This window comes from Pseudophryne corroboree, chromosome 5 (genome assembly GCF_028390025.1).
Source record: "Pseudophryne corroboree isolate aPseCor3 chromosome 5, aPseCor3.hap2, whole genome shotgun sequence".
Taxonomy (NCBI): domain Eukaryota; kingdom Metazoa; phylum Chordata; class Amphibia; order Anura; family Myobatrachidae; genus Pseudophryne; species Pseudophryne corroboree.
In genome coordinates, this window is record NC_086448.1 from 730,748,833 (window position 1) to 731,037,190 (window position 288,358).

Here is a 288,358-nt window from a genome sequence, read left to right on the forward strand (position 1 = left end):
CAGCCTCTGATCCTGTAGTTCTCTGTGCTCAGGTGCCGTGACAACAGTCCTGCCTCTCAACCTCGCCGGAACAGACACTCCAGTGATATGGTTTCCTCCACACTCTGCTCTTTGTCACGGGCTTTCTCTGGGTCAGCGACCTTCTTACAGTGGGACGAGTGGACCCAAGTCTCTCTTTTGGCAACCTTCAATGCTGTCGTGCTGGTCAGTAAGACTTGGTACGGTCCTTTCCACCGGTCAATCAGGCAACCTGAGCATAGAAAATTGCGAATCATTACATAATCCCCAGGTTCAATGTTATGACAATTACTGTCTGGCAGATCAGGAATCACTAGCTTTAGATTGCTGTTTTGATTCCTCAACTGCTTGCTCATCTTAACCAAATACTTTACGGTTACTTCATTGTTACATTTCAAATCATCCTGGGGGTCAATCATTACATGGGGTTGTCGACCAAAAAGAATCTCAAAGGGTGACAGGTTAAGAGGGGACCTGGGAGTGGTTCTGATGCTGTACAGTACAAGTGGCAAAGCTTCTGGCCACAACAATCCAGTTTCAGCCATTACTTTGCTCAACTTGTTCTTAATAGTGCTGTTTACTCTTTCCACTTTCGCACTCGCCTGTGGGCGGTACGGAGTATGCAGCTTACTATTAATTCCCATTAATTTGCACATTACCTGAAAGACTTCACCTGTAAAATGGGTACCCCTATCACTTTCAATTATCCTAGGGATACCATACCTGCACACAAATTCCTGCACGATTTTCTTTGCAGTAAATACAGCGGTATTTGTGGCAGCGGGGAACGCTTCAACCCAATTTGAAAACACATCAATACAAACCAATACATACTTTAAATTTCTACAAGGTGGCAATTGTATGAAATCAATTTGTATTACCTGAAAAGGGCCGTCCGTTGGCGGGATATGGGATGGTTCTGTTGGTATCGCCTTTCCAATATTCTTCCTCAAACAGGTGAGGCATGTCATTGCCCTCTTACCCACATGAGAAGAAAATCCTGGCACGCACCAGTAGGCACTTACCAACTTGCACATACCTTCTTTGCCTAGATGAGTCAGACCATGTGCCGCCTCAGCTAAACTTGGAAGGTATGCTCTGGGTGCCACTGGCTTACCCTGTCCATCTGTCCAGAGTCCTAAGGACTCCTGGCCATATCCTTTTGACCTCCAGAATGCCTTTTCCTGTGGGGAACACAAATTTTGCATTTCACTCAATTTCTGTGTGTTGACGGTATTGAATACCGTCAGTTGTGTGATGTCTGCCTGTATGTGGGTACTGGCTGCTGATTTAGCAGCTTCGTCTGCCCGGCTGTTACCAAGTGACACTGGGTCTTGGCTGTATGTGTGGGCTTTACACTTTATAACAGCCACTCTGTCAGGTTCCTGTATCGCTGCTAGAAGTCTTTTGATGTGGGTCGCATGCGCCACGGGTGTGCCAGCTGCGGTCATGAAATTTCTGAGGCGCCATAGGGCCCCGAAATCATGTACTACTCCAAAGGCATACCTAGAATCCGTGTAGATATTGTCTGACTTACCCTTAGCCAATTCACATGCTCTGGTTAGGGCGACCAGCTCAGCAACTTGTGCTGAGTGAGGTGGGCCCAGGGGTTCCGCTTCTATGGTACATTTGTCATCTACGACTGCGTATCCAGTACACAAGTCTCCAGAGTCCGTCTGTCTGTGGCAACTACCGTCAGTGTAAAAAGTAAAATCTACACCTTCCAGTGGGTTGTCACTGATGTCAGGCCTTGCAGTGAAATTTTGGGTCAAATATTCCATACAATCATGTGTGTCAGTGTCTGTACTAAATCCTCCTTCACCATCACTCTCATCCCCCACCCTTTGTGCCTGTCCAGGCACACCTGGGAGATACGTTGCAGGATTCGAGCCCCCAATTGATAATGTAAATTATTACCATTAAACATAAAGCTATACACTATTACAGACTGAGTACGCTATTTGCGTACGGAGTACCGTAGGGGTACGCACTTAGCGTAACAGACGCTAGGCTGTGGGCACGACGCACGAGCGATGTGTACGCTCACGGATTCACGCTTCGTACCAAGCACGCTATAGGCATACTGAGTACCGTACTGCTACACTATTGGCGTAGCGGACGCTGCGCCATGAGAGTGAGACACGAGCGGCGCAGACGCTCACAGAATGATACACAGTAAACCTTATTAATAAAACACAGTATGAATATGCTTATACTCTAAACCTTAGTAGGCAAATACTACAATGATGTAACGCTTAAAAACCTTAACTATGTGTATGCTGTTTGAGCGATTGAGACGCAAAGAAAAGCCCTTTGTGGAGAAGTGAAAACACAAGACCTGGTTTGGATTTAAAAACCACAGCGGTTCTAACACCGCCGTGGATGGTTTAGAGAAAAGGGGAAAAACACAATACAAGTTATACACTTCAAACTAACATCAAAATCTAACACAATAACAGAGAATAATATGAACAATAACAAACAAGAGTGAACAAATTGAAATGAATGGCGAACAGAATGGATAACAAAATGGCTACAGAGAAATATACATACGTGGGGATGATTCGCAAGCGCATCCTGGATCCAGCCCTCAGCATTCAGAGAGAAAGCCTTCAGAGAGAGTGAGTGTCTGGCCAGGCAATGGTGGTCTTTATATACACAACATACATTCACAATACAATGGTCCCTATAATCTCATTGTTCATTGGACACAGGAATGTATCTCCACATTATAGAAAAGGTCATAGGTGGATTTGAACAGGTGGGCTGTGTCTTTCTCCAACTGCTCTGGTGGGAGGTATCCTCAGGATTCCCACCGCATGTGTAATTTACAGCAAATACAATATATGTTCATAAACTACTTTTGCACATAACTATACGCAGGAGCGAGCGATCCTTTCCTAACCAACACCGAAATGTTACCCTTAAAATATCCTACAGCTGGATACTAGACACCACCTTTCAACCTTTATCTGACCCTTCCTATCATGCAAAGAGGAATCTCTCTGTCCAGGAACCGTTTAAACTAAACATACTCGCTGACATTGTCTAGGGGAATATTAGCTATAAAACACACTATATGGGTTAAATATGCTACGATCGAGTCGCACGCTACACGCTTACAAACTCCGCCGTAAATACACATCTTATGAGCACGAGACGCTGGTGCATCCCTTACGCAACCTGCGGGGATGTGTACGCACGGGGGACTGAGTGCACGAGCAGCGCGCGTGTGCATGAGGGGTTAGTACAAGGCATATGCATCATGATATTTTTCGACTTTGACAATGGTCAGCAAAATTCTGCACTGTCCTCCTACTATTATACTGCGCACAACTAAAATGCACCACATGTGTGGATGGATAGTATACTTGACGACACAGAGGTAGGTAGAGCAGTGGACTACTGTACCGTACTACTATATATTATATACTGGTGGTCAGCAAAATTCTGCACTGTCCTCCTACTATATATACTGCGCACAACTAAAATGCACCACAGGTATGGTTGGATAGTATACTTGACGACACAGAGGTAGGTAGAGCAGTGGACTACTGTACCGTACTGCTATATATTATATACTGGTGGTCAGCAAAATTCTGCACTGTGCTCCCACTATATATACTGCGCACAACTAAAATGCACCACAGGTATGGATGGATAGTATACTTGATGACACAGAGGTAGGTAGAGCAGTGGACTACTGTACCGTACTGATATAATACTGGTGGTCACTGGTCAGCAAAATTCTGCACTGTCCTCCTACTATATACTACAATGCAGCACAGATATGGAGCGTTTTTCAGGCAGGGAACGTAGATATTTTCAGCACACTGAGCACAGATATTTGCAAGCACACTGAGCACAGATATTTGCAGCACACTGAGCACAGATATTTGCAGCACACTGAGAGAACGCTGCACGTCCTCTCCCTATCATCTCCAATGCACGAGTGAAAATGGCAGCGACGCGCGGCTCCTTATATAGAATACGAATCTCACGAGAATCCGACAGCGGAATGATGACGTTCGGGCGCGCTCGGGTTAACCGAGCAAGGCGGGAGGATCCGAGTCTGCCTCGGAACCGTGTAAAATGGGTGAAGTTCGGGGGAGTTCGGATCTCGACGAACCGAACCCGCTCATCTCTAGTAATAGGGGGACGCTGTCTGCTGTAATGTTTAATAAGGGGGACGCTGTCTGCTGTAATGTGTAAAACAGGGGACGCTGTCTGTCGTTATGTGTAATAAGAGGACGCTGTCTGCCGTAATGTGTAATAAAGGGGACGCTGTCTGCTGTAATGTGTAATAAGGGGGATGCTGTCTGCTGTAATGTATACAACGGGCGGGGGACGCTGTCTGCTGTAATGTGTAATAAGGGGACGCTGTCTGCCGTAATGTGTAATAAGGGGGATGCTGTCTGCTGTAATGTGTAAAACGGGGACGCTGTCTGCTGTAATGTGTAATAAGGGGTCGCTGTCTGCCGTAATGTATAATAAGGGGGACATATAGAAACAGACAAAATCAGCTGCGCAAAGTATCAGGGAAAGGACAGTACAATTTTAGGAGAACCGATGTATGTATATAAATTGATTTATTAATGAAAAAGCATAAAATAGCAGTAAAAGATTACATAAAATTGTTGGATATAAAAAGGCACACCTTGACTAAGTTTATCCGTTTAAACAGACACCAAATTGTGTCGGTTCTCTATATGGAAGTCCACAAAAGGAAATAAAGTCCAGCTGTTTGTTGGAAAGCAATAGATGGTAATAGCCGTAATATTAATACTGGAAGTGAATGATCAGTGCAGTAGACATCCCATAATAATAAATTGGGGGAGTGATCCAGTGTTATTTATTGTTCAATTACCTCTCCTTAGGTGGACTGGTCCAAAGCCGAGCGTCCTCGGCGATGTGTCCTGCAATGCCCACTGTGCGAATGCCGCAGGGGAGAGGGAGCCGTGGATTCACTGTAAAGTGTATGCCGTGTGCTGGTTTATCCGGCTGACGGGGAGCCGTATGTTGATACGGGCGGCTCGAGAATTCAGATCCGCGGCTATTCTGGGATCTCTGTGGAGATGAAGGACGACTTGCGGGGAGAACAAACCCGCTAATGCTTTCAAATCGGATACCTCGGCAGGTGTGCAGACAGGAGCCGAGGTATCCGATTTGAAAGCATTAGCGGGTTTGTTCTCCCCGCAAGCCGTCCTTCATCTCCACAGAGATCCCAGAATAGCCGCGGATCTGAATTCTCGAGCCGCCCGTATCAACATACGGCTCCCCGTCAGCCGGATAAACCAGCACACGGCATACACTTTACAGTGAATCCACGGCTCCCTCTCCCCTGCGGCATTCGCACAGTGGGCATTGCAGGACACATCGCCGAGGACGCTCGGCTTTGGACCAGCCCACCTAAGGAGAGGTAATTGAACAATAAATAACACTGGATCACTCCCCCAATTTATTATAATGGGATGTCTACTGCACTGATCATTCACTTCCAGTATTAATATTACGGCTATTACCATCTATTGCTTTCCAACAAACAGCTGGACTTTATTTCCTTTTGTGGACTTCCATATAGAGAACCGACACAATTTGGTGTCTGTTTAAACGGATAAACTTAGTCAAGGTGTGCCTTTTTATATCCAACAATTTTATGTCATCTTTTACTGCTATTTTATGCTTTTTCATTAATAAATCAATTTATATACATACATCGGTTCTCCTAAAATTGTACTGTCCTTTCCCTGATACTTTGCGCAGCTGATTTTGTCTGTTTCTATATTCTCCAACCAAACACCCACATAGTGTTTTTCAGCCGCGCATGTATCAGGGTAATTTGATTATTAGCCTCCTGCAATTGAGGCGCTGTAGAAGCAGTCTTCTGTTTTTTCATAATAAGGGGGACGCTGTCTGCTGTAATGTGTAAAACGAGGGACGCTGTCTGCTGTAATGTGTAATAAGGGGGATGCTGTCTGCTGTAATGTGTAATAAGGGGGATGCTGTCTGCTGTAATGTGTAATAAGGGGACGCTGTCTGCCGTAATGTATAATAAGGGGGACGCTGTCTGCTGTAATGTGTAAAATGAGGGACGCTGTCTGCTGTAATGTGTAATACGGGGGACGCTGTCTGCTGTAATGTGTAATAAGGGGACACTGTCTGCTGTAATGTGTAATAAGGGGACGCTGTCTGCCGTAATGTGTAAAAAGGGGACACTGTCTGCCGTAATGTGTAAAAAGGGGGACGCTGTCTGCTGTAATGTGTAAAAAGGGGGACTGTCTGCCGTAATGTGTAAAAAGGGGCTCTACCTGGTGTAGTGGCGCTACTGTGCAGCGTAATTTGAATAATGGAGACTACTATGCACCGTAGTATGAATTAGCATTATTTTGTGGCCTCGCCCCTTCCCCATGAAGCCACATCCCTATATATTTTGTGCGCGCCTGCGGCACGCACTGCTCCTGTCTTGCGTAGGGGGGGGCGCCAGTGCCGTTTCTTGCACACACCGCTAAAATACCTAGTTACGGCACTGCGTTTCAGCTTCAGATAGCCATAGGCTAACAAAAGTTGATACCTATAGGAATCCATCACAGAACAGGATAAAGAGCACTTTGTTCAGAAAAACCAAACAAAGCAAAGCAAAGCACAGTAGCAATGTGGAACGCTCAGAAGGTATAAACCAGCCTCACTATTCACAGAGCAGCAACGTGCACATGGCTAAAATGGCTACTGCTATTTATATGCCTATTTGGCCCAGCCCCCCTAGCACCCTAATCCAGCCTATCATCCAGCCCATCAGATATATCTTATGGTACATGTGAATGCATTGCGATAAATCGCATGCAAAAAAATCCACACATGTACCAAATCATATGGAATCGTATGGAACCACTCCCGGGAAGCTCCCGGGAGAGTTCAAGGGAAATCGCCTCCGACTTCAGCCTCAGACATATCATTGTAGTGTATGCGGCCCTTAACTCTCTCTGCACATGTAATATCTGCCCCCCTGCAGTGCACATGGTTGTGACCATTTGCTAACAAATTTGCTGCTGCGATCAGGACTGAAATAGGCCCTTTGGGGGTCATTCTAACCCGGTCGCACACTGCAGTTTATCGCAGTGGTGCGATCGGGTCAGGACTGCGCATGCATCGGCACCGCAGTGCGCCGGTGCATGCCAGACCGCTGAAAGCCGCCGCTGCGGTACGATCGCCTCTGCCTGATTGACAGGCAGAGGCGGTCACTGGGCGGGGGGACGGAACGGCGCCGTTTCATGGCCGCGGTCCGGCCAACGCAGGCGTGGCCGGACTGTGTGGGAGGCGGGCCGCAGTGGCTGCGTGATGTCACACACAGCCGCTGCGGGCCGGGGAGCGATGAGTAGCTCCTGGCCAGCATACTAAAGCTGCGCTGGCAAGGAGCTACTCCTAAGGTGCAAAAGCATCGCCACTGTGCGATGCTTTTGCACTTCTGCTGGGGAAGCCGGCACTGACATGCAGGGCGGGATAGCCCTGTGCTGGGCATCCAACCGCATGTCTATGGACATGAACGTAGCCTTGCAAAATTTTGCAGGGCTACGATCAACTCGGAATGACCCCCATTGTGTGAAAATCAGAAAGTGAGCGATTTTGTGAGACTTTTCCTGTTTTTTTTTTTTTAAGTGGCAATCATTTACATGGCAACACCAGGCTGATTTTACCATATAAATTATTGTCACATTAAAACAAACAGGAGAACTCTGACAAAATCTCTCACTCTCTGACTCTCACACCCTATTACATTGCCCCACACTGGTCTTTACTATTCTAATTGTAATGTAATATAATAATTATTCCAGTAAGGGGCCGTTTTATTATGTAATACATTTTTTTATGAAAATTATTGTCACTTTTGCCAATTTTAGCCTCCTGAGATAGTTAATATTTAATAAATGTGCGGCGACGTTCTTCACTAGACCTTGGAATCCACATAACGTCCACACAGGAGATCAATTTCAAACCATTCCATATAAACAGTAAAAGTAAAAAAGTGCTCATGAAGATACCATATCATATCATATCAATATCAGTATCAATATCTCAATGAAACTTGGCATGGAAAAAAGCTGCAGTTGCATTGTTGCACTTATTTATAGAGATACAGACTCAGATATACAAGTTTCACATATTAAATTAATCAGCACAGGTGGTGCGTATCATCTCATTGGGACTAAAGGCCCATACACACTAAACGAGCCCCCACCAACGCCGATATTGGCACCGGCGTGGACCTTGCGGGGTGCCATCATAGGCAAGTGCATACACACTTGCCGATGCCAGCGGGGAAGGGAGGAACAGCGGGGGGGAATGACGTCCATGCTGCATGGCCGTCGTTAATGAGGACCTCCCTCACCTATACCTGTTCAGACAAGGTAGGGTGTCGTTAACGATAGGCGGGAGCGCGCATTGTTAACGACATTATTAGGCCCTACACACTAAGTGATAATACTGAAAGATATGAACGATCTCGTTCATTAATGAACAAAATATTGTTCATATCTTTAAGTGTGTAGGCACCAATGATGAACGATGCGTGGCCCCGTGCTCGCTCATCGTTGGTGCCAGGTCGCTTATACATGCATGCCAATATGGACAATCTCGTCCATAATAGCATGCAGGGCTATGGGGCCAGGTGTTAGGGGGAGTGAAGAAACTTCACTCCCCCCCTCCCCACACCGCCGGGTCGCCCGGTGGCTGTATCGGACGTCAGGCACCTCGGCGGCACATCGCCAGGTGTGTAGGGCCTATAAGTGTACGCACTAGGACAGATTGTAAAAGATCTCGCTCAGAACGGCCCTTCTGAGCGATATCTTTTATTTTCTTGTCTAGTGTGTATGGGCCTTTAAGGGCCCTATACACTAGAAGACATGACCAATGTGAAAGATAAACAGTGTGGAAGATGAGCAATTTCCCTCGAACTTCCCAGAGCCCTGACAAACGCAACTGAGTGTACACACTAAGCAATTTTTCAAACAATTTGAAAGACGAAAGATATCTTTGGAATTGGCACCTTTTTTCTTTTACATATTTTAATATTGGGGAGGCATTTCTGGGTGTTTGGGCAGGGATGTAGAAGGGGGAACCAATTAAGTTTTTTTCACTCACTGCCCCTCCAATTTCCAGTGTGCTACCAACTTAATACACTGTATATATAAATATATATTTCTGCAGCGGGGTACACTGTTTTCCACCGTGAATATATCGGGGTGTAGAGTTGGATCTTGATCCAGATGCACCAACAGGCTACAGCTTTGACTGTTCCCAGGATGCATTGCATGGCCTCCTTTATAACCCCGCCTCCGGACACTGGAGCTCAGTTTGTAAGTTGGTGCCTACAGAGCAGGTCACTTAACAGGTGGGGCTGCACTAAGAGCTTTTTAGAAGACTTCAAGGGCCGCAGCACTGTCTATGTAATTTTGACATGCTGTGCCGTGGCTCCATCACCTCCCCAGCAGCGCTGTATACTCAAGTGGGCAGTTCCCGGGTACTTGCAGTGGAGGCACACCGGTCCACAGGCACACCACGGCTGATGCTCTCCAGGATCGCGTGGCTGCACATCAGGGAGGAGATAAGAGGGTCCCCGAGGTGGGACCCACCAGTAAATCGCGGTCCCAGGAGACAGACCGCGCCACTGGTGTGGACACTGTACTGCACAGGGACCCCACTATATCCACCAGGGCAGGGAGCACAGGTCAGATTATAAATAATCCGTTTTACATAGGCTCCACAGTGCCCGGTGGTGAGGACCAGCAGAGGGGATAAGGCGCTGACCTGTAGCCCCTCCCCCAGCTCCGGGCACCATCTACTGCTGGTGTTCCCGCCCTGGAGCTGCAGTTCACTCTCCCTCACTCCCTGACAGAGATTTTGGCACCATCTGTACACAAAAGCTGTGGCTGATCTCCGGGACTGCAGGGCATTGTCTCCTCTGTAGATCCGCCACCCTCATCAGCGCTGTGATTTTACAGGCACTTAAGTATTCTACATGTCATTTTAGACAGGGTTAGTTAAGAACAAGTGTACTTCTACCTGAATATTTAGTACAAGTATTCTGAGATATACATCCAGTATCTACTGTGCATTGTTCTATCTATCTATCTATCTATCTATCTATATATATATATATATATATATATATATATATATATATATATATATGTACTATTACTTGTCCAGTGCAGTTTTATTGTTTATCTGTAATAACTTCTGAATTGTACCTGCAACTGAGTGTGCCTGTAGCTGCTGTGTGGATTTCATTCTCATGTATCACACTTACTGCTATCACTATATTCTATACCCTGGGGGGCTAGGTGCGTCAGTGTGTCATATATATATAGCGCTACTAGTACACAGTGTATACTGTTTTGTATTTTTTACTGTGTATTTCAGTCACCTCATACCGCTTTAATTCTCTGCTTGTGTCCTGTATTTACTGACACATAAATCAGGGGGTTATTTGCAGGTAATGTGTTTGTCTGGCTATATTATACCGTTACGCTCTAAGGCTACATTCCCTATAATGTCTGCCACACAGTGCGGGAAATCCGCGTACACTTCTGCATCATGCAGTGCTTGCACCAAGGATTTACCTGAGGGGGAAGTTTTAGCTGATGGTTCAGGCACTGGGTGCCATACATCTCCCAGTCAGCCCGCAGCACCTGTAGCCAGTCAGGAACCACCTTGCGCAGCGTTCGCAAGTACAGATGTGTCCACCGTTATCTTGAGTAGTTTTCTGTGCCTAGTCACAACATGATTTATTAGCATAAACCCTTCATCTATTGTTCTCAACTGCAATACAATACAGAGAACAATACAGCAGGGGATTAAGTCTGACTGGCCAGTCACAGTTAATCCTATTAACCGTCAAGATAAATGTGGATACATCTGTATGCTGAATACACTTGTGACACGTCTTACGCCCCCTGTGGGGCCTCCTGTGCCATTGCAGCAACATATTGTCCCTCTAGTTAATCCACCCTGGGCGGACACTCTGTCTACCCAGATCCAACAATTAAATCCAACTTTGGTTAGACAAAAGTCTACCCCATGCTCCTCTGGGGTCAAGGAGTCATCTAAGCAAGCCGCTTCCTCCTCACAATCCACTAATTTCAGGTAATTCTTCTGATGAGGATGGGGAATATACTGATCTGTCAGACACTGATACAGTCGCTTCTGATGAGGAACCTACAACTCAGGTTGATGTTCCTGACCTAGTGGAGGCTATTAAGCTGATTCTACAAATTGATGATGAGGTAGATCCCACTACTTCATCTAAGAAACCTGATAAATTCAAACGTCAGAAGGTTACTAAAGTAGTCTTACCACATTCTGACCATTTAATTGACATACGTCAGGACTCCTGGTGGTCTCCAGGAAAGAAATTCTCCCTGTCTAAAAAGATGCTAGCTTATTATTCTATCCCTGCAGAGTTGAGTAACAAGTGGGAAACTCCACCGCCGATGGACTCTTATGTCACCCGTCTTGTGGTGTCATCTACTGTCACCTCACTGGAGGAACCGACGGATAAGCGTGTGGAGGGATGACTGAAGTCTATCTACTCCGTTACCGGTACATAGACCCACTATAGCAGCCTCCTGGGCTGCCAAAGGAATTGAAGCATGAGTTCAGGCATTAGAGGATGAGCTGCCTCAGGATATTTCTGACACTGCCAGATAATATCTGTCTCATATTACCACAGCTTCCCACTATATTCAGGAAGCGTCCTCTGAGGCAGGTGTAATGGCGGCAAAGGTGTCTGCTACGTCTATACTACGCCGAATTCTGTGGTTGAGGTCCTGGAAGGTGGACGCAGACTCCAAATAGACTTTGGAGGTGCTCCCTTATAAGGGAGACATCCTTTTTGGGGCGGATCTGAATAAGATTGTGACTGACTTGACGACTGCTAAGACTGCGTTTCTCCCAAGTACTAATCTTTCTGCACCGACGACAAAGAGTACCACTTTTCATTCCTTTCGACCTCCAGGGAAAGCAAAGGGTCAGGCGCACCAGAGACAGGCTTGTACTTCAAAAGCCACGAAGCCCAAACCTAAACCTTCCTGGGCCGCCCATCAGCCTGCCTCCAAACAAGTCAACCCTGCTACATGATGGTGCGGGCCTCCCGCTGGGGGACACCAGGGTGGGAGGCCAACTTTTACAGTTTGCCCAGGCTTGGTTAAAGACCACTTCGGATGCCTGGGCGCGGGAAGTTGTCTCTCACGGGTATGCATTCTCTTTCAAGAGTCGTCCCCCTCGCCAGTTCTGCTCAACAGTTGTCCCTTCGAATCTGTTGAAAGCGCAAGCTCTACACTTCGTTGTGCAATCCCTCATGGACACAGAATTGGTAGTGCCGGTACCTCTTTCCCAAAGAGGCAGGGGTTACTATTCAACCCTGTTTCTAGTTCCGAAACCAAATGGGTCCTTCCGGCCTATACTCAACCTCAAATCTGCGCTCTGTTGTACTGGCCATGGAACCCGAATACTATATGGACATACAGGATGCTTACCTGCATATACCTTTTGCCATATCGCATCAACAATATCTGCGGTTTGCTATTGGCAACCTCCATTATCAATTCCATGCTCTGCCATTTGGACTGGCCACGGCCCATCGGATCTTCACAATGGCGGCACTTCTCCGCTCTTAGGGAATCAGGATCCCGCCGTATCTGGACGACTTGCTGATCCTGGCGAACTCCCAAGATGTTCTCCTCAGTCATCTGGAACTGACGGTCCAATTCCTACAAGCCCACGGGTGGCTCATAAACTGGAAAAACTCTTCGCTGGTCCCTGCTCGGAGCATGGTGCACCTGAGGGTGCTGCTGGACACACACAGTCAGAGACTGTTTCTGACTCCAGAGAAAGTCCTGAAACTTCAGGACAGGATCAGATACTTCCTTTCTCGCCCAAAAGTGTCGATACACTCGGCGATGCAAGTACTAGGCCTCATGGTGTAGGCTTTCTACATGATGGAGTATGCTCAATTTAATTCTCGCCCTCTGCAGATGTTAATCCTTTCCGAATGGGATGGCCTGCCTCATCAGATCAGGTCTCAAATGATCTCCTTGACTCCGGAAGTTCGTCTGTCACTGAGATGGTGGCTACAGGACCAACAGTTGAGCAGGGGCCGACCCTTCTGGATCATCAACTGGGTCCTACTAACTACAGATGCCAGTCTGCGGGGTTGGGGCACGGTGCTACTGTAACACTCTCTCCTGAGTCGGTGGACCAAGGAGGAATCTCTCCTCCCAATAAACATTATGGAATTGCGGGCAGTGTTCAATGCTTTGACTCTGGTCCTGCCTCTGTACGGAACAGGCCTTGTTCAAATATAGTCAGACAACGCCACCACAGTGGCATACATATATCATCAAGGCGGCACTCAAAGCCGTATGGCAATAATGGAAGTGTCAAAAATCCTACGTTGGGCAGAACGCCATCTGCCAGCGATATCGTCAGTGTTCACTCCTCAACTGGGAAGCATATTTCCTCAGTCGTCAGGACATACAAGCCGGAGAGTGGATTTTCTGGAGTCTAAGTGGGGCCTACCAGATGTAGACCTGATGGCGTCTCGACACAATCACAAGGTTCTGGTCTTCGGATTAAGGACAAGGGATCCTCAAGCAGCATTAGTGGACGCACTGGCAATTCCATGGACCTTTCAGTTACTGTACGTGTTCCCTCCAGCATCACTCCTGCCCAGGGTACTACGAAAGTTCAAGCAAGAATGAGGAATACTGCTTTTAGTCGCTCCAGTGTGGCCCAGATGGCATTGGTTCTGAGAGCTGCAGGGTCTATAAATAGAGCGTCCTCTTCTACTTCCTCAACGCCCAGACTTCCTCGTTCAGGGCCCTTGTGTCTACCCGGACCTGGCCAGACTGGCTTTGACGGCGTGGCTCTTGAAGCTTCGCTCCTGAGGGCATAAGGATTCTCTGAGGTGGTTATCCAAACTATGATGAAGGCCATCAAACCGGCTTCTGCACGGATTTATTACAGGGTCTGGAATTCTTACTTCACCTGGTGTGCTGCCAAGAATTATGATGCATCCAAATTCAGTACTTCCAGACTCTTGACTTTTCTGCATCAAGGCCTAGACTTAGGCCTTCGTCTGGCCTCCCTCAAGGTTCATATTTCTGCCTTGTCGTTGTGGTTTCAGAGAAAGATTGCGTCTATTCCTGACGTTCATACTTTCACTTAGGGCGTTTTACGGATTCAGCCTCCCTATATCCCTCCTGTGGCTCCATGGGATCTGTCTGTTGTCTTGAATGCCCTACAAGAGTCTCCATTTGAACCTCTTGAGTCTGTGGACCTTAAATGTCTTACACTTAAGGTCGTGTTTCTGCTGGCTATTGCCTCTGCTAGGAGGGTGTCGGACTTAGGCGCATTGTCCTGTCGGCCACCCTTTTTTATTTTTCAGCGTGACCGGGCAGTTCTTAGAACTCGCCCCAGTTTTTTACCAAAGGTGGTGTCATCTTTCCATCTTAACCAAGAGATTGTGGTTCCGGCCTTTATCTCTTCTGGTTTGTCATCCAAGGAGAGGTCTTTGGATGTGGTACAGGCTCTCCGTATTTATGTAGAGAGGACTTCCTCTCTCAGGAGGTCCGATACTCTTTTTGTACTTTTTGGTTTTCACAAACGTGGCTGGCCTGCGAATAAGCAAACCTTGGCCAGATGGATTAGAATGGTGTTTGCACAAGCATATGCACAGGCTGGACTTCCAGCTTCTGCTGCTATCAAATCCCATTCTACTTGGTCTGTTGGACCTTCTTGGGCGGCCCGCTGAGGCGCGTCCATTGAACAATTGTGCAAGGCGGATACATGGTTTTCAGTGAACACGTTCATTAGGTTTTATGCCTTTGATACTTCCACCTCCCAGGATGCTTCCTTTGGACTCCGAGTTCTTGTGCCTGCTACGGTGCATCCCCTCCCATGAGGAACTGCTTTAGGACATCCCCAATGTATTCCCTGTGGAACACAGTGTACCCCACTGCAGAAAAGGAGATTTATGGTAGACTTACCGTAAATCTCTTTCTGCGAGGTACACTGGGTTCCACAGGGCGCCCACCCTGACGCACTTAGCTTCTTTGGGTTTGTATGGCATTAGCCGCTGGTCCCTTCTCCTGTTGTGAGAATGTGGTTCTATGTGACTAACATCTGCCTTCTCTTTTACCTGCTACTGCATTGTACTGGTTAACGAAACTGAGCTCCAGTGTCCGGAGACGGGGCTATAGAGGAGGTCATGCAATGCATTCTGGGAACAGTCAAAGCTTTAGGCTGTTGGTGCCTCTGGATCAAGATCCAACTGTACACCCCAATGTATTCGCTGTGGAACCCAGTGCACCTCGCAGAAAGAGATTAAACTATGGTAAGTCTACCATAAATCTCCTTATATAACTATATAACATACATATATATATATATATATATATATATAAAAATGAAAATTTGTCCTTCTGTCTTTCTATACAAATCGATTAATATACAGAAAGAGAAGACAACTCCTTTTTATGGGGCACTCATATTAGTAATCTAAAACGTAACTTTTATTGAAATTGGACTCACATTAACATACAACATGAAACATTTAATCAATAAAAATAATTTGTGGTATGACTGGCTAAGCCTCTGAAAATATCTCCATGTGACGTCCTTCTCACTGTATAAATATAGCTGTCCCGATTAAATCCAAATGTCCACAATATTAAGTTCTACTGCTATAATTGATTGTTTGTAGGGAACATGTCCTGTGGAAAACTTCCAGATCCAAAATTATCCAAAGTATTTTACTGAGGTATACCCATACACCCTATATGTCATAGACAATTGACTGTCATACTACTGTTGATAATCCCTTAGTATGACTGTGAATTTAAAGCAACTACCACGATGCACCTATTATGAATACGTGTTGTGGTCAAAACTTACGGTCAATTGATGGTATGTATCTAATAAGCAGGTAAACTTAATTGGGCACTTGTGGAAGAATTATATATTTTGGAGAGGGAAAGTGGAAGAGAAGAAAAAGGTCAGAAGGAAGATGGAGAGAAATAGGTGACTAAATGCCTGGTTTCTGCTTTTGGAGATCTGCTTAGAAAGCATTGAATCTCCAATGAGAGAACCACCTGGAGCATATGCACCACTCCCAAGACCTGTATCTGCTGTTAACTTGATCTGCCAAATTAAGGGCAAAGTTAATGAGAGTGCAGGGGAGAGGTCCCTAGCCAGTGTATAATACCTGAATTGCTGACTACTTGTAAGCCCTTTGTTAGTGTAAATCACAACCTTTATTTGTAATATCAGGGATTGACGAAGCCGCCCAGGTGAAACGTGCACGTCGGTCACACGGCACACGTGGACGTCACCCGACTGCCTCTGCTGTCTCCCTGCACTGACCCGGCAATAGCAGTGAGCCGCACGCCGCTCGCAGCGGTTCTACATGCTATCATCTGACATGGACTTGGTATCCTGAGGTGAGCCGTACTAACGGTCTCACAAGCTGCGGAGAACCGCGCGCCGAGACTAGTGTCTGTTATACACTGTCACCCGACAAAGATTTGCCAAGTTAAAGGTGAGCCGCACGTTACAAACAGCGGCCTCATATACTGCCCGGCAATACGGATCCTTTGATCTGTGACGTGCCGCACACTGTCAGCAGTAATTTTCTATGCTGACCGGACTGCATGTGAACAGTGATTTGCCGCTAATAGACCCGTTTTGAAAGTGTTGGAGCGACGGTCATTCACTCCCATGGCCCTTATAGGGGTTAACATTATGGTGAAGAGTGTTATGGAAGATCACAGTTAATATCCATCAGTGACGAACAGCTTCCATCTCCTCCTTTATAAAGGAGTTGGATGGGAAGAATAACTATTCGATTGATTTCATATGAGGTGACATGTATACCAATGAATTATCGAGGAGAATATACAGCAGATAAGTAACGATCTTTATCTCAATTTAATATCTATTAGCAGTAATTGGCACATGAATCTAGGTATTTTATTTCCCAACTGTACAATGATAATGACAAAATTAATTAGACAGTAACAAGGGAATATAATTTCCTATTTTTAAATGTGCTATTTGGTGACGTACATATGCATGATGCCGTTTTGCAAACATGATGCAATTCTGTTACTATTGCAAATATGATTAAAAAAAATTATACCAGACGCAACTGTGAAATTATCATTATGCTTGTATCAAATATATCACACAAAAAATTGTGTTTCTAACCGATTAACCTACATTTTATTGGGAACATTTACCCTTTGTTCAATTATTTTGAAATGTAAATTATATGTGGGGGTGAAATTGGTTGGATACTAGGCTATTCCATATGTAACAAGACCTGCAGTGAATACACTCTTAGGAATACACTTATATTAATTGTTTGATTTATCTTTTTTCCTTTTCTTTTTCTTTCTAAATATTTCGGTGCTCTCTCATCGGCTTAACTCATTTTTTGAGATAACGACAGCAGAAGCACACTATTTTCATATTGCACAAACACCTAAAAGGACTCTCTCATCCTTAATTCGATGTCAACAGACATGATTGAGGACAGTAGACATCCTGGTCATTATTGCATATGAAATCTGTATTTCATAGAAACTATCTCACTCAATAGCTATGCTATATATAATTACATAAGCAACTCTGCTTCTTTTTCCTTTGAGTGTTTTTCATAGATGCCACATAATTCATTGTGAATCTACACAACAAGGTGATATTACAAATAAAGGTTGTGATTTACACTAACAAAGGGCTTACAAGTAGTCAGCAATTCAGGTATTATACACTGGCTAGGGACCTCTCCCCTGCACTCTCATTAACTTTGCCCTTAATTTGGCAGATCAAGTTAACAGCAGATACAGGTCTTGGGAGTGGTGCATATGCTCCAGGTGGTTCTCTCATTGGAGATTCGATGCTTTCTAAGCAGATCTCCAAAAGCAGAAACCAGGCATTTAGTCACCTATTTCTCTCCATCTTCCTTCTGACCTTTTTCTTCTCTTCCACTTTCCCTCTCCAAAATATATAATTCTTCCACAAGTGCCCAATTAAGTTTACCTGCTTATTAGATACATACCATCAATTGACCGTAAGTTTTGACCACAACACGTATTCATAATAGGTGCATCGTGGTAGTTGCTTTAAATTCACAGTCATACTAAGGGATTATCAACAGTAGTATGACAGTCAATTGTCTATGACATATAGGGTGTATGGGTATACCTCAGTAAAATACTTTGGATAATTTTGGATCTGGAAGTTTTCCACAGGACATGTTCCCTACAAACAATCAATTATAGCAGTAGAACTTAATATTGTGGACATTTGGATTTAATCGGGACAGCTATATTTATACAGTGAGAAGGACGTCACATGGAGATATTTTCAGAGGCTTAGCCAGTCATACCACAAATTATTTTTATTGATAAAATGTTTCATGTTGTATGTTAATGTGAGTCCAATTTCAATAAAAGTTACGTTTTAGATTACTAATATGAGTGCCCCATAAAAAGGAGTTGTCTTCTCTTTCTGTATATTAATCGATTTGTTCTTTACAACTCAAGGGAGCACCGCCGGGTTTTTTGTCAATTTGATGAGTTAGGACATAATTTCCCCCATAGGTAACGGGTATCACTAAATCTTTAACAATATTATCTTCATATTCCGGTTTTTGTACATAACATACCAATAGAAAGGTAGCTCAGTGCGCTATTTCCCCCACAACAAATCCATTTTTTTTTCTTCTTTTCTATACAAATCCACAGTTTACAAGCGAAGATCGTGAAATTTTACATACGAGCGTATTCAAACACGGCAGAGGCAACTAAAACAATTTTAAATCCCTAGCACCCCTAGGGGGCCAGACAGCAGCACAGAGTATATCAGGAGATAGCATAACACTGGAATTGCTGGAGCAATGTACTCAAAAATTGGTACACATATGCCTTACAATCTGGCAACAAACACTGTGGGGGTGGGTGGGGGGGAATACACCCCTAGCACACCTAGGGGTGAGGCAGCAGCACTGAGTATTTCAGCAGGCAGCATAACTCTGGAATGCCTGCAGCAATTTACAACAAACTTGGTACACATATGACTTACACTCTGGAACCAAACACTGTGGGGTTCAGACACCCCGTGCACCCCTGGGGGTGGGACAGCACCACTGAGTATGTCAGCAGACAGCAAAACTGCGGAAGGCCTGGAGCAATTTACACGAAACTTGGTACACATCTGAATTACAATCTGGGAACAAACTCTGTGGGGGTTAGACACCCCTAGCACCTCTAGGGGTTGGACAGCAGCACATAGTATTTCAGGAGACAGCAAAACTCCCGAATGCCTGGACCAATTTACAACAAACTTGGTACACATATGACTTACAAGCTGGAAACAAACACTGTGGGGGTAAGACACCCCTAGCACCCTTAGAGTTGAGGCACCAGCACAGAGTATTTCAGCACACAGTATAACGCTGGGATACCTGGAGTAATTTACACCAAACTTGCTACACATATGACTTACACTCTGGGAACAAACACTGTGGGGGTAACACACCACTAGCACCCCTAGGGGTGGGCCAACAGCACAGACTATATCAGGACATGCATGATATGTCAGTGATGACAGGGCTGCATGTGACAGGGCCAGTGACATGATGTGAGGAGGGGAATGGAGGTAGCACGAACCCACACACTGAGAGTTATATAGTGGTAGTAGCATGGACCCCCGGCAGCACAGAGTATATCAGGAGATACATAATGTGCTGCGCTATGTAAGAAACTGTTAAAAAATCGATAATTTCACAGGGGCATAGGCAAACGCAGGGGGGGGGGGGTCCGGTTGCCTGGAAACCCCCCTCCTCTTGGCAAGTGGCTCAAGTTATCAATGACATATAATATGATTACCAGAGCTGCCACTACAACATGCAGTTTAAGGGACAGAACAGAAATACTGCTAGCAGCTTCCTTTACCAAGTTTGCTGTGTGTTTGGATCTGAGTCCTCAATCAATGCACTGGACCAGAGAGTAACTACCAGGAAGAAGAGACAAGAGCCGTACCATGAGGCGGGAGAATGTGTGCTTAGAAAGTGCAAAACTGATTCTATTGCTGTATGTTTGTGTTTTTATTTATTATTTAAATATGTTTGATACAGCCTATACTATAGAACATCTATGGGTTAAATATTAATACTGTATTCCATGCAGTATCCAGAGTATAAAAAAAACAATGTTTACATTAATATCCAGGGTCGTTACTAGGTTCCTCTACTGCTCTCCCAGACTCCCGAACTTGCACCAATGTTCTGCAAAGTGGTATATTGTGGAATGCATTTGGAAACCCCCCTCTAGAAATCCTGCGTTTGCCACTGAGGGGCACTGGCATGATGTGAGGAGGGGAATGGAGGTAGCAGGAAGCCTCAGACTGAGAGTTGTATAGTGGGAAGAGCAGGGTCCCTTAGGGGACCAAAAAGGGGTCCGGCCACTACACAAAGTGCATCAAGGAAGCAAGATATGCCTATATTGTAGCTCTCCAACCAACGTAAATTAACGAACAACTATCATTCTCATTTACCATCCTCATCCTGTAGCGAAGCACGGGTATTCATCTGTCTACAATGTTATTTATACTGTGTGTTTAATATTTACATTTATTTTTGTAAACAGACATTCTTAAAATCCCGGGCAATGCTGATTACATTGTGGAGTGCCGGTTATAACTGAGCTATATACATACATATATATACACTGCTCAAAAAAATAAAGGGAACACTTAAACAACACATCCTAGATCTGATTGAATTAAATATTCTTATTAAATACTTTGTTCTTTACATAGTTGAATGTGCTGACAACAAAATCACACAAAAATTATCAATAGAAATCAAATTTATTAACCCATGGAGGTCTGGATTTGGAGTCACACTCAAAATTAAAGTGGAAAAACACACTACAGGCTGATCCAACATTGATGTAATGTCCTTAAAACAAGTCAAAATGAGGCTCAGTAGTGTGTGTGGCCTCCACGTGCCTGTATGACCTCCTACAACGCCTGGGCATGCTCCTGATGAGGTGGTGGATGGTCTCCTGAGGGATCTTCTTGCAGACCTGGACTAAAGCATCCGCCAACTCCTGGACAGTCTGTGGTGCATGGAGCGAGACATGAAGTCCCAGATTGCTCAATTGGATTCAGGTCTGGGGAACGGGCAGGCCAGTCCATAGCATCAATGCCTTCGTCTTGCAGGAACTGCTGACACACTCCAGCCACATGAGGTCTAGCATTGTCTTGCATTAGGAGGAACCCAGGGCCAACCGCACCAGCATATGGTCTCACAAGGGGTCTGAGGATCTCATCTCGGTACCTAATGGCAGTCAGGTTACCTCTGGTGAGCACATGGAGAGCTGTGCGGCCCCCCAAAGAAATGCCACCCCACACCATTACTGAGCCACTGCCAAACCGGTCATGCTGGAGGATGTTGCAGGCAGCAGAACATTCTCCTTGGCGTCTCCAGACTCTGTCACGTCTGTCACATATGCTCAGTGAGAACCTGCTTTCATCTGTGAAGAGCACAGGGCGCCAGTGGCGAATTTGCCAATCTTGGTGTTCTCTGGCAAATTGCAAACGTCCTGCACGGTGTTGGGCTGTAAGCACAACCCCAACCTGTGGACGTCGGGCCCTCATACCACCCTCATGGGGGTATATTTACTAAAATTCATATTTGTTTCGATTTGGAGGGAGATTAAACACGAATGACATCGAATGTGTGAATTTGCAACTTTTTGATTTTTTTACGCCACATTTACTATGCTGTCGTATTCTGCATTTTCGTTTTTTCCGATGTCGATGTAATTCGTTATTTCGGCCAGTGTTTTACGGGAGTGAATAGTAAAACACTGCCGACATTAACACAATGAATCTCGGCCGGATCTGTGAGATCCGTGCAAGGCTTCATTGTGCACCTTTAAAAAAAAAAAAAAGTGTTAAAAATCAAGAAAAAAATTGCGTGGGGTCCCCCCTCCTAAGCATAACCAGCCTCGGGCTCTTTGAGCCGGTCCTGGTTGTAAAAGTATGGGGAAAAAATTGACAGGGGTTCCCCCATATTTGAACAACCAGCACCGGGCTCTGCGCCTGGTCCTGGTGCCAAAAATACAGGGGACAAAAAGCATAGGGGTTCCCCGTATTTTTAACACCAGCACCGGGCTCCACTAGTCAGAGAGATAATGCCACAGCTGGGGGACACTTTTATCTTGGTCCCTGCAGCCCTGGCATTAAATCACTAGTTACCCCTGGTCGGGGCACCCTGGAGGAGTGGGGACCCCTTAAATCAAGGGGTCCCCCCCTCCAGCCACCCAGGAGCCAGAGGTGAAGCCCGAGACTGTCCCCCGCCCCCCATCCAAGGGCGGTGGATGGGGGGCTTATAGTCAAGTGTAAAAATAAGAATATTGTTTTTTGTAGCAGTACTACAAGTCCCAGCAAGCCTCCCCCGCAAGCTGGTACTTGGAGAACCAGAAGTACCAGCATGCGGTGGGAAAACGGGCCCGCTGGTACCTGTAGTACTACTACAAAAAATACCCAAATCAAAACAGTACACACACACCGTGATAGTAAAACTTTATTACATACATGCATACCGACACATACATACTTACCTATGTTGACACGAAGCAGTCGGTCCCCTTCTCCAAGTAGAATCCACGGGTTACCTGTCAATAAAATTATACTCACAACAATCCAGAGTAGCTCTGTCCTCTTCTACTTGTAATCCACGTACTTGGTAAAAAAAAAAAAAAAAACGAAAAACCCGAACCACGCACTGAAAGTGGTCCCATGTTTACACATGGGACCCCTTTTACCCGACTGCCGGGACCCCCCGTGACTCCTTTCAAAGAGGGTCCTTTCAGCCAATCAGGGAGCGCTAAGTCTTGGCACTCTCCTGATTGGCTACGTGAGACGCAGCTAATGCGCGTGCGCATTATGATCGGAAGTCAGCTGTCCCTCGAACCCTGGAACGCACGTGACACGCAAAGGGTGCGCGTGCGTGATTGAATGGCGCCCGGAAATAGATGACCTGCTTGCTATTTAAACAGGTGAATTTGAGCAGATTAACTACACTATTTCTCCTGAGGAAGCCGCTGAGTCTTTAGGCGGAGAAACGCGTTGAGAAAGAGGTCCAAAGCACACGGACCAGGTCGTATTTGCATCTGGGACACATCTACCTAAACGGGTCTGAGGTGAGGCGCAGTGTAAGGGAGGAGTCGGCAGCAGATACTTTGTTACAACAGGCAATCAGCTGGTCGGTGAGAACCCCTGATAAACAAAGCCCGCTCAGTAACCAGTGCCCAGGACAGAATATGAGAGCCTCATTCAGAGGACCATTTATTAATATGGTTGTATGTCCATGTTAATTTTGAAGGACTGCAGTGACTTACTAATGAACATCTAACCTAATCTAAATCACGGACATTGCTGGCTCTACTAACCAATTAACCTGTTATTTGGATATTAACACATTCAGCATCCCATTGGCCTATATGGACACAATTGTGATTGAACACTGGATGTTACACGCTGCTAATCAGTTTAGGGTTGAATCCTAGATATCAGGGGCCCCTCAGCGTAACTATATATATGTTATCAGTTGATTAACATACCAGTGATGCATCATTGATAGGCCATGTTTTAGAGAGTGTGATGTAAGATTTGCATTTATGGATTGATAAGTTTTATCATAAATTAATTTTACTACCGGCCGGGTCTATATATATGTGTGTTATATGTTTGTCAATTAATTGTCTGAAGAATGTGTTATTAAAAAGCACAATAATGATTTCCGGTATGCAGCGCTTTATTTGTTAATCAGTTTGTCGGTTTTTACTTTTTTTGGGAGAATCAGTGATCTCCTGGATAGAGCTGCAGCATATCCGGACATCTAGTGGTTTTATATAGGAGATTCCTTGCCAAGTCAGCGCCGAGATATATATTTTTTTCTTTGGAGAAGGGGACCGACTGCTTCGTGTCAACATAGGTAAGTATGTGTGTGTCGGTATGCATGTATGTAATAAAGTTTTACTATCACGGTGTGTGTGTACTATTTTGACTTGGGTATTTTTTGTAGTAGTAGTACTACAGGTACCAGCGGTCCCGTTTTTCCACCGCATGCTGGTACTTGTGGTTCTCCAAGTACCAGCTTGCGGGGGAGGCTTGCTGGGACTTGTAGCACTGCTACAAAAAACAATATTCTTATTTTTACACTTGGCTATCAGCCCCCCATCTGCCGCCCTTGGATGGGGGGGACAGCCTCGTGCTTCACCCATGGCCCTTGGGTGGCTGGAGGGGGGGACCCCTTGATTTAAGGGGTCCCCACTCCTCCAGGGAACCCTGACCAGGGGTGACTAGTTAGTGATTTAATGCCACGGCTGCAGGGACCAAGATAAAAGTGTCCCCCGGCTGTGGCATTATCTCTCTGACTAGTGGAGCCCGTTGCTGGTGTTAAAAATACGGGGGACCCCTACGCATTTTGTCCCCCGTATTTTTGGCACCAGGACCAGGCGCAGAGCCCGGTGCTGGTTGTTCAAATATGGGGGAACCCCTGTCAATTTCCCCCCCCCATATTTTTACAACCAGGACCGGCTCAAAGAGCCCGAGACTGGTTATGCTTAGGAGGGGGGACCCCACGCAATTTTTTTTTTCTGATTTTAAACACTTTCCCACCCCTTCCCACTGATAAACATGCACATTCTCATGGATCCGTGCATGACTGTCAGAACACGGTAAAAAAAAGCAGGTCTGTATTAAAACTGCTTTTTTTTTACGATTTGTATTTTTTCACGGCAGTGTTTGGCTATTGCCGGCAGTGTTTGTGAAATAGAATTTTTAGTAAATTACCGAGTTGTATCAAATAACAGGCGTATTTGACCGATGGTGTATTCATTCGTATTTTTTTTCTTTGACTTCCAAAAAAATACGAATGCCCTCATCACTGCCGAGATTTTAGTTTAGTAAATTCCCGAGATGACACTTTGACGAAAAAACACCAAATCGGTCAAAATCGGGACCTTAGTAAATATACCCCAAGGAGTCTGTTTCTGATCGTTTGAGTAGACACATGCACATTTGTGGCTTGCTGGAGGTCATTTTGCAGGGCTCTGGCAGTGCTCCTCCTGTTCCTCCTTGCACAAAGGCGGAGGTAGCGGTCCTGCTGCTGGGTTGTTGCCCTCCTACGGCCTCCTCCATGTCGCCTGATGTACTGGCCTGTCTCCTGGTAGTGCCTCCATGCTCTGGACACTACGCTGACAGACACAGCAAACCTTCTTGCCACAGCTCGCATTGATGTGCCATCCTGGATGAGCTGCACTACCTGAGCCACTTGTGTGGGTTGTAGACTCCGTCTCATGCTACCACTAGAGTGAAAGCACCGCCAGCTTTCAAAAGTGACAAAAACATCAGCCAGAAAGCATAGGAGCTGAGAAGTGGTCTGTGGTCACCACCTGCAGAACAACTCCTTTATTGGGGGTGTCTTGCTAATTGCCTATAATTTCCACCTGTTGTCTATTCCATTTGCACAACAGCATGTGAAATTGATTGTCAATCAGTGTTGCTTCCTAAGTGGACAGTTTGATTTCACAGAAGTGTGATTGACTTGGAGTTACATTGTGTTGTTTAAGTGTTCCCTTTATTTTTTTGAGCAGTATATATATATATATATATATATATTTTATGAACCCATTATAATTTATTTTTTATTAAGTTGATGGCAAAGTGGAAATATAATTGGTGGGGCAGTAGGTGAAAAAACTTCATTGGTGGGGTAGTGGGAGAAATTATGACGGATACGCTGAGCGGCGTGCGGCTCCCGTCAGCAGCTCAACTAGAATGGAGCCACTGCCGGGGAGGGAGCTGCTGCCGGGGGGGAGGAGCAATGTCACATCATGAACATCGCTTCTCGTGGCTCCGTACGCACATGCCGTGATGAGCGATGTCACAAGTGACACTGCTAACATTGAGCATGGTGCACAGCCAACCGCTGACCTTCAATCAACGAGCGCGGATGCGCACATCATTGATTGGTAGGGCCATACACACTAGACGATGTGAACGATATATTGTTCACAATCGTCGTTATCAGCCATATCGGCCAGAATAGTCATCTAGTGTGTATGGCTCTTAAGACACATTTTCAGATAAAAAGACGCAACAAACATGCCTGATGCTTGTAGACTTGTATGGGACCTGGTGCTCCGAGAGGGGCTGTTTGGCGCGACTACAGCAGTACTGTATGAGGACATATCTGTAGGGGAAGCGGCTCTAATCAAGTGGGGGGTTGTTTTGAGGTGAACAGTTCAACATTATACCACAAAATTAAGTTGACAGTCATTCAAAGGGAGCCCTTCACCTGACGGGACAGGGTGTGAGTATATGGAAGCCAAATAGGGAAAAATAAATCAGCCCTACTCTCTGTGTTTATTGACATTTCTAGTCAATCCATATGAAACAAATAAGAAACCCTAGGCAACAATAAAGATAAGGTAAGTGTATCAGTGGAGATCCATTGGGATAAGATAATATTTATTCGCTTCTGTCACTATTTTGCCCAGCAGTAAGCATATCCCATGGGGCAACAGCGGCAGCATTAATGAAGGATATATATCCCATAAAACCCATTCTGGAGTGACCTCGCACACAATTCCCAGTTTAGCTCTGGAAACATTTAAAACACTTTGAATCCATGCTCTCATTATCTCCCGCATTGATTATTGTAATAGTCTCCTTACTGGTCTTAGAACAAAAAGACTCTCACCACTACAATCCATTCTGAGTATAGATGCAAGGCTAATCTTCCTCACTAGATGTTCATCGGTCCATCCATTGGCTGCCTGTATTCTACTGTATTCAATATAAAATACTTTTACTCACACACAAGGCCATTAACCAAACTACACGAACGTACATCACTTTGCTTATCTCAAAATATCTCCCCACCGACCTCTCCGCTCTGCACAAGATCTACGTCTCTCATCTGCACAGATCACTCCCCATTCACAATTGTAGGACTCTCTGCGGGTTGCACCCACTCTGTGGAATGCCCTCCCACGCACAATAAGACTCTGCACTAGTCTTCAAATCTTCAAGTGTTCCCTGAAAACTCATCTCTTCAGGCAAGCTTATCAAATTCCAGAACCGCTCACTCAACCTTCATAAATATTCATATTTTATTACATCCCCTCAGTACAGTCCACACATCCTAACATACAGTATTTTCTTTTTCTTCAATTTGACATCCTCCTGACCTCTGATCAACATTGCTGTGTGACTATTGCTGTACTATCATACAGCCCACCAAGAAACTCTGAAATCTGGCTGAACCATTATTCAATAGATAGCACTTATCCTTGTGTATCAGTGTCTATTTCCCTATAGATTGTAAGCGTGCGAGCAGGGCCTTCCTACCTTTATGTCTGTCTATTATTTTTGTGTTTTGTGTTATCACACTTGTTCCAACTGTAAAGAGCAACGGAATATGCTGTGCTCACTGGCATATTTATAATAGGTACAGTGTGCGCTGTGCACACAGGGTCCAGGGGGCACCACACCACACACCCTGCACGTATTATCTCCTATATAATAGCCCAGATCTGTGACTTTGTGATTCATTTGCTAACGCTGGGCGGAGTCACAACACTGGGCGGAGTTAGTCAAATGAGTCACAGATCTGGCCAAATCTACAGGAGACTAGGAGCAGAAGCAGATAGTATGGGCATGGCACAGGCAGGGGTGCACACCTCCCAGCTTTCTGCAGGAGCTTTCTTCAGGCAGAAGGAGGGACACACACTCGGCGAAAAGGGGGCGTGGCTTCACGGGAGGGCCCCGTTTTCGGCAATGAGGGGGCATGCCCAGCGCTCTGTGAGCTGCTGGCATGTCCCCAGGGGCTGATTATGAGTCTGGGGGGCCAGGGCACTTGAGACAGGGGAGCCCTATCACATTGCTGTGCCTGCTGTGGGTTGAGGGCGTGGCCTAATTGCGGGACGCGTGGCCACGCCCCCTTACGCAAATTCCTGTTTTTATTTTTTTAATGGGATTTTGGCCCCTCAGCTAGGGCTAAATCCAGAGGAGGTGGTCGCTCCCCCCTACACACCTGCACAGGCAGAAGAAAGCAGGGAGACTGCTGCCTCCCTGTAACACCACAGACCTCCCAACACGCAGCAGCGTGTGCTGACTGTAGCGCAATGCTGCCGTTGTTGCTGGCAGTACGGGGGGGGGGGGGCTTCTGAGCTGGGACAGAGCTACTCCAGCCGGGGGGGGCCCTAAAACTGTGGGGCCAACGGTACGTACCCCCTGCCCCCCCCCCCCCACCTTAATCCGGCTCTGCTGCTGGAACCCCCCCTTAATCCGTACCCCCTAATGCCCCCTCTCCCTCTGTCTCCACTATTCACCGCTGCTCTGCTAAGCAGAACAGCGAGTACGGGAGCTTTCCAACTGCCCCCCCCCCCACCGCGGGACACTGCGACCCGCGGGTGGGACAGCGGGACAGACCCCCAAAAATGGGACTGTCCCGCGAAAATCGGGACATTTGGGAGGTATGGGGGTGTGTGAGGGGTATGTCATACAGACAGACGGGCACCGGCTCACTGTGTGCTTGACCCCCCACATCGGCATACTCAGCAGGGTCTCTCTAGCGCGGAGGAGCGTCACTTTCTGGCACACTCCACGCTTCTTAGCTGCAGTTTTGTGGGGCACCTGCCGCTGTGCAGGTTCCGTACTGCCTCTGTTATCTCCAGCCCCGGCAACCCCACCGCTAGCTGCAGCGCTGCCACCCGCAGTGAGGTGCGCCCTGCTCATTCACACACTTTAGCTGGCGGGTAGCGCTGCAGAAATCCGAGCTGCTTGCAGGCTCCAACCCACTCCTCCCTCCAGCCGCAGCGTCTCCTGGGAGCTAACCAGTCACTCCCAGTCTCCCCTTACCACAGTGCCCGGCAGCCGCGAGGTCTGCGCCACGTGCATGCTATGACCCCCTCCTCCTTCCAGCAGCAGCATCTCCTGGGGGCTAACCAGTCATTTCCAGTCTCACCTTACCACAGTGCCCGGCAGCTGCGCGAGGTCTGCGGTGTGTGACTGAGGAGGGGGGGAGGGATGCGGACGGGCAGAGGAAGCAGGACTCCAGCCTGAGAGAGTCAGCCATGCCAAGTCTCCAGCAGCAGCAGATCCCAACAGGTTGGAGTGGAACAGCTGCAGCCAGCAGCAGTGACTCCGGTAAGACACATCTGTCTGTCACCACTGTTCTGTCCCTAATACCAATCTCTCCCGTGCCCTGTGTTCTGTCATGTCCCTGTCACCCCTGGCCTTGCCCTGCCACCCTTATCCTGGCCCTGTCACCCTTATCCTGGCCCTTTCACCCTTATCCTGGCCCTGTCACCCTTATGCTGGCCCTGTTACCCCTATCCTGGCCCTGTCACCCCTGTGCTTGCCCTGTCAACCCTATACTGGCCCGTCACCCCTGTCCTGGTCCTGCCGCCCCTACCCTGGCCCTGTCACCCCTATCCTGTCCCTGTCATTTCTGTCCTGGCCCCGTCGCCCCTGTCCGGGCCCCGTCACCCCTGTCCTGGCACCGTCACCCCTGTTCTGACCCTGTCCTGGCCCCGTCAACCCTGTTCTTACCCTGTCACCCCTGTCCTGGCCCTGTTACTGCATATCCTCCAACTACCCTTTATGGCATGTACAGTACCCGCAGCGCCTCCAGACCTCTCCCCAATGCACCACACCTCCGCACCTTCCCCTCCACCACATGCGGCACTCCACCCCTCCCCCACATGCTGTGCCTCCAGACCCCCTACACCACCCGCAGCTCCCACTCCTCCGCCCCTTCACCACCCACAGCACCTCCAGGCCCCCTCCACCATTCACCCCCCTTATATGTCTCCCCCCACACCTGCCCCCCTCCACCCGCAGCATCTGCAGACACCCTCCTCCATCCGCGGTCCCCCCCTCACCCACCCCTCCCCCACCAACGGCACCCCCGCACCTGCCCCTCCACCACCTGCAGCACCTCCGGACCTCCTTTCCCATCCGCCGCACCACCCGTACCTGCCCCTACCCTACCCATGGTGCCTGCAGTCCCCTACCCCACCCCCGGCACTCCCGTCCCTTCCCATCCCACAGCACCTCCGGAACCCTTCACCCATCCACAACATCCCCACACCTGCCCCTCTCCCACCCGTGGCACCCCTGCCCCTTCCCCACCTGCAGTGCCTCCGGACCCCTCCCCCATCTGCATCACCCACTCTTCTGCCCCTCCCCCACCCGCAGCACCTCCCGAACCGTCCCCATCCGGGCCCCACCCCCACTTCTGCCCCCCCTCCACCCGCAGCATCTACAGACACCATCCGCAGTCCCCCCCGCACCCGCTACATTCTGTACATCGTGCCCTGCAGGTGCTGTTCACGCCGTCGCACGCCCTTTCATTGTGCAATATTTAACCACTAACAAAGGAATGCAGGTAATACTCCATATAATACAAATATTAAACCCCAGAAAGGCATGCAAGGGTTAAGGGGGCGTAGCCCCTTGCGACGGTGTGAAGAGCGCCCGTAGGGCGCGATGAAGCACCTAGTTTTTAATACTTACCCTCTGGATCCCGCGGCGCAGCAGCAGTGCTGGAGAAATCAATAGGAAAATGGTGCTGCACCATTTTCCCGGTGTCTTGCACATGCACAGTAGGAAAATCACTGGGAAAATGGCCGCCGCACTATTTTCCCGGATATCTGTGCATGCGCTCTAGGCTCTGGGAAACTCCTCTCTAGATACGCCCTTGGCTGCACTACATAATAAATTGTTAATGAATAATAAATAAATAAATCCTGCAAGGCCACAATGAGAAACAGACAGTCTTGGTGTAATACATGAATGATGCAACAACTTTTAATGCATTTTGCCCGGGGCGCCGCCTTCCGGAGGGCGCCGGCGCCATCCAGAGGGTGCCGCACCACGGCAAGATCCGCTGCTGCTGTGCCCCCCGCTGCCGCTGCCCGCTGTCCGTTGTCCCGCATCTAGTTTTCCTTCGTGGAGAGGACCTTTGCTGTGCGGTGCGCGATGACGTCATCGCGCACCGCACATCATTTCAGCGGCGCTACTACTGTACAGGGGGCGTAACTGACCACGCCCCCTGTATGAAGCCACGCCCCTTATGGCCGCCCGGGGCACAAAAAGACCCTGAGCCGGCCCTGATCTCCGCATAAGAAGTAGAGATGAGCTGTTCTCACAAAAGATTTGAGGAGATCTATAATTGTGTTAAAGGGATTGTAAAGATAAATGGATGTTTGACCATGCATAATAAATACACCTGACTAATATCACCAGATACCACAAATTGTTAGATCTTCCTTATTCCCTCTCCCTGCAGTTCTATCATGTAACGCAAAACTTGAGTGTTACCCAACCATGGGGGTCATTCCGAGTTGATCGTAGCTGTGCTAAATTTAGCACAGCTACGATCAGGCACTCAGACATGCAGGGGGATGCCCAGCACAGGGCTAGTCCGCCCCGCATGTCAGTGTTACCCCCCCCCCCCCCCTCGCGCGCAGAAATGCAAAAGCATTGCACAGCGGCTGGCCAGGAGAGCCTCTTCGCTGCCCGGGTGATGTCACGCAGCCGCCGCGGCCCGCCCCCTCAACGGTCCGGCCACGCCTGCGTTGGCCGGACCGCGCCCCCCAAATGGCGGCTTAACGCCGCCGTCCAGCCCCCTCCCGCACAGCGACTGCCTCTGCCTGTCAATCAGAGGTGATCGCTACGGTACAATGTCCTTCGTCCGCCCAGCATGCGCCAGCACACTGCGGCACCGGCGCATGCGCAGATATGACCCAATCACTGCGCTGCGATAAACTGCAGCGAGCGATCGGGTCGGAATGACCCCCTATAGGTAAATGACATTTGTATAAGGTACTATGAGGTATTATAGTGTCAATATGAGCTAAGTATAAGGTAGATAAAAGAGTGTGGAGCTTATAGATGAATCATTATTAGAAATGCTCATTTGATAGCAATGAAAGAAAGAAATGTGTGTTAAGATGACAGCCAGGAAAGTGCTGATGCACTTTCTTATGTAAAATTGGTGAAATCAACAAACATGTTGATGTCTTATGCTTTTGCTGAGTTGTAATCTACAGAACACAGGAGTCCGCACCTTGGGAGGGCCCCATTGTCTGATGGTATCAAGGACCCATTGTGAATCCAGTCTTAGAGATGGCATAGTGCCAGGATGAATGCTATGCTGTTAGATGAGTTTCTCTGGTGATCAGAGTCTTTGAGCAAATCAAAAAGGACTTGTCTGCAGAGCTGACTATCGGGGACAAAATATATTGAGGACCTTCACCTTTAAATTATATTATCAGCTTATTTCTCAGAAGTTGGACTGATGTATGTACTGACATGTAATGGTGATGTATGTGCCTACGTGTAATGGCCCTCATTCCGAGTCGTTCGCTCGGTATATTTCATCGCATCGCAGTAAAATTCCGCTTAGTACGCATGCGCAATATTCGCACTGCGACTGCGCCAAGTAATTTAACAATGAAGATAGTATTTTTACTCACGGCTTTTTCTTCGCTCCGGCGATCGTAATGTGATTGACAGGAAATGGGTGTTACTGGGCGGAAACACGGCGTTTCAGGGGCGTGTGGCTGAAAACGCTACCGTTTCCGGGAAAAACGCAGGAGTGGCCGGAGAAACGGTGGGAGTGCCTGGGCGAACGCTGGGTGTGTTTGTGACGTCAACCAGGAACGACAAGCACTGAAATGATCGCACAGGCAGAGTAAGTCTGGAGCTACTCTGAAACTGCTAAGTAGTTAGTAATCGCATTATTGCGAATACATCGGTCGCAATTTTAAGAAGCTAAGATTCACTCCCAGTAGGCGGCGGCTTAGCGTGTGTAACTCTGCTAAAATCGCCTTGCGAGCGATCAACTCGGAATGAGGGCCAATGTTCTAACCCTGGCCAATGGTTTTGTTATTTTACGCAACTTTGTGATGAGACCGAGGTGAGGTTGCGCCCGTCACTGATGGCTGATATATTTTATTTTTGCTGACTGAAAAACAGTAAACTTTTGAAACCCAACTTCTGGTATTGGAAATAGGGGCCTAATTCAGATCTGCTCGCAGCAGCAAATTTGTTAGCTAATGGGCAAAACCATGGCCCTCATTCCGAGTTGTTCGCTCGCTGCTAATTTTAGCAGAATTGCTAATAGGCTAAAATCCGGCAGTTCTGCGCATGCGTATGCACAGCAGGGCACACGCGCTAAGAAAATTTACACAAAACTATGCTATTTTACTCACAGGCGAACAAAGCTTTTCAATCGCTCTGCTGATTGACAGGAAGTAGGTGTTTCTGGGCGGAAACTGGCCATTTTCAGGGAGTGTGCTAAAAAACGCAGGCGTGCCAGGTAAAAACGCAGGAGTAGCTGGAGAAACGGAGGAGTGGCTGGTCGGACGCAGGGCGTGTTTGTGACGTCAAACCAGGAACTAAACGGACTGAGGTGATCGCAATCTAGGAGTAGGTCTGGAGCTACTCAGAAAGCAATTGCTAATCTTTCGGGGGTCATTCCGAGTTGTTCGCTCGTTAATTTTATTAGCAACGGAGCGATTTGTCGCAAACTGCACATGCGCAATGTTCGCAGTGCGCCTGCGCCAAGTAAATTAGCACAAAAGTTTGGTATTTTACTCACGGCCTAACGAAGATTTTTCATCGTTCTGGTGATCGGAGTGTTATTGACAGGAAGTGGGTGTTTCTGGGCGGAAACTGGACGTTTTATGGGAGTGTGCGGAAAAACGCAGGCGTTTCAGGGAAAAACGCGGGAGTGGCTGGAGAAACGGGGGAGTGTCTGGGCGAACGCTGGGTGTGTTTGTGACGTCAAACCAGAAACTAAACTGACTGAACTGATCGCAGTGTAGGAGTAAGTCTCGAGCTACTCAGAAACTGCTAAGAAATTTCTATTCGCAATTCTGCTAATCTTTCGTTTGCAATTCTGCTAAGCTAAGATACACTCCCAGAGGGCGGCGACTTAGCGTGTGCAATGCTGCTAAATGCAGCTAGCGAGCGAACAAATCGGAATGAGGGCCTTCGTTAGCAATTCTGCTATGCTAAAATACACTCCCAGAGGGCGGCGGCTTTGTGTTTGCATTTCTGCTAAAAGTAGCTAGCGAGCGAACAACTCGGAATGAGGGCCTGGGTGCACTGCAGGTGGGGTAGATGTAACATTTGCAGACACAGTTAGATTTGGGTGGGTTATTTTATTTCTGTGCAGGGTAAATACTGGCTGCTTTATTTTTACACTGCAATTTAGATTTCAGTTTGAACACCACACCCAAATCTAACTCTCTCTGCACGTTGGGCCTAATTCAGAGTTGATCGCAGCAGCAAATTTGTTAGCAGTTGGGCAAAACCATGGGCCTAATTCAGACCTGATTGCTAGCAGGCGAGTTTTGCCCTGCTACGATCAGATAGTCGCACACTTAAAATACGCTGTGCAAGTATGCGAACACATGTGTAGCAGAGCTGTACAAACAGATTTTGTGCAGTGTATGAGTAGCCCAGGACTTACTCAGCCGTTGCAATCGCTTCAGCCTGTTTAGGACCGGGATTGATGTCACACACCCGCCCTGCAAACGCTTGGACACGCTTGTGTTTTTCCAAACACTCCCAACAAATGCCTTCTTCCTGTCAATCTCCTTGCATGGATCCTTCGCACAAACCCATCACTGAGTGCCAATCCGCTTTGTACCCACACCTCCCAACATGACCCTCTCCAGGAGGGACACAATGCTCTGCTTCTGGACTTTTCTCTTAATGTATGATTGCTGGCACCTGTGTTGAACAGGTTAATGGATAAGAAAGGAGTTTCAGCACAGCTGATGGCAATCATAAATTAAGAGAAAAGTCCAGGAGCAGAGCATTCTGTCCCTCCTGGAAAGGGTCATGTTGGGAGGTATGTTGTACCCGTGCGACGCGTCTGCGCATTGCGGTGCATACGCACGCGCAGTTTAGACCTGATTGCCCACTGTATGAAAATGCAGCCTAGCGATCAGGTCTGAATTAGTCCCCATGTGAACTGCAGGGGGGGTCAGATGTAACATGTGCAGAGAGAGCTAGATTTGGGGGGGGGGGGGGGTTTCAGGTTGCCAAATGTCGGCCATGGCGAGTGCAGCGAGCTCGCAAGGGCTCATTTGCGCTCGCCACGCTGTCGGTATCGGGCTCCCAGCGCCGGTATGCTGGTCGCCGGGGGCCGGCCGCCGGCATACCATACTACACCCTCCAGAGTGCCATTGGGGAAGCCAGGGGTGTCTCCAGGTAAGCTGGCTCTCAGATGCTGTAGGAGCCATTATCACGTGGCCTTACACTGGGAATTTAACCCAGACATATTTGTAATTATTTATGGGGTGGGTGTGGGGTGCGGTGGCCCCTGTGTCGGTATGGCTGGGCTGCTTCAGGTCGGCACACCCTGACACTTTATTAACACTTATGATTTTCCCTATCACTTTGTATATATTTTTGTATTATTTTAATCACACCACTTACATAGCACTTCTGTGCTTCTTATTAACCCTTATTAATTCTCACTTGTGTGCTGACCTGGGGTAGCCGATCTGTGCCGACGTTATGGGGTCCTGCACCCCGGACCCATACCTAGTATTAGGGACCCCCAGTGACGGAGAAGCCTTGTCGATCGGCCTGGGGGCTTAACCCTATATCTGCAGATATACGCAACTAAGATCTCTGTATTATCTGACTATTATGTAGTAATATTTTTCACTCGGTGTGCATTAGGGAACACATTGTTTTTTCCTACACAGAATTACCCCTGCCTTTTCACACCTGAGTGACATCACAATCTGATTGAGCAGCTTTCCATTTTGTGCACCCAAAGTATCAGCAATAAGAGTTGAACACTACTGTACATGATAATGGAACATTCAGAGATCGCATTTGCAAACAACGGAATAAGCATATTGTGGATAATAGTAAATTTTGTGTTCAATGAGTGGGAACATAGAAGGGGTGTATGTGAGGAAGACTGGGAAGCGGTATGTCTAAACTAAAGACTCGTTTAAGTGCGTTGTCAGCAAATTAATCCGTGCCTCTAATCCAATCAACCACATATCGCAAATTGGCAGCTACAACGTAAGCACAAAGGTTAATGTCACCTAAATTAGGAGGCTGACTAAAAATTAAACAAAGAAATCCAATGTATTTTATCGGATTCAGTATGATTTACTGGCAGGCGGGATTCTGGCTGTCCATATCCTGACAGCGGCATCCCACCCGAATGCAGGCAGCGGGGCAAGCGCAAAGAGTCCACTTGCGGGCTCGCTGCGTTCGCCATGCTGTGGGCTTGGTGGCTTGCTGCGATCACCACAGGACCTATTCCCACTTTATGGGTGTTGTGGACACCTACGAGTGGGAACAGTCCCATTTTGCAGGGATTTGTCTGCTGTCGTCATTTCGTCATCAGTATCCTGACCACCGGGATCCCGACAGCCAGCAAATTAAACGTGTCCCATTTTATCAAACCAGATGAATCTGCTATTAATGGCCTTATTCAGTGCCTTTAAATCAGACTGTAGGAGGGGCAACATCTGAAGTAGGTATAGCAATCTCAGGAATGAGATTATTTTGATCAAGTGAGATCTACAGATGTGTCCACTTACATCTCGCCTCCCTGTACGTTAAACAACACTTATAGTCATGTCATGATATGGAGTGACTCGGTAGCGCCAATCGTCTTTACGTGCAACTTTTAAAATTAAAATGCATCTTATTGGCATGCGAATAGAATGCACAAGCATCTTATGCTGATTAAAATGATATGCGGCATGCCATTATTTTGTGTGTGTCTGCGGCTGTATCTCCTTACGAAATGGTACATTCAGAGGTGTAGCTAGGTGCCATGGTGCCTGGAGCAAGGGTATGTTTCATCGCCCCCTCCCCTGTAGTGAATTGGGGGCATGTTACATTTGACAAGAAAAAATATTGAAAAATACTAAATTGCTGATAGGGCCGGTTCTAGACCTTGTGGAGCTCAGGGTGAAAATTTCCTTTGGGCGCCCCTCATGTGTAAAACAGGTACAGTGCTCGACGAAGGCACGTAACAAAAATATAGAGGAGTAGCTTCATGGGGAACACCACACAGTAGTACCCCTTCTAATCTTTACGCCACACAGTAGAGCCCCTTATACAAGTTACACAACACAGTAGAGCCCCTTATACAAGTTACACAACACAGTAGAGCCCCTTATACAAGTTACACAACACAGTAGAGCCCCTTATACAAGTTACACAACACAGTAGAGCCGCTTATACATGTTACTCTGCAGCTTTTAATGTAGAGAGTGGTACTGCAGCAGCATCTGGGGCAGAGAGAGGTGCTGCAGCATCAATGTAGAGAGAGGAGCTGGGGCAGAGAGGGATGCTGCAACAGCTGGGGCAGAGAGAGGTGCTGCAGCAGCTGAGGCAGAAAAAGGTGCTGCAGCAGCGGGGGCAGACAGTGGTGTAGCAGGACAGAACTAACCCTGCTGCACAGCTACAAGCAGACAGTGAGACATATAAAGAGGGTGGCAGAGCTCCGTCATGTGCTGGCTGTCAGTGTCTCCTGCTTTAGCCTTTGGCCTGCCCTGTTTACTTACCTAGTCTCCGAGTCAGTGTGCGCCCCTCTGCTTCTCCTACTCCGGTTTTGTGGCTGCCTGTACAGCAGCCTGTGGTATAGCGGGCAGAAGGAGGGGGTGAGCTGCCGCGCCCTCTAACTTTTCTGCCGCCCGGAGCTCGCGCTCCACTGAAGCCACCCTCGCTACACCCCTGGGTACATTACAGTGTTTTCCTAGAAAACACTGTAATGTACTGTACCATTTCATATGCAGTAACAGCCGCAGAGACACAGATAATATATGCATGTGGCATGTTCCATATCATTTTAATCAGCATCAGCTGCTTGTGCATCCTATTTCCATTGTGCGAGAATCCCGGCATAGTGTGGTGTTCTTGGGTGCGTGCGTGTACACACAACCGCTTTAGCAGGAAAAGATACAGAAGGCATTTCATAGGCCTGGAATAACTGAATCCTCCAGGCTAGGGTCAGCAGAAAGTTAGGGGCAGAAGGGTTAAATGCTTTAGGACAAACTAGATAGTGACATGATGAGGTTGGGCCTATCAAAATGTATTAGTGGACATTGTTGGGTGTGTATTCAGCTTATACCTGTGTTCAGGGCTAACGGGAGGTCTCTTTCTTCGTGACGCAGTTTCGGCAATTGGGGGAAAAAACAGTAGCTGTAGCATTTATTGAATTGTGCCATACTGGAGTCAGCAGCACTGCCGGTCAGGGTGGGCTTCTTGTGTCATTGGAGGGGAGCTTTGGGGTCTTATGTTGTTGTTGAGGAGCTGGCAGTTAGTCCACATGTGAATTCAATTTTGCTGAAAAGGCAGGCACTTGGCCCCCGTTCAAGTTTGACTGGTTGAAGATGGGCGGGCAGTTGGCCCTATCTGCTTTCAGTTTTGTTGATATGGGACGGCAGTTGGTCCCCACTTTATATGTCAGAGTTAAGGTCCCCATACATTAACAACATATCACCGTAATTCTACGATCCCCCAACGGCCGTGTATCCGGAATGTTAAACATGTTTATAAAAATCTCGATTTCCTCATCCTGACCGAAAAGCGGTCAACTCGGCAGCTCTGGTATTGGCGGTCCCAGTCGATTTGGGGAATTGTCAAAATGCGGTTCATATGTATGGGGGCCTTTAGACGTCTTTTATGCTGCATTGAGCAGTTCTTTCTTTCTTCACTACAATATCTTTTTTCTCCTTATCTTAAATAATAAAAGCTGACCCTTTTCCCTGCCAATTACATCTCAGAGTTGTTATTTAAGATAACTTCTTTGTCACCTATGTATATAAATCATATATCTGCCGATATATAGTTACATTTTGCAGGTGTGTGTGTGTGTGTGTGCGTGTGTGTGTGTGTGTGTGTGTGTGTGGAGAGAGGGGGCAGGTAGCTTGTCCCTGGTCTTGGCAAAAGTGCCACCCTGGGGCCATGTTGACAGCCCAGGGATCAGGAGTTACTGAGGGCAGAAGGGTCCTATGGAGCCCTAACTACTGCGCACATCACACACAGGCCTTAGCTGCCTGTCAGGTGCAGCTCCAAGTGTACCCAGCAGCAGGAGAGCCCAGGAGAGGGAGATGTATCCCTTTCCCATATGTAAACCAGCAGGACCAGCGACAGGGGAGTCTAAGGGTACAGATGGTTCTAGGGGGCCCACAGACAAACTTTGAGGTTACTACTGCCTGTGCTGCAGTTTTACCAGCATGCAGCTAGGGGGTCCATCCCAGGACCCACAGTAGGGATGGCCATCGACCATCAAAATTATTGATGGTCTATAACTGATGTTGAATACTTTTACCATCAATGGGGTTCAGTGCTACCGAATTATTATTTTTTTCACAAAAGTGTTAGGGCACGGAGCTTAGCCCCACCCCCTGAGACCACAAAGCCTCTGATTGGCCCACAGTTTATTTTACAGTAATGCAGGGGTGACCATTGATGAGTAAAACCATTGATGGTTTTCTTCAATAATACCATCAATGGATAACCCACCGATGGCCATCCCCAATCCACAGTACTGTGGGTGATGGGACGGGGGGTGTCACATGCAGCACCATCATGTGACCTGACCCCGAAGCGCCTCAGGAAGAAGATGCTGAGGTGCAGCCTCTGCAGTGAGGCGCGGCCAACACTGCAGAGGAGGTCACATCCGCATGTCACCTGACACAGCATGCTCCTTCGGTAGTGCAGGCCCAGCCTCAGTGAGTGGAGTGGGTCGCGTACAGCCCGGCACTCCACTGTATCTGCCAACGGCAACCAAGCGGACTGGACACTGAGCAATGATGCAGCCAGCAGCTGAGCCAACAGACAGAGGCCCAGCTGCAGCATTGGCAGGACAAGAGATGGTGTGCATGACCACCCCCTCTGCCTCCTCAGTACCCATATTACCCAGTGAAGGCCATCAGCAACAGATATGTATGGAAGGTACTCTGCGTAGGAGTCCCCTACACCCCAATAACACACAATAACGCCATAACGTGAAGGCTACATGAAGGAACAATTTCTTCAGAGGTTCCCCATAACAGAGAAACCACCATATAGGTAAGGTAGACCCACAAGCAATCAACCTGTACCTGCAAGGGACTCTGTGATGGGGAGCACCTAAAAAAATGGGTGTGCTGGCCCCCGTGATTTTTGTTGCCAACCCTGTATACCAGTGCTAATGAGGTTAGACCTACCGACCAGCTAATTACAAACACACCGTAAATTGATAATAATCACATCCAGGGATGCTAAACCGGAAGTAAGCACCGATACAGCACATGTAAAACATATAACAAATGTTTAAATAGGTGTACATTAAATGAAGTACCTGCCAGGCAAATAATCCAGTGTACAGTAATAATGACGCTAGATCAGCACCATGGAAAACTCAGCAGCCGCTGCAAAATGGAGATACTGGACGACCTGGGTATTTCCTTGCAGCGAGACGCATGCAGATGTTTGCGAACTGGCTGCAGACCTGTGAATTGCCATCCTATCACAAAAAGAATGTATGGTCTTGCAACATATAAATAGGAGCATGGACAGCTCAAGATATTAACAACATTGTCAGATGTACAGGTCAATTGATAATTAATCCTAATCTTACTCAGAAGATATACTCCCTTTGGGTCAGGCATAGTTCTGATGCATGAGCAGGTATTTTAAATGTAGACCTAATTTATAGCGTTTCAATGGCTTTTTCGGTATATGTTTCTTAAGGACTGGGTCTGTAGCAACTATATGCCAATGTTGTATGATGGCTTCTTGCAGAATAGGACCTGTCGTATCATATGTGGCAGTCAGTGGCGTAACTACTGCCCCCGCAGTCCTCGCGGTGGCTTGGGGGCGAGGGGCTGCGGGGGCGCCACTGACTTAGAACAGATTGACATGCGGACGAGCGTCCGCATGTCAATCTGCGGTCTCCTCTCCCTCCCTGCTGTGTTGGAGGGACACGGAGCGCACATCGCGCGTCTCTCCTGTGTCCGACCCTCCCTGGCTCTCCCCCGGCCGGTCTAAGGAAGTGCCGTTCGTGAGCTCTGATTGGCTCACGAACCGCCACTTCCTTTATTAGACCAGCGGGGGAGAGCCAGGGAGGGACACAGGAGAGACGCGCGATGTGCGCTCCGTGTCCCTCCAACACATGGGATGGGGGGGGGGCAGGCACTGGGGGCATATACCTGGCACTGTGGGGGGAAGATCTGGCACTTGGGGCATATACCTGGCACTGTGGGGGGCAGATCTGGCACTGGAGGCATATACCTGGCACTGTGGGGGAAAGATCTGGCACTGGGGGCATATACCTGGCACTGTGGGGGGCAGACCTGGCACTGGAGGCATATACCTGGCACTGTGGCTGTGGGGGGCAGATCTGGCACTGGGGGCATATACCTGGCACTGGGGCATATACCTGGCACTGTGGGGGGCAGATCTGGCACTGGAGGCATATACCTGGCACTGTGGGGGGAAGATCTGGCACTGGGGGCATATACCTGGCACTGTGGGGGGCAGATCTGGCACTGGAGGCATATACCTGGCACTGTGGGGGGCAGATCTGGCACCTGGCACTGTGGGTGGCAGATCTGGCACTGGGGGCATATACCTGGCACTGTGGGGGGAAGATCTGGCACTGGGGGCATATACCTGGCACTGTGGGGGGAAGATCTGGCACTGGGGGCATATACCTGGCACTGTGGGGGAATATCTGGCACTGGGGGCATATACCTGGCACTGTGGGGGCAGATCTGGCACTGGGGGCATATACCTGGCACTGTGGGGGGCAGATCTGGCACTGGGGGCATATACCTGGCACTGTGGGGGGAAGATCTGGCACTGGGGGCATATACCTGGCACTGTGGGGGAATATCTGGCACTGGGGGCATATACCTGGCACTGTGGGGGAATATTTGGCACTGGGGGGAGCAGGCACTGAGGGGGCATATGTGGCACTGTGGGGGAATATTTGGCACTGGGGGGAGCAGGCACTGAGGGGGCATATGTGGCACTGGGGGGGGGAGTATATGTGGCACTGGGGGCATGTACCTGGCACTGTGGGGGAATATCTGGCACTAGGGGCATATACCTGGCACTGTGGGGGAATATCTGGCACTGGGGGCATATGTGGCACTGGGAGCATGGCCCTAGCAACAAGCACTACCCCCTAGCAACGAGCATGACACCCAGTGCATGAAACCCCTGGCAATGAGCATGACACCCTGAGCATGAAAACCCCTGGCACCGTGCATGGAACCAAGAGCATGAAACCCCTGGCAACGAGCAGGTAATTTAAAAGTAATTAGAAGCCTTACTGTAGAACTTAATGTGTAATGGGCATTACGGTGTGTGGCATAATGTATCACGGACATTGCGGTGTGTGTCATAATGTATCAGGCATTACGGTGTGTTGTATACTATATCACGGGCATTGTGGTATATGGTATAATGTCTCAGGATCACTGTGGTGTGTGTCATACTGTGTCACAGACATTGTATGTGCTATAATGTATCAGGGGCATTGCAGTGTGTAGCATAATGTATAACGGGCATTGCGATTCCTGTCATAATGTGTCACAGGCATTACGGTGTGTGGCATAATGTGTCTGGGGCATTACAGTGTGTGCATATTGTGTCATGTGCATTATTGTGTGTGGAATAATGTCTAAGGGCCATTGCAGTATGTGGAATAATGTATACTGGGCATTACTATAAGGAGGAAAAATGACAAATAATGTAAGGGGCATGAATCAAGATTATTTTCTCTGACGTCCTAGTGGATGCTGGGGACTCCGTAAGGACCATGGGGAATAGACGGGCTCCGCAGGAGACTGGGCACACTATAAGAAAGATTTGGTACTACCTGGTGTGCATTGGCTCCTCCCTCTATGCCCCTCCTCCAGACCTCAGTTAGATTTCTGTGCCCGGCCGAGCTGGATGCACACTAGGGGCTCTCCTGAGCTCCTAGAAAGAAAGTATATATTAGGTTTTTTATTTTACAGTGAGACCTGCTGGCAACAGGCTCACTGCAACGAGGGACTAAGGGGAGAAGAAGCGAACCTACCTGCTTGCAGCTAGCTCGGGCATCTTAGGCTACTGGACACCATTAGCTCCAGAGGGATCGACCGCAGGACCCGTCCTTGGTGTTCGTTCCCGGAGCCACGCCGCCGTCCCCCTTACAGAGCCAGAAGCAAGAAGATGGTCCGGAAAATCAGCGGCAGAAGACTTCAGTCTTCACCAAGGTAGCGCACAGCACTGCAGCTGTGCGCCATTGCTCCTCATACACACTTCACACTCCGGTCACTGAGGGTGCAGGGCGCTGGGGGGGCGCCCTGAGCAGCAATAAAATCACCTTGGCTGGCAAAATAACCACAATATATAGCCCCAGAGGCTATATATGTGGTAATTACCCCTGCCAGAATACAGAAAAAAGCGGGAGAAAAGTCAGCCGAAAAATGGGCGGAGCCATCTCCCTCAGCACACTGGCGCCATTTCTCCCTCACAGTTCCGCTGGAAGGAAGCTCCCTGACTCTCCCCTGCAGTCTACACTACAGAAAAGGGTAAAAAAGAGAGGGGGGGGGGGGGGCACAGATTGAGGCACAGTAAATATTATAGCAGCTATAGGGGACATAATTCAGTTAGTCCCTGCATTATATAGCGCTCTGGTGTGTGCTGGCATACTCTCTCTCTGTCTCCCCAAAGGGCTTTTTGTGGGGTCCTGTCTCCTTTAAGAGCATTCCCTGTGTGTGTGTGCGGTGTGTCGGTACGGCTGTGTCGACATGTTTGATGAGACTTATGTGGAGGCGGAGCAGATGCCTATAAATGTGATGTCACCCCCTGCGGGGCAGACACCTGAGTGGATGGACTTATGGAAGGAATTACGTGCAAGTGTCGACTCCTTACATAAAAAATTTGACGACATGCCAAATGCGGGACAGCCGGCTTCTTTGCTCGTGCCTGCCCAGGCAATTCAAAGGCCATCAGGGGCTCTAAAACGCCCACTACCTCAGATGGCAGACACAGATGTCGACACGGATACTGATACCAGTGTCGACGACGATGAGTCAAATTTAATGTCCACTAGGGCCATTCGTTGCATGATTGAGGCAATGAAAGAGGTTTTACACATTTCTGATATAAACCCAGGTACCTCAAAAAAGGGTATTATGTTTGGGGAGAAAAAACTACCAATAGTTTTTCCCCCACCGGAAGAATTAAATGAAGTGTGTGAAGAAGCGTGGGCTTTCCCTGATAAAAAAATGGTGATTTCAAAAAAATTACTAATGGCGTTCCCTTTCTCGACAGAGGATAGGTCACGTTGGGAAACTCCCCCTAGGGTGGATAAAGCGCTCACACGTTTGTCTAAAAAGGTGGCACTACCGTCTCCGGATACGGCCGCCCTAAAGGAACCTGCTGATAGAAAGCAGGAGGCTATCCTAAAGTCTATATATACACACACTGGTGTTATACTGAGACCAGCTATTGCTTCAGCGTGGATGTGCAGTGCTGCAGCTGCTTGGTCAGATTCCCTGTCGAAAAATATTGACACCCTGGACAGGGACACTATATTGCTAACCGTAGAGCATATAAAAGACTCAGTCTTGTACATGAGAGATGCACAGAGGGAGATCTGCCGGCTGGCATCTAGAATAAGTGCATTGTCCATTTCTGCTAGGAGAGGCTTATGGGCTCGGCAGTGGACAGGGGATGCAGATTCTAAAAGGCACATGGAAGTTTTGCCTTATAAGGGTGAGGAGTTATTCGGGGATGGTCTCTCAGACCTTGTTTCCACAGCAACAGCTGGGAAGTCAGCATTTTTGCCCCATGTCCCCTCACAGCCTAAGAAAGCGCCGTATTATCAGGTACAGTCCTTTCGACCCCAGAAAAACAGGCGGGGAAAAGGCGGGTCCTTTCTGTCCAGAGGCAGAGGAAGGGGAAAAAAGCTGCACCACGCAGCAGGTTCCCAGGAACAAAAGTCCTCCCCCGCTTCTTACAAATCCGCCGCATGACGGTGGGGCTCCACAGGCGGAGCCAGGTACGGTGGGGGGCCGCCTCAAAAATTTCAGCGATCAGTGGCTTCGCTCACGGGTGGATCCCTGGATCCTTCAAGTAGTATCTCAGGGGTACAAGCTGGAATTCGAGGCACCTCCCCCCCGCCGTTTCCTCAAATCGGCCTTACCGACAACTCCCTCGGGCAGGGAGGCTGTACTAGAGGCAATTCACAAGCTGTATTCCCAGCAGGTGATAGTCAAAGTACCCCTACTTCAACAAGGACGGGGTTACTATTCCACACTGTTTGTGGTACCGAAACCGGACGGTTCGGTGAGACCCATTTTAAATTTGAAATCCTTGAACACATACATAAAAAGATTCAAGTTCAAGATGGAATCGCTCAGGGCGGTTATTGCAAGCCTGGACGAGGGGGATTACATGGTATCCCTGGACATCAAGGATGCTTACCTGCATGTCCCAATTTACCTTCCTCACCAGGAGTACCTCAGATTTGTGGTACAGGATTGCCATTACCAATTCCAGACACTACCGTTTGGACTGTCCACGGCACCGAGGGTGTTTACCAAGGTAATGGCAGAAATGATGATACTCCTTCGAAAAAAGGGAGTTTTAATTATCCCGTACTTGGACGATCTCCTAATAAAGGCGAGGTCCAGGGAGCAGTTACTGGTCGGAGTAGCACTATCTCGGGAAGTGCTACAACAGCATGGCTGGATTCTAAACATTCCAAAGTCACAACTGGTTCCTTCCACACGCTTACTGTTCCTGGGGATGATTCTGGACACAGAACAGAAAAAAGTGTTTCTCCCGCAGGAGAAAGCCAAGGAGCTGTCATCTCTAGTCAGAGACCTCCTAAAACCAAAACGGGTATCGGTGCATCACTGCACACGAGTCCTGGGAAAAATGGTGGCTTCATACGAAGCAATTCCATTCGGCAGGTTCCATGCAAGGACCTTCCAGTGGGACCTCTTGGACAAGTGGTCAGGATCGCATCTTCAGATGCATCAACTGATAACCCTGTCTCCAAGGACCAGGGTGTCTCTACTGTGGTGGCTGCAGAGTGCTCATCTTCTAGAGGGCCGCAGATTCGGCATACAGGACTGGGTCCTGGTGACCACGGATGCCAGCCTTCGGGGCTGGGGCGCAGTCACACAGGGAAGAAATTTCCAGGGACTTTGGTCAAGTCAGGAGTCGTCCCTGCACATAAACATTCTGGAACTGAGGGCCATTTACAATGCCCTAAGTCAGGCAAGGCCCCTGCTTCAAAACCAGCCGGTTCTGATCCAATCAGACAACATCACGGCAGTCGCCCATGTAAACCGACAGGGCGGCACAAGAAGCAGGGTGGCGATGGCAGAAGCCACAAGGATTCTCCGATGGGCGGAAAATCACGTACTAGCACTGTCAGCAGTGTTTATTCCGGGAGTGGACAACTGGGAAGCAGACTTCCTCAGCAGACACGACCTACACCCGGGAGAGTGGGTACTTCATCCAGAAGTCTTCCTACTGTTGGTAAACCGTTGGGAAAGGCCACAGGTGGACATGATGGCGTCCCGCCTCAACAAAAAGCTAAAGAGATATTGCGCCAGGTCAAGGGACCCTCAGGCGATAGCTGTGGACGCTCTAGTGACACCGTGGGTGTACCAGTCGGTTTATGTGTTCCCTCCTCTGCCTCTCATACCAAAGGTACTGAGAATAATAAGAAGGCGAGGAGTAAGAACGATACTCGTGGTTCCGGATTGGCCAAGAAGAGCTTGGTACCCGGAACTTCAAGAAATGTTATCAGAGGACCCATGGCCTCTACCGCTCAGACAGGATCTGCTACAGCAGGGGCCCTGTCTGTTCCAAGACTTACCGCGGCTGCGTTTGACGGCATGGCGGTTGAATTCCGGATCCTAAAGGAAAAGGGCATTCCGGAGGAAGTCATTCCTACGCTGATAAAAGCCAGGAAAGAAGTAACCGCAAACCATTATCACCGCATTTGGCGAAAATATGTTGCGTGGTGTGAGGCCAGGAAGGCCCCTACAGAGGAATTTCAGCTGGGTCGTTTTCTGCACTTCCTACAGTCAGGAGTGACTATGGGCCTAAAATTGGGTTCCATTAAGGTCCAGATTTCGGCTCTGTCGATTTTTTTCCAGAAAGAACTGGCTTCACTGCCTGAAGTTCAGACTTTTGTAAAGGGAGTCCTTCATATTCAGCCCCCTTTTGTGCCTCCTGTGGCACCTTGGGATCACAATGTGGTGTTGAGTTTCCTAAAATCACATTGGTTTGAACCACTTAAAACCGTGGATCTGAAATATCTCACGTGGAAAGTGATCATGTTATTGGCCTTGGCTTCGGCCAGGCGTGTGTCAGAATTGGCGGCTTTGTCATGTAAAAGCCCTTATCTGATTTTCCATATGGATAGGGCAGAATTGAGGACTCGTCCCCAGTTTCTCCCTAAGGTGGTATCAGCTTTTCACTTGAACCAACCTATTGTGGTGCCTGCGGCTACTAGGGACTTGGAGGATTCCAAGTTACTGGACGTAGTCAGGGCCTTGAAAATTTATGTTTCCAGGACGGCTGGAGTCAGGAAAACTGACTCGCTTTTTATCCTGTATGCACCTAACAAAATAGGTGCTCCTGCTTCTAAGCAGACTATTACTCGCTGGATTTGTAGCACAATTCAGCTGGCGCATTCTGCGGCTGGATTGCCGCATCCTAAATCAGTGAAAGCCCATTCCACGAGGAAGGTGGGCTCATCTTGGGCGGCTGCCCGAGGGGTCTCGGCTTTACAACTTTGCCGAGCTGCAACTTGGTCAGGGGCAAACACGTTTGCTAAATTCTACAAATTTGATACCCTGGCTGAGGAGGACCTTGAGTTCTCTCATTCGGTGCTGCAGAGTCATCCGCACTCTCCCGCCCGTTTGGGAGCTTTGGTATAATCCCCATGGTCCTTACGGAGTCCCCAGCATCCACTAGGACGTCAGAGAAAATAAGAATTTACTCACCGGTAATTCTATTTCTCGTAGTCCGTAGTGGATGCTGGGCGCCCATCCCAAGTGCGGATTGTCTGCAATACTTGTATATAGTTATTGTCTAACTAAAGGGTTATTGTTGAGCCATCTGTTGAGAGGCTCAGTTATATTTCATACTGTTAACTGGGTTTAATATCACGAGTTATACGGTGTGATTGGTGTGGCTGGTATGAGTGTTACCCGGGATTCAAAATCCTTCCTTATTGTGTCAGCTCTTCCAGGCACAGTATCCTAACTGAGGTCTGGAGGAGGGGCATAGAGGGAGGAGCCAGTGCACACCAGGTAGTACCAAATCTTTCTTATAGTGTGCCCAGTCTCCTGCGGAGCCCGTCTATTCCCCATGGTCCTTACAGAGTCCCCAGCATCCACTACGGACTACGAGAAATAGAATTACCGGTGAGTAAATTCTTATTTTTCTTTCCTGTGGTGGCCAACGTCTGGGCGCGCAGGTTGCAAAACTGGGGTATAAGGTAGTCTTTTCCTGCAATGCCACGCCCTCCACGCAAAGCCACGCCCATTTCAACAAAGCCACACACCCTTTTTGCCGGCGCGCGCATTTTTCTACCTTTGCTAGTGCCAATGGTATGGGGGGGGGGGGGGCGCCGAAGGATTTTTTGGCTTGGGGGAGAAAAATTTCTAGTTACGCCACTGACTACTATGCTGATAAATATTATGACCTTTAGATAGACATTGTGAGACAACTTTGTCAATGTAGCCCCTGTGGATGGCTCTAGCTTTCATTTGTTCTTCTGCAGTAACCATATAGGAATTTTTGCATAAAACCCTTAAAAATTGTGAAACTGGAAGATTTAGTTTCAATGGCTTTTAGTGATGACTATTAAATGATAATATGTTGTGGTCAGTCAGTTTTCTATGCAGTCTGTGACCCTAGCTCAATTCAGTGGTGTCTAATGTAACATCTATTCAAAGTTAAAGTGAAGCTAATAGCTATATCAAGTTCATTCAGGTGTTTCAACCTGAAGAGTTTCATTGAACCCGGCCCAAACAAAAAAATATATGGTCAATAAAGTGACGATTATGTACAATCAATTTACTGGTGACTCTATGCGCTAATGAATTTCAGGTGCATAAATGACTGAACACACACTGCTAGAATTAATGTATATATATCTCTTTATATCATGCATTAAAAACTTTTTTATGAACAAACATTTAATACCACTTAAAACAGATCAATGAACGGCATCCAGTGCTATAACATAAAAATAATGATCACGTAACTGTTATCTTGTGTATGTTAGACACGATATGTGTATGAAAAAGTCCTCATTTAAATAGTTATGTCCTCAAAGTTTAGACTTTGCATCATAGTTGTAGTCCAAAGTGATACAATGTATTTTATAATATGAAAACAATCAGTCGTGTCTCCACTCGTGGTAAGCTCACCTGCCTCCGCTCTCTGCAGCACTGAACTCACCGCTCCCAAGTGCTGCTGTCTGGTAAGAGAAGCATATAATGTAGCTGTGTTCTCTATTTTGGAAATCGTTATCTTCCAGCGGGAGAGTCCGGTGAGCAGCTGTGCATATATGCCACTCCACTGATGTCCGGGACAGGCGCGTCTCCCGGCAGTGTACACCAGCCGCTGGAGATCTTTCCTGTGCTGGGAATGCATCTGACCCCTGTACTCCAGGCCCACTGTCAGCTCTGATTCTAGATGGCTGCTTCACGATGGGCGCCTCTGGCGTGTGGCGTCCCAGTGCTGACCGTGAATGCGGGAGGGCTGGAAATGGATGTCAGCATGTAGGCAGGTGTCCACAGCAGGTATACAGGTCCTTCTTGGGACATCATGGGTAATTCTCTAATGCGTTTCGCACCCTTGGGTGCTTCCTCACTCTATGAGGAAGCATTAGCGCATGGAGTCACCAGTAAATTGTATGTTTGTTTTTTAGTGCAGGTGGTATCAGCTGTTACTAATTGTAGCTTTGTGCATACAGACACAGCTGGACTAAATTGCTGCTTGGTTTATCTACTGATAGATTATCTATTATAAACTATTGTACAAAATTACATATTAGAACTTGGATAAGTTGTGTGACGATTATGTACAGTGCTGTCTCCAAAGTGCGGGAAGATGGATATGTTTTCATAATAGTCCACATATAAATTTGTACATGATGGGGCGATGTTGGTGCCCATTGCAGTACCTGCAACTTGGAGAAAGTATTGACCTCCCATACTTACTTGCCAATATCTTCAGAGCGAAGGATAACAGTATATAAGGATGTAACGTCCATAGTGACTAAGATGGAGTCCTTTAATTTGGGTAAGGTGACAATATTGTTGGTATCTTTAAGATAGTTTCCAATATTTTTCACACATGGCTGTACAAAGCTGTCTGCATATTGGGGGTCATTCCAAGTTGATCGCTCGCTAGCTACTTTTAGCAGCCGTGCAAACGCATAGTCGCCACCCACGGGGGAGTGTATTTTCACTTTGAAAGTGTGCGAACTCCTTTGCAGTCGAGCGTAGCAAAAACATTTTGTGCAGTTTCAGAGTAGCTCTGGACTTACTCAGCCCTTGTGATCACTTCAGTCTTTTTGGTGCCGGAATTGACGTCAGATACCCGCCCTGAAAACGCCTGGACACGCCTGCGTTTTCCAAAACACTCCCAGAAAACAGTCAGTTGACACCAATAAACGCCCTCTTTCTGTCAATCACCTTGCGATCGGCTGTGCAAATGGATTCTTCACTAAATCCATCGCCCAGCACCGATCCTCTTTGTACCCATACGACGCACCTGCGCATTGCGGTGCATACGCATGCACAGTTTTGCCATTTTTGTACCTGATTGCTGCGGTGCGAAAATCGGCAGCGAGCGATCAACTCGGAATGACCCCATTGTGACATCAGGGAAAACAACGAATTACGGGCTGAAATAATTGGCCGACCTGGCAGATTTTCCAGAGTTTTAGGTATTGTAGGCAACAAATACAACATAGAGATTTCAAAAAGTCATGTGTTTGTTGATTAATCCAATTGCTGTTATGGGTTATCTCAAGTAAAGTATCCAGTCTGTTTTAAAGTAAGACAAAGTATCTCCTCGCAGTCTCTGGAATGTGCCAACGTCAGCTAATTTACTTTGTTGTCATAAGCAGCAGTGTTCTGTATGGCAACGGCTCCACCCTTCTGCTCTAATGGTGACAGGGGTGTTACTTCTTAGACTGTCAAGTTCATCTCTCTCAAGATGGGTTAAATTTTATCTCATTTTCTTTGTTTTGTTTTTTTGTGAATCTTGTATGGTCTGATAGATAAGATGAGAAAATGTCTTAATGCTTTAGTTCTGTGAAGGTGGACCATAGGTACTCTGTCTTTGGAACATACCACTACTAGTAGTATCATCTGCCATATTATTTAATTTTTAAAGGGTAAAACCCTATTTAAAAGTCTCATTTCAGTCTCGTATAAGTTGATACCATATGAAAACTATCGATCCGCCCCAGCTTCACACAGGATCCATTTTGAATTTACATCTACTACAACCTATATTCGCTTTTCATCTCGGCATAATGGTAATACAATATTTACATTTTAATTAAATAGCTCATCCAAAAGAGATGTTTTCAGGCCACAACAGACACATTAACTATGGGCGAGCTCCATGTATACTCTCACACTGGCTGGCCATACATGTGCCTTCCATCGTCCCTGCACTCAGACGGCTATTTTTTTATTTACTTGCTTCACTAAAATCATTACCCTTCATCTGCCCTGCGATGCCAGGGGCTGCCCAGCACCATACTTATACTACTATGTAGCACTGCTGCTTATATGGGCAGATACAGGGGCAGGAACAGACATATAGGAATATACAGTAGGATAAGTGATTTATCACTTAAGCGGAGTGATTAGAGCCAGCGTGCCTCCCTCAAGTTAGCGCTCCCACCAGACAGACAGTGGTATTCAGTATGCCGACTGTTGGAATCCCGGCGCTCAGTATACCGGCGCTGGAATCCCGACACACGGCATACCGACAACTATTCTCCCTCTTGAGGGTCCATGAACCCCCTGGAGGGAGAATAATTAGCGTGGCGCATGTAGCGTGCCACCATGCTTGCAGCGTGGTGAGCGCAGCGTGGCGAGCACAACGAGCCCGCAAGGGGCTCATTTGCGCTCGCACAGCTTCCGGTGGTCGGAATCCCAGTGCCGGTATGCTGGGCGCCGGGATTCCGGCCGCCGGCATAACATACTACACCCAAACAGACATGTCTTATATTTACTCCTCATGTGCGCTGTGTACAGCAAGGAGATGGACAGTCGTGCCCAGGGGAATGAAGCCTTATTAATGTTCTCTGCCAGGCAGAAGCTGCATGTACATAGAGACGAGGGACAGGGAAGTTGATGCTGATCATCCCTGCAGTACAGCTACTGCTTGTCCATTGTGTGCAATGTAGAGCACTACCATTGTTCTCTTACTAAAATCGTCAGTTCCCTTTTATCATACAGTAGATGAATGTACACCTAAACCCATACCCTCCAACATTTTACACATAAAAATCGGGTCAAATTCGAAAAGGTGGTGTGGCCACATGTAAAGGGGGCGTGGTCGCACCCCTTTTCCTATACTTTCAATGGACGTTTGGAGAGCCAGAAATCGGTACAGACCATAAAAAAAGGTACTGTACCTGCCAAAAAGGTATAGTTGGAGGGTATGCTAAGTCTTCCTTGACAAATGCTCTATAAATTTGTGAAAACCTGCATCAAAATTCATCTAGCAGTTCCCGAGATTATCCAGAGCAGACAGACGCCTACCAGGGACTTTATATATACAGTATATATATATATATATATATATATATATAACAAGCAAAATGTTCCTATTAGAGGTGGTGAAATATCAGTCCAATCCCCCAATCATAAGAACAGGCGGCACTCCTGGGTCTTGGTGAAAATAAATTCAAGTGTATTGACAAAATCAATTAGAAAGATGGCACATTACGCCAACGTTTCAGCGCCGCGCAGGGCGCTTTTTTCAAGGCTGTGTGCTGTGGCTGCAAACGAAAAAAAAAAAAAAAAAAAAAAAAAAAAAATGCAGATGTGGATTTAACAGAGTGCCTACCAAACCAAGTTCATATATATATATATATATAGAGAGAGAGAGAGAGAGAGGGGCGGGGGTAAAGTAATTTACCAATTCCTTGGTTCTTTTGGCTGCCTCTTTTTTTTTTTATAAAGTTTTTATTGAGACAAAGACACAGTAAACATACAGAAGTATAACATTGACCCAAAAGGAGAGTGAAAGGATGGAATAGGACAGGAAAGGGTTAAACCCCTCAGGCTGGGGGCGCACCTGGGAAAACATCAGTGTTTTAGTGTCCTATGGGTGCAGAGGGTAGGGGTTGTCCCTGATTTGTATGAGGGAGCTGGCAGTTAGGTCAGCCTCTTTTCTAGAAGCTTTTCCCTCCCTTTTGGTTTGTTACTCTGATGATGGTGGTTTGTTTTTGGGATGGTCGACGTTTACGGTGGTGGGAAAGAACGGATTATTACCTGTTGTTGGTTGAGTTTGCTAATAGTTTTGGGTGCACTCACTTTTGATGACTGTTATAACATCTGCTGGGTCACCTTAACGGGGGGCAGCCTCACCACCCGGACGGGTGGGTAGTCAAGAGGAGGTTGAGTGGATGCCTTTGTTTGATGTTTTAGTGTTGTTACTTGGCTTGGTTTGAATAGAGCATTTGGTGTGGGCTGTTACTACCATTCTTTCTTGCCACCATACTCTTAATTTCTTTACTTTATTAGATATAATAGTTTACTCCTTATAAATAAATAGCCGTCAAGTTTTTCTGCCAAATTCAAGTCTCTGGGTCTATATTTTAGATGTTAAGTATAATTGTCTGTCACTGGATCATTTTAACTGGACGGCCCTCAGCCGTTAAGGGGTTTAAGGTAATACAGATATCAGTATACAATTATACCGGATGAAATTACAGTAATCAAGGAATTGGAAATGAGAGAGACCAAACATACAAGAAAACCAACAATCAATCTATGACGAACAGAAGTGGGATTATCCAGTGTACCCAAAATATTAAAATAGAGGAACCCCTTTTTCCACTATCTCCATATTATACCATGTGGTAAAGCGTACAGCTAGTCGGACCTTTCCCCTAGTGGGCACAGAAAGGGTAACCAAATATGGGAGCCAAACTGGCTGCCTCTTTTTGTTATTTAAATTTGCCCCTCCTTGGGTGGAGACTATGTATTAAGGGAGACAAGCTTGCTGTAAACAGGTGTTAGTTAGGTGGTGGTCTGGACTCACTCTGAATGTCAGAAGAGTCTTGTTCAGAAGAAATAGCTGAAGTGTACTTATAGATTGGTTAGCACTATGTATTATTTCTAAATCTCTGACCCTATATATCACTCCCGGTAAGCCACCTATAAACCCTGTGATCTTGATAGTAATGAATTAACTTCTCCATTTTATCTCATTTAAAAACTATCAGTTCTCTGCGATACATGTCAGCCTACTGTATCAATCCAACTCTCAGAGGTTTTGTAAGGTTGTCAAAGCACTTGAGTTAAACTTAGTAATTTCCACTCTCACTTTTTTAATGTCAGCACCTACTACCTCAGTAACGAGTTATAGCAAGTCAAATGACATTTGTTCAATAGGGAGCAACATTTGCTACAGAACACAGGGCTTTTTCTACCCATAGTAGGGATATCTCTCAACCTAAAGCATAATACTGTATATCTGTTTATTTCAATAATAATCAGATATAAATTGATCGTGAAGCAATAAATATATATCCATTTTCTTTATCTGGTGTGCAAAACAACTGAATTCCCCATACTGACATTGACCTGTGTGCTACATAGAGTTTGCTATCCAGAAGCCTCCTGACCCAAATTCTGAACACAGCAATTCTGAACGGGACCCGCTTGGCCGGGAGGGTTTTTTTTTGTGTGCACACAGATCCTGTACTGCGGGATGCCGCAGGCGGATGCAACTCCAGCGCCTCTCCCCACCGAGCCCTTTCTTACCACCGGACCCGGTGGGGGTCTACCTGATAGCATGTCTGACGCTGGGGCTGTAATGGCCCTATTGGCACAGGCCTTGGGGCCGGCGGTTGTTTCGGCGGTAGCTAATGCATCTGGTTCCGGGTCAGACATTGCGCCTAATGTTAGTGACTTACATGTCAGGTCTGGAGTGTTCTCTTCTCCTATATCTGCAGCTGCAGAGGATCAGACAGAAGACGACGTGATGGACCGGGATCAAGCTGCAAGATCAGGAGAGAGCGCTGCTCAGGCGGAGCATGCTTCAGGGGCATCAGGTGAGTCCGCGTTTGACCCAGATTGGGTTGGCATGGGGCCAAGTGCTGGTAGCTCGTCTACGTCGGCCTCTGGGGGGTCCTCCTCATCTGCGCGAGACAGGAGGCGTAGACGCAGGCGGCGTAGAAGGGGTCGGGAGGAGGCAAGTTTATCTTCAACATCATCGAGGTCTTTGGGATCTTCTCGAGATCAGAGGTGGTCCTCAGGGTGTAGAGGAAGAAAGAGGCACAGGCGGTCTTCTAGTTCCAGCATGTCTATTGAATCAGGTCAATCAGATGAGGTACGCTGTGCTAATATGGCAGTGCTTAGGGGTTTACGTCCTCGAGTGAAGGACCGTATTTGGAAATGGTAGTATGTGAACATTTTTGCGCTAACAGGCAAGACTAAGAAGGTGCTTGCGGCGGCTAGAAAAAAGGGTGGAGCGGCCGAGGACGCGTACATGTCTTATCGTAATTGGCTGCGAGGCATGTACATTTTCGCGGCTTGATATCTGGAGACCCAGCCTGATGAACATATCAACGTGGTACGTTACATGTTTCTTATACACAAGCTTAACCACAAGGGGGTCGGCCTGGAGGACTTATGATGAGAAGTTCCGTCGCAAGCAGCATGGGCGCGAGGTAATGGACCTTGGGAAGAAGAATGTCGAGTTGTATGTGGATGTGACTAACCATGATGAGTCGCCGACTGAGGCTTGTCCGGCGCGGTGAGGCGGACGTGGCTCCTGGAGCGGTCCAGCTAAGGTGGCCACGGGTAGGGCTGGCAGCTCGCGGATTGGGCATGGGAAATGTTTCGCGTTCAATAATTGGCAATGTTCATAGGGGGCGAAATGCAAGTTTCGGCATCTTTGTATTAGGTGCCGGGACACTCACCCGATCAAAGATTGTACGCGATCAGTCAGTGGGGGAGGGGGCGCAGCAGGCCATCCAAACCGTGGTCCCACGGTGGCCACTTCTAAGTAGAGCCCCCACTCCGATTCGCTTGGGGGAACTGTCAGGATGGCTTGACGTTTACCCTGATCGCGAGGTGGTGGAGTTCCTTAGGTTGGGTTGCTCGGTGGGGTTTTCCCTGCCTATGGATAGGGAAGTTAGGTCAGGGTCAGTCCGTAAGTTGCGCTCTGCAAAACAGTTCCCTGGCGCATTGTGCGACAAGGTGATGGCGGAAGTGGCGTTGGGGCAGGGGCATTTGGGGATCCCCCGGGTTGAGGGCCTGATACTGTCCCCAGTGGGGGTGGTTCCTAAGAAGGTCCCGGGTAAGTGACGTGCCAGTCATTCGAGTCCGCGTTGGACATGGTTCGGTCGTTTGGTATTGGAGCCCTCATGTGTAAGCTAGTTGTTGAGTCGGCTTTTCGCTTGCTTCCATTGCACCTGTCCGCATTTCGGTATATGGGCTGTCGGTTAGACAATGGCTTTTATATTGATAAATGTCTCCCGATGGGCTGTGTGATCTTCTGTGCATATTTTGAACGGTTCAGTACCTTTTTGCATTGGTGTTTGGTGCAGAGCTTGGGGGAAAGATGGGGTTGCACATTACTTAGATGACTATCTCCTGGTGAGTCCGGCAGGGTCCTCGCGCTGCGCTAAGCTGCTGGAGAATGCCGTTACACTGTTTCGGACTTTTGGGGTCCCCATAGATTCTGAGAAACAGAAGGTCCTGTAGAGGTTATGGTCTATTTAAGTATTGAAATAGATACCTTGGCTGGGCTATGTCGGCTTTCCCAGGAGAAGGTGTCACGTTTGCATGCCGGCGTCTTGTTGGTGTTGGCATGGGGTAAAGTCACTCTTAGACAGGCCCAATTGCTTTTGGGTTTGTTTCACTTTGCGTGCAGGGTAATCCCGATGGGTAAGATTTTCTGCAGGAAAATGGAGAGGGCGACGGTAGGAGTTCAGCGGGCTCATCATTACATTAGGTTGTCTAGGGAGATCCGTAGGGATCTTCTGGTTTGGGATGTTTTTCTGGCGAGTTTTAATTGCGTGCGGATTTGGTTGTCTCCTCCGGTTTCCAGCCCTGTTCTCCAGCTCTTTACAGACGTGGCTGGCTCTACTGGGTTTGGGGCTTATTTTCATGGGCTTGGTGTGCGACACCGTGGCCAATTGAGTGAGTGATGGAAGGTCTGACATCCAACATGTTGCTTCTGGAGGTTTTTCCCATAATGGTTGCCCTGGAGCTATGGGCCACTGAGTTGGAGAATAGGCAGGTGGTGCTCTGGTGCAACAATCTGGGCATGGTGCACGCTATTAATAGACTGCGAACTACGTCACTTCCGGTGATACGGGTTCTGGTGCAGATTGTCTTGCGTTGCTTAGAGAGTAACATTACTCTTATAGCGCAGCATGTCCCAGGTAGTGATAATGGTATTGCGGATGCACTGTCGCGTTTGACTGGCCGCGCTTTAGAAGGCTGTGCCATGCGCTAACTCATTTGGTGAGTCTTGCCCCTTTTATGTATGAGAAAAAGGGATAGAAAGGATTGTCTCTTGGTTGGCGCACAAAGAGAAGAAATATTGATTTAATTTTTTATTTTAAATAAAAAGAGCCAAGGGGAAGGATTATATATTTTTATATATCAGTACTTTTTTACTACAATCAGGACGACCATTCCTTTATGTATGAGAGATGCAGAGTGATCTTACAGAGAAAGGATATACACCTATATAGATTATGTATTTATAGGTGTATTTATTGAAGCTCATTCTGTTCATTATTTGTATTATCTAGTAGGGATAGGGCACACACATACTTATGTACTCTGATGGATTTTGACTTATATCGGAGTATACGCAGGAATTTATGTTTAATGTAATATAGATATCATCAACATTTATTCTCTTGAGTAGATAATTTGGGGGACCTATGAAACAAATGGAAGTTATAGAGGATATATATTTATTATGTCCTATCTTAATTTAATTAATTTTTCACCAATAAGAAATACACAGGAAAAGGGTACATAATTAATTAATAACCCCAACACATCCTCTTTGGACAAATCCCACATCTTACTCACTGTATATTATACACATTTTACATATCATGCACATTTTGCACACAATATGTTTTCTTCTTAGTGCTGTTTTCCCACATATTTTTATTACTCACCGTTTTGTGTTTTTTACATGTGCACGTGTTATGTTTTTTATTCTCACATATACTAATTTTCAGGAGGCAAATTTGAACACCATACATTACTCGTCTCATCATACATTACCACTACATGTCTATTGCTAACACAAATATGCTACATTACATATTTATCACACATCACACACTATGTTTATATTTTAGTGTTATTATTTATATGTTTCACCTATATTATTCAATCACACTTGTGGGACATGAGCAACAAATAGATCATTATGGACATTAAATGAAACATAATGAAATGTAAAAGTTTTACTGTTTCATTATTCCCCTAAATGTATATGCTGATTTACATTTTTATTACCGTGGCGTGCAGTTGCAGAGTTCAGAATATATATGGTTCTTATTGTTTACAAATATATCAGTTTACCGTGGATCACTCTGCATTTATGCGGTTATAAAATGTCATCGCTGCTTTATATGGTATATATCTATACTGGTACCCGGGCTCTGTGGTAAACTAAGCCTTGTTAATTAGACAACATTAGGGAAGTCATAGGAACCCTGACGAGTGTGGAGTGTTATACGATCACCTGATATATAATCCCAATATGATTGGTCAGCCTCTCTCTTATAGCCACCTTTGGAAGGTCAATCGTGTTTGCCCTGATGAAGCTGATGTGAAACGTGCACGTTGGGTGTCGTTTCAAAGCGGCACGGATGTGCCTGCTGTAAAAACTCTCACTGTGAAAAAAAATGTTGTAAATTAATTAAGAAATAGAAATATATACAATAGGACCAGGATCAATATGCTAGAATGGAAAGCTATTTAGAAAATGTTTAATTAATGTGTTAATGTGCTCTAGTTAAAGTATCTGAGGATAATTTTAATGTGGATACACGGACCGCTCATACATATAACCATGTTAACTACAAGCGGCTCAGCTGTTGGCAACAGACGCCCGTGAACACTTTGGTCTGTCTGTGTTCTGTATGCTGATTAGTATTAGATCCTAGACGGCATGATAAACTAATGTGCTTTAGTCAAAAAGTACTTGAGGATAATTTCAATGTATGCATACAGACAACCATTATATATCAGGTGTTTTCTTTAATCAATCTATCAGCGCCCGATGTAACGGGGCAGTCATTGCCTGTGTGTTTTCTCTATGTACACAGACAGCCTATATACTGAATCACGCTGAATTACTGCTCTGTGTGTGTCTCGTATGTTACATACCATTAAATTTTAGATGACACGGAAAGCTATTCAGAAAGTGTTTAATAAATGTATCAACATGCTCTAATTAAAGCATCTGAGGACAACTTTAATGTGGATGTACGGACAGCTCACATATTGAATTACGTTAGTTACAAATGGTTCAGCTGTCAGTAATAGACGCCAGCGGACACTTCGGTCTGTCTGTGTCCTGCATGCTGATTGCTATCAGACCCTAGATAGCATAATAAATCTATGTGCTTTAGCTATAAGTACCTGAGGACAATTTCAATGTATGTATCAATATACTAGAATGGAAAGCTATTTAGAAAGTGTCTAATTAATGTGTTAATGTGCTCCAGTTAAAGTATCTGAGGACAATCATAATGTGGGTACACGGACCGCTCATACATTGAACCACGCTAACTACAAGCGGCTCAGCTGTTAGCAACAGATGTCCGTGGACACTTTGGTTTGTCTGTGTCCTGTATGCTGATTAGTATCAGATCCTAGACGGCATGATAAACTAATGTGCTTTAGTCAAAAAGTACTTGAGGATAATCTCAATGCATGTATACAGACAACCTATATACTGAATCACGCTGAATTACAAGTGGCTCAGCTGTCAATAACAAACGGCCGCGGATACTTTGATCTGTATGTGTCTCGTATGTTACATATCATTAAATTTCAGATAACACGGAAAGCTATTCAGAAAGTGTTTAATAAATGTATCAACATGCTCTAATTAAAGTATTTGGGGACAACTTTAATGTAGATGTACGAACAGCTCACATATTGAATTACGTTAGTTACAAATGGTTCAGCTGTCAGAAATAGACGCCCGTGGACACTTCGGTCTGTCTGTGTCCTGTATGCTGATTACTATCAGACCCTAGACAGCATAATAAATCAATGTGCTTTAGTTATAAGTACCTGAGGACAATTTCAATGTATGTATACAGACAGCCCACATACCGAACCACGCCAAATTACAAGTGGTTCAGCTGTCAGTAACAGACGTCCACGGACACTCTGATCTGTGTGTGTCCCGCATGTTATACACTACTAGATTTCAGATGACACGGAAAGCCATTCAGAAAGTGTTCATAAATGTATCAATGTGCTTTAGTTAAAGCATCTAAACATAATCTCAATGTGGATATACGGATAGCTCACATATTGAATTACGCTAGCTACAAACGGCTCAGCTGTTAGTAACAGAAGCACGTGGATACTTTAGTCTGTCTGCGTCCTGTATGCTGCCATTCTAATGTATGCATACTGAACTATGCTAAATTATAAGCGGTTCAGCTCTTAGGAATAGACGTCCGAGGACATTCAGATCTGTGTGTGTCCCGTATGTTGTATACCATTAAATTTCAAATGATACAATAAACTATTATGTTTCAGTTTTAGTATCCGAGGACAATTTTGGTGTGTGTGTACGGACAGCTTACCAATATCAGGAAACGCGATTAGCGGTCCCTAAACACATTTATTATTTGGTTTATGAGTATATATGTAGGAGACTTATACTCATATGAAATCTGTCCTCAGTAGTTACAATGCAGCGGTGTTAGTTTCCAATAAAAACCGCAACACTGTCAAACCTGACTAGACACAACGTATCTCTTTTTCAAAAATCTATATACAGTTTTTTCTCAGATGTATGGTGATCCTGGTTCTTATGGATATTCAGTAAAATGACAAACTACACACAGTGAATAGAATTTAATACATTTTTTATTCCTTATAAAGGTATATTTCATTGGAAAATATTATCTCATATATTTCACATCTCTTTTTTATTTGTTGATAATAAAAGTTATATTTTATATTTATTCAAAATATTTAAAATAAAAAATTAAATCAATATTTCTTCTCTTTGTGCGCCAACCAAGAGACAATCCTTTCTATCCCTTTTTCTTGTTCTCAATCTTATTGTCTGTGGCAGCACCCCCAATACAGTATTAGGTATAGTAACCAGAGTATGTGTATTATTTGGGGCTTTCCTTATACTTAAAAGAACATATTGACCTTTAACTTGTGCAGAGGGTATTCCCCGTCCCCTTTTCCTTGCTGAGTACCCTTTTATGTATGGCAGGTTATCCATCCGACATGGAGGGACTAGCTCACCGTTTGCTGGCCCCGTCAACTTATGCGGCTTATCTGTCCGCGTGGGAGCAGTGGAGCCAATTTTTGATCCGCAGGGGTGGTAGAGGTAAGAGTCATCTTTCCTTACTTATGGACTTTGTTTGGGACTTGAATTCGTCAGGAAAGTCCAGGGCGTATGTCATCAAGCTACTGGCGGGCATATCCTATTTCCTTTGTTTATGAGGGGAACAGGATATTACCAAATCCTTTTTTCTGTCACGGGTCCTTAAGAGTTGGGCGTGTTGCGCCCCCACCCCTCCGGACACGCGCTTACCTATCGACGAGCCAATTCTTTGCTGGTTGCGCTATTCTTGGCATGGTGCCGAGAGACCGGGTGCCATAGATTTGGTGCGTAGAAGGGTGAACGCAGCTGTGGGCCGAGCTGTGGTGGCTTCAGGTGGAGGTGTTATTTCACATCCGTCCATATCCTATAGAGATCACTCACTGTTCCAGGCTGATGGTGTGCATCTCTCGGAGGAGGGTATGTCTAGGTTCCTGGATGATATTTTTAGGGGTATTAGGTTGGGTTAGGGCTGTTTGTTAAGAGTAAGGGTTTTGGAGTATGGTGGCGGCGCCGGGTTTAGTTAAAACCTTTGAGTTGGCCGGTCTCAGAATGGCTTATGTGTAGTTCTTGATAGGATAGGTTAATTTTTCCCTGGCGAGCAGTTTAAGTCACATAGGAGTATGGGCATGGTCAATCAGGGACGGACCGGAGGGCATCACTGGACCAGGTAGGCCCTCCTTTCTCCTTCTACATGGCTGAACTGCTGCCTCAACTCGATGCTGATGTGGGCAGATGGCCTCATCAGTGTGTGGTGTTGTCCCCGCAAGGCGTGGGCAGTTGTTCCTGCCTTGGTGAGTCGGATGGGCAAGGAAGGGGGCAGTTGGCTCTTCCTTGCCTGTCGGGCCGTTGGCCCTTGTTCATACAGTTAATGTTAATAGTTTGGCTTACGCTAGGCCGTTCTTATCCTGCCACCATACTTTAGTTAGCTTAAATTTAAATAGTTAGTTTAAACCCTTTCAATAAAAAGCTGACCGATTTCACCGCAATTTACAGCGGTCCGTGTTTTTATTTATTTAGATAAGTTGTGTGCATGAAGTATGAGTGCATCGGCCATGGAGAGTTTAAATGTCCTTCTAGTGTAAGAAGTAACCAAAGTACCTGGAGGAAATCAACTAAACGCAGGGAGAACATACAAACTTGACACAGATAGGGATCTGGTCAGAATGGAAACCATGCATCATCACGGTGAGGCATTAACGCTAACCTCGCTGCCAACAAGTTATCAATTTTAACCTTATTCATAGCATGTGAGAGCAAAAGGACACCCGGGCTGTCTTATGTTGTGATATATGTGTGCACAAAGTAAAAGTAATACCTAATCGGTGGCACTTGCAAAATGCAAACATGCATAAGAATCTTCGGTTTGTATGGGGAAGTAGGTATTACAGCAGACTCTTAAAGCAGGAAATGGAATGCCACTTAAATTGCATATTTAATTAAATTTAATTATATTACTAGCCGTTCTATCCGTTCTTCGCACGGAAGTTTCTGATTTTCACAGTTGTAAATATAAATGAGTGTTAAAAATGTGGAAAATATATAGAGATGTAAATTTGAAACATCTTAATGTAAGTAAATATTAATCCATGGTTCTTGGCGTTACCCGAGGAGCACCCGTAGCAGATACGGTAAAAAGTGACAGGACCATTTTTGTAGTTTATTAAATTCTACACACTGGAGGTGCAATCCAAATGTTGATCCCATTGTCCGTTTGGGCGTTATCGGTCACGCAACGCAAGACACGCATCGGTAATGATGTCATTATGTAAACCCCCTTTTCATCACCTTAGGGGAGGTTTATTTAAATTCGAATTACGTAGTTTTCCTATTTCCCACCTGTAGAATACCTATGTGACATTTCAGCTTCCTACCATATCGGGAAGTAGGAGAATTAGTGATGAGTGAGTGAGTGAGTGAGTGAGTGAGTGAGTCAGTCAGTCAGTCAGTCAGTCAGTCATACCCCGTTCACATTGCCATTGCCATGACCTGGTATTGGACCTGCGCAATGTGAACGGGGTGGCTTCCCGACCCAGCAATATGCCGAGTCAGGTTGCCATCCGGGGGCGGGGCCAGAGGCAGCATTGGTGGCGGCACTGGAGATGACATCAGCTCCAGCGCCGCCTCTCCTTATGCTGTAAACAAACAGGTGCCAGGTTGCATCGAACCCGGGTAACCCATTCACACTGTGCCTAACCCGGTAATTACCCGGGAATAACCCTTCTTTATTCCCGGTAGAATTACCGGATCAAGTGACCCGGGAATTCAGCAGTGACCCATTCACACTGCACTGCGACCAGTGTCGAGCCGGCAAAATACAGAGTCGATACCAGGTTTTTGGTGCAGTGTGAATGGGGTATTAGTCAGTCAGTGAGTGAGGGCTTTCGCATTTATATACAGTATATATAGCTTTACTTATCTATAGCCCCATCTCATAACATGAATTTATGCTGTTCAAGGTACTATAGGTGCTTTTCTGTGATCTGCCCACTTTTAGCGAGGACTCCCCCACACTGCTTTGCTTCTCCTATCACACGCAGCAGAGTTTTGCACCACTGTAATCAGTCAGTCTGTGTGCTGCACTTACCAATAAAAAATAAAATGGACTATTTTGACAACCAAAAGAATGACATGGTCAGTCTGGCACTTACAGCTTGGTGGTACATGACCCTGTTAGTCCTCAGTGTTACATTGCTGCTCTCTCTGTCATGGATTTGTCCCATGGCAGATGTATGACCCTATGCAGCTCAGATTCATCTCTTTGTATACACAGTCAGAGACCCCTGCTGTCAAGGAATTTACATTTAATGCTTATTTATTTCCATGAGGAATTTGACTGGCTTGCAAAATAAACATTATTAATGTGATCTTAAAGGGACGCTGTCAGTATAAAATATTTCAGTTTATCTTTAAATCATCACTGCACCGTCCCATCATTCCTCAGTGGCTCTTACACAGGTTAATGTGTCAATGAAAGTTATGACTCTCAAGTCATTCACACAAGGAGTGCATACATGACCGAAAGGCTTTCATGCTGAGTGAGAACACGCCAGGGCACTTACATATCTCATTATTTCTCCTTTACTCACCTGAGTTGATGTGTCAAGCAGTGCAAAGTGTGGACAGCTGGACCAGTGGAGAAGCTGGCCATAGTTCATTCTATAAAATGACAGGTAGAAGCTGATAGGTTGCTATGGGCAACTTCTCCACCGCTTCACTTCTCCACTCTTTGACATATGACACAATAGCACAATATTATGTACAATACACTTAACATAATTACACATTCGGTTATGTCCTTTCACTTTGACAGGGGGAACACTCACTAACTCTTGCCTGTCTGCACTTAAGTTTGTTTACACATACCAGGCTAGTGAATGATGAGGAATTACCTGTGTGTCATCATGTAGTACCTAGCATGTACTGGCAGCCAGAAGCGCAGAGGGGGGTACTAATTACCGGGCACCCTTTCCTTACCTGTCAGCAGGCAGCAACCTCTCTCCCCAGCCCAGGACATGCTGCTGTGCGCTCAGCTGCGGTGGGTGAAAGGAAGCTGCTGCAGGTGAGCAGCAGCGAGCGTTATCCGGTCCTTTAGGACAACCTCACTTAGGTCGATAGTCATTCGGTCTACCACTATTGGTCAACATGCATTAGGTCGACATGGTCATTAGGTCAACATGACAAAGGTCGATGAGGTTTTTTTTTTTGTTAAATTACTGTACTCTCCACGTGGACTATGATTGGGAATAGAAACCTGTGCCAAGCGCAGTGGTAGCAGAGCGAGCCACCTTGCCCGAAGCATGGAGAGCGTAGCGAGCCATGCGAAGGGACACTGGGCCTAATTCAGATCTGTTCGCTCGCTAGCTATTTTTTGCAGCGCTGCGAACAGATAGACGCCGCCTATAGGGGAGTGTATTTTAGCTTTGCAAGTGTGCGATCTCATGTGCAGCCGAGCACTACAAAAAGAGTTTGTGCAGTTTCTGAGTAGCTCTGACCTTACTCAGCCGCTGTGATCACTTCAGCCTATTTGAGCCCGTAATTGACGTCAGACACCCGCCCTGCAAACGCCTCGATACGCCTGTGTTTTTCCAACCACTCCCAGAAAACGGTCAGTTGCCACCCGCAAACGCCCTCTTTCTGTCAATCACCTTGCTTTCGGCTTTACGAATGGATTTTTTGCTAGAATCAGTCCACAGCAACGATCCGCTTTATACAAGTACGACGCGCCTGCGCATTGCGGTACATACGCATGCGCAGTAGTTACCTGATCGCTGCACAGCGGAAAACTCTAACGAGTGAACAGATCTGAATTAGGCCCACTGTGTACTAATTGGGGTTCCCGGTCACTTTACGAAGAAAATGGCACAAAAAACTGCAAAAACTCATGTCGACCTTTTTCCATGCTGACCTTTTCCATGTCGACCTCCGGGCTGTGTCGACATATTACAGGTGTCGGCCTAGTCACTGTCGACCAAAAGTGGTCGACCTAATGACTGTTGACCTAGTTAGGGTCGACCCAATGATCCACACCAGTAGCTAGCAGTCTCCTCTGGCTTGGTTGAGGGGTGCAGTATCTTCATGGATTTTTTTATGGGGCGTGGCCACATCTTTGTGATTAGGCCACACCACTACATTACCCAGGCCTGGCCTTGCTCTCTGCAGCCATGTTGGCAGCTTAACTACAGTATGGTGCCTCATTTGCCAGTTGTAGTCATCCATCCATTGTCCACCTGGCTAATCTCCTAACTTCCGCCACTATTTCTCAGATCCAAACATCTTTACTTTGAATTATTATATTATTATTTATGCTTTACTTGGCAAAGTTTCAACATTAATTCTGAGAAATTGTAACATGATCAGCGATGACTCACGCTCGTCCAGTGCTTTTCAATTGCCATCTGAAATAACATCTGATGTAATAGTATGAACGGAATAAATAACATTATACAGTACAGACACCAGCACAAAAATGTGCTTTCATACTGCAGGCACCATATGTGTTCCTTGGTAGTATAACGGACAATACATTAATATTCATATATATCTGTGTGGTTTTTTGTTTTTTTTTCATTACACAACTGTCAATTAGTATAATAAAGCCATAGACTAAATTGTGTTAAATTGTTCTATAATTCCAATAAAGAGACATGAAGGATTCATTTTATCATTTTATATTAAAACGACTATACACTGATTTTTAATTCATGTGCACATCTGAAGGGACCAATATTGGGTGTTATTTTTAAGTATACACACATACACAAATCCCTGCAGTCACTATCCCGATGGTATGGATGCTGGCAGCATTCCAGTGGTCAACATCCCGACGGATCCTGGTAATCATTTTTACCCTAACCTACCCCTCCTGCAGCCTAATCCTACAGGTGATACTCAGAAAATTAGTATATCGTGCAAAAGTTCATTTATCTCAGTAATTCAACTTAAAAGGTGAAACAAAAATATATTATATAGACTCATTACATGCAAAGTGAGATATTTCAAGCCTTTATTTTTTATAATTTTCATGATTGTGGCTTACAGTTTAAAAAAATCCAAAGTCCAAAATCTCAAAAAAATTTGAATATTACATAAAATCAATAAAAAAAGGATTTTAAATACAGAATTGTCGGCCCTCTGAAAAGTATAATCATGCATATTTATTTATTACCACTCATTTATATAGCACACATATTCTACAGCGCTTTACAGAGAATATTTGACCATTCCCATCAGTCCCTGCCCCAGTGGTGCTTACAATCTATTTTCCCTATCACATGTACAAGCACACACATTCACGTTAGGGTTAATTTTTGTTGGTAGCCAATTAACCTACCTGTATATTATTTGGATTGTGGGAGGAAACCGGAGTACCTGGAGGAAACCCACGCAAGCACGGGGAGAATATACAAACTCCACACATTTACGGCCATGGTGGGAATCGAACCCATGACCTCAGTGCTGTGAGGATCCGTCTGTGTGTGGTGGCTCGGATGGTGTAATGCTAACCATTACACCATCCGAGCCACCACACACAGACGGATCCTGGACATGGGCTTCAAATGTTGTATTCCTATTGTCAAGCCGCTCCTGAACAACAAACAATGTCAGAAGCGTCTTATCTGGGCTAAAGAAAATCTATAGGGCATTGCCAAGAGAAAGATGAGAGAGATGAGACCGAACAATGCAGACGAGCTGAAGGCCACTATTGAAGCATCCTGGTCTTCCATAACACCTCAGCAGTGTGACAAACTGATAGACTCCATGCCATGCCGCATTGAGGCAGTAATCATGCAAAAGGGGCCTAAACCAAGTACTGAGAATATATGCATGATTATACTTTTCAGAGGGCTGACATTTCTGTATTTAAAATCCTTTTTTTATTGGTTTTATGTAATATTCAAAGTTTCCGAGATTTTGGATTTGGGGTTTTCTTAAGCTGTAAGCCACAATCATCAAAATTATAATAAAGGCTTGAAATATCTCACTTTGCATGTAATGAGTCTATATAATATATTACTTTCACCTTTTAAGTTGAATTACTGAAATAAATGTACTTTTGCACAATATTCTAATTTTCTGAGTTTCACCTCTAAACCTCCAAGCCTGCAGCCGAACTCTAACCATCCCTTCTACAGCCTAACCCCATCTCCCACTCACTTGGCAGCCTAACACTAACCCTGCCCCTAGTGCTTGACTGACAGGATTCTACTGTTGACATTCTGATTGTATCCTACATACATGTACATAACACACATACATATACAGATGGAGCCTCGCTCATCTATGCTGTCTATGGCGTTAGTCCCAATCATGGAGTCGCAGCGTGCCTGGGCGCAAGGTAGAGTGCGTAGTTGTAGGGAGGCTCACAGAGCTTATCATGGTGTTTGGCATTACCAGTGAGTGTAATACCTGTGATCATCCACCAGATGTCACTTTTTAAAATCACCATTGCGCATGCGTGTGGTCTCCATTGAAATACAGTACACTATAGCGCAAGAACTGCTTTACTATACACTGTATGGGCAATGTTGTACGCGCGTATCATTATGCTATTTAAAATACACTGCGGCAATGAGGTCCCGAAAACAAACTAATAAGTAAAAATAGTGTATACAGATGCAAATGAACGTGTTAAAGCGTTGGTCCACTGACGTTAGGTTTGTGTGAGCTATTAAATGAAATGAAATTAAAATGGGTTTAAAGTTTAATATCTCCAGTTCTGGGGGTCCAATCGGCTCAGAACTAGGTTGGTATGGAAGGGGATACGATTAGCTATCAGAAGGTACCAACCCCAAGTTTCTATGACCCCCAGAAGGCTAACAGCAAGCATCGGAACCCATGGTAGGTCTGAATAAAAATCCAATTATAGTCTATGGGAAAATGGGTCCACTTTGCACCCCGATATCTCCGGTTCTGGGTGTTCCAGAGATTCAAGACCAGTACCATATGAAAGGGGACTCTTGGCTTTTGTAACACACTGGCCACTAGTTTATGTGACACCGCAAAGGGAAACGGTAAGCATCCGTATGTCGGGTCCACTCCAATTGTCCGCCCAGCTTGCACGGGGTGCAGGGATTCTGGCTAGGTAGAAAATACTGTACAGAAATGCTTAGCACTGTGTTTTGGCATCCAGGAGCTTTTATCTCTCTCCATTATACTTATAAAGATAACATTTGCCTCTGTAGCCTTTAGCGCAGAGTACGTTACAAGCTGTTCGTGCTACTTAGTACTCAAATAGAAAATACTGTACAGAGATGCTAAGCACAGTGTTTTGGCATCCAGGAACTTAGGGAGGAGCTTTTATCTCTCTCCATTATACTTATAAAGATAACATTTGCCTCTGTAGCCTTTAGCGCAGAGTACGTTACAAGCTGTTCGTGCTACTTAGTACTCAAATAGAAAATACTGTACAGAGATGCTAAGCACAGTGTTTTGGCATCCAGGAACTTAGGGAGGAGCTTTTATCTCTCCCCATTATACTTATAAAGATAACACTTGCCGCTGTAGCCTATAGAGCAGAGTACATTACAAGCTGCTTGTGCTACTTAGTACTCAAATAGAAAATACTGTACAGAGATGCTAAGCACAATGTTTTGGCATCCATGAACTTGGGGAGGAGCTTTTATCTCTCCCCATTATACTTATAAAGATAACACTTGCCGCTGTAGCCTATAGAGCAGAGTACATTACAAGCTGCTTGTGCTACTTAGTACTCAAATAGAAAATACTGTACAGAGATGCTAAGCACAATGTTTTGGCATCCAGGAACTTGGGGAGGAGCTTTTATCTCTCCCCATTATACTTATAAAGATAACATTTACCACTGTAGCCTTTAAAGCAGAGTATTTTCACATTGCTAACAGAAACAGCTTGGTTGCCAATTGCACTGAAATGACAATTCCCAGCTCCTAGTGGAACAGTCACACCATGGCAAGCTTCGACAGATGTCTCTATTTGCGTCCGCTCTATGTATGAGAGTGTTAATAATAATACTGTGTATATGGGGTAGATTTACTAAAGTATCTAAAACAGAGAAGTGGAGGTGTTGCCTATAGCAACCAATCAGATTCTGGCTATCATTTCTTTATTGCATTCTAGCAAATGATAGAGGATCTAATTGGTTGCTATGGGCAACACATCAACTTGTCTGTTTCAAAAGCTTTAGTAAATCTACCCTATGTCTTTGTTAGATTTTCTGTTTAGTTTAAACTGTTTCATTTTTTAGGATAAGGATTTGTCTCACAGATAGTTGCCAGCTGTATATTGTGAGGGAAAGTGCCCCTTAAACATTATTCCCTGGTCATTTTTTTGTACAACTTTTCAATATTGATCTGTATAATTCCTTTTATTCAGAATAATGGATGCTATCACTGCTGTATAACTTACTATTTAATATACTGGAGAAATTGAAATGAAACACAGAATCCACTTTTAGTAAACATGTCATGACTTAAACTGTAGTGTATGACATTCTATCCACGCTGGTCCCTGATTGCAGTAATTAGACGCCCTTACGCAGAAGCACAGTGTACCTGGATATAATTCTGACATATTATCAACTATAGAAGAAAAGAATTGCAGTGGGGATCAGTTTGTTTGGGTGCACTCAATCCCACTTATAAGTATATGTCTGTGATGTTTATTGAATTTCATAAATTGATTGCTGAATATATATTTTCAACCATAAGTTACCAATACCCACGTGGAATACTTCATCTAGTTTAATTTCACATGCAGTATTATTATGGCCTAAGTATTTGACCATACAAAGCAAAGTATTTAAAAACAATATAGAGATAGAAAAACGTGAAGAAAAGAAAATCTTTATTAGACAGATTTCTGTCTTGTGTACAAAATAAAAATATTGTTAAAACCAAATCGTGTGCCGCCTTTTATTGCTTGTATAACCAATATACTCTTATGATGAGTGTAGATGTTTAAAGCTCCAAATATTTACGTATATCTCTTACGAATATTAATATATTATTGTCCTTGCCACAAATTTCTGTACATGATGCGTAAGTGTACCTATATCCGAATGGTATATTATATGAAATTCTGGATATAATCCATATTGATCTCAGAAAATTATTGGAAAAAAGGGAAAGAAGGAGTGAATATAGAGTTGGTATTTCTGTCACAGCCAGTGGTGTAAGTGGGCGGGTACAGGTGGGTACGGCGTACCCTTAAGAATTTAGCCGTGGGTACGCCGTACCCACACCGACGGGCCGCCGCTCCTCGTCGCTCGCTCGCTCCCCTCCCTCCACTGATTACCGCCGCTGCCTCCCTCCTCCCTCTGCTGATCAGTGCCGCTGCCTCCCTCCCTCCCCCCCCCTGATCAGCGCCGCTTCCTCCCTCCCTCCGCTGATCAGCGCCGCTGCATGAAGGGAGGAGAGCGCAGCATTCGCTCTCCTGCCCCTCAGTGTCTTTCTTCAATTCAACGCCCGGCCCATGAGCCAATCAGAGCTCGCGGTCCGGTCCGCGAGCTCTGATTGGCTCACGGGCCGGGCGCTGAATTGAAGAAAGACACCCGCACCTACTGAGGGGCAGGAGAGGCGCACGCTGCGCTCTCCTCCCCTCACTGTCACACACACAGGACGGCAGCAGCGGTGAGCAGGGGGAAATGGGGGAGGAGAGGCATGTATACCTAACTCTGTGGGACATGTGTGTCTTTCACTGGGACCATATCTGGCACTGAGGGCATATCTGACACTGGGGAACATGTATACCTGGCACTGGGGGATATCTGGCACTGGGGAACATGTATACCTGGCACTGGGGGATATCTGGCACTGGGGAACATGTATACCTGGCACTGGGGGCATATATGGCACTGGGGAACATGTATACCTGGCACTGGGGGCATATCTGGCACTGGGTAACATGTATACCTGGCACTGGGGGCATATCTGGCACTGGGGAACATGTATACCTGGCATGGGGGCATATCTGGCACTGGGGGGGGCATGTATACCTGGCTCTGGGGGACATGTGTGTCTTTCACTGGGGGCATATCTGGCACTGAGGGCATATCTGGCACTTGGGAACATGTATACCTAGCACTGGGGGCATATGTGGCACTGGGGAACATGTATACCTAGCACTGGGGGCATATGTGGCACTGGGAACATGTATATCTGGCACTGGGGGCATATCTGGCTCTGTGGGGGACATGTGTATCTGGCATTGGAGCATATCTGGCACTGCGGGGGACATGTGTATCTGGCACTGGGGGCATATCTGGCACTGTGGGGGCATTTCCGTATCTGGCACTGGGGGCATATCTGGCACTGTGGGGGCATTTCTGTATCTGGCACTGGGGGCATATCTGGCACTGTGGGGGCATTTCTGTATCTGGCACTGGGGGCAATGTATATCTGACACAATGGGGGCATTTGTGTATCTGGCACTGTGGGGCAATGTGTATCTGGCACTCTGGGGCATTTGTGTATCTGGCACTGTGAGGCAATGTATAACTGGCACTCTGGGGGCATTTGTATATCTGGCACAGTGAGGCAATCTGTATCTGGCACTGTGGGGCAATGTATATCTGGCACTGTGGGGCAATGTATATCTGGTACTGTGGGACAACATGTATCTGGCACTATTGGGGTCATATGTGTATCTGCCCCTCCCCCACATGTGTATCACGCCCCCATTTTCATTGGCCACGCCCATGTGGCATTTGGCCACACCCATTTCTTGCCGCGCGCACCTTCGGCGCGCTCACACAGTACCTATAAGACATTTTGTCTACTTGCACCACTGGTCACAGCCTTGGTGTTTATAATGTATCTACTCACTTTATTTCACTGGCAACAATTAGTTTAAATTTTGTATTGCTTTATATACAGAGACTGGTAACAAATGTTGCTATATGAGTTTCCATTGGAATTCTTGGCAGTCTGTCCTTATTTCTATACTGCAGACATTAAGCAAGCATTACACAAGCTAAAAATGTGGTTGTTTATAATTTTTACCCCAAATATTTATTATCTTAATCTGTGCCCCCAAGTTGATCACTGCCTGGCACAGATATATGGAATTGCACAAATATAGTTGCTGATAATATCCACCAACAGGTGAAGTACGTCCCAAGTAATATACCAATCAATTCATATGTATTATATTTTATGTTCCAGTCTATATCCAGATATATCCTGTCCTATGCTCTTACACGCAATATTCTATGATTTCCCATGCACTATGTGTCAGTTATACATATACCAGGACACCTATCCTCATTTTTCGATATCAGTATTATACAGCAGTGTGTCCCCCGTGTGGGCACTGTATATGATAATTACTACAGGAACTTGTGCCTGTTATGATTCAAATAGATAGTAATATGTTGGAGTCAGCAGTTGATATATATTGCTCGAACTGGGAATATACTATCCATACTTCTCATAGATATGTATTATTGCGCATGACAGTATATCAGAAGTTATCAATATGTCAACGAGTAGCACATTTTATATATGTATATATGTGTCACACCATGCTTCCTATCACTAAATCTCCTCCTAACCCTAGGCGGCATACAGGTAAGCAGTATGAGGCAAGTCAATTACGAGCTGTTAAACATTAACATAGCACTGGCGGCACACGGCTAACCAATGCGCATTTCGCTCTATGGTAGAGCTTCCTGGTAGAGCTTCCTGGTAGAGAATACTGTCATGCGCAATAATACATATCTATGAGAAGTATGGATAGCATATTCCCAGTTCGAGCAATATATATCAACTGCTGACTCCAACATATTACTATCTATTTGAATCATAACAGGCACAAGTTCCTGTAGTAATTATCATATACAGTGCCCACACGGCGGACACACGGCTGTATAATACTGATATCGAAAAATGAGGATAGGTGTCCTGGTATATGTATAACTGACACATAGTGCATGGGAAATCATAGAATATTGCGTGTAAGAGCATAGGACAGGATATATCTGGATATAGACTGGAACATAAAATATAATACATATGAATTGATTGGTATATTACTTGGGACGTACTTCCCCTGTTGGTGGATATTATCAGCAACTATATTTGTGCAATTCTATATATCTGTGCTAGGCAGTGATCAACTTGGGGGCACAGATTAAGATAATAAATATTTGGGGTAAAAATGATAAACAACCACATTTTTAGCTTGTGTAATGCTTGCTTAATGTCTGCAGTATAGAAATAAGGGCAGACTGCCAAGAATTCCAATGGAAACTCATATAGCAACATTTGTTACCAGTCTCTGTATATAAAGCAATACAAAATTGAAACTAATTGTTGCCAGTAAAATAAAGTGAGTAGATATATTATAAACACCAAGGCTGTGACAGAAATACCAACTCTATATTCACTCCTTCTTTCCCTTTTTTCCAATAATTTTCTGAGATCAATATGGATTATATCCAGAATTTCATATAATATACCATTCGGATATAGGTACAGTTACGCATCATGTACAGAAATTTGTGGCAAGGACAATAATATATTAATATTCGTAAGAGATATACGTAAATATTTGGAGCTTTAAACATCTACACTCATCATAAGAGTATATTGGTTATACAAGCAATAAAAGGCGGCACACGATTTGGTTTTAACAATATTTTTATTTTGTACACAAGACAGAAATCTGTCTAATAAAGATTTTCTTTTCTTCACGTTTTTCTATCTCTATATTGTTTTTAAATATTTCGCTTTGTATGGTCAAATACTTAGGCCATAATAATACTGCATGTGAAATTAAACTAGAGGAAGTATTCCACGTGGGTATTGGTAACTTATGGTTGAAAATATATATTCAGCAATCAATTTATGAAATTCAATAAACATCACAGACATATACTTATAAGTGGGATTAAGTGCACCCAAACAAACTGATCCCCACTGCAATTCTTTTCTTCTGTATCCTTTTGGATTAGTGGGTAGCACCAATGTTTTTATGCACATATGTTATGTACATTAAGAATTCAACATATAATCCCCAACACTAAAATTAATTATCAGCAGTTCAGGTGCGGGATATTTTCTCTCAATATTATCAACTATGACTATTCATTCTCATATATGAATAGAGCACGAGGTTTGACAATGCCCATGTGGGTGATACAGAGGGTTTGTGCAGTCAGGATTGTACACGACTGAGAGAAAGAGCACCTGTAAAAGAAAATGGAAAATAAGAAGAGCCGCTGGTGTGACAGGAACCAGCAGAGTTCACAGTACATACAGTGTTATCCAGTGAAGGTATATTGGCTGATCAGGTTTATATGGCTGCTGTCACATATATGAGGTAGAGTTATGGTTTCCTATATTTGCAGGATGATCTGACAACTCTGGCTTCTAGGGGCTGGAGAGCCCTGTGGTTGTCTAATATAAAGTCCGGAACTTCATTCTCTGATGTGCAACACAAACCCCGAAAATGCGTCAGCTGGTGATAAAGTTGGAAAAAAACTCATTGTTACATTTCATATAAATATTATCAAAAATTATTGTTTACATGGTACAAAGAATAGGCCAGGCTCTGTAAGATAGACAATGGGGAGATGTATAGACAGAAACAAAAAGAATTCTACTGAAGTGCATGGTGACTATAAAATCCAGCTTTTCCTTTACCTGGGATGCACCATTCTATCTGTCTATCACAGTTCCTAAAGCCTTCAATGGTCCAGCCCTGGCCTCCGATAGACTTAAGGGCCCCATACACTAGGACGATAATGCCCGCTTTCATCCGATTTAGGGCATTCGGCCCTATATATCGTATGAAATCGGGCATTTTGGAGGGGTTTCCAATTCGATGCGCTTTCCCGTGAGCATCGGATTGGATCCTCCAGATTGAATGTGCTGCACATTCAATCACGTCAACCCATGCTGGGATCGCCCAAGATACGTTGTATGCAAAAGGACAGCATACGATATATCTTGGGCAATCCTTCCGCCCGGGAGGCTGCCGGGGTGATTGCCTGTGACATGTCAGACGGACATGTCGCAGAAGTGTATGGGGCCCTTTACTGTGCTCTGCTTACCTTATTCATACAAGAACATGGGACATACAGTATACATGTATCGGGAAGCTCACAGGGGAGGGGCCTTGACAACTGCTGCTTTTATGAATTAGGTTATCCATAAACTTACATGGGAGACGGGGCTGTATCTTCAGAGGTTTCAGGGAAGTCTGAGACTGGGTATATAACAGGCAGACAAAGAGGCCCTGCTCTTAGAGAGTTAGGGCCTAATTCAAAGTTGATTGCAAAACAACATTTTCCTCTTATGGGCAAAACCATGTGCAGTGCAGGTGGGGCAGATATAACATGTTATGGGGCATACACATGGGGGGATTTTTACCTATTTTCTAAGCGATCTGTCTGGATCGCTTAGAAATTAAGTACGGATCGCTCCATGTGTACACCCCATATCGATGGCGATGCGCGGTCCCGTTCAGATCTTTAGCACATGCAGGCAATATTAGATCGCCTAGCATGTGCATAAAGAACACTGGTTAGCACAGATCGCTCAGAACACATCGTTATGTGTATAGCGATGTGTGCTGAGCGATCTGTGCTAACCTAGATTGCTTAGTACACAGCACAAGTCGCCCCGTGTGTATGCCCCCTTAGATTTGGGTGGGGTGTGTTCAAGCTGAAATCTGAATTGCAGTGTAAAAATAAAGCAGCCAGTATTTACCCTGCACAGAAACAATATAACCCATCCAAATCTAACTCTCTCTGCACATGTTATTATATCTGCCCCCCCTGCAGTGCACATGGTTTTGCCCATTAGAGGAAAATGTTGTTTTGTAATCAACCTTGAATTAGGCCCTTAGTGTAGCTGAGTGTAGTTACACTGGGAGGCTGCTAGAAAGCAGACCTCTTCTTTCATGCATTGATTTCGACTTGCTGCTGGCCACATCTAATCCTTTTTATTAACACTGCAACGATATGGCAGTCATCAGTGGCAGCTCAAGGGGTGGGGCTGCAGCGTAGTCCAAAATTCAAATAGGGGAGCCACCAACTGCCACTTCAAACACTGCCAAACATCGCTGCCTGGGAATCACCGGCAGTTGGTGTGGCTCCCCTGTTTGAGTTTTGGACTCTGCTGCAGCCCCACCTCTGGAGCTACCACTGGTAGTAATCCATTAATAGGATGATTGATGTATACAGGGGTGTATCAAATGAGTGGTGGACCCATGTGCAGCCCACATGCACTCCCCCTCCCTCCCATCCTTCTCTCACTGGTGCACGTACTCAGTAGACACTGTGCCAGAGTCTGCCATGCATGTGCCATTTTACTGTTGATTTGTGTAATGCGCATGTGCAGATCTCCAGAAACATGGAGTGTGCACCATGTTCCCAGTGCTATCTGTTCCGTAGATCACTTGAAACTGGTAATATCTATCATTGGGGTAAAGGTATGAAGTGGCGATATGGGGAAGAAGCAGTATCAGTGCACGTTTTGTGTGCTGATATTGATTCTTCTCACCCATGTATGACAGAGTGTGCACAGTGACAGGGGCGCTTTCATTCACTTGCTTCGACAGACAAGCTGTTAATACATCTTGTTGATGTCCCTTCCTGCTTCGCCTCGGTTATGAGGCAAAGCAGGAAGTGTTATAGCGGCACGCATCGTATAATACATTTACCTAATAGAGAGGTACATATTGTGAATGGGCGCAAGGTGTGCAGTGGGTGAAGGGCATTGGCGTTTCTATCATGGGTGCAATGTGTGCGGTGCCCTGGGTCTAGGGGGTCCCACACCGCACACACTGCACCCATGTTGTTTATACTTAACTTTCCAGAGTTGCGCGACTAGCGCTACAGCCGCTGCATTTTCTGCAAAAATCCAACCAAATATGGCCACCATGCATGCGCAGTTTTAAATTTGTCTCGAGACCATGGCAGTGGCCATGTTTCCGGAGACCTGCGCATGCGCAGTAGACTCCAGCTCGATGGGAGGAGGGGGCCCGTGTGCAGACCCCAGGTGGGCCCCCTCCTCTCCACAGCCCCTCTTCTCTTAAAACGCCCTTGGTGCAGGGGTCCATGTGAACCGCACATCATGCCGTCATTATAGATGTATAATGGACAGGGATGGACTGGGGCTGTCTAACAGCCCTGGAGTAGTACTGTGCGCAAACACAAAAATGGTTAGTGGTCATGGCTCACAGGGGCGTGCTGCGAGTCTAGACGTGCCTGACCCCGCGGCATGCCCTCATGTCTCTGTATGCTGGCCAGCCTGCTCAGCCAGCCTGTCTATGTGAGCCGGGCAGCCGAGCTGAGTGCTTGGCCATTCCCGGTCTCTCTGCATGGCCGGACTTATTAATATTTTTAATACTGATTTCAAACTATGAGGTGTTGTGAACTTCCGGCACTCTTCTTCTGTGTATTCTAAACACGGACGTGAAGTGATCTTTGGTGTCAACATTTGATATTAAATTGGTACTGGTACATATATATTACACTAGATTTCTAAATGATAGGAAATGTGTATAACACACCTGCTCTGAGCTAATAGGTATGGGTTCCTGAAGGATAATCCAGGTGACACATTCTAGGTAAGGGCTTGTTGTTAGTGATCCCAGGTATGTCCAGTAGTTTCTGTCCTTGGGCAGCAAATTCATGAGATCGAATCGTGTGAGTGGACATTCTTTATCCTAGGAAATATAATCTGTAGTTAGTAAAAACCGGACAAAACTACAAGAATAGAAAATGTTGCTTTCCTTTGTATACTGATTTCAATATGAAGCTCAAACCCTTTGTTGTTTAATGTAATATGTCCTTGTACAAAAGCCTCAGCAAGATGATTAGTAAGGGTGTAATTATTTGTCTGGTCTGCTCTCTATTGGGAAATATGGTGAAACCTGTGTTTTTCCAATTTCCAATTGTACGAAAACAAGAAAGACATCCATTGGGCATGAAGTTTCTTTATGATGCCCAAACCACAAGAAGGGACAAGTCAGTTTCATCTCAGACAGCTGATGCATCTTCAGATCTAGGTCACCATCATTTGAAAGATCCCAATCAGATCAAGATTGGTAGACCTATTTATAATGCAATTTGAGGCCAGATAGTGTATAACTATCACTCTTCGCTTTTAAACACAAAATAACAATATCTTCCCTCTCATTTTATTATGTTTAACTAAGCCATAATTATTGACTGTATCCAGTGATTTGCAATTTTTTCAGTGCAGTAATTATGTTTATGGACCTCCATTACTTTTGATATCCCAACCGTTTTTCCCCCACTTACCTTTGTTTTCACTTTGTCCAAATTATCAATAATATTTTGGATTTCAGAATTTGCATCTCCAATCTATAAAAGCACAGACATACAATGTAGGGTGTTAATTCATTTAGAGTAGTTGCACTTGACCATGGGGGTCATTCCGAGTTGTTCGCTCGTTGCCGATTTTCGCTATGCTGCGATTTGTTGCTAACTGCGCATGCGCATGGTATGCAGAGCGCATGCGCTTAGTTATTTTACCAAAAACTTAGCAGTTTTGCTGTGGCTTCAGCGGCGCTTTTCAAATCGCTCTGCTGATTGGTGAGTGATTGACAGGAAGTGGGTGTTTCTGGGCGTTTGCAAAAAAACGCAGGCGTTCAAGGGAAAAACGCGGGAGTGTCTGGAGAAACGGGGGAGTGGCTGGCCGAACGCAGGGCGTGTTTGTGACCTCAAACCAGGAACTAAACGGACTGAGCTGATCGCAATTTGTGAGTAGGTCTGGAGCTACTCAGAAACTGCAAATAATTATTTAGTAGCAATTCTGCTAATCTTTCGTTAGCAATTCTGCTAAGCTAAGATACACTCCCAGAGGGCGGCGGCCTAGCGTGTGCAATGCTGCTAAAAGCAGCTAGCGAGCGAACAACTCGGAATGACCCCCCTTCAGGGGTGGATTGGGAACAAAAAGCAGCCCTGGAAAAATCTATACTAGTGGCCCCACATGGGCAGCACCAGAGGTGTAAGGTCTAGCCATGGGCCATGGCAGCAGCACCCTCCCCCCAAGACTTTCCAGACAGTGGGCATGTCCAGCATCAAGGGGGAAGTTAAAAAGAAATAAAATTACATATTATGAGCACATTATATAATACACCTTCAGAATTTAGGAAACTATATAATTCTTTAGAAAGATATATTTTCTTGCTGATTACACCAACCGTATCCCAATCACTATTCACTCATTCTTATATGTCAGCCAAGCAGGCAGACAGAGCATGCACTAGATCATTTGCAATCATATATGCAAATTATTTTGCATCTTATTCATTATGTCTATAAAAAGGACCACATGTCCTCAAACGAAACAGGCCCCACGGGTGCGTCGGCCCACCGGGAATCTTCCCTGTAAACCCTATGGCCAATCCGCCTCTGCCCCCCTTATGCGACCTATGTTCTACTATACAAGTACAGTATAATAGATAGATTGTGTAGGATATTGCTTTGTAAACCCATAAGCATTAGCAAAGATTGAGGTGCACTTGCACACTTCGGGGGCAGATTCAATAAGCTGCAGGGTTTACCTCAATCTTTGCTAATGTTTATGTGTTTACCATGGGTCTAATTGTCTTCCTGAACCTATTCAATTAGCCCAACACCCCCGCACATTAAGCCCCAGGAGCTGCGTGGAAAAATCTGCATTAAGATGCATCCTCTGGAATTTATCACTCGGGGAAACCCACATATTCCAGCACTTACAGAATCTATGGCTTAGCATGGTCTACCAGCGGGAGTTACATGCCAGGAAATTAATAATTAATTGAATAGCTCTTGACAATACACCCAGAGCTTTATCCACGTGGTAAAAACCGCGGGTAATTGAATATGCCTCTTGGATGTGCATTGTGGAACCAAAGCTGTTTTGCCCTTCATCTTGGTCATAAATCAAATAAGACATTTTTATAATGCAGCCTATAAATGTACTTTGTGTCTCAGTGATGCTACCACTTCCTAGTGAATTCATAGACTGTATTGTCATGAATATTGATTAAGCAAACAAAATATGCTTCCACTTTTCTGTTTAAGGCATTCACTATGGATGGTATTTATCAGTATCAAAGTTTATATATAAGGCACCGCAAGTTTTGCAGAGACATTAGAACATAAGAGACAAATGGTGTCAGGAGTCCGGCGTCGGTTACATGACCGCTGACATCCTCACCGCCGTGATGCCGAATGCATCCTGAGACATGAATGTACAAGGTATGAGAGCATAGTTGCTTGATAACACAGCACGTGTGTAAATTCTCGGAGCAGGTACAGTACTGAGCATCTACTTACACAACTCGTGTGATGATCATGCAGTAATACCCCTTTCACACCAGAGATGCAGGCACTTACCCGGGAATACAGTTCCGGGATCATGCCGGGGCATTCCCGGGTTGGCCCCCGTTTACACCAGTCTGGATCCGATTCAGTCGCCTGGTGAGACAGCTTTTTACAGTAATGTTCTCCTCCTCCTCAGCGTGGACAGTGTTGTGCCGGCTTGCAGTGGTCAGAATCAAGGCTTTTACGCGTTTCTCCGCCTCCCCAGGGGTTCAGCGGCTTCCTCAGAGGTGTGTATATGAGAATGTCATTAGAAATGGTGTTTTTAGGCCCACAAAGATGACATCACCAGGAAGCTCCCCATCATATCCAATCAGCATGAGCAGAGGCAACCTGGGACGGAGAGACATGTCCCTGCACCATTTACACTGGCCAGTAACCCGGGATGATCCCGGGAATAACCCTGCTACTTTGCAGGGTTAAAATGCCTTGACAGAAATCCCGGGATTTTGGCCTGGGACCCTTTCACACTGGCACTAGACCCGGGTCGACTCGGGAATAATCCTGGGAATCTAGGCTGGTGTGAAAGGGGTACATGAGACAGCATAAAGGATGGACAGTGTGAAAATGGGTAAATGGGTAAATGCTCGTAAGCGTTTATGTTGGAAGCTCAGCTGGAGTAAAAATGTTGTACAAGTGTGCAAACCCTCATGGATAGGGTTAAAATGCTGGTCAATGTAGACATGACATGCACTCTATATTATTAATGTCAGAAGAAAGCCTGTTTAATGAATTGCTTTGCATTCAATTATTACTCAACAGAATGTAGATGACATTTATAGTTTATGTTCTCTCCCGCAGTAATACAGTCATTAATAAGTAACAATTCCCTGGCTCTGTACTTCTGGTGTAGATAGCAGACAGCTATATACAGTATTTGCAGAATATGTCTAATGTACTCCAGTGTCAGTCTTGACATACCGGTGTTTTACACGGTTCTTCTCTGCTTCCTCCACCCAGGACACCACTCAGCAGAAAACAATGGCAATGCTGTCTATAAATGCTGTCTGTCATCTTCAATGTCGAAGTCATGCTCGCTCATGTACAGCTACTTAGAATGAGTGTGGATCATGTGGTCAACATGGAAAATGTCAACATGGTGAAAAGGTTGACAAGGTCATTTGGTCAGCAAGTAAAAGACAATAGGAAATGTCGACAGGTACAAAAGGTCGACACATGAAAAGCTCGCCATGGAAAATGGTCGACACAAAAAAGATGACAACATTTTTGAGAAAAAAATTGTGTCGTTTTCGCCATCAGAGCATCGGGAATCCCAATACATGTACCGTGTCCCCTTGCATGGCTCGATTCACTTGCCGTGCTGTGTGCATGTTGCCTCGCTGCACTAGGCACATGCAACTATTCTCAATCATAGTCCATATGGATGGTAAAGTATGAAAAAGGTGAAACAAATGTCAAATAAATCTTAAAATGTTGTGTCAGCCATATGTGTGTCAACCATTTTCATGTTTACCCTTTGAACCTGTCAACATTTTGTACCTGTCGACCATAAACACTGTTGACCTTTTACATGTCAACCTAATGTAAGTGTACCATTAGTGGTCGACATATTGAATGCTGACCTTTTCACTGTTAACCTATAGTCAGGATACCAAATTAGGGCCCCATACACTTATACGACAGACGGTCCGTCATGTTCTAAAAGATTTCCTCCAACCTCCCGGCAGCCTCCCCGTTGGCAGGATAGTATTAGATATATCGTATGCAACACTCGTGATATGTCGGATCTAGGGGGACCCGATCCGATGCTCACGGGAACGCACATCTGATCGGATCGGGGGAACAGCACACCGAAAATGCTCGATTTCACCCAATATATTGGGCCGAATGCACGAATTGAGCTGAAATCGGGCATTATCGGTCTATGCTGTATGGGGCCCTTTAGTTTAACTAGGTTGGGTAAACTGAGGTTAAACAACATTGCGAATAGTGGGCTGTATTAAGGTTTGTTAGCAAATTAAAAAAGCACACTAATGGGCAAAACCATGTGCACTGCAGGGGGGGGGGCAGATGTAACGGGTGGTATTCAGTTTGCCGCCTGTCGGGATCCCGGCGCACAGTATACCGATGCCGGAATCCCGACAGCCGGCATACCAACACTTTTTCTCCCTCTTGGGGGTCCACGACCCCCATGGAGGGAGACCGTGCCCGCAGCGTGGCGAGCGTAGCGAGCCCTCAAGGGGCTTATTTGCGCTCATCACACTGTCGGTATGCCGGCATTCGGCCTCCCGGCGCCAGTATGCTGGTCGCCGGGAGCCCGAGCGCCGGCATACCATACTACACCCGATGTAACATGTGCAGAAAGAGAGAGATTTGGGTGGGGTGAGTTCATATTGAAATCTAAATTGCAGTGTAAAAATAAAGCAGCCAGTATTTACCCTGCACAGAAACAATATATATAACCTACCCAAATCTAACTCTCTCTGCACATGTTATATCTGCCCCCCTGCAGTGCACGTGGTTTTGCTAACAAACCTGAATAATCCCCAGAGAAAATAGTGACAACAGCTCATCCAATTATTGAGAGTGAACGCTGTCCGACATGAATCCCAGAAGTTCAACATTCATTTTGCAGTGATAGGATATTTTCCAACTGTCCTGATTTATGTGGTACCCTCCTGATTCATGGGTACTGTCCCAAAGTCCTGGAGGTTGGGACAAACATGGAAATTGAGTTGTATGTCCCACTCACCAAAGAATGTGTACACAATGATTCCACGTTGAGAGGAGTGGAGCCTAGTGCTGGTCATGTCTGTGGAGTACATAGCATGCTTCCCAACACGGTTGGCCAAAACGTTTTTTGATAATGCTATTTTTTTTACATATTTGTTTGATTTAGTAGATGGGAAGGCAAGAGAGTAACATCATATATTTTGTTTTCAGACATATTACACTGGGGTGTCAACCCCTCTTTGACCCTCTTTTTTTTTTGTCTGCATGCAAGTGACTTTGCAGTGTTGTTTTTTTTAATATGATGTAAAGCAAACTAGTTTATTAAACCCTTTGGAGGATCAGTTACTGCAGTCACAGTTGTGCCCCTAGTTTTTGTTTGATTCAAATAAATGCAACATTTTCTACAGTATATGATAATTAAGCCAAACACTGTAAACATTAAATTTCATAAATGTACAACAATTATGTATAGGTAGGATTCTATAGTATACCTGTAATAGCACGCCTATTACAGCCAAGCCATCAGGATGTTTCGTTGCCTCATCAAAGGTCGGGTACCTCTGCGCTTTCCAGTGGACTATATGCAGCTTAAAAAATAAATAAATGACATGTCAGAAATATATTTTGGATAAAATATATATTATATTTTATTGGTTATCAATACGAAGCTGTCAGAATATCATGCAATGTCCTACTGGAAAAAAAAACTCAATATAAATAAAATAATTTAATAATTATAGTCTCTGAGCACCACCATCTTGGAATGAGAATGCCTGGCTGTATGGCTGGCCAGCCAATCGGAAGCTCTGAGGTCCCGGTCACATGGTTGGCCAGGCCAATCAGCTGCCAGGGCACCCTATTTAAACAACTGGGCATCATGGCATGGGTTGCTGCCAGGAGAGAACAATTTAGCCGGGGTAGCTATCAAAAACACATCAGGACAGGTCAAGCTACTTAGGGGTATATTGTATTTACAAATTATCGGTTTTATACCCAATAATTAGAATTTCTTATCGCCACTGTTTGTTACAATAAGAAATTAACAATCGCCCGGATGTACTAAAAATTACATGCACGGACAGGGGCTCTGAAAGGAGCTGTTCCCTGCCATGTGTAACAAGTAAAATGATTGCAAAAAGGATCAGTTCACTGTTATATCGGTAGCTGGGGCCATTTTGTACATGTGCAGTCTGCTGACCATGCATGTGTGGCAGCCATTACCGGGTACCCTCTCCTTGTAATCTTTGCAAAATGTAGACAATAAGCTATCATGGCCAACACCGTACTGGCATATCTCACAGCTTTGTCTAGAAACCTAGGAGGGCTGCGGTTGCTGTCGAAAATGTGGACATACAGTTCCTGCTGCTGTCCCTCCTTCATACATTTGAGGGATCATAAATATTTGCGAGTACACCCCCAAAATGGGTGTTTTAAGAGGTATACCACAAATATTATTTAAAAATAGCCCCCTTAGGGGGGAATTGAATTAAACCCTGCTGCTAATTGCCACACTGGACTTATTCAATTAGCTGGGTTTCCCCCGCATGCTAGCTCCTGCAGTCCTGCGCGCGAGTCCCTGCAGACAAAGGAAAAGTCTGCTTAAACATATAACAAAATCAGGTCACAATTGATCAGCACAGAAAAAAAGGCTATTTAATTGAATAGCCTTTCCCCATGCAGGGGGATTTTTGCCAGCAATTAGTTGCAGGGTAAACCTCGTGGCTAATTGAAATACCTCCCTTAGTTCTCACTACATATGATCGTACACGTTGGTTTCTAATTTGGTCACTAGGGGGCAGTGTTCATTGTGCTCTACAACAGTAGTGATTAGATGTTTTCAGCAGAGACCCCAAAAGGTCAATGAGCTGTGAGGTTCTGTCAAATAACAATAGATTTGTGACTTCTGTGTAAAATGACAAGCTCCAGTGTTTTCTTAAATGTTTACAGCAAAATACATACACAATTAAAACTACTTATTATACAATATAATCTATTATTTTTACAGATCAAGTGCAGGCAGTGTTTTGCAGTAATACATATCACATGCTGAGTATTATGAAGCAGGACAGTATACATAAGTGTTTATGGGTTATACAATGATGTCCATAATGCTCTTTTTCACTCTCCTGCAGCAAGTTTTCATGTTAGCAGGTAAGGGTTTCTCTAATGGTATCCGGTCTCAGGGGTGTATCTTGGGGTCCAAGTGCCCCTGGCAAAGTAAGGAACCGGCGCCCCCACCCCATCCCCCTGCCGCCACCACATTTTGGTGCTCTTTGCCCGCATATTTTAAGTATGGTTATCATGTAAAAAAGTGGCATGTTCTCGTGGTGAAGGGGTGCGGCCACACAATAATACCCCCTTATTCACATTAGACCACATAATAGTGTCCCTCCTATTCATAATACACCACACGGCAGTACCCCACATTACGCAACACAGTAGTACCTTTTATACATGTTGCACCACACAGTAGTACCCTTTATTCACATTACGCTATACAGTAGCACCCCGTACACATTATGTCACACAGTTGTACCCCTTACACATTATGCCACACAACGAAAATCATCCGCCACTCAAGAACATGCAACCAGAGGGGAAAAAATCACTGGAGTCACATATAGCCAATGTTTCAGCGAAAATATCCATCTGATTATCATTTCTATATGCACCCTAGTGGATGGAAAGGCACCGGGATCCAATGTTGTATCCAATTGGGAGTGCCATACAATAAATAAATATATATATATATAATTGTACACAGCGGCATTCCAAAGATTTTAAGAACACTCACAAGTGCTACATCTGTAGTATATATACTACAGATGTAGCACATGTGAGTGTTCTTAAAATCCGTGGAGTGATGCCCATATGCAGCTGTATGTGCTGGAAATTGGAATCCAATCATTTCCGGAAGGGCAACCAGGTATTTATACATACAGTACATCTAAACAGAGTGACAGCTATTTCTCACCCTGAGCAGTTTGACAGGAGCCCGACTAGGAGATGCTGTGAGGATGAAGGGAGCTGCGGCTGGGCGGCATGCATTCTGTGTGCAGTGAGCTCTGCCAAGAGCCACTGCAGCTGCAGCTCGACTCCGATCACGAACGCGTTTTTTTTTTCTATTTGTGGATGCTGCATCCTCATGGAGGTCTGTGCTGCATCCAGGCTTGCATATAACCACTGGCCACGGGTGGCAGCGCCCCCCTTTGGCTGGCACCCCTGGCAGCTGCCATCCTGGCCAAGGGGTAGCTACGCCCCTGTCCGGTCTTTAGGTCGACACTCATTAGGACGACAACTATTGGTCGACATGCATTAGGTCGATATGGTCATTAGGTCGACATGGTTATGAGGTTAACATGGCAAAGGTCGACACATGAGATGGTCGACATGCGTTTTTCACTTTTTTTCATGTTTTGAACTTTTTCATATTTTACGATCCACGTGAACTACGATTATGAATGGTAACCTGAGCCGAGCGCAGCGAGGCACCTTGCCCGAAGCACGGCTAGCAAAGCGTGCCATGCGAGGGGACACGGTGCACTAATTGGGGTTCCCGGTCACTTTACAAAGAAAACAACACAAAAAAATAATAATAATAAAAATCATGTCGACCTTTTTCCATGTCGACCTTTTCCATATCGACCTAATGACCATATCGACATATTTCAGGTATCGATCTAGTCACTGTCGACCCAATGATCCACACCCTCTCTAATACAGCAGACAAACAATGACTGGCAGCTTGGTAGACATGCCTTGCAAAAATACAATGTGTAATGGATTTATAATGGATTTATACAATGGACTTATGCCAAATACACATGCATACCTCCCAACTGTCCCGATTTCAGCAGGACAGTCCCGTTTTTTAGGACTGTCCTGCTGTCCCACTCGCAGGCCGCAGTGTCCCATGGTATGGGGGAAGGGGGCAGTTGGGAGGCTCTAGGGTCTATTCATGAAGCAATGAAAAGTGTGGAGAAGTGAGCCAGTGGAGAAGTCGCCCATGGCAACCAATCAGCATTGAAGTAACATTTATAATTTGCATACTATACAATTGTACGGAGCAGCTGATTGGTTGCCATGGGCAATTTCTCCACTGGCTCACTTCTCCGCTCTTTTCACTGCTTTATGAAATGGCCCCTCTGTCACTCGCTGTTCTGCTTACAAGAACAGTGGTGAATAGATGCTTTGCGCATGCGCACAGCGTCTATTCACAGGAGACAGAGGGACTAGGGGCATGGCCAACAGTTCACAGAGCGCTGGCCATGCCTCCACTGTGACAAAAAATAAGAATTTACTCACCGGTAATTCTATTTCTCGTAGTCCGTAGTGGATGCTGGGGACTCCGTCAGGACCATGGGGAATAGCGGCTCCGCAGGAGACAGGGCACAAAATTTAAAAGTTTGACCACTAGGTGGTGTGCACTGGCTCCTCCCCCTATGACCCTCCTCCAAGCCTCAGTTAGGATACTGTGCCCGGACGAGCGTACACAATAAGGAAGGATTTTGAATCCCGGGTAAGACTCATACCAGCCACACCAATCACACTGTACAACTTGTGATCTGAACCCAGTTAACAGTATGATAACCGAAAAGAGCCTCTTAAACGAAGGCTCCCAACAATAATAACCCGATTTTTGTAACAATAACTATGTACAAGTATTGCAGACAATCCGCACTTGGGATGGGCGCCCAGCATCCACTACGGACTACGAGAAATAGAATTACCGGTGAGTAAATTCTTATTTTCTCTGACGTCCTAAGTGGATGCTGGGGACTCCGTCAGGACCATGGGGATTATACCAAAGCTCCCAAACGGGCGGGAGAGTGCGGATGACTCTGCAGCACCGAATGAGAGAACTCCAGGTCCTCCTTAGCCAGGGTATCAAATTTGTAGAATTTTACAAACGTGTTCTCCCCTGACCACGTAGCTGCTCGGCAGAGTTGTAATGCCGAGACCCCTCGGGCAGCCGCCCAAGATGAGCCCACCTTCCTTGTGGAGTGGGCATTGACAGATTTAGGCTGTGGCAGGCCTGCCACAGAATGTGCAAGTTGAATTGTGCTACAAATCCAACGAGCAATCGTCTGCTTAGACGCAGGAGCACCCAGCTTGTTGGGTGCATACAGTATAAACAGCGAGTCAGACTTCCTGACTCCAGCCGTCCTTGAAATATATATTTTTAATGCTCTGACAACGTCCAGCAACTTGGAGTCCTCCAAATCGATAGTAGCCGCAGGCACCACAATAGGTTGGTTCAGGTGAAACGCTGATACCACCTTAGGGAGAAACTGAGGACGCGTCCGCAGTTCTGCCCTGTCCGAATGGAAAATCAGATATGGGCTTTTGTACGATAAAGCCGCCAATTCTGACACTCTCCTGGCCGAAGCCAGGGCCAGTAGCATGGTTACTTTCCATGTAAGATATTTCAAATCCACCGATTTGAGTGGCTCAAACCAATGGGATTTGAGAAAATCCAAAACTACATTGAGATCCCACGGTGCCACTGGAGGCACAATCGGGGGCTGTATATGTAGTACTCCTTTTACAAAAGTCTGGACTTCAGGAACTGAAGCCAATTCTTTCTGGAAGAAAATCGACAGGGCCGAAATTTGAACCTTAATGGACCCCAATTTGAGGCCCATAGACAATCCTGTTTGCAGGAAATGTAGGAATCGACCCAGTTGAAATTCCTCCGTCGGGGCCCTCCTGGCCTCACACCACGCAACATATTTTCTCCAAATGCGGTGATAATGTTGTGCAGTCACCTCCTTCCTGGCTTTGACCAGGGTAGGGATGACCTCTTCCGGAATGCCTTTTTCCCTTAGGATCCGGCGTTCAACCGCCATGCCGTCAAACGCAGCCGCGGTAAGTCTTGGAATAGACACGGTCCCTGCTGAAGCAGATCCCTTCTTAGAGGTAGAGGCCACGGATCTTCCGTGAGCATCTCCTGAAGTTCCGGGTACCAAGTCCTTCTTGGCCAGTCCGGAGCCACGAGTATCGTTCTTACTCCCCTTTGCCGTATAATTCTCAGTACCTTGGGTATGAGAGGCAGAGGAGGGAACACATACACTGACTGGTACACCCATGGTGTTACCAGAGCGTCCACAGCTATTGCCTGAGGGTCTCTTGACCTGGCGCAATACCTATCCAGTTTTTTGTTGAGGCGGGACGCCATCATGTCCACCATTGGTCTTTCCCAATGGACCACAATCATGTGGAAGACTTCTGGATGAAGTCGCCACTCTCCCGGGTGAAGATCGTGTCTGCTGAGGAAGTCTGCTTCCCAGTTGTCCACTCCCGGGATGAACACTGCTGACAGTGCTATCACATGATTTTCTGCCCAGCGAAGAATCCTTGCAGCTTCTGCCATTGCCCTCCTGCTTCTTGTGCCGCCCTGTCTGTTTACGTGGGCGACTGCCGTGATGTTGTCCGACTGGATCAACACCGGCTGACCCTGAAGCAGAGGTTTTGCCAGGCTTAGAGCATTGTAAATTGCTCTTAGTTCCAGTATATTTATGTGAAGAGACGTTTCCAGGCTTGACCACAAGCCCTGGAAGTTTCTTCCCTGTGTGACCGCTCCCCAGCCTCTCAGGCTGGCATCCGTGGTCACTAGGACCCAGTTCTGTATGCCGAATCTGCGGCCCTCTAACAGATGAGCACTCTGCAACCACCATAGCAGAGACACCCTTGTCCTTGTCGACAATTTTATCCGCTGATGCATCTGCAGATGCGATCCGGACCATTTGTCCAGTAGATCCCACTGAAAAATTCGTGCATGGAATCTGCCGAATGGAATCGCTTCGTAAGAAGCCACCATTTTTCCCAGGACTCTTGTGCATTGATGCACAGACACTTTCCCTGGTTTTAGGAGGTTCCTGACGAGTTCGGATAACTCCCTGGCTTTCTCCTCCGGAAGAAATACCTTTTTCTGAACAGTGTCCAGAATCATCCCTAGGAACAGCAGACGTGTCGTCGGGATCAGTTGGGATTTTGGAAAATTCAGAATCCACCCGTGCTGTTGGAGCACTACTTGGGTTAGTGCTACTCCGACCTCCAGCTGTTCTCTGGACCTTGCCCTTATCAGGAGATCGTCCAAGTAAGGGATAATTAATACGCCTTTTCTTCGAAGAAGGATCATCATTTCGGCCATTACCTTGGTAAAGACCCGGGGTGCCGTGGACAATCCAAACGGCAGCGTCTGAAACTGATAATGACAGTTTTTTACCACGAACCTGAGGTACCCTTGGTGTGAAGGGCAAATTGGGACATGAAGGTAAGCATCCTTGATGTCCAAGGACACCATAAAATCCCCTTCTTCCAGATTCGCTATCACTACTCTGAGTGACTCCATCTTGAACTTGAATTTTTGTATGTACAGGTTCAGAGATTTCAGATTTAGAATAGGTCTTACCGAGCCGTCCGGCTTCGGTACCACAAATAGCGTGGAGTAATACCCCTTTCCCTGTTGTAAAAGGGGTACCTTGACTATCACCTGCTGAGAATACAGCTTGTGAATGGCTTCCAATACCGTCGCCCTGTCGGAGGGAGACGTTGGCAAAGCAGACTTTAGGAACCGGCGAGGGGGAGACTTCTCGAATTCCAACCTGTAACCCTGAGATACTACCTGCAGGATCCAGGGGTCCACCTTCGAGTGAGCCCACTGTGCGCTGAAATTCTTGAGGCGACCCCCCACCGCCCCTGAGTCCGCTTGTAAGGTCCCAGCGTCATGCTGAGGCCTTTGCAGAAGCCGGGGAGGGCTTCTGCTCCTGGGAAGGAGCTGCTTGCTGCAGTCTCTTACCCTTTCCTTTGCCTCGGGGCAAATATGAATGTCCTTTTGCCCGCTTGTTCTTATAGGAACGAAAGGACTGCGGCTGAAAAGACTGTGTCTTTTTCTGCTGGGAGGTGACCTGAGGTAAAAAGGTGGATTTCCCGGCTGTTGCCGTGGCCACCAAATCCGATAGACCGACCCCAAATAATTCCTCCCCCTTATACGGCAATACTTCCATATGCCGTTTGGAATCCGCATCACCTGACCACTGTCGCGTCCATAAACTTCTTCTGGCAGATATGGACATCGCACTTACTCTTGATGCCAGAGTGCAAATATCTCTCTGTGCATCTCGCATATAAAGAAATGCATCCTTTAAATGCTCTATAGTCAATAAAATACTGTCCCTATCCAGGGTATCAATATTTTCAGTCAGTGACTCCGACCAAGCCACCCCAGCACTGCACATCCAGGCTGAGGCGATTGCTGGTCGCAGTATAACACCCGTATGTGTGTATATACTTTTTAGTGTATTCTCCAGCCTCCTATCAGCTGGATCCTTGAGGGCGGCCGTCTCTGGAGACGGTAACGCCACTTGTTTTGATAAGCGTGTGAGCGCCTTATCTACCCTAGGGGGTGTTTCCCAGCGCGCCCTAACCTCTGGCGGGAAAGGGTATAATGCCAATAACTTCTTTGAAATTAGCAGTTTTCTATCGGGGGTAACCCACGCTTCATCACACACTTCATTCAACTCCTCTGATTCAGGAAAAACTACAGGTAGTTTTTTCACACCCCACATAATACCCCTTTTTGTGGTACTTGCAGTATCAGAGATATGCAAAGCCTCCTTCATTGCCGTGATCATATAACGTGTGGCCCTACTGGAAAATACGTTTGTTTCTTCACCGTCGACACTGGATTCGGTGTCCGTGTCTGTGTCGACCGACTGAGGTAAAGGGCGTTTTACAGCCCCTGACGGTGTTTGAGACGCCTGGACAGGTACTAACTGGTTTGCCGGCCGTCTCATGTCGTCAACCGACTTTTGCAGCGTGCTGACACTATCACGTAATTCCATAAACAAAGCCATCCATTCCGGTGTCGACTCCCTAGGGGGTGACATCACCATTACAGGCAATTGCTCCGCCTCCACGCCAACATCGTCCTCATACATGTCGACACACGCGTACCGACACACAGCAGACACACAGGGAATGCTCTGATAGAAGACAGGACCCCACTAGCCCTTTGGGGAGACAGAGGGAGAGTTTGCCAGCACACACCCAAGCGCTATAAATATATAGGGACAACCTTAAATAAGTGTGTTCCCCTTATAGCAGCTTAAATATTATTAATATCGCCAAATAAGTGCCCCCCCTCTCTGTTTTTACCCTGTTTCTGTAGTGCAGTGCAGGGGAGAGCCTGGGAGCCTTCCTAGCAGCGGAGCTGTGTAGGAAAATGGCGCTGTGTGCTGAGAATAGGCCCCGCCCCCTTTTCGGCGGGCTTCTTCTCCCGGTTTTTCTGAAAACCTGGCAGCGGTTAAATACATCCATATAGCCCCAGGGGCTATATGTGATGTATTTTAGCCAGAATAGGTACTTTTCATTGCTGCCCAGGGCGCCCCCCCCAGTGCCCTGCACCCTCAGTGACCGTTGGTGTGAAGTGTGCCGAGAGCAATGGCGCACAGCTGCAGTGCTGTGCGCTACCTCATGAAGACTGAGAAGTCTTCAGCCGCCGGTTTCTGGACCTCTTCTCTTTTCGGCATCTGCAAGGGGGTCGGCGGCGCGGCTCCGGTGACCCATCCAGGCTGTACCTGTGATCGTCCATCTGGAGCTAGTGTCCAGTAGCCTAAGAAGCCAATCCATCCTGCACGCAGGTGAGTTCACTTCTTCTCCCCTAAGTCCCTCGTTGCAGTGAGCCTGTTGCCAGCAGGACTCACTGAAAATAAAAAACCTAACAAAACTTTTTCTAAGCAGCTCTTTAGGAGAGCCACCTAGATTGCACCCTGCTCGGACGGGCACAAAAACCTAACTGAGGCTTGGAGGAGGGTCATAGGGGGAGGAGCCAGTGCACACCACCTAGTGGTCAAACTTTTAAATTTTGTGCCCTGTCTCCTGCGGAGCCGCTATTCCCCATGGTCCTGACGGAGTCCCCAGCATCCACTTAGGACGTCAGAGAAAAATGGGAGTCGTGGCAGGCCCTTTTTCAGGCAGGCGCGGCTTTGCCGCACATAAAGGTCCGTCTTTCTATATGATAAATGTTGGGAGGTATGTACACGATGCAATATAATTAACTACCCATATGGACTATATAGTCCATAACAGTAGAAAACATAGTGCATATTGCATATACAGCTTGCGATGCACGGTTCCGCGGGGTCAGCATCGCAAGGAAAAATAGACAGTGCAGGCAGGTCAATATTGACTATATTGGAAGTTCATGCCCCCGGCCACAATATATAGTAAATATTGGCCCTCATTCCGAGTTGTTCGCTCGGTATTTTTCATCGCATCGCAATGAAAATCCGCTTAGTACGCATGCGCAATGTTCGCAGACTTCGCACTGCGACTGCGCCAAGTAACTTTGCTATGTAGAAAGTAATTTTACTCACGGCTTTTTCATCGCTCCGGCGATCGTAATGTGATTGACAGGAAATGGGTGTTACTGGGCGGAAACACGGCGTTTCAGGGGCGTGTGGCTGAAAACGCTACCGTTTCCGGAAAAAACGCAGGAGTGGCCGGAGAAACGGTGGGAGTGCCTGGGCGAACGCTTGGTGTGTTTGTGACGTCAAACAGGAACGACAAGCACTGAAATGATCGCACAGGCAGAGTAAGTCTGAAGCTACTCTGAAACTGCTAAGTAGTTAGTAATCGCAATATTGCGAATACATCGGTCGCAATTTTAAGAAGCTAAGATTCACTCCCAGTAGGCGGCGGCTTAGCGTGTGTAACTCTGCTAAATTCGCCTTGCGACCGATCAACTCGGAATGAGGGCCATTGTCCGTTAGCCTCCTACTACTGCCTGCTGACAGCTTTCAGGGTGGAGCCAGCTCTCCAAATCATTAGGCCCCGTCCCTGTTGTGCCAAATAATGTGATTCGCTGGTCTCTGGTTAGGAGGTGGGGCTAAAATTATGGCATTTGCATACAGAGATTCCCTGTATTATCTCCCCATCCTGTCCACTTCACTAGGGCAAGATGCAGGAGATCTGCCTACTCTTCTGGGGTTGTGGGAGACTACCTGAAAAATTATGAGTCTCCAGCAACTTCTGGGAAAGTAGGCAAGTATGCCCCAGGGGTGCCAAGAGTTAGGTGGGTCTGGAGGGGGTGCAGTTGTGCCTCATTATTAATGTTAGCGGTGTGTGGGGAGTGGTGGAAGCATTGTAAGGTCACAGTGTTTCATTACTTTCTACCAGCCCCCTCTAGGCACCCCTGAGTGTGCCAGTGATGTCACAGAAACTCAGATAACTGCTGTCTCAGCTCTTTGTGCTATGTCAGATCCCATCAACATCTTAATGTTTTTGGAGTGGCTGCAGATGCCTGTAATAGAGTGAAAGCAGAGCTGCAGTGGAATGTCAGGTGTACACTAAGCAATGTATTCTATATTCATAGTTCATATCCTAAATCGTCTGCCTCCTGAGACGGTACCATCTTACCTCAGCAGGGTATGTCTTTCCATCAACTACATGCTCAGAGCCATGTCTGTCTGTGGATCCCCAGTGAAAATGGAACTGACGTAAGCGATAATACCCAGTTAATGGCCCATCACTCAGTACTGCAACAGAAAAGCATTAAAAGGGCATGCAGCAACAACAAGCTGACAGACAATATGTATAATGCCACTGTAAAATACAGCCAGTGTCGGACTGGGGCATGTAGGGCCCACCGGGGAAATGCAGTGGTAGGGGCCCATGTTAGGGGTGTGGCCAGTCTGCATAGGGGCTGTGGCCTACCACCCCATTGGTTTGACTAACCATGAGAGAGTGCAACGTCTGGGACCCTTCATAAATATATACAGTAAATTCAGCTGCTGCATGCATGATAATGTACCAGATTAATAACAGATTAATAAAAGCAAAGCTCTGTAGAAAATAGACCATAGTCCAGTATAAGATAACATATGTATAATGTATAATTCAAGTGCACAGTCTGGAACCTGATCCTTAGAGTAGGAGGTGTAAACCCCCCCACAAGGCAGTGGGGCCACTGGTGGTTTCCCCTGTACCCCTGTGGGCCAGTTCAAGCCTGAATACAGCCACAACTGGCATTGTAGTCAGCATGCTGAGCGTGACATTATGAAGATTGTGACATATAATACACTGCTCAAAAAAATAAAGGGAACACTAAAATAACACATCCTAGATCTGAATGAATGAAATATTCTTATTAAATACTTTGTTCTTTACATAGTTGAATGTGCTGACAACAAAATTACACAAAAATTATCAATGGAAATCAAATTTATTAACCCATGGAGGTCTGGATTTGGAGTCACACTCAAAATTAAAGTGGAAAAACACACTACAGGCCGATCCAACTTTGATGTAATGTCCTTAAAACAAGTCAAAATGAGGCTCAGTAGTGTGTGTGGCCTCCACGTGCCTGTATGACCTCCCTACAATGCCTGGGCATGATCATGACGAGGTGGCGGATGGTCTCCTGAGGGATCTCCTCCCAGACCTTGTCTAAAGCATCCACCAACTTCTGGACAGTCTGTGGTGCAACGTGGGGTTGGTGGATGGAGCGAGCCTGTATGACCTCCCAACAACCCACACAAGTGGCTCAGGTAGTGCAGCTCATCCAGGATGGCACATCAATGCGAGCTGTGGCAAGAAGGTTTGCTGTGTCTGTCAGCGTAGTGTCCAGAGCATGGAGGCGCTACCAGGAGACAGGCCAGTACATCAGGAGACGTGGAGGAGGCCGTAGGAGGGCAACAACCCAGCAACAGGACTGTTACCTCCGCCTTTGTGCAAGTAGGAACAGGAGGAGCACTGCCAGAGCCCTGCAAAATGACCTCCAGCAAGCCACAAATGTGCATGTGTCTACTCAGACGATCAGAAACAGACTCCATGAGGGTGGTATGAGGGCCAGACGTCCACAGGTGGGGGTTGTGCTTACAGCCCAACACCGTGCAGGACATTTGGCATTTGCCAGAGAACACCAAGATTGGCAAATTCGCCACTGGCGCCCTGTGCTCTTCACAGATGAAAGCAGGTTCTCACTGAGCACATGTGACAGACATGAGAGTCTGGAGATGCCAAGGAGAACGTTCTGCTGCCAGCATGACCGATTTGGCAGTGGGTCAGTAATGGTGTGGGGTGGCATTTCTTTGGGGGGCCGCACAGTCCTCCATGTGCTCACCAGAGGTAGCCTGACTGCCATTAGGTACCGAGATGAGATCCTCAGACCACTTGTGAGACCATATGCTGGTGCGGTTGGCCCTGGGTTCCTCCTAATGCAAGACAATGCTAGACCTCATGTGGCTGGAGTGTGTCAGCAGTTCCTGCAAGATGAAGGCATCGATGCTATGGACTGGCCCGCCCGTTCCCCAGACCTGAATCTAATTGAGCACATCTGGGACATCATGTCTCGCTCCATCCACCAACCCCACGTTGCACCACAGACTGTCCAGAAGTTGGTGGATACTTTAGACAAGGTCTGGGAGGAGATCCCTCAGGAGACCATCCGCCACCTCGTCATGATCATGCCCAGGCATTGTAGGGAGGTCATACAGGCACGTGGAGGCCACACACACTACTGAGCCTCATTTTGACTTGTTTTAAGGACATTACATCAAAGTTGGATCAGCCTGTAGTGTGTTTTTCCACTTTAATTTTGAGTGTGACTCCAAATCCAGACCTCCATGGGTTAATACATTTGATATACATTGATAATTTTTGTGTGATTTTTGTTGTCAGCACATTCAACTATGTAAAGAACAAAGTATTTAATAAGAATATTTCATTCAGATCTAGGATGTGTTATTTTAGTGTTCCCTTTATTTTTTTGAGCAGTGTAGAATTAGGGCCTAATTCAGATCTGAGAGCAGCAGCAAATCTGTTAGCAAATGGGCAAAACTATGTGCACTGCAGGGGGGGGGGGGGCAGATATAACGTGCAGAGAGAGTTAGATTTGGGTGGGGTGTGCTCAAACTGTAATCTAAATTGCAGTGTAAAATTAAAGCAGCCAGTATTTACCCTGCAAAGAAACAAAATAACCCACCCAAATCTAACTCTCTTAGCACATGTTATATCTGCCACACCTGCAGTGCACATGGATTTGCCCATTAGCTAAAAAAATTGCAGCTGCGATCAGGTCTGAATTAGGCCCTTAATGCATGTCAATGCACTTTTGTGTACAGAATATACCTGATTGGGTTGTACCCAGCATAACACTCTTGTTTTGTTTGCCTTTTGTCTTAGGCCGGTTAATTGCAAGGAGGGCTATACCCATGTAACATGGGACGCATTCATGTATTGTGCTGCAATTAATATATTGTTGGTGCTGTTTTTGCAATGTGGGGGCTAATAATATATGGGTGGGTCCAGGGTCAGACTAGCCATTTGGCACTTCTGGCAAATGCCAGAAGGGCCGATGGCTTGAAGGGCTGGTCTGGCCACACCTAGAGACCAGGACTGACTGAGCACCCTGCTTGTCTGCCCGCCTTACATAGACAGAAGCTGGATTAGTTGCTCCGCCCCCCGACACTGCTCGGCAGGGAGACACAGGACGGGCTGTGAGGTCAGTACCCCGTGACTTGCGGCACTCCCCCATGTGCCGTGACCACGCCCCCTTTTTTCCAAGCTGTAATATATGGTAATGGAATCACCATAGTTTTGGTAACGGAATCACGTTACAGATGTCCTCATAAAACTAGCCTCAATACACCGTATGACACGAGACACCCGAGGTATCTTTTTTTTGTTTTTTTTACCAAAAAATGCATTTTAGTCATAATTCGTTGCAACTAGGATTCACCAGGTAACTATACTGATTAATTTGGTATGTGACACTTGTATATCTGTGTGCGACTGAGTCTGTACACGTAGAACAATTGAACTTGGTATGGAAAAAAGTGATGGCTGCTGCATCCGAGCAATTCATATACAGGTTCAGACTGGGTTGCACATTGATATACAAGATGTATACAAACTGAGGAAGCCGCTGAGTGTGGGCAGAGGCGGAGAAATGCGTTTTATTGCCTATTTTAAATGTCAGCTGACAGCCAAACCATCCCTGGGACTTTCTACATTAACATGGGACCGAACCTCCATCTCCAGACATGGCTTAATAAAAGGAAAAAGCAACCAAAGCCGGGAGCCTGATAGATATCCCAGTGGAAAGTACAGAGGAAGGACATGGTAATATAAGGTTTTTGTTACCTCTACTATCTATCTATTATCTAACATGGCCATGTTACATTTTTAAAAGCATGCTTTTAATACTACCAAACTCTATATAGAACTCCTCTGAAGGCTTGTTTAACCATACTGTATGTTTGAAAGTTCTGCAAAGTTTGCTGCTTTATAGTTATCTGCCTTTGCAGCTTTGCTTTGCCATATATCTAAAAAACTGCCTGATTGACAATTGCATGCTGCATGGAAAATATACAGTTCTATTGACAATTATCTTCATAAGGAGTTACCTGGGGGCTTATTGCAGTATTAACAGCAATATTAACAGCATTACTAATCGAGATTGCTTCATCACCATATAATACTTTGTAGAAAGTTGAAACCAAATGAAGCTTGTTGAATGTGATTTATATTGCTGTATTGAATGTGAATACTGTAAATATATATATATATATATATATATATATATATATATATACACATGTGGAAAGAATGGAGGCGGCACTCACGCAGGCTTTTGCAGGTAAAAAAGGTCAGTTTAATGTACCAATATGTTTCGGGGACTTGCCCCGTCCTCAGGGCCTTAAGGCCCTGAGGATGGGGCAAGTCCCCGAAACATGTCGGTACATTAAACTGACCTTTTTTACCTGCAAAAGTCTGCGTGAGTGCCGCCTCCATTCTTTCCACATGTATATGAGGTAATACCTCTGGGAGGGCACCGCAGCTTCTACACCTTTACAGAGGAGTGCCGGGACTTTCTGTGCATATATATATATATATATATATATATAGCAAACAGTAACCGGCACTCCAATCAATCAACAAAGCACAATGCCGGGTGCCCTCCTCTTGTTAATGGAAAATATCACAAAGTTGCAGGCGGCACTCACGGACTCACTCAGAAAACGACTGGGAACCCCAAGTCTGCTTACAACGTTTCGGAATTTTATTTCCTTCGTCAGGTAACAATATATACAATACAGAAAAGCTTACCTTTATACCAAACAGTTAGCGTGAATGTGCGAGTGTGAGCAGTGCCCGGCTCCCCCCCTGTACTTTCGCTGACGTCATCACTGTCAGACGGCGCCGGGCGGAAAACAGGAAAATCAGTGTCACAGAGTCTGTCACCATAGAAACTGTATACAAAGAACATCACAGCGGTTTACATACTCAGAACATCAGGGATAAAAAACATTACATAATGTGCAATGGCGTGTCATCAAAGGTCATAACCAGCAATCATCATAGGAAACAATTCAGGGAGAGCATCTCATTTAGACCTTTAGGGGCAATTGTATCTAAGAGGTGAATCCACCTTGCCTCACATTGCAAGAGCGCTCTAGCTCTATCACCACCCCTCCTATCCTCAATGACATGATCAAGTATTTTATAACGCAAAGATGATAGTGAGTGTCCCCTAGCCTTAAAATGTTTAGCGACCGGCTGGTCAACATTCTTGCCCTCCAGAGATTGTTTGATGGCACTGCGGTGCTGCGCCATACGTTCCTTAAACTGGCAAATCGTCTTCCCTACATAATACAAACTGCAGGGGCATTTTATGCAGTATACAACATACTTACTAGAGCAAGTCAGTGCATGTCTTAATTTAATCCTCCTACCTGTGCGGGGGTGTACAATGTAGTCCCCTGTCTCCAGATAGGAGCAGGTTGTACATCCTAGGCACTTGTAATTACCTGGTTTTCTCGTCATAAAGTGCTCAGTGCCTTTCTTGGATCTATCTGATATATCAGCATGAACCACATAATCCCTGATATTTTTACCTCTGGTATAACAAGGAAGTAGCTTGCGTCTAGATAAATCTGGTAAATCAGGATCGGATTGAATGATTGGCCAAATCCCCTTAACAGTTGAAACCAGTTTTTTAGTGGCAACTGTATAATTATTTACCCAAATAATCGAAGTGTCTGTTTTGTTCTCAGCTATACGCGTATCAGTGGTAAATTTGGGGGCCGCTAATGCTTTAGATCTAGCTAATTGTAGGTCTTTATTATGGTAACCCCTCTCTAGGAATTTTTTAGTCATGGCTTCCATCTTCACAGCTTCATCAGCGGTGTCACTGCAAATGCGGTGCACCCGAAGATACTGGGAATAAGGGAGCCCCCTCTTAAGAGAGTCAGGGTGATGACTGGCTGCTTGCAATAAATTGTTGCAATCAGTGGGCTTTTGGTAGATGGTGGTTGCAAATTTGGAATCCTTAATCCTCACTTTTACATCCAGAAAATGTATTGTCACTTTCTGTATGTCGTACGTGAATTTAATGTTTTGATCTGAGGAATTGATACCTTTCATCATACTGTGAAGCATATCATTACTTCCTGTCCACAGAAAGAAGACGTCATCTATGAATCTGGTATATAGGGGATTGAAATCAACATAGTTTTTATCGAAGAACAATTTATCTTCCACAGAGAACATGAATGCATTGGCGTACGTCGGTGCGACACACGCACCCATCGCAGACCCTTGCTTCTGTAAGAAGAATTCATCATTAAAAATAAAATAATTCCTTTCAAGTACCAACCCAAGCAATTTCAAGAAAAAGCCGATATCAGGACCCTTATATAAAGGATTGTTGGTTATGAGCTGCCGCACTGCTTCTATGCCCCTGTTGTGGGGAATATTGGTGTATAGGCTCACCACATCGGCCATACATAACCAACAATTGTCAGGAACCAAATCAAAATCCCTGAGTTTCTGCAAAAACATGGCAGTGTCCTTAAGATACGTAGGTCTACTCTGCACCACAGGTTGTAAATAAAAATCCAAAAATTTAGAGACCGCTCTGCCATGGACACTGAGACCTCTAGTGGGGCGTCTTGCAGCGAGACTGAGCCATCAAGCTCTAAATACCCTAAATCCAGTGGTCGCTCCCCTTTAGGGGTAATGACGAGGGCACGCATAGAAAGCCCAGGAGATCGAGAACCTGCAGAGGTCGACAGTGCGAAAGGCAAGGGAAAGCGAGCGGCAAAATCAAAGAAATGATTTTTAATCTGTCCTCCCGCACCCTAAAACATGACGAAATCTCAGTTTTAAAGAGGGGATTGAGTTTTATTCCTACAAATCCCCATAACTGTCTCAAAAGTAAGGTTGATCTACATCGGTTAAACAGACAGTTACGTCTGAAGGAATTCTTTGGAAAGAACCGAGAGGTGGTACCGGTTGAACAGACGGCAACTATGACATGCCCGGTTAGGGCGAAATCCAATTTTGAGCCCATCTCAAACAATATTTCAATCAAAACCTTCACAAGGACTGTGTCAAATTGCATTGAGTGTTGTGATGAAGAAAATAGGCTTGTCACCAAGAATTTATCCACCAATGAATGGAGAGCATTGCGGGATCTGTCCAGTTATAGAGACATTACCATACGCCCTGCCGACAAGGGTGGGGGAATTGTGGTGCAGGACGTGGAGGCGTATAAAACTGAAGCTTATCGACAATTAAGGGATGAATCTATCTATACGCTTTTACAGAAGAACCCGACTGATGAATTCTATATGGAATTAAGGGACACTTTACGATTGGCACTGGATGAGGGAATCATTACTGAATCAGTGATGAATGCCCTCCTAAAGGACTGTCCATGGGTCCCGATTTTTAATATGTTGCCTAAAATTCATAAAGATGCATGCAATCCGCCCGGGAGACCCATTGTCTCTGCAAAAGATTCCCTATTTTTTCAGGTCTCTAAATTTTTGGATTTTTATTTACAACCTGTGGTGCAGAGTAGACCTACGTATCTTAAGGACACTGCCATGTTTTTGCAGAAACTCAGGGATTTTGATTTGGTTCCTGACAATTGTTGGTTATGTACAGCTGATGTGGTGAGCCTATACACCAATATTCCCCACAACAGGGGCATAGAAGCAGTGCGGCAGCTCATAACCAACAATCCTTTATATAAGGGCCCTGATATAGGCTTTTTCTTGAAATTGCTTGGGTTGGTACTTGAAAGGAATTATTTTATTTTTAATGATGAATTCTTCTTACAGAAGCAAGGGTGTGCGATGGGTGCATGTGTCGCACCGACGTACGCCAATGCATTCATGTTCTCTGTGGAAGATAAATTGTTCTTCGATAAAAACTATGTTGATTTCATTCCCCTATATACCAGATTCATAGATGACGTCTTCTTTCTGTGGACAGGAAGTAATGATATGCTTCACAGTATGATGAAGGGTATCAATTCCTCAGATCAAAACATTAAATTCACGTACGACATACAGAAAGTGACAATACATTTTCTGGATGTAAAAGTGAGGATTAAGGATTCCAAATTTGCAACCACCATCTACCAAAAGCCCACTGATTGCAACAATTTATTGCAAGCAGCCAGTCATCACCCTGACTCTCTTAAGAGGGGGCTCCCTTATTCCCAGTATCTTCGGGTGCACCGCATTTGCAGTGACACCGCTGATGAAGCTGTGAAGATGGAAGCCATGACTAAAAAATTCCTAGAGAGGGGTTACCATAATAAAGACTTACAATTAGCTAGTTCTTTGTAAATGTGACCAACGCTCTACTTATATAAGTAATACTGGGGTGGCAGCAGTACGTGTGAGAGGTTAAACCCAGAAACCTCCAGTATTTAAAGTTCAAACAGGATTTACACAACTGCGCCTACTTGCAAAATAAATTGTCAGTATAAGTGAAAGAACCACGGAATAATATGTAGTATGAAAAATACTGACGTTTATTTGTATATAAATAATATAGGGTCAAAATTTGCTTTTACCCAAATGTATGAAAAAAATGATAGTGATAATCATGAAGTTGGGCAAAGAATGATGATAAAAAAAAAAAAAAAAAAAATATATATATATATATATATAATATAAAAAAAGAAAATGAAAAATATAAAGTGGAAATGAAAAAATTAGAAAAAATATGTCTAAGTCCCAAAATGTCTGGTGTGAGCAGAGTGTGGCGTCCCACCTCTTTTCCACCTTATTGTCGTTTTTTACTATCCGGTATCACAGTATAGATTGATATTTCTGGATTAGCAGGAATGTTGAATTCCACAGTTAGTCACAGTATCGCTGTGGGGTACCCCAATCTGGACAGTGGTGGGATGAGGTGATCAGGGTGAAGGTAAAATTAAATATCCCCGGACTCCCCGCTAACCTCCTCCGTCCTGTGCAGCAGGAGACGTCCGCAAACACAGACGTCTGCCAGTGTTCAAAACCGGAGGGACGCGGTCATGCCTCTGGGGGGAAGGTATCGACGACTTCTGGACCCACAAGGGGACTGTCCGCCGTGAACCTTCCCTCCTACGGGGTGTATTACCTTTTCTCCTGCGCTCGATCCCGTCACACACTTCCACTCCTTTCTTCTGTCTTCTCTCAGCCCGACGATCGGTGCTCCGCTCTCAGGTCTGTGTCCTCTCGGCCGTGCGGCTCCGTTTCTCCTCCACAGTGTCTCTTGCGAATCAGTTTGTTCCGTCCAGATATATTTCAAAATACTGTTGTTTTCTATAGATGATATGGAGAGTGGTGATGCAATGCTCAGTTCCTTCTCCAACGCGTATCGACCCGTTTGGGTCTTCCTCAGGGAGTCCTTATTCACCATCTTAGTTGAGGGCTTTTTATACCCATACTTGATTGCATCATCCCAAAAAGGGGTGTGTCCATACTACCTCTGTATAAGCTAAATGGATACAATGTGTGTTTGGATTTGTCACATAGTTAAACAGGCTTGTATAAGAAAACGATGATTGCTATTTGTGGCTGTGTGCAAAACCAAAGAAAAACAACTAATAATGTATATAACAAAATAAAATAAAATAGAATAAAATAAACATCTTGTATAATCTTCTTATGTTGATTCTGCAAATAATAAGTTTTAATACTAGAAATAAAAAAACCCTTTTTGGGATGATACAATCAAGTATGGGTATAAAAAGCCCTCAACTAAGATGGTGAATAAGGACTCCCTGAGGAAGACCCAAACGGGTCGATACGCGTTGGAGAAGGAACTGAGCATTGCATCACCACTCTCCATATCATCTATAGAAAACAACAGTATTTTGAAATATATCTGGACGGAACAAACTGATTCGCAAGAGACACTGTGGAGGAGAAACGGAGCCGCACGGCCGAGAGGACACAGACCTGAGAGCGGAGCACCGATCGTCAGGCTGAGAGAAGACAGAAGAAAGGAGTGGAAGTGTGTGACGGGATCGAGCGCAGGAGAAAAGGTAATACACCCCGTAGGAGGGAAGGTTCACGGCGGACAGTCCCCTTGTGGGTCCAGAAGTCGTCGATACCTTCCCCCCAGAGGCATGACCGCGTCCCTCCGGTTTTGAACACTGGCAGACGTCTGTGTTTGCGGACGTCTCCTGCTGCACAGGACGGAGGAGGTTAGCGGGGAGTCCGGGGATATTTAATTTTACCTTCACCCTGATCACCTCATCCCACCACTGTCCAGATTGGGGTACCCCACAGCGATACTGTGACTAACTGTGGAATTCAACATTCCTGCTAATCCAGAAATATCAATCTATACTGTGATACCGGATAGTAAAAAACGACAATAAGGTGGAAAAGAGGTGGGACGCCACACTCTGCTCACACCAGACATTTTGGGACTTAGACATATTTTTTCTAATTTTTTCATTTCCACTTTATATTTTTCATTTTCTTTTTTTATATTATATATATATATTTTTTTATTTTTATTTTTTTATCATCATTCTTTGCCCAACTTCATGATTATCACTATCATTTTTTTCATACATTTGGGTAAAAGCAAATTTTGACCCTATATTATTTATATACAAATAAACGTCAGTATTTTTCATACTACATATTATTCCGTGGTTCTTTCACTTATACTGACAATTTATTTTGCAAGTAGGCGCAGTTGTGTAAATCCTGTTTGAACTTTAAATACTGGAGGTTTCTGGGTTTAACCTCTCACACGTACTGCTGCCACCCCAGTATTACTTATATAAGTAGAGCGTTGGTCACATTTACAAAGAAACAGATTCTACAAACCCGGTCATCAGCAGCTCCTTATATGGGTATACTAGACTTAAGAAAAGATAGAGCCAGTAGGGCGGACAAAATCTTCAACAATATAGAACACACTACTGCCACGCACGATAGTGTAAACAAATTCTGTGATCTATTTTTGAAATTGGAAAGACTAGCAACTAAAGAATCCAAACTATGGTGGGACAATAAAACACTTAATTGGTACTTATCACACAAATTGATACCTAAGGGTCTTAGAATCAAGAAAATCCCTACACATAATAAAGATAATCCACAGTTTACAAAGAAATGGGAAAACATACTACAAGACTGCTCCATGCAACTGATTCAGTTAATTATCAATACACACGATAATGAACTCAAAGAATTAGAGAAAGAAATAGAGTCACTACAAGTAGCTCTAGAAGAACATAAGGAGGACAAAGAATTTCAAGAATTAGAAACAGTATCGAAAAACAGATTGAGACGAACAGAGGAGGACATAATAGCAACCAAGGAATCAAAAATCCTAAGGGACAAGATAGGCAAAAAGAAGCCAGACAAAAAATTCACAGCTAAACAAAAACACACATCAACTTTACTGAAAACTCCAAGAAAGACAGACCCCAACAAAACAAAAAAACAGTTACACACCACACCTGTGTACAAAAGACTAAATCTCACCTATCAACAATACATGACAAGATTGCACTCAAAAAATCCTAGATTAACATACAATACAGCAGGCAACAAAAGCAGAGAAGACACACAATATCACTCTATCCTGGACAGCACTTTAGATACAGATTTTTCCACATACAGTATTGAAGAAGAAATCGACTATGAAAAACTAGCTAGACTGTCCCTAGAAAAAGGTTTCCAAGTTTCAGCTCACCTAGAGGACATCTCCACCACTGAGAAAGACACAGTAGCTAGCGAACCGATAACACAAGAAACATGTGCAGACCATTTTTTAGGAAAGAGTGCAGGCCTCCGGTCCTGCAACCAGAAAACAGCAACACCAAACAAAAGAAAATTAATAGAACTAGACGAGGATGTAGAGGTGGAAGAAACAGGAAGACACAAAAGGAACAACAACCAGAGATAGAAAACAAAGGGATATTTAACCTGAGCACAGTCACACTAAAAAAGGAACACGTCTCCCTATTAAACAAAGGTTTGAAATTTGCACCGACAAAACAGTTAAATAAATTTGAAACATACTTAGACTTACACAAGTTCACAAGAAAACTAACACTCGCTAAATATTACAACAAAGGACCAATTGCATTCACTGAACAAAAAGATGCAGAAAGAACATACAAGCACTCAGATCTAAAACCCAAATCCACATTCTACCCACAATACATGAGAGGTTCACTAATCAACACATTCGAACATTTGGTAACAAGGGACATAGACAAAATAGAAACAAAACCTAAGACACTTAATCTGACAAAAACTGAAAAAAACGCATTAAAGGATCTCAGTGACAACAAAGAACTAGTGATAAAACCTGCAGACAAAGGGGGGGGGGGGTCGTATTGCTAGACAAGAAAGCATACATAAATGAATCACTCAGAATTTTAAGTGATAAAGAAACATATGAAACCCTCACACAAGACCCCACCAAAAACTACAAAAGAAGCTTGGACATACTAACAAAAGAAGGTTTAGATGTAGGAATTCTGAACAAAAAAGAACACGAATTCATAAATAATGACAATCCCATACTTCCAATATTTTATTATTTGCCAAAAGTACATAAAGACAGACATAACCCACCAGGTCGACCGATCATATCAGGAATAGGCTCTCTCACATCGAATCTATCACAGTATATAGACTCATACCTTCAGACATACGTAAAAACACAAAAATCATACATAAAGGACACCACTGACATCATCAGAACACTGAGAGACGTCACTTGGGCAGACGACTACTGGATATGTACAAGTGACGTCACCTCACTGTACACAGTAATTAACCAAGAACAGGGAATATCAGCTGTAAAACATTTTCTTTCTTTAGATCAGAATCTAGACCCAAGACAAACAGAATTTATCATAGAATGCATAAGATTCATCTTAGAACACAACTATTTTTGGTTCAACGACACATACTACAGACAGACCAAAGGAACAGCCATGGGGACCAGGTTTGCTCCGAGTTATGCCAATCTATTCATGAGTCACTGGGAGGATACCAACATATGGTGCGGGCATGGCTTTGGGGCAAACCTGGTCCTATGGCGAAGATACATAGACGACGTGATCTTCATCTGGCAGGGCACAGAAGAAAGACTTTTAGAATTTCTCAAATACATCAATGCAAACAATAAGAATTTGGTTTTCACTACAGAACACAGCAAATCGACAGTGAATTTTTTAGATATAACGATTTTCATAGAAAATTCTACTATCCATACAAAAACCTTTCAGAAGAGTGTAGACGTGAATAGCTACATTCTAAACAGTAGTGCACATCACCCGAACTGGCTAAAGAGCATCCCACTAGGCCAGTTTAAACGGATTAGAAAAAACTGTACAAAAATAGAGGATTTCGAAACACAAGCAGAAGAAATGAAATGCCAATTTATAGATAAAGGCTACAAGGAAGATACTCTGGAGAAAGACTTAGAAAAAGCAAAAGAAATAGACAGAAACACCCTCCTAACATACAAGAATAAAGACACAACAAATGAAGCTTTCAAAACAGCCTTCATTACACAATACAGCACAAACAACCGGCAGTTAGAAAAAATCCTATACAAACACTGGCATATTCTACTAGAAGACGACATCTTAGCAGACAAACTCCCATCAAGGCCAAAAGTTATCTACAAAAGAGCACCAGACCTAAAATCAAGATTGTCACATAGTCACCTTAGAAAAGTAGAAAAAATACAGACTACCATGTTAGGACAGAAACTCAATAAAGGTTTTTTTCATTGTGGCACCTGCAACTACTGTAGAACACACAAAGTGAGCACCAAAAGGGTCACCAACTTTATTTCCAACAAAACAGGAGAAGTTTTTGATATACAAGAACACATCTCATGCCACAGCAAAGGGGTGATCTACCTAGCTGAATGCCCGTGCAAACTACAATATGTAGGGAGAACAACAAGACCCCTTAAAACGAGAATAGCTGAACATGTCAGAAACATCAAACACGGTTTAGAAACACACAATTTGTCACAGCATTTCAAAGAAACACACGACAGCAACTCGACAGGTTTGAAGATACTGGGAATTAAGTTAGTACCACCAAATTGGAGAGGAGGAGACTTTTTGAAAAAAATAAACAAAGAGGAATTAAGATGGATGTACACGCTAAAAACACTGAGACCACAGGGTTTGAACTTAGACAATGAAGTGAGGTCAATAGTGATGAACTGATGAATATTCAGAGCCTATATTCCGTCTAGTTTATTTAATGGCTAGCATGACATCACAAAACGTCAGTATTACATTTCATACCATCATAAATATGTTCCAGTGCACAAACAACATGTAAGAAGATACATCCTGTTATATCATGTGAAGGTCTTCTGCATAACCTCAGCTCATCCACGTATTTCAAAAAACCAGCAATTACGCATAACCACTAAATAACACACAACAATTGGGTATAACTACTGGGAAATAGCTTTTCTCACAATAAGCTGTATCTTCTATTATACCAATAACTATCAAAGGAAGTCAATAAAAACAATGTATTTCATTTATTTTATTCCCGTAGATAAATTGATAATATATATCAACATAAAAATACAAAATGAATTGTGTTAGATTGTATACATACGGCTAAATCAATCATTTCTAAAACAAACGAAGAAAAAGAGTTTTTTTATTTCTAGTATTAAAACTTATTATTTGCAGAATCAACATAAGAAGATTATACAAGATGTTTATTTTATTCTATTTTATTTTATTTTGTTATATACATTATTAGTTGTTTTTCTTTGGTTTTGCACACAGCCACAAATAGCAATCATCGTTTTCTTATACAAGCCTGTTTAACTATGTGACAAATCCAAACACACATTGTATCCATTTAGCTTATACAGAGGTAGTATGGACACACCCCTTTTTGGGATGATACAATCAAGTATGGGTATAAAAAGCCCTCAACTAAGATGGTGAATAAGGACTCCCTGAGGAAGACCCAAACGGGTCGATACGCGTTGGAGAAGGAACTGAGCATTGCATCACCACTCTCCATATCATCTATAGAAAACAACAGTATTTTGAAATATATCTGGACGGAACAAACTGATTCGCAAGAGACACTGTGGAGGAGAAACGGAGCCGCACGGCCGAGAGGACACAGACCTGAGAGCGGAGCACCGATCGTCAGGCTGAGAGAAGACAGAAGAAAGGAGTGGAAGTGTGTGACGGGATCGAGCGCAGGAGAAAAGGTAATACACCCCGTAGGAGGGAAGGTTCACGGCGGACAGTCCCCTTGTGGGTCCAGAAGTCGTCGATACCTTCCCCCCAGAGGCATGACCGCGTCCCTCCGGTTTTGAACACTGGCAGACGTCTGTGTTTGCGGACGTCTCCTGCTGCACAGGACGGAGGAGGTTAGCGGGGAGTCCGGGGATATTTAATTTTACCTTCACCCTGATCACCTCATCCCACCACTGTCCAGATTGGGGTACCCCACAGCGATACTGTGACTAACTGTGGAATTCAACATTCCTGCTAATCCAGAAATATCAATCTATACTGTGATACCGGATAGTAAAAAACGACAATAAGGTGGAAAAGAGGTGGGACGCCACACTCTGCTCACACCAGACATTTTGGGACTTAGACATATTTTTTCTAATTTTTTCATTTCCACTTTATATTTTTCATTTTCTTTTTTTATATTATATATATATATATATATATTTTTTTTTTTTTTTTTTTATCATCATTCTTTGCCCAACTTCATGATTATCACTATCATTTTTTTCATACATTTGGGTAAAAGCAAATTTTGACCCTATATTATTTATATACAAATAAACGTCAGTATTTTTCATACTACATATTATTCCGTGGTTCTTTCACTTATACTGACAATTTATTTTGCAAGTAGGCGCAGTTGTGTAAATCCTGTTTGAACTTACAATTAGCTAGATCTAAAGCATTAGCGTCCCCCAAATTTACCACTGATATGCGTATAGCTGAGAACAAAACAGACACTTCGATTATTTGGGTAAATAATTATACAGTTGCCACTAAAAAACTGGTTTCAACTGCTAAGGGGATTTGGCCGATCATTCAATCCGATCCTGATTTACCAGATTTATCTAGACGCAAGCTACTTCCTTGTTATACCAGAGGTAAAAATATCAGGGATTATGTGGTTCATGCTGATATATCAGATAGATCCAAGAAAGGCACTGAGCACTTTATGACGAGAAAACCAGGTAATTACAAGTGCCTAGGATGTACAACCTGCTCCTATCTGGAGACAGGGGACTACATTGTACACCCCCGCACAGGTAGGAGGATTAAATTAAGACATGCACTGACTTGCTCTAGTAAGTATGTTGTATACTGCATAAAATGCCCCTGCAGTTTGTATTATGTAGGGAAGACGATTTGCCAGTTTAAGGAACGTATGGCGCAGCACCGCAGTGCCATCAAACAATCTCTGGAGGGCAAGAATGTTGACCAGCCGGTCGCTAAACATTTTAAGGCTAGGGGACACTCACTATCATCTTTGCGTTATAAAATACTTGATCATGTCATTGAGGATAGGAGGGGTGGTGATAGGGCCAGAGCGCTCTTGCACTGTGAGGCAAGGTGGATTCACCTCTTAGATACAATTGCCCCTAAAGGTCTAAATGAGATGCTCTCCCTGAATTGTTTCCTATGATGATTGCTGGTTATGACCTTTGATGACACGCCGTTGCACATTATGTAATGTTTTTTATCCCTGATGTTCTGAGTATGTAAACCGCTGTGATGTTCTTTGTATACAGTTTCTATGGTGACGGACTCTGTGACACTGATTTTCCTGTCTTCCGCCCGGCGCCGTCTGACAGTGATGACGTCAGCGGAAGTACAGGGGGGGAGCCGGGCACTGCTCACACTCGCACATTCACGCTAACTGTTTGGTATAAAGGTAAGCTTTTCTGTATTGTATATATTGTTACCTGACGAAGGAAATAAAATTCCGAAACGTTGTAAGCAGACTTGGGGTTCCCAGTCGTTTTCTGAGTGAGTCCGTGAGTGCCGCCTGCAACTTTGTGATAGATATATATATATATATATATATATATATATATATATATATAATGCAAATGAACCCCAGCACACAGGACTTACTGGATACTTGCTGCAGTGTCCTCCCTGTGGGTATATGGCAATAATGTCTGTTTACAAAAATAAGCTTAAATATTAAACACACAGTATAAATAACATTGTAGACAGATGAATACCCGTGCTTCGCTACGGGATGAGGATGGTAAATGAGAATGATAGTTGTTCGTCAATTTACGTTGGTTGGAGATCTAGTATATAGGCATATCTTGCACTACATATACACATATATTTATATAGTCCACAAAACAGGCGGCACTCAGAGATTAATCATCATGTGAAGCAAAACCCCTCGGGGTGTGTATAATCAGTGTTATGTTTCGGGGATGTATCCCCCTCCAAAACGTAACACTGATTAAACACACCCTGAGGGGTTTTGCGTCACATAATGATTAGTCTCTGAGTGCCGCCAGTTTCGTGGCCTATATGCTATGGGGCTCCAAATTGAGATATATATACTGTAACATGCGACCTTCCACCAGACAAAACGCCTGACACAGTTGTATGAAGAAATCCAGACCGTTTACTTCCACAGCATAGCAAACATATTTTTCACAGCAAGTTTCAATGGGTACCTTAATTAGGCACCAGTTCACAAACAGTATGTACACAATCTCAGGCTCCCTGTCTCTAACCCACTGGCCCGCCACTTGTTGGCATCAGGAGCCCTGAGCCCTTGCCCTAACGAGGTTTATAAAAGTGTGGCACAGGTGTGCCTGATTACTGGGAGCGTTTGCTCCAATACCTGGACTGGACCTGCATGGATGGGATCTCATGTATGAAATTGCCAGGTATTTCTGTGTACCAACAGCAATACAGTAACATCATTTCCAACTGCCAAATAATCTTTGACCAAACATTAAAGAGACAACCTGCTGTATTCCAACACCTCCCTGTGCTTCTTCTTGGTCCAGCCCTAAACCCAGATCGCCTTAGCTTGGGGCACCTGAACTGTTGTGCCTTATCCTGCAAACACCCGGGTTGGCATCCGGACTGGACTGCCAAAATATATATATATATATATATATATATATATATATATATATATATACAATCAAAAAATCAAAAACGCTAATAAAACCAATATAATATACAGGTAGATATAATAAATACACCCTATAAGAAATATGGCCAGATAAAATCAAAAGATTACAATATTTGATAGGCGATAGGTGCTAATTTTCTATCTTTTACAGATATACAAGATATACAAGAAAACGTAACGTTTTTGGAGTTTGCCTGCAAAGAATAAACGCTATCTTCAGAAGGCACTTGTTCTCGAAGCCCCAATCTTTTCTATGAGAAGCAGTTCCGGGAGATGCAAAGAGGGATCCGCTCTTCACAGGAGCTGACAGTGCCGGAAGAGTCTCCAGAGGCAGCTCGCATGTCGCCGGAGTAAGGTAATTGGGGGCTTCCACCATGAAGCCACACCCCCTTTAGTGATGTTAGTGCTCCCTTTTCAGACAGGGATTCTCTTGGCCGCATCGGGTGTCACCAACCCCAGTGCCACCTCTGCCCCCACACACCTGTTTCCTGGAGCACCATCTTTCCATGAACAGAGAAGAGATAAGAATCTGCACAGTAACAGAGTCTTTGGTAGCCACCACCCGAGGGGGAATATAATAGTGTGTTGCCACCAGGCCAGAAGCGTGGCGAGCGCAGTGAGGAAACATGCTGTGCTCAGTGCCGGGATTCTGGCTGTCGCGTTCCCGGCGTCAGTCTCCTGACCACCGGGATCCCGACCGCCGAGTACCATACTGATCCCACCAGAGCATCTTTTATTTTAAAGCAGCAGACATACCTGATGTATCATGTGTGTCTTCAAACTCCACATTAAAACAATGACCCACATTAACAAGTCTTCGTGATGTCTTGGGGTCATAGTAGATGTACAGTGGCTTCAAGGCAGAATCATACTTTACTTTTTTGGTATTAATATTAATTGGTGACTGACGAGGTCGACATTGCTCGTTACGTGAGGTAGACACGCCCATATCTGCACTCCTCTGAAAAAAATAAAATAATATTACTGTAGTGAAAACTGAACTGACAGCATGATTGTTAACTTAAAACAAATAGCATTCTTTTTTTTGCTTTTCAAGAATTCATCCTGGGGCAGATGTACTAAGCCTTGGAGAGAGATAACATAGTAACATAGTTTTTGAGGTTGAAAAAAGACAATTTGTCCATCGAGTTCAACCTATTAGCCCTAAAATATTGCAGTATAGGAGATCACTAATTTTTACTTTGGTGAATGTTTAACTGATATGTTCATTCATCTTTTTTTTTTTATAGTTATTTTATTTTTAAAGTGCATGATTTACCCTCCATAACCCTGAATATCCTTATCCATTAGGAATTTATCTAGCCCATTCTTAAAAGTAGTGACCGAGTCTGCCATTACTACCTTCTCAGGCAGGGAATTCAAGAAACCCTTCCATCTCAGAGTGCTAAATATCTTCTCCTCTAACCTAAGTGGGTGCCCCCGTGCCCTTTGTGGTGATCTTACCAAAAACAAATCCCCCGCTAGCTCTGTGTATTGACCCCTTATATATTTATAAATATTACTCATGTCCCCTCTTAATCTCCTTTTTTCCCAGTGTAAACATATCTAGCCTATCAAGCCTTTCCTCATATTCTAGCATCTCCAACCCCTTAATCATTTTGGTTGCCCATCTTTGAACCTTTTCTAGTTCCAGGATGTCCTTTTTATATTATTATTATTATTATTATTATTATTATTATTATTATCCTTTATTTATATGGCGCCACAAGGGTTCCGCAGTGCCCACTTACAGAGTACATAAACAAATAATCAAAACAGGAAAACAGCAACTTACAGTTGAAGACAATATAGGACAAGTATGGTGCCCATAGTTGTGCACAGTATTTGAGATGTCGCCGCACCAGTGATTTGTACAATGGGAGTATAACACGCTCATGCCTTGCATCAATTCCACGCTTTGGGGGTAATTCCAAGTTGATCGCAGCAGGAATTTTTTTGCAGTTGGGCAAAACCATGTGCACTGCTGGGGGGCAGATATAACATTTGCAAAGAGAGTTAGATTTGAGTGGGTTATTTTGTTTCTGTGCAGGGTAAATACTAGCTGCTTTACTTTTACACTGCAATTTAGATTGCAGATTTAACTCACCACACCCAAATCTCTCTCTCTGCACATGTTATATCTGCCTCCCCTGCAGTGCACATGGTTTTGCCCAACTGCTAACAAAAATCCTGCTGCGATCAACTCAGAATTACCCCCTTTATGCATGTTAATACCTTGTTTGCCTGTTTTGCTACATTCCTACTTTGGGTATTACTGCTAAGTGTGTTATCAATGTGAACACCTAAATCTTTTTCCAGTACGGAATCCCCTAGTTTCTCTCCATTTAGTATGTACTGTAGGTAGTGTTTCTGTTCTTGCTACCAAAGTGCATTACCTTACATTTGTCAATTTTGAACCGCATTCTCCATTTTGCTGCCCATGTTTCTAATCTAAATAAGTTGTTCTGTAGAGACTTAGTATCCCCCTACGAATTTATAACCTTACACAGTTTGGTATTGTCTGCAAAAATGACACTGTACTCTCTAGACCCATATCTATATAATTTATTACAATTTTAAACAATAGTGGTCCAAGTACAGACCCTTGTGGCACACCACTTAGTACTTCAGTCCAATTTGAAAACATTCCATTTACCACCACTCGCTGCTCCCTTTTATCCAACCAATTTCTAACCCAAGTGCATATTATGCTCCCTAGCCCAACTTCTCTTAATTTGTATATGAGTCTCATGTGAGGTACTGTATCGAAAGTTTTGGCAAAATCTAAAAAGATTACTTCCACCTCTTTACCCTGATCCAGGTTCACACTAACCATTTCATAAAAGCCTATTTTAGTTAGTTTGACATGATCTATCCTTCCCAAATTTGTGTTGGTTCCTACTAATAACTTTATAACTCTATTCTATCCCTTAAAATACCTTCCAGTACTTTCCCCACTATAGATGTAAAACTTACTGGTCTATAATTACCCGGTTCAGATTTACTTCCCTTTTTAAATATCGGCACTACTACTGGCTATACGCCAGTCTTTGGGGACCATGCCTGATGTAAGTGGAGAGAGATAAAGTACCAGCCAGTCAGCTCCTAACTGCCATGTTACTTGCTATGTAACATGGCAGTTAGGAGCTGATTGGCTGGTACTTTATCTCCCTCCAGGGCTTAGTACATCTGCCCCTATCCTGTGTGTCAAGCTGTTGAGTCTGTCTAATCATATTTAATGTTATGTATTGAAATGAGATGAACTGCGTGTTCTGATCTGCAGGATAAGCCAGCAGGTGGGAACCGTGTAAGTTAACTACCTATCAGAATGTCAGGATTACACAGGGTAGTTGTACATTGCTGTGAAATTTAAATTTCCCACTTAATTGATTAATGAGTTACACTAAGGGGGTTATTCAGAGTTGTTAGCAAACCAAAAAAAGCACACTAATGGCCAAAACCATGTGCAGTGCAGGTGGGGCAGATATAATATGTGCAGAAAGAGCTAGATTTGGGTGGGTTATATTGTTTCTGTGCAGGGTAAATACTGGCTGCATTATTTTTACACTGCAATTAAGATTTAAGTTTGGGCGTGGCCTGACCATGGAGGAGAGCAGTCGCAGCTCGGTATAGCTCCTGCTCCACTAACACCAAAATACCCTCCTAGCCTGCCCAGATCCACTCTCCCATACCGCCCCCCGGCAACATATATCCCCCCAACACCACTGCTGACAAAAACCCGTGGTCGCGGAGTCGGGGAGCGCCGTGGAGGCTCCCGCTGACTGCGGCCCACTCACAGTCCCCAAGCCGGGGCCTAAATTACAGCGCCAACCCGCCGGACCTCCGCACGAGCCGTAGCGACGGGACCCACCATCAGCCCACCTCTGCTGGGACTCGGGAGACTGGCGGCCGTCCGCGGACGAAGGTACGTGCTGGACGGCCGCTCCGGCTGGCGGCGGCAGCTGACTGAAGGGAGGGTGCATTCTCTCCTCGGCGCGGGACCCGGCGGCCATCTTGCCTTCAGCCGCTGAGAGTCGTGTAGCAGGGACGAGACCCGGGGACGAGACACCTACGAGGTAGGCTCTCTGCCCACACTCTTGACCCCTGACAAAAACTGACTGTCACATCACCACAGAGGAGACGGACCACCGCACCCGGAGCAGCGGCTGCTGCCCCCCCCCCCCCCCCACTCACTAATTCCTGCTGCCATTTACTGGAGAGGAGGCCTAGCAATACCTGGCTAGAGCTCCCCTGCCTATATACCTGATATAGCTGGCACATCTACCAAACGATCAGCCAGCCTGCAGCCGGAGCTCGGGGCAACCCTACTCCCATAACCCGGAAGACTACTGCCCCACTCCCTGCCTCCCCGGCCCGCGGAATACGGCAACCGGCAGACGTATCTGCCACACCCTCACAGGCAGAAACAAAGATATCAAGACACAGGGAGACGGGAGACGCACTGAACAGAACGTCACTCCACAGTGCGGTGAGGAACTCTCCCTCACCTACCTATTTGTTTATTTGCCTATTCTTGCTTATGCCCCGCAGTGACGGGATGATGGCCTGAGGCCTACGGTCTTGGCCCTGTACCACACCTACCTTTACAGACTCCAGGTCCTCACCCCTACGACAAGTCCCCCTAAGCCTCACGCCCTGCATCTTCCCTACCCCTGGTGCTGTACAAACATGATGGAAGTGCACTGAAAATTATTACTTAATATGTGAGGCCCGTTATATCCTTTACTACTTACATCTCATGCGAGTGGATTCCACATATCTATCCAGAATTACCTGCATGGAAAAGTTCCTGATCCCTCTGCCCGTGATGTCCGCAGGTACTGCTCAACACTCTCAAGACGGTACCCCTCACGGCGAGTCGTCTGATTCCGACCACTCGACTACTCGATCGCTATCCCAACGTTCTCGCAAATCACGCCCGCTTACCAAACAACCAAAGATGAAAAATAAAGACCTAGTAGCGGTCCTAGGGCCGCTCTTAGATGAGAAGCTGGCGGGCATTAAAGAAGCCATCGAATCTTCCTCGACACTGCTGACTCAGCATTCCACCCGCCTCGATGAAGCGGAACAGAGGATATCGACCCTGGAAGATAATTTAGAGGAAGCCCAACGCTCCCTACAGGCCAGACAACTGGAGGTCTCTGACCTATCGGAGAAGCTTGATGACCTCGAAAATCGCAGCAGACGTAATAATCTGCGGGTCATAGGTATCCCTGAATCAGTGAAAGGCCGCGAGCTCTCAGACCTCCTTTCATCTAGCATCCCGGAACGACTGTCTATAGATCTAAAAGGAACCCCCCTCGCTATCGAGAGAGCCCATAGATTGGGACCCGAAAGAAAAAATTCCTCGGGACGCCCTCGCCCAGTCATTGTGCGTTTCCTGAACTATGCAGACAAAGCGAAACTCCTTGACCATTACCGCAAGGCCACCGACCTCTACGTCAATGGAGAACGCCTTCTCATTTTTCAGGACTTCTCCGCATTGGTATCCAACAAACGCAGAGAGTTTGCCCCCATCTGCAAATACCTCTTTGACGCAAAGATCAAATTCTCACTACTTTACCCTGCCCGTCTCAGGGTCTTCGAAGATGGGCGGCCGCGTTTCTTTGAGGACCCGAAAGAGGCCAGACTACATTTCACCATACCTGACACTTGATCATTGCATGATTATACTTCTTAGCAACCCACTACTGCCTAAGTCTGCACTTGGGCCTCACATGATGCTCTTGAGAAGTGTGATAGATATTCACTTTTGATTTATTATTTACACTTCCTGTTGTTCATTGATGTTTTTGTTAATATTTGTCTGTTTTGTTAAGTTTACCTGCCTGGGCTGGGACCCCTTCCCCCCATTGGGGGACCCCCCCCCCCCCCGCTCGCTGGGACGGGGGGGGACCCTACTTCACTCTTCATATTCCCCTTTTACTCTTCTACCCGGTAGGGGTGGGTTGACATGTCTACTGACGCCCACCCACACCCCCATGTAGACGGAGATACAACAAATACGCTACTCCGTATAGTATCATGGAACACAGAGGGCCTTAATCACCCGGTTAAGAGGAAAAAAGTCATTTCTCACTTGAAGCGTATGTCCCCCCATATCGTATTCCTCCAAGAGACCCATTGGGTAGCTGATCCTAGACACACCCTACGGGCCCCTTGGATAGGAGAATGCATCTCAGCTCCATACCATTCTAAGTCAAGGGGGGTGGCAACATTATTTCATACCAATTTCCAATATTCTATACAGAGAAAACTTTCTGACCCTGAAGGTAGATTTCTATTAATAGATATATGTACCGATAACGTTATTTATACACTTCTAAACCTCTATGCACCCAACACCTCATCTGATTCCTTTTTTGCAGATCTTTTGACGATTCTATGTACCTGGGGCAGCCAGAATCTAATAGTTGGAGGAGACTTCAATTTAGTGGTCGACCCATCCATGGACAGATCTAGGGTGAGTACCTCCACAGCTACGACCCTCACACAGCTCTTGTCTTCTTTCTGCTCCCAGTTGGATCTCGTAGACCCCTGGCGAATACTCCACCCTACTCAAAAGGACTTCTCTTTTTACTCCCACCCGCATTCCTCTCACTCTCGAATCGACTATATATTCACTGTTACTCACCTCCTCTCCAGGGTTGTACACACCTCCATTGATAACATCATCATCTCAGATCATGCCCCCATATCTCTTCATATCCAACTGGCCATGTCCCCTTATAGCCCACCCCGCTGGCGCTTCCCTGCCTATCTTCGCAACTCCAACGACTTTCTCCTACATATGAAGCAATCCTGGCTCAATTATACCACAGACAATAAAGACCAGAGCATAGACACACCAGTCTTTTGGGGAGCGGCTAAGGCCGTCCTTCGAGGACATGTAATGTCATATACCCACTCTAAACGGAAGGCATTTTCTTCCAAACTACAGTCCCTAAGCACCACACTCACTTCTGCATATGGAAGATATACTCAACATGATACCCCTGCCCACAAAGAGGCTTATCTATCGGCCAAATTTATCTATGACACATTCCTCACGGAACGGGCCCAACTGTCCTACGACTACCAACGCAACAAACTCCACAGATGGGGCAACAAGTCAGGCAAATTATTGGCCAATTTAATCAAAGGACCTAAAGCCCGCACGTGGGTAAACACCATTAACAGCCACGACACGCTAAACACTGACCCCGAAATCATTTGCACTAAATTTAGAGACTTTTATCAATCTCTGTATGCCAAGGGCCCTGACGACCTGGAAGCCAACCTCGCTTTCCTGGAAGAGGCTGCTCTTCCTGTCCTTACTCAGGAAGAGAGAGAATCTTTGGAGACCCCAGTCACAATCAAGGAGATTGTTGACATCATCAAATCTTTACCGAATAACAAAAGCCCCGGTCCTGATGGTTTTGGCGCAGAGTTTTATAAAATGCTTCGGGATGAGCTGGCCCCCACCCTCACGTCTCTTTACAACCACATCCTTACCTCCAAACAAACCCCGATTAGATTCAACGAGGCCACGATTATAGTCATAGCGAAACCTGGAAAAGACCCCTCCCTACCTGGCTCTTACAGACCAATCTCCCTCCTCAACCAGGATTTTAAGATCCTCACGAAACTAATGGCCAATAGACTACAGTTCTGCCTATCTCGAATTATATCACCTGCACAACTAGGATTCATCAAACACAGACAGTCTGTTCAGGGCATTAGGACCGCCTTGGCGGCCATAACACACTCACGCTCCCACAACCTTATAGACAATATCCTAATAAATCTTGATGCAGAGAAGGCTTTTGACAAGATTGCCTGGCCTCATCTCGCAAGAGTTTTATCATATCAGCAATTTGGCGATAAGTTTCGTGGCCTTGTTGACTCTCTATATGACAACCATACCGCCCAGGTGGTAGTCAATAATATCTCCTCAGCTCCCTTCACCCTCGAGAGAGGAACTAGACAAGGCTGCCCTCTCTCCCCCCTCCTCTTCAACCTAGCTCTAGAACCATTTATACGCTATATCCTCAACCTCCCAATATTTCGGGGTATTAAAATCGGTAACAGAGAGATTAAATTAATGGCATTCGCAGATGATATCCTTCTGCTCACCTCTAACCCCAGACAATCTGTTATGGCGCTACAGAAAGCCATCTCCCACTTTTCCTCCTTTGCAGGATTTTCGATTAATCTAGATAAATCAGAGGCCTTGGCTATTTTCCCCCAGATAACTACGGGATGGGACACCCCCTTTCCATTCCGGTGGGCCCCCGCCCATATCACGTACCTAGGAGTCATTCTCCCCTCCGACCCTGCTCACCTCTACCCTGACAACATACACTCCATCCTCACTAAAATCCAAACCGAGTTGATGCTATGGCAAAAACTACCCCTTAATCTTATGGGTCGCTGTAATTTGGTAAAAATGGCTAGTTTTCCTAAACTGCTCTATGTCCTCCAGATGGTACCAGTCCTGCTCTCTAAATCTGACCTCACCCTCCTGAACTCATCTATCTCCAAATTCATATGGGCCGGTAAAAGACCCAGAATAAGTTTCTTTAAATTATCTCAGACAGTGCAGAATGGAGGGCTGAATCTACCGGACATAGAGCAATACAATAGGGCCTGCCTACTCCGTTTTGCTATGGATTGGCTCAACGGCACATCGGTTTTCACAGATTCGCTGGTTGACTCCCAACTCTGCACCCCTCTGTCTCTTAGCTTTGTCCTACATGCTTCCAAATCTGATCTACCACCCACTCTCATGGACAATGTACTCCTAACATCCACTGCGGTAGCTTGGAGACTTTCCAGGAAATCTTTAAAATTACAACATACCTTCTCCCTGTTCCTTCCCCTCCTTGGCAACCCACACTTTCAAAAGGGTCTAGCCTCATACCCTTTCACTGCTTGGCATACTGCCAATCTCACACGGGTTGGTGATTTCCTCGATTCTGGGAAGAAGCCACTCACTTTCACTGAAGCACTTGCCAAATTCGATATTAACCCTAACCACGAATTTTACTTCTTTCAGGCCTCTCATTATATTCACGCAGTTCTCTCTCACCTCGGCCCATCGGATTTTACTAACAGCCTAGACACGCTATTACGCTCGGGGACATGCTCCATCTCGTCCCTATATACCCGCATCCGAACGGAACATGTTCCCACCACCGACCTATCCCAAGTACAGACATGGTCCTCTCAAATCCCTTCCATGACCCCGGAAGCCATAATGGACAGCTTCACATCCTCCCTTAAACTTATTCCGGCTAGTCTATATCAGGAAATGTCCTACAAAATTTTACATAGAGCTTATGTCTCCCCTAGGAGGGGTCATTTGATGGGCTTATCTGATTCGGCAAAATGCTTAAAATGCTCGGCACCAATAGCCGATCTTATGCACTGCTTTTGGCACTGTCCCCTTATTCAGACATTTTGGGCTGACTTACAGTCATACAGTGCCTCCGAGTTAGGTCTACACTTCCAATGTACTGCTCCTTGGGCTCTCTTTGGGTATATCCTGGACCAACCTAAATCTCCCCCCAAGAACACGAAAATGATAATGATTCTCTCAGCGGTTGGCAGAAAAGCCATCCTCCAACAATGGATCTCCGAAAAACCCCCTACACTGACACTAGCTACCTCTAGGCTACTCTTCCTATTCACGATGGACTGGCTAGAGACATCCCTAAATAAAGAGATATTGACCCCTGCGTTATTTAAATGCTGGGGCCGATTCATCAATACATTGCCCACTCTGACAAAACTGGCAATTAATCAGAGTTTTCAATGTACCACGTGGTACGGCAGACAACTTTTATCTGATGGCCCTCCCGTTACCCTTTCATAATCAAGTAACCCACTACACCTCTGTGCTCTTCTGACTCTCCTGTCCCCATTATCGTACCCTCTGCTACTACCTACTACCTCTCTAGGCTCCCTTTATTCCCCCACCCTACACCCTTTTCACAAATCTCCGTCGCATATACATTCTTGTTTGCTCTGATGATGTCTCCATGGATGGGTCTGCGGTCCCTTCACCCTGGCAGGTACTGTTGTTTGTTATATTTGATTTTTTCTTCTTCTTGTTTTTTCTCACTGTGCATCATTACTTTTTCTATATTCTTACTTAATTTTTATTTTTAGTTATTTGTTCCCCAATAGGGAGAACATACTAGAATGTTCTATAATCTAAAACAGTTATGTTACTAGACTGTTTCTGCCTCTAGGATAATTTGGGGATAGATAGTTCTGTGATACAGCTCTTATATGACTCCCATAATACTGTCGCCCATAGTTGTCCTATTTTGTACTAGAAAATAAAGAAAATGAGGTCTTATCTCTGATTCGGCCGCTTATTTGACCTGTGTGTCTCAGACTTCATCAGCCCTTACTCTCAACTATGTATTATGTTAATCTCTGAGAATACATGTTGTACTATATAAACCTCAATAAAAATATGTTGGGAAAAAAAAAAGATTTAAGTTTGGACACACCCCACCCAAATCTAACTCTCTCTGCACATGTTACATCTGTCCCACCTGCAGTGCACATGGTTTTGCCCATTAGTGTGCTGTTTTTGTTTGCTAACAACTCTGAATAACCCCTAAGTACCTAGCAGAGATGTACGTAAACCCCAATTTTATGTACACCTCTGACATCTCTAGACCTGTGATGCACAGAAGCCAAGCTTCACATGTCCAGATATCCGGGACTTATATGTCCCCATGATTGCCAAACTGCTGGCATTTAGGGGTGGGGATAGGCTGGTAGCAGGCAACATTACAGAAAACGGGGGCGTATCATACAACCGCTGCATACAAAGACACAGTGGCTGTGTGATCTGCATCAGTAGCGGATTTATCGCTATGTGACACAAGTGGTCGCTTGGTGCCTGACAGGTCGCAGGGGTTCGGCTACAGGGTAAAGGATGGCATCTGAGCCTTGACAGGCTGCCAGTGCAATGATTAACAGCTGCCCGGTACGAGCTCCAGCACTTGCTGCTGTGTAGGAGGGAATCCCCAGCTGAAGCAAGCAAACATTGTTGCTTTCCAGCAGTGGGTGTGGTGTGGGCGGAGCCACCAGCGCTGGTGGGGAGTTGGCGGGGCTGCAGTGATGCATTGTGCCCATCACATTTAACCCCGCCCCCACCATGGAGTGATACTGTCAGTGGAAGATGAGGGGCCCCTCCATTCAAGACCCAAAGCTAGCCACACAGTACACTATAGTAAGTAACTAGTGCTCCTCCTCCTCCCCTCTGGCTTCCTGTCTCAGCAGCTCCTCTGTCTTTGCCTGTCTCCCTCCCCAAGTCTTTGTGTATGTCTCCATGTGCTCAGTATGTCTCCATGTCGACCTCCCCCTTAGCCTGCAGTGTGTATGTCTGTATGTCTCTATGTCCCCCTCCCCACACCAGCAGTGTGTCTCTCTCCATGTCCACCTACCCCCACCAGCAGTGTTATGTCTCCATGTCCACCTACCCCCACCAGCAGTGTTATGTCTCCATGTCCCCTCTCCCCCCACCAGCAATGTTATGTCTCCATGTCCCCTCTCCCCCCACCAGCAGTCTGTATGTCTCCATGTCCCCTCTCCCCCCCCCCACCAGCAGTGTTATGTCTCCATGTCCCCTCTCCCCCCACCAGCAGTCTGTATGTCTCCATGTCCCCTCTCCCCCCCCCCACCAGCAGTGTTATGTCTCTATGTCCCCTCTCCCCCCCACCAGCAGTGTGTATGTCTCCACCAGCAATGTGTCTGTGACCATGTCCTCCTCCCCCCACCAGGAGTGTTATATCTCCATATACCCCTCCCCCACCAGCAGTGTTATGTCTCCATGTCCCCTCTCCCCCCACCAGCAGTGTTATGTCTCCATGTCCCCTCTCCCCCCACCAGCAGTTTGTATGTCTCCATGTCCCCTCTCCCCCCCACCAGCAGTGTTATGTCTCCATGTCCCCTCCCCCCCCCCACCAGCAGTGTGTATGTCTCCATGTCCACCTCCCCCACCAGCAGTGTGTATGTCTCCATGTCCACCTCCCCCCACCAGCAGTGTTATGTCTCCATGTCCACTTCCCCCCACCAGTAGTGTTATGTCTCTATGTCCACCTGCCCCCATCAGCAGTGTTATGTCTCCATGTCCTTCTCTCCCCACCACCAGTGTGTATGTCTCCATGTCCACCTCCCCCCACCAGCAGTGTTATGTCTCCATGTCCCTCCACCAGTAGTGTTATGTCTCTATGTCTCCCTCCCACCAGTAATATTATGTCTCCATGTTCCTTAACCCCCACCAGCAATGTGTCTGTGACCATGTCCTCCTCCCCCCCACCAGAAGTGTTATATCTCCATATACCCCTCCCCCCACCAGCAGTGTTTATGGCTTCATGGCCCCCTTTTCCCCACCTGCGGTGTTATTGCTCCATGTCCTCCTCCCCCACCAGCAGTGTGTATGTCACCATGTCCCCCTCCCCTCACCAGCAGTGTATATGTCACACTTCCCCCACAAGCAGTGACTTTGTTAAATATTTATTTAAAAAAAAATGTGTGGAGGGGGAGGGGAGTAGGGCACACAAGTAACTTGCCCATACCTACCTACCCTTCTGGGAATGCCTGGGAGACTCCCAAAAAGGAAGGCTAGTCTCCCGCATCCACCGCCAGTCTCTGCACCTCTCTTGGCCGCTCACAATAGAGGACAAGTGGGGACAGGGTGACGATAGGCAACATTGCAGAAAACGGGGGCGTATAACATAGCCACTGCATACAAAGTCACCTTCCCATTGGCCACGCTTCCTATACGCCAACCAGGCTGCCACCTCCTGGAGGGGGGCAGCAAAGTAGGCATGTATGGACTTGCCTAGGGCCTCATAAAGTGTGAATCTGTTTCTGATCTGCGTTCATCTCTGAATCAGGACCTGAGTTTTGATGTGATGAGAAATCTGTCTTTTTTATTTTTTTATTTTTTTTAAACATAATTCATATACCTTATTAAATGTAATGAATCAGTAGTAACTAGTAAAGGAATATAAAAACATTAAAAAAAAAACCATAAACTGTATATGCCACATTCAGACAAGCACACAGGCTATTTTCATAAAGCGCCATGGCTAGAGTAATATACTAATTGGTAATCAATACCACTTTCCCTGGTTAACTGTATAGTCATGATATTCATTCTGTGCCTCTATAAATAGTGCTTGGGAGATTTGTCTTTGGAAAACAGACCAATGCAGGAAATATGAGCTTGGAACATTTATAGCAAACATACTGTAGGTGGAATTTATACATACAAAAACAAACTTGGGGGTGAATCCAATTGCAGGGTACAGCACCTTGCCCCCTCGCCGCCAGACCTCACTCTGAATTCGCACAATTGTGTACACAGATCTGCGGGCCGCAAACAAGTTTGTGCAAGTCCGAGCTGCTGTAAAAGTGTGCGCAATTAGATTGACATCTTGGATTGAATTGTAAAACGGGTACTGTAAATAAGGACTCGGTAGGCAGGTTTTCCGGTAAAACACAGTGTCTTTACTGGCATCAGACACTGGACATAGCATACACAGGCTTGGGCCTGGTCACACAGGTACATAACTTTAAATGAACAAATGAAAGAAAATGTCTTAGCACTTTCCATGCTCAATAGTTATTTTGCTGCAAAGATCTGCAGCCACCATCCGCCATTCTCTCCTGGCACAGCCCTGGCACTATAAAACTGCAGCCTACTCGCTGGTCTCAAACAGGCATCAGAGCACTGTGGGAGTTTTAAACTGCTCTCCTGCTTCTGACTTCCTGCTGCCTCTGGGTGAACTGGAAAACCCAGACTTCTATTTTTCCACTTGGAGCTGTGCAATCCAGAAAGCCTGGAATCCCAAATTACTACTGCATGTGCAGAATGTGCAGATTTTGTTTTTATCTCTTGAAGGGAGCTGATCACACAGACATTTGGGTAACTGTGGTGAGACACAAGCCCTCTCACCACAACATATAAAGTTTTCAGAATGAGTCCAAGCAAAAATTGCTTTATACAATATAAGTGACATTACAGCCCTTGGGTAACACACATTAGTTTACCAAGGTGGGACGGAACGGGGCAGAACAGTGTTCTGTTAGTTGTATTTGGAGGCAGAATGCTGGGTTCCACCTCCTCTTCAGGACCAATTTAAGCCCTGATGACATGAGAGAGTGGGTGAGAGGGAGCTAGTGCATGCCAGGGAGACAGTGGGTGACAGGAAGTTAGTGGGTGACTGGAGAAGCAGGGGTGATAGAGATAGTGGTTTACAGGGAGATAGTGTGTGACTGGGGAGGCAGGGGTGACAGGGAAATAGTGGGTGACAGGGAGACAGTTGGTGACTGGGGAGGCAGGGGTAATGGAGATAGTGGGTGACAGGGAGACAATGGGTGACAGGAGATAGTGGGTGACAAGGAGAGGGTAACAGGGAGACAGTGGGTGACAAGGAGAGAGTGAGTGACAGGAAGATAGTGAGTGACTGGGAAACAATTGGTGACAGGGAGATAGTGGGTAACTAGGTAGGCAGTGGATGAAAGCAATGAGGTAGCTGCAGTCAATGACATTCAGAAGATTACTTACAGTACTTCTTAGGCCATGCATAGTGTAGAGATGTGCGGCTGGCACTTTTCGTGTTTTGTGTTTTGGTTTTGGTTCTAATACCACTTTCGTGTTTTGAATGTGGCTTGGTTTTGCCAAAACCACCCTTTCATGTTTTGGTTTTAGTTTTGAATCTGGATGATTTTTGAAAAAAACATAAAAACAGCTAAAATCACAGAATTTGGTTGCACCGAGGTTGCTGGATGACTAAGCTAAGGGACACAAGTGGACAACACATACACCTGGCCCATCTAGGAGTGGCACTGCAGTGTCAGACAGGAAGGCAGATATAAAAAAAAAAAGGCCCCAAACAGAACATCATGCAAAGAAGAAAAATAATTGCAATGAGGTAGTTGTATGACTAAGCCAAGCGACACAAACAATTGGCCCATCTAGCCGTGGCACTGCAGTGGCAGACAGGAGGGCAGATATCAAAAAAAGGCCCCTAACAGCACATGATGCAAAGAAGAAAAAAAGTGCACCGAGGTTGCTGTATGACTAAGCTAAGTGACACAACCACCTGGCCCATCTAGTAGTGTCACGCAGTGGCTGAATGTCGAGAGTGGGCCGCAATTGTTCGGTCCACTGACAGCATCTCCAGCACGCTCCAGTCACTTTTTTAAAAAATCTTCAATTGGTGGACTAATACGGCAGTAACCCTGGACTCATACGGCAGTGTCACACAGGATGGCACTTTTCAAAAACTAGGCCCCAAACAGCACCTCATGCAAAGATGTCGAAGAAGTGCAATGAGGTAGCTGTTTGACTAAGCCAAGCGACACAAACAATTCCAACTGGAATTATACATCCAAATCACTGGAATTATACGTCCAAATCACTGGAATTATATGTCCAAATCACTGGAATTAATTGGCAAAATCACTGGAATTATACGTCCAAATCACTGGAATTAATTGGCAAGATCACTGGAATTATACGTCCAAATCACTGGAATTAATTGGCAAGATCACTGTAATTAATAATTATACGTCCAAATCACTGGAATTAATTGGCAAGATCACTGTAATTAATAATTATATGTCCAAATCACTGGAATTAATTGGCAAGATCACTGTAATTATATGTCCAAATCACTGGAATTAATTGGCAAAATCACTGGAATTAATAATTATATGTCCAAATCACTGGAATTAAATGGCAAAATCTCGCTATTGCTTGCCTAGTGAAGTGGTACACAATACCTCCATCAATTGTCTAAATCCCACTGCACTAATGGCGGATACCGGACGCACGTCTAACACCAACATAAGTGTCAAGGCCTCAGTTATGAGGGCTTCCATCGTCATGTGAAGCTGAACCACTAGTCATGAACATAGGCCAGAGCCTCAGCCGTTCCTTGCCACTCCGTGTCGTAAATTACATATTGGCAAGTTTACGCTTCTCCTCAGACCATTTAAATAAATTGTTTGGGTCTTTATACTGAACTTTGGGTTTTTGGATTTTACATGCCCTCTACTATCACAATGGGCATCGGCCTTGGCAGACGACGTTGATGGCATTTCATTGTCTATGTCATGGCTAGTGGTAGTAGCTTCAGCACTAGGAGGAAGTGGTTCTTGATCTTTCCCTATTTTATCCTCCACGTTTCTGGAGTTATATAACACAATATGCGGCACAGGAATGACTGATGGCTGATGGCCAGGACACTACCACTGATCTGATGCAGCACAACACAGCAACACTGTGAGGGACTTGTGGTTGTTGTTATTATTATTATTATTATTATTATTATTATAATACTGTAGCAATGGACATATAGCAGCAGCGTATACCACTGTGACTGCCTGGTCACTGGAATGACTGATGGCCAGGACACTACCACTGGTCTGGTACAGGACAACACAGCATCACTGAAAGGGACTTATACAGCTACACTGGATATATGGCAGCAGAGGACACCAGCACTGTTACTGGTCACTGGACTGATGCTGCACAAGACACTATCCCAGGTCTGATGCAAAAATGCAAGGGACTTATACAGCACCCACCAGCACTGGGGACATAGCAGCAGAGGACACCAACACTGTGACTGGCTGGGCTGGTGCAGCACAATACACTGACTACACTGGACTGGACTGAGCAGCACAACACAGCACAAGACTCGCCACCCCACTTTCCCGCCCCACACAGACACTGAGGACGGAGACACGTCCTCTCACTACACTCTCTGAGACTGGAGTGAAAATGGCGGCTCCTTATATGGAATCCAAATCCTGCGAGAATCCGACAGCAGGATGATGACGTTTTGCCTCGTTCGGTTTCCGAGTCAAGCGGGAAAACCCGAGCAGGGCTCCGAACCGGGTTCAGAGCGTGAAGTTCGGTACGGTTCGGTTCTCTGAGACCCTGCTCATCTCTAGTACAGGGCCTGGACCCACTTCAGATCAGCGTGACTGCCTTGGCTGGCTAATCAGTCTGTGAGATGGGCTGGCTCTCTCTACAGGCAGGGCTGTTCCTCTTATCCACCTGGACACGATCGTCATCCCCAGTGTTACCACCTCCCCTTCAACACCAGCAGCCATTCTGTTCCTGGTAGTCACTCAGAAGGCAGGGGGGAGAAGCTGGAGAGAGATGAGAGGGGAGGCTGCCCCTCCTCCTGGTCTCTGCCCGGAACGTGTCCCCAGGGACCTCTTGTCACGGCCCACAGCATGGCGGTGTACTAATGAGCAACTTTGACTCCGTGTAAAGCTGGAGACTGTGGTCCCCTGAATAGCGGCGTGCACTGGCTGCATCACTGCTAGTTCCACAGCTGACATCTGTGTACAAACACTCAAAGGTGGTCACAGATCCTCTGATAAACAACCATCTCAATAACCCTATGGTCACGCAGAATGGCCGCATGAAGCGAGATGTTGGTGCCATGTTTTCTGTGTATGAGATTACAGATGTCAGCTGGGAAACACACTGAAAATGTTCTACACACGCATGGGTTTTTGCTGCTGCTCCCCATTACCTCCGCCAAAGGGTCCCTCACTGTCAATCAATCACGGAATAAATCCTTACTGTGAGCCGCATCGCTAATGTACCTTGGTGCATGTGCTGTGCAACCAACCCCCATACGTAGTTGGACAATAATTGCTTAACTTGCGTAAATATCGGCATTGTGTATTTCTTAGAATCAAACCCATAGTTGGGGACTCTCCCATCCCCTAGCCACACATTCTATCAAAATGTTCTATCTTGATTTGTCCTGTTGAACAGCAGAAAATATCAGCACCAACTAATACCTACATCAGGCAACATGCAAATTCTACAAGAGGTGGGAAATTTATATCAAATATCGTAATAACTCAGTGAAAATGGACATAATGAAAGTGTTTGATTGTGACACGGGTTTTTTGAGCGCACAACCAGTGCTATGATTCAAAAGGGGGTGATCTTTGTATTTTGTCTTGAAAGATATTGTTAACTGAGTGTGTCTCATGAAAATCCAATATAGTGTGTGAAATTGCATGGGATAATATATAGTCATCAGAAACAGTATTTGCTCTGTAAAACACAATATAGTGTATGCGAGAAATTAAAGTCCTTTATTTAAAGTGAGTGGTTAATCTTCCTGTAAACTAAAGCTCCCTGTCCATTTACAGGCTCTATGTGAAGTCCAGGCTATGTACTATTATTCCCTAATTGGTTTTGGCATCATCATCAAAGATATTTCTTACATCCAGCCACAATGAACGTGTTCTGTATACTGGAACCCATAACACGTTCCCTCAAAGCTCTCCCTTACAGTACGAAGACTTCAATGGAACACAAAGAGAACAGAGGAGAGGCTGCAAATTGTTCAAGTTTTTCAAACAACACTTACAAAGTTTCTCCGTTTCCAGGCAACAACATAGCAAATTAAGGAGCAATCAGTCCCTGCATTGTACGGGAGAACAACATGTGCGGCTTAGAGAAAAATACTTGTCAATTACAGCAATTATCAAGGTTTGAAAAGCAAAGTTAAACTGTGTATGTGGCAAATACATTTTGGACGACATTCATAATATAGAAGCAATCACAAAGAACCTGTTATAACACTAAGGGGTATAGTTATGCTCACTTATGAGCCCATTACACATGCAGGAGTTCAGGTTGCGAGGAGGGATATGATCCTACGTTCCCTCTGGCAGTTTTCACTAAGCCCTGGTCGGCAGTAGTTTTAGGGGGAGATTGAAACATGTTAAGCAGCTGCTCAACCTTTTAAAAGCTCATTTGCACCTTCCATTGATGCTACAGTGACTCCTCTGGACCCTAAAAATTAGGACTGCATGTTGCTCAGACACATCAGCACCGGCCATCTGCCATCTCTTCAGCCAAAACCACGCTTGCTTAAGGACGGGTATGGGTCATTAGGTGGACAAGACTTAGGTCGACAGTCATTAGGTCGATCGCTATTGGTCGACATGCATAAGGTCGACAGGGTCAGCAGGTCGACGTGGTCATTAGGTCGACATGAACAAGGTCGACATGGAAAAAGGTTGACATGAGTTTGTTTTTTACTTTTTCTGGTGTCGTTTTCTTCGTAAACTGACGGGGAACCCCAATTAGTGCACCGTGTCCTCTCACATGGCTCGCTTTGTCACCATGCTTCAGGCAGGTTACCGTTCCCAGTTGTAGTCCACGTGGATCATAAAGTATGAAAAAGTAAAAAAAAAAAAATGTGAAAAACTCATGTCGACCTTTTTCCATGTCGACATTGTTCATGTCAACCTAATGACCATGTCGAAAAATGAGCAACAAAAGAATCAGTGAGTGTGCTATCAACGGCAGCCTGTATAGGGATGGTTAGTCCCAAATGGTATAGAAACAAAGTTAGGGAAAAGTAGATACTGGCGCCGGCTGTTTCTCAAAATAAAGAACGAAAACAATTATAACAATTTAAAAAATCTCATATTTAATTAAATCTAAGAAATATGTAAATAGCACATGAATAAAATGATAAATAATAATCACATATAAATAAAATTAGTAGCAATAATATCCTAATGGAAAATTGAGAGTCTCTCTGATGGCTTATTGACCACTTCCATTCAAGTGGGGCAATATCACTGGTGGTCTGGCTAGAACTCTGTCCTCCAAGTAATCCTCATGAATAAATGGTTGGAAATATTACCATGGTCTCAGTTGAAGGTCCCCTTGGTTCTCAATTGCAGATAGAGGTCCAATAGCAGCAGGGGAGCAAATGGAGACGTCAGAAACGGTACCGTTTGTAGAGGTTCTTGAGGATTCGAAAAGAGTCCCAAAGTGTTGCCAGAGAATGCCAGGTGAAAATCAGTGTGATGCCCGTGGTCATATGAGAGTAATGGCTCAACGCGTTTCGCTGGTCTATGTCCACACCAGCTTCCTCAGGAGCATATGAGAGACTCTCAATTTTCCATTAGGATATTATTGCTACTAATTTTATTTATATGTGATTATTATTTATCATTTTATTCATGTGCTATTTACATATTTCTTAGATTTAATTAAATATGAGATTTTTTAAATTGTTATAATTGTTTTCGTTCTTTATTTTGAGAAACAGCCGGCGCCAGTATCTACTTTTCCCTAATGACCATGTCGACCTAGTGACCATGTCGACCTAATACATGTCGACCTAATGACCGTAAGCTTTAAGAACTGTCTGGACCTCAATATCCAAGGACTGGTAAATATCCCTAATGGGAAACAGCCTATCTAGACTGACACCTTATATAGCTGGGACTTTAGCAGGTCACATATGTGGGTACAAACCAGACCTGAATTCACTGTTTTGACTAGTATAAAAGACTATAAACAGCTAACATATAGAAACTCTAAGGTAAATATGAATAGAATTTGTACTGAAACCTATTTAAAAGTCTCAATAAAAAGAACAGTACTGTGGCTTATTGAACTATACAGCCTGTTACCCTATTACTGTCAGGCAGAGCTTGCTAGATGTTGTAGTTCAACAGCCTCACTTAACAAACTACAGTCACAATTTTGTATTGCTCTTAAATGACTGGTTACCCGGCTACTGTGTTTCTGGCATCACATTCTGTATCTGTCATTAGCTGATAGCTGCAATGTGGAGATTGTTGGCACTTGACCAATACTGCATCAGTGTCTTATTCTTGGTTTATAATCATTAGTACATATAATCACATTCCACCTTAGTACATACTATATATATATATATATATATATATATATATATATATAAACATCAGAATACCCAGATAAATTCATTAGTCATCACTGTAAACTGATACCCAATAGATTTCAGTAATAGCAGCTACAGTGTATTTCAAATATTACCCTGTATTTCACCTATTTGTCTGCAGTGTATACTCACCGATCGCAGATCTTATACCTTCTCTGTCTCTTCTTGTTTATCTGACGGTCCTGACTATTCTACTGTATATAAATCAAAATATTTCAGTGTCACAACAAGAAGAATACAGTAAGTCAGACTGGTTTTACAAGCCAAGCCTTGTAATGCAAAGAGGGTGGAACTACCATAGGCTGACAGGACGGCTGTATTATAAATAGTAGATGTGATACTTATTTTTAACAAGCAGAATTTCCTAAGAGATGTTCGGTCCTGTCCTATGTGTATGTGATTTGTATATACAGTATCTAATTACTGTGAAAATGTAAGAGCTGAACAGAACATGCATCTAAAATTTATGAATAAAATAATAACATAAAGTTATATATAACTATAGTCAAAACTTATAATAATGGTGGGGCATGTAAGGTGCATGTTAAAATCAAGCACAACATTTCACCTCTTGCCGTAGTTCTGTCACTTTCTCTCTCTTTTCAATTACCTATACACTGGCATAGGGATGGCCATCAACCATCGATGGTTCAAAACCACTGATGGTCAACCGATGTTGAATAAGTTTATCTTCGATGGTGGAGATCTGAATGGTTTCCTGCCGTTGATGGTAGCCATAGGCCTGTGACAGTGACTGTGTGTAAGGAATGGAGGCAGTGCAGCTATGCAGGGCTGCTGACTGACTGCTGAGCCTGTCAGGTGAGCTACAGAGTGAGGCAGGCCATCAGTATCCCGGCACATAGCATGTGGTGAGTGACATACATACAGTGGGCAGGGATGTCGATGGCACTGCCTCATTCTATAGCTGATTTGACAGGCTCAGCTGTCAGTCAGCAGCCCTGCATAGCTGCACCACTTTTGGCTCTTACACATGTACAGTGTGCGGCCAAGTGAGAACTAACCCGCGGGGCTGTATTTCTGCTCATGTGTGTACCACCGATGGTTAAACCATCCATGGCACGTTATCACATAGTTTGTCACCATCAATGATACATTGTACAATCGTCATCAATAATAACCATCAGTGGACAGTGGTCTGATTGCCATCCCTACCCTGGCTGTGACCCAACAAGGCATAACAATATACGCTAAACAGTTAATTTGTCTTACAGAGATAAATAAAAAGCCCCCCTGGCTTGTGGTTGATATCCCCAAGTATAGCCGGCAATGTCCTGCGACAGCCAATGAGGTGTGATGAGGTCAATGGCTGGAGAGGTACTGGCTAGTATCAGAGCCAGATTTACACACACACACACACACACACACACACACACACACACACACACACATTATTATTATCAAAGGTATTGCCAAAACATTAACTAACAACATTTAAGTGTCATCATTACAGCATATAGAAAAGGATGTATGTAGCATAAGGGATAAATACTTATGTCAGGGCGGAGAATTTAGGCTGAAACACTGGGCTGATCAAAGAGAAGAGTAAGGTGGACAGTATTAAGTATGGTGGGGGTGGAAAGGGAGCGAGAAGGACAGTCCGTAAGAGTAACTCTAGGGAGGCTTTAGTAAACCATGATAGGATACCTTTAAAAAAATAAGCAGATAAGGGAACCACTAAACTAAGAAGTCTAGCAGGTAAAATGGGGGAATTGGAATTGGTAGCATCAAAGGCTGAGTATGACATTATAGGTATTACGGAAACACGGTGGGATGACTCTCACGACTGGGTTGCAAAATTGGAGGGGTATTCTCTTTTCAGGAGGTACAGGGCAAGCAAAAGAGGAGGAGGTGTATGTCTTGATGTTAAACCATCTCTTAAACCATACCTAAAGGAGGTTATCTATGAGGGGACTGGAGATAATGTGGAGTCACTATGGGTTGAAATCTCAAGTGGGGGTATTGGTGCAGAAAAACTAGTTATAGGCACGTGCTACAAACAGCCAGATATTAGCATACATGAGGAAGAACAACTCTTGCAGCAAATCGAAAGGGCTGCAGGATTGGGGGACATCCTAGTGATTGGGGATTTTAACTATTCTGATATTAATTGGAGTAACGATTCATGTGTGGGGCAACCGCTTCATAAATATGTTAAAAGATCACTACTTGGCTCAATTAGTCGAGTACCCAACTAGGGGTAAAACTACTCTAGATCTAGTAATTACTAATAATGTGGACATCATATCGAATACAAAAGTTGGGGAGACTTTGGGGAACAGTGATCACTATGTGATCACATTCGACATCAGTTTCAGGAAACATAGCACTAAGGGTTCAACAAAAACATTTAACTTTAGGAAGGCTAACTTCAGTATGCTGAGATGTGCATTAAACGACAATGAGTGGGAAGTTTTGTTTCATGGTAAGAACACTTCAGAAATGTGGGATGCTTTAAAAGGGTTGCTAGATAGCAATATTCACAAATTTATTCCCATGGGCAGTAAGCGCAGGAGTACCAAACTCAAACCAATGTGGCTTAACAAGAAGGTCAAGGCCGAAATCGATAAAAAGAAGCGTGCTTTCAAAGCATTTAAATCTAATGGAAAGGAGGATTCATTCCAGTATTACAAGGAATGCAATAAAAGATTCTAAAATGCAATAAGAGCAGCTAAAATTGAAAATGGAAAGCAAATTGCTGTAGAGAGTAAAAACAATCCTAAAACTTTTTTTGAATACATAAACAGTAAAAGGTTAAAAAAGGAGAACATAGGTCCAATAAAAGATGAATTTGGAGTATTGTTAAATGATGACGAATCAAAAGCAGAAATACCGAACAAATTTTTTTCATCAGTGTTCACCAGAGAAGAACTGAGGGTGGGAGTAGTGCATAGCGATAGTGATAGTAAGGAATCATGGTTAGATACTTGTTTAAGTGAAGAATTAATCAGGGAGAGATTACGCAAAATAAAGATTAATAAATCACCTGGCCCGGAAGGACTTCATCCGAGGGTTCTTATGGAGCTTAGGTCACAACTAGCAAGACCCGTATACTTGATTTTCAATAGTTCAATTAGATCTGGCATGGTACCGAAGGATTGGCGTATAGCACAGGTAGTGCCATTATTTAAAAAGGATCCAAAAATCATCCGGGTAACTACAGGCCGGTTAGTTTGACATCTATACGTAGAGAGGAAATAGATAATATTAACTTGCGCCCACAAACAGCAGCTCAGACTCCTAACCTAAGAGCACTACTCCTTATTACAATCACCAAAGCAAACAATGGAACGATTCCCAAGCGCTGTTCTATATACTGTATGTTAATATCCTCCTGCTGGACTTCCACCACAGGTATCCTCAAAGAGAAGAAACACAATCGAATTGTATATATACTGGTTATTTTCATCTCTTCAAAACGGAAAAAGGATCCACCACTGACTTGGAATAAGGCCCTATATTCCTATAAAGGTATCTTTTATGTCTTCACCCTCAGTATCTCCAAATATATTCACATTCACTCTGCTTGTCTTATTGGTATATAGCACACCTCCAATAAGTGCCCTATGTTCACCAAAAGGTATTTTTACTCCAAAAGTCCACCACAACACAAAATCCTGTTCACAATTTGTGTTCACCGGCAAAAAAGTGCATATGTCTTGTATGCTTTCTTAATGTACATTAATGTATGGTTAAAAAAGATAAAAAACAATCCATAAAACAATGCATATCACAAACCCTCTAGTACCGGCAAGGCCACAACCCACTTCACAACCCTCAGATGGAACAAAAGGGAAAAGTTAGAGTGGAAACTAAACTGTTCCATTGTTTGCTTTAGTTTGACATCTATAGTGGGGAAAATATTGGAAGGAATTCTAAGGGATAGCATACAGGATTATGTGCAGACCAGTAAGATTATTAGCAAAAACCAGCATGGGTTTGTGAGGGACAGATCATGTCAAACTAACTTAGTTAACTTCTACGAGGAAGTGAGCGACAATCTTGATCAAGGAAAAGTAGTGGATGTGGTCTACTTAGATTTTGCAAAAGCCTTCGTTACAGTGCCTCACAGGAGACTAATTATCAAATTAAAAGAGCTTGGCATAGGAAAAACTGTTTGTACATGGATAAGTAACTGGCTGGACAACAGGGCACAGTGAGTAGTGGTCAACAGGAAGTCCTCAAGCTGGACAACAGTAGTCAGCGGAATGCCACAGGGGTCCGTACTCGGGCCACTACTGTTCAACATATTTATCAATGACCTAGAAATAGGCCTGAAAAGCACAGTGTCAATCTTTGCAGATGATGCTAAACTGTGTAGGGTAATTAATGCAGAAATAGATGTGGAGTCTCTGCAGAATGACTTATGTAAACTTGAAATCTGGGCGTCTAAATGGAGAATGAGGTTCAATATAGAAAAAATAAGAATTTACTTACCGATAATTCTATTTCTCGGAGTCCGTAGTGGATGCTGGGGTTCCTGAAAGGACCATGGGGAATAGCGGCTCCGCAGGAGACAGGGCACAAAAAAGTAAAGCTTTTACCAGATCAGGTGGTGTGCACTGGCTCCTCCCCCCATGACCCTCCTCCAGACTCCAGTTAGGTACTGTGCCCGGACGAGCGTACACAATAAGGGAGGCAATTTGAATCCCGGGTAAGACTCATACCAGCCACACCAATCACACCGTACAACTTGTGATCTAAACCCAGTTAACAGTATGATAACAGAAAGAGCCTCTTAAAGATGGCTCCTTAACAATATAACCCGAATTTGTTAACAATAACTATGTACAGTATTGCAGATAATCCGCACTTGGGATGGGCGCCCAGCATCCACTACGGACTCCGAGAAATAGAATTATCGGTAAGTAAATTCTTATTTTCTCTATCGTCCTAAGTGGATGCTGGGGTTCCTGAAAGGACCATGGGGATTATACCAAAGCTCCCAAACGGGCGGGAGAGTGCGGATGACTCTGCAGCACCGAATGAGAGAATTCCAAGTCCTCTTTTGCCAGGGTATCAAATTTGTAGAATTTTACAAACGTGTTTTCCCCCGACCACGTAGCTGCTCGACAGAATTGTAATGCCGAGACCCCTCGGGCAGCCGCCCAAGATGAGCCCACCTTCCTTGTGGAATGGGCCTTAACAGATTTAGGCTGTGGCAGGCCTGCCACAGAATGAGCAAGTTGAATTGTGTTACAAATCCAACGAGCAATCGTCTGCTTAGAAGCAGGGGCACCCAACTTGTTGGGTGCATATAGTATCAACAGCGAGTCAGATTTTCTGACTTCAGCCGTCCTTGAAATGTATATTTTTAAGGCTCTGACAACGTCCAACAACTTGGAGTCCTCCAAGTCGCCAGTGGCCGCAGGCACCACAATAGGTTGGTTCAGGTGAAACGCTGATACCACCTTAGGGAGAAAATGCGGACGAGTCCTCAGTTCTGCCCTATCCGAATGGAAGATTAGATAAGGGCTTTTATAAGATAAAGCCGCCAATTCAGATACTCTCCTGGCGGAAGCCAGGGCCAGTAACATAGTCACTTTCCATGTGAGATATTTAAAATCCACCTTTTTCAATGGTTCAAACCAATGGGATTTGAGGAAATCTAAAACTACATTTAGATCCCACGGTGCCACCGGAGGCACCACAGGAGGCTGTATATGCAGTACTCCTTTAACAAAAGTCTGTACCTCAGGAACTGAGGCCAATTCTTTTTGGAAGAATATTGACAGGGCCGAAATTTGAACCTTAATAGATCTCAATTTGAGACCCATAGACAATCCTGATTGTAGGAAATGTAGGAAACGACCCAGTTGAAATTCCTCCGTCGGAACACTCCAATCCTCGCACCACGCGACATATTTTCGCCAAATGCGGTGATAATGTTTCGCGGTGACTTCCTTCCTTGCCTTAATCAAGGTAGGAATGACTTCTTCTGGAATGCCTTTCCCTTTTAGGATCTGGCGTTCAACCGCCATGCCGTCAAACGCAGCCGCGGTAAGTCTTGAAAGAGACAGGGACCCTGTTGTAGCAGGTCCCTTCTCAGAAGTAGAGGGCACGGGTCGTCCGTGACCAACTCTTGAAGTTCCGGGTACCAAGTCCTTCTTGGCCATCCGGAGCCACTAGTATTGTTCTTACTCCTCCTCACCGTATAATCTTCAATACCTTTGGTATGAGAGGCAGAGGAGGAAACACATATACTGATTTGTACACCCAAGGTGTTACCAGTGCGTCCACAGCTATTGCCTGTGGATCTCTTGACCTGGCGCAATACTTGTCCAGTTTCTTGTTGAGGCGAGACGCCATCATGTCTACCATTGGTCTTTCCCAACAGTTTATTAGCATGTGGAAGACTTCTGGATGAAGACCCCCCTCTCCCGGGTGAATATCGTGTCTGCTGAGGAAGTCTGCTTCCCAGTTGTCCACGCCCGGGAAGAACACTGCTGACAGTGCTATTACGTGATTCTCCGCCCAGCGAAGAATCTTGGCAGCTTCTGCCATTGCACTCCTGCTTCTTGTGCCGCCCTGTCTGTTTACATGGGCGACCGCCGTGATGTTGTCCGACTGAATCAACACCGGTTTTCCTTGCAGGAGTGGTTCCGCCTGGCTTAGAGCATTTTAGATTGCTCTTAGTACCAGAATGTTTATGTGAAGAGACTTTTCCAGGTTCGTCCATACCCCCTGGAAGTTTCTTCCTTGTGTGACTGCTCCCCAACCTCTCAGGCTGGCGTCCGTGGTCACCAGGATCAAATCCTGTATGCCGAATCTGCGGCCCTCCAATAGATGAGCCTTTTGCAACCACCACAGAAGATATACCCTTGTCCTTGGCGACCGGGTTATTCGCAGGTGCATCTGAGGATGCGACCCTGACCATTTGTCCAACAGATCCCTTTGGAAAATTCTTGCATGGAATCTGCCGAATGGAATTGCTTCGTAAAAAGCCACCATTTTTCCCAGGACTCTTGTGCATTGATGTACAGACACCTTTCCTGGTTTTAGGAGGTTCCTGACAGGTCGGATAACTCCTTGGCTTTTTCCTCGGGAAGAAAAATCTTTTTCTGAACCGTGTCCAGAATCATCCCTAGGAACAGCAGACGTATCGTCGGAAAACAGCTGCGATTCTTGGAATATTTAGAATCCAGTCGTGCCGTCGAAGAACTACTTTAGATAGTGCTCTTCCGACCTCCAACTGTTCTCTGGAACTTGCCCTTTTTAGGTCGTGCAAGTAAGGGATAATTTAGATGCCTTTTTTCTTTGAAGAAACATCTTTTCGGCCATTACCTTGGTAAAAAGGCCCGGGGTGCCGTGGATAATTCAAACGGCATCGTCTGAAACTGATATTGACAGTTCTGTACCACGAACCAGAGGTACCCTTGATGAGAAGGACAAAATTTGGACATGGAGGTAATCCTTGATGTCCAGGGACACCATATAGTCCCCTTTTTTCCGGTTCGCTATCACTGCTCTGAGTGACTTTATCTCGATTTGAACCTTTTATGTAAGTGTTCAAAACATTTTAGATTTAGACTATGTGTCACCAAGCCGTCTGGCTTCAGTACCACAATATAGTGTGGAAAAATAATACCCTTTTCCTTGTCGTAGGAGGGGTACTTTGATTATCACCTGCTGGATATACAGCTTGTGAATTGTTTCCAATGCTGCCTCCCTGTCGGAGGGAGCCGTTGGTAAAGCAGACTTCAGGAACCTGCGAGGAGAAGATGTCTCGACTCTCCAATCTTTACCCCTGGGATAATACTCGTACGATCTAGGGGTCAACTTGCGAGTGATCCCACTGCGCCCTGAGACTCTTGAGACTACCCCCCCACCTTGAGTCCGCTTGCACGGCCCCAGCGTCATGCTGAGGACTTGGCAGACGCGGTGGAGGGCTTCTTTTCCTGGGAAAGGGCTGCCTGCTGCAGTCTACTTCCCTTACCTCTATGTCTGGGCAGATATGACTGGCCTTTTGCCTGCATGCCCTCATGGGAAAGGAAAGATTGAGGCTGAAAAGACGGTGTCTTTTTTAGCTGAGATGTAACTTGGGGTAAAAAAGGTTTTCCCAGCTGTTGCTGTGGTCCCCAGGTCCGATGGACCGACCCCCAAATAACTCCTTCCCTTTATACAGCAATACTTCCATCTGCCGTATGGGATCTGTATCACCTGACCACTGTCGTGTCCCTGACATCTTCTGGGAGATATGGACAACGCACTTATCTTGATGCCAGAGAGCAAATATCCCTCTGTGCATCTCACATACATATATATAGAATGCATCCTATTAAATGCTCTACATGAATAAAATATTTTCAGTCAGGGAATCCGACCAAGCCAACCCAGCACTGCATCTCCAGGCTGATGGCGATCGCTGGTCGCAGTATAACCAACGTATGTGTGTATATACTTTTTAGGATATTTTTTTTCAGCTTCCTATCAGCTGGCTCCTTGAGGGCGGCCGTATCTGGAGACGGTAACGCCACTTGATAAGCGTGTGAGCGCCTTATCACCCTAAGGGGTGTTTCCCAACGTACCCTAATTTCTGGCGGGAAAGGGTATAACGCCAATATTTGCTATCGGGGTAACCCTACGCATCATCACACACTTCATTTTATTTTATCTGATTCAGGAAAAACTACAGGTAGTTTTTTCCACTCCCACATAATACCCTTTCTTGTGGTACTTGTAGTATCAGAAACACGTAACACCTCCTTCATTGCCCTTAACGTGTGGCCCTAATGAGAAATACGTTTGTTTATTCACCGTCGACACTGTATTCAGTGTCCGTGTCTGTGTCTGTGTCGACCGACTGAGGTAAATGGGCGTTTTTAAAACCCCTGACGGTGTTTCTGAGACGCCTGGACCGGTCCTAATAGATTGTCGGCCGTCTCATGTCGTCAACCGACCTTGCAGCGTGTTGACATTCTCACGTAATTCTCTAAATAAGCCATCCATTCCGGTGTCGACTCCCTAGAGAGTGACATCACCATTACAGGCAATTTCTCCGCCTCCTCACCAACATCGTCCTCATACATGTCGACACACACGTACCGACACACAGCACACACACCGGGAATGCTCTGACAGAGGACAGGACCCACTAGCCCTTTGGGGAGACAGAGGGAGAGTTTGCCAGCACACACCAAAAACGCTATAATTATATAGGGACAACCTTATATAAGTGTTTCTCCCTTATAGCATCTTTTATATATATACAATATCGCCAAAATCAGTGCCCCCCCTCTCTGTTTTAACCCTGTTACTGTAGTGCAGTGCAGGGGAGAGCCTGGGAGCCTTCTCTCCAGCTTTTCTGTGAGAGAAAATGGCGCTGTGTGCTGAGGAGATAGGCCCCGCCCCTTTTACGGCGGGCTCGTCTCCCGCTATTTTTGAAGTTAGGCAGGGGTTAAATATCTCCATATAGCCTCTGTGGGCTATATGTGAGGTATTTTTTGCCTCTAATAAGGTTTTTATTTGCCTCTCAGAGCGCCCCCCCCAGCGCTCTGCACCCTCAGTGACTGTTGTGTGAAGTGTGCTGAGAGGAAAATGGCGCACAGCTGCAGTGCTGTGCGCTACCTTTATGAAGACTCAGGAGTCTTCAGCCGCCGATTTTGGACCTCTTCTCTCTTCAGCGTCTGCAAGGGGGCCGGCGGCGCGGCTCCGGTGACCATCCAGGCTGTACCTGTGATCGTCCCTCTGGAGCTAGTGTCCAGTAGCCAAGCAGCAAATCCACTCTGCACGCAGGTGAGTTCACTACTTCTCCCCTAAGTCCCTCGTTGCAGTGATCCTGTTGCCAGCAGGACTCACTGTAAAGTAAAAAACCTAAGCTAAACTTTCTCTAAGCAGCTCTTTAGGAGAGCCACCTAGATTGCACCCTTCTCGTTCGGGCACAAAATCTAACTGGAGTCTGGAGGAGGGTCATGGGGGGAGGAGCCAGTGCACACCACCTGATCTGGTAAAAGCTTTACTTTTTTGTGCCCTGTCTCCTGCGGAGCCGCTATTCCCCATGGTCCTTTCAGGAACCCCAGCATCCACTTAGGACGATAGAGAAATGCAGGGTTATGTATTTCGGGACGAAAAACAAACTTGCATCCTACATATTAAATGGGGAAAGTCTAGGGGTAACAGTTTTGGAAAAAGATTTGGGGGTACTCATTGGTAATAAGCTTAATAACCATATACAATGTCAAAGCACAGTAAAGAAGGCAAGTAAGGTGTTAGCGTGCATAAAACGGGGAATTGAGACAAGGGACGAGGATGTAATTCTACCACTGTACAAATCATTGGTACGTCTGCACCTGGAATATTGTGCTCAGTTTTGGGCACCACTGTATAAAAAAGATATTGGTGAACTCGAAAGGGTACAAAGGCGAGCTACTAAATTGGGGCTAGAGGGAATGGATTCTGAGGAAAGGCTTACTAGGTTGAATATGTATACACTAGAAAAGAGGCGCCTAAGAGGAGATATTATTAATGTCTTCAAATATGTAAAGGGACATCACAAAGAGTTATCAGAGGAATTATTTATTAAAACAACTCTGTTTAGGACACCTGGGCACTCGCTGAGGCTGGAGGAGAGAACATTACGTACACAATGGAGGAAAGGGTTCTTTACTGTTAGGGCAGTAAGGATTTAGAATTCCTTGCCAGGGGAGATGGTAATGGTGGACTCTGTAAATGCATTTAAAAGGGGATTGGATGAATTTCTGATTGAAAAGGATATCCAAGGTTACAATATTTAAAATATTGACGTTGTTAATCCGGGTGTAACATGATTTGTAGTTGTTAACAAGTCATAAAACATTACTTCAGCAGGTACATTATAATCAACTCAACTTAATACAAAATACAGGTTGAACACGATGGGCATTTTGCCTCTTTTCAACCTCAATTACTATGTTACTATGTTACACACACACACACACACACACACGTCTGATTTGGTGGTGAGTATTGACTATACAAATGATTAATCATAATACAAAGATGATATTAATAATACAAAAATAAAATGTATAAATTATAAATATCTTCTATTAATCTCATAATTTTTATAGTCCAGTATACTGGAGTATGAGAGACGAGGCCCTGCCCACCCTAAGTGCACATCACTGGTGACAGCTGCCTACAGTAATAGCTTGCCTGTACAATGCAGAGCAAAGCCTATTTAACAGGATGCGGGAGCTGGCTATCCGATCACTTTCGTCTTCTCAGAGGCACCAGTAATCAAAATAAAGCATTTATTAGTTTGAAAATAGTATTAAAATATATATTTTTTTCTATGTTCAAAATAATTTTATTTTAGTTGTTATTGAATCTGCTACTAGAAGTCCACGTCTGTGATTCCAGTTCAATGCCTATATGTGACCCAGTGCCATAACAGGGCTCTATGCCGCTCTGTGCAGGCCTGCCTCCTAGATCCGTGACATCATGATGTCACCCCTAGTGCACAGGGCCACCTGATCTAGGATGCTCCGCTAGCCTCTCAGTGCAGGTCTGCAGCAGTGATACTGGCTGTAGAGTGCTGTTCTGGGCAAGCTGCAATTCACATGTGGGTGCCATGGGGAATTGAAGGTGCCACCCCCCGGGATCCTGCTCGCTGGTGACAGCACACCCTTAGTAATGGCCCTGATGTGACACAGCAAAGGTAAGACAATTTTTTTATTTACCAGTTTTCAAAGTACAATATATCCAAATACAAGAGATTTGTAGCATCAATTGTCTCAGCTCAGCAAAACGACTCATATGACCCAATTTACATACTGTATTAAAGGCGATTGGGATCTCTGGTGTGGTTATGTTGCCGACATATTCAAGAAAGTTGAAGGACTGGAGCTGCCATTGGAAGAACTCAGACCAGGGGTAAGTGTGCTGTAATAGGGTGCGAGAAGCCGGAGGTGCAGGAGTTTGTGCGAGAACGCCCGTAGTTTTAAAGCGGCAATCATTTACAAGGCAAAACCAGATTGGTTTTGCCTTGTAAATGATTGCTGCATTAAAACTATAAGCATTCTTGCACAAACTCCTGGACCTCCGGCTTCTCACACCCTATTACATTTACCCACGCATCTGATTGGACAGCTGGAGCGAGCTACCTAGGTATTGGGAATATACAGGCCATAACGAGGACTGTGCGAGTTGATTAGACGCCCAGGGCACAAATGTGACACGGAGTGAATGGAATTCATATCTTAGGTTCATCTGGCTACAATTGGTGGCTAGTAGAATGTTACGCTTCCTTCTTCTCCTAAGTACTAAAACGGAATCAGAATCGAGCCCACAATCTGCCCAATATACGTCATTAAGGACAGCAAGCTGCATGGACATTCACACTATCCTTCCCAAAGTCCATAAGGAGATACATAATCCAAGCACATATAGCCTCAATATTAACTGTAAATGTGAACTGTAAAAATATATACCTTTGCGCGTAGGCGCCAGCGTCTGGTTCTAGGAGTCTCCTCCCCTTCCACGGTGCAACCGGAAGCTGTTGTTTTTGGACAAACAAAAACAAATTTGTATTATCTTTTATGGGCCCATGCATAAATTGATGGCCCAACAGCTGTTGTATGTTAAAGGCATGCTCAAATTACATACACTACGAAAAACCCAATAAACTTAGTGATGGCCGTGAGGTGCCATTCTGGAATAACACATTCCATCCAGCAACATGGCAAGTTTATCTTCCTTGTACCCAAGGACATAGCTACCTTAGGTGCAGGGAGTGAAGCTGAGAGGGGCCACTTTCCCTGTCAAAGTTACATGTATTATATACATTTTTCACAACTGGGTGATACATAGGGGTTACAAATGTTTGCCTTAGGGCCCATAATATATCTAGGTATGCACTTGTACCTGCTTTTAATGTGGTATAAAATGAACTGGAGGGTATTATAATGTTTCATAATATGAACTGGGGCACTGTAATGTGGCACAATATGAAATGGAGGCACTGTATGCCATAATGTGAATTGGGGATACTGTGTGGCATAATGTGTACTGGAAGCCCTACAATGTGACATAATGTGAACTACTGGAGGGCAACAACTAGGATTCATAAAATAAATGAGGGCACTACTGTGGGGCGTACCATTAACTAAGGTTCTACTATGTAATAAACTAGTTCACTATTATGGGAGATAAAATTTACAACTGCTGCCAAGAGGTGTCTCTCTAGAAGCATTTGAACAGGGTCCCCTTCAAAATGTTTCTATGGGGACCACAAATTTCTGGCTACACTCCTGCTTGTACCCCATAAAGATGGGCAGATAAATGTGATGTTCAGGGAACCCTAAAAATCTTTGCACAGCAGAACTTCACGGGATGTTCAATAGCACAGCGACGCTAATTGAATCAAGCCCTGTGAGTATGTTTTGGGCTAATGCTTAAATGTAGCATACTCATCATACTGTATATGAGCAGAAGGATGAATGTATCCAAGGGAAATGTCAAATTAATAAAACTAAACTTAAATACTGTACCTTTGCAAACTCTCACTGGATGCTGACTGCTGGTGGTGTTTCACCTCATGCCTGCCCAGCGCTGGCCACTTTCCTGAAAACTTACTGATGCGGCACAGAATCGCACAATAGACAGCTAAAATGTAAAGTTTATTATTTATTAAAATGTTATACAAATGCCATCAATATTCAGAATAATGAATTGAAAAATATATTAAGTATATTTACAAAATGAGATGATAAATGGGTCTAATCATGAAGCAGTAAAAAGAGTAGAGAAGGGAGCCTGTGGAGAAGTTGCCCATAGCAACCAATCAGCTACTCCGTACAACTGTATAGTATGCAAATTATAAATATTACTTCAGTGCTGATTGGTTGCCATGGGCAACTTCTCCAGTGGCTCACTTCTCCACACTTTTCACTTATTCATGAATAGACCCCAAAAACAGGAACATTAACAGCAAACAGGAACAGCGTGGCCCATTTCTTTGACCATTTCAATTCCTAAAAACTCTTCTGGATGCTTCACTTTTTTTAGATTTTGATAATCTTGTGACTAATCCAAGTTTTTTTTTAATTTCCTACTGTATTAGCCTCTAACCCCTTTATCCCACCTACTGTATCCACTACCCATTCAGAAATAATAATTATTCTTCAATCTTCTCTTTTAAAGTATGTTTTTAAAATAATTTATATGTATTAATGCTTGTATTATGTGTTACATTAATAAAATTAATAAAATTGTGAAGTTTTAGAATATAGCTTTCGCAGTTTCATGTTCATATTAGGTCCAACCTGGTTTTGCCTTTTAACTTTCGTGGCTTAATTGCCAAAGTCTTGGTACTTGTAGCTATTGGCCATCTGTTAAACAGTATTTGGCTCCTAATCTTGAACCATTTTGACCAATAATGAATGAAAAGGTATATCCTTTTAGATGTTGTTTGATAAACTGGGTCCTCTTTTTTTCGGACTACGAATTTCAGAAATGGCTTTGGTCATTATTGCTTATGATGCATGTGTGTTTATTCAAAAGTGGGTCCGTTTTATATTCTACCGTATGTATTGAAGTCTGACAATTACAGGTTGAGTATCCCTTATTCAAAATGCTTGGGACCAGAAGTATTTTGGATATCGGATTTTTTCCTTATTTTGGAATAATTGCATACCATAATGAGATATCATGGCAATAGAACCTAAGTCTAAGCACATAATGCATTTATGTTTCACATACACCTTATACACACAGCCTGAAGGTCATATTAGCCAGTATTTTAAATAACTTTGTGCATTAAACAATGTGTGTGTACATTCACACAATTCATTTATGTTTCATATACACCTTATACACACAGCCTGAAGGTCATTTAATACAATATTTTTTTATAACTTTGTGTATTAAACAAAGTTTGTGTACATTGAGCCATCAGAAAACAAAGGTTTCACTATCTCACTTTCACTCACAAAAGTCCGTATTTCGGAATATTCCATATTTTGGAATATTTGGATATGGGATACTCAACCTGTACAATAAACGCTCATGCTGTCTATGTGGAGAATACAAGGGAGAGTTTCCATGTTACTGTCTGATGTGGATGGAAAGATGCCCTTGCCAAAAGAGGCTAGGCCCATTATATAAGGTACCAGTTATAGACAGGGCACCTATAATCCTGCAGAGAAGTTATGAGCAGCTGGATCTATGACATCTCTGTTGCTGCTTCTACTTCTCCGATGTCTTCCGCTGGGGTCGTTGATCTTGATGTTAGGCGTGGCACAAAATCCAGGTGGCTGCAGCCTCTGTCTCTTAAGTCCTTATGTTTTATAGTTGATAGGGTAACCCCAGAGAGAGTAATAATCAGAAGGAGGAGGCTATACTCCTAACACCTCAAGCAGAAACTCACTTTGAGTCCAAAGCTAAGAAGCCAGTTCCTGGGGAGGCAAGGGCTGGCTAACAGGACAGAATAGCCCAAGTTCAAACAGGATGAGCCTTATGTTTTAGTTATTGAAAATAATATTTGTATTTCTTTAATCTTAATGTAGTGTAACAAGGCTATGTACTCCCTGTGGTTGCAGGAGACAGTAGGTGAAAATTCAGTCTCCTCAGACATTAATCTGTAGAATGAATCCTGCAGTGTTGATGCCCTGAACTAGCACAATAAACTTTTAGTCCAGAAAATGCATATTATGCAAAACCTAAAGGTGCTCCTCTGGGATGAGACTGTACACTTGTCAGGTCTACATTCTGCAATTGAGAAGATTCTTGACTTTCATATCAGCTTCCTTGGGTCATGTATCTCTGTGTGCTCTTTTGCCAAGTTAAAGTTGCACCAACATCATACCAATCTCCGGAGCGCGCCATCTCAGCAAACCAGAGTGACTGAGCAATCTTCAGCACAAGCGGAGATGTAATGACCAGCCATGCGGCAAGTTCCACAGCCTAGAAGGAACTTTAACGCTTAATGTACTCTTCGAAAACACAAAGCGGTCTGCAATGTGTGTGTATGTCTACTCTACTTGTTCTTTTTTTTTAAAATACAGTATGTGAATACTGAATAAAGTCTCCAATAACTTGTTTAATCTTGATAAAAGTCACAGCATGGATAAAATCTGTCATTATTACGGTGTGTATATAAAATCTAATTTCAATTAAATATTTTCTTCCAGAGTACTGTATCAGTCATATTGTGAAAGCCCCAAGGCCTGTGACACTTGTATCTTTTGTTTTATGGTAATGTGGAACATTTTACATACAATCTTCCCACATTCATTTGGTACTGTAGGAATGTAATGAGTCATACTGAATAATTAATGTGCACCTGCCACTGTAAAACTCTGTGTGTGTTGAATGGAGATTGACATTGCACAACACAAATTACAGCACGGTCCTGGTTACATGAAGCCCCGCCCTCACTTGCACGATTGCAGGAGTGCCACCCACAATATCATTTACTGCCGCTGCCAACATTATAATGGTACAGTAGCAATGTCTAATAAACAGTATACACATTATAGACGAGTAGGAGGCAAAGGTTTAATAAAAGCAGATTATGAAACTTCAAACCCAAAGAAAAAATGAACTAGGAAATATGCTTACCATGATATGTCAATGTCACCAATTAATACAAACAGACTCAATGAAAATACTAACTAATATAATTCATTTTGGTGTAATCATAGTACACACGCAGTTAAATGGCATATGTAAATTACAAGTGTACAGATAATGCAGATTTAGTTTCATACGTGTTCTTATTACTAAATCACATTTAATTTGATAATAAGATAAAATTAATAACATAACTTAATAAAAATGCAAATATTGGCAACACATTTGTAAACAACTTTGTAGCATGTACAGAATATTTATGAATGTACTGGGAAAGAAAGAGAATATGCAGGTGCACACTCCAAGCACTACACACTGCTAATCAGAGTAATTAAAATCAACTCTACAATTTAACACAGGTGCTTAGCATAATTTTTCCAAAAATATGGACCCACCAACCGCGACCAGGTGACCTGATCTGGTGGGTCCCTAACCCTTAAGGTTCAAGTTCAATGCACGGGACCCCCGAGGCCAGCATAAGCCAACCCGTCCCAAGGCATCACACTAGTGAGAGGTAGCATTTAAAGTATTAAAGGTGTTACATTAATAAGAAGCAGCAGCTACGTGTTGAAAGTGTGACATAGGTGAAAGGTAATAATAAAAGTGTTAAAAAGTGTTATCTTGGTTAGAAACAATTAGGTGCTACAAAGTGCTAGATTTAAGTATTTCAATATGATGCCTCAAACCATCCAGGCCACACCAACCCAGGTGGCCCTATGCCCCGAACTCTCCCTACAACTGACAAATTTTATACATTTATTCAGGACTTACCATCCATAGTGACTTTTCTAATATGCAGTCTGTAAAAGTTAGGAACAATGCTAATTAAAATACACCCTGGTCTCCTCTGCCTGCAGGGGGGTTAGTGATCGCCTGATAGAACACCTCCCACCATTCTGAGGGGTGAACAGCAGTCAGTTCACAGCGCCTAGACTGTATTTTATTCACTTGTTGTTTTGAAGGAGGTGTGGCCACACCTTTGTGGTGAGGACACACCCCCTGCATTACCCTGGCCCAGCCAATCCCTCTACGGCCCGGACCATACCTTACTCGTTAGTCTTTCTAAATATTATAATAGGTCATCGGGCAGGGCTGGTGCAAGGTCTCTATGCACCCTAGGCAAAGCTTCAGTTTTGCGCCCCTCAACCTGCACTAACCCCCCACCACACCTCTCAAAGGGGAGATGCAGGTGGCCACTAGGTGGGTTGGGGTGAATTGCATCATTATACATATACAGACAAAAGGGACAACACTCATGGGGGGTCATTCCGAGTTGTTCGATCGCTGCCGTTTTTAGCAGAATTGCGATCAGGCTAAAAACTGGCAGTTCTGCGCATGCGTATGGGCCGCAGGGCGCACGCGCTAAGTACTTTCACACAAAGCTATGCAATTTTACACAGGGCCGAGCGACGATTTACAGTCGCCCTGCTGATCGATGAGTGATTGACAGGAAGTGGGTGTTTCTGGGCGGAAACAGAGCGTTTTCCGGGAGTGTGCTAAAAAACGCAGGCATGTCAGGTAAAAACGCAGGTGTGCCTGGGGAAACGGGGGAGTGGCTGGCCGAACGCAGGGCGTGTATGTGACGTCAAACCAGGAACCAAACAGTCTGCAGTGATTGCAATCTAGGAGTAGGTCTGGAGCTACTCAGAAACTGCAGGGAAATATTTAATAGCAGAACTGCTAACCTTTCGTTAGCAAGTATGCTAAGCTAAGATACACTCCCAGAGGGCGGCGGCCTAGCGTGTGCAATGCTGCTAAAAGCAGCTAGCGAGCGAACAACTCGGAATGAGGGCCACGATTTTTTAAAGTGAAAATGTATATTGTAAACAAAGTCACAAGATTCTGTAACTTTGTTCACAATATATTTTCACTTTCAAATCCTTGAGTGACAACCATTCTTTCTGCCTATGTGTACACACTAGCTGGCATGCTAGGAATTATATAGAACACAGAGCCAAATTTCACATTTTTGCAGAGTTCATTTACAGTAAGTTGTTGGAGTGCCGGAGTGTGTGTGTATATATATATATATATATATATATATATATATATATATATATACACTGCTCAAAAAAATAAAGGGAACACTTAAACAACACAATGTAACTCCAAGTCAATCACACTTCTGTGAAATCAAACTGTCCACTTAGGAAGCAACACCGATTGACAATCAATTTCACATGCTGTTGTGCAAATGGAATAGACAACAGGTGGAAGTTATAGGCAATTAGCAAGACACCCCCAATAAAGGAGTTGTTCTGCAGGTGGTGACCACAGACCACTTCTCAGCTCCTATGCTTTCTGGCTGATGTTTTGGTCACTTTTGAAAGCTGGCGGTGCTTTCACTCTAGTGGTAGCATGAGATGGAGTCTACAACCCACACAAGTGGCTCAGGTAGTGCAGCTCATCCAGGATGGCACATCAATGCAAGCTGTGGCAAGAAGGTTTGCTGTGTCTGTCAGCGTAGTGTCCAGAGCATGGAGGCGCTACCAGGTGACAGGCCAGTACATCAGGAGACGTGGAGGAGGCCGTAGGAGGGCAACAACCCAGCAGCAGGACCGCTACCTCCGCCTTTGTGCAAGGAGGAACAGGAGAAGCACTGCCAGTGCCCTGAAAAATGACCTCCAGCAAGCCACAAATCTGCATGTGTCGATCAGAAACAGACTCCATGAGGGTGGTATGAGGGCCCGACGTCCATAGGTGGGGGTTGTGCTTACAGCCCAACACCGTGCAGAACGTTTGGCATTTGCCAGAGAACACCAAGATTGGCAAATTCGCCACTGGCGCCCTGTGCTCTTCACAGATGAAAGCAGGTTCTCACTGAGCATATGTGACAGATGTAACAGAGTCTGGAGACACCAAGGAGAATGTTCTGCTGCCTGCAACATCCTCCAGCATGACCGGTTTGGCAGTGGGTCAGTAATGGTGTGGGGTGGCATTTCTTAGTTAGCCTGACTGCCATTAGGTACCGAGATGAGATCCTCAGACCCCTTGTGAGACCATATCCTGGTGCGGTTGGCCCTGGGTTCCTTCTAATGCAAGACAATGCTAGACCTCATGTGGCTGGAGTGTGTCAGCAGTTCCTGCAAGACGAAGGCATTGATGCTATGGACTGGCCCGCCCGTTCCCCAGACCTGAATCCAATTGAGCACATCTGGGACATCATGTCTCGCTCCATCCACCAATGCCACGTTGTACCACAGACTGTCCAGGAGTTGGCGGATGCTTTAGTCCAGGTCTGGGAGGAGATGCCTCAGGAGACCATCCGCCACCTCATCAGGAGCATGCCCAGGCGTTGTAGGGAGGTAATACAGGCCCGTGGAGGCCACACACACTACTGAGCCTCATTTTGACTTGTTTTAAGGACATTACATCAATAGTTGGATCAGCCTGTAGTGTGTTTTTCCACTTTGATTTGGAGTGTGACTCCAAATCCAGACCTCCATGGGTTAATAAATTTGATTTCCATTGATAATTTTTGTGTGATTTTGTTGTCAGCACATTCAACTATGTAAAGAACAAAGTATTTAATAAGAATATTTCATTCATTCAGATCTATATATATATATATATATATATTTATATATATATACAGTTGTGTGCATAAGTTTACATACCCTAGCAGAATTTGCCATTTTCTGGCCATTTGTCAGAGAATATGAATGATAACTCACAAACTTTTCTTTCACTCATGGTTAGTGGTTGGGTGAAGCCATTTATTGTCAAACTACTGTGTTTACTCTTTTTAAATCATAATGACAACAGAAACTACCCAAATGACCCTGGTCAAAAGTTTACATACCCTAGAGATTTTGGCCTGATAACATGCACACAAGTTGACACAAACGGGTTTGAATGGCTAGTAAAGGTAACCATCCTCACCTGTGATCTGTTTGCTTGTAATCAGTGTGTGTGTATAAAAGGTCAGTGAGTTTCTGGACTCCTGAAAGACCCTTGCATCTTTCATCCAATGCTGCACTGACGTGTCTGGATTCTGAGTCATGGGGAAAGCAAAAGAATTGTCAAAGTATCTGCGGGAAAAGGTAATTGAACTGTATAAAACAGGAAAGGGATATAAAAGGGGATATAAAAAAGATATCCAAGCAATTGAGAATGCCAATCAGCAGTGTTCAAACTCTAATTAAGAAGTGGAAAATGAGGGATTCTGTGGAAAACCAAATCACGGTCAGGTAGACCAACAAAAATTTCAGCCACAACTGCCAGGAAAATTGTTCGGGATGCAAAGAAAAATCCACAAATAACTTCAGCTGAAATACAGGACTCTCTGAAAAAAAGTGGTGTGGTTGTTTCTAGATACACAATAAGGAGGCATTCGAAGAAAAATGGGCTTCATGGTCGAGTCGCCAGAAGAAAGCCATTACTACGCAAATGCCACAAAGCATCCCGCTTACAATACTCCAAACAGCACAGAGACAAGCCTCAAAACTTCTGGAACAAAGTCATTTGGAGTGAGGATACCAAAATTTAACTTTTTGGCCACAACCATAAACGTTACATTTGGAAAGGAGTCAACAAGGCCTATGATGAAAGGTACACCATTCCTACTGTGAAACACGGAGGTGGATCGCTGATGTTTTAGAGATGTTTGAACTACAAAGGCACTGGAAACTTGGTCAAAATTGATGGCAAGATGAATGCAGCATGTTATCAGAAAATACTGGAGGAAAATTTGCACTCATCAGCCCGGAAGCTGCGCATGGGACGTACTTGGGCGTTCCAACATGACAATGATCCAAAACACAAGGCCAAGTTGACCTGTCATTGGCTACAGCAGAATAAAGTAGAGATGTGCACTTGAAATTTTTCGGGTTTTGTGTTTTGGTTTTGGGTTCGGTTCCGCGGACGTGTTTTGGGTTCGACCGCGTTTTGGCAAAACCTCACCGAATTTTTTTTGTCGGATTCGGGTGTGTTTTGGATTCGGGTGTTTTTTTTAAAAAACACTAAAAAACAGCTTAAATCATAGAATTTGGGGGTCATTTTGTTCCCAAAGTATTATTAACCTCAAAGACCATAATTTCCACTCATTTTCAGTCTATTCTGAATACCTCACACCTCACAATATTATTTTTAGTCCTAAAATTTGCACCTAGGTCGCTGGATGACTAAGCTAAGCGACCCTAGTGGCCGACACAAACACCGTGCCCATCTAGGAGTGGCACTGCAGTGTCACGCAGGATGGCCCTTCCAAAAAACCCTCCCCAAACAGCACATGACGCAAAGAAAAAAAGAGGCGCAATGAGGTAGCTGTGTGAGTAAGATAAGCGACCCTAGTGGCCGACACAAACACCGGGCCCATCTAGGAGTGGCACTGCAGTGTCACGCAGGATGGCCCTTCCAAAAAACCCTCCCCAAACAGCACATGACGCAAAGAAAAAAAGAGGCGCAATGAGGTAGCTGTGTGAGTAAGATAAGCGACCCTAGTGGCCGACACAAACACCGGGCCCATCTAGGAGTGGCACTGCAGTGTCACGCAGGATGGCCCTTCCAAAAAACCCTCCCCAAACAGCACATGACGCAAAGAAAAAAAGAGGCGCAATGAGGTAGCTGTGTGAGTAAGATAAGCGACCCTAGTGGCCGACACAAACACCGTGCCCATCTAGGAGTGGCACTGCAGTGTCACGCAGGATGGCCCTTCCAAAAAACCCTCCCCAAACAGCACATGACGCAAAGAAAAAAAGAGGCGCAATGAGGTAGCTGTGTGAGTAAGATAAGCGACCCTAGTGGCCGACACAAACACCGGGCCCATCTAGGAGTGGCACTGCAGTGTCACGCAGGATGGCCCTTCCAAAAAACCCTCCCCAAACAGCACATGACGCAAAGAAAAAAAGAGGCGCAATGAGGTAGCTGTGTGAGTAAGATAAGCGACCCTAGTGGCCGACACAAACACCGGGCCCATCTAGGAGTGGCACTGCAGTGTCACGCAGGATGGCCCTTCCAAAAAACCCTCCCCAAACAGCACATGACGCAAAGAAAAAAAGAGGCGCAATGAGGTAGCTGTGTGAGTAAGATAAGCGACCCTAGTGGCCGACACAAACACCGTGCCCATCTAGGAGTGGCACTGCAGTGTCACGCAGGATGGCCCTTCCAAAAAACCCTCCCCAAACAGCACATGACGCAAAGAAAAAAAGAGGCGCAATGAGGTAGCTGTGTGAGTAAGATAAGCGACCCTAGTGGCCGACACAAACACCGTGCCCATCTAGGAGTGGCACTGCAGTGTCACGCAGGATGGCCCTTCCAAAAAACCCTCCCCAAACAGCACATGACGCAATGAAAAAAAGAGGCGCAATGAGGTAGCTGTGTGAGTAAGATAAGCGACCCTAGTGGCCGACACAAACACCGGGCCCATCTAGGAGTGGCACTGCAGTGTCACGCAGGATGGCCCTTCCAAAAAACCCTCCCCAAACAGCACATGACGCAAAGAAAAAAAGAGGTGCAATGAGGTAGCTGTGTGAGTAAGATAAGCGACCCTAGTGGCCGACACAAACACCGGGCCCATATAGGAGTGGCACTGCAGTGTCACGCAGGATGGCCCTTCCAAAAACATTCCACAAACAGCACATGACGCAAAGAAAAATTAAAGAGAAAAGAGGTGCAAGATGGAATTGTCCTTGGGCCCTCCCACCCACCCTTATGTTGTATAAACAGGACATGCACACTTTAACCAACCCATCATTTCAGTGACAGGGTCTGCCACACGACTGTGACTGAAATGACGGGTTGGTTTGGACCCCCACCAAAAAAGAAGCAATTAATCTCTCCTTGCACAAACTGGCTCTACAGAGGCAAGATGTCCACCTCATCATCATCCTCCGATATATCACCGTGTACATCCCCCTCCTCACAGATTATCAATTCGTCCCCATTGGAATCCACCATCTCAGCTCCCTGCAGTGGCGTCATGAGGGGGGTGCGGGGGGTGCGGCCCGCACCCGGGTGTCACCCCTCCATGGGGTGACACCAAATAGAGCAGCCGCACACCCCCATCAGCACATTCTCATCCAGTGTCACGTCCGCGGCAGTGTGCACACCCCGCCTCCCCAGTAGTAAGCGCCGCTCTTAATGCCGGCCCGCTATCAATACACACCCGCCCGGCATCTCCAACCCTGCACAACACCGCCGCGGCCGGGTCTCGGGAAGCGCACACAGCGTGATGTGCTATCAATGCACACCCGCCCGGCGCCTCCAACCCTGCAGAACACCGCCGCGGCCGGGTCTCGGGAATCGCACACAGCGTGATGTGATGATGTTATCACGCATGCTAGTGCCGCTTGCCATGCTGGGAGGGAGAAGTGGGAGGGGACTGTGACCTGTAGTAGGAGTGCAGCAGCTTCGTTACAAGAGGGAGGATCGGCTCTGCAGTCAAGTGCGCACCTCAGTCTTCAGCAGCAGTCACTCCCTGGATTGTGGCTTCTGCCAGTTCAGTGTGTTCAAAAACGTGATCAAAAGTTAGTATTTACAGCTAGAAAAATACACTGCCGATTAAATATATATATGTATACTCCAAAATGAGGTCCGGCACTCGGGTCAACGTGTGGAAAAATGCAGCGGTGCCCTCCTCGTGGACTATCAAATACCACCAAATATGTAGACAGGCGCAGGCGGTACTCAGCAGGCTGAAATCAGACCGGATATGATAATCACTTTAATGGAAACGGGCCGACATGTTTCGGAGAAACCCTCTCAGTCCTCTGGTCCTGAGGACGGAGAGGGTTTCTCCGAAACATGTCGGCCCGTTGCCATTAAAGTGATTATCATATAAGCTCCGATTTCAGCCTGCTGAGTGCCGCTTGCGCCTGTCTACATATATGTATATATTTTTTCCCCTAAAGAGTGTATTGAAATCAGTACCATTTATTTGTACCAAATAAACTGTTCATTTCAATATAATCCAGTATTACTTTAAGTTAATTATATATATATATATATATATATTTATTCTCGTCGGCGCGGCACTCAGCTTCTCAGTATAAAAGATACGGACAAGTACTGCTTATCAACGTTTCAATATATTTTCATATTTTCATCCTGACGAAAATATATGAAGATATATTGAAACGTTGATAAGCAGATCTTGTCCGTATCTTTTATACTGAGAAGCTGAGTGCCGCTGAGAATCTATACTTACCTGTTTTACTTTTATTGATTATCAGTCATCATCTTTATGCCATATTCAGAATCATGGGTAACACACGAAAAAACCTCATTGCATTGCAAGACAGTTTGTGGCCAGAAAGTTATGAAACTGTTGAGTGTAATAATTTAGGCGTTGAGTCTAATTCACCTAACCCATGTAAATGTTATTACATTTAGGCTGTGCATATGATATTGTAATTTAAAGGTATAATATTAATTTTATTAGCTGTTCATGTCACTACTATTGCCATTGCATCCAGTGATATACAGGAATTATGATTTACAAGTACAACTAGTACTAGTACATTACTAAGGGTTCCGTGTGGTGTGATACAGGAGGAGGACTATGGTGGGGGGGGAGGGGGGGTGGAGGGGGGTGACACCATGAGTTATCACACCGGGTGACACCAACCCTAGTGACGCCTCTGGCTCCCTGTGTACTTTGTGGAGGCAATTGCTGCTGGTCAATGTCTCCACGGAGGAATTGATTATAATTCATTTTAATGAACATCATCTTCTCCACATTTTCTGGATGTAACCTCGTACGCCGATTGCTGACAAGGTGAGCGGCGGCACTAAACACTCTTTCGGAGTACACACTTGTGGGAGGGCAACTTAGGTAGAATAAAGCCAGTTTGTGCAAGGGCCTCCAAATTGCCTCTTTTTCCTGCCAGTATAAGTACGGACTGTGTGACGTGCCTACTTGGATGCGGTCACTCATATAATCCTCCACCATTCTTTCAATGGTGAGAGAATCATATGCAGTGACAGTAGACGACATGTCCGTAATCGTTGTCAGGTCCTTCAGTCCGGACCAGATGTCAGCATCAGCAGTCGCTCCAGACTGCCCTGCATCACCGCCAGCGGGTGGGCTCGGAATTCTGAGCCTTTTCCTCGCACCCCCAGTTGCGGGAGAATGTGAAGGAGGAGATGTTGACAGGTCGCGTTCCGCTTGACTTGACAATTTTCTCACCAGCAGGTCTTTCAACCCCAGCAGACTTGTGTCTGCCGGAAAGAGAGATCCAAGGTAGGCTTTAAATCTAGGATCGAGCACGGTGGCCAAAATGTAGTGCTCTGATTTCAACAGATTGACCACCCGTGAATCCTTGTTAAGCGAATTAAGGGCTCCATCCACAAGTCCCACATGCCTAGCGGAATCGCTCCGTGTTAGCTCCTCCTTCAATGTCTCCAGCTTCTTCTGCAAAAGCCTGATGAGGGGAATGACCTGACTCAGGCTGGCAGTGTCTGAACTGACTTCACGTGGGGCAAGTTCAAAGGGCATCAGAACCTTGCACAACGTTGAAATCATTCTCCACTGCGCTTGAGACAGGTGCATTCCACCTCCTATATCGTGCTCAATTGTATAGGCTTGAATGGCCTTTTGCTGCTCCTCCAACCTCTGAAGCATATAGAGGGTTGAATTCCACCTCGTTACCACTTCTTGCTTCAGATGATGGCAGGGCAGGTTCAGTAGTTTTTGGTGGTGCTCCAGTCTTCTGTACGTGGTGCCTGTACGCCGAAAGTGTCCCGCAATTCTTCTGGCCACCGACAGCATCTCTTGCACGCCCCTGTCGTTTTTTAAAAAATTCTGCACCACCAAATTCAAGGTATGTGCAAAACATGGGACGTGCTGGAATTTGCCCATATTTAATGCACACACAATATTGCTGGCGTTGTCCGATGCCACAAATCCACAGGAGAGTCCAATTGGGGTAAGCCATTCCGCGATGATCTTCCTCAGTTGCCGTAAGAGGTTTTCAGCTGTGTGCGTATTCTGGAAAGCGGTGATACAAAGCGTAGCCTGCCTAGGAAAGAGTTGGCGTTTGCGAGATACTGCTACTGGTGCCGCCGCTGCTGTTCTTGCGGCGGGAGTCCATATATCTACCCAGTGGGCTGTCACAGTCATATAGTCCTGACCCTGCCCTGCTCCACTTGTCCACATGTCCGTGGTTAAGTGGACATTGGGTACAGCTGCATTTTTTAGGACACTGGTGAGTCTTTTTCTGAGGTCTATGTACATTTTCGGTATCGCCTGCCTAGAGAAGTGGAACCTAGATGGTATTTGGTAACGGGGGCACACTACCTCAAGAAATTGTGTAGTTCCCTGTGAACTAACGGCGGATACCGGACGCACGTCTAACACCAACATAGTTGTCAAGGCCTCAGTTATCCGCTTTGCAGCAGGATGACTACTGTGATATTTCATCTTCCTCGCAAAGGACTGTTGGACAGTCAATTGCTTACTGGAAGTAGTACAAGTGGTCTTCCGACTTCCCCTCTGGGATGACCATCGACTCCCAGCAGCAACAACAGCAGCGCCAGCAGCAGTAGGCGTTACACGCAAGGATGCATCGGAGGAATCCCAGGCAGGAGAGGAATCGTCAGAATTGCCAGTGACATGGCCTGCAGGACTATTGGCATTCCTGGGGAAGGAGGAAATTGACACTGAGGGAGTTGGTGGGGTGGTTTGCGTGAGCTTGGTTACAAGAGGAAGGGATTTACTGGTCAGTGGACTGCTTCCGCTGTCACCCAAAGTTTTTGAACTTGTCACTGACTTATTATGAATGCGCTGCAGGTGACGTATAAGGGAGGATGTTCCGAGGTGGTTAACGTCCTTACCCCTACTTATTACAGCTTGACAAAGGCAACACACGGCTTGACACCTGTTGTCCGCTTTTCTGTTGAAATACCTCCACACTGAAGAGCTGATTTTTTTGGTATTTTCACCAGGCATGTCAACGGCCATATTCCTCCCACGGACAACAGGTGTCTCCCCGGGTGCCTGACTTAAACAAACCACCTCACCATCAGAATCCTCCTGGTCAATTTCCTCCCCAGCGCCAGCAACACCCATATCCTCCTCATCCTGGTGTACTTCAACACTGACATCTTCAATCTGACTATCAGGAACTGGACTGCGGGTGCTCCTTCCAGCACTTGCAGGGGGCATGCAAATGGTGGAAGGCGCATGCTCTTCACGTCCAGTGTTGGGAAGGTCAGGCATCGCAACCGACACAATTGGACTCTCCTTGTGGATTTGGGATTTCGAAGAACGCACAGTTCTTTGCGGTGCTTTTGCCAGCTTGAGTCTTTTCAATTTTCTAGCGAGAGGCTGAGTGCTTCCATCCTCATGTGAAGCTGAACCACTAGCCATGAACATAGGCCAGGGCCTCAGCCGTTCCTTGCCACTCCGTGTGGTAAATGGCATATTGGCAAGTTTACGCTTCTCCTCCGACAATTTTATTTTTAGGTTTTGGAGTCCTTTTTTTACTGATATTTGGTGTTTTGGATTTGACATGCTATGTACTATGACATTGGGCATCGGCCTTGGCAGACGACGTTGCTGGCATTTCATCGTCTCGGCCATGACTAGTGGCAGCAGCTTCAGCACGAGGTGGAAGTGGATCTTGATCTTTCCCTAATTTTGGAACCTCAACATTTTTGTTCTCCATATTTTAATAGGCACAACTAAAAGGCACCTCAGGTAAACAATGGAGATGGATGGATACTAGTATACTTATGGATGGACTGCCGAGTGCCGACACAGAGGTAGCTACAGCCGTGGACTACCGTACTGTGTCTGCTGCTAATATAGACTGGATGATAATGAGATGAAATTAATATATATATATGTATGTATATATAATATCACTAGTACTGCAGCCGGACAGGTAGATAATATATTTATTAGGTAATGATGACTGATGACGGACCTGCTGGACACTGTCAGCTCAGCAGCACCGCAGACTGCTACAGTAAGCTACTATACTATAGTAGTATGTACAAAGAAGAAAGAAAAAAAAAACCACGGGTAGGTGGTATACAATTATGGATGGACTGCCGAGTGCCGACACAGAGGTAGCTACAGCCGTGGACTACCGTACTGTGTCTGCTGCTAATATAGACTGGATGATAATGAGATGAAATCAATATATATATATGTATGTATATATAATATCACTAGTACTGCAGCCGGACAGGTAGATAATATATTTATTAGGTAATGATGACTGATGACGGACCTGTTGGACACTGTCAGCTCAGCAGCACCGCAGACTGCTACAGTAAGCTACTATACTATAGTAGTATGTACAAAGAAGAAAGAAAAAAAAAACCACGGGTAGGTGGTATACAATTATGGATGGACTGCCGAGTGCCGACACAGAGGTAGCTACAGCCGTGGACTAACGTACTGTGTCTGCTGCTAATATAGACTGGATGATTGATAATGAGATGAAATCAATATATATATGTATGTATGTATAATATCACTAGTACTGCAGCCGGACAGGTAGATAATATATTTATTAGGTAATGATGACTGATGACGGACCTGCTGGACACTGTCAGCTCAGCAGCACCGCAGACTGCTACAGTAAGCTACTATACTATAGTAGTATGTACAAAGAAGAAAGAAAAAAAAAAACCACGGGTAGGTGGTATACAATTATGGATGGACTGCCGAGTGCCGACACAGAGGTAGCTACAGCCGTGGACTACCGTACTGTGTCTGCTGCTAATATAGACTGGATGATAATGAGATGAAATCAATATATATATATGTATGTATATATAATATCACTAGTACTGCAGCCGGACAGGTAGATAATATATTTATTAGGTAATGATGACTGATGACGGACCTGCTGGACACTGTCAGCTCAGCAGCACCGCAGACTGCTACAGTAAGCTACTATACTATAGTAGTATGTACAAAGAAGAAAGAAAAAAAAAACCACGGGTAGGTGGTATACAATTATGGATGGACTGCCGAGTGCCGACACAGAGGTAGCTACAGCCGTGGACTAACGTACTGTGTCTGCTGCTAATATAGACTGGATGATTGATAATGAGATGAAATCAATATATATATGTATGTATATATAATATCACTAGTACTGCAGCCGGACAGGTAGATAATATATTTATTAGGTAATGATGACTGATGACGGACCTGCTGGACACTGTCAGCTCAGCAGCACCGCAGACTGCTACAGTAAGCTACTATACTATAGTAGTATGTACAAAGAAGAAAGAAAAAAAAAAACCACGGGTAGGTGGTATACAATTATGGATGGACTGCCGAGTGCCGACACAGAGGTAGCTACAGCCGTGGACTAACGTACTGTGTCTGCTGCTAATATAGAGTCTAGACTGGATGATAAATTATTGATAATGAGATGAAATCAATATAATATCACTAGTACTGCAGCCGGACAGGTACTCTATATATTTATTATGTAATGACTGATGACGGACCTGCTGGACACTGTCAGGTCAGCACAGCACCGCAGACTGCTACAGTAAGCTACTATGGTAGTATGTATAAAGAAGAATGAAAAAAAAAAAAACCACGGGTAGGTGGTATACAATATTATATATATATATATATATATATATATATATATATTATATACAATTATATATATATATATATATATATATATATATATATATTAAACCGGTGGTGATTGATTATTAAACTGGTGGTCACTTCAGGTCACGTTGCAACTTGCAACTAGTACTCCGAGGCCTAAGCAGACAATCACAAAATATATTATTATACTGGTGGTCAGTGTGGTCACAACAATGGCAGTGTGGCACTGACTCTGGCAGCAAAAGTGTGCACTGTACGTTATATGTACTCCTGAGTCCTGCTCTCAGACTCTAACTGCTCCCCACTGTCAGTGTCTCCCCCACAAGTCAGATAATACACTTACAGTCACACTATCTAATCTATAAATATCACTTCAGCAAGTAGTATAGTAGTATACAGTATAGTAGTACTCCTCCTAATAATGCTCCCCAAAATACTGTGTCTCTCTCTTCTCTAAACGGAGAGGACGCCAGCCACGTCCTCTCCCTATGACTCTCAATGCACGTGTGAAAATGGCGGCGACGCGCGGCTCCTTATATAGAATCCGAGTCTCGCGATAGAATCCGAGCCTCGCAAGAATCCGACAGCGTGATGATGACGTTCGGGCGCGCTCGGGTTAGCCGAGCAAGGCGGGAAGATCCGAGCCTGCTCGGACCCGTGTAAAAAAACCTGAAGTTCGGGCGGGTTCAGATTCAGAGGAACCGAACCCGCTCATCTCTAGAATAAAGTGAAGGTTCTGGAGTGACCATCTCAGTCTCCTGACCTCAATATCATTGAGCCACTCTGGGAAGATCTCAAATGTGCAGTTCATGCAAGACATCCCAAGAATTAACAGGAACTGGAGGCTTTTTGCCAAGAAGAATGGGCAGCTTTACCATCTGAGAAAATAAAGAGCCTCATCCACAACTACCACAAAAGACTTCAAGCTGTCATTGATGTTAAAGGGGGCAATACACGGTATTAAGAACTGGGGTATGTAAACTTTTGATCAGGGTCATTTGGGTAGTTTCTGTTGTCATTATGATTTAAAAAGAGTTATAGATTCAAGGAAAGGGGGAGAGGGTGTAATCCTCTGCACTGGACTTATATTGAATTAATAATACTGATAATCAGATAACCCCAATTTTCATATTATAAGTCAATTCATGATATTATGTGGGGGTGCCGCCATAGACAATGAGTTGGAAGAGAAGTATTAGAAAGAAAAGGATTGTCTCTTTGTTGGCGTACTTATGAGAAAAAAATGTAACTTTTAATTTCATATAATTAAAAATACCTGAGAACGTGGAAAATCATGAGACAACAATCACAAACAATACATGAAGTGAAATAAAATGTAATAAAAATAAGAATATTGTCGAGTCCTCCTATGTGTCCTTATTGTGTTTATATAGTTGATAATTCTTAAGTGTGTCTCGCTTTAGTTTAAAGATAACCGCAAATTATTAGCTGCTCAAATCAATTCTTGATTTATTGGAGTGCCTTTATTAATTCAAATCATGAGCAGGTATGGTATTATAACCAATAATCATGTTGTGGTTGAGTCTTTATTCTATATACACTCCTACCGCTATGTGTAAAAATGGGGGACTGCCTGCCGTTATGTGTAAAAATGGGGGACTGCCTGCCGCTATGTGTAAAAATGGGGGACTGCCTGCCGCTATGTGTAAAAATGGGGGACTTTCTGCCGCTATGTGTAAAAATGGGGGACTGCCTGCCGCTATGTGTATAACTGGGGAATCTGCCTGCCGCAATGTGTAAAAAGGGGGAATCTGCCTGCCGCAATGTGTAAAAGGGGGAATCTGCCTGCCGCAATGTGTAAAAAGGGGGAATCTGCCTGCCGCAATGTGTAAAAAGGCGGGACTGCCTGCCGCTATGTGTAAAAATGGGGAATCTGCCTGCCACTATGTGTAAAAAGGGGGAATCTGCCTGCCGTAATGTGTAAAAAGGGGACGCTGTCTGCCGTAATGTGTAACAAGGGCACGCTGTCTGCCGTAATGTGTAAAAAGGGGACGCTGTCTGCCGCTATGTGTAACAAGGGCACGCTGTCTGCCATTATGTGTAAAAAGGGGACGCTGTCTGCCGTTATGTGTAAAAAGTGCACGCTGTCTGCCGTAATGTGTAAAAAGGGAGACGCTGTCTGCCGTAATGTGTAAAAAGGGGACGCTGTCTGCCGTAATGTGTAAAAAGGGGACGCTGTCTGCCGTAATGTGTAAAAAGAGGAATCTGTTCGCTGTAAGGTGTAAAAGGGTCTCTACCTGGTGTAGTGGTGCTACTGTGCGGCGTAATTTGAAGAATGGAGACTACTGTGCACCATTTTATGAATTGGTATTATTTTGTGGCCACACCCCTTCCCCACGAAGCCACGCCACTATGTATTTTTGCGCGCGCCTACGGTGCGCAACTGCCCCTGTTTTGCATGCAGGGGTGGGGCTCCGATGCCGTTTCTTGCACACAGTGCTAAAATGTCTAGTTACGGCACTGTTGCTAGGTAAAGCCAGCAATAACCGCAGAATTAAGACATTCAGTAAGATCTTTAGTATATTGTCCCGTAGGATCACCCGCTAGGCGACATTAATGTAATGTAAAAGATGCTCTTATTCCTTCGTACCCGGTGGTGCCATTTTTCTATACCACGCCCAAAATACATAAAAAGCTGGATAATCCCCCTGGCCGACCTATCATATCAGCCAGGGGTTCTTTATTTCAACCGGTGTCCATCTTTTTGGATGAAATCTTTCAGCCGTACATCCAAAGGATGCCCAGATATCTATTAGACACGAGTACGTTATTGAGACGTCTTGAGGCTTTACCGCTGCTGCCGGCTGATGCAGTGCTCTGCACTATTGATGTGCAGAGCCTGTACACAGTCATCCCCCATGGGGGGGGTTTGGCAGCAGTCGATAAATTTTTGCATTCTCAATTAGATTATGAGGGGCCAGATATCTCCTTATGTCTCAAATTGTTGGAGATGACTCTATTGAAAAATTACTTCCTGTATGACGGCAAATATTACCTACAGCGCCAAGGGTGTGCAATGGGGTCCAGTATGGCCCCGTCTACTCCAACATCTATATGTTTGGGATAGAGGAGGAAATATTCTTTGATAGTGTGGAAATATCCAATAAGATCTTATTTTTTTGCAGGTATATAGATGACCTGTTGGTCATCTGGCAGGGCTCTAAAGAATCATTGATGGCCATAACATCAAAGAGCACCCCATTAAATTCACATATTCCATTGAGTCTAGCACTATCCAATTCTTGGATGTACAGTTGTCTATAGATAAGGGTAGAATTATTACATCACTGTATTCCAAGCCTACTAACCGTAATAATTTTCTTCATTTCACAAGTAGTCACCCATTGCCTCTGAAACGGGGGCTACCCTATTCTCAATTTCTGCGGGCCAAACGGATCACTTCTGATCCAGAGTTAGCCGTTAAACACATCGAAAACATGTCCCAAAAATTTCTGGAGCGAGGTTATGATCCTTTGTTGTTAAATCAGGCTAAAAACAAGGCCATGGCATTAGATCGCCAACAGTTATTACGTCAACAAAAAAGTAAAGACCAGGATAGTGTGTTACCTTGGGTGAATAGTTTTCACTCGGTCAGTAATTCTATTAGAGGGTCAGTCAAAAAACATTGGCACTTGATCCAATCGGATCCTGATTTGCCATTGACACATACCAAACTTATGCCATGTTATAAACGCCCTAGAAATTTACGGGACATATTAGTCAAATCAGATGTCTATTACCCAGGACAACAATCTTTGGTATCTGGGGGAAGAAAAGGTTGTTACAAGTGTACCTGTACGACCTGTCAATATTTGATTTCAGGTAGCACCTTTCAGCATCCACACACTGGTAAAACTTACCAAATTAGATATCGTTTGACGTGTAGTTCCAGGTTTGTTGTTTGCCAGCTGCTGTGCCCCTGTGGACTGTCATACATAGGCAAAACGGAGAGGGCGTTTAAGGAGCGTATGACAGCCCACAGGTCAGCCATTAAAGCTGCCATAGCCTCCGGCAAAAGTGAGCAGCCGGTGGCACGGCACTTTGCTAGTGCCCGACATTCACTGACATCCCTGAAGTATAGGATGATTGACCAGGTGCAGCCCTCCCTTCGAGGGGGCAATAGAGGTTTGAGATTATTGCAACTTGAGGTTCAATGGATTCAGCGGTTGGATGCAGTGTCTCCACGCGGTCTAAATGAGCATTTGGGTTTGAGCTGTTTGGTATAAATTTTCCAGACATGCTCTTGCCCGATTATTTGTGCCCTGTGTGTTGCCTAGTATTTCTCTTCATGTATATATTGGTTTGCATCATATGTGCTAAGATAGGCTTTAATATACAACTAAGTATCTGTGCAACAAGTAATAATATGAGTTAAGATAGGCTTGTATTTGTGCAATAAGTAATAATGAAATTGAGCCTATGATAATGTACATGTCTTTTTTATGCAGCCTATGCTTGTTGATATGTTGCCTTGGTGATGGGAGCACTATGATGACGTCAGCGACGTCTACGTCAGCGTTCCTGGGCGGGCTGCAATCCCGTTTCCGGATCGATGGCGCTAGTCACTGGGGTGAGATCACTATATAGGTGAGTGTTGTTTTATGTATGTTTGTTAGCCTGAAGACAATGTGTTAAACATTGAAACGTTGCTTTCATCTTACTGCCTGTAGTCTCGTTATTGAAGTCGTCTGGAGTGCCGCACTTTCACATATTTATATGTATATATATATATATATATATATATATATATATTAGTGATGTGCACCGGACATTTTTCGGGCTTTGTGTTTTGGTTTTGGATTCGGTTCCGCGGCCGTGTTTTGGATTCGGACGTGTTTTGGCAAAACCTCCCTGAAATTTTTTTGTCGGATTCGGGTGTGTTTTGGATCCGGGTGTTTTTTTTACAAAAACCCCTCAAAAACAGCTTAAATCATAGAATTTGGGGGTCATTTTGATCCCATAGTATTATTAACCTCAATAACCATAATTTCCACTAATTTTCAGTCTATTCTGAACACCTCACACCTCACAATATTATTTTTAGTCCTAAAATTTGCACCGAGGTTGCTGGATGACTAAGCTAAGCGACCCAAGTGGCCGACACAAACACCTGGCCCATCTAGGAGTGGCACTGCAGTGTCAGACAGGATGGCACTTAAAAAAAATAGTCCCCAAACCGCACATGATGCAAAGAAAAAAAGAGGCGCAATGAGGTAGCTGTGTGAGTAAGCTAAGCGACCCAAGTGGCCGACACAAACACCTGGCCCATCTAAGAGTGGCACTGCAGTGTCAGACAGGATGGCACTTCAAAAAAATAGTCCCCAAACAGCACATGATGCAAAGAAAAAAAGAGGCGCAATGAGGTAGCTGTGTGACGAAGCTAAGCGACCCAAGTGGCCGACACAAACACCTGGCCCATCTAGGAGTGGCACTGCAGTGTCAGACAGGATGGCACTTCAAAAAAATAGTCCCCAAACAGCACATGATGCAAAGAAAAAAAGAGGTGCACCAAGGTCGCTGGATGGCTAAGCTAAGCGACACAAGAGGCCGACACAAACACCTGGCCCATCTAGGAGTGGCACTGCAGTGTCTGACAGGATGGCCCTTCAAAAAAATAGTCCCCAAACAGCACATGATGCAAATAAAAAAAGAGGTGCACCAAGGTCGCTGGATGGCTAAGCTAAGCGACACAAGAGGCCGACACAAACACCTGGCCCATCTAGGAGTGGCACTGCAGTGTCAGGCAGGATGGCACTTCAAAAAAATAGTCCCCAAACAGCACATGATGCAAAGAAAAATGAAAGAAAAAAGAGGTGCAAGATGGAATTGTCCTTGGGCCCTCCAACCCACCCTTATGTTGTATAAACAGGACATGCACACTTTAACAAACCCATCATTTCAGCGACAGGGTCTGCCACACAACTGTGACTGAAATGACTGGTTGGTTTGGGCCCCCACCAAAAAAGAAGCAATCAATCTCTCCTTGCACAAACTGGCTCTATAGAGGGAAGATGTCCACCTCCTCCTAATCGTCCGATTCCTCGCCCCTTTCACTGTGTACATCCCCCTCCTCACAGATGATTAATTCGTCCCCACTGGAATCCACCATCTCAGGTCCCTGTGTACTTTCTGGAGGCAATTGCTGGTGAATGTCTCCACGGAGGAATTGATTATAATTCATTTTGATGAACATCATCTTCTCCACATTTTCTGGAAGTAACCTCGTACGCCGATTGCTGACAAGGTGAGCGGCTGCACTAAACACTCTTTCGGAGTACACACTGGAGGGTGGGCAACTTAGGTATAATAAAGCCAGTTTGTGCAAGGGCCTCCAAATTGCCTCTTTTTCCTGCCAGTATACGTACGGACTGTCTGACGTGCCTACTTGGATACGGTCACTCATATAATCCTCCACCATTCTTTCAATGGTGAGAGAATCATATTTAGTGACAGTAGACGACATGTCAGTAATCGTTGGCAGGTCCTTCAGTCCGGACCAGATGTCAGCACTCGCTCCAGACTGCCCTGCATCACCGCCAGCGGGTGGGCTCGGAATTCTTAGCCTTTTCCTCGCACCCCCAGTTGCGGGAGAATGTGAAGGAGGAGCTGTTGACGGGTCACGTTCCGCTTGACTTGACAATTTTCTCACCAGCAGGTCTTTGAACCTCTGCAGACTTGTGTCTGCCGGAAAGAGAGATCCAAAGTAGGTTTTAAATCTAGGATCGAGCACGGTGGCCAAAAATGTAGTGCTCTGATTTCAACAGATTGACCACCCGTGAATCCTGGTTAAGCAAATTAAGGGCTCCATCCACAAGTCCCACATGCCTAGCGGAATCGCTCTGTTTTAGCTCCTTCTTCAATGTCTCCAGCTTCTTCTGCAAAAGCCTGATGAGGGGAATGACCTGACTCAGGCTGGCAGTGTCTGAACTGACTTCACGTGTGGCAAGTTCAAAGGGTTGCAGAACCTTGCACAACGTTGAAATCATTCTCCACTGCGCTTGAGCCAGGTGCATTCCCCCTCCTTTGCCTATATCGTAGGCAGATGTATAGGCTTGAATGGCCTTTTGCTGCTCCTCCATCCTCTGAAGCATATAGAGGGTTGAATTCCACCTCGTTACCACCTCTTGCTTCAGATGATGGCAGGGCAGGTTCAGGACTGTTTGCTGGTGCTCCAGTCTTCGGCACGCGGTGGTTGAATGCCGAAAGTGGCCGGCAATTCTTCGGGCCACCGACAGCATCTCTTGCATGCCCCTGTCGTTTTTTAAATAATTCTGCACCACCAAATTCAATGTATGTGCAAAACATGGGACGTGCTGGAATTTGCCCACATGTAATGCACGAACAATATTGCTGGCGTTGTCCGATGTCACAAATCCCCAGGAGAGTCCATTTGGGGTAAGCCATTCTGCGATGATGTTCCTCAGTTTCCGTAAGAGGTTGTCAGCTGTGTGCCTCTTCTGGAAAGCGGTGATACAAAGCGTAGCCTGCCTAGGAACGAGTTGGCGTTTGCGAGATGCTGCTACTGGTGCCGCCGCTGCTGTTCTTGCTGCGGGAGGCAATACATCCACCCAGTGGGCTGTCTCAGTTATATAGTCCTGAGTCTGCCCTGCTCCACTTGTCCACATGTCCGTGGTTAAGTGGACATTGGGTACAACTGCATTTTTTAGGACACTGGTGAGTCTTTTTCTGAGGTCTGTGTACATTTTCAGTATCGCCTGCCTAGAGAAATGTCTGTAGTTGCCTGTGAATTAACGGTGGATAACGGAAACACGTTTCTCACCGCCCAGGCTGCCAAGGCCTGAGTTATCCGCTTTGCAGCAGGATGACTGCTGTGATATTTCATCTTCCTTGCAAATGACTGTTGGACAGTCAATTGCTTACTGGAAGTAGTACAAGTGGTCTTCCGACTTCCCCTCTGGGATGATGATCGACTCCCAGCAGCAACAACAGCAGCGCCAGCAGCAGTAGGCGTTACACTCAAGGATGCATCGGAGGAATCCCAGGCAGGAGAGGACTCGTCAGACTTGACAGTGACATGGCCTGCAGGACTATTGGCTTTCCTGTGTAAGGAGGAAATTGACACTGAGGGAGTTGGTGGTGTGGTTTGCAGAAGCTTGGTTACAGGAGGAAGGGATTTAGTGGTCAGTGGACTGCTTCCGCTGTCATCCAAAGTTTTTGAACTTGTCACTGACTTATGATGAATGCACTGCAGGTGACGTATAAGGGAGGATGTTCCAAGGTGGTTAACGTCCTTACCCCTACTTATTACAGCTTGACAAAGGCAACACACGGCTTGACACCTGTTGTCCGCATTTGTGTTAAAATAATTCCACACCGAAGAGGTGATTTTTTTTTGTAATTTGACCATGCATGTCAATGGCCATATTCGTCCCACGGACAACAGGTGTCTCCCCGGGTGCCTGACTTAAACAAACCACCTCACCATCAGAATCCTCCTTGTCAATTTCCTCCTCAGCGCCAGCAACACCCATATCCTCATCCTGGTGTACTTCAACAGTGACATCTTCAATTTGACTATCAGGAACTGGACTGCGGGTGCTCCTTCCAGCACTTGCAGGGGGCGTGCAAATGGTGGAAGGCGCCACTTCTTCCCGTCCACTGTTGGGAAGGTCAGGCATCGCAGTTGACACAATTGGACTCTCCTTGGGGATTTGTGATTTAGAAGAACGCACAGTTCTTTACTGTGCTTTTGCCAGCTTAAGTATTTTCATTTTTCTAGCGAGAGGATGAGTGCTTCCATCCTCATGTGAAGCTGAACCACTAGCCATGAACATAGGCCAGAGCCTCAGCCGTTCCTTGCCACTCCGTGTCGTAAATGGCATATTGGCAAGTTTACGCTTCTCCTCAGACGCTTTTAATTTTGATTTTTGGGTCATTTTACTGAACTTTTGTGTTTTGAATTTTACATGCTCTCTACTATGACATTGGGCATCGGCCTTGGCAGACGACGTTGATGGCATTTCATCGTCTCGGCCATGACTAGTGGCAGCAGCTTCAGCACGAGGTGGAAGTGGATCTTGATCTTTCCCTATTTTACCCTCCACATTTTTGTTCTCCATTTTTTAATGTGTGGAATTATATGCCAGTATTAATAGCAATGGCCTACTACTATATATACTGCGCACAACTGAAATGCACCACAGGTATGGATGGATAGTATACTTGACGACACAGAGGTAGGTAGAGCAGTGGCCTACTGTACCGTACTGCTATATATTATATACTGGTGGTCAGCAAACTGTGCAAAACTGAAATGCACCACAGGTATGGATGGATAGTATACTTGACGACACAGAGGTAGGTAGAGCAGTGGCCTACTGTACCGTACTGCTATATATTATATACTGGTGGTCAGCAAACTGTGCAAAACTGAAATGCACCACAGGTATGGATGGATAGTATACTTGACGACACAGAGGTAGGTAGAGCAGTGGCCTACTGTACCGTACTGCTATATATTATATACTGGTGGTAAGCAAACTGTGCAAAACTGAAATGCACCACAGGTATGGATGGATATTATACTTGACAACACAGAGGTAGGTAGAGCAGTGGCCTACTGTACCGTACTGCTATATATTATATACTGGTGGTCAGCAAACTGTGCAAAACTGAAATGCACCACAGGTATGGATGGATAGTATACTTGATGACACAGAGGTAGGTAGAGCAGTGGCCTACTGTACCGTACTGCTTTATATTATATACTGGTGGTCAGCAAATTGTGCAAAACTGAAATGCACCACAGGTATGGATGGATAGTATACTTGATGACACAGAGGTAGGTAGAGCAGTGGCCTTCTGTACCGTACTGCTATGTATTATATACTGGTGGTCAGCAAAATTATGCACTGTACTCCTACTATATACTACAATGCAGCACAGATATGGAGCGTTTCTCAGGCAGAGAACGTATAATACTGGTGGTCACTGGTCAGCAAAACTCTGCACTGTACTCCTCCTATATAATACTGCTGGTCCCCAGTCCCCACAATAAAGCAGTGTGAGCACAGATATATGCAGCACACTGAGCACAGATATGGAGCGTTTTTCAGGCAGAGAACGTATATTACTGGTGGTCACTGGTCAGCAAAACTCTGCACTGTACTCCTCCTATATAATACTGCTGGTCCCCAGTCCCCACAATAAAGCAGTGTGAGCACAGATATATGCAGTACACTGAGCACAGATATGGAGCGTTTTTCAGGCAGAGAACGTATAATACTGGTGGTCACCGGTCAGCAAAACTCTGCACTGTACTCCTCCTATAATACTGCTTGTCCCCAGAATAAAGATATTTGCAGCCCCCTGAAAGTTCTGAAACAAAGTGAGAGGACGCCAGCCACGTCCTCTCACTATCATTTCCAATGCACGAGTGAAAAATGGCGGCGACGCGCGGCTCCTTATATAGAATCCGAATCTCGCGAGAATCCGACAGCGGGATGATGATGTTCGGGCGCGCTCGGGTTAACCGAGCAATACTGGAGTATCCGAGTATGCCTCGGACCCGTGTAAACATCAGGACATGCTCTGTCCGCCGCTACCAATCTTTGTTAGGCCGCACCTCCAGATGGGCCTTCCCGGATTGATGCTGTCAAAAGGCTGGCGCTGAGGAGAATAATTCACCTCCTTCTCTGCCCCGTCCTGCCTCTGATGCTGCCCTGCTCAGTGCTGTAAATGATGGGACGACAGGCCAAGCTCCGCCTGCTGTATGTTACATATGTAAGGTTTGCAGGGATAGTCTAACTCTATTCAAAAGGGACCTAGGTCTCCTTGCTTAGCTTCTCACTCTCCCTAGGGCTCCTCCTTTGAGGTAAAAAAGTAAATAGTTTCACACAACACTTACTGTAAGGACACTGGGAGAGCTGTCGGTGCCCTTTACACAGCAGAAAACATATCTCCCAACTGTCCCAATTTTCGCGGGATAGTCACGTTTATTTTGGACTGTCCCACCTGCGGGATGTGGTGTCCCGCTGTGGGGTGGGGGCAGTTGGGAGGCTCCCTGTCACTCACTGAGTGGCTGCTGTAGCAGCAAACAGACGCTGTGCGCATGCGCACAGCATCTATTCACGGGAGGCAGAGAGGCTGGAGGCATGGCAATAAAACTATTTCCATTGCGCCCATCTTAAAGTTTAAGTTCACTACCCCTCCCCCCCACCCCCAAGCTGATCTTGGACTGAAACGGCATCGGGAGTGTCACTAGTCATCTCAGCGATCCCGAAAACGATGGATTTTTACATGTAACACTCTTCCCACCACCACCCCTAGGGGTGTCTTACCCCCACAGTATTTTCCCCCAGATTGTAAGTCATATGTGTACCAAGTTTGGTGTAAATTGCTCCTGGCATTCCAGAATTATGCTGGAACATACAGTATAATATATATATATATATATATATATATATATACATACTGTATATGGGGTCTGGTGAGGATATTTAATTGCATATATATACATACAGCCGTGGCCAAAGGTTTTGAGAATGACACAAGTTTTCACAAAGTTTCCTAATTCAGTGTTTCTAGACCTTTTTGTCAGATGTAACTATGGTATACTTGTTGGAGTATTGGGGGTCATTCCGAGTTGATCGCTCGCTGCCGTTTTTCGCAGCATAGCGATCAGGCTAAAAATCGGCTGTTCTGCGCATGCGTATGGGCCGCAGGGCGCACGCGCCAAGTAATTTCACACAAAACTAAGCAATTTTACACAGGGGCGAGCAACGCTTTTCAGACAGGAAGTGGGTGTTTCTGGGTGGAAACTGACCGTTTTCCGGGAGTGTGCTAAAAAACGCAGGCGTGTCAGGCTAAAACGCAGGAGTGGCTGGAGAAATGGGGGAGTGGCTGGCCAAACGCAGGGCGTGTTTGTGACGTCAAACCAGGAACTAAACGGACTGAGGTGATCGCAATCTAGGAGTAGGTCTGGAGCTACTCAGAAACTTCAGGAAAAGATTTTCGAGCAATCTTTTGTTCGCACTTCTGCTAAGCTCGCTGTAGTATTTTCGTTAGCTCATAGAGTGCACGGGCTTGGGCGGTCACTGGCACTCCTCCTCCCTTCATTTTTAATATGGTGCCGGCCGTCAGCCAATCAGAGCTCGTGGACCGGCAGTGGTGTCACCTGATTGGCTGCCGAACCGCGAGTTTTGATTGGCTCACTTACTGGCACCATATTTTAAATGCCCGCCACCGCCGGAGACTCTGTCACCCTCACCGTAGCCACTCTCCGGACTACACAGGAGAGGCGCGCACGGTCCTCTCCTCCCCTTCCGTCCCTCATACAGGAGGAGCAGCACCGGCGGCAGTAGAAGAAGCCAGCAAGGGTTAGCACTGTGTGGGGCACTGTATCGAACACTGCAGGGGAGTATTTTATCTGGCGCTGCAGGGGGCATTTTAAATGGCACTGCGGGGGGGGTTGTATCCGGCACTGGTGGGGGCATTGTATCTGGCACTGCTGGGGGGCATTATTTGTGTATCTGGCACTGCTGGGGGCATTATTTGTATATCTGGCACTGCTGAGGGGCATTATTTGTGTATCTGTCACTGCTGAGGGTCATAAGTCACCCAGAACTTTATTGTGACACACTTACTTCTATAACTTAGCTAACTTAGCACTAAGAAATAACCACACGGACACCAACAGCTAGATTTAAAAGGTCAAACAGGTATTTATTGTTTGGTGACCCAGATTTAAACTAATTATTGGAGGATAGCAAAGAAAAGGCGCTACCAACTCACCAGCACTAGTCAACTATAATAATACCAATTAAACTAGGAGGGGACTTACAACCGCCTCCTAAAACATAAACCGCACTGTGCAGGACTCACCCCCTTTACTCTAGCAGAGCCTTCGACGAAACTGCACGGGAACATCCGTAGTCCACCCGCAGGGGGAGGACACACTCGCCGTCTTACCATAAGGGGGTGCCCCACAACGACCACTCATGTAAACTTTGACCACTGGCCGGTAGTCAAGAGCCGACTATTAGAATGATCGTTAAGCCCAAAGGCGGACCAAAAAGCAGAACAATGAAGGGTGGGTGGGAGGGCATAAAAAAATGGCAAGAGAAAGATGGCTGCCAGTCTTCCCTATATATATATATATATATATATACTCTGTATGCACTCCTCCTACCACAAATGCCTGATAGGCTAACATGCCCACCATGTCAATCACTATGGCTAGCCCTGCCCTTTCTTGACAAAATAGTCCCAAAAATTTAGGGCGCTTATGTGGCTCTCTGCGTGCTTTATTTGTGTATCTGGCACTGCTGAGGGGCATTATTTGTGTATCTGGCACTGCTGAGGGGCATTATTTGTGTATCTGGCACTGCTGAGGGGCATTATTTGTGTATCTGGCACTACATGGGGGGGGGCATTACTTGGAGTTGTGAGGCCACACCCACTTTTGTGAGGCCACACCCACTTTTTGCAGGAACGCATGCGCATTGGGGGGAGGGGGGAGCTCCTTCAGAGGTTTTATTTTCCGAAAGTAGCTCACACCCCAATTAATGTTGGAGACCACTGCTCTAGTGTTTACCCTCTAGTCATGGAGCATCAGGGAGGTGGAGACTGATGACACAGATCCTCCTGCAGTGGAGAGGGAGAGGTAGAGACGATTCCTATTGTAGCGCGTGTCGCACTGCCTGAGCGGGACAGAGAGCAGTGGGCGGTGTGTGTTCCTTCCAAGGGAGTCAGTCTGCACGGCCGTGCAGCCTTCAATCCCATACTGTCAAAGTCACTGCTGGTACATGGACACAGGGGCCACTAGGCATTTCAGTTGCAATCAGCATTGGTTCAGTTCTTTAACACCATGTGAACCCACTACAGTAAAAGGGATTGGAAATAAAATCCTTACTGCATCACAAGTTGGGACAATCACAGTGCGTTAAAGAATTGGAGGAGAAGCAGTTGTTACAGATATCCAAGATGTATTATTCGTGCCAGATTTGGGAAGTAATCTTATTGCTATCAGCATCGTAGAGAAAAAGGGTAACAGAGTCCAGTTTGCAAAGGGCAAGTGTATGGTGAAAAATAATAGAAGGACTGTAATTGCTTCAGCAACCCGCTGCCACCAACTATAGGGGTCATTCCGAGATGATCGCAGCTGTGCTAAATTTAGCACAGCTACAATCAATCACACTGACATGCGGGGGACGCCCAACACAGGGCTATCCCGCCCCACATGTCAGTGCAGCCCCCCCCTCCACAGAAGTGCAAAGGCATCGTACAGCGGCGATGCCTTTGCACTTCAAGAGTAGCTCCTGACCAGAGCAGCTTTAGCGTGCTGGCCGGGAGCTACTCATTGCTCCCCGGCCCACAGCGGCTGCGTGTGACGTCACGCAGCCGCTACGGTCCGCATCCCCGTTCGGTCCGGCCATGCCTGCGTTGGCCGGACCGCGCCCACGAAACGCCGCTGTTCTGCCCCCCCCCCCCCGCCCAGCGACTGCCCTTGCCTGTCAATCAGGCAGAGGCGATCGTAGCGGGACGACGGCCTTCGGCCGTCTGGCATTCTCCGGCGCACTGCGGTGCCGGCACATGCGCAGTTCTGACCTGATCGCACCGCTGCGATAAACTGCAGCATGCGATCGGGTCAGAATGACCCCTTATATGTCCTGGACACTGAGGAGTGTTCTGCAATGATGGCTACTGATGCAAACCAATCAATGGAGCTGTGGCACAAACGTTTGGGTCATCTAAGATATGACAATGTCCAGAAACTGCTAGATGGAATAGTAACAGGGATCACCGTGAGTAACGATGAAAGACCTATGTGTGAGAGCTGTATAAAAGGAAAGCAAACTCGCAACCCATTTCCAAAGTAAGTTAGTAGAGCAGATACACCACTCGCTCTAGTGCACAACGACGTATGTGGTCCAATGGAGGTGGAATCAATCAGTGGCTACAGATATTTCATGACTCTCATTGATGAAAAGTGTGAAGTCAACAAATTTGTGGAATACAAAAACCTGGTGGAGACTCATACAGGTCTAAAATTACAGGTCTTGAGATCCGACAATGGTGGAAAGTATGACAACAAGGTGTTAGCCGCATTCCTTTAAAAAATATGGCATAAGGCATCAACTAACAATTGCCTACACACTGGAACAAAATGGCATGTGTGAATGGGCATACCGCACAATTTTTGAGAGAGCACGGACTATGTTAAGTGGGGTGTGGTTCATCAAATCGACAGTGTCTAGGTCGACAATGTTTAGGTCGACCACTATAGGTCGACAGTCACTAGGTCGACATGGATGGAAGGTCGACAGGGTTTCTAGGTCGACATGTGCTAGGTCGACAGGTCTAAAGGTCGACATGAGGATATTTTTTTTGTGTCGTTTTCTTCGTAGAGTGACCGGGATCCCAAATTAGTGCACCGCGTCCCCTCGCATGGCTCGCTTCGCTCGCCATGCTTCGGGCATGGTGCCTTCGCTCCGCTACCGCTTCGCTCGGCACACTTTACCATTCCAATCGTAGTCCACGTGGATCGTTAAGTATGAAAAAAATCAAAAAAAGAAAAATAATGTGAAAAACTCATGTCGACCTTTAGACCTGTCGACCTAGCACATGTCGACCTAGAAACCCTGTCGACCTTCCATCCATGTCGACCTAGTGACTGTCGACCTATAGTGGTCAACCTAAACATTGTCGACCTAGACACTGTCGATCTTCAGACCGGATCCCGTTAAGTGACGTGGGCCTGGAAAAAAGATTTTGGGCAGAAGTAGTATCTACTGCAGTATACCTAAAAAATCGTGCACCTACAGTATCTGTAAAAGGTATAACGCCACTGGAGGCGTGGTCCAATCAAAAGCCAAGTGTCAGTCATCTTTGTGTCTTCGGGAGCAAAGCTTTTGCACATATAACTAAGGAGAAAAGGAGAAAGTTAGATCCAAAATCCATAGAATTTAGTATTCTCGGATACTGTGAAGAAAGCAAAGGATACAGACTATGGATATTACAAACAAACGTCTTCTTAAATCAAGAGATGTGGTGTTCCATGAAATAGCACCACTAACTGGGTCAGTGGAGCAAGAAAAAAAACAACATGTATCATTGGATGTACAGGCAGCAGAAAGCGTGTCTGAAACTGAGATTGTCAATGTAGACAACCAATCAGGAAACAGCAGTTCCATGAGGAACACAAAGGTGTTCCAGCCAAGAAATACAGTGAGGAATATGCAGACATAGCTTACTGTGAACCCCAAAACATACAGGAAGCAAAGTCAAGCAGTGATTGGACAGAGTGGAAGTCAGCAATTGATACAGAGCTGTCAGCACTGGATGATAAAAGTACATGGACTGTAGTTGATAGGCCAAGCAACCGTAAAATGATCACGAACAAAGTGGGTCTTTTGCAAGAAGTTAAATGCAGACAGGACAATTGCTTGTTACAAAGCCAGCCTTGTTGCCGAGGGATATACCCAAAGGTCTGGAATTGATTACATAGATGATCTATTACTGGCAGGCCAAGAGAAACACATCACTGATGTAAAACACCAGCTAAAGCAAAGGTTAAAGTTAAAAGATCTAGGCCCTGCAAATCATTTGTTAGGCATGAGGATTGTACAAAATCTAAATGAAGGGACTGTTACAATTGATAAACAAACATATATTGAGGAAATACTTTCCAAGTATGGAATGTCTGATGCAAAACCAGTGAGCACTCCCATTGACAAAGGTGTAAAAATGGTAAAGGCCATGTCACCAAGCAGCCAGGAAGAGATAGAGGAAATGAAAGAGATTCCTTATCAGAATGCCATTGGTAGCTTAATGTACGCAAGTATTGGGACTTGTCCTGACATCGCACATTCAGTAAGTCGGGCAAGTCAGTTTGCAATCAATCCTGGGAGGCAACACTGGATTGCAGTTAAAAGAATTTTAATATACCTTAAAGGTACAATTTCACTAAAGTTGGGATTTACAAAGTCTAAAGGTTCCAACTTAAAAGTTTTCTGTGATGCCGACTGGGGGTCAGATGAGGACAACCATCGTTCCTACATGGGGTATCTGTTTGCATTGGCAGGCGCTGCCGTCAGCTGGGAAAGCAGGAAGCAACCCACAGTTGCCCTTTCTATTACAGAAGCGGAGTATATGGCACTTACATAAACATCAAAGGAAGCACTACGGATAAAGGACACTTTGTGGGAATTAGGTCTTCTTTGTCACAGGGAGACCATCAACATTGAGTGTGATAACAAAGGAGCGAAAGATTTGTCTTCTAGCACCAAGCATTATGGACGGTTTAAGCATATTGATTTACTATAAGACATCACTTCATTCGGGAATTAGTGGAGAATAAGTCCATCAATGTGGAATATGTGGCAAGTGAGGACAATGTTGCCGACATGTTAACAAAGGGACTGTCATCACACCTGCTAAATGTGTACCTGAAAGAATGTGGACTAGAATATATTTGATGTTGATTTGTTCTTACTGTTTTTTGCTTCATAACCATGTTTTCAGTTACAGATATGACTTTATTGAAAAGTTCTGATAAAATGTCATGTACTTTTATATGTGACCGGAGACAGTCCTGAACAGGGGAAGGGGCGGGGGGGTTGGAGTATAGTGCACTCAGTACCTTGTCTCCTGTGTATACATTACACTGTGTGCGCATCCTCTAGTGTTAACCCTCTAGTGCTGGAGCATCAGAGAGGTGGAGACTGTTGACACTGTTCCTCCTGCAGTGGAGAGCTTGTGTCGCACTGCCTGAGTGGGATGGAGAGCAGTGGGCGGTGTGTGTTCCTTCCAACGGGAGTCAGTCTACACGGACGTGCAGCCTTCCATCCCATACTGTCAGTCACTACCTTACCACAGCCGCATGACGTATAGCGATAAGTACATAAGTACCGCGCTTTCACTGTACGAGCCTGACATATATATGAGTGAGTTACTGCTGCTGCAGAGCATCTTCTGCATTAACCAGTGTTGTCTTTGCATGTTAATAAACCAGCGTTCTGAATAACTCTCAATTGTGTGGATTAATACCACTATCAAACACTCTGCCAACAATACTGGAGTAAAATTACTAGCATTTCATAAGTGTCAAATGCTCTTATGGACAATTACATTAAGTTTATGCAAAGAGTCAAGGGGGGGGGGGGAATTCAAATGTTTGAAATGTTTGAAAAGTCAGTTGGGTGTCTGTTTTTCCTATCTAATAGACAGGAAAAAAACAGACACCCAACCAAATTTTCATTTGAATTCCCCCCAATATTTGCAATGTTGACCCTTCTTTTTCAAGACCTCTACAATTCGTCCTGGCATGTTGTCAATCAACTTCTGGGCCACATACTGACTGACGGCTGCCCATTCTTGCCTAACCAATGCTTGGAGTTTGTCAGAATTTGTTTTGGGTTTTTGTTTGTCCACCCGCCTCTGTCAGAATCCATTTGGAATTCCCTCTGTAGGAACATATTCACAGGGACTGATGTTCTCGGTACAATAGCAGGTTTATTTATACAGGGTAAAGCAGTGTACAACTGTAAACAATAAGTAAAAACCAGGAATGATTGGAGAACACAAAATGAAAGGGAGAACTGGAATTGCACTTGCAATGCTGGTAGTTTGGGAAGTACTTGGCAGTACTGGATACTTGGGAACACACTTGTGATACTGGGAACTGAGGGGACACAGAGACGCTGGAAACTGTGGGTACACGGGATGCCAGGAGACCGAGTACACGGACATCCTGAAGACTGATTACATGAAAACGGTGTAGACTGTGGAAACACTTGAGACACTGTGGACTGTGAATGCACTTGTCACACTGTAGACTGTATAGACACTGTTCTGTAGCAGAATTAGCACCATAGCAGGATGCACTTGAGCAGAGAATGCAGGGTTGCAGGATTGCACTGTAGAAGATTAGCACCATAGCAGGATGCACTTGAGCAGAGAATGCAGGCTTGCAGGATTGCACTGTAGAAGGTTAGCACCGTAGCAGGATGCACTTGAGCAGAGATGCGGCATTGCAGGATAGCACTGTAGAAGGTTCACAGAATAGCACTGTAGTAGAGTATGCAACGTAGCAGGATAACAGGATTGCACTGTAGCAGGATCACAGGATAGTACTGTAGTAGAGCATGCAACGTAGCAGGATAACGGGATTGCACTGTAGCAGGATCACAGGATAGCACTGTAGTAGAGTATGCAATGTAGCAGGATAATGGGATTGCACTGTAGCAGAATCACAGGATAGCACTGTGGTAGAGTATGCAACGTAGCAGGATAACAGGGTTGCACTGTAGCAGGATCAAAGGATAGCACTGTGGTAGAGTATGCAACATAGCAGGATAACAGGATTGCACTGTAGCAGGATCACAGGATAGCACTGGAGTAGACTATGTAACGTAGCAGGATAACGGGATTGCACTGTAGCAGAGTAGCTACACAGGATAGCTGTTGGAGCCTGGCAGTACTATGGATGATTTTAGCAGTAGAGACCAGCATAACCAGGAACAGGAACTGAGACAACCTTGACACGATGAACTGGCAACTGGGAGCCAGTGTGGCTGGCCTATATAGTGAGTTCAGGTGCGGCTCACAGCTGTGGTAACAGCTAATTACCAAGCTGCAGATACAGAGCAGAGGGCGCCACCCCAGGCATGGAGGAGAAACTGCATGGATCGTGACAGTACCCCCTCCCATAAGGAGCGGATTCCAGACGCTCAACACATGTCAGAGTCTGAATCAAAAGGTAGAGGGCATATCAGGGTATCCTCATGCTGCCAAGGAAGTCCAATAGAGGCTTTCAACTTAGACTTTCCCTTTTTCTTCTTTCTCCTTTTTGTAGATTTCCCAGCAGGAACAGTAGACTGAAGCTGAAGAAATAAACAGGTAAGCTGATTGCTGGAGTCTCTGAGCTGGCAACAGGAATCTCGGATGAACCAAGATAGATAGGAACCTTAGATGGCCCCGGCTGGGCAGGAACCTCAACTGAAATTGACTGGTTTCCTGAAGCCTGATAAGAGCATGAGTTGAATTTCTTAATTACCACCTCACTGAAGGCCACAAGATCGAGAAGAACTGGGTCATTGGTTTCAATTAGTGGACTAGCCCATTCCAAGGCTTCTCCTCTGAAGGTCAGGAATAACAATTTAACTATGTTGGAGGGAGTAATTCCAAGGGAAGGGTCTGTCTCCATCATGGTAAGATATCGGTTAACTAGTGCGAAGTATTGCGCTAAATCTCCATCAAAGTAATCCAAAGATGGAGCGTTGGATGAATTCTGTGAAGTAGAAGCTTGATTCTCTGGAAACACTGGAGATGGAATAAAAAGTGGACCATAAGGACACTGAGGAGGGAACAGACTTTCAGGAGACTGGTCAGAAATATATGATGATCCTAACCAAACTTTGACTAGAGACTTGGATGACACTTTTTGGATTTGGTCCTTCCTGGAAGTCCTGGGAGACTGAGCTGTACCCAAATCGTGAGCCAACAAGTTAGTAGTAGGATTGGAACCCAGGACTACAGTAGTGCCTACATGCCTAGATATATGGCCTGTGTTGTGAGAAACAAGGGTGCTAGATTCCTTTTCTGAGATTGGCATAATGCTCAGAGCCCCCTCCTGGGGCTGGACTAAGGCAGGAGCCCCCTCTACATGGGGCTGAACTAAGGCAGGAGCCCCCTCTTCACGGGGCTGGGCTAAGGCAGGAGCCCCCTCTTCACGGGGCTGGGCTAAGGCAGGAGCCCCCTCTTCACGGGGCTGGGCTAAGGCGGGAGCCCCCTCTTCACGGGGCTGGGCTAAGGCAGGAGCCCCCTCTTCACGGGGCTGGGCTAAGGCGGGAGCCCCCTCTTCACGGGGCTGGGCTAAGTCGGGAGCCCCCTCATCACGGGGCTGGGCTAAGGCGGGAGCCCCCTCTTCACGGGGCTGGGCTAAGGCAGGAGCCCCCTCTTCATGGGGCTGGGCTAAGGCAGGAGCCCCCTCTTCACAGGGCTGGGCTAAGGCAGGAGCCCCCTCTTCACAGGGCTTCTCTGGCTGGGCAGCACTGTGAAGACTCTCTGGCTGGGCAGCACTGTGAAGACTCTCTGGCTGGGCAGCACTGTGAAGACTCTCTGGGGCTGGACCCTCTGTACCCCCTCCTGGGGCTGGACCCTCTGAACCCCCTCCTGGGGCTGGACCCTCTGAACTCCCTCCTGGGGCTGGACCCTCTGAACCCCCTCCTGGGGCTGGACCCCCTCCTGGAGCTACAGGCTTGGAAACCTTAGGTGGAAGACCAGTTTTGAGACAGATGGTATTTAAAGATTGGAGATGCACTCTGCCCCCATTTATTGGTTTTCGAATGGGACAAGTTAGAATAAAATGTCCTTGACCCCCACAATACAGGCAAAGTTTATTGTCTCTGCGATGCTGGCATTCCGTTTCTGAGAGACTAGGTCAAGGGAAACTTTGGAACCTGCCTCTTGTCTGTGGAGGAGAGGTGCCCCTAGCATACCTAGTCCATGGGTCAGAAGAAAACTCCTTTTCTGGAGCTATTTTACTGGGGTCCACCAGTCTCCCCAGGAATTCAGGTAGAATGCATAGAATACTGGATACTAAAGTCTGTAGCTGGTCTAACTTTTCCTTTAAAATCCCCAGTCATAAGGAATCTAAAGAAGGTGATGTCCCGGGAGATGAGGGGTTAACGAGCTGTGAGAAAACTCCCTCAGGCAGACTTCCCTGCTGTTGTTTGTTTTAGGGCAGTTCATACTGTCATAATCCGTTTGGAATTCCCTCTGTAGGAACATATTCGCAGGGACTGATGTTCTCGGTACAATAGCAGGTTTATTTATACAGGGTAAAGCAGTGTACAACTGTAAACAATAAGTAAAAACCAGGAATGATTGGAGAACACAAAATGAAAGGGAGAACTGGAATTGCCCTTGCAATGCTGGTAGTCTGGGAAGTACTTGGCAGTACTGGATACTTGGGAACACACTTGTGATACTGGGATTGGAAACTCACTTGTGATACTGGGAACTGAGGGGACACAGAGACGCTGGAAACTGTGGGTACGCGGGATGCCAGGAGACTGTGAGTACACGGACACACTGAAGACTAATTACATGAAAACGGTGTAGATTGTGGAAACACTTGAGACACTGTGGACTGTGAAGGCACTTGTAACACTGTAGACTGTATAGACACTGTAATAGGATTGTTCTGTAGCAGAATTAGCACCAAAGCAGGATGCACTTGAGCAGAGAATGCAGGGTTGCAGGATTGCACTGTAGAAGGTTAGCACCATAGCAGGATACACTTGAGCAGAGAATGCAGGGTTGCAGGATTGCACTGTAGAAGTTTAGCACCATAGCAGGATGCACTTGAGCAGAGATGCGGCATTGCAGGATAGCACTGTAGAAGGTTCACAGAATAGCACTGTAGTAGAGTATGCAACGTAGCAGGATAACAGGATTGCACTGTAGCAGGATCACAGGATAGTACTGTAGTAGAGCATGCAACATAGCAGGATAACGGGATTGTACTGTAGCAGGATCACAGGATAGCACTGTAGTAGAGTATGCAACGTAGCAGGATAATGGGATTGCACTGTAGCAGGATTACAGGATAGCACTGTGGTAGAGTATGCAACGTAGAAGGATAATAGGGTTGCACTGTAGCAGAATCACACGATAGCACTGTGGTAGAGTATGCAACGTAGCAGGATCCCAGGATTGCACTGTAGCAGGACCACAGGATAGCACTGTAGTAGAGTATGCAACATAGCAGGATAACAGGATTGCACTGTAGCAGGATCACAGGATAGCACTGGAGTAGAGTATGCAACGTAGCACGATAACAGGATTGCACTGTAGCAGAGTAGCTACACAGGATAGCTGTTGGAGCCTGGCAGTACTATGGATGAGTTTAGCAGTAGAGACCAGCATAACCAGGAACAGGAACTGAGACAACCTTGACACGATGAACTGCAACTGGGAGCCTGTGTGGCTGGCCTATATAGTGAGTTCAGGTGCTGCTCACAGCTGTGGTAACAGCTAATTACCAAGCTGCAGATACAGAGCAGAGTGCTGAACACCAGAGCAGAGGGTGCCACCCCAGGCATGGAGGAAAAACTGCATGGATCGTGACAGCCTCTTGAGGATTGACAACAAGTTCTCAATGGGATTGAGGTCTGGGGAGTTTCCTGGCCATAGACCCAAAATGTTGATGTTTTTTCCCCCGAGCCACTTAGGGCCTCATTCAGCATGGATCGTAGATGTGCGAAAAATCAGACGCCCAGCACAGGGCAAGTCCACCCCGCATGCTGGGCCCTGCCTCCCCCTCCCACTGCAAACATGCGAAAGCATCGCACAACGGCGATGCTTTCACATGTTTAGGGTTGCCCTCCACATACGCAGCCTAGCTGCTAAGGCAGACGCCAACCTGCCATCTTTTGGGCCGCAGCGGCTTCATGTGACGTCACCACAAACGGTCCGGACACGCCTACATTGTCCAGTCTGCACCCTCCCCAACGCCACCGCAACACCCCTTAAATGCAACCGCTACGCCCCTTCCCACCCTGCGAATGCCTCTGCCATCACATCTTACTGTGTGCGCAAGTGCAGTGTGGCTTCTGCGCACACTTCAGAGGGCTTCAGCATGCGAGCGCTGCCGCAGCAGCATTCCATGCTGAATTAGGCCCTTAGTTATCACTTTTGCCTTATGGCAAGGTGCTCCATCATTCTGGAAAAGGCATTGTTCCTCACCAAACTGTTCTAGGATTGCTGGGAGAAGCTACTCTTGGAGGATGTTTTGGTAATATTCTATATTCATGGCTGTGTTCTTAGGCAAAATTGTGAGTGAGCCCACTCCCTTGGCTGAGAAGCAACCCCACACATGAATGGTCTGAGGATGCTTTACTGTTGGCGCTCACCTTTCCATCTCCGGACAAGCGTTTTTCCACATGCCCCAAACAATCTGACAGGGGATTCATCAGAGAAAATTACTTTACCCCAGTTCTCAGCAGTCCAATCCCTATACATTTTACAGAATATCAGTCTCTCCCTGATGTTTTTCTTGGAGAGAAGTGGCTTCTTTGCTGCCCTTGTCTGGAAAAGCTAAGCATACCTCCCAACTGTCCCGATTTTCGCGGGACTGTACCGTTTTTTGGGGACTGTCCCGCTGTCCCACCCGCGGGCCGCAGTGTTCCGCGGTGGGGGGGGGGGGACAGTTGGGAGACTCATGCACTCGCTGCCCTGCTTAGCAGAGCAGCGGGTAAAAGTCGCTGTGTGCATGCGCACAGCATCTATTCACTGGAGTCAGAGGGAGAGGGGGCATGCCAGCGGCTCACAGAGCGCTGGGCATGCCCCCTCAGTGACGAAAATGGGGGCGTGGCTCGCGATTGCGGGTCCTCCCGCGTGTGTCCCTCTTTCTACTGAAGAAAAGTTGGGAGGTATGGCTAAGGTGAGCGCTACCATCAGTCCTGTGTCATGCCAACAGTAAAGCATCCTGAGACGATAGGGGTGCCCCTCAGGAGCCATAGTTACATCCACCTCCTATGTACCTTACATCCGCCTCCTATGTACCTTCACATGACTTGATGCTACACATCAGCCTGATAGTGGTAGCTGCACCTGATTAGACCCGCAGCAGCAGTCAGGACAGTGTAAAAGGAGGAGGCTGCATACAGAGACATCCTTCAGTATTTTGCTAGATGAAATCAGTGGCATCCTCCAGGAGCCAGTGACCCTAGGCAGCCACCTAAAGATGCCTATAGTAGAGCTGGCACTAACAAACAAGACTCAAGAATACTTTCAATTTGCCATACACTATAATTGTCTGATGCCAGGGAGAGGTAGCAGGGAGAGGCAGGGTGACGCCAGGGAGAGGCAGTGTAATGCCAGGGAGAGGAGACAGGGAGAGGCAGTGTGATGCCAGGGAGAGGTGGCAGGGAGAGGCAGTGTAATGCCAGGGAGAGGAGACAGGGAGAGGCAGTGTGATGCCAGGGAGAGGAGACAGGGAGAGGCAGTGTGATGCCAGGGAGAGGAGACAGGGAGAGGCAGTGTGATGCCAGGGAGAGGTGGCAGGGAGAGGCAGTGTGATGCCAGGGAGAGGAGACAGGGAGAGGCAGTGTGATGCCAGGGAGAGGAGACAGGGAGAGGCAGTGTGATGCCAGGGAGAGGAGACAGGGAGAGGCAGTGTAATGCCAGGGAGAGGAGACAGGGAGAGGCAGTGTAATGCCAGGGAGAGGAGACAGGGAGAGGCAGTGTGATGCCAGGGAGAGGTGGCAGGGAGAGGCAGGGTGACACCAGGGAAATGTGACAGGGAGAGACAGTGTGATGCCAGGGAGAGGTGACAGGGAGAGGCAGTACGATGCCAGGGAGAGATGACATGGAGAGGCAGTGTGATGCCAGGGAGAGGTGGCAGGGTGACGCCAGGGAGAGGTGACAGGGAGAGGCAGTGTGGTGCCAGGGAGAGGTGGCAGGGTGATGCCAGGGAGAGGTGACAGGGAGAGGCAGTGTGGTGCCAGGGAGAGGTGGCAGGGTGACGCCAGGGAGAGGTGACAGGGAGAGGCAGTGTGGTGCCAGGGACAGGTGACAGGGAGAGGCAGCGTTACACTAGGGCAGGTGACAGGGAGAGGCAGTACGATGCCAGGGAGAGGTGACAGGGAGAGGCAGTGTGGTGCCAGGGAGAGGTGACAGGGAGAGGCAGTGTGGTGCCAGGGACAGGTGACAGGGAGAGGCAGCGTTACACTAGGGCAGGTGACAGGGAGAGGCAGGGTGACGCCAGGGAAAGGTGACAGGGAGAGGCAGTTTGGTGCCAGGGAGAGGTGGCATCGCACTTCCTCTCCCGGTTACCTGTCCCTAGTGTCACGCTGCCTCTCCCTGTCACCTCACCCTGGTGTCACCCTGCCTCTCTCTGGCATCACACTGCCTCGCCCTGTCACCTGTCCCTAGTGTCACGCTGCCTCTCCCTGTCACCTCTCGCTGGCTTCATCATTCCATGCATACTCAGATGCCTAATGTCTGTATTCTGCACAAAAGTATTCTACTCATTGTGGCCTTGCTTTAAAGCATGAAGAGCATACTTGCCTACTTTTGAAAAAGCATTTCAGGGAGATTGTGAAAGTATCACCTAACAGCGCGGACGCGTACTACTACATAGGAGAGGCGTGTCATGAAAATGACTTACATCCAAATGTAAATGATCCCCAAAGTTAGTAAGATCTACTTGTTGAAGAAAAGACACTGAGATTTTGCAGGATTTGTTTGTGTATTGTGTTTTACAAGAGGTTCCATATACTGTAAGTGGCCATAGGGATCATTGGGCTGTATAGCCAATGCAGGGAAATGGCACTAATGATCCCATTTGAATGTATGTATCTCTGATTTATTTTTCCCCCAAGAATGTAATAGCTGCATAATGGGGGTAAGGTGCAATCAGGGAGATTGCTGGACTTTTCAGGGAGTGAGGGAGATTGCTGCTATTTCAGGGAGTCTCCTGCAGAATGAGGGAGGGTAGGCAACTATGATGAAGAGTTACCTCTGCTGCTTGTCCACTACCAGGGATGCCATTGAGAAACTGTAGCTATTCAAAGAATAAATCAGCTGAAGCAAATGCTGTATTCCATGTGCCTAAACTAAAGACCAAAACAAGGGGTATCCTTGAAGCAAGGATTTAGTTAGTCCTATGTTTTGCAGCTCAGAAACAGATGTGCAAGGTTTAAACCTAAAATAAAGTTTTACATTTCTTTTCATTATCCATGAATCTATCAGGAACATTAAATGTGGGTACTAGAACCCCAGATGCTAGAATATGAGGACCTCTAACTACTTCTCATGATACATACAGTATGTACTGTATATTACTCCTCAACAGAGTTCCCTTTTAGCATTAATGTTTAATGTTTAACTTTTTCAAAACATACTTTCCTCTGGAAAACCGCCTCACATTTACCCCCCACTGCGGGTCGTGGGCAGACACAGGACCAGGGCAGAGTGATGGTGCACCTTCATGGCAGTAAGGGTAATTGTTACTACGAATGTGCGGTTCGGTTTTCCTGATATACGAACACACCTAAACTTAGGAGATCCAAATTGATTTGAGTACCAGTTCAGAATCACTGTGTAGAACCGAAAACCGAGTACCGGCTCTGTTGTCGGTTCGGACCTCGGCCTTAAAAACCGAACTCGGGTTTTGGATTGCATGTAAACAGGTCCATATTAGATGATTTTAGCTGTTTTTATCGACTTTAATAATTTTTTTTTCTCATAATGATCGATTTTTATTGGTTTTAAAAGAATTCAAAACTGAAGCAAAAACTGAATCCGAACCATAACACTTGAGAGTGATTTTGTCAAAACCAAAACACGACGATAAATTAGAACCAAAACCAAAACACAGGGGTCAGCACACATCTCTGATCATTACCATTGGGTATGTTACTTAGCTCCCAGCCCTCGTCCTGCAATGAAATTCCCTGTTACCTCTGAATTGATGGAGTGTAATCTGTCTCAATATTATATACTCAATAATAAAAATAGCATTGCTCTGCTTAAAAAACCCCCAGAGCACTGGGGCTCTATCTGTAGAGTTATAGAGCGCAATGAAGGGCTGTGTGATGGGAAGGTGTGGCCAAATGATGTGGGTGTGGTCATACTCACAATGAAAAAAATGAAATGACTAAAAACTACTATGCTGTGCCATGCACCAATGAGAGGACCATTCTTCCCTCTGCACAGCTTGCCCGGGTCCTGGCAAAGTATACACTTGCCCCCTCTCGTCACCCCTGTCTATCTACATTAGAGCATAGTGCCCCTTGCACCTAACAGCAATGTTAGTAAATAGACCCTACCGAGGGAGTCTTTATTGGATGTCGTTTAATTTCACTGACTTGTCGCATCAGCCTATTATGAAATCCTGCTTGCTGGGCAAATACTACAGTGTTATAGCCACAGGCTCATTTACTCTGTCACTTCACAGCAATACATTGCATCACATACCCGTTTCCAACCCACGCATACTCTCTTACATGTTTTATTATTTTCACAACACAGAAACTTGGTTAATGAAAACAATGACTAAGACTCTAAAGAAATCTGGATGTACATGTTTTTTTTACAGCAAAGTATATGGGAATAAAGAGAGTGTTGAATTTCAATGTTAAACAACTTGAAGAACAGAAGAAGTTACTAGAAAGTATATACTATAATATCATATAATTACTAATGTTAGTCATATTGACATCATTGTCTTATTTAGCAATAATCTCAGTTGAAAAGTGCCCACAGGTCAAAAGTCCCAGTCTAGCCCCAATAGGTAGTAGTTGAGAATGCATCAGCTACAGTAGATGACAACAGACTTGAACACAGATGTAGTCCAGGGGAAACCAGTGGTCAAGGTGGGCAGTAAATGTGTATGGCCAGGATACAAGGTAAATATCAGGGTCTCAGGTAGACAGGGATGGACAGAAAAAGGCCTATCAGTGACAAGTCATCAAAAAAGCAGAGAGCAGGGACAAGCCAGGTCTGTAATGGTTAATTAGAAAAGCATGTAGAAAGCAGTACAGGTACAAAAATGGCTGTGTTTGGGTGATACGTGGAAGCCTGTTCTACTACCTTATCCTAATGCGGTTTCTGTAGGGGTAATAGGAGGATCCGTGCTGCCCCAAGCAGTAACTGCTGCAACCACTGTTTTTCCATCAACAGCTGCAACTGTCATCGTAAGTACCAACCAATCAGCTTTTGCCACTCTACAGGCTGGGCTAGAAGCTGATTGGTTGGTTCCCTATCTCTCACCAAGATTTGATAAATTTCCCCCAGGGAGAGTGACGGGGGTCAGTTGTAAAGCTGAGTGCTGAGAGGTATTTATCAAAAATGGGGGTACCTTTCATCTGCTTCTAGCAGTCACATGCCCAGGCACCACCGTTATTCATCAGTGGTCACCTGTCCATGGATGTCCAGCAATGTGCTGTGGTTGTGTTGGCTTCTGATTAAAGCACACATGTGCTGCAGCCGTCTGCGCACCATGCACATAGCTGTTTAACCCAGCAGGTTTCAGTGAAGTTGGGGAGAGGTTTTGCTGGTCAACATTGCTGGCTATATAATATATAGGTAAAACTATTGCAAGATGACATTACCCAGCGAGCAGCAACAAGCTTGGCTTTTCGCCGATAGGTAGAGTTAAGCCTTTGTCCCCATAGAGTCTATGAGGATGATGTAAAGAACGTAATCAGAGATTTATCCGGTGTTATCTCTTTGTTAGATAGGGAGAAGCGGTGAGAGATGCTTTTGCTCTCTTCATATATTTGCCCCTATACAGTATCTTGGTGAGTAATAAAGACAGTTTTGTTTTTCTGTATGACTGGTGATCATTGTAGCCCTGTTCTCCTTGTAAGAAATCCAATTCTCACCGAGCTGCGCCATTAGGTAACATGTAGTGGTTTGTGGCTGTGGTTTGATGCTTCATCCATGACAATTGATCTTTGCCGCTGTGGAAAGATGTGCTGGATGCCTGCTAACAGTAATAATCACATTCTTGCCTGGCAATACTGCAAAGCACAGAGTGTCCCAACAGTCTATGCCCATAAGAGGAACATTCACCTGCTTCACTCACAAGTCATGCACTGGTTCAGATAAGCACTTGTAGATATCACCAATAGGATGAAGCATCAAACCACAGCCACAAACCACTACATGTTACCTAATGGCGCAGCTCGGTGAGTATTGGATTTCTTACAAGGAGAACAGGGCTACAATGATCACCAGTCATACAGAAAAACAAAACTGTCTTTATTACTCACCAAGATACTGTATAGGGGCAAATATATGAAGAGAGCAAAAGCATCTCTCACCGCTTCTCCCTATCTAATATATACGTATTTTATTTTGTAACATTTAAATCTGCACTTTATACAGTTAGTAGACAAATAACATTGGAATCACATAACAATCCAGCATTACCACTGCTACAGTACAGTGGCGTAAGTTCGTCCCAGTTGCCCGGAGGCAAGATAAATTTTGGTGCCCCCCTCCCCCCCTATATTTAAATAAATATATGTATAAATGAGTGTGTGTGTGTGTGTGTGTGTGTGTGTGTGTGTGTGTGTGTGTGTGTGTGTGTAGAGCGTTCTGAAAAAAATGTATACACTGTATATATACATTTCATTGTCTTTTATTTTAAATTACACATTTCTTAGTAGTGATACCCAGGACTAGAACCCATGACCTGTTATACTGACAGCAGACACTTTAATGATGGAGCTATTTGCTCCTGTGCAGGAAGCATGAGAATTCTAACTATATGAAGTTATGTCTAATTGTCAGAGAAGTTACTTCATATAGTTAGAACTCTCTTATTTTCTATACAGGACAAATAACTTAATCAGTAAGGTGTCTGCTTCCAGTGTAATAGGTTATGATTTCTAATCCTGGGTATGACACTTGTAAAATGTGCATCTACAGTATAATAAAAAGGGTGTGATTTGTAAGGTGCAGGGACCAGTGAGGAAGTCAGCCACTGAAGAGATAGCAGCAGGTATCAATTAACTTAACTCATGATGTCACTGAATGGGAGGAGAGGTGCCCCCCTTCAGAGCAGGAGCCCGGCGGCAGATGCCTCCGTTGCCTCCCAGAGTTACGCCTCTGCTACAATACATACAATACTGGCAGCTTTGGCTGCCAATAACTATGGCTAGTAGGTCTGCAAGAAAAGACCTCAGAAAAAAATAGATATAGGGCCTAATTTAGATCTGAGAGCAGCAGCAAACTTGTTACCAGTTGCGCAAAACCATGTGCACTGCAGGTGGGGCAGATATAACATGTGCAGAGAGAGTTAGATTTGGGTGGGGTGTGTTCAAACTGAAAACTAAATTGCAGTGTAAAAATAAAGCAGCCAGTATTTATCCTGCACAGAAACAATATAACCCACCCAGATCTAACTCTCTCTGCACATGTTATATCTGCCTCCCCTGCAGTGCACATGGGTTTGCCCAACTGCTAACAAACTTGCTGCTGCGATCAACTCTGAATTACCCCCATAGTGTACACTCTGTTTTGCAAGTGATACAACATCCAATATGCTCGCTTTTTGAGGTAGGGAATAGCGCCTAGTCACCGACAATATAGTATGCAACTTTGGGGTACTGTATATTTCTCAGAGCTTGGACAGAGATATAGTGGAGAGAGATAAAGTACCAGCCAATCAGCTCCTATCTGCCATGTTACAGGCTGTTTTAGGAAAGAAAGGGATTTTTTTGGGGCCGCACTAGTCTTTAATTATATTACTAAAGTCCTCTGAAAGACTGATTTATGACGCTATATTGCGTTATGGATATAGCAACCTTATGCATATGAAAAAGTATTTTTGCAAAAATTTGTTGCTATCAGTGGTGCTCCCTAGAGGCAAATAGAAATAACAGTTAAGAAAACCCAACAAAAGAGAGTTGGAAAGTAGACTCTTGTGTGGGAGCACACTATTCAGAGGATTGGGTGTGTGTTAATCACTTCTGATAAAACATAATTTAATTAATTCATTATTAAAAAATGATTATAGGAGTAAATAATACGGAAGTAGTGTAGCTACGCGAAAATATAGCACTGTATTATATATAATATATAATTGATGTGGTTTTCAGTACCACAATGGGAACCGGAAATCGATGTCTATGGCCTAATGGTTTTACTGATATCGCAGTAACACCTTTGTATAGTATATGACCATCATTTATTCTACAGCAGTCCTATTCAGGATTATTTTGGTCGTAGAGAATTAAATCATAGGTCATACAAAACCGAGTGCTAGTTGGTATTACTAGGGATCAGTCTAGATCGGGCAAAGTAATATTTTGTAGAGATGAGCGCCTGAAATTTTTCGGGTTTTGTGTTTTGGTTTTGGGTTCGGTTCCGCGGCCGTGTTTTGGGTTCGAACGCGTTTTGGCAAAACCTCACCGAATTATTTTTGTCGGATTCGGGTGTGTTTTGGATTCGGGTGTTTTTTTCCAAAAACACTAAAAAACAGCTTAAATCATAGAATTTGGGGGTCATTTTGATCCCAAAGTATTATTAACCTCAAAAACCATAATTTACACTCATTTTCAGTCTATTCTGAATACCTCACACCTCACAATATTATTTTTAGTCCTAAAATTTGCACCGAGGTCGCTGTGTGAGTAAGATAAGCGACCCTAGTGGCCGACACAAACACCGGGCCCATCTAGGAGTGGCACTGCAGTGTCACGCAGGATGTCCCTTCCAAAAAACCCTCCCCAAACAGCACATGACGCAAAGAAAAAAAGAGGCGCAATGAGGTAGCTGTGTGAGTAAGATTAGCGACCCTAGTGGCCGACACAAACACCGGGCCCATCTAGGAGTGGCACTGCAGTGTCACGCAGGATGGCCCTTCCAAAAAACCCTCCCCAAACAGCACATGACGCAAAGAAAAAAAGAGGCGCAATGAGGTAGCTGACTGTGTGAGTAAGATTAGCGACCCTAGTGGCCGACACAAACACCGGGCCCATCTAGGAGTGGCACTGCAGTGTCACGCAGGATGTCCCTTCCAAAAAACCCTCCCCAAACAGCACATGACGCAAAGAAAAAAAGAGGCGCAATGAGGTAGCTGACTGTGTGAGTAAGATTAAGACAATTTTATTTTAGGTTTTGGAGTCCTTTTTTTACTGATATTTGGTGTTTTGGTTTTGACATGCTCTGTACTATGCCATTGGGCATCGGCCTTGGCAGACGACGTTGCTGGCATTTCATCGTCTCGGCCATGACTAGTGGCAGCAGCTTCAGCACGAGGTGGAAGTGGATCTTGATCTTTCCCTAATTTTGGAACCTCAACATTTTTGTTCTCCATATTTTAATAGGCACAACTAAAAGGCACCTCAGGTAAACAATGCAGATGGATGGATTGGATACTAGTATACAATTATGGACGGGCTGCCGAGTGCCGACACAGAGGTAGCCACAGCCGTGAACTACCGCACTGTACTGTGTCTGCTGCTAATATATAGACTGGTTGATAAAGAGATAGTATACTCGTAACTAGTATGTATGTATAAAGAAAGAAAAAAAAACCACGGTTAGGTCACTGGTATATACAATTATGGACGGGCTGCCGAGTGCCGACACAGAGGTAGCCACAGCCGTGAACTACCGCACTGTACTGTGTCTGCTGCTAATATATAGACTGGTTGATAAAGAGATAGTATACTCGTAACTAGTATGTATGTATAAAGAAAGAAAAAAAAACCACGGTTAGGTCACTGGTATATACAATTATGGACGGGCTGCCGAGTGCCGACACAGAGGTAGCCACAGCCGTGAACTACCGCACTGTACTGTGTCTGCTGCTAATATATAGACTGGTTGATAAAGAGATAGTATACTCGTAACTAGTATGTATGTATAAAGAAAGAAAAAAAAACCACGGTTAGGTCACTGGTATATACAATTATGGACGGGCTGCCGAGTGCCGACACAGAGGTAGCCACAGCCGTGAACTACCGCACTGTACTGTGTCTGCTGCTAATATATAGACTGGTTGATAAAGAGATAGTATACTCGTAACTAGTATGTATGTATAAAGAAAGAAAAAAAAACCACGGTTAGGTCACTGGTATATACAATTATGGACGGGCTGCCGAGTGCCGACACAGAGGTAGCCACAGCCGTGAACTACCGCACTGTACTGTGTCTGCTGCTAATATATAGACTGGTTGATAAAGAGATAGTATACTCGTAACTAGTATGTATGTATAAAGAAAGAAAAAAAAACCACGGTTAGGTCACTGGTATATACAATTATGGACGGGCTGCCGAGTGCCGACACAGAGGTAGCCACAGCCGTGAACTACCGCACTGTACTGTGTCTGCTGCTAATATATAGACTGGTTGATAAAGAGATAGTATACTCGTAACTAGTATGTATGTATAAAGAAAGAAAAAAAAACCACGGTTAGGTCACTGGTATATACAATTATGGACGGGCTGCCGAGTGCCGACACAGAGGTAGCCACAGCCGTGAACTACCGCACTGTACTGTGTCTGCTGCTAATATATAGACTGGTTGATAAAGAGATAGTATACTCGTAACTAGTATGTATGTATAAAGAAAGAAAAAAAAACCACGGTTAGGTCACTGGTATATACAATTATGGACGGGCTGCCGAGTGCCGACACAGAGGTAGCCACAGCCGTGAACTACCGCACTGTACTGTGTCTGCTGCTAATATATAGACTGGTTGATAAAGAGATAGTATACTCGTAACTAGTATGTATGTATAAAGAAAGAAAAAAAAACCATGGTTAGGTCACTGGTATATACAATTATGGACGGGCTGCGGAGTGCCGACACAGAGGTAGCCACAGCCGTGAACTACCGCACTGTACTGTGTCTGCTGCTAATATATAGACTGGTTGATAAAGAGATAGTATACTCGTAACTAGTATGTATGTATAAAGAAAGAAAAAAAAACCACGGTTAGGTGGTATATACAATTATGGACGGGCTGCCGAGTGCCGACACAGAGGTAGCCACAGCCGTGAACTACCGCACTGTACTGTGTCTGCTGCTAATATATAGACTGGTTGATAAAGAGATAGTATACTCGTAACTAGTATGTATGTATAAAGAAAGAAAAAAAAACCACGGTTAGGTCACTGGTATATACAATTATGGACGGGCTGCCGAGTGCCGACACAGAGGTAGCCACAGCCGTGAACTACCGCACTGTACACTGGTTGATAAAGAGATAGTAGTATACTCGTAACAACTAGTATGACGACGGTATAAAGAATGAAAAAAAAACCACGGTTAGGTGGTATATAATACAATTATGGTTGGACGGACTGCCTGCCGAGTGCCGACACAGAGGTAGCCACAGCCGTGAACTACCGCACTGTACACTGGTTGATAAAGAGATAGTAGTATACTCGTAACAACTAGTATGACGACGGTATAAAGAATGAAAAAAAAACCACGGTTAGGTGGTATATAATACAATTATGGTTGGACGGACTGCCTGCCGAGTGCCGACACAGAGGTAGCCACAGCCGTGAACTACCGCACTGTACACTGGTTGATAAAGAGATAGTAGTATACTCGTAACAACTAGTATGACGACGGTATAAAGAACGGAAAAAAAACCACGGTTAGGTGGTATATATTATAATACAATTATGGATGGACGGACTGCCTGCCGAGTTCCGACACAGAGGTAGCCACAGCCGTGAACTACCGCACTGTACACTGGTTGATAAAGAGATAGTAGTATACTCGTAACAACTAGTATGACGACGGTATAAAGAACGAAAAAAAAACCACGGTTAGGTGGTATATATTATAATACAATTATGGATGGACGGACTGCCTGCCGAGTTCCGACACAGAGGTAGCCACAGCCGTGAACTACCGCACTGTACACTGGTTGATAAAGAGATAGTAGTATACTCGTAACAACTAGTATAACTATGACGACGGTATAAAGAAAGAAAAAAAAAACCACGGTTAGGTGGTATATAATACAATTATGGATGGACGGACTGCCTGCCGAGTGCCGACACAGAGGTAGCCACAGCCGTGAACTACCGCACTGTACTGTGTCTGCTGCTAATATAGACTGGTTGATAAAGAGATAGAATACAATACTACTAATATACTGGTGGTCAGGCACTGGTCACCACTAGTCACACTGGCAGTGGCACTCCTGCAGCAAAAGTGTGCACTGTTTAATTTTAATATAATATTATTTATCATGTACTCCTGGCTCCTGCTATAACAACCTGCAGTGCTCCCCAGTCTCCCCCACAATTATAAGCTTTATATACAATACATTGATGTGCAGCACACTGGGCTGAGCAGTGCACACAGACTGAGTCACTGTGTGACTGTGTATCGTTTTTTTCAGGCAGAGAACGGATATATTAAATAAAACAAACAACTGCACTGTCTCTGGTGGTCACTGGTCACTGTGGTCGTCAGTCACTAAACTCTGTCTGCACTCTGCACTCTCTTCTAATCTACAGTATCACAGCAATCTCTCTCTCTCTCTCTCTTCTAAATCTAATCTAAATGGAGAGGACGCCAGCCACGTCCTCTCCCTATCAATCTCAATGCACGTGTGAAAATGGCGGCGACGCGCGGCTCCTTATATAGAATCCGAGTCTCGCGATAGAATCCGAGCCTCGCGAGAATCCGACAGCGTCATGATGACGTTCGGGCGCGCTCGGGTTAACCGAGCAAGGCGGGAAGATCCGAGTCGCTCGGACCCGTGAAAAAAAAAGTGAAGTTCATGCGGGTTCGGATTCAAAGAAACCGAACCCGCTCATCTCTAATATTTTGCAGTACCAGGGTGTTCCAGGGTGGTCCCCCATCCGAGTACTAACCCGGCCCTCCACTGCTTGGCTTCCAAGATCAGACGAGATCGGGCATCTCCAGCGGGGTATGTCCGCAATTATAATCTGCCCGTTCAGTCAATCCCAATACCCGTATTGCCAAGATTGTATATCAGTAGTGATCTGAAACAGTCGTGTGTTCAGTATCTAGATCTCATGCCCATCAGGATGTAATTATGGCAGTGTTGATTCTCATGCAGTAATTATATACAAGGGCGTCCGCTGTGCAAGCAGGCTGCAGAGGACGCTAGACTGCCATTAATAATACTCATGCAGCATGGTGGAGGGGGGTTTCTGGGTGCTCGGAAACCCCCCTGGGTGCGCCACTGGAGCCGGACAACCCAACAACACCAACCGCACCCCCAACACTGCCCAACATCACCGGGAGTCAGTGGGACACTCCTGTGTCAGCTATCCAATGGGAACTGGTTGGCACTGGAGTTTGGGATGATCCGCAGCAGCTGTGTGGCACTGTGCACCTGGCTGGCCCCAGTGGGCTTGCTGTTCCTGCTGATTTTGGGCAGCATTTGGGGGTGCGGTTGCTGTTGGTGTGTTGTCCGGCTCCCCTCAGGTAGTTTTGGATTGTGCTGCAGCTGCGGCGTTGTACCCGTCACCAGTTCTGAGTTGTACATATATAGTGGTCGCAATTCCGGCAACTGAAAGTCCATCACAAAAATTCCAACTGTATTCTGAGTTGGAGACATCTATTGATCTAATTACTGTACCAATGACTTCATTAGTGTACGGTCCCTCTGGAAGCACATAGCTTCATATTATAGACAACATCCTGTACTGTACTGTTTTTTTTTTTTTAACAACAGTTGTTTATATTAAGATCATTAAGACATACGTTCAATTGGAATCATTTTCTATATTATTTTAAAACATTAGATACAGTACATGATGAAAATAATGTCTTTTGTATGTCATTATTCAATCAAACGAAGCAATTTTTTTAATATAGCATCACATCATCACATTTTATAAATGCCAATCAGTCAGTAATACTGTTTAGTTCTACAGTAGCTGATGTTATTGAAGCACATAAATATGCAGATACTGCCACCTTGTGTCAGTCTACAGTAAGTGCATATTACATGCAAAAAGTCTTGTATGGACATACCATACTAGATTTTGGTGTTCCAAAAAAATAAAATAAAAAATGTGATATGTACAACTTGCCTATAAAACACACCCCTGTTTTATATAATGGTTCCAGTCATCTCCCTCAAATGCTGAAGCATGTGAATCATGTTGCAGCTAAGGGGGGACTGCGAGCGATCACGCAAGACTATACTTGTCTACCTTCCTGGGAGCTGCGGGAGACTCAAGATTTTTCGGATAGCCCAGTACAGCACCAGAAGGGTATGTTATTATCAGGGACGTGCGGACCCCAACCCCACCCGCTTCCTAGTGAAGCGGGCATGATGGAGATAAAAGCACTGAAAACGCAGCAACAATGTGAAGGGGGCGGGGCTAAAAAACATGAATCACCATGGAGGGTCTACCACCCACGATGGTCCCTGAGGGGATAACACCCCCAGGCCAAAGGGGGAAGGTGAGTTTTCCCTCCACAGATGCAGGCGCAGATTCACCGGATGGGGCACCTGAACAGGGGCCAACCGCCAAGACAGGTGATGGAGGCCCCGACACCGGAACCAGGGTGATGGCCAGCTTTGTGGGTACCACAAAGGAAAAAGCATGGAGGAATGTAGCAGGGCCAGTGTACTCGTGCGGTCACTGGCCCTGCTACTAGCATGCGCGTCCCTCCTCACCTGGGACGGCCCGGCGCCGTCTTATGGGGCCGGAGGTAGCGCTGGCTTCGGGAGGCACTGGGGACTGCCGACTTCAGCCACCTGCGGCGTATCGCCGACTTACACACCCTGCGGCCTAGCGCCGGGTCAAGAGATACCACGGCCTAGCGCCGACTTACCACACCTGCGGCATAGCGCCGACTTCAGCGACCTGCGGCCTAGCGCCGACTTCAGCCACCTGCGGCGTATCGCCGACTTACACACCCTGCGGCCTAGCGCCGGGTCAAGAGATACCACGGCCTAGCGCCGACTTACCACACCTGCGGCGTAGCGCCGACTTCAGCGACCTGCGGCCTAGCACCGACTTCAGCCACCTGCGGCGTATCGCCGACTTCCCATACACACAATTGCGTTGGGCTTCCTTGCCCTGGATGCCCCCTACCTATGGCTGCCTATCTGGGGGGTAATGGGGGCCTTGCGCCCTCTGCTGCTCAGGCCATGGGCCTGCCTAACTGTGGGAGGTAATGGGGGGGGCCTAGCGCCCTCTGCTGCTCAGGCCGTGGGCCTGCCTATGTTGCCTCAGGCCTAGTGCCTGCCTAACTGTGGGGGGTAATGGGGGGGCCTAGCGCCCTCTGCTGCTCAGGCCGTGGGCCTGCCTATGTTGCCTCAGGCCTAGTGCCTGCTTTGCCCCACAGGCCTAGTGCCCGAATACCTGGTGGTCTAGGGGAAGGGGGGGGGGGTACTTACCCGTCCAAAGGGCCACGGCTGGACCAAGCCTGGTCAAGCCGCGCCCACCGCGTTGTCTTCACCGGAGGCGGGATGGCTCCCACCACCTCCGGGCTTCCTGGAGGCTTCACCTGGGCAGCGGTGGCCCTTGCAAGCTCTTTTGCGTTGCACACCGCTGGCCCAGGGCTTCCGACGTCTTCCCCGACGGGTGTCGGCTCTTTGTACTTCACCCGGCGGGCGGCGGCGCCCTCCAGGACTTCCGGCGCTGTCTTCTTGCTGCAGTCTTCAGGAGCTCTTCTCTGCTCCCTCCTGGCCGACGAACTGAGCCCTCGCGCCCGGCGCTGGCTAATACAAGCCAGTGCCAGGGGGCGGGGCTATGACGCGGCGAGCCGGGATTGGCTCGCCGCCGCCACTCCTGATTGGCTGCCAGCTCACGAGCCGCGATTGGCTCGCGGCTGGCGCCAAATTCAAAAAGCTGCACGGTGATTGGCGGGGCCTGAGTCCCGGAGGATGCAGGCCCGCCGCCATCACCCGCGTGGAGCGGCAGTGGATACGCACCGCCGCCCCCACGCCCGCTGCCGAACTCTGCATTCCGCTGGGCAGGTGGAGACCGGACCAGGTCCGGTCCCCAGTGCCGCCCGAAGCCAGCGCTACCTCCGGCCCCATGGGACGGCGCCGGGACGTCCCAGGTGAGGAGGGACGCGCATGCTAGTAGCAGGGCCAGTGACCGCACGAGTACACTGGCCCTCGCTGCACATATGTTATGTTATACTGCACAGGACTATAGTGTGTTTTCTACAGTACGTTTCTGTTATTAGTCTGGTACACTATCATGCATGGACTATATTTATCAAGGGGATCCAACTATACATGCTCAAATGGATAGTCAAACCTCTATGTTGCCTGGCTGCACCCCTAAACATGAGCATCTACCACTGCATTCCCCGGTCTGACACTGCATACAGGGATATACTAGGAAGTTGCAGAGTGGACAGCCAGGAGAGTTATTATTCTAGAGGGCTGTCCCAACCTAGATTGCAGACACATAGCGGGTCATTCCGAGTTGATCGTAGCTGTGCTAAATTTAGCACAGCTACGATCATCTTCCCAGACATGCGGGGGGACGCCCAGCACAGGGCTAGTCCGCCCCGCATGTCAATCCGGTCCCCCTCCCTCCTCGCACAAGTACAAAAGCATCGCACAGCGGCGATGCTTTTGTACTTGAAGAGTAACTCCCGGCCAGCGCAGCTCCTGTGGCTGGCAGGGAGTTACTCATCGCTGCCCCGGGTCACAGCAGCTGCGTGTGACATCACGCAGCCGCTGCGGCCCGCCCCCCGCATGGTCCGGCCACGCCTGCGTTGGCTAGATTGCGCCCCCAAAACGGTGGCCAACGCCGTCGTGCCACCCCCTCCTGCCCAGCGAACGCCTCTGCCTGTTAATCAGGCAGAGGTGATCGCTAGGTAACGACGGCCTTCGGCCATCTGGCATGTGCCGACGCACTGCGGCACTGGTGCATGCACAGTTTCGACTCGATCGCTGCGCTGCGAACAACTGCAGCGTGCGATCGGGTTGGAATGACCCCCATAGGTAGGTTTACCACACCCTCCCTAAACTGACACACACATAAATTACACAGGTTCTGTGGCTGATTAAAACTAGGTGAAATGCAGGCTTGAAGTCAGTCAGCCACAGAACCTGTGTAATTTATGAGTGTCCCTGTTTAAAGGGATAGTATGGTAAGCCTACGCATAGGGACCTATTCAATTATAGGTGATGAGCACCTTGTGGCAGTGCAGTTTCTCTGTCTGAGTATGGCATCCTGTGATAGCATCTGTGCGTCTTTAGATGCAGTCACAGTCAGCAACACACCCACGTCTACCTTGCCACCCTACTGATACCCACTAAAATCAACATTTCCTGCATCCAAACTCATTCTGCGTCTCAGTGCAGTAATAATTCTGGACACAGGTGCACTGTGCTCAGTAATACATTGACCAATTATATACATATTGGCATAACACGCAACTCAGCATCAGGCTCTATAACCTTAGCGTCACCACATTGAGGCGCATACAGTATAGAGGGCCTAATTCAGCATGAGTTGTAGCTTTGCGAGAAATTGCAAAACTAACTACAAGTCATTTCTCTAGCATGCGGGGGGCCGTCCAGCACAGGGCAAGACCGCCCCGAAAGCCGGGTCCTCCCCCCCTGCTGAAATGCGAGCACATCGCCAAATAGTGATATCGCTCACTTCTTAAGGGTAACCCCCTGCCTTTGCAGCCTAGCTGGGTCGCAGCGGCTGTCTGTGATGTCACGCAGCCTCCGCGGCCTGCCCCACAACCTGTCCAGACAAGCCTCCGTTGTCCGGACCGTGCCCCCCCAATGCCACAATGCTGCCCCTAAAATGCTGTGTTGCCGACCCATCGCCCGCCCCCCCACCGTGACTCAGATTTCGATTGCATGCGATCGCAATCTAAGTCCTCGTGCATGCGCACAGCGGTGTGTGCGCATGTGCAAAAGTGCAGAAATCACCAAATAGTGATTTCCGCACTTCTACGATGCAAGCTGAATAAGCCCCAGAATGCAGTACACATACATTGCAAATCTATACATCAATTATCCCATTATATAAAATGCTAAATAAATAGTAATGAGTGACATTTAATAAAATGAGTGATATACGATAAGTGCATAATGTGATAGTAAACTGGCAGTTCTGGGAGCACTGTATCACCTGTCTAAGCCTTACGATGACGTAATAATACTGGTAAGTTCAATGTAAAATTATTTGATGGATAATTCTAATAATATTTAACATTTCATATTTGTAGAGGACAAGAATATGACTATACGTCAAATGATTTGGTTGGCAACAACTTACAGATGTAAGCATGATACATACAGTAGGAGAGAATCTGTAACTGAGTAATATCTTACCAGGTGTGAGGAGCTGAAGAGGTTTAATGAGGATCGTAATAAAACAGGACACTATGAAAGAGAATCAGCTGCAAAATGTACCTCACATTCCTGTCCTAGTTGGCTGGAACACAAGTATCTGAGCCTTAGCAACATAACCCTGAGTGAATATCTCCCGAAGGGCTCCAATGCATCACAGGCTCCATGAGAATGTTCTTCCTGCCTCTCGCTGGAGCTTTCATTGTCATAGTGAGACTGTAACAAGTTCTGCGGTTATGACTGTCCCACAGCTCCTTCCCGCAAACAATTGCTGGACATCACCATATTGAATGCCTCATAAATATTAAGCTACCAAGGGTCTGTGCCAAGCAAGAGGCCACACTGCGTCAGCTTTGCCAAGAATGACTACCCAAGCAAACTTCATATTGTTCTCTGGACAAATGGAGCTTTCTGTTGGGACCAAACATATTTTTAATTTACCGTATAGGCATTAAAATAGAAAAAGAACGAAAAATGGCTTTTTTCAAGGTTCTCTTTGTAGGTACAGACATAATATGAAATACAGTATAGACTTTTATATTTTATTCGGGGGGGGGGGGTAGATTTACAGTACTAAAATTTCTAAAAATTAAAATCTGTGGTGTTGGCCATAGCAACCACTTAGAATCTACCTATCATTTCTCTATTGCATCCTAGAAAACGATGAACACCACCACATTTGATTTTTAGAAACTCTGTTTACATGGCAAATATGTTTAAATGAGTTTTGGAGTTTTTATATTTACTTTCAAAAAAAACTTTCACTGTATTAATATCTCACCAGGCCCTAGTACAGCATGTAAGAACACGCAGAGGCTCTGTGCTAGACATATCTTACTAGCAGAGACGGATTCAGGCAGGGGCGACAGGGGCGGCCGTCCTGGGGACCCCACACATTAAGGGCTCCCACACACTTCATTTTGAATTGCAGATGTCACCCTATAACTCCGCGGCTGCGGACCATGCTGGCGCTGCTGGCGACAGGGATGGAGGAGACTCCAGGGCGGAGCGGACGGGCTTACTGCTAAGGGTAAAGGTACGCGGCATCTATGAGGCAGGAGACCCCGCTGGCGGCAGCACACTAATGGCTCTGCTCCCACATTCACTGTGCAGGAGTACCTTGGCGGCTCAGCTGTTTAGTAACAGCAGCCGCCGAGGTACTCCTGCACAGTGAAAGTGGGAGCAGAGTCATTAGTGCGCTGCTGCCAGCGGGGTCTCCTGCCTCATAGCTGCTTTGTACCTTAATCTTGCCCTGCTTACTAGACCCAGATAATCTCTTTCAATAGGGTTGCTATACTTCCCGGTTTTCCAGGGATCATACTGGAATCGGGGTCTGTGTCCCGGTGTTCTGAAGATGCCCAAATGTCCCGGTTATATGGGCAAGACGGCCTTAACTCCTGTAATTTTCCAAGCACAGCCTGAAAATGGGAGAAGCTTATTGGTTGGTGCTTTATCTCTCTCCACTTTATCTCTCCCCAAGTCTTGGTACATCTCCCCCTTTATGAGATCACTTTCCTTATGACTCTAATTACCATGTGCCTTCCAGCTCACATACATTCTAAGGTGATATGTTAGAAAGAATGGAAAATACACTCTATATATCAGAGCATGTGTGTTGGGAACATTGTGGTATAAAGCATTAACTAAGGTTGATGGCTTAAGTGGTTGCCATAATAAGAATGTTACAGATAATTATATAACTTTTACGTTAGACCATAACAATACAATTTTCTGCTCCGGTGGAAATAACTTCCTATACAGATGCCTGGATTAGAACCCTTATTATGTCTACGCCAGAACAGGTTTTCAGTGTTCAGACTTTTCCCATATTTATCTCTCCAGGATCTTACACACAGCAATGCTTCATAGACATGTCAGACTGTCTCCATAGTGCCGGATTAAGGGCCTCATGGTCCTGGGACTGAAAATGTTCAAGGGCCTATACTGAGAAGTGGAGGCGGTGAGGCCAATGCAATGTAGGCATGTAGACCATGTATGCTATCAGCCCCAATGTCTCCCTAAATATGTAAAAGTAAAAAAAAATTGCACAATTTTGAGTGGAAACTAGAAATGCAATTTGAATACTTATGATTTATGGCCGGCTGTGTGGCCAGCTGGTGGCTGGTCATCATTACTCTACCACGATGATGGGCTTGTTTTTATGTGGTGGCCTGGAGCTGTAGCTCCATCCTCCCCATTGTAAACCTGGCCCTGAGGAACACTGATAGTCTAATACACTCACTTTTGATGTCTACTACTATGAGTGATTGTACAATTAGTGAGGTAGCCAAATAATACACCGAAGAGTACAGTATGAGACCCTACACTGATCCAAAGTCTTAAATAGTATACCTAATTAATCAGGGATTACTCAGTGGTGGACAGCTATTAAAGATCTACCCTGATGGACAGCTATTAAAGATCTAGGCTTGGGTGGAGGCAATGAATCCTAATTATTCCACATCCTGGACTGGTTGAAGTAACCCACCCTAAAATAGAAGGTAAATTTGGTATGCATTGCAAATGGTACATACATGTTGTTGTTGTTTTTTTGTTTTATTTTTATTTATTTTTTGGTTCTTGTCTGTTGTCTGTTATTCCTTTTTTTTTTTTTTTTTTACATTTCTTTATGAATAAAAGTGATAAAAGTGTAGTCCTCAGGTGAGTCCATGAGAAGGCCAGTCATATTGTGGGTGTGACTTTGTATAATGCTTAGGTGTTAGGGTATCCAGATGAGAGATCAACAGTGTCTAGGTTGACAATCAAAAGGCTGACACCATATGGTCAACATGCATTAGGTCGACAGTGACAAAGGGCAACAGTGATAAAAGGTTGGTGTATGAATAGTCGACATGGAAATTGTCAACAAATGTTTTTTCAACATTTTTAGGGTTATGGTCATAGGCGTGCGCACAGGAAGTGCCTGGTGAGCACAGGCACCCCCTAATATCTGTCCCTCCCTCAAACGAGTCAATCGATTTCATCCCCCCACATCCTGCTGACGGCCCACCTTGCCTGGCCGCGGGACTCGTCTGTACAGATAGTGCTTCTCCTGGCTCTGGTCCCCGGTGCCTACGGCGGTGTGGCTCCTCGGTCTCTCCTGTTTCTGCTGTGGTCTTCTGCTGCTGCTGACCAACATGCCTGGTCTGGTGGATCTCCTCCTGGGTTCCGCAGGGCTGCCTCTTTGCTCCAGGCGGCCGCCATTTTGATTCAGTGCTTCAGCTCCGCTGTTTGGTGCAGCTGTTCCCTTCTCTGCCTTGGTCTGTGATATGCTGGTCTGCTGTCCTCCATCTCTGGATGTCCATGTGGGTCCTTTCCAGCATTGGTGCTGTGGTCTGCTGAGGCTGTCAGATTCTGCTTACTTCAGGTTCTCATGTGTCCCTGCTTCTTCCAAGGGATACACATGAGGGGGAAACACATGAGGGAAGATATGCTGCATGGGTGGGAACATGAGGGCAGATACGCTGTGTGGGGAGTTGGGGGGAACATGAGGGCAGATATGCTTCATGGGGGACGCTCTGCATGTTTGTGTGGGGGGGAACTGCATGTTTGTGTGTGTGGGGGCATTTATTATGTGTGTAAGCAGCACTTGTACTGTGGACATTATGTGTATAAGTGTCCACTTGATACTGTGGGCATTATGTGTATTAGCGGCACTGCTACCATGGGCATCATTTATAAGGGACACTGCTACCGTGGGCATTGTGTATAAGAGGCACTACTGTGTAGCATAATGTGAATATGGGGCACTACTGTGTGTCGCAACGTTAGTAAGCAACATTACTCTGTGGTGTAATGTGAAATAGGTGCACTACGTGCAGTGAAATGACAAGATTGTGCTACTGTGTTACGTAATTTGAATTGGGGTACTAATGTTTAGCCACGCCACACCTTTCTTGTGATACCACACCCCTTTTTTTGTGCTGCAAGCCTTCTGTGCGCACTGTTCCTTTAGACAGTATGGGGGTTAGGGCACATATTTGTAGTTTGCAGGGGGGGAGCCAAACACCCTACCATCAGCTCTAGCTTCGGCTAATGGGAGGGGAGTAGGTGGCAGGGGGAATTAGTTCCTCCACCTCTCCAGGACCACTTTAAGCCCTGCCCATTCAGTGAGGCGCTCTCCATCCCTCCCCTCATACAGGAGCAGCATCGCCAAGCCAGCACCAGCGGTGGCAGCCAGAAGCCCAGCATCAGTGAGCACTACTGGGGGCATTATGTGTACCTGGCACTGCTGGGGGCATTATGTGTATCTGGCACTGCTGGGGGCATTACGTGTATCTGGCACTGCTGAGGGCATTATATGTATCTGGCACTGCTGGGGCATTACGTGTATCTAGTACTGCTGGGGGCATTACATGTATTTGGCACTGCTGGGGGCATTACGTGTATCTGGCACTGCTGGGGTCATTATGTGTATCTGGCACTGCTGTGGGCATTATGAGTATCTGGCACTGCTGAGGGTATATTGTGTGGCTTAATGTGAATTTGGCTCGTACTTTATGCTGGGGTTGTTAGGCGCCGGGGTCCGCAATGTCCGCGCGGCCCGGCGCCTAGCAACTAGGGACGCCGTGCGCCTTCAGCCGCCGGCTTCCTAGCAACGCTAGACGCCGGGCGCGCTGAGCCGCACGGACCCTAGCAACGGGGACGCCACGGGCGGACCGCGTTCCCCGTTGCAGGGTCTAGTTACACACGCACACACACTTGTCTTCTGGCCGTGCAGCAAGGCAGCTGCACGGCATTAATACCAATCAGGCTCTGAACAGCTGATTGGAGGACTCCCTGCTAAATACCTTCTCAGTGCTTCTCACAGACGCCGGTAATAGCTTCCTGCATGCTGCTTTGGTTTGCTGAGAGTCTGTTCCAGTCCTGCTGTATCCGGTCATTCCTGTCCTCAGAAGTCCTGTATCCGGGAGTTGTCATCTCATCCCAGGAAGTCGTTGGGTCCCCAGTAGTCCTGACTGATCACCTTTGAATATCGAGTGGTGTTTCGTGAGTTGCGGCTCTGCCGTGTGTTGCGGCTCAGCCGCTTTATCTTTACATATTTTGTCTTTGGAGCATTTGCGGAGGGTTCCGCTTCCACAAGTCCTCTCTGGAACTCGGCGGTGCCGGGTAGGAGAAGTGGACAAGTGGATATTTTGGTTGTCCTTTTCCCTGGCGGTTTTTCCGCACATATTCTAGTTTTTATTAGCTTGTAGCCCCTGGCCTGGTTGTTTAGTCAGAGGGCCCCTTGTTATCACCCTGTCTCGGATTTCCCTTTGTCTCTCATTAAGACCTGGGGGGGCATCGGAGTTGGGCAGACGTAATCCGCCCTTCAAACGCGGCTGCCATGGGCTCAAGCAACCATAGTCTCGCAGGGGATTTCTGACAGCACGGGCGAGACAATGGAGTTAGGGCGCCAGGGGCTATTTTCCATTCCCGCTCCCTTCCCCAGCATTACGTTCCAGTGCTCCGGTCCTCGCAATAAGATCTAATCAGACCAGAGTGCTGGAATCATAACATTATTACCGGCCATACCAAAAATTAAAATTAAACAGGGCTTTAATTTTTTCCTCTCATTCAGTTTTTGTTAAAAATTTTTGGCCTCATGAATCCGACAGGTTTAGGGCCAAACCCTGGCCAGCTCTTAGTCAATCAGATTCAAGAACTTACTCAGATGGTTCAGGATCTTTCTCTTCGGGTGAGGTCGCAGGAAGATCTTTTGCGAGCCTCCCCAAGGGGAGTCCCTGAACCAAAGATGCATTTGCCTGACCGTTTTTCTGGTGATAGAAAAGAATTTTTTAATTTTAAAGAATCCTGTAAACTTTATTTTCGTTTAAGACCTACTTCCTCTGGTACTGAATCTCAGCGGGTTGGGATTATTATTTCTTTACTCCAGGAGGATCCTCAGACCTGGGCATTCGGTTTAAGAGCAGAGGATCCTGCGTTGTTGTCAGTAGACGCTTTCTTTAAATCTTTAGGGCTTTTGTATGATGACCCAGATAGAGTGGCGTCCGCTGAAAGTCAGCTGCGCGCCCTCAAACAAGGTAGAAATCCTGCAGAGGTTTATTGTACTGAGTTTCGCCGTTGGTCGAACGACTGTGGCTGGAATGACCCAGCCCTGCGCAGTCAGTTTCGCCTCGGCTTATCAGAGTCTATTAAAGACAGTCTCCTCCAGTACACCCGCTCCTGAGACTCTCGATAAACTCATGGAGCTTTCTATTAAGATTGATCGTCGTCTCAGAGAGCGGAGAGCTGAAAGAGGAACATCTGTAAGGTCAAGTCCTTGTGTTTATTCCATTCCAGAAGACGTCGAGGAGCCCATGCAGATGGGTCTCTCCCGGCTGTCTCCTGAGGAAAGGACCAGAAGGCAAAATTCCGGTCTTTGTTTGTACTGTGGTGGTAAGGGACATTTTGCTCGTAACTGTCCGAACAAGTCGGGAAACGCTTTGACCAGGTGAATTGTGAGGGGGTTCACCTAGGTCTGCAGCTTATCTCCTCGAATAACTCTCTTTTAGTCCCAGTTAAGGTTTCCTTTGACAGCCTCAGTTCTTTGGTGTCGGCTTTTGTTGACAGTGGAGCTGCAGGAAACTTTATGGATTTAACTTGGGCTAAGGCCTTAGGCATTCCACAGTTACCATTGGATAGGTGTGTCACCATGCATGGCTTAGATGGGAGTCCGCTTTCCAATGGGGTTATTACCCACCGTACACCTCCCGTAGTACTTACAGTAGGAGCCTTACATTCCGAAAATATCGAATTCTATCTAACACATTGCCCAGCAGTTCCAGTTGTTCTGGGTCACCCTTGGCTGGCCTTTCATAATCCCACCATTGATTGGCGGTCCGGGGAGATTTCCCAATGGGGTACATTTTGTGCTAAGGAGTGTATTTCGTTTCCAGTCAGAGTCGCAGCTATCATTTCAGAACTCATTCCTGGGGAATACCAGGAGTTTGCCGATATATTCTCGAAAGGCAATGCGGACATTCTGCCTCCCCATCGGCCTTATGATTGTGCTATTGAGCTAGTTCCTGGTGCCGCATTGCCAAAGGGGAGATTATATGCATTGTCCGGGCCAGAAACTTCGGCTATGAATGACTATGTTCAGGAGAGCTTACAGAAAGGATTTATTAGACCATCAAAATCCCCTTTAAGTGCTGGTTTTTTCTTTGTGGAGAAGAAGGATGGCTCGCTTAGACCATGCATAGATTTTAGAGCCCTGAATAAGATCTCAGTTAATGAACACCTATCCTTTGCCGTTGATTTCTGTACTCTTTGATCAGTTACGTTCTGCTGTGATTTTTTCTAAAATTGACCTGAGAGGAGCTTACAACCTCATCCGAATTAAATCTGGAGATGAGTGGAAGACGGCTTTCAGTACTCAGTCGGGTCACTACGAATACCTGGTGATGCCGTTCGGCCTGTCTAATGCTCCAGCAGTTTTTCAAGACCTCATAAATGATGTGCTCCGTGACTTCCTAGGGAAATTCGTGGTCGTTTATTTAGACGACATCTTGATTTATTCTGAATCGATGGAACAACATATCACCCAGGTGCGTCTGGTTCTTCAAAAGTTACGTGAGAATCATTTATATGCCAAGCTGGAGAAGTGTGAATTTCACGTCACGGAAGTATCTTTTTTAGGGTACATAATTTCCCCTCAGGGATTTTCGATGGAACCTAAGAAGCTCCAGGTCATCCTTAATTGAGCGCAACCCACCAATTTAAAAGCAATTCAGCGCTTTTTAGGGTTTGCGAATTATTATAGGAGGTTCATTCATTCTTTTTCTGACCTGGTTGCTCCCATTGTAGCTCTGACAAAGAAAGGAGCGGATCCTACCAACTGGTCGCATGAAGCTGAGTTATCCTTCCGGGCCCTGAAACAAGCCTTTGTCTCAGCTCCAGTCCTAAAACATCCTAATCCGGAATTGCCCTTTGTTGTGGAGGTTGATGCCTCAGAAGTTGGAGTGGGGGCCGTCCTTTCTCAAAAGGATCCGGAGTCTCTGGAGTTACATCCTTGTGCCTTTATGTCCAGGAAATTCTCCTCCGCTGAATCCAATTATGACGTTGGTAATCGGGAGTTACTGGCGGTAAAGTGGGCTTTTGAGGAGTGGAGGCATTGGCTGGAAGGAGCAAAGCATACTATTTCAGTATTGACTGACCATAAGAACCTGCAATACATTGAATCAGCTAAACGGCTTAATGCCCGGCAGGCACGTTAGGCATTATTTTTTACTCGTTTCAAATTTATAATCACTTTCAGGCCTGGTTCCTAGAATACTAAAGCTGATGCCCTGTCACGTAGCTTTCTTCCGGTTCACAATAACAATCCTGTTGTTACTCCAATACTTCCATCTTCGGTCATCCGGGCAGGCCTCACACAGGATTTATTTACCCAGTTAAACCAGCTTCAATATCAAGCTCCTAGATTTACTCCTGCTGGTCGTCTTTACGTTCCTGAATTTTTGAGAGCTACTGTTTTAACTGAATTCCATGACAACAAAGTTTCAGGGCATCCGGGAATCACTAAAACATTGGAGTTAGTCTCTCGCTCAGTATGGTGGCATAGTATTTCTAAAGACATTAGGGAATTTGTTTATTCATGTCAGGTTTGTGCACAGCATAAGGTTCCCCGTTCCTTGCCTATAGGGCAACTTATGCCCTTAAGTGTCCCTCTCAGGCCATGGTCTCATATTTCCATGGATTTTGTGGTTGACCTTCCCCTTTCAGCTGGATTCCGAGTCATATGGGTGGTAGTGGACCGTTTTAGTAAAATGGCTCATTTTATTGCTCTTCCCCGATTGCCTTCTGCTCTAGGGTTGGCAGTTTTGTTCCTCCGCCATGTGTTCAGGCTTCATGGGTTGCCCACTGATATTGTTTCTGATCGGGGTCCACAATTCGTCGCACAATTCTGGAAATGTTTTTGTGCTTCATTAAAGATGAAACTGTCGTTAACATCCGGTTACCACCCACAATCCAACGGGCAAACCGAACGAGTTAACCAGTCATTGAAACAATATCTGCGCTTGTATTCAGCCAAACTCCAGAATGATTGGTCCGAGTTTCTTCCTTTGGCTGAATTTGCTTACAATAATTCTTGTCATTCCTCCACTAAAGAGTCTCCATTCTTTTCAGTTTTTGGTTTTCACCCCAGAGCTAATTATTTTTTTCATCATTCTCCAGTCTCCTCGCTGGCATTGACCTCCCATCTCAGCGCAATTTGGAAAAAAGTGCACCTTGCTCTTAGAAAAGCGGCCTTTCGAGAGAAGAAATTTTCTGACAGGCTCCGACGTCCTTGCACTTTTAAGGTGGGAGATAAGGTGTGGTTGTCAACTCGCAACATCAGGCTTCGACAATCCTCGGCTAGATTGGGACCCAAATTTATTGGACCATTTCTTATTATTAAAAGAGTCAACCCAGTTGCCTTTCGGCTACGTTTACCAAGATCTCTCAAGATTGGAAATACGTTTCACTGTTCCCTGTTGAAACAATACGTTTCTTCCAGTAGATTTCCTCGGAGGATCTCTCAGGGTAGATCTCCAGTGGATGTACAGGGACAACAGGAGTTCTTGGTAGAGAAAGTTCTTGATTCCAAATTGTCCCGGGGTCGGCTTTATTTTTTAGTTCACTGGAAAGGCTATGGTCCGGAGGAAAGGTCTTGGGTCCTAGATAAGGATCTTCATGCCCCTAGGCTCAAGAGGGCATTTTTTGGGGAATTTCCTCAGAAACCTGGCTTTAGGGGTTCCTTGACCCCTCCTCAAGGGGGGGGTACTGTTAGGCGCCGGGGTCCGCAATGTCCGCGTGGCCCGGCACCTAGCAACTAGGGACGCCATGCGCGTTCAGCCGCCGGCTTCCTAGCAACGCTAGACGCCGGGCGCGCTGAGCAGCATGGACCCTAGCAACGGGGATACCACGGGCGGACCGCGTTCCCCGTTGCAGGGTCTAGTTACACACGCACACACACTTGTCTTCTGGCCGTGCAGCAAGGCAGCTGCACGGCATTAATACCAATCAGGCTCTGAACAGCTGATTGGAGGACTCCCTGCTAAATACCTTCTCAGTGCTTCTCACAGACGCCGGTAATAGCTTCCTGCATGCTGCTTTGGTTTGCTGAGAGTCGGTTCCAGTCCTGCTGTATCCGGTCATTCCTGTCCTCAGAAGTCCTGTATCCGGGAGTTGTCATCTCATCCCAGGAAGTCGTTGGGTCCCCAGTAGTCCTGACTGATCACCTTTGAATATCGAGTGGTGTTTCGTGAGTTGCGGCTCTGCCGTGTGTTGCGGCTCAGCCGCTTTATCTTTACATATTTTGTCTTTGGAGCATTTGCGGAGGGATCCGCTTCCACAAGTCCTCTCTGGAACTCGGCGGTGCCGGGTAGGAGAAGTGGACAAGTGGATATTTTGGTTGTCCTTTTCCCTGGCGGTTTTTCCGCACATATTCTAGTTTTTATTAGCTTGTAGCCCCTGGCCTGGTTGTTTAGTCAGAGGGCCCCTTGTTATCACCCTGTCTCGGATTTCCCTTTGTCTCTCATTAAGACCTGGGGGGCATCGGAGTTGGGCAGACGTAATCCGCCCTTCAAACACGGCTGCCATGGGCTCAAGTAACCATAGTCTCGCAGGGGATTTCTGACAGCACGGGCGAGACAACGGAGTTAGGGCGCAGGGGCTATTTTCCATTCCCGCTCCCTTCACCAGCATTACGTTCCAGTGCTCCGGTCCTCGCAATAAGATCTCCTCAGACCAGAGTGCTGGAATCATAACAGGGGTATTACGTGTATCTGGCACTGCTGGGGGCATTATGTGTATCTGGCACTGCTGGGGATATACTGTGTGGCATAATGTGAATTTGGCTCGTACTGTATGCTGGAGGTATTACGTATATCTGGTACTGCTGGGGGTATTATGTGTATCTACTATCTAGCACTACTGAGGGTATTACGTGTATCTGGCACTACTGGGGGCATTATGTGTATCTGGCACTGCTGAGGGTATTACGTGTATCTGGCACTGCTGAGTGTATTATGTGTGGCGTAATGTGAATTTGGCTCATACTGTGCGGCATGATGTAAATTTCGGCTCATACCATGTGGTCTAATGTGAATTTTGGCTCATACTGTGTGGCATAATGTGAATAAGGGGCACTACTGTCAGTAGCTGGTTCGCATGGGGAGATGTGTGACAAATGCTGGTGTTCTGCGGAGGAGGGGTCTGACGACATAGAAAGAGGCAGATGTGGCTCTGCTAGCACATGTGTAAATTTTAAACTTTACTTGTGTTACATAAAATCTCAAATGTTCGGCCCCCTAAATCTCCCGTTCTTTTCAGAGTGGCCCACTCAAAATCGGGATGTAGGTTCTGGTTGGTGCAAAGTGATTGGGTGTGTGTGGGGGGGAAGGTTGACTCTATTTTCCCTTTGTGGAAAGGAGTTGGATGTGATATCAGGTGAGGGCGGAATTTCTCTTCTACCCTTACAGCATGTTAATGTTTTCTTGAATCTCCGTTTATGATAGGGAATTTTGTTTTATTTATGCTGCATTGTACCCTTGCAGGCTCGCTTTGATTGCCATACTTTGGGGCCAGTATCTCACTCTGCTTCACTTGCCACAGGTAACTATTCCAAATTGTTGGTGACGTTATGTGCATTATGGGAAAGGTCCTCTCAATGAAAGGAATTAAGACGCTACCGTGGGAAGGGGGTAAGGAGAGGGGAATGGTAAAGCACTAGTCCCACCACTCTCTAGTTTCACCACTGGGTCAGGCATAGGTTGGGGAAGTGTAAGTAGCGATAAGGAGCAGCGGCAGCTAGGACTGAGGGTTATGCCAACAAAAGGTGGTGCTAGACACGCCCAAAAGGTGGTGCTATACACGCCCCTTCTGCGGTGCACCCCTTAATAAAATTAGCTGTGCACGCCTATGCCTGAGAGATTATACCACACACCATAATGCCTGTGACACATTAAGACACACGCTGTAATGCCTGTGACACATTATGCCACGCATCACAATGCCCGTTATACATTATACCATACACTGCAATGCCACAAAGACATTACACCACATACAATGCCCGTGATACAGTATACCACACACCGTCATGCCACTGACACATTATGACACACACCGCAATGCCTGGTATACATTATACCACATACCACAATATCCGTGATACATTATGCCACACATCGCAATGCCCGTTATGTATTATGCCACACACCGTAATGCCCATTACACATTAAGCCCTACAGTAAGGCTTCTAATTACTTTTAAAATACCTGATCGTTGCCAAGGGTTTCATGATCTTGGTTCCATGCACGGTGCCAGGGGTTTTCATGCTCTGGGTGTCATGCTCATTGCCAGGGGTTTCATACGCTGGGTGTTATGCTCATTGCCAGAGGTTTCATGCACTGGGTGTCAAGCTTGTTGCCAGGGGGTAATGCTTGTTGTCAGGGATTTCATGCACTGGGTGTCATGCTCGTTGCCAGAGGTTTCATGCTCTGGGTGTTATGCTCGTTGCCAGAGGTTTCATGCGCAGGGTGTCAAGCTCGTTGCCAGGGGGTAATGCTTGTTGCCATGGATTTCATGCTCTGGGTGTCATGCTCGTTGCCATAGGTTTCATGCGCTGGGTGTTATGCTCATTGGCAGAGGTTTCATGCACTGGGTGTCAAGCTTGCTGCCAGGGGGTAATGCTTGTTGCCAGGGATTTCATGCACTGGGTGTCATGCTCGTTGCCAGGGGTTTCATGCGCTGGGTGTCAAGCTCGCTGCCAGGGGGTAATGCTTGTTGCCAGGGATTTCATGCACTGGGTGTCATGCTCGTTGCCAGGGGTTTCATGCGCTGGGTGTTAAGCTCGTTTCCAGGGGGAAATGCTTGTTGCCAGGGATTTCATGCACTGGGTGTCATGCTTGTTAGTTGTTGCTAGAGAGTAATGCTGCCCAACCCGCCCCCCGCTGTTTAGTGAGCCGCGAGCAATGCTGCCCGATCCCCCCTTCCCGCTGCCGTTGAAGGTTGTAGTGAGCCGCAGGCACCGCTGCCCGATCCCCCCGTTGTTGCTGCCGCCGCGACAGTGTAGCAAGGTGGCAGAGCTGCAGGGTGCCGCGGTCAGCGCTCCCACGGGTCCCGGCACTTCCTAGATGCTAGAGGTCAAGTATGTCCTCCAGCATGTCTCCTCCATGGCGGTGGCCATTTTGGAAGGGACAATTAGCAGATTGACATGCAGACGGCTAGTCCGCATGTCAACTGCTCTGAATCAGTGGCGGCGCCCCCGCAGCCCTGCGCCTCTGCAGTGGCTGCGGGGGTGGGAGTTACGCCACTGATTTACCTACTCTATATGTCTAACACAGATCTAGACATACAATTGCCTTCTCCCACTTCTCGGGGCATTGCGCAAGCCTACAGGGAGATGCGATCTTATCTCAGTAATGCGAACGCCTCTACGTTATTGACAGGCAGAGGCGTTCATGGGGCATTCGGGTGCAGTGACGCGGCAGTGCGTGGGCCGGTGCAGTGAAAATGGGGGCAGGTCTGGGCCATTTTCAGGGTGGCTGTGACTGGAAACATGGCCGCTCTGTGTCTGCTTTCGCAGCCAGGCTGTGCAGGCAGGGGGCATCCCTAATTCAGCATTGTGATCGCAATTGAATTTCGATCCCATCGCTTAGGGCCATTTACCTGCTGGGCAGCCTTGCCCGGTGCTGTGCGGCCCCCAGCATGTGATCGCATGCAGTTGCAGTTTTGCTAATTCTTATATTCCAGAGTATCACGTGATTGGTTCTTCATCTCGCTGCCATCGTGTGCCACCATTTGTGGCTTGGAAAACCTGGCTGTTTTTCTGAGAAACATTTCCTAGCTGAATCGCATAAAATACAGCATCCAGCTTATTTATGCAAAGGATGGTTTCCTTCTGTAATGCGCTTTTGTTCTCAGTGTGCTGGCACAGGCAGGCTCAGTATATAAATCTAATTGTATTCCAAATAAAAGAATATTTCCGGCAAAACAGCATCTGGTCCAATTACGTCTCTCTATAACAAACACACAAAATTTTGTTTGAAAAAACCTCCAGTATAAAAATTAATTAATAATGGTGTAGTTTATTTTGAAGGCTAGGCATTAAGCATTAATTGCTTTTCAAATTAAATATTAAGCCTGTCCTATAAGAAGTGGGTTGACGTCCCACAAGTATAGTTACTGATCATTCACAAAGGGGGTAATTCAGAGTTGATTGCAGCAGAAAGTTTGTTAGCAGTTGGGCAAAACCATGGCCCTCATTCCGAGTTGATCGCTCGCTACCAACTTTTTGCAGTGCTGCGATCAGATAGTCGCCACCTAAGGGGGAGTGTATTTTTGCTTTGCAAGTGTGCGAACACTTTTGCAGCTGAGCGGTACAAAAAAGTTTTTTGCAGTTTGAGTAGCTCTGGACTTACTCAGCCGCTGCGATCACTTCAGTCTTTTTGGCCCCGGAATTGATGTCAGACACCCGCCCTGCAAACGCTTGGACACGCCTGCGTTTTTGCAAACACTCCCAGAAAACGGTCAGTTGACACCCACAAACGGCCTCTTTCTGTCAATCACCTTGCGATCGGCTGTGCAAATGGATTCTTCGTTTAATCCATCGCCCAGCACTGATCCGCTTTGTACCCGTACAACGCGCCTGCACAATGCGGTGCATACGCATGCGCAGTTTTGCCGAGAATTAACGTGATCGCAGCGCTGCAAAAAGTTGCTAGCGAGCGATCAACTCGGAATGACCCCCCCATGTGCACTGCAGGTGTGGCAGATATAACATGTGCAGAGAGAGGTAGATTTGGGTGAGTTATTTTGTTTCTGTGCAGGGTAAATACTGGCTGCTTTATTTTTACACTGCAATTTAGATTTCAGTTTGAACACACCCAACCCAAATCTAACTCTCTCTGCACGTTATATCTGCCCCCCCCCCCCTGCAGTGCACATGGGGGGTCATTCTGACCCGTTCGCACGCTGCTTTTTTTCGCAGCCCCGCAAATGGGTCGGAATGCGCATGCGCAGCGGCCTCAATGCACAGGCACGTCGCTGCCCGGCGACGGGGAACGCTGGGCAGCGACTGAATTAAAGAAGAAAACGATCACTGCCGTGATCGCAATGTGATTGACAGGAGGAGGGTGTTCCGGGATGGCAACTGACCGTTTTCGGGGAGTGGAGATCCGAATGCAAGCGTGTCCAGGCGTTTGCAGGGCGAGTGTCTGACGTCAATTCCGGAACCTGAGACGCTGAAGTCATCGCAGTGGGTAAGAAAGTCCAGACCTATTCCTCATCTGCACAAAATGTTTTTGCATAGCTCGGCTGCACAAGCGATCGCAGCCTTGCTATGCAAAAATACACTCCCCCATAGGCGGCGTCTAGTTGATCGCACGGGCTGCAAAAAGTTGCAGCGTGCGATCAACTCGGAATGAAGGCCATGGTTTTGCCCAACTGCTAACAAATTTGCTGCTGCGATCAGATCTGAATTAGGCCCATAGATCAGCTGTTGAGTATATAGTAGCTTGCAGAGGTAGTTGTAACACAGGATGCGTCCAGCTCAGTGATAGAGAGAAGATAGATAATCCCAATGAAAAGGAGCTGCCAGTGGAGTAGTAATAGCAGCTGATAAAAGAGAATCTCAGCATCCAGGCCGAAATAAAGAGTAACAGTGTCAGATAAATGTCAGTTTGTGTCATACAACTTGCTAAAATGATAACACATTTAATAAATTGTCCCAAATAATACATATTAAAAATGTCATAAGTAAAGGGTATTACATGACCGATATAGGTATTATATAAATCACGTGTGTAGTAGTGATGTGCACCGGAAATTTTTCGGGTTTTGTGTTTTGGTTTTGGGTTCGGTTCCGCGGCCGTGTTTTGGGTTCGAACGCGTTTTGGCAAAACCTCACCGAATTTTTTTTGTCGGATTCGGGTGTGTTTTGGATTCGGGTGTTTTTTTCAAAAAACCCTAAAAAACAGCTTAAATCATTGAATTTGGGGGTCATTTTGATTCCATAGTATTATTCACCTCAATAACCATAATTTACACTCATTTCCAGTCTATTCTGAACACCTCACACCTGACAATATTATTTTTAGTCCTAAAATTTGCACCGAGGTCGCTGGATGGCTAAGCTAAGCGACCATAGTGGCCGACACAAACACCTGGCCCATCTAGGAGTGGCACTGCAGTGTCACGCAGGATGGCCCTTCCAAAAAATACTCCCCAAACAGCACATGACGCAAAGAAAAAAAGAGACGCAATGAGGTAGCTGTGTGAGTAAGCTAAGCGACCCTAGTGGTCGGCACAAACACCTGGCCCATCTAGGAGTGGCACTGCAGTGTCAGGCAGGATGGCCCTTCCAAAAAATACTCCCCAAACAGCACATGACGCAAAGAAAAAAAGAGGCGCAATGAGGTAGCTGTGTGAGTAAGCTAAGCGACCCTAGTGGCCGACACAAACACCTGGCCCATCTAGGAGTGGCACTGCAGTGTCACGCAGGATGGCCCTTCCAAAAAATACTCCCCAAACAGCACATGACGCAAAGAAAAAAAGAGGCGCAATGAGGTAGCTGTGTGAGTAAGCTAAGCGACCCTAGTGGCCGACACAAACACCTGGCCCATCTAGGAGTGGCACTGCAGTGTCAGGCAGGATGGCCCTTCCAAAAAATACTCCCCAAACAGCACATGACGCAAAGAAAAAAAGAGGCGCAATGAGGTAGCCGTGTGAGTAAGCTAAGCGACCCTAGTGGCCGACACAAACACCTGGCCCATCTAGGAGTGGCACTGCAGTGTCACGCAGGATGGCCCTTCCAAAAAATACTCCCCAAACAGCACATGACGCAAAGAAAAAAAGAGGCGCAATGAGGTAGCTGTGTGAGTAAGCTAAGCGACCCTAGTGGCCGACACAAACACCTGGCCCATCTAGGAGTGGCACTGCAGTGTCACGCAGGATGGCCCTTCCAAAAAATACTCCCCAAACAGCACATGACGCAAAGAAAAAAAGAGGCGCAATGAGGTAGCCGTGTGAGTAAGCTAAGCGACCCTAGTGGCCGGCACAAACACCTGGCCCATCTAGGAGTGGCACTGCAGTGTCAGGCAGGATGGCTGGCCCTTCCAAAAAATACTCCCCAAACAGCACATGGTGCAAAGAAAAAAAGAGGCGCAATGCGGTAGCTGTGTGAGTAAGCTAAGCGACCCTAGTGGCCGACACAAACACCTGGCCCATCTAGGAGTGGCACTGCAGTGTCACGCAGGATGGCCCTTCCAAAAAATACTCCCCAAACAGCACATGACGCAAAGAAAAAAAGAGGCGCAATGAGGTAGCTGTGTGAGTAAGCTAAGCGACCCTAGTGGCCGACACAAACACCTGGCCCATCTAGGAGTGGCACTGCAGTGTCACGCAGGATGGCCCTTCCAAAAAATACTCCCCAAACAGCACATGACGCAAAGATAAAAAGAGGCGCAATGAGGTAGCTGTGTGAGTAAGCTAAGCGACCCTAGTGGCCGACACAAACACCTGGCCCATCTAGGAGTGGCACTGCAGTGTCACGCAGGATGGCCCTTCCAAAAAATACTCCCCAAACAGCACATGATGCAAAGAAAAAAAGAGGCGCAATGAGGTAGCTGTGTGAGTAAGCTAAGCGACCCTAGTGGCCGACACAAACACTTGGCCCATCTAGGAGTGGCACTGCAGTGTCAGGCAGGATGGCCCTTCCAAAAAATACTCCCCAAACAGCACATGACGCAAAGAAAAAAAGAGGCGCAATGAGGTAGCTGTGTGAGTAAGCTAAGCGACCCTAGTGGCCGACACAAACACCTGGCCCATCTAGGAGTGGCACTGCAGTGTCACGCAGGATGGCCCTTCCAAAAAATACTCCCCAAACAGCACATGACGCAAAGAAAAAAAGAGGCGCAATGAGGTAGCTGTGTGAGTAAGCTAAGCGACCCTAGTGGCCGACACAAACACCTGGCCCATCTAGGAGTGGCACTGCAGTGTCAGGCAGGATGGCCCTTCCAAAAAATACTCCCCAAACAGCACATGACGCAAAGAAAAAAAGAGGCGCAATGAGGTAGCTGTGTGAGTAAGCTAAGCGACCCTAGTGGCCGGCACAAACACCTGGCCCATCTAGGAGTGGCACTGCAGTGTCAGGCAGGATGGCTGGCCCTTCCAAAAAATACTCCCCAAACAGCACATGGTGCAAAGAAAAAAAGAGGCGCAATGAGGTAGCTGTGTGAGTAAGCTAAGCGACCCTAGTGGCCGACACAAACACCAGGCCCATCTAGGAGTGGCACTGCAGTGTCACGCAGGATGGCCCTTCCAAAAAATACTCCCCAAACAGCACATGACGCAAAGAAAAAAAGAGGCGCAATGAGGTAGCTGTGTGAGTAAGCTAAGCGACCCTAGTGGCCGACACAAACACCTGGCCCATCTAGGAGTGGCACTGCAGTGTCACGCAGGATGGCCCTTCCAAAAAATACTCCCCAAACAGCACATGACGCAAAGATAAAAAGAGGCGCAATGAGGTAGCTGTGTGAGTAAGCTAAGCGACCCTAGTGGCCGACACAAACACCTGGCCCATCTAGGAGTGGCACTGCAGTGTCAGGCAGGATGGCCCTTCCAAAAAATACTCCCCAAACAGCACATGATGCAAAGAAAAAAAGAGGCGCAATGAGGTAGCTGTGTGAGTAAGCTAAGCGACCCTAGTGGCCGACACAAACACCTGGCCCATCTAGGAGTGGCACTGCAGTGTCAGGCAGGATGGCCCTTCCAAAAAATACTCCCCAAACAGCACATGACGCAAAGAAAAAAAGAGGCGCAATGAGGTAGCTGTGTGAGTAAGCTAAGCGACCCTAGTGGCCGACACAAACACCTGGCCCATCTAGGAGTGGCACTGCAGTGTCACGCAGGAAGGCCCTTCCAAAAAATACTCCCCAAACAGCACATGACTCAAAGAAAAAAAGAGGCGCAATGAGGTAGCTGTGTGAGTAAGCTAAGCGACCCTAGTGGCCGACACAAACACCTGGCCCATCTAGGAGTGGCACTGCAGTGTCAGGCAGGATGGCCCTTCCAAAAAATACTCCCCAAACAGCACATGACGCAAAGAAAAAAAGAGGCGCAATGAGGTAGCTGTGTGAGTAAGCTAAGCGACCCTAGTGGCCGGCACAAACACCTGGCCCATCTAGGAGTGGCACTGCAGTGTCAGGCAGGATGGCCCTTCCAAAAAATACTCCCCAAACAGCACATGACGCAAAGAAAAAAAGAGGCGCAATGAGGTAGCTGTGTGAGTAAGCTTAGAAAGACCAGAAGAAGGAAGTATTCCCTATTATGGGCACACTCGGACTTTGTGGCAGTATTCTTAAAGTCTAATATCAATAATTATATTTGACCACTAATATTAAAATATAACTTTTATTTGTATCTTAAAACATCTGCGAAAATATTGTGCATGTGAGAAAAAAGTGCAAAAATAATAAACAAATGTGAAAATGAAACTAAAAATTCAGTCACTGCTGTCTATTTATTCTTCACTCTTTCAAGTGTTTAGAATGTATCCATATTTGTTGCAATAATCTTTTATTTAGTGTCCAAATGGAAACAATGGTATCCTTTAAATGTACATTTAAAGGATACCATTGTTTCCATTTGGACACTAAATAAAAGATTATTGCAACAAATATGGATACATTCTAAACACTTGAAAGAGTGAAGAATAAATAGACAGCAGTGACTGAATTTTTAGTTTCATTTTCACATTTGTTTATTATTTTTGCACTTTTTTCTCACATGCACAATATTTTCGCAGATGTTTTAAGATACAAATAAAAGTTATATTTTAATATTAGTGGTCAAATATCATTATTGATATTAGACTTTAAGAATACTGCCACAAAGTCCGAGTGTGCCCATAATAGGGAATACTTCCTTCTTCTGGTCTTTCTAAGTATATATAATTTATTCCCAGGAGCACCTCCCATACAATTTAAGTGACAATTAATAAATGAGATTTAAGTATATGGGAAAGGACTTTTTGTGACTTACTGGTAATCATTGACTAGCATATACATATGTCTGTGCGACCCTTTTTCCTCTTCTTTCTATCCTAGCTGTGTGAGTAAGCTAAGCGACCCTAGTGGCCGACACAAACACCTGGCCCATCTAGGAGTGGCACTGCAGTGTCACGCAGGATGGCCCTTCCAAAAAATACTCCCCAAACAGCACATGACGCAAAGAAAAAAAGAGGCGCAATGAGGTAGCTGTGTGAGTAAGCTAAGCGACCCTAGTGGCCGGCACAAACACCTGGCCCATCTAGGAGTGGCACTGCAGTGTCAGGCAGGATGGCCCTTCTAAAAAATACTCCCCAAACAGCACATGACGCAAAGAAAAAAAGAGGCGCAATGAGGTAGCTGTGTGAGTAAGCTAAGCGACCCTAGTGGCCGGCACAAACACCTGGCCCATCTCACGCAGGATGGCCCTTCCAAAAAATACTCCCCAAACAGCACATGATGCAAAGAAAAAAAGAGAGCGCAAGCTCTTCCCGTCCAGTGTTGGGAAGGTCAGGCATCGCAACCGACACAATTGGACTCTCCTTTGGGATTTGGGATTTCGAAGAACGCACAGTTCTTTGCTGTGCTTTTGCCGCAAGTCTTTTCTTTTTTCTAGCGAGAGGATGAGTGCTTCCATCCTCATGTGAAGCTGAACCACTAGCCATGAACATAGGCCAGGGCCTCAGCCGTTCCTTGCCACTCCGTGTCGTAAATGGCATATTGGCAAGTTTACGCTTCTCCTCAGATGCTTTTAATTTTGATTTTTGGGTCATTTTTTTACTGATCTTTTGTGTTTTGGATTTTACATGCTCTGTACTATGACATTGGGCATCGGCCTTGGCAGACGACGTTGATGACATTTCATCGTCTCGGCCATGACTAGTGGCAGCAGCTTCAGCACGAGGTGGAAGTGGATCTTGATCTTTCCCTATTTTTTTAACCTCCACATTTTTGTTCTCCATATTTTGCGCACAACTAAAAGCCACCACAGGTATACAATGTAGATGGGTGGATAGTATAGTATTATATTACTTATGGAGACGAGTGACGACACAGAGGTAGGTACAGCCGTGGCCTACCGTACTACTGCTTATATATATAATATACTGTATAACGGACCTGGTGGACACTGTCAGCAGACTGCTAAACTAGTATGAAGAAAAAAACAACAACACAGGTATACAATGTAGATGGATGGATAGTATAGTATTATATTACTTATGGACGACGAGTGCACTGACGACACAGAGGTAGGTACAGCCGTGGCCTACCGTACTGCTGCTTATATATATAATATACTGTATAACGGACCTGGTGGACACTGTCAGCAGACTGCTAAACTAGTATGAAGAAAAAAAAACACCACAGGTATACAATGTAGATGGATGGATAGTATAGTATTATATTACTTATGGACGACGAGTGACGACACAGAGGTAGGTACAGCCGTGGCCTACCATACTGCTGCTTATATATATAATATACTGTATAACGGACCTGGTGGACACTGTCAGCAGACTGCTAAACTAGTATGAAGAAAAAAAAAACACCACAGGTATACAATGTAGATGGATGGATAGTATAGTATTATATTACTTATGGACGACGAGTGCACTGATGACACAGAGGTAAGTACAGCCGTGGCCTACCGTACAGCTGCTTATATATATAATATACTGTATAACGGACCTGGTGGACACTGTCAGCAGACTGCTAAACTAGTATGAAGAAAAAAACAACAACACAGGTATACAATGTAGATGGATGGATAGTATAGTATTATATTACTTATGGACGACGAGTGCACTGACGACACAGAGGTAGGTACAGCCGTGGCCTACCGTACTGCTGCTTATATATATAATATACTGTATAACGGACCTGGTGGACACTGTCAGCAGACTGCTAAACTAGTATGAAGGAAAAAAACAACAACACAGGTATACAATGTAGATGGATGGATAGTATAGTATTATATTACTTATGGACGACGAGTGCACTGACGACACAGAGGTAGGTACAGCCGTGGCCTACCGTACTGCTGCTTATATATATAATATACTGTATAACGGACCTGGTGGACACTGTCAGCAGACTGCTAAACTAGGATGAAGAAGAAAAAAAATACACCACAGGTATACAATGTAGATGGATGGATAGTATAGTATTATATTACTTATGGACGACGAGTGCACTGACGACACAGAGGTAGGTACAGCCGTGGCCTACCGTACTGCTGCTTATATATATATAATATACTGTATAACGGACCTGGTGGACACTGTCAGCAGACTGCTAAACTAGTATGAAGGAAAAAAACAACAACACAGGTATACAATGTAGATGGATGGATAGTATAGTATTATATTACTTATGGACGACGAGTGCACTGACGACACAGAGGTAGGTACAGCCGTGGCCTACCGTACTGCTGCTTATATATATAATATACTGTATAACAGACCTGGTGGACACTGTCAGCAGACTGCTAAACTAGTATGAAGAAAGAAAACAAAAACACAGGAGTGTTTTTCAGGCAGACAAACGTATACTGGACTGGTGGTCACTGTCAGCAAAACTGTGCACTGTACTCCTGCTATAACTGCTCCCCAGTCCCCACAATTAGGTAGTGTGAGCAGAGCAGTGCACTCAGCACAGATATATCATGCAGCAGTGCAGCACACTGAGTGAGCACAGATATGGTGGTCGGAGCGTTTTTTTCAGGCAGAGAAACAAAGGATTAAACTCACTGGTGGTATAATCAAAACCCTGCACTGTACTCCCTAACAGCTGCTCCCCATCCCCAATCCTCCCCACAATTATAACTAACTAAGTCACTCTGTGTTCTACTATAACGGAGAGGACGCCAGCCACGTCCTCTCCCTATCAATCTCAATGCACGTGTGAAAATGGCGGCGACGCGCGGCTCCTTATATAGAATCCGAGTCTCGCGAGAATCCGACAGCGGGATGATGACGTTCGGGCGCGCTCGGGTTAACCGAGCAAGGCGGGAGGATCCGAGTCGCTCGGACCCGTGTAAAAAAAAGGTGAAGTTCGGGCGGGTCGGATTCCGAGGATCCGAACCCGCTCATCACTAGTGTGTAGTGGAAGCACACACTGATTTCTCCACTACATTTCATTCCATCAGGATGACCGCAGACCAGTAACCATAACACAATAAATGTTCATTTATCTGTATGACCAATGTTCGGCATTGGTCATACAGATAAATGGCCCAGGCAGTCTTTTATACCTTAGAGTCCTCCTCCTCCCAGACTCACAGGAAAGAGACGCACCCACCCTGCCTTCATAAGGAAGTGCCTTAATGGACCTACACACTATAAGATTATCTGTCCAATCTCTCTGGTTGGAACACAAATCAGGTATTGTACAGTATGAGAGCAAATGACAATCAACCATTTGCTCCCAAACAGCAGAAAATGGAATAAACAGACAAAAATTGGTCATGTGGACAAACTGGTTAAATGAAACTGATTTAACCAGTTTGTCTAAATGACCATACAGTATTTGCCAAATGTCCTTTCCTCTCATACATTATCAGATTTTCATTCCAACCAGCCAGATTGGACAGATAACCTTGAAGTGTGTAAGCCCCTTTACAAATGTTCTGCTTTGATCAGTCACATGCCTTCAGCTGTGTCAGGCTGCAGGGGATACACACTGAAATCAACAAGTAAGTAAGACCAGGGGCAAACGCAGGATGTGAAAGGAGGGTTTCCAGATATGTATATATATATATATATACTGTATATATATATATATATATATGTATGTATACAGACACACACACACACTGTGATGCGGGTGGTACTTGGCAGACATGGAGGTGGATGTGGTGCTTGGTCCCTTGTACCTGTGGTTCATGGAGGACCCCGTTGTCAGGGACAGCATTGTCCCTGATGACGGTGGCACCCCGGGACATAGAAGTCCGCTGACAGCCACCCTGCAAGTCTGCCCGTAGCTCCCCTTGGCTGGTCGCTGCTGCTGAGTGCCTTCCTGCAGCTCCCCTTGGCGGGCCACTGCTGCTGAGTACTGTCCCGCAGCTTCCCGCGGCCGCCTGCCGCTGCCCGCCACTGCCTGTATCTCCTATACTGTGCAAAGCATAGAGAGCTGCTGGCAGCTCCAATCTTGGCTGCAGTGGTCACTGTAGAGAGACAGAGAGAGAGCTGTCTCTGTGTCAAAAAACAAAACAAAAAACACTTGGCCCATCAGGGGGGGTTCTGGGTACTCAGAACCCACCTACCCCCCTGCGTGCGACACCGAAGACACACTTTTTTATCCTGAAAATGCATGCTATTGTCACAATATATATATATATGAATTATCTAGCGGATCATCTGCCAGATCTGGCTGGTTGGAATGAAAATCTGGTAATGGATGAGAGCAAATGAGAATCAACCACTTACTCCCAAACAGTGGAAAATAGACAAAACCTGACGTTCATACAAATTGGTTAAATCCTTGACTTAACCAATTTGTATGAAAATCTGCATTTTGCAATAGGGATTGAGAATGGCAAAAGGGATTCGCATCCTAACGTACTCGTGCTTTTTTCCTTGTGTTCAGCATGGGATGCATTTTGCACAAATACACCCTAACTGTATGTTGCCCATGCTTACACACCCCTTCTAACTCTTGTTCCTCCTACTTTTTTGAATGGAATGTGTTAGAATATTTGGTGTGCAGGCGTACTTGAATAAAAACACTATTTGAACAATGACAATGCTTGCATCAGTCCCATAATGTCTCCAAGGAGATCTATTTATTAATAACATGCAGTAAGAATGATTGTGTATCGCTGGTTATTGTTGAAAATCTTTGTTCGACCCAGTTTTTCATTCAAATATCAGAACTGAGTGATACTGGGCAGTACAGTAGTAAGATGACTCTTGACGATTCACCCTTAAGTTTTATTTCATCATTTTGCGACCCTCTCCCCAAAGCTGTAGTTACTTTCAGATGTATGCCCATGTTTTTTAAATGGCTTCCTGTGGCCATTTAAATTGTACTCAATTGTAAAGTGATTTATAGGCAAAGAAATACTGCAATGTCTTCAGTTTCTGAATTTGGCTTGCATAAACTGCATTTTGGCTACATCTCCTTTTCCCAATTATATTGCTGGTTCTGCATTAAGAATGACTTAAAGCCACGTTACCGTCTGCAAGTAATTAGCACCTGCCACTACCCGGCGCCTGCTTCATGCAGCCATTTTTACTGAGGTTTATAGCTCTCCTCACAGTCTAGGCAAAAACCCCATAAGGTGTGAGCTGGAGGACCAATCAGAAGCCACAATCCTATTGATGAACACTGACTATTGTTGCTGCTTCTGATTGGTTCTTCCACTCACAACCCCCCTCTTCCACCATTTTAAAGTGGTGGGCAGTACTGATCAGCACTTTTGCCTGTCAACACAGCTTTATAAGAAAAATTTCAGGTCCCTTCAGGATTGGTATTCATTCATTTCTATTTAATCCATATCCATCACTTGATGATAAGATGATTCATTTGCTACTGTGTTATGTATGAAAAACATTCAGATGCAACCTTCCAGGCAGCACTATGGGCCAGCTGTTATGCAGTGCAGCAACACTGTTTAAATGAAGCTTAAAATAAGAATTTACTTACCGATAATTCTATTTCTCGGAGTCCGTAGTGGATGCTGGGGTTCCTGAAAGGACCATGGGGAATAGCGGCTCCGCAGGAGACAGGGCACAAAAAAGTAAAGCTTTTACCAGATCAGGTGGTGTGCACTGGCTCCTCCCCCTATGACCCTCCTCCAGACTCCAGTTAGGTACTGTGCCCGGACGAGCGTACACAATAAGGGAGGCAATTTGAATCCCGGGTAAGACTCATACCAGCCACACCAATCACACCGTACAACTTGTGATCTAAACCCAGTTAACAGTATGATAACAGAAAGAGCCTCTTAAAGATGGCTCCTCAACAATATAACCCGAATTTGTTAACAATAACTATGTACAGTATTGCAGATAATCCGCACTTGGGATGGGCGCCCAGCATCCACTACGGACTCCGAGAAATAGAATTATCGGTAAGTAAATTCTTATTTTCTCTATCGTCCTAAGTGGATGCTGGGGTTCCTGAAAGGACCATGGGGATTATACCAAAGCTCCCAAACGGGCGGGAGAGTGCGGATGACTCTGCAGCACCGAATGAGAGAATTCCAAGTCCTCTTTTGCCAGGGTATCAAATTTGTAGAATTTTACAAACGTGTTTTCCCCCGACCACGTAGCTGCTCGACAGAATTGTAATGCCGAGACCCCTCGGGCAGCCGCCCAAGATGAGCCCACCTTCCTTGTGGAATGGGCCTTAACAGATTTAGGCTGTGGCAGGCCTGCCACAGAATGAGCAAGTTGAATTGTGTTACAAATCCAACGAGCAATCGTCTGCTTAGAAGCAGGGGCACCCAACTTGTTGGGTGCATATAGTATCAACAGCGAGTCAGATTTTCTGACTTCAGCCGTCCTTGAAATGTATATTTTTAAGGCTCTGACAACGTCCAACAACTTGGAGTCCTCCAAGTCGCCAGTGGCCGCAGGCACCACAATAGGTTGGTTCAGGTGAAACGCTGATACCACCTTAGGGAGAAAATGCGGACGAGTCCTCAGTTCTGCCCTATCCGAATGGAAGATTAGATAAGGGCTTTTATAAGATAAAGCCGCCAATTCAGATACTCTCCTGGCGGAAGCCAGGGCCAGTAACATAGTCACTTTCCATGTGAGATATTTAAAATCCACCTTTTTCAATGGTTCAAACCAATGGGATTTGAGGAAATCTAAAACTACATTTAGATCCCACGGTGCCACCGGAGGCACCACAGGAGGCTGTATATGCAGTACTCCTTTAACAAAAGTCTGTACCTCAGGAACTGAGGCCAATTCTTTTTGGAAGAATATTGACAGGGCCGAAATTTGAACCTTAATAGATCTCAATTTGAGACCCATAGACAATCCTGATTGTAGGAAATGTAGGAAACGACCCAGTTGAAATTCCTCCGTCGGAACACTCCGATCCTCGCACCACGCGACATATTTTCGCCAAATGCGGTGATAATGTTTCGCGGTGACTTCCTTACTTGCCTTAATCAAGGTAGGAATGACTTCTTCTGGAATGCCTTTCCCTTTTAGGATCTGGCGTTCAACCGCCATGCCGTCAAACGCAGCCGCGGTAAGTCTTGAAAGAGACAGGGACCCTGTTGTAGCAGGTCCCTTCTCAGAAGTAGAGGGCACGGGTCGTCCGTGACCAACTCTTGAAGTTCCGGGTACCAAGTCCTTCTTGGCCAATCCGGAGCCACTAGTATTGTTCTTACTCCTCCTCACCGTATAATCTTCAATACCTTTGGTATGAGAGGCAGAGGAGGAAACACATATACTGATTTGTACACCCAAGGTGTTACCAGTGCGTCCACAGCTATTGCCTGTGGATCTCTTGACCTGGCGCAATACTTGTCCAGTTTCTTGTTGAGGCGAGACGCCATCATGTCTACCATTGGTCTTTCCCAACAGTTTATTAGCATGTGGAAGACTTCTGGATGAAGACCCCCCTCTCCCGGGTGAATATCGTGTCTGCTGAGGAAGTCTGCTTCCCAGTTGTCCACGCCCGGGAAGAACACTGCTGACAGTGCTATTACGTGATTCTCCGCCCAGCGAAGAATCTTGGCAGCTTCTGCCATTGCACTCCTGCTTCTTGTGCCGCCCTGTCTGTTTACATGGGCGACCGCCGTGATGTTGTCCGACTGAATCAACACCGGTTTTCCTTGCAGGAGTGGTTCCGCCTGGCTTAGAGCATTTTGGATTGCTCTTAGTACCAGAATGTTTATGTGAAGAGACTTTTCCAGGTTCGTCCATACCCCCTGGAAGTTTCTTCCTTGTGTGACTGCTCCCCAACCTCTCAGGCTGGCGTCCGTGGTCACCAGGATCAAATCCTGTATGCCGAATCTGCGGCCCTCCAATAGATGAGCCTTTTGCAACCACCACAGAAGATATACCCTTGTCCTTGGCGACAGGGTTATTCGCAGGTGCATCTGAGGATGCGACCCTGACCATTTGTCCAACAGATCCCTTTGGAAAATTCTTGCATGGAATCTGCCGAATGGAATTGCTTCGTAAAAAGCCACCATTTTTCCCAGGACTCTTGTGCATTGATGTACAGACACCTTTCCTGGTTTTAGGAGGTTCCTGACAGGTCGGATAACTCCTTGGCTTTTTCCTCGGGAAGAAAAACCTTTTTCTGAACCGTGTCCAGAATCATCCCTAGGAACAGCAGACGTATCGTCGGAAAACAGCTGCGATTCTTGGAATATTTAGAATCCAGTCGTGCCGTCGAAGAACTACTTTAGATAGTGCTCTTCCGACCTCCAACTGTTCTCTGGAACTTGCCCTTTTTAGGTCGTGCAAGTAAGGGATAATTTAGATGCCTTTTTTCTTTGAAGAAACATCTTTTCGGCCATTACCTTGGTAAAAAGGCCCGGGGTGCCGTGGATAATTCAAACGGCATCGTCTGAAACTGATATTGACAGTTCTGTACCACGAACCAGAGGTACCCTTGATGAGAAGGACAAAATTTGGACATGGAGGTAATCCTTGATGTCCAGGGACACCATATAGTCCCCTTTTTTCCGGTTCGCTATCACTGCTCTGAGTGACTTTATCTCGATTTGAACCTTTTATGTAAGTGTTCAAAACATTTTAGATTTAGACTATGTGTCACCAAGCCGTCTGGCTTCAGTACCACAATATAGTGTGGAAAAATAATACCCTTTTCCTTGTCGTAGGAGGGGTACTTTGATTATCACCTGCTGGATATACAGCTTGTGAATTGTTTCCAATGCTGCCTCCCTGTCGGAGGGAGCCGTTGGTAAAGCAGACTTCAGGAACCTGCGAGGAGAAGATGTCTCGACTCTCCAATCTTTACCCCTGGGATAATACTCGTACGATCTAGGGGTCAACTTGCGAGTGATCCCACTGCGCCCTGAGACTCTTGAGACTACCCCCCCACCTTGAGTCCGCTTGCACGGCCCCAGCGTCATGCTGAGGACTTGGCAGACGCGGTGGAGGGCTTCTTTTCCTGGGAAAGGGCTGCCTGCTGCAGTCTACTTCCCTTACCTCTATGTCTGGGCAGATATGACTGGCCTTTTGCCTGCATGCCCTCATGGGAAAGGAAAGATTGAGGCTGAAAAGACGGTGTCTTTTTTAGCTGAGATGTAACTTGGGGTAAAAAAGGTTGGATTTCCCAGCTGTTGCTGTGGTCCCCAGGTCCGATGGACCGACCCCCAAATAACTCCTTCCCTTTATACAGCAATACTTCCATCTGCCGTATGGGATCTGTATCACCTGACCACTGTCGTGTCCCTGACATCTTCTGGGAGATATGGACAACGCACTTATCTTGATGCCAGAGAGCAAATATCCCTCTGTGCATCTCACATACATATATATAGAATGCATCCTATTAAATGCTCTACATGAATAAAATATTTTCAGTCAGGGAATCCGACCAAGCCAACCCAGCACTGCATCTCCAGGCTGATGGCGATCGCTGGTCGCAGTATAACCACCGTATGTGTGTATATACTTTTTAGGATATTTTTCCAGCTTCCTATCAGCTGGCTCCTTGAGGGCGGCCGTATCTGGAGACGGTAACGCCACTTGATAAGCGTGTGAGCGCCTTATCACCCTAAGGGGTGTTTCCCAACGTACCCTAATTTCTGGCGGGAAAGGGTATAACGCCAATATTTGCTATCGGGGTAACCCTACGCATCATCACACACTTCATTTTATTTTATCTGATTCAGGAAAAACTACAGGTAGTTTTTTCCACTCCCACATAATACCCTTTCTTGTGGTACTTGTAGTATCAGAAACACGTAACACCTCCTTCATTGCCCTTAACGTGTGGCCCTAATGAGAAATACGTTTGTTTATTCACCGTCGACACTGTATTCAGTGTCCGTGTCTGTGTCGACCGACTGAGGTAAATGGGCGTTTTTTTAAAACCCCTGACGGTGTTTCTGAGACGCCTGGACCGGTCCTAATAGATTGTCGGCCGTCTCATGTCGTCAACCGACCTTGCAGCGTGTTGACATTCTCACGTAATTCTCTAAATAAGCCATCCATTCCGGTGTCGACTCCCTAGAGAGTGACATCACCATTACAGGCAATTTCTCCGCCTCCTCACCAACATCGTCCTCATACATGTCGACACACACGTACCGACACACAGCACACACACCGGGAATGCTCTGACAGAGGACAGGACCCACTAGCCCTTTGGGGAGACAGAGGGAGAGTCTGCCAGCACACACCAAAAACGCTATAATTATATAGGGACAACCTTATATAAGTGTTTCTCCCTTATAGCATCTTTTATATATATACAATATCGCCAAAATCAGTGCCCCCCCTCTCTGTTTTAACCCTGTTTCTGTAGTGCAGTGCAGGGGAGAGCCTGGGAGCCTTCTCTCCAGCTTTTCTGTGAGAGAAAATGGCGCTGTGTGCTGAGGAGATAGGCCCCGCCCCTTTTACGGCGGGCTCGTCTCCCGCTATTTTTGAAGTTAGGCAGGGGTTAAATATCTCCATATAGCCTCTGTGGGCTATATGTGAGGTATTTTTTGCCTCTAATAAGGTTTTTATTTGCCTCTCAGAGCGCCCCCCCCAGCGCTCTGCACCCTCAGTGACTGTTGTGTGAAGTGTGCTGAGAGGAAAATGGCGCACAGCTGCAGTGCTGTGCGCTACCTTTATGAAGACTCAGGAGTCTTCAGCCGCCGATTTTGGACCTCTTCTCTCTTCAGCGTCTGCAAGGGGGCCGGCGGCGCGGCTCCGGTGACCATCCAGGCTGTACCTGTGATCGTCCCTCTGGAGCTAGTGTCCAGTAGCCAAGCAGCAAATCCACTCTGCACGCAGGTGAGTTCACTACTTCTCCCCTAAGTCCCTCGTTGCAGTGATCCTGTTGCCAGCAGGACTCACTGTAAAGTAAAAAACCTAAGCTAAACTTTCTCTAAGCAGCTCTTTAGGAGAGCCACCTAGATTGCACCCTTCTCGTTCGGGCACAAAATCTAACTGGAGTCTGGAGGAGGGTCATAGGGGGAGGAGCCAGTGCACACCACCTGATCTGGTAAAAGCTTTACTTTTTTGTGCCCTGTCTCCTGCGGAGCCGCTATTCCCCATGGTCCTTTCAGGAACCCCAGCATCCACTTAGGACGATAGAGAAAAATATATACAGTATACAGTATGTATAAAAGTGGTTTCTGAATTGGTAGCCCATATTATAGTTTCACATATACTTTACTGATGTATGCTATTGCTAATGTTTCCATTTTACAAGTAGATAGGTTACAAATAAAAGGTTTAATATATGCTGGTATTTCTACCGGGTTGGGGCTGTGTGACCGGCGATGGGGATCCCGGAGATCAGAATACCGACACCCGGGATCCCGATCCCAGAATGCCGGCGGGGGGGCGAGCTCAACAGAGCCCCTTGCAGGCTCCCTGCGCTCGCCAAGCAGCGGGTTCGTTGGCTCGCTGCGCTCCCCACAGGTTCTATTCCCACTCTATGGGTGTCGTGGACACCCACAAGTGGGAATGGTCCCTGTGAGCTGGCATGCCGACTGTCAGGCGTTTGATCGCTCGGGATCCTGAGTGGTGGTCACATGACCGCATCCCTTTCTACCAGATGCCAGCAGAAAATGTTTTAGCAATTTACAGGGTTATTTTTTAAATATTCAAATCTCTCTGTTAATGATCATTACAATAGTTTCACTATCCAATGGTGGACTTGAAGCATATGATGTACTGTAACATCCAAGGGCGTAGCTACCATAGGTGCAGGCAGTGCAGCTGCTATGGGGCCCAGAGCTGAGAGGGGCCACCTTTCCTGTCACAGTTACATGTGTTATATACAAGGCGTAGCACCATAGGTGCAGGGAGTGCAGCTGCTATGGGGCCCAGAGCTGAGAAGGGCCACCTTTCCTGTCACAGTTACATGTGTTATATACAAGGCGTAGCACCATAGGTGCAGGCAGTGCAGCTGCTATGGGGCCCAGAGCTGAGAAGGGCCACCTTTCCTGTCACAGTTACATGTGTTATATACAAGGCGTAGCACCATAGGTGCTGGAAGTGCAGCTGTTTTTGGGCCCATAGCTGAGCGGGGCCAATCTTCCCTGTCAGAGTTACATTTGCTATATACTGTACATTGTTCACCATTGGGTGGTACATAGGGGCTCTTACATACTTTTGCCTTTGGGGGCTACAATATATTTGAACCTATTCATTGTACTGTGGTATAAAATGAACTGGCAGATATTATAATGTTACATAACATGAGCTGGGGAACTGTAATGTGGCACAATATGATGTGGTGGTACTATAGTGTAGCATAGTATGAACTGGGGACTCTGTATGTTATAATGTGTATTGGAGATACTGCTTCACTTAATGTGTACTGCCAGCCCTACAATGTGATATAACATTAACTAGAGCACTACCATGGTTCAGAAAATGAACAAGGATCCTACTATGGGGCATATCATTAACAACTGCTGCAGTGAGGAGTCACTCTAGAAGCATTGAGACAGGGTCCCTTCAAAATGTTGCTATAATGCCCACAAAGTTCTGTAACATCCTATCTAATGTCAGGCAGAATCCAGCAAATGTTTATAAAGGAAAGTCTAAAGTTTTAGATATTTTTACCTACACATTGCCATTCCCTTCTTAACAATAACGTTGTTCCTCTCACTGACACCCTTATCTATAATGAGATTGAACCGCTGATCACCAAAAGTTTCTATCATAATAAAGACACTGTTGCCTTGAGAACCTGCAAAGGAACTGTACTGTAGTACCCAGTTGGAAAGTGCCTTGGCCGTCCAGTAGTGGGTGCTGTGATCATGATAATACCATTTGGAAGTTCCCTAGACAATATGGGGATGGTGGAGGCATGGACTGCACACACAAATTCTAAACATAATGCTTCCATGCTGAGACTTGTAGTTCCACACAGAAAAAAAGAGAACATGCAGGTGCCCTCTCTAAACACTGCTAATCAGCATAATTATAAAACAGTCTGCAATATAACTGAGTAAAACTGAGGTGCTTAGCATAATTTTGCCAAAAATATGGGCCCACCAACCATGACCAGGCAACCTCATCCGGTGGGTCCCTTATACTAAGGTTCAAATCCAGGGCACGCGACCCCCGGGACAATGAAGACTGGCAGTAATTGGAGTCTCAGACTCTGAGAGTGTGATGATACTTATAACTCAGGGCCTGATTCAGAGTCGTACACTAATGCATTCGCAGCTGCAATCCTGTGCGCAACAGATATGCAAAAATATGCAAATAACATAGTCACCTGGCTTTCTATTGAGAGACCCATCAACGGCTTCGCAGATCCAAGCAGCAGCGTACAAATACTGTACACAGTGGCAGGTGCAGACCCTTCAATTATTTACTCCCTGAAAACCCATGGTAGCGCAGGATGGGTGCGAGAATTGAGAGGCTGGTGCCATGATTTGGGCGGATGGGACCGTCGCTGTAGGCCCACGCCATGTTCCCAGTGATTTCTGTATTGTGCATGTACACATGTCCGCGAAAAGGGCGGGCACGGCATTTTACCTGGGATTTGTGCAGTGTCGGCACGGAACTCCAGAGAGTGTGCATTATAGATACGTCATTAGGCCATACACTGTATATGATAGTCACTAGAATGGGCAAACGGACCGTAACAAAGAAAACCCTAATTTTGAAAGATGTTTGAAGAGATATTTTTTGCTTTTATGCATTCCTGTGAGTATTAAAGTATAGATTTATTAAATATACTTGTTTTAATACTTAAAATCAATGTATATTCATGTAAGCTTTATAAGTTATCAACATTACAATATTTAGTCATTTCACGTTAGCGACCAGAGAAGTATAATTGTCCAGTATCCTGTATATATCAGATTTTTTCCCCCAGCGACTTCAGGATCTTAGTAGCCTCCTTGTGCACCTGTAATAAAAATACAATAGGTCATTTGCACTAAAGCTGCTTAATATTGACATGATTACACCTGTGCTAATACAGCCAGCCTGTTCTAATTAATAATGGCTTGTATCATTATTTAACTTGGGGCCTGTTTCATAGATATACGCTAATGAAGATGCAGCTGTGATCCCATATGCAGATTCGGGGGGTCATTCCAAGTTGTTCGCTCGCTAGCAGTTTTTAGCAGCCGTGCAAACGCATTGTCGCCGCCCACTGGGGAATGTATTTTCGCTTTGCAGAAGTGCGTACGCCTGTGCAGCAGAGCGCCTGCAGAAACATTTTGTGCAAAACAAGACCAGCCCTGTACTCACTGGCGTTTCTATAATGGGTGCAGTGTGTGCGGTGCACACGGGCCCCTGAGTCCAGAGGGGGCCCCCACCGCACACACTGCACCCATTTGTAAAATACTTACCCCTCCGAAGTCCAGCGCCGGCATCCGCAGCGCCGCTAGAACACAGTGAAAATGGCCCAGCGGCCATTTTCACGGCGTTCTGCGCATGCGCAGTAGAGAGATCTCAGGGAAAATGGCCGCCACACCATTTTCCCGAAGATCTGCGCATGCGCAGTAGAGTCAGAACCCTCTAGTGCTCAGACTCTACGGCGCTCCAGGCAGAGAGGAGGGGGCCCGACGGAGGAGGCTGAACATGGGCCTCCTCCTCTCTTAAAACGCCCCTGCCTGTACTTACTCGTCGTGTGCGTTGATTCTAACGTTGGAGGGATGGCTTTTGACGTCACACTCCCGCCCAGCGTTCGCCCAGCCACGCCTATGTTTTCCTTGGCACGCCTGCGTTTTTCAAAGCATTCCCTGAAAACGGTCAGTTGACACCCAGAAACGCCCCTTTCCTGTCAATCTTCTTGCGACCGCCAGTGCGAATGAAAACGTCGCTAGAACCTGTGCAAAACCACAAAGGCCTTTGTACCCGTATGCCACGCGTGCGCATTGCGGTGCATGCGCAGAAATGCCGATTTTCAGCCTGATCGCTGCGCTGTGAACAACGGCAGCTAGCGATCAACTCGGAATGACCCCCTCTGAGCGAAAATATGCAGTAACCCTATGGCATTACCTACTCTCACAGAATGGCCAGGAGGCTTCCGTAAATCGCCCGGTCTCCCGCTCGCAGCCCGCCGCATCTGCCAACACACAGTCCCCCCTTCCCTGCCGCAGCTATCCACAAGGGAGCGGTCTAGGATTGTGCAATGATGCTATTTACGCTGAGTTGCGTCATCATGCTCCCCTGAATTGTTTGAAATAGATTTATGCAATAAAAGCATTTATTAATTGGTCCAATTGTACGAAGCGCTGCCTATGTGTAGTGGGGGTGTCAAAGTCAGAAAAATATCACTATGCACACTGCCATATTTGCACCTCATACATGTCCGCGCTGCGCATGCGTGAGCTCTCCCGTGCGTGCGCATACTCGCTGTTGCGTGCACCCGCAGGCGCACGGTATGCGCATTTACGGTAGAGTTTGTGTTCATAGCGTGCGACTCAATCGTTACATAATTCAACCATATAATGTATTTTATAAGTTAATATTCCCCTGAGTCCAGCAGGTATCAGTGGGTCTCAAATGGCTCTTTGACCTTAGAGATTCCCCAAACAATAGTTTGCATGTTGGGAGGGCTTCACATCTTCATATGCATAGTTAAGCACAGGAATAGTAATTGAAGATTAATTGTATTCCAAATCAGTATCTTTCCCGCAGACGGAGTACAATAGCCTTTAATTACACTGAGCTTTGAGACTCAATGAGGAGGGCCAACACCTGTGTTTACGAATGGGTCAGGGTTTGTCTCCAGAAGAATGATTGCTGAGATGTCATTGTCTCAACTGAAAGTGGACATCATGAATATCGAACAAAACCCAGAGACAGGGTTTTGTTTTGTATTCGCCAAACAATAGCTCTCCAGAAGACAGGAATGTGTTAGTCATCATCCATTGTTTTGCATAACCAAGGCCACTGATGCAGCTGGCTCACATGTTGTGAGGGACACACACACATCCTGTTGTTGACACACCCCCACAGCTGGAATGAGGGTATGATATACCCACTGGAGAACACAGGGCTCACTCACTCTCACACAGCTACCTGGCACCCAGCAGCATGACGGATACATCCCCAGGACTGACCTCCAAGCTAAAGGCTAAGTATTGAATTCACATGGCTAGATAAGGAAATATAGACAGATTGCTTTAAGGTCAATGGTGCTGGTTTAAATAGGATATTGTAACTTGTTTGTGTGATAGATCTGGGAATCTGTGATGGTAGCTGGGACATTAGACAACCTGTAGCATAGCATTTGTGGTATTTGTTTGCCTATGGTGATTTAAAATAGATTGTGCTGGTTTGTTATAATATATCTTGTTAATCATGAATACCACCATGCAGTTACATTTGAATATGTGCTTGTAGCAATGGCAGGCTGATACTTGTGGGTACCTGGTGGTCTGGTCTTGTGATAGCTCATATGCTCTGGTTATTGAGATACTGTGTTTGCTTGAAATTGTGAAAGGTGATTTAGATGGTTTGGAATTGTAAAATCAGAACATATGCATTGTTTTGAGGCTTGGACATTTTGGAATAAAATGGAGTCTTGTGTCTTCTGCTATGTGATTGTGGTGTAGCAGAGAGTGCCATGTGTTTGGACCTGCAAATCTAAAATGGCTGCTAGCATCCCCCTTTCAACCATGTGTTGCAGTCCTTGGAATCATGGGAGGTTTCCCAAAATGGAGTCTAGCTTCTGTCCCATGCGGTATTGTAGGGTTGTGTATATAGGGACAGCCAGTATGGGTAAGCTCAAGTATTTTCTCCACAAAGATTCTCAGCATTGACTAACATGCGCAGCGATTGTTCCTCACATGTGTAAGCTTCTCTGCAACCATATTGTCTTTATAGTTATTGTGAGCCATATCTCTCTCTCTCTCTCTCTCTCTTCTCCTCTTTCTCCCTCATTTTTTCCCTTAAACGTAATAGTATTGTATTGTATTTCCTGTGTAGTTACCTGGTTAGTTAGTCTATGTTATATTGTAGTGTATGACTTGTACTGTATTATTCCTTTTGCAAGTATACCATTCATATAAGGCGTTAGACCCTAAGCCCGGTAGTTGTGTATTTATTATAGTGTTAAGTATTCACAGAGCGTCGGTGACGCTCAAACAGCTTTTAAGTTAATAAGGTTACACTGCATTACATCTAAACATTGTCACTGCACAAATGTTTACAGTATAAGTACATTCCTTAAGGTATAGTTAAGGGAGTACCCTTGCGGTACTTTTTGCGCCAATTGCGTACTGTGTTCTTTAACCTTTAACGTGATTTTAATAGGACAAATATTATAGACATTGTCAATTGGCGGCTCGTCGGTCCTTCACATATCTATACTAGGTAATCCCAGCAGACATTATCCATCAGCAAAGGGCGGGAGGTTATATTCCTCGTAGTGCTGTCTGGATAAGCGTCTGTTTCGCTTAGTAAAGGGTGCTGAAGTAATCCGGAACTGGAAGGTAAGAACAGTACGTTATTGTCTTTGTAAATCTGGTTTTTATTTCTATTTGGTGCCAACTACACACGCAGATTGGATGGTTTGTCTGTTTAAATAGGTTTAAAATTATTTTTAATCGCTCTGCATAGCATGATAACTTTAGGAGTTTGAATGATGACTTTCTTTGTGACAAGAAGCAGCATGGTCTGTCCACCATTTTGTGTGACCCTCATGGAGGTGGAAGGGGGAGGAGCAGCGGCCATTTTGGGAAGGTCACATTTTTTTATTTTTTTATTTTCTCCCTAAGCGGCTGATTTTCAGTTGACTCAGGAAATAATCAGCCATCCATTGTCAAAAAGAAATCATCATTTAATGAGGTTTTTTTTATGCATTTATTTAATCTATATCATAGTCAATCATAAGTAATAGTGATTGGTACTTATATGTAATATCTATATGCGTGTGCTTACATCAATGTATGTTATTAGATTAAATTTAGAATTGCATGTTCATTTGTGTAATTTTCACATCTCACCTTCCTGTTTGCCATTTTATAATTGATAAACGTGCTAAGAGAGATTTGTCGCTATTTCATAGTTAAAGTGTAAAAGTAATGCATTAAGGGATAAAGTGTAAAGCACACACGCAGCTCTACCTAAAGGTACAAGGAGAGATTGGTGTGGGGTTCAGTAGAGGATCAAGGATCATCTACATTGATAAACGTGTACATTGTGTTACGGTGGACATTGGTTTTGTGTACACGTGTCTCTAACAAAGGGCTGAGACTCGCGTACGCAAAGGCCGACGCACGCAGCGTAAATTACGCAACGGAGCGCCTGGGTACGCACACGTAACTCAAGTCACACGATAGTGTTGATTTTCAACAGGCGATAAATAGCGCAACAGGCGATAAATAGCGCAAAACGCGATAAATAGCGCAACAGGCGATAAATAGCGCAAAACGCGATAAATAGCGCAAATCTATTTTAATATCCGAAATTTAAATTAACAGATCCTTCTCCAAATTTACAACACATCTGGTCTAAAGAAAAAAAAATTCTGCGCAGAAATAGAAATAGAAACAAAAGTGTACATGTGGTGAGTGAGTGTTTGCAATTATATAAGTTTTACAATTTTGGGGATTGAACCACAGAAATCATCGAGTTCTCGTGAAGTACATACGTGTAAGTGACATACATGGTGGCTAGGGAGGCATCCCTTGTTAAACATATAAAGAGCATTAGAGTGTAGCAGACCAGGAGGTCATACTGTAACAGACCAGGAGGTCAGACCAGGAGGTCGCATAACAGACCAGGAGGTCCAGGTACAGCAGACAAGGAAGTCCGCTATAGAGTCAAGTAGCCCAACACCAAGAAGGGTTGGAGCGGAACCCATATAGGCCATAAAGCTCAGGCTGAAGGAATTCGCAGCTGCTGAATGTCGATTCCACTGGTCGCTCTGCACATAAGATTAGTTGCTTATGTGCTGAACGATTGTACCGCACGTAATTGTGTGCACTAGTTAGTCTGACCAGTACCATTTGTGTACGAACCCGGTCATAAACGCTATTTGTACATTCTGACGTGATTTGTGTAATTTTTTATTTTCTGAAGGGAAGTTCGCTGGTCACTCAGGAATTATCCAACAACCCCACAGTTACTGGAAAGGGTTAATGCTCTGCGGATCACACCCACATGTTCCAGTAAACAAAGGTTCATAGGGGCCCTGGGTCGAGTACGCCAGCACTATATCAGTGTGTGGGCGTATTGGTCGGCGTGGGCGAGTAAGTGGGGTACTCGGTAAACCACCACCGTCAGCCTATCGTGAACATTTTGTTTTTTTGTAAGGGTTCGCTGAAGACCCTGATATAAAGGTCAGAGGTAGAGCAAGCAACACCTGCAAATTATGGGGGCCAGTTGTTCAGGAAGGGGGCGATCAACCTCGGTTCGGGTTGATTTAGTGAACCGATCAATCGGGTCGGCAAGGTACGTAATGTGTGAAAAATACGGCTCACACACAGAAGTTTTATGTGATGAATGGGAGAGAATGACTGTACATGACGGGGAGAAATTCCCAAGAGTAGGCAGCTTTAGCCCAGAAGTGTTACTAAATCTAAGGAGAAGGATAGGTCTCATTAAATCAGTAAAGAGACGGATCAAACATTATGATTGTTTAAAATTATGGCAACAGGAAAGTGAAATGCAAAGAAATTTAACTTACATATCTGACCCTCATCTTGGGAAGAGAGACATGGCAATGGAGAGGATTATGGTTGCAGAGAAATGGCACAATGTTGTACGATAAAAATGCACTTAGTAACTGTATTAAGAACGAAAGTAACAAATGTAATAATGTTTATGAAAGTGTAAAAATCACAAATGTTAACCTGTGCAAGTCGCACCCCATGTCAAACTTCCCTCAGGAATACAAACAAGAAAGTGAGCCCAGAACGATGTCGGCATCTCTTCCAGAAGCCATCCTACAAGACATCCAGGTGGATGCGACCAAATCGGTAAAGGCAATAATCAAACCCCCTAACGGAGGGTCAGGTGAGGTCGTGTCCACAGGTACGTACGGTGTTATATATCACGCGCAAACAAATGTACCCTATATTGTAAGACCAACACAAGGTGATGTAATTGAATTTAGTCCTGTCAGGGTGATCACAGTCCCCAATGGGAAGACTGACGATCAGGGAATCATTCCCGTCAAGGACAGTGCAATGCGCCGTCCCTGGTCCCGGACAGAATTGAGACCAATCATGTCTGATTTCCCAGATCCTAGGAAAGATCTAAGTGTATGATCAAAGATTCACAGAAGGTATATCAACTCCCTAGACAACGACATAATCATGGTATCCAAGGAATCTGGGAGGTACAGGGAAAGCGGTTGATGGTGATGAGCATCCAAGCGTTTGAGGAAACATCAAATCAACCAAGACCCCATTTCACTGACACTTGGAGGAAGCCCAGGGTTTGTGATCTTTGCAAAAGAGAAGGGCATTATGCCAGTAACTGCAACAGCCCACATAAAGTCAGACCCCCTAGACATGAATATGAGCATGAATATGACACACCAAATTATAATCAGGGATCATATAGGAAGAATTTTGGGCCACACCCATAATATATAGTCAGGAAAGGGGATCACTAGGACTGATAGTAAGCCTGAGGTTACAGTTAATAAATTGGGAGGTCATTCCCTGAAGACACAGGAATGACCGGGTGAAACGTTGTAAATGTATCTGTGAAATGTTTCTTTTCTCTCCCCATCTCTGACGATTATTGATAGGACTCAAACATTGCATATCTGCTTGGTCTTTGCAGAAGTCTACCAAACCCCAGCATGACCTATCCGCATCAATGTATCCTGGCCAGATACAGAGTATGGAGGTGCTGGTGGGAGGGACTATGCAAGGATACCATTGGACATGTAGATATGACAGCCTGATGATCTGACAATGTTTTAAAATGTTTGAAAAATGTTTTTTTTCCTGTTGTTGTTTATTGATGTGTTATGTTATATATATATATATATATATGAATTGTTCTCTCTCTCTTTTGTTTTTTTTTTTGTTTTCTCTCTTCTCACTCATGTTTTCATGTTTTAAAGATGGTATGTCACACATCAGTTAGACAAATGGTAATGCAAGATTTTTGCTCCTTACAGAAAGTTCGCTGGTTTGGAAGGAATATTGCATCACCGGAATGTTCGTTTGGAAGACTGAGAGACAGCACCTTAAGAACAACAAGACGAGAGAACTAATTATCGTAACAAGTTTCTCTCCCCCTCAAACTGTTTTTCTGTACCCCCATTACAAATTTCTCCTTTTCTCCTCCTGTAAGGTGGACTTGCCCCAAGAGACTGTGATCCGGATTTTCCTGTTGACCATGATGTTGACCAGAGCAGTCTGTTTCGGTGAGAGTACCAGTGAGGTCGAGAAAGGATCCAGAAAGGTTCCGATGACTGAGACGGAGGTGTAAATTTCCAATAGCAACACAATCACCAAGCAAAGGCGAGTACCGGAAACGATCTAGCAGCCATGTTATTTGTAAACATTATGAAGGATTGTTAGCTGAAGAAAACTGTATCTGTAGGCTCTGTGACAATGTAGTTGAGGATGGGTGCATTAAGAAATGCCAATCCAGTTTTAATATCCACATGGACCAGCATCCATTGAGTGACTATCACTCCTTAGTGGGTAGTGTGTTAAATAAGACAGATTGTTGGGTATGCTCTCAAGTACCTCAAGGTCATAGCAAATCAGGGCTAGTACCATTTCCTTTAACGGTAGGGGAGGTACTTGAGCTAAAGGGTGGGAGACCGGTGGACAGGAGGTTTAATATCTCCAGTCCTCCTAGCTTGAAGCTCCACCAATATCATGTGGATAGATCCCTAATATGTTTTAACATTTCCAATCCCCGAAAGCCGGGAAATTGGGAAGTGTCAGGGAGTAACCAAACCATGACCTTTTCACATAGAGCCGATAGAATGCCAACAGATACAGAACTTATACGCCACATAGCCAGTAGAGGAAAATCTTTCCGGTATATGTATACCCTAGGAAGTAGGATTACGAGAGTTGGAGAGGTATCACCAGGATACTGTGCACATATCGTACAAACTGATACGTGTACTAAACAGATGGGAGAATTAGGGTTAGGAGATTTCACATGGAAGATGTGTAATATGGTAATGTCCTACTCCGTCCCATATGTCCTCCCCGATGATGCATATTTCATATGCGGGAGGAAGGCGTATAAAGTGGCTTGCCCCAAACTCTGAAGGATTGTGTTATATTGGAAAAGTACTACCTGAGGTAATGAGTCTAAGGAGTGAGGAAATTGTAATTCCAATAGATTTGATTTATGACCCAACGGTAGAAACAATGATGTGATGAAAATGCGATTATACGGTCCGTTTCTTTCACCTGTTTTTCCGTTTTCTCCAAAGTAAAAAGACCCACTTGGACGAGGAATTTGATGAGCCTGTATACAGACAACTGATGGATTAAAGAAGAAGTTTTGACAACCTTATACACAGATATTTGATGAACTATGCCATAGACCCCCAGTTTCCCTAGAAATGTTAAAATTACGCTAGCCCAACACTTTTGTAAGTCTATGGACATTGACAAAGCTTTTTGCTCGCACCTTATGAGCAAAAGCGCAAAGAAGACTGCATTCAACAGACACCGAACAAGACTTCAACCGACAAATGTTCATTAACCTGACATAGAATACCACTGCATTTACCATAAGTGTTCTTTATCTTCATCTCTACAACACTCAGGTAATGACACACATAGTCGATAGGGAATACAGGCACAGATATCAGCAATCACATATTCCCCCATTCATGTATCATCAACTAAAATGTGCTCCCCCATTTTGTTGCAACCAAAATCCGAAAAGAGCTCGGTAAAGTTTGACAGCCCATCCACAGACCCGTACCGCGGGATAAGAAGGAATTCAAATGTATACTTCGCAATACCTCGAAGCTTGATGTACAACACGTACGGCACGATGATACATGACCCCCCAAACATGGATTCATACACACATGCTTCTGCTATCTCACTAGGTCATACCCTCTTCACACCTTCTCCTCTCTCCTCCCTTACCCAACCATGGAAATGTATTAACCCCTGACATATATTTTTCTCTTTTTGAAATGTTTTAGAAAGTGGCAGTTATTGTTGACTGCCAAAGGGTGGACTGTCAAAGTCAGAAAAATATCACTATGCACACTGCCATATTTGCACCTCATACATGTCCGCGCTGCGCATGCGTGAGCTCTCCCGTGCGTGCGCATACTCGCTGTTGCGTGCATTTGCAGGCGCACGGTATGCGCATTTACGGTAGAGTTTGTGTTCATAGCGTGCGACTCAATCGTTACATAATTTAACCATATAATGTATTTTATAAGTTAATATTCCCCTGAGTCCAGCAGGTATCAGTGGGTCTCAAATGGCTCTTTGACCTTAGAGATTCCCCAAACAATAGTTTGCATGTTGGGAGGGCTTCACATCTTCATATGCATAGTTAAGCACAGGAATAGTAATTGAAGATTAATTGTATTCCAAATCAGTATCTTTCCCGCAGACGGAGTACAATAGCCTTTAATTACACTGAGCTTTGAGACTCAATGAGGAGGGCCAACACCTGTGTTTACGAATGGGTCAGGGTTTGTCTCCAGAAGAATGATTGCTGAGATGTCATTGTCTCAACTGAAAGTGGACATCATGAATATCGAACAAAACCCAGAGACAGGGTTTTGTTTTGTATTCGCCAAACAATAGCTCTCCAGAAGACAGGAATGTGTTAGTCATCATCCATTGTTTTGCATAACCAAGGCCACTGATGCAGCTGGCTCACATGTTGTGAGGGACACACACACATCCTGTTGTTGACACACCCCCACAGCTGGAATGAGGGTATGATATACCCACTGGAGAACACAGGGCTCACTCACTCTCACACAGCTACCTGGCACCCAGCAGCATGACGGCTACATCCCCAGGACTGACCTCCAAGCTAAAGGCTAAGTATTGAATTCACATGGCTAGATAAGGAAATATAGACAGATTGCTTTAAGGTCAATGGTGCTGGTTTAAATAGGATATTGTAACTTGTTTGTGTGATAGATCTGGGAATCTGTGATGGTAGCTGGGACATTAGACAACCTGTAGCATAGCATTTGTGGTATTTGTTTGCCTATGGTGATTTAAAATAGATTGTGCTGGTTTGTTATAATATATCTTGTTAATCATGAATACCACCATGCAGTTACATTTGAATATGTGCTTGTAGCAATGGCAGGCTGATACTTGTGGGTACCTGGTGGTCTGGTCTTGTGATAGCTCATATGCTCTGGTTATTGAGATACTGTGTTTGCTTGAAATTGTGAAAGGTGATTTAGATGGTTTGGAATTGTAAAATCAGAACATATGCATTGTTTTGAGGCTTGGACATTTTGGAATAAAATGGAGTCTTGTGTCTTCTGCTATGTGATTGTGGTGTAGCAGAGAGTGCCATGTGTTTGGACCTGCAAATCTAAAATGGCTGCTAGCATCCCCCTTTCAACCATGTGTTGCAGTCCTTGGAATCATGGGAGGTTTCCCAAAATGGAGTCTAGCTTCTGTCCCATGCGGTATTGTAGGGTTGTGTATATAGGGACAGCCAGTATGGGTAAGCTCAAGTATTTTCTCCACAAAGATTCTCAGCATTGACTAACATGCGCAGCGATTGTTCCTCACATGTGTAAGCTTCTCTGCAACCATATTGTCTTTATAGTTATTGTGAGCCATATCTCTCTCTCTCTCTCTCTCTTCTCCTCTTTCTCCCTCATTTTTTCCCTTAAACGTAATAGTATTGTATTGTATTTCCTGTGTAGTTACCTGGTTAGTTAGTCTATGTTATATTGTAGTGTATGACTTGTACTGTATTATTCCTTTTGCAAGTATAACATTCATATAAGGCGTTAGACCCTAAGCCCGGTAGTTGTGTATTTATTATAGTGTTAAGTATTCACAGAGCGTCGGTGACGCTCAAACAGCTTTTAAGTTAATAAGGTTACACTGCATTACATCTAAACATTGTCACTGCACAAATGTTTACAGTATAAGTACATTCCTTAAGGTATAGTTAAGGGAGTACCCTTGCGGTACTTTTTGCGCCAATTGCGTACTGTGTTCTTTAACCTTTAACGTGTTTTTAATAGGACAAATATTATAGACATTGTCAGGGGGTTCAGTTCAATTGTCTCTTCACACACATTTGTTTGGGTTTGGTTTCATAACATATTACATCTCGTCCATGGCATTGAAAGGAAATTGAATCTGGGCATCTGGAACAGGGGCAGTAAAAAAATATAATGAGCACACCCATGCCACTGAGACAGGCGCCAATAAGTCGCTCCCCCTCCTGGCTACGCCATTTTGGCTGCAGCAGTATATGAGGAAGCCTATTTAACAAGGACACTGGTGGTACTGTTCTTCAATAACTGTCAAGAGCGAGTAAAGGAAAAAAGCTTTATTATAAAATAAATCTTTTCTATTATGTGGTGCACTGCATTTCTAAGAGTGTAAGAACGTATTGGCGTTACCTCCTTATCTTCCTCTGTGCGTACAGGATAATCCCTTGCTTTGTGCAGCCAGGATAAGGCCAAATCCTTGTTCTTCAGTTTTAAGAAACTTTTCCCCAAGTAAAGAAGATTTGCGCTGTACGAATTTGGATCAACTGTCATAAAGGGAAACAAATGGCCTTAAGTCAGGTTCTTTTATAACCACAATAATAGGATTTTGGTACCTACCGGTATATCCTTTTCTCTTAGTCCGTAGAGGATGCTGGGGACTCCAAAAGGACCATGGGGTATAGAAGGATCCGTAGGAGCCTGGGCACACTATAAAGACTTAAACTGGGTGTGAACTGGCTCCTCCCTCTATGCCCCTCCTCCAGACCCCAGTTAGGAAACTGTGCCCAGGAGAGATGGACATTTCGAGGAAAGAACTTATTGTTATAACACGGTGAGTGTCCTACCAGCTCACACCTCAAACACACCGTAGAACATAGCATTCAGTAGAATACCAGCCCACAGCATGAACAAACCACAGCCACATGTTGAGAGAATATGCAACCCAAAGCATGTGTCCACATAAGCAAAAATAAGACCCCGCATGCCACTGCATGAAAAAACGGTAGCAACAGCCTGACAGAGAAGACACCCCACCAGGGTGTAACCAAAACACTAACTGCAGACCCCGTACGCACTGGGGCGGGCGCCCCGCATCCTCTACGGACTAAGAGAAAAGGATTTACCGGTAGGTACCAAAATCCTATTTTCTCATACGTCCTAGAGGATGCTGGGGACTCCAAAAAGACCATGGGGTTTATACCAAAGCTCCAAAACGGGCGGGAGAGTGCGGACGACTCTGCAGCACCGAATGAGCAAACCAAAGAGGTCCCCAACAATCATGGTATCAAACACGTAGAGCATAGCAAAAGCGTTTGATCCCGACCAATAATCCGCTCGGCAAAGTTGAACCGCCTAGACTCCTTGGGCATCCGCCCAAGAAAAACCCATCTTTTCATTAGAGTGGGCTTCCACCGACTTTGGTCACAGCAATCCAACCATCAAACAACATGCCAAAACGTATCACAGATTCAGCGTGTAACAGACTGCATACTGCAGTCACCCCCAGCAGGTTGGGAGCATACCGGAGAAACAGAGCCTCTGTTTCTCCAAACTGATCCAAATTGGTGACCTAAATATTCAAATCCCCGGCAGCACCGAGGGACTCCGAATCAGCTAATGCCTAAGGAACCACCGGTATCAAAAAACAGACTGTTTTCTGCGAAACCCAGAAACCACTCTTTGGTAGAACTACAATCCGAGTTCACAAGTCCTCTCTGTCTACCTGGAAGATCAAACAAGGTTCTTGTGAGACAAACCCACCACGTCCGCCACCCACCTTGCGGACGCCAAAGCCAATAGCATGACCACTTTCCAAGAGAGAATTTTAAGAAATAATAAGGCCATACTGCACCGAAATGGAGCCTAACTGTAGGCCTGCATCCACCATGGCTTGTATGGATAATAACTACCTAGGTGAAAGTCTTCCGTAGGAACCATCCTGGATTCACACCAAGACACAGAATTACGCCAACCACGGCGGTAAGACTTTGCCGTTACTTCTGTTCTAGCCTGAGACATTGAGGAAACGGCTTCACTGAGAACATCCTTCCGGCTTAGAATATGGCAGATGCATTAGCGGTAAGTCTTGATACACGCCCTGATCTAGTTGTAACAGTTCCTCCCGTAAAGGAAGAGGGCAGGAAACTCCCATGAGCAAATCATGACCAAACGGGATAGCAAAACCTCCTTGGCTAAATCAGATCCGAGAGGATCGCCTGAACCTATGTACTTCTTTCGTTTATCACCATCCAAAAGAATGAAATAGGAGAGGCCACATGACCAATTGCGACCCTCCACAAAAGATGTCACTTCTGTGAAAACTTCTCGACGATGACTGAATTTTTATTTTTTTTCCGGATGGAGATCGCGTCAGCAGAGGAATCTATTTCTCCTTCGCTAACCCCCGGCACGAATACTACCAGACTTTTTGCCCCATGGCAAAACTGTGCATCTTCTGCCATTGCCGCTTTGCTTCTCGTTCCGTCACAGCGGCTTACTCACGCCCTTGCTGAGAAGTTGTCTGGCAAAACTAACATGGGCCGAACACGAGAATACGTTCGTCGACAATATCTCTTAAATCAAGAAAACTTATTGCAGACAAGCTTTCCAACTTAACCTTAACCTCTGGAAATACGTCCCTTGCAAGGCCTACTCCCCAGCCTCGGATATCCTTATGCACGGATACCAGGATCTAACCTTGGATCCCGAACCTTCATCCCTCTAGAAGAAGAACACCGAGCAGACACCACAGGAGTGATGTCCTGGCCTTTACGATTATATTCCGGTGCATGCGCAGGGGAAACACGGACCACAATTTCAACCGGCCCCTTGAAAGCCACTCTGGCGATAGACCTTCTCACCAAAACAGGCCTCGTAGGCCGCACCCATCTGTTTTTGTAACAGAACATATTGATGCCTCTTACCACAGGAAAAAACCCTGAACATTAACCGGTCAGTATCTACTCTAAAACCCACATCCGACAACTGTGTCGGTGGGAACAACAGCCAATCCCTGTGTCGAAGAACAGTCAGAGAGAACCAACGATTTGCACCTTTATACAGGGACAACCGGACAATGTCCTGAACCTGATGCCCCTCTGTAAGACGTAGCGTACTACCTCCCCATCCAGAGGGAACGGCCAGATCCATTAGAAAAAAACAGGAAGGGGAACAACCGTAACTCAGAATGCTCCCCAATTCGATTCTATAAATAACTCATAAGTCTTAGTCTATTCCTGGACTAACTGAAATTATTAGACGAGCGCTCCTGGAGTGGGAACTAACCAGATAGACTCAGCGACCAGTGGTGGATGTGTTGGAAACAGAAAACATCCACTTCTGCGAACCTACCAAGGCTGCAGAACTCTTACCTTCCAACCTTCCATTGTCTGCCCAGAAAAGGAACAAAGAACGGTATTGAACCGGTGAAAACGACTGCATCTCACAAAAGAATGCGTCACCATCCTTTGTGAAGGAGGCTAACTCACGAAAGTAGACTTACCAGGTGTATCCGCCGAGAGTGACTGACCAGAGGGCTCACCAAACAATTGTATACGTCCCCCGAGTATCTCCCGGATACAACCTCAGCAGTTACCCGGCTATACCTCCTGTTGTCACGCGGCAGCCTGCTGCAATGTTAAAAGTAGGAACAACATAAGCAAGCTTACCCACTGTGAGTAGGGTAATTCTATCGGATGCCTACCCGAATACAACCCTCCCACATGAGCATGTAATGCAAATAAGGAGAATGTAAAGAAATAAAATATCACTTAGCTTCCTGTGTATGATCCTTTGCGACCGGGCTCTGCGTCGACCTGGAGTTGACTGCCATAATGTTCTCTCCGCGTCGGGAAGAGAATAATATTCGGACTCCTTGAGAGGATCGAAAACCAACTCGTCACGGCCAATCTAGAGCTTAATCATAATCAATAGAGCGATCAGTACACGAGAAGAATACCATTATCCTAGCATTCATGGATATACATAATGTAATACACAAAAAAACACACATATCCTAACCATGCATATATAAATATATATCTATATATATCTATATACTTACATATATAGATATAACCTATACGCAAGTAGATTGTCCAGACCCGTCAGGTCCCAGCAATGTGTTGTGAATGTGTATGACCATGTACTGACGTGCCCCCGATGTGGCTCTACCAGGAAACGTTATGGTCGACAGAAACTGAGTAAATGTCGACAGCAAGGAGTAGTAAGCAGGCAAAAAATAATCTTAGAAACCCGAGGAGTCTGAGGGAAGTATACATATACAATTTCAATAACACTCCCCCCACATATACCTATAAACATATATATATATATATATATATATATATATACCAATACAGGTCCAAGGCAATAACAGCCTGTTAATTTTTCTACCCCGGAATTACTGTTGATGCCGACAGGGCATCCACCGACCACTGTGTCTCCCTTAGCGCGTTTACTCGTTTTCAAACACACAAAACCAACCTGCTAATACTTAATTTTTATGAATCAAGTACCGCCCAGCATCGGCGAAGCCGACAGTTATCTCCACCGCAGCTTGTGACAAAGCCCTAACACCTGTCGACATAAGTCGACTTACCAATAGTGGGTAAAAAACAGGGAAACAGTGAGTTTATGTATCAGAACAAAGGATTAAGCGTCCATTATTAAACATAATGCTATATGATACCCCAATAGCATTAACCACTCTGTGCCCCCCCTCCTTACTTACTATACAGTAACTCCTGGTGGGGACCTGAGGAAAAATGGCGCTGACTCCTGTGTGAGGGCTAAGCTTCGCCCCTTCCCGGCGCGCTGAAGCCCGCTCAATTAAATAAATATATAAATATATAACCCCCAAAAACTAGCTCGGGTACCCTATATACAGGGGGTAACCCCCTGTGTAACTTACTTCTGTTCCCAACGCAGCTCAGGGCGCCCCTCCTGCGTCCTGCACCCACGGAAACCGTTGGTGTGTGGGAGCTATGGACCGCAGCGTGTACGCTGCGGTCTCCCGGCAGGGCGAAGACACCCGGTGTCCGGGTATTTTCCCCCGCCCGGGATTCTCTTATCCATGCCGCCCAGGGCGCTCCCCCCCAGCGCCCTGCACCCTGGAGTCCGACGGGGTGCGGGAGCGGGGAGCGGGAGTAGAGAGCGCAGCGCTACCGCTGCTTCTCCCTCCCGTTCGCGGCGCACTGGCGGGGAGGGCGCCGAAGCATGTCCCCCGCCAGAGATTACATGTTTTTAAATGTTGCCCAGGGCGCTCCCCCCCCCCAGCGCCCTGCACCCTGCAGGCCCGATGGAGTGCGGGAGCCGGGAGGGCAGCGCTACCGCTGCCTCTCCCTCCCGTTTGCGGCGCATTGGCCGGCGGGCTCCGAAGTATGTCCCCCCGCCAGTTATAAAACCTATCTTATTATATGCTGCCCAGGGCGCTCCCCCCCCAGCGCCCTGCACCCTGCAGGTGATGGAAAGCACGGGAGCCGGGAGCGCAGCGCTACCGCTGTCTCTCCCCTCTGCGATACGCTGGCGGGGTGAACATATGCCGTGCCCAGGCACCGTAATATGACCCCCGCCAGCCTTATAGACCGTCAGTAACATGCCCCCAGGGCACTCCCCCCCAGCGCCCTGCACCCTGCCAGAGACGTTGGTGTGTGGGAGCATGGAGCGCAGCACTACCGCTGTGCTTACCTCCGTTACTGAAGTCTTCTGCCGTCACTGAAGTCTTCTTTTCTTCCAATACTTACCCGACTTCTGTCTTCTGGCTTTCGTGAGGGGATTGACGGCGTGGCTCCGGGAACAAGCAGCTAGGCGCACCAAGTGATCGAACCCTCTGGAGCTAATGGTGTCCAGTAGCCGAGAAGCAGAGCCTTGAAACTCACAGAAGTAGGTCCTGCTTCTCTCCCCTCACTCCCACGCTGCAGGGAGCCTGTAGCCAGCAGGTCTCCCTGAAAATAAAAAAACCTAACCTAAAGTCTTTCAGAGAAACTCAGGAGAGCTCCCCTAGTGTGCATCCAGTCACTCCTGGGCACAAAGTCTAACTGGGGTCTGGAGGAGGGGCATAGAGAGAGGAGCCAGTTCACACCCAGTTTAAGTCTTTATAGTGTGCCCAGGCTCCTGCGGATCCGTCTATACCCCATGGTCCTTTTGGAGTCCCCAGCATCCTCTAGGACGTATGAGAAACATATTTTATTATGTAAAGGAGCAGACATTGGGCCTAATTCAGACCTGATCACAGCAGCAAAATTGTTCTCTAATGGGCAAAACCATGTGCACTGCGGGGGGCGGCGATGTAACATGTGCAGAGAGAGTTAGATTTGGGTGGGCTATTTTGTTTCTGTGCAGGGTAAACACTGGCTGCTTTATTTTTACACTGCAATTTAGATTTCAGTTTAAACACACCCCACCCAAATCTAACTCTCTCTGCACATGTTATATCTGCCCCACCTGCATGGTTTTACCCATTGGAGAACTGTTTTGCTGCTGTGATCAGGTCTGAATTAGGCCCTTTGTAACATCACTGTTTCCTGAAGTCTGTAGTGCTGCAGCATTGGTAAAAGCGCAGGAGACATCAAAAGAGCTGGGGGTATACTTACTAAGCTCCCGATTTTTTCCGTGTTTGCTTTTTTTTTCTAAGTGTCATCTCGGGAATTTACTAAACACAAATCTCGGCGGTGTTGGGTCCATTCATATTGTTTTTCCCGGCTGAGTTCACAAATTCGAATGAATAGACCAGAGGTTCTCAAACTCGGTCCTCGGGGGCACACACAGTGCATGTTTTGCAGGTAACCCAGCAGGTGCACAGGTGTATTAATTACTCACTGACACATTTTAAAAGGTCAACAGGTGGAGCTAATTATTTCACTTGCGATTCTGTGAGGAGACCTGCAAAACATGCACTGTGTGTGCCCCCGAGGACCGAGTTTGAGAACCTCTGGAATAGACCATCGGTCAAACACGGCTGTTATTTGATACAACTCGGTAATTTGCTAAGAATTCGTATTCACAATCACTGCTGACAATAGCCGAACACTGCCTGGAAAGCATAGAATGAATTTAAAAAAAAAAGAGCTTTCAAATAGACCTGCTTTTTGCTGGCGTGTTCAGATAGTCATGCACGGATCAGTGAGATCCGTGCATGCTTATCCGTGGAAAGGGGTCTGAAAGTGTTAAAAATTGACTAAAAAAAATGCGTGGGGTCCCCCCTCCTAAGCATAACCAGCCTCGGGCTCTTTGCGCTGGCCCTGGTTGTTTAAATACTGGGGGAAAAATGCCTGGGGTACCCCGTATTTAGACAACCAGCACCGGGCTCTTGGGTCGGCAGTGGTTCCAAAAATTCGGGGGACAAAAGACAAACGGGTCCCCCGTATTTTTAAAACCAGCACCGGGCTCCACTAGCCAGAGAGATAATGCCACAGCCGGGGGACACTGTATACAGGTCCCTGCGGCCGTGGCATTACCCCCCCAACTAGTCACCCCTGGCCGGGGTCCGCCCCCTCCTGGCACCCAAGGGCCAGGGGTGAAGCCCGAGGCTGTCCCCCCCCACCACCCCCACATCCCTGGCCAGTGGATGGGGGGCTGATAGCCTTTGTTTGTGTAAAAAAAAGAATATTGTTTTTTGTCGTAGAACTACAAGTCCCAGCAAGTCTCCCCCGCTTGCTGGTACTTGGAGAACCACAAGTACCAGCATGCAGGGAAATAACGGGCCCGCTGGTACCTGTAGTTCTACAACTAAAACATACCCAAATACAAACAATACACACACACCGTGATAGTGCAAATTTATTCAAACACACTTACACACTGATACATACTTACCTACATCCCACGCCAGCCAGTCACGTCCCCTTGTCCAGTAGAATCCAATAGGGGTACCTGTGGAAAAATGACACAAATACTCACCTATTCTCCAGTGATGATCTTCGTTCCAGTAGTAATCCAGGGATTAAAAAAACAAATCGCAAAAATCCCAAACCACGCCACTAAAGGGGATCCATGTTTACACATGGATCCCCTTTCACCGAATGCCGGGAACCGCCCCCGTGACTCCTGTCACTAGAGATCCTGCCAGCCAATCAGGGAGCGCCACATCATGGCACTCTCCTGATTGGCTGTGCGCTCCTGGCCTTTCAATCAGGCGGAGCGCAGCGGCTAGAATGGAGGATCGCGGTCCTTCATTCTAGCCTACGATGGGAACTTTGCGGTCTGCGGCTGACCGCAAAGTTAATTGGGGTCACCCATACAGAGCCCGGTGCTGGTTGTATAAATAAGGGGGAACCCCTGTGCATTTTTTACCCTGTATTTTAACAACCAGGGCCAGCTCAAAGAGCCTGAGGCTGGTTATGCTTAGGAGGGGGGACCCCACACATTTTTTTTCACACTTTTATCTGTTTTAACTCTTTTCATACTGTACACAATGAATCCCTGCATGGATCTCACTGATCCGGCCAGGCTTCATTGTGTTATATCCGGGTGTGTTTTACTCATCACTCCCGTAAAACACTGTCCGCAATAGCATCGACATCGGAAAATACGAAAATCTAAAATTCGGCAGCTTAGTAAATTCCAGTTAATGATTACAAAAAGTTGCAGAAAAATCCGTCCGATAAAATTCGAGTTCAAACTCCCACCAATTCGGCTGAAACACGAATCTTAGTAAATATATATCCCCTGGACTCCATTCTAGTGATGTTACAAGCAGTGGCGTAAGTTTGCCCCAGTTGCCCGGAGGCAAGATAAATATTGGTGCACCCCCCTATATATCATCCGTAAGCCAATAAGATACCGTTTTGAGATCTGAGTAAAACCGAACCCGCTCATCTCTAATTCTAACTATATGAAGCTACTACAAAACCTGTTGCAACTAGGCAGATCTATGTAGTGGTCCAACCACACACTACATAGATCTGCTCAGTCACTCACAATGCTGATTATTTCTCTGACAATTAATTTGCAAGTGTCATATCCAGGATTAGAACCCACAACCTATTACACTGGAAGCATGCACCTTACTGATGGAGATATCTGCTCTTGCATAGGAAGTTTGAGAATTCTAACTATATGAAGTTACTTGTAATTGTCTGAGAAATAACTTTATATAGTTAGAATTCTCATGCTTCCTGTATAGGAGCAAATAGCTCCATCAGTAAGGTGTCTGCTTCCAGTGTATCTATAATAAAGAGGGTGTGATTTGTAAGGTGCAGTGACTAGTGGGGAAATCGGCTACGGAAGAGATACCGGCTGCTGTCAATTAACTTAATTGATTAATGTCGCTGAACACACGGAACAGGAGGAGAGGTGCCCCTCTTCAAAGCTGGAGCCCGGCGGCAGCTGACTCCGTTGCCTCCCAGAGTTCTGCCTCTGGTTACAAGTGAGAAACATCAGGGTTAATTAAGGCCTATTTGGGTGTGACTCACAAGCCAGCTCTTCTTTAGATGTTACCCTCTGTATCTGAGAAATGGATGGCACTCGATATACCGGCTGTTGGGATACCGGCGCTCAGCATACCGGTGCCGGGATCCCAACCGCCGGTATACTGACAACTATTCTCCCTCTTGGGGTGTACACGACACCCCTGGAGGGAGAATAAATAGCGTGGTGCGTGTAGCGTGCCACCATGCCCGCAGCGTGGCGAGACCGTTATGGGCTCTTTTGCGCTCATCCCGCTGCCGGCATTCATAGTACAACACCCTGCAGCTGCCCGAAGAGTCCATAGGACTGACCAGACAGTGCCCTACATCCTAAAAAGCAGAATCTGCAATCCCTTCTGTAGTATGCTGGGGGCCGCCCATCGCAGGGCAAGGTCACCCAGCATGCTAGCTCCCACCTCGCGGCTGCGATTGCAATCCGATTGCGATGCGATTGCAATCGGATTGCGATGCAGCAATTGTATATAACCCCCTGCGTATGCAGTCAGACGCCGCCATTTTTCCCATCGTGTTACGTCACGCAGCTGCCCTGAAAATGCTGCCTACCCCCCATTTTCCGTGTGCCATAACTCCACCTCCGCAATGCTCACGTTTGTCAAAGTGCGGTCGTATCCTTTCGGGATGCGATCGCACTTTGATTGCGTGTGCATGCACTGTGCGGTGCATGTGCAGTGTGACAAAAATTGCTCAATGCGATTTTCAGTACAATGCGTACTGTATTAATAACCCCCATATTCTGTTGTTTGACTGACTACAGGTCATTATATTTCCCTCCTGCAGGCAATCAACATTGGTAGCAAAGAGATACTCATACTCCAACCCTATAATCACCAAGAATAACGTAGTACAATGTGTGCCAAGTACTACAAATTACTGAGGAGTGCAAAATGCTCCTTCCACCACATATTCATAATGTGTGTAACCGCTTACTAACAGTGTCGGACTGGGGCATGTAGGGCACACCGGAGGAATGCAGTGGTAAGGGCCCATGTTTAGGGGTGTGGTCAGTCTGAACAGGGGGTGTGGCCTGCCACCATATTGATTTGACTAACCATTAGAGAGTGCAGCGTCTGGGCCCCTTCATAAATATATACAGTCAATTCAGCTGCTGCATGCATGATAATGTACCAGATTAATAACAGATTAATAACAGCAATGCACTGTAGAAAAGACACCATAGTCCAGTATAAGGTAACATATGTATAATGTATAATTCAAGTGCACAGTCTGGAACCTGATCCTTGGAGGAGGAGATGGGGCCCACCGCTGGTTTCCCCTGTATCCCAGTGGGCCAGTCCAAGCCTGCTTACTAATTAGCACAAGTTGCAAGTGGCAGTAATGACACATAGGGTGGTATTCAAATGATATATCACGCCTAATCTCCTTTCTAAAGTGATCCCCGCTATTGCGCATAACGTGCTCATAGTAATCAGGTTTAGCTGCGTAAAGGGTTGGGTGCCCTCGCTATCCTGGGGGTAGCGAGCTTAAATGATTATACCACACCCGTCAGCAGAAACAGAACTGGTGTGGAAGGGGGTGAAAATAATTGAATACCACCCAGAGAGTACAAATGAGGACAAGTCTAAAGACAAATTAATTGAATTGTTTCTTAGTTACTGTACCTTCTTCGACTTTTTCAAAGTATATTAAAGCCTGAAAGAAAAAGATAAAACTGTTACGACCAAATTTGAGTCCCCTATTACTCTAAGAACTCCAGTCATAATGTCCAGACTAGGGTTCCTACTTGTAAAAATCATAAAATGGGCTTTATTTATCGAGGGCTGTATTTTACTGTGAGTTTGAAATCATCAGTCTAAGCCAACCCACATGCAGTTTCAGTAGCGGATCTTGCCACGGGCAAGCAAGAATTTTGCCCGGGGCGTCGCCTTCCGGAGGGCACCAGCGCCATCCGGAGGGCGCCAGCGCCTTCCGGAGGGCACCGCACCATGGCAAGATCCGCTACTGCTGTGCCCCCCCGCTGTCCCCCCCGCTGGTCCCGCTGTGAAGGGAACTAGATGCTACGCGTCTAGTTTCCCTTCGTGGAGAGGACCTTTGCTGTGCGGTGCACACCGCACAGCATTTCAGCGGCGCTACTCTACTGTACAGGGGGCGTAACTGACCACGCCCCCTGTATGAGGCCACGCCACTATTTCCCGCCCGGGGCGCAAAAAGGGCTAGAACTGGCCCTGTGCACTTTATAGAAAACTGATGACCTTTGCCCTAAACTAGGGGGTGGTGGCAAATGTGCACTTACAGATCCCTGGGCCAATGGTAAGTAGTACTGGCCCTCTACAGTGACCCCTGGCTGATGTGTGCCAGATGAAATACAGGAGAAGTACCATGGAAACAGAAGTAAACATGTACAATTAAGTTTCACAATTATTAACTGTGTCCCCTTTATAATAATCAAATGAATGTGTGCCCATTCTGTTTCAATAATTATAAGGTGTGTCTCCTTATTTTTCCAATAATGTTTTCATCATGTATAATAATACATATTTTGGGGCTTTTTTGGACCCATATTTTCTGCAGTGTAGTGTAGTGGATATACTGTGCTACTTACCTTTATTTATTTATAAATTAACAGTTTCTTATATAGTGCTCTACAGTTGAACAACAGTGATAAAACAAAACTTGGTAATAACAGACAGACATAGAGGTACAGTAGGAAGGCCCTGTTCACAAGCTTACAGTCTTCCACCATCTCCACTAATACTAGTTTTAGACTCGGCCTAATCAATTCTACACTTGTTCTTTCCATGTACAAAATACAAATATGTAACAAGACCCATATCAGATGCAAGCAAGCTTGCATTGTTTTCACCCATATTCTGAGACGGATGGCGGTCATTAGGTCGACATGAGTTAGGTCGACTTACATGGTCGACCCAATGTACACTGCTCAAAAAAATAAAGGGAACACTAAAATAACACATCCTAGATCTGAATGAATGAAATATTCTTATTAAATACTTTGTTCTTTACATAGTTGAATGTGCTGACAACAAAATCACACAAAAATTATCAATGGAAATCAAATTTATTAACCCATGGAGGTCTGGATTTGGAGTCACCCTCAAAATTAAAGTGGAAAAACACACTACAGGCTGATTCAACTTTGACGTAATGTCCTTAAAACAAGTCAAAATGAGGCTCAGTAGTGTGTGTGACCTCCACGTGCCTGTATGATCTCCCTACAATGCCTGGGCATGCTCCTGATGAGGTGGCGTATGGTCTCCTAAGGCATCTCCTCCCAGACCTGGACTAAAGCATCCGCCAACTCCTGGACAGTCTGTGGTGCAACGTGGCGTTGGTGGATAGAGCGAGACATGATGTCCCAGATGTGCTCAATTGGATTCAAGTCTGGGGAACGGGTGGGCCAGTCCATAGCATCAATGACTTTGTCTTGCAGGAACTGCTGGCACACTCCAGCCACATGAGGTCTAGCATTGTCTTGCATTAGAAGGAACCCAGGGCCAGCCGCACCAGCATATGGTCTCACAAGGGGTCTGAGGATCTCATCTCGGTACCTAATGGCAGTCAGGCTACCTCTGGTGAGCACATGGAGGGCTGTGCGGCCCCCCAAAGAAACGCCACCCCACACCATTACTGACCCACTGCCAAACCGGTCATGCTGGAGGATGTTGCAGGCAGCAGAAGTTTCTCCTTGGCGTCTCCAGACTCTGTCACATGTGCTCAGTGAGAGCCTGCTTTCATCTGTGAAGAGCACAGGCCGCAGTGGCGAATTTGCCTATCTTGGTGTTCTCTGGCAAATGTCAAACATCCTGGCCCTCATTCCGAGTTGATCGGTCGCAAGGCGATTTTAGCAGAGTTACACACGCTAAGCCGCCGCCTACTGGGAGTGAATCTTAGCTTCTTAAAATTGCGACCGATGTATTCGCAATATTGCGATTACTAACTACTTAGCAGTTTCAGAGTAGCTCCAGACTTACTCTGCCTGTGCGATCATTTCAGTGCTTGTCGTTCCTGGTTGACGTCACAAACACACCCAGCGTTCGCCCAGGCACTCCCACCGTTTCCCCGGCCACTCCTGCGTTTTTTCCGGAAACGGTAGCGTTTTCAGCCACACGCCCCTGAAACGCCGTGTTTCCGCCCAGTAACACCCATTTCCTGTCAATCACATTACGATCGCCGGAGCGAAGAAAAAGCCGTGAGTAAAAATACTTTCATCATAGTAAAGTTACTTGGCGCAGTCGCAGTGCGAACATTGCGCATGCGTACTAAGCGGATTTTCACTGCGATGCGATGAAAAATACTGAGCGAACAACTCGGAATGAGGGCCCCTGTACGGTGTTGGGCTGTAAGCACAACCCCCACCTGTGGACGTCGGGCCCTCATACCACCCTCATGGAGTCTGTTTCTGATCGTTTGAGTAGACACATGCACATTTGTGGCTTGCTGGAGGTCATTTTGCAGGGCTCTGGCAGTGCTCCTCTTGTTCCTCCTTGTACAAAGGCAGAGGTAGCGGTCCTGCTGCTGGGTTGTTGCCCTCCTACGGCCTCCTCCACGTCTCCTGATGTACTGACCTGTCTCCTGGTAGCGCCTCCATGCTCTGGACACTACGCTGACAGACACAGCAAACCTTCTAGCCATAGCTCGCATTGATGTGCCATCCTGGATGAGCTGCACTACCTGACCACTTCTGTGGGTTGTAGGGAGGTCATACAGGCACGTGGAGGCCACACACACTACTGAGCCTCATTTTTACTTGTTTTAAGGACATTACATCAAAGTTGGATCAGCCTGTAGTGTGTTTTTCCACTTACATTTTGAGTATGACTCCAAATCCAGACCTCCATGGGTTAATAAATGTGATTTCCATTGATAATTTTTGTGTGATTTTGTTGTCAGCACATTCAACTATGTAAAGAACAAAGTATTTAATAAGAATATTTCATTCATTCAGATCTAGGATGTGTTATTTTAGTGTTCCCTTTATTTTTTTGAGCAGTGTATGTTGACCTAATGAACCACACCCTTCTGAGACAGCCAACAGCTAGGAAGGTTTGGGGGCTGGTACAATGCTTCTGTATGTGTTATGGCAGCAAGTCTGTTCAGTCCACAGGTAGATGTAACACCAGACCTCATCTCAATAACCTCTATTGTTTTACCTCTAAAAGTGTGTGATATTTATTTATTGGGTTTCCTAAATAAGTAAGTGGATCAGTTTACCCTTCTGTACCACCCAAACCACCAAACTGCATCCTTACAAGTAGTAGTAGTAACTCTTTACCTGCTACATACTGTATGACAATAAGCATTGTACAGTAGGTCTATAAACAAGCCCTGCAACCACAGATGTCGGGGTGAGAGAAGAGGACAAGAAAGGACAAGGTGTAAAGGAAAGATCTGATATTGATATATTTTGAGAATAAGTGAAAGACAGTGAGAAATAAAAACTTTGTGTATATACAGTAAGTAACATTACCTCCTCAAATGTTGATGATGGCGGAGTTGCAAACAGTGCTGCGGCAAGTTTCGCCTGGTACCATGGCAGGTCAGCTAACATATAGCACCTTGACACCACAAATAAGTAAATAATGCAGCTTGTAAGATAAGATACAGTAACTTCTCACACAGCTAAACACATAGGGCTCCCCTTTGCGAATGCCGGGATCCACGTGACTGCTGTCTCTAGGAGAGCTGCCACCCAATCAGCAGCCGATTCCGGAAGGAGAAGCCCGCTGATTGGCTGTGAGCAGCCAGACTGTCAATCAACACTTCCCCACTGAAATTAATGGTGGGAACTGCTAGATTATAAGAGGTCAGCCTAGCAGTTCCCAGCTTTAGGTAAGCTGTTCACTGCCGGAATAAGGCGCCAACTACGGTATATTGTTATATCCCCCCTCCCTGTACTATAAGGTGCTGCATAGGTTGTTATTATTATTATTATCCTTTATTTATATGGCACCACAAGGGTCCCGCAGCGCCCAATTACATACAGTAAATACAGTAAACAAATAATCAAAACAGGAAAACATAACTACATCACCAGATGACACTGAAATAAGTATCAGGTGGCAGAAGACAGCAGAATTTGGTAATTATTAAAGTAAGAAAAGGATAAGCACATGACGGAAGAGGGCCCTACTCATGAGAGCTTACATTCTAAAGGGGAGGGGTAGACAGACCGGGGTGACACAGACGGGGTACATAGAGAGCATGGACCAGAGGGTTAGGATGAGATTTGGCTGGGTTTGGTAAAGAAGTGGGTCTTGAGAGCTCTTTGAAGTTTTGTAGAGAGGTGGAGAGTCTGAGGGGGAGAGGTAGAGAATTCCAGAGAAAGGGAGCAGCACGTAAAAAATCTTAGAGGTAGGAGTGAGAGGAAGTAATCAGCAGGCAGGAGAGTCGGCGTGCATTAGCGGAGCGAAGAGGACGGGTGGGAGTGTAAAGGGAGATAAGGTCAGAGATGTAAATGGGAGAGGAGTGGGTGAGGGCTTTGTAAGTGAGAGTGAGAAGCCTGAAAGGGAAGGGAAGCCAGTGAAGGTATTGTAAGAAAGGGGAGGTGGACATAGTACATTTGGTAAGGTTGCATAGTACCATAAAAACGGACATGTACTGTACATTAAACTTCTAATTGAGAAAATCAATGTTTTTGTTTTACATACCAAAGGCCAAGGAGGTGAATAGAGGTGGCATCTTTGGGATTCAGGTCAATCGCTCTCTGTAATTAAATTTCCCAGATTTATTCACAGTACTTACAACCCTGCACCCTTCACTTACATTTTTTGGGATGTGTAAAGTCAATCTCATGATTTTGTTCTTATATAACCAAACTAGCCCCATCCATCAGTCACTGCACCTGTAAGTGGTCCTTTACGCTGTATGCATTTCCAATTTTCACTTTGGCGCCTTCATAGTCTCCAGCATCACTGAGGCATATCGCATACCACTGTAACAGAGACGGAAGGACTTTATACAGAATGATGTTTGATGATAGAAACTAAACAACCTACTAAAAAAGTCAAGATTATGGGGCTGATGCAGAGTAGCATGGAAGTCTGTTTTGCGGCTGGATCTTGTGGCTTTCAGTACTCCAGAGCCGTAGAAACATATCTATGTATAATGCAGAGCCGTACTCATCTCAGTAACAACTCCACTCTATGCTGAGTAGGTGTAACTGGATGCTAAAGTGAAGTTTCGGAAGCTTAGTGCATATTGGGGGTCATTCCGACCCGTTCGCTCTCTGCGTTTTACGCAGCACAGCGAATGAGTCCCTGCTGCTCATGCACCGGCGCCTTTGTGCACCTGCGCATGCGGGACAGCCGACGGCCGTGGCAGGACAGCGATCGCCTCTGCCTGATTGACAGGCAGAGGCGATAGATGGGCGGGAGGGGGCGAAACGGCAACGTTTGGCCACCGTTTCGTAGGCGCAATCCGGCCAACGCAGGCGTGGCCGGACCGAATGGGGGGGGGGGGACCGCAGCAGCTGTGTGACGCCATACGCAGCCTCTGCGGGCCAGGGAGCGAGGAGTAGCTCCCGGCCAGCTCGCTAAAGCTGCGCTGGCCGGGAGTCTCTCCTGAAGTGCAAAGGCATCGCCGCTGTGCGACGCCTTTGCACTTCTGCGAGGGGGGGGGCGGACTGACATGTGGGGCGGACTAGCCACGTGCTGGGCGTCCCCCCGCATGTCAGGAAAGTTGATTGTAGCTGTGCAAAATTCTGCACAGCTACGATCAACTCGGAATGACCCCCATTGTGGGCATGGAGGTGGAATTGCAGGCCAAGCAGTGATGGGCATATGCAGAGCCAGGTCTAATTTCTGCCAGGTCTCTAGTTGCACCAAATAGCCTCTCTTGACACTCCAGGGTCTGTGTGACACAGCCATGCTAACTGTCCTGTTCGCTGAAAATGTGCATCTTATTCACACTGCTAAAACAGCCACAAGTGATAAACTACATTGCTAACATACTGGTACATCTGTGTGTGACGGAGTCTCAGATCTGTTTAAAAAGGGTTCTGATACGAGCTGTTTACCAATTTCTGTGCGAGAAAAGTCACACCCTAGCATCTCTGGTACACTGCGTGGCTTTGTCTGTGGCTGTGATGTGACTAGGACACAAAATCTGAAAATTGATTTGCTGCGCTACCCATGTGGGAGGGTCACGCCAAGCATCTCGCGCCATATGGCACAAAGACAACAGGTATAAGACGACCAAATTTAGTTTCCTGAGCGCAGTGCGGCTGACTTGGGTGTAACTATGAATTCACCCCAGTATCAGTAGAATGAATCCCAATTTGTGTTTTTACAAGTTTTATGATGTCAAAAATACAGTATAACCCTAAACCCGTCTCTGCTTATTTCATGTTTCTAATGATATAACAGAATCTTTTCATAAATATTTGCTATACCCATTGTGACTAGAATTAAGCATGTTTTAGTTACTTCATTTGGACATACATTTTATTGTCCTAGCCCACTATTGTGGAATATGCAGCCTGCAGGAATATGCTAGAATATGAGCTGATCCCACACTTATGGCTCAATCCAAGTAGGTGTGAGTTGCCATTTTCTCAGCGAATCTGCTTTGCCCTGGAGGCAGTAGCAGCCGCACCACCAGCACCTACTGTGCCTACGCCTATGTCCGTTCATAGAGTTCTAAGTCCTCCGAAAAATGACAGCAGTCTCTCTGAGAAGGACAACAGACTTGGGACTGAGGGAAAGGGCAGCAACCCAAAATGCTAAGTATGGGGGCACAGATAAGGCACACCATAAGGACTAGACATATACATATATTAAGTGAATTGGAAAATAGTCTAGTAAGACTACTACAATAGGCAATAGCAGATCTTAATAAGTAATCTGTACCGATAAGATCATATATAATGGGCCCTACACATATGGCGATGTGCCGCCGAGATGCCCGACGGCCGATACGGGCGACCCGGCGGCGGGGGGCAGTGACGGGGGGAGTGAAGTTTCTTCACTCCCCCCGTCACCCGGCTCCATAGACGTGCAGGCAAATATGGCCTGCATGCACAGCCGACGGGGGACCAGCGATGAACGAGCGCAGGGCCGCGCATCGTTCATCGCTGGAGCCTCCACACTGAAAGATATGAATGAGTTCTCGTTCATTTATGAACGAGATCGTTCATATCTTTCAAAAAATCGGCATGTGTGTAGGGCCTAAAAGTCGCTGTAGTTGCCGGCATCTGCAGAAGACAGATTTACTACTTGCGAGACTCAGTTCAGCTAATGTGGGGGTGTGTGTGTCTGCAAGTGGAATCCTGTGCCACCCATTAATGTAAGCCAACAGCTGCAGGTGTCATCAGGCCTGATTCAGAGATGTAAGTCAGCTCGATGTTATTAGCTCTGCGCATTTGCAGGTCCTGCTCAGTAACGTCACTAGCAAGCCCCAAAAGCTGCAGTATAATTGTCATGCTGCTGGCATTTGGGGGAAGCGACAGGAAGCACCCCCAAAAAGTTGGGCGTATTGGCACCATTTCCTGGGCTTGCCAAAGCCAGTGGCTGCATCCTTGGATGCAACTTCAGTGTTTCCGGGAACGTGAATTACCCAACCATACTGTGTAACCTGTGATGAGCGATGTTCACGCAGATGATCCAATGTTGTGTCTTGAGATGAAGCAGTAGATCACTAAGCCGTCTTTCTACTACAGATGCCTCCACCTGCTTTTACATGTGACCATAGCCACTGTGTACAAAAACACCTGTGTCCATCTCTAAATCAGGCCCATCATTAGCATCTGCATCTGCACCAGCCCCATGCTACAGTAGGTGCAAGAGATCCGTCAGAAACAGGCTCCCTTTCCTCGTACACACCACTCAGAGGCCCAGATTTATCAAGGTTCGGAGAGTGATAAATTGCACAGTGATAAAGTACCACCCAATCAGCTCCTAACTGCCATGCTACAGGCTGTGTTTGAAAAATGACAGTTAGAAGCTGATTGATTGGTACTTTATCACTGTGCAATTTATCACTCTCCAAGGCTTGATAAATTTGAGCCAGAGTCTCAAAGAACTTTTGATACACACCCAGGACACTCACACAAGTCAGGGCAGTTCAGTACACTTGCATTGTCGCCCAGTTCTCTACACAAAATTCCCTATTTCATGGAAAGACAGATCCGGGAAAGAGCCATCCGACATCTACATTTGTGTTGCATGTTCCAGCAGGGTCAACACTTTTTTCAGTGACAGAAGGATCACATATTTCCGTGCAATAGCATGAGCCTAGAGGTTGGTGACATGTACAATCATGATGACATTGCCAAACATAGGCATTATGGATAAGCCAGTTCTAGTGAAGAAGGCGGAAAAGCTCTGCACCCCTCCAATATCTGCCATGTTACAGGCTGTGTTTGAAAAATAACAGTAAGGAGCTGGTTAGCTGGTACTTTATCTCCATCCACTTTATCTCTCCCCAAGGTTTAGTACATAGGGGCTAATGCAGGTTGATCGCAGATTATGATCCAACCGGAATTATTACGATCGTCCTGCGGGCACATGTGTAGCGCCCGTCCAGCGCATGTGCCCATACTTTCTGCGGGGGTGCACAGAAAATGCGATCGCCTCTGCCTGTCAATCAAGGGCATAAATTCTCAGTTTACAGGGCTGAGACGGAGCATTGCGGGGGCGGTGCGGTGCGAATGGGAGCGCGCCGGGGGGCGTAATCGCAGCAGCTGCGAGACGTCACACGCAGCCGCCGCGATCGGGAACATGGCGGCAGAAGGCATCATCTATTTCTGCTAACAAGCAGATATTGCGATGCGTTCGCAAATTCTGCTTGATGAGGGGGGCGGAGGCGGTGGTCAGCATGCGATGGGTGGCCCCCAGCATGCTAGCAAAAGGACAGGCCCATAGACCGCTAAGTCCCTCTTCCAATTAACCAGACAGCAGTTACAATAATAAAACCAATGATGCTGCTCTTTTGACGATATCAACCAATACAATATTAGTCATTTTACCATGTCAGAAAATAACCTCATTACAGTATATAACATGGACCTTATGAGCTGCTGAACAGGACTCGTCTATTTCCAGTGCTTTTCTTGCAAAGTGTAGAGCTTCATAAATCAATCGCTTCTTCTCAGCGGCTCCAGTTGTGCCAAGTTGACTTAGACCATGAGAAGCCTGGGACAGCCGCCAGAGAAGTTCAGGGTCTTCGCTGAAAATTAAGTTTGTTATACAAGACTGTCACATGCAGCTGCGTTTATCTTCATAGAGTCAGTTAAACATCATAGGTTATCATTACTTGTTGGTGCTTAGGATATACCCTTCCAAATTTCAATCTATTTGTAACAACTGCATCTTCCTTTAGTTGTTCCAACCAGGAATTGTAGAAGGACTGGCAAACAAGAGTACAGTTTCTCAAGGAGGCTAGAAGAAAGCATTTATTGGCAGTCAGGGAATATGTAACCTTCCCAACAAGAAGTGTTCTGGAGCTAGGGGAGGACTAAGAAATAAGCACAGCGCTGCTATGAGAGCCTCCTTCTCTGTCAAAACCTCACGCATTTATACTGTACATTTGGCTTTTCTTAAGGCCTACATCCTCAGATGAACACCTGAATCTCTACTACCAGACTCCTGAAGCCCAGCACAGTCTTACAGCATGACCCATGTCCTTGGATGATTTTTTTCACTGCACTCTCCATCTAAAGAGTGATTTCCTTAATGATTTCAACCAAAACTAGTCTTCAGCCTGTTGCAACCACCTGTTATCTTCTCTACCCACGAATCCTGTTAGACCCTCTTCAGTTCATACTCTTGCTTCTTAGACTTCAATTCTCAGACAAGCAATCAATGCCTCACTACCATATCTTCATTGTTATTCACCTGATCTGCCATGTTATTCATCTGGATTACCACTTACCTCTACCTGCACTACACTACACTTTATGCTGCTCATCATACTCTCCTCCCTCCCATACTATCTTACCTTGCCTGTCCCCATTCAACCCTATCATTTATGCTCAATGGGGGTGATTCCGAGTTGTTCGCTCGCTTGCTGCTTTTAGCAGCATTGCACACGGTAAGCCGCCACCTACTGGGAGTGTATCTTAGCATAGCAGAATTGCGAATGAAAGCTTTGCTAATTTTCTCGTAACGATTACCCCGCAGTTTCTGAGTAGCTCCAGACTTACTCAGCCATTGCAACCAGCTCAGTCCTTTTCGTTCCTGGTTTGACGTCACAAACACACCCAGCGTTTGCCCAACCACTCCCCCGTTTCTCCAGACACTCCCGCGTTTTGGAACTCGAACGCCTGCGTTTTTCCGTACACTCCCAGAAAACGGCCAGTTTCCGCCCAGAAACACCCACTTCCTGTCAATCACACTACGATCACCACAGCGATGAAAAAGCTTAGTTATGCCGTGAGTAAAATACCTAACTTTTGTGTAAAATAACTAAGCGCATGCGCTCTGCGAACCTTGCGCATGCGCAGTAAGCGAGTAATCGCAGCATAGCGAAAATTGGCAACGAGCGAACAACTCGGAATGACCCCCAATATCCTTACCATCTCCAAGCTACCTATCACTGTAACGCACCCGCCTGGAATTTTTACTATTTAGCATCCTGAGCTTTAAGAGCTTACTACTTACTAGCTTATATAGCTCAGCTTCAGCCTGAACCTATTTCTCCTGGATGCCAATTCAAAAGCTATTAGGATAAGTGATATATATAACTAATATTTTTATCCCAAAATGTTTTATATTTTACAAAAGTTTTACAGTAAACCTCCCTTACTTTAGATGGGAGATTCGGAGATGATGGTTTTGTCCCTCATTCCCATCTTTATTCCAATCCAGCAGGCAGTTGGGGATGTAGGCTCTCAGTTGGGGATGTACTGTAGACTGGCAGTTGGGGATGTACTGTAGGCTAGCAGTTGGGGATGTACTGTAGGCAGGCAGTTGGGGATGTACTGTAGGCAGGCAGTTGGGGATGTACTGTAGGCAGGCAGTTGGGGATGTACTGTAGGCAGGCAGTTGGAGATGCACTGTAGGCTGGCAGTTGGAGATGCACTGTAGGCTGGCAGTTGGGGATGTATTGTAGGCTGGCAGTAGGGGATGTACTGTAGGCAGACAATTGGAGATCTACTGTAGGCTGATAGTTGGGGATGTACTGTAGGCTGGCAGTTGGGGATGTACTGTAGGCTAGCAGTTGGGGATGTACTGTAGGCTGGCAGTTGGGGATGTACTGTAGGCAGACAATTGGAGATCTACTGTAGGCTCATAGCTGGGGATGTACTGTAGGCTGGCAGTTGGGGATGTACTATAGGCTAGCAGTTGGGGATGTACTGTAAGAAGGCAGTTGGGAAAGTACTGCAGGTTGGCAATTGTGGATGTACTGTGGGCTGGCAGTTGGAGATCTACTCTAAGCTGGCAGTTGGGGATATACTGTAGGCCGGCAGTTGGGTATGTACTGTAGGCTGGCAGTTGGGGATGTAGGATGTCAGATGGGGAAGGAATGTAGGCTAGCAGTATGTGATGTACTGTAGGCTGGCAGTTGGGGGTGTACTGTAGGCTGCCAGTTGGGGATGTACTGTAGGCTGTCAGTTTGGGATGTACCATAGGCTGGCAGTTGGGGATGTAGGATGGCAGATGGGGAAGGACTGTAGGCTAGCAGTAGGTGATGTACTGTAGGCTGGCCGTTGGGGGTGTACTGTAGGCTGCCAGTTGGGGATGTACTGTAGGCTGCCAGTTGGGGATGTACTGTAGGCTCACAGTTGGGGATGTAGGATGGCAGATGGGGAAGGACTGTAGGCTAGCAGTAGGTGATGTACTGTAGGCTGGCAGTTGGGGGTGTACTGTAGGCTGCCAGTTGGGGATGTACTGTAGGCTGTCAGTTTGGGATGTACCGTAGGCTGGCAGTTGGGGATGTAGTCTGGCAGTTGGGGATGTACTGTAGACAGGCAGTTGGGGATGTACTGTAGGTTGTCATTTGCAGATGTACTGTAGACTGGCAGTTGGCGATATACTGTAGGCTGGCAGTTGGGGATGTACTGTAGGCAGACATTTGGAGATCTACTGTAGGCTGGTTGTTGGAGATGTACTGTAGGCTGTCAGTTGGGGATGTACTGTAGGCTGGCAGTTGGGGATGTAGGATGGCAGATGGGGAAGGACTGTAGGCTAGCAGTAGGTGATGTACTGTAGGCTGGCAGTTGGGGATGTAGGCTGACAGTTGGTGATGTACTGTAGACAGGCAGTTGGGGATGTACTGTAGACAGGCAGTTGGGGATGTACTGTATGCTGGCAGTTGAGAATGTACTGCAGGCAGGCAGCTGGGGGTGTACTGTAGGCAGGCAGATGGGGATGTACTGTAAGCAGACAATTTGAGATCTACTGTAGGCTGGCAGTTGGGGATGTACTGTAGACTGGCAGTTGGGGATGTACTGTAGGAAGACATTTGGAGATCTACTGTAGGCTGTTTGTTGGGGATGTACTGTAGGCTGGCAGTTGGGGATGTACTGTAAGCTGGCAGTTGGAGATCTGCTGTAGGCTAGTAGTTGGGGACATACTGTAGGCTGGCAGTTGGGGATGTACTGTAAGCTGGCAGTTGGAGATCTGCTGTAGGCTAGTAGTTGGGGACATACTGTAGGCTGGCAGTTGGGGATGTACTGTAAGCAGGCAGTCTGGAAAGTACTATAGGCTGGTTGTTGAGATTGTACTGTAGGCTGGCAGTTGGGGATGTACTGTATGCTGGCAATTGGGGATGTAGACTGGCAGTTGGGGATGTACTGTAGGCTGGTTGTTGAGATTGTACTGTAGGCTGGCAGTTGGGGATGTACTGTAGGCTGGCAGTTGCGGATGTAGGCTGGCAGTTGGGGATGTACTGAAGGCTAGCAGTTGGGGATGTACTGTGGGCTGGCAGTTGGAGCTCTACTGCAGGCTGGCAGTTGTGGATTTACTGTAGGCTGGCAGTTGGAGATCTACTGTAGGCTGGCAGTTGGAGATCTACTGTAGGCTGGCAGTTGTGGATTTCCTGTGGGCTGGCAGTTGAGGATGTACTGTAGGCCAGCAGTTGGGGATGTACTGTAGACAGGCAGTTGGGGATGTACTGTAGACAGGCAGTTGGGGATGTACTGTAGACAGGCAGATGGGGATGTACTGTAGACAGGCAGATGGGGATGTACTGTAGACAGGCAGTTGGGGATGTACTGTAAGCTGGCTGTTGGTGATGTACTGTAGGCTGGCAGTTGGTGATGTACTGTAGGCTGGCAGTTGGGGATGTACTGTAGGCTGGTAGTTGGGGATGTACTGTAGGCTGGCAGTTGGGGATGTACTGCAGACTGTCAGTTGGCGATATACTATAGGCTGGCAGTTGGGGATGTACTGTAGGCAGACATTTGGAGATCTACTGTAGGCTGGTTGTTGGGGATGTACTGTAGGCTGGCAGTTGGGGATGTACTGTAGGCTGGCAGTTGGGGATATACGCTGGCAGTTAGGGATGTACTGTATGCTGGCAGTTGGAGATGTACTGTAGACGGCAGCTGGGGATGTACTGTAGTCTGGCCATTGGAGATCTACTCTAGGCTGGTAGTTAAGGACGTACTGTATGCTGGCAGTTGGGGATGTACTGAAGACAAGCAGTTGGGGTGTACTGTAGACAGGCAATTGGGGATGTACTGTAGACAGGCAGTTGGGGATGTACTATAGTCTGGCAGTTGGGGATGTACTGTAGGCTGTCAGTTGGGGATGTACTGTATGCTGGCAGTTGGAGATGTACTGTAGACAGGCAGATGGCGGTGTACTGTAGGCTGGCAGCTGGGGATGTACTGTAGGCTGGCCATTGGAGATCTACTGTAGGCTAGTAGTTAAGGAGGTACTGTATGCTGGCAGTTGGGGATGTACTGAAGACGAGCAGTTGGGGATGTACTGTATGCTGGCAGTTGGGGATGTACCGTAGACAGGCAGTTGGGGATGTACTGTAGGCTGGCAGTTGGGGATGTACTGTAGGCTGGCAGTTGGGGATGTACTGTAGGCTGGCAGTTGGGGATGTAGGCTGGCAGTTGGGAATGTACTGTAACCAGGCAGTTGGGAAAGTACTGTAGGTTGGCAGTTGTGGATTTACTGTGGACTGGCAGATGAAGATCTACTGTGGGCTGGCAGTTGGGGATGTACTGTAGGCTGGCCATTGGAGATCTACTCTAGGCTGGTAGTTAAGGACGTACTGTATGCTGGCAGTTGGGGATGTACTGAAGACAAGCAGTTGGGGTGTACTGTAGACAGGCAATTGGGGATGTACTGTAGACAGGCAGTTGGGGATGTACTATAGTCTGGCAGTTGGGGATGTACTGTAGGCTGTCAGTTGGGGATGTACTGTATGCTGGCAGTTGGAGATGTACTGTAGACAGGCAGATGGCGGTGTACTGTAGGCTGGCAGCTGGGGATGTACTGTAGGCTGGCCATTGGAGATCTACTGTAGGCTGGTAGTTAAGGAGGTACTGTATGCTGGCAGTTGGGGATGTACTGAAGACGAGCAGTTGGGGATGTACTGTATGCTGGCAGTTGTGGATGTACTGTAGACAGGCAGTTGGGGATGTACTGTAGGCTGGCAGTTGGGGATGTACTGTAGGCTGGCAGTTGGGGATGTAGGCTGGCAGTTGGGAATGTACTGTAACCAGGCAGTTGGGAAAGTACTGTAGGTTGGCAGTTGTGGATTTACTGTGTACTGGCAGATGAAGATCTACTGTGGGCTGGCAGTTGGGGATGTACTGTAGGCAAACATTTGGAGATCTACTGTGGGCTGGCAGTTGGGGATGTACTGTAGGCTGGCAGTTGGGGGATGTACTGTATGCTGGCAGTTGGAGATGTACTGTAGACAGGCAGCTGGGGGTGTACTGTAGGCTGGCAGTTGGGGATGTACTGTAGGCAGACAATTGGAGATCTACTCTAGCCTGGTAGTTGGGGATGTACTGTAGACTGGCAGTTGGGGATGTACTGTAGGCTAGCAGTTGGGGATGTGCTGTAGGCTAGCAGTTGGGGATGTACTGTAGGCTAGCAGTTGGGGATGTAGAGTGGGCTGGCAGTTGGAGATCTACTGTAAACTGGCAGTTGGGATATACTGTAGGCCGGCAGTTGGAGATGTACTGTAGGCTGGCAGTTGGGGATGTACAGTAGGCTGGCAGTTGGGGATGTACTGTAGGCTGGCAGTTGGAGATGTACTGTAGGCTGCAGTTGGGGATGTAGGCTAGCAGTTGGAGGTGTACTGTAGACTGGCAGTTGGAGGTGTACTGTAGGTGGGCAGTTGGGGATGAATGGCTCATTTAGTGCTGCTCTTCATAGCACAGCAGTGGTGACCACCAGCCATGCGGGCCGGGGAGTGACGAGTAGCTCCCGGCCAGCATGCTAAAGCTGTGCTGGCCGGGAGCTACTCCAAAAGTGCAAAAGCATCGCCGCTGTGCGATGCTTTTGCACTTCTGGGGTGGGGGAGGAGGCCGGCACTGACATGCGGGGCGGGATAGCCCTGTGCTGGGCATCCGCCCGCATGTCTATGGACATGATCGTAGCCCTGCAAAATTTTGCAGGGCTACGATCAACTTGGAATGACCCCCTAAGTCTCTAGCTACCTTTTTGAGTATGAATAGTTAGATAAGTGCCTATTGTATATGAGTCTGTATACATTTACTGTTGTTTCTTTCGCAATGCGTCTGAATATGGTAGATCTGTTTAAACATGATTCAGTAATATATTCTCCTACATACTTGAAATGTAGTTGTAGTTGATGATGTGCTCATATTGCTTATTATACTAATGTATAACATGTGACTGACTGCTAGTGTGATTGCTGACTTTACTATATTCTGCCAGTTTTGTTCTATTATGATCCTCAATGCTGGTGCATGGGTCGGGTCGGATTGTATGTCACTTTAAAAAGCTTTAAGTGATTACAGTCACAAATTGTGTAGTACACTGTGGAAGTGTTGATTATTTATCATGTCTAAGAGCGGCAAAGGTGAGGAAGATACACTCACAGCAACACCAACACTCATATCATGTTTGTCTTGCAAAGCTGTGTTATCCTCTCAGGATTTGGGGGGTCATTCAGAGTTGATCGCACGTAGTAACTTTTTGCTGCTCGTGTGATCAACTAGACGCCGCCTTTGGGGGAGTGTATTTTAGCATAGCAGGGCTGCGATCGCTTGTGCAGCCCTGCTATACTATAAAAGTTTTGTGCAGAACAAGACTAGCCCTGCAATTACTTACCCTGTGCGATGGATCCAGTGATGAAAGTCCTGGAATTGACGTCAGACAACCGCCCTCCAAATGCCTGGACATGCCTGCGTTCGGATCTCCACGCCCGGAAAACGGTGAGTATCCGGCCCGGAACGCCTCCCCGCTGTCAATCTTCTTGACATCGTGCTAGCGATCACTTTCTTCTTTCTTCTGGTCGTTGCCCGGCGATGGCTGTCACTGGGCAATGACGCGCGTGTGCATTGCGGGTGCCGCGCTTGCGCATTTCCGACCCGTTCGCACCACAGCGATGAACCGCTGCGTGTGAATGGGTCGGAATGACCCCCTTGGTTCAGGATGGTTTGTGTGCAAATTGTTTTAGCTTTCACCAGGGGTTCTTGAAAAATACAAGACAGATTCAGGTGCAGGTTGATCCACTTGGGCTGTGTTTGCACAGACTTTATCCAGTATAGCTGAAAGAATAATTCCTCCAACTCCTGTACTGGGGATAGGCTACACGATTAACCCTTACATGCAGCTTCTCACTTGTGATGTATCACTTCCAGCAGCTGCCTCTCGAAAGAAACAGGCTGATAAGCCGGTGGTAAGTAAATCTTCATCCTCACAGGCTACACATGGGGGGTGATTCTGAGTTGTTCGCTCGCTAGCTGCTTTTAGCAGCATTGCACACGCTAAGCCGCCGCCTACTGGGAGTGTATCTTAGCATAGCAGAATTGCGAACGAAAGCTTCGCTAATTTTCTCGTAACGATTACCCCGCCGTTTCTGAGTAGCTCCAGACTTACTCAGCCATTGCGACCAGCTCAGTCCTTTTCGTTCCTGGTTTGATGTCACAAACACACCCAGCGTTTGCCCAACCACTCCCCCGTTTCTCCAGACACTCCCGCGTTTTGGAACTCGAACGCCTGCGTTTTTCCGCACACTCCCATAAAACGGCCAGTTTCCACCCAGAAACACCCACTTCCTGTCAATCACACTACGATCACCACAGCGATGAAAAAGCTTTGTTATGCCGTGAGTAAAATACCTAACTTTTGTGTAAAATAACTAAGCTCATGCGCTCTGCGAACCTTGCGCATGCGCAGTAAGCGACTAATCGCAGTATAGCGAAAATTGGCAACGAGCGAACAACTCGGAATGACCCCCATGGTTCAGACGAAGATTCATCGGAGGATGAAAGCTCAATTAATTCTACTTCGGCATACGAAGAGGAGGAGGAAGGTTTCAGCTCAGTGGATATAGCGGAGTTAATTAAACAATGAAAGCCATTCTATCCTTAGAGGATTCAGCAGAGCCTGTGTAAAAAACCAAGGCACCTGTGTTTAAATGTCCCAAAACAGTTAAGACTGAGTTTCCAGGGTCAGATCAGCTAACGGAAATCATGGAAGAGGCTTGGGCTACGCCTAACAAAAAGTTTAGAATTCCTAAGAAATGGAATTCCAATTATCCTCTTCCAGCTGGGGATTGTTTAAAAAGGGAGGTGGCTCCTAAAGTAGATACTCATGTGATTTGATTAGTGCGAAAATCTACATTACCTTTGCCTTCAACATCATTAAATGATGTCAAGGATAGGAGAGTGGATGGTTTTCTAAAAAACATTTTTCCCTGTCTGGGGCAGTCATAAGGCCAGCCATGGCTTCAGCTTGGATGGCAAAGGCAGTGGCTGCCTGGGCTGATGCATTGGAGGGGGATTTTTCAATAGCATCTAGAGAGCAAAAATCCCTTATAGCACATATAAAAAATAAAACAGGCTGCAATGTTCTTGGAAGAAGCAGCATCCAGGGCATCAGCTTCAACAATAGCTGCTCGTAGAGCAGTTTGGCTACGTACGTGGAAAGCGGATTCAGAATCTAATAAGGTTTTGGAATCTTTGCCCTTTTCTGGAGATATTCTTTTTGGTAAAGAATTGACAAATATTTTGGAGTCAGAAGCAGACTCCTAGAAAGTAAAGTTTCCTTCCACATACAATTTCAAACCTAAAGTTCTGGTTTTTCGGCCCTTTCGGTCTCAATGAAAAGCTAAAGGTAAAACTGATAGCAGGCAGTCCCAATACAACAAGTCTGGTAAGACTAAAAAGCATTGGGCTACCAGAGGACCAGTTGGTAAAACAAATAAGCCATCAGCCTGATGGTGTGGGCCTCCACCTGGGGGATCCCAGGGTGGGGGGCCGACTTCTTCAGTTTGCACAGATCTAACAGAAGTCTGCAAACGATGCCTGGGTGCAGGAAGCGGTATCTCTAGGTTATGCATTTGCCTTCAAGGAGCAGAATGCGGTCAAGATGCCGCCGGCCGGAATCTCGGCGGTCGAAATACCGACGCCGGAATCCCGACCGCCGGAATCCCGACCGCCACAATCCCGACCGCCACAATACCGACATATTCTCCCTCCGTGGGTGTCCATGACACCCATAGAGGGAGAATATAATAGTGTGCCGAGCGTAGCGAGGCACCGTGCCCGCAGCGTGGCGAGCGAAGCGAGCCCGCAAGGGGCTGCGTTCCGCTCGCCACCCCTGTCAGGGATTGTGTGGTCGGGATTCCGGCGTCGGTATTTCAACCGCCGGGATTCCGGCCGGCGGCATTTAGTACTGATCCCCAAGGAGCACCCTCCTCGAAGGTTTTTTTGTACCAGCCCATCTTGGGTAGAGACGAAGGCCAGGGCTTTGCAAGAGGCAGTTCAGAAATTGCTTCAGTCAGGAGTAGTCATTCCAGTTCCTCATGCACAACGAGGACAGGGGTTTGACTCCAACCTGTTTTTAGTTCAGAAGCCAAATGGGTCTTTTCGGCCTATTCTCAATCTCAAAGTATTGAACAAATACATTTGGGTACCTCGGTTTTACAGGGGATTATATGGTATCCCTGGATATACAGGATGCTTACCTACATGTTCCTATAGCACTGTTTTCTCAGGTTCGCTATCCTCCAACAGCATTTTTAGTTCCAGGCCCTACCTTTTGGGTCAGCCACAGCCCCCAGAGGATTTACCAAGATTATGGTGGTAATGGCAGCTTATCTCATCCAGCAGGGGATAAGAATTTTTCCATACCTCAATGATCTTTTAAACCTGGTACAGTCACAGGAATTGCTCCTATGTCACCTGCAACAGACAATAACGTGTCTGCAGAAGCACAGGTGGTTCATAAATTGGGCAAAATCGTCTCTGGTTCCGTCACAGCGGATGATTCACTTAGGGGCTGTACTGGATTCAAGTCTTCAGAGAGTAATGTTACCCCTGAACAAGATATCCAAGGTTCAGTTAAGAATTCAGGACTTGCTACACAGTCAAAAGGTATCTATTCACGCAGCAATGCGTGTGATGGGTTTGATGGTGTCAACATTCGACATAGTGGAGTATGCACAATTCCACTCGAGGCCTCTGCAGCGTCTGATTCTTGCCAAATGGAATGGGTTGCATCAGACGATAAAAACACAGACTATGGTTATGATAGAAGTAAGAAGGTCATTAGCCTGGTGGCTACAGACATCCTATCTGGAGAAGGGGAGACCCTTTTGGATATCAGATTGGGAAATTCTGACGACAGATGCCAGTCGCCAGGACTGGGGAGCAGTGTCAGTAGGGTTGTGGTTCCAGGGGCAATGGACCAAGGAAGAAGGTTGCCTACCAATAAATATATTGGAACTTCGGGCCATATACATGGCACTGATTCAGGCAAAGGACATTATTCGGGGAAAACCAGTCCAGATCTGCTCAGACAATGCGACGGCAGTAGCGTACCTCACCATCAGGGAGGAACTCGCAGCCGAATAGCGATGAAGGAGGTAAGTCACATACTAAAGTGGGCAGAACTTCATCATCCAGCCTTGTCCGCAGTGTTCGTTCCAGGAGTCCTAAACTGGGAAGCGGACTTTCTCAGTCGACACGCCATTCAGGCAAGTGAATGGGCTCTACACCCGGATGTCTTCCAGACTCTAGTAGACAAGTGGGGGTTGCCAGAGATAGATCTCATGGCGTCCTGTCTGAACAACAAAGTTCTCGCATACGGGTCTAGAACAAAGAATCCCAAAGCGATCTTTGTGGATGCCCTGTCGGTGAGATGGGGCTTTCATCTGGCTTATGTGTTTCCTCCAATCACCCAGGGTGGTGAGAAAGATAAAGCAAGGGAAATGTGCCGTGATACGAATAGCTCCGGCTTGGCCCAGAAGGCATTGGTACACAGATCTGCAGAGAATGTCGATGGATGCTCCACTTCTGCTCTCTCAACGTCTAGATCTACTGATGCAGGGTCCTTGTTATCACAGACATCTGGATCGACTGTTTTTGACGGCGTGGCTCTTGAAACCTCTATCCTGATGTCAAGAGGATTCTCACAACAGGTAATTCACACTATGCTCAGAGCAAGGAAACCTTCCTCAGCTCGCATTTATCACCGAATATGGCAAACCTATATTCATTGGTGCAGTGAACAGAAATGTACCCCAAGTATTTCAGAGTATCCAGGGTCTTAGCATTCATTCAGTCAGGAATGGATAAAGGTTTGACAGTGGCTTCCTTGAGAGTGCAAGTGTCAGCATTGACTGTATGGTTCCAAAAGAAAATGGCCAACTTACAGGATGTGCATACTGTTTTCCAGGGAATGCTGTGCATTCAACCTCATTTTGTTCCTCCTACAGTGCCTTGGGACTTAACTCTAGTCCTGAAAGCCCTTCAAGTTGCCCCATTTAAACCACTTAATAAGGTGGATCTTAAATGGTTGACAGCTTTCTACTGGCTATGGCGTCAGCTAGAAGAGTATCAGATTTAGGGGCATTATCATGTCGTTCCCCATTTCTGATTTTTTATCCAGATAAAGCAGTTCTCAGAACTACAGTAGATGTGGGTATCTTCTGAAGGTGGTGTCTAAATTTCACCTTAATTAAGAAATTGTAGTCCCGGCTTTCCAGGTACCGGGCCTTTCCGCGGGAGATGCATCGCTGGACGTGGTCCGTGCATTAAGGATCTACGTGGATCGTACCAGTGCCATTTAGAAAGACAGATTCTCTTTTTATTCTCTACGGATTTCACAAGAGAGGATGGTGTGCTGATAAGCAGACACTGGCAAGATGGCTTCGGATGACGATTTCAGAAGCATATTCTCAAGCTGATCTGCCTGTTCCGGCTAATGTCTCTGCTCATTCTACTCGTAAGGTAGGTCCATCATGGGCAGCACAACGTGGTGGTTCAACAGAACAGATATGTAAGGCAGCCACATAGTCTTCCATTAACACAATTCATTAGACATTATGCCATGGATACCTTTGCCTCTCATGAAACTGAATTCGGGCAAAGGATTCTCCTGTCCAATCAGGAGCGTCCCCACCACTAAATTGCTTTGGGAAATCCCATTGTTATCCTGTGGATAACCTGTGGACCCTGCCAGAGAAATATACGTTTTGGTAAGAACTTCCACAGGATCCACAGGGATCCCACCCTGACGCACCTGATTTGAGGATCCTTTTACTCACTAACCTCTTCCTTGTACGGAAGGGTGTGCATGTGTATTCTTATCTCCTGATTAGGGCTATCTATGATGCTCCTGCCTTAAGCTTTGGAATACAACTGATTAGCCTGAGCCAGGAGGCGGGGATATATGGACGGGCCCGTTGCATGCTGGGAGGCTGGAAAGCTTTGACCGATTGGTGCAAATCCGCTGTCGCTTCATCATATCCCATTGTTATCCTGTGGATCCTGTGGACTTAGGAGAAATACCATTATCAACGGTAAGTTCTTACCATAATGTATATTTTGATGCTTGTGTTCAATTACACATAAGGTTCAGTCAATCTTCAACTGCACAGATTCCCAGACATTTAGGTCAGGAAATCTTGGTTGTTTTAGCTTGCACCTCTATTGTGTGTGAGCTAAAACAAGTGATTGAGGTACTTGAATCTTCCCTTTAATTCTTTCCCCAAAATATTTTTTTTTCTTTAGGTTAATGGAGGAAAGTGAGCATTGAAAACTGCTACCATAATGCCCTCTATGACACAGGGTTCACAAGCTGATACAGCAACTACTAAGTGGATGCAGTCAGGATCCTGGAAGTCAGGATCCTGGAAGTCAGGATCCCAACAGTCAGAATACCACAGCAGAATCCAGATGGTTAGAATCCTGACGGATTCCGACAGTAAGTGTTGGGGTTAGGGTTAGGCACTAGTGGGAGGGTTAGTGTAAGGCTGTAGGTGCGGTTAGGCTGCAGGAGGGGACGGTAGGGATCGGAGTAGGGCTACAATAATTACTAGGATCCGTTGGGATTTTGAATGTCAGGAAGCGCTGTCAGAATCCTGATCATCAGGATTGTGACAACCGGGATTCCATACCAAACCCCTACTAAGATCAGAAGTGGACATCATATTTTTATCGCAAGCCAAAGTGTGCCACACACACCTTCTATGCCATCAGAACACTCCACATGCCCTTTTGTGCCATTAGCCTCCCTCATGTACACCTAATATGACATGAAACCACTCCATATGCCCATTACATGCCATCAGACTCTTCTACATCCACCTACAGATGGAGCCACGATTATCTTGACTTCCAGATGGTTTATTCATCTATTGTTCTCAGCTGCAATACAATAAGAGAGAACAATACAGCAGGGGATTAAGGGTGTCATTCCGAGTTGTTCGCTCGCAAGCTGCTTTTAGCAGCTTTGCACACGCTAAGCCGCCGCCTACTGGGAGTGAATCTTAGCTTATCAAAATTGCGAACGAAAGATTAGCAGAATTGCGAATAGACATTTCTTAGCAGTTTTTGAGTAGCTCCAGACTTACTCGGCATCTGCGATCAGTTCAGTCAGTTTCGTTCCTGGTTTGACGTCACAAACACACCCAGCATTCGCCCAGACACTCCTCCGTTTCTCCAGCCACTCCCGCGTTTTTCCCAGAAACGGCAGCGTTTTTTCACACACTCCCATAAAACGGCCAGTTTCCGCCCAGAAACACCCACTTCCTGTCAATCACATTACGATCACCAGAACGAAGAAAAAACCTCGTAATGCCGTGAGTAAAATACCTAACTGCATAGCAAATTTACTTGGCGCAGTCGCACTGCGGACATTGCGCATGCGCATTAGCGACTAATCGCTCCGTTGCGAGAAAAAAATAACGAGCGAACAACTCGGAATGACCCCCTAAGTCATTACAGCAGGGGATTAAGTCTGACTGCCCTGGCTCAATTAATCCTATTAAAGGCCAAGATAAAGGTGGCTCTATCTGTATATGCCCTCAGATATTCCCCATATGCCCTTTTTATTCCTTTAATATACCATCAGACAGCATTTGAATTCATTGAAAGACATTAATTATCTCCCCTGTACCTGTCCTTGTACTGGATCAAAAATTCATATAACTTCACAATTTCTTCTCTGCCATGAAGATAGTCGGCTTGTTCCTTCACATCCTCAACTTAAAAAGAGAATACAGTGGTTTAATGCTATTATGTTCTTGCTATCCTAATGGACTTGTAGGGTTTTCCCACATGAGATTTGTCCTATTGGCATAATTTACTAATTTATCCTGAATGGGTTTATTCAATAATGCAACATTACTACGATGGATTAGTAACAGTGTACGCACCATGGATATATTTGCAAAGTGAGTGACAGGTGGTCGGCATTTGGAGGAGGTGACTGGGGGCGGGGCTAGGAAAATGCAGTTGTGCGTAGGGATCGATTTCTGTGTATGACATGGTCAGCCACTGCAAATTCGTCTTAGGTGAGACAATTTAGGATTGCGCCCGATATGCACCCGATATTTCCGCTTTAGGGGTATATGCAATTGCCGGCGAATCGCCGCAATTTTTCCCCCGCTTTTTAGTTCGACACAATTCGACCGTCGAATTCCGGCAAGTGGGTGCCGGAATTCAACATATTCAATAAAAAACGAATTCGACAGTCCCGCTGTCGAAAAACGGCCGATTTGACGGATTTTGATTAGATTTTTAAAAAAAGGGAAAAAACTGTAAAAAACCCGGAAAAAAATTGCGTGGGGTCCCCCCTCCAAAGCATAACCAGCCTCGGGCTCTTCGAGCCGGTCCTGGTTCTAAAAATCCGGGGGGAAAACTGACAGGGGATCCCCCGTATTTTTAAAACCAGCACCGGGCTCTGCGCCTGGTGCTGGTGCAAAAAATACGGGGACAAAAAGAGTAGGGGTCCCCCGTATTTTTTACACCAGCATCGGGCTCCACTAGCTGGGTAGATAATGCCACAGCCGGGGGTCACTTTTATACAGTGCCCTGCGGTCGTGGCATTAAATACGCAACTAGTCACCCCTGGCCGGGGTACCCAGGAGGAGTGGGGACCCCTTCAATCAAGGGGTCCCCCCCTCCAGCCACCCAAAGGCCAGGGGTGAAGCCCGAGGCTGTCTCCCCCATCCAAGGGCTGCGGATGGGGGGCTGATAGCCTTTTGAAAAAATGAAAGAATATTGTTTTTTCCAGTAGTACTACAAGTCCCAGCAAGCCTCCCCCGCAAGCTGGTACTTGGAGAACCACAAGTACCAGCATGCGGGAGAAAAACGGGCCCGCTGGTACCTGTAGTTCTACTGGGAAAAAATACCCAAAGAAAAACAGGAGACACACACCGTGAAAGTAAAACTTTATTTCACACCTGCCGACACACACATACTTACCTATGTTGACCCGCCGACTGGCACGTCTCCAATGTCGCTGACGATCCGGGGTACCTGTGAATAAAATTATACTCACCTGATCCAGTGTCCAGATTATAATCCACGTACTTGGCAAAAAAAAAAAAAAACGAACACCCAGACCAGGCGGACCCTTTCCCCGAATGCAGAGACCCCCGTGACTCCTGT

General features: G+C 45.9%; 2 protein-coding genes and 1 pseudogene across 9 annotated transcripts in view; all 3 read right to left on the reverse strand.

The window, feature by feature from the left end:
* Positions 1–75,101: 75,101 nt before the first annotated feature.
* Positions 75,102–193,586, reverse strand: LOC134928377 (carbonic anhydrase 13-like). Of its 5 annotated transcripts, XM_063924056.1 has the most exons (11): positions 193,489–193,586; positions 148,292–148,406; positions 147,233–147,297; positions 137,809–138,002; positions 134,937–134,998; positions 114,757–114,961; positions 95,939–96,057; positions 85,009–85,104; positions 79,754–79,816; positions 79,000–79,155; positions 75,102–75,939 (listed from the first exon to the last, which is right to left on the reverse strand). In XM_063924056.1, the coding sequence occupies exons 6-11, from the start codon at positions 114,947–114,949 to the stop codon at positions 75,808–75,810; spliced, it is 759 nt and encodes a 252-aa protein (XP_063780126.1). In that variant the 5' UTR covers positions 114,950–114,961; positions 134,937–134,998; positions 137,809–138,002; positions 147,233–147,297; positions 148,292–148,406; positions 193,489–193,586; the 3' UTR covers positions 75,102–75,807. The 5 variants fall into 5 exon arrangements, with proteins under 5 accessions (XP_063780126.1, XP_063780125.1, XP_063780127.1 ...); XM_063924055.1 differs by lacking the exon at positions 137,809–138,002; XM_063924057.1 differs by lacking the exons at positions 134,937–134,998; positions 137,809–138,002.
* A 7,619-nt stretch (positions 193,587–201,205) lies between these two features.
* On the reverse strand, positions 201,206–201,325 carry LOC134929966 (5S ribosomal RNA; annotated as a pseudogene).
* A 39,211-nt stretch (positions 201,326–240,536) lies between these two features.
* Positions 240,537–288,358, reverse strand: part of RMDN1 (regulator of microtubule dynamics 1) — a 233,823-nt gene continuing 186,001 nt past the window's right edge. For all 4 annotated transcript variants that reach the window (XM_063924061.1, XM_063924063.1, XM_063924062.1 and 1 more), the window contains exons 4-11: positions 286,863–286,950; positions 272,367–272,526; positions 268,205–268,294; positions 268,011–268,066; positions 266,831–266,918; positions 263,004–263,034; positions 252,368–252,501; positions 240,537–240,742 (exon numbers count right to left, since the gene is read on the reverse strand). In XM_063924061.1, the coding sequence (XP_063780131.1) occupies positions 240,692–240,742; positions 252,368–252,501; positions 263,004–263,034; positions 266,831–266,918; positions 268,011–268,066; positions 268,205–268,294; positions 272,367–272,526; positions 286,863–286,950 (698 nt within the window). In that variant the 3' untranslated portion in view covers positions 240,537–240,691. The remainder of the gene's footprint in view (positions 240,743–252,367; positions 252,502–263,003; positions 263,035–266,830; positions 266,919–268,010; positions 268,067–268,204; positions 268,295–272,366; positions 272,527–286,862; positions 286,951–288,358) is intronic.

Coding starts and splice junctions, on each gene's coding strand:
- LOC134928377 (XM_063924053.1), bottom strand. CDS start 115,906: ATGCAAGGCATGAGCGTGTTATACTCCCATTGTACAAATCACTGGTGC. Junction 85,105..95,938: donor GAAAGACATACCCTGCTGAG/GTAAGATGGTAC, acceptor TTATTTTTTAAG/CTGCATATAGTCCACTGGAA. Junction 79,817..85,008: donor TAATAGGCGTGCTATTACAG/GTATACTATAGA, acceptor GTGCTTTTATAG/ATTGGAGATGCAAATTCTGA.